The sequence below is a fragment of the Cryptomeria japonica genome, chromosome 1 (genome assembly GCF_030272615.1).
Source record: "Cryptomeria japonica chromosome 1, Sugi_1.0, whole genome shotgun sequence".
In the NCBI taxonomy this organism is placed as follows: domain Eukaryota; kingdom Viridiplantae; phylum Streptophyta; class Pinopsida; order Cupressales; family Cupressaceae; genus Cryptomeria; species Cryptomeria japonica.
Genome location: NC_081405.1, coordinates 460,994,579 through 461,282,936, shown reverse-complemented (window position 1 = coordinate 461,282,936; position 288,358 = coordinate 460,994,579). Strand labels below are relative to the sequence as shown.

The window sequence follows — 288,358 nt, the reverse complement described above, 5'->3', positions numbered from 1 at the left end:
GGTCTTAGGCAAACCAAGATTAATCAAATTATTTTTCTTTTCTTGCAACTTCAATATCTTTTTTCCACAATTTTCCATAACTTCTGATGTTTCCCTTAGTTTCTGGCATTTTTGAATGATAGATGATGTCTTAACTATGGCATCAATGTGGTTCTTAATTCCGTTGGATGCCAAGTAGCTGTCACTAGAACTGTAGACTACTTGCAGAGTCTTTTTTGCCATATCCTCTTTTGAATAAACATGTGTGCTCTTCTCAAAGTGCCCTTTGATTTTCATATAAATTACTCTCAGACTTTCATTCAATTCAAACCATTCCCACAACTTGTCTCTCCTCTGCATTATTTGCCGCCAAATGTTTTCTTGTATATACTTCATTGTATTTTTCATATTATCTTTCAATCTACCCTCCAAAGTTTTTATTTTATCATTTGCATTGTGCAGGTCTTCTTTCATTTGTGCACTTTTTTTTCTTTCTTCCTCTACTTCCTCTTCCAATTTTTTTTCTTTTTCCTTCCCATGATCCAATAGGTCCTGTAATTTTCTCATTTCGGCAACAACAAACTCATAACTTTTGTATAATTTTTGAAAACTGGCTCTTTCCTCGTCAATTTTTTTTCTGCTTTTAGCTAGTTTTTCTGCCAGGTCCTTCAATTTTGCATCCATCTTCTCCTGCTCTGCAATTTCTACTGCAGAGCCCGAATTTTTCATCCTTTTCTGTAACTCATTGCACTTGTTATCTACTGCTTTCCTCCTTGATTTTTTGTTTTCCAAGTCTGCCTGTGACTTTTCTATTTGTTTCTCCAATTTATTTTTTTCTCTCTCCACCTTTAGCAATGAAGTGTAGACCACTTCGTTAGTCCTTTTTGACACACTAATTTTGTCCACATTATGTACTTTGGAAAAATCCATTTTAGAGGGTGCTAACTTGAAATTCAGAGGGATCTATCTGACTGTGTGGTGGATTTTTATCTTTAGTTGGGGCCGGGGGCATAACAACCATGAACCCCATCATATCTTTCTGTGGGTCATATGTTGGAAATACCCTGTTCCTTGCAGGCTCTTCATTTAAAACTTCAATCAGGGAAACCCTATGAAATGCTTTCTTTTTTTCTTTATTTGCTTTTGTTGTGTGTTCATATTTTTCATAGTAATCACGGTATTGAAAATCTGGGCTTGCTAAAGCAATTGAATGTTTGAAAGGTGACATAGGAATACTAGAGGCTCCAGTTCCACTTATTCCTATGGTTTTAACTAATGCTTGACTAGGATTACCAACAACAATTCCTGATACTATCCCACTCCCACTGACACTTTCATGTGTAGTTTTCATAATCTTTTTAGGTGTGTGACCTGAAGCTGCAAATGATTGTTTTGTAGTGTCAGTGGCACTTGATATATGATTCTTAATAGTATTAGTATCTACCACTAGTGGCCTCTTGCAAGAGATATTTTGTTGTAGCCCTTGTCCAACAACTAGACAACTAGTATCAATAGTACTATTAGTACCCATGCCAACTCCACCATGGCCACCAATCACAACATCACTTGACTGAACAATAATGGGAATACTATCCCCAGATTCCCCACCTGTGGTAGTGGAACTTGATTCACCACCAATGGGAATACCATGATGTGGTGGTGGTTGTGGATTTGAACATGAAACAAATGTAGGTGGACCTTGAGTGTAATGACTAGTACCTATCTGTGATGAATCTGAAGAATCAAGTCCAATGACTAGTTTAACAGGAGCTTTTGATTTTGACCCTGATGGAAGTTGTACCTGAAGTGGATACCAAATGCCCTCTCCTCTGGCACCTAGACCACCACCTTCAAAACCCATTTTTTCCACAATGCTTGCCCCTTTTCTATATTTTTCTTTCATGGACTCATGGACTGCACCTAATATTTTAGGGACTATAGTAGTTGTTGGAGTGGGCTCAACCTCATACTCATCATCATCTTCACTCCTATCATGTGTTGTTGTGGGATGCTCCATATTCCACAATTTGCTAAACTCTTCATCCTCGTTGATGGTCTCAAATTCTGCACTGGTCTTTGGTTCACCGAGATTCTTCCTCATAGTCCAAAAATCATTTATTTTGGTTTGAGTCCAAAAACTCTCTTTAGATTCTTGCATAATTGATTTGGGAATAGATTTCTTAGATGGATTAGTAGATTTTAGGTAGAAATTGTAGGACCTCCTATTTTGGATGCCCTGGCCCTCCTCTGTTGTCCTTTGTGTGTGCAATGCCATAATTTGTGATGAAATTTCTTCTGTTGAAATGTTATTGTCAGCTACAATTTTCTCCATCTCTTTTTTAACCTCATCCCAGGAGTCCATGTTTCTAAGATTTTCTAGCAATGGTTTACTTTCATGTTGATATAACACTGAAGAGTTCCCATTTTTCTTAAGCCTTGCTTGAACTACACTGATTGGATCATACTTCCAGAGACCCTCATCACCAAAGTTAAAAACTATCAAAAAATCATGTGCCACATTGAATGCTTTTCTCTCAAATGTGAACCCTCCACATGAGAAAGGCAAGGAAGGAAATATGCTCTTCTTTTGCTGACCATGGAAGTGCCTATCTATGCTCTCCAATTGTCGTACATGCTCCAATGCAAATACCCTCTTTGTCACATGTATTGGAAGTTTGTATGGTTTTACTATCCATCAGTAAAACCTTAACACAATGAATTCTTCCATGAAGAAATAGTCAGCCAATTCTATTTGACTTCCGAGTTGAATGCAATCTCTACAAGACATAGGCAACCTAGGCATTGGAGTGCTTGAAATTTCATTATACATCAGTACCAAAAAGAAGTCTACAAAATAGTTGTAGTTCTTTCTGTTATCATGCATCCTTATCTTTGGTATCCATTCATATATTGGACGCTCTGTTCTCTTCTTAGTCTTCTCATCAATCTAATAGTTCACAATTTGAAGCTTGTTGTTCTCGAATATTGCATGATACTTGGATAGAAGGAGATAGCACAAGTAGGATGAGAACCTAAATGTCTTACAGGAACCCTTTTGATCATTAGTAATTGTTTTTGCATGGATTGAACAATGTGCTCAATAAAATTATATCTTATTGGCTGACCTATACAATGGATATTATAAATCATTTCAAGAAGGCTTGCACCCACTTCCCTATTATTTTTTGATCCCAGGCAAAACAACAGCAAGGAAATAGTATCCCCAACCCATGGAACAAAAATGTTAGAATCATTAGGAGGCTTATGATTCTGATCCAACACAATACCAGTACCACTCTTTATTAGAGCTTTGATAAATGAATCTCTGTGACTTGGATCGAGACTCTTAATTCCCTACCAACTTTCCAAGGTCAATTTGGATGTTTGAGTTTTGGGCTTCAAATCCTAGGTTCAACAAACGAGCAAATTCTCCCTCGTTTATGGATAGAATTTCCTCTTTTGTATTTTTATTGACAATTTTTTTTTTATCTTCATCATAATTTTTGGTGCAGACCATGACAAAATCAGGGTAAGGGAATACTTCAAGTAACACCATGCTTCCCAATCCGGCATCTCACGATGCGATTTTATGTGTTCTTTGTTGTAACATTGGGTTGAAAACAGTAAATTTTTCCCTGCATGCATCTGTCGCCTTACTAGACAATGCATATCTAATATCTATGATACGTTTTTCACCATGGATAGCAGGGTCATACATATCATGGTATTCATCAGTGAAACCTAGTGTTTTAACTAGTTCAGTTAGGTAAATTTTGTTTTTCACTTGGCTTCCTGTTGAACTACTACTTCCCGTTTTCCCCATCACTGATATTGTTAATAATTCAAAATAATGCTAGTTAAAAACCTAAAAATTCTAACCCTCAAATTGGACCACGAGATTAAAAAAAAGCAAAAAGGGCAGGATGTAGGTGTTGTAGATTTTACCCGAAATTTATATTTCACTAGATTGGCGCAGACAGTCTCTGTTGCAACTTGCATTCCTCAATCTAGTAGGTGTTTCTGAATCTCCCTCGATTTACAGGTTTGTCCATGAAATGAAATACGATTATGATTTACAAGTCTCTTATTTTGAAAACTCTGACAAGTACAAAAGTAATACCTAAAGGGAAAAATATCTAGAATTGTGTTGTAATTTTATTAATTATTATTAATAAGTATTCCATGTCGAAGGACAAGACATTCATTACTTCAGTATAAATTCAAAGGACATTAAATGTAAAATGTTTAATTCCGGGCGAAGTTCTCACAAATGTGTTCACTTCCCACATTCAGGCCGAAATCCACCCTAAGTCGTTGATCTTAACTCATCCAACGGACGATGGCAAAATATATAGAATCATGTTGTAATTTTATTAATTATTATTAATAACTATTCCATGCCAAAGGACAAAACATTCATTACTTCAGTATAAATTCTGAGAACATTAGACTTAATTATATTTAATTAAATTTAAAACGTTTCAATTCTGGGTGAAGTTCTCACAAATGTGTTCACTTCCCACATTCGGGTCGAAATCCATCCTAAGTTGTTGATCTTTGCTCATCCAACGGACGATGGTACCTGTTGTCATATGTCGTGGCCCGTGGGTCCCATGACTTATGCCATTTTTCTGGCATGTTACCATACTCGTGTCACTTTTTGGGTTTGTTTTTTAAGTCTATTTAATCATTTTAAACTTCCGCTCGAAAAAGAGCTTTATAGACTTAATTATATTTAATTAAATTTAAAATGTTCAATTCCTATTTCTGGGCGAAGTTTTCGCAAATGTGTTCACTTCCCACATTCGGGTCGAAATCCACCCTAAGTCGTTGATCTTTGCTCATCCAACGGACAATTGTACCTGTTGTCAGATGTCATGGGTCCCATGACTTCTACCATTTTTCTGGCACATCACCATACTCGTGTCACTTTTGAGGTCAGTTTTTTAAGTCTATTTAATCATTTTAAAATTCCGCCAGAAAAAGAGCTTTATAGACTTAATTATATTTAATTAAATTTAAAATGTTAAATTCCAGGCGAAGTTCTCACAAATGTGTTCACTTCCCACATTCGGGCCGAAATCCACCCTAAGTCGTTGATATTTTCTCATCCAACGGACAATTGTACCTATTGTCAGATGTCGTGGGTCCCATGACTTCTGCCATTTTTCTAGCACGTCACCATACTCGTGTCACTTTTCGGGTCTGTTTTTTAAATCTATTTAATCATTTTAAAATTTCGCCCGAAAAAGAGCTTTACGGACTTAATTATATTTAATTAAATTTAAAATGTTAAATTCCAGGCGAAGTTCTCACAAATGTGTTCACTTCCCACATTTGGGCTGAAATCCACCCTAAGTCGTTGATCTTTGCTCATCCAACGGATGATGGTACCTATTGAGTGTTGTTAGATGTTGTCGGTCCCATAATAAGAGACATTTAAATTTTAAAGATGTGCAATAGTTTGAGATAACTATTAAATCTAATGTTAATATTATTTGTAAAAATATGAAATTGAAAAATAGTATAAAACATGAAACTTAGTTTCTAGAATATAACAAATAACTAAATAAAAATATAAATTTTGATATACAATTTGAAAGGTAAAAGTTTAATATAAAAAAGAAAACATTCAATATTAAATCTAAAATATTAATTTAAAGTTTAATATAATTAAAATAAGTAAATATGTGCAATCTTTTCAAAAATGTGCAGTTCTCAACTTGTTAAGCGAATAAATGTGGCAAGTACAACTGTCAAGGTGGTGAATGTTTGTTGCAGAAGGAAGTTGTCTGCGGCAGGTCACACGATCGGAGGGAGGAGAGGATGGCAGGAAATCTTTTTCATGATCTCATGGCATTAATGCCTTATCCTCAACACTCATTACCCGCCCTAGACGGAGGCAGAATTTATTACCTTTTGATCTGTGTGCCAGATTTTGTTTTGAAGAAGACCAAATTTGTATCTTGTAACTTCTTTATTACATTATTTTTGCAGGAAGTGTTTTTTGAAATTGTAGGTGACCATGGAGGCCAATTTCACGCTACGAATATAAAAGAAATTGGTGCCCTTTTTGGGCAAAGTATTGGATAAACGAATGCAAGGATTATTCCGGTTTAAGGATGAGAAGTTGTGGACAACAACTCATCTGATGCTTGCGGAGGAGGTAGCACATATCCGTCACCGATATCAAACCAACATGGAGGTATACTCTTTGATTCTGGGCTGGGCTTGTGAATTCAAACCAGAGGTGGAAAAGGTAAAACTCACTTTGGTCAAATTGATGGATGGGGATTTTTTGATCAACCTGGACTCATTTTTGGAGTGGGTGGTGCCGCAAGTTGACATTCGAATTAAGGAAGGGGACAACCAGGAGGAATTGCTCCCTTTTATCCATGGCCTAGAGGATGAAATCAAATACCAGTGCCGTGAACGAGCTCATGTGGGGTGGGAAGCTATGAAACTTTTCATGAAATTAACCAGGGTAGATGAAGTCCTGAAGGCTCTGCACATGGTGGCAAGGATGGAGGTTGGTAGGGAATTGAGAGATAGATTTGAAGAAGGCAGGGCCATACAGCTATTGGCAAGTTTGGAGGGCGACCCCGACTTCGGGTGCCTAGACTACATTCCAAAAATGAAAACTGAAGCGGAAAAAGGGAAAGTATCGACCTCCGAGGAAGGAAGAGAGGAGGCAACCCAGGGGGATAGTGAGTGAGTGGCCTATCGGCCAGTGCTTTTTAGTTTGCTTCCAAATGTTTTCAACTATTAGTTTTTTAATTCCAAAACTTTTTATCAATGCTGGAACATTTGTTGGATAACTAGCCACGAACTGGTTTTTTGTTTACTACTACTAGATGTAGGGTAGGATAATTTACAAGTTTGGACTGTGGGTAGTATGGATCTCTTTTTGTCTGTGTTTATGCATGGTGATGGACTGCAAATTTTGTATTTTGAAATCTCTGAATCAATAGAATGAAAAAATTATTTACCGATAAACAAAAAGAAGTAAATTTAATATAATTAAATTTAGTTTAATATAAGTAAGTTGGATTTTTACTTCAAATCTTAACTATATATTTATAAAATTATAATCAACCATAATCAATGTACAAATAATTAATGGAACAAACTGATTTTTTTTTTATATATTAAATATAAAGGAAGAAGCATTACATAAAAAAGATCACAGTATTAAATTTATTTCCATTGTTTAACAAATAATTGAAATAACGTATCTCATATACAAAAAAAATTTGAAAAACTTTAATTAATAAAAATGAAATAGAATTATAGAAAGCATTTTTATATCCATAAGACTTTAAGAGGCAAACTGAAACAAACTGGAATTTGAAAAATTATCATTAATATTTATGCTTTGGAAATTTACAATTTTTACGTTTGAGACTTGAGTCCCTCAAAAACTTAAAAGCCAAAATGAGTGAGCCACTGACACTGAGCATGTTAGGGTTCGAGGACATAGGAAAAAAAAACTACTAGGGGCCCAGGGGGGCAGGGCTAGGGCACAGGTAGTGGAATTGCTTACAATTTTGCCCTAAGAATCTGGCCCTCCTTCCATGTAGAACTCTTCAGACAACATAAGCTGAGATAATTCTTTAAGCCACATGTAGTTTGGAAAGTCGTCCAGGAGCAACCATTTTTGGAGGAAGTCCCTGCCAATCCGCTCCCATTTCCTGTGACGCATCAACTGCTCTGCATTCAGGTTCAGGAGAAACAGTTGCCTGGCCACTGACATTGTTTGGTCACGGAGGAGAAGCTTGGATAATTCACTCGCCCAAGGGATCCCCACCCCTACTTCTACAAGGACGATAAGAGTAATGTCATCTCCAAGGAAGTCTTCCTTAAAAACCTTCCTCAACAGCATCAACATATCCACCTTGTCTCCTCTGAGGTCCAGAGGAGACGCTAAGAAGCAGGATGTAATGTCTGTGTTAACACGGTACCTATTTTCATTTCACAGAAACTCTTTGCCCAACACCATCCACACAGCCTCATTAGTGAACGACCCAACCTCCTTGCAGACTAATTGGAGGGTTGGGTCTCTAACAGAGCCTAGAAAGGCCCTCTGGTCCTCTGCAGAAATGCTTCTCAAGTGGATGGGAGTGTCCATCTTGAGAAAATAGATTAACAAATTAAACAACCTGAGCCTATAAACCTAAACCAGAGGAAGAATTTAAAATTTTAAATATCGTGAGCTCTGACGATTTATCTACCAAATGGCAAAGGCTAATTGAAGATGAAAGAAGCAGAGATCGTATATAAATAGTTGAAGCTCTTGATTGTAATAATTACTTCTTTAACCGTATTAATTGCTATAAATTTTTTTAAATCTTTCGTATCTCTGCAAATCTTTCCCATAAATGCACAATTGTGCGAAAATAGAAAAACTATAAACCAGTACCAAATTGGCAAGTATCACATTGGAAGTCATGGGGACTGAGTGGATTGCAATTAGTGAAAAGATATATATTAAATGAATGAAATTATCGATCGTGATTCATGACATTTGATACGTGTCCTGAAATAAAATTTTAGCCATTGATCTATGATCATCGAATGGTCTAAAATCATTGATAGATTTTAGGTATGTGTCACCCTTCACGTGTCAAAGAGGTCGTGCTTATTGATACATCGTTCAGAGTCCGAACTGAATGTATTATGTGATGTGATTACTGATGTGATGTGATGTGCCTTGTCTATTAATGGCAATGAATTCATGAAATTGCCAATAAATTATATATTTTTCCATAAATAACAAAATATTCACCAAAACAAATTAAATAATTTTCAAGCGGTGGATAAAAATTGCCAATACATTTAAATAATTTTTCCTTCGAAGTAAAATTTTTCGCTCATACAATTATATGTTTGTTCCTTTTAAAACAAATTATTTGCCTCCCACAATAAATATTTTCCCCATAGAACAAGGTATTATTCGCCATAAATTTATGGAATTTTCGTACCCTAGAAAAAAATTGCCAATACAAAATAATTTTTTTCCCCATTTAAAAAAAAAAATTCGCCATCCATATGAAAAATTCCCCTCGAAAATAATGTCTGGTTCGCCAGGATTTTACACAGTTGCCCGGGGGGTTGGTTTCTTAAACTTATCCCTACCCTAAACCCTTACCGGAATACCCTCTTACATAAATATCCTCACATACATGATCTCTCTTATATATTTCGCATCTCCGTTACATTTCATAACCTTACATATCCATATCCTTGCCTATATATAAAATTATCTAATCAACTGACCTATATACCCCTTTACAATCTATCATGCCTTATGTTGGCTTACAAAGATAGTTACAATATGAATATATATGTCGGCTCAATAACATAAACACATGAATATAAAAAAACAATTGCCGATGTTGGATCTCCCAAATGATGTCGGCCTCCAATACTTATAACCTGATGAAGTCATGTTGGCCTGCAATGCCGGTAACCAAAGAATTCCTTCCAACCTGTCAGTGTCGGTGCCGATGAAGTGTCTGCCGGTACACAACTAAACCAAAATATGAAGCCGGAACATGTTGCCATCAATGACAACATATTGAAACCAACCAAATGAGTGGCAATTGCCAACAACTTTCTCTAGAATTCTACAACACCATTCCTGAATACACAACATTCTTTCACTCACAGCATCATAAATACTCTATTATTCTACCATTTATCTAGCCACTATGACATCTTGCAAAGTTTTGTTGTTATCATTTGAAAAGGTCACTAGCATCTTAGGGATAATTTTTCTTATATTCATTGAAAAAGAAAACTACTTTTCTTTTATACTTGGAGGTGGTAACTCTTCAAGCTCTTATATTGAGCATATTGTCTTTATTTTGTTAAATTATTGTTCTTTCCTTTGTTTTATGTATGTTTCTATTATCTTGTTTAATATTGTCTGTGAAGGTGGGAACACCAAAGTGGGGGTTTGACTGAGGCAAACTCCTATACAACCACCTTGGTATTATGTGTGTAAATTTGCTTCGAGAAAGTTTGTAAGCTTGTTCGATATTGTTGGTGACTTCTAAACCTTTCTCTCTTGTTATTTCAATATTTTTATTACATTCAATGCTTTTTCTTTGTTAGTTTAGATAGATTCTCGCCATATTTCATTATCTTTAGTATTTTAGAATATTATGTGTAATTCTAAGTGTCTTTTGTAGAAATTCTAGTTTTTTGTCTGTAAGGGATGCCAATGTGCCACACTATCATTTGTGCACCGCGTTGTCATATGTGTGTCACATATTCATCCTGGATAGAGAGCTCGTCAGATTTTTTAGAAGACCTTTGTGGTTTGCACTCGCGATTCCTGAAGTCTAAAGAGTTTAGATATTTTCTATGCTCTATTAAATCACACATTAAGATATAGTGGATAAACTTTAAAGTCATAGTTACCTAAAGTCTTACATGAGTGGAGGGTTGAAACTTGAATCAGTAAAGGGATTGATTACCCTTTGTAGCAATTCACTTTTCATACTCTACAATAAGTAATGGATTTATTACTATCTTTATAATCTCATATAGGCCTTTAATTTAATTCATATATATAATAATAGCTTGCACAATTCTATATATGCTTTCAATGTGAGTCATGTTTTTATTACCGTATTGTATAATTCTATAGGCCTTTAACACAAGTTGTTTTGGTACATCTCATGATCCCAAATAGGCCTTCAATGTAAGTAATGTTTCAAATATTGATTAAATATATATTAATGTATGATTCTCATTCATTTTATCTCATTAATCTTGCTCCATATGACACTTTATATTGGGTCATCCCAATACTGAAGGGCAAGTATTGATCTACTCAAATCCTCAAACTAGTATCCAATCCTAAGTCCAAAATTTAAATATGGCCTACAAAACTAAAAAATGAGGTCAAAACACCTAACTCTGGTACCTAAAAGGTCAAAAAAAAAAAAATGTAACATGAGATATTCTAGCTCACAATATATTCTATCTTTTGAATTTCATAAATTAAATTCATATTGCAGACATCAAACACTATTCACATTTCACTTTTGAAGCTTGATTTTTTTCTCAAATTCTAAATACTCAAAAAAATTGAAATATAAATGTACCTTGATAATCTTAAAATGCACAACATCTCAATTTTCACATCACATAAGGTTTTGAAAATTTTTGCCAACATACCAAATGAAAAAATGTGTATTTTTTTTAAAAATAAATAAATACATAATTTGAAATAATTAAATTCATCTATTCTAAGATTTAGTTCTAATTCCAATCTTGAGAAATGAAACATTATATGCAACTACCTAGAGTGAGCAGGGTTCAAAATGAATTACAAATATAATCATAAAATGATTGAAGAAATACCTTTGATGTTTATATACAAATTTTACTTCCAAATTTGGAAAGGTCTCGCTTGCCTCTACACACAAGAACCGATATTTTTCCAAAGTTTTCTTCTCTATGTGTATCAATGTACCAAGCAATGAAAATCTACTTTCAAATGAAGAAAAAATAAGAAAGGAGGGAGAAAGAAACTTTAAGAAAACAAGAGTTTTCAAATATTTCTTCTCCACTTGTGTAGCAATCCACCAAGAATGTTAGTGTTGAGAAAACATTTCAAATCAAGAAAACCCAATCAAGAAGGAGGTACAAAGAGAATTTAAGAAAAGAGCGAAGAGTGAATGTAAACCCCTACTCTTTTCCTTTTCTTTCCCAAAATTCATTAAAAAAAAAAAAAAATCATTTCCCACCAACATTATAGTCTAAATTAGTTATTTGATATTAGATTTTTAAAATTAGATGCTTTATCCAAAAGATATTAACCTTAGGAGTATTACTAACTTAATTAATATTTCCAATTCAAATGGATCTAATTGTTACTTAATAAATGATAAACACATTTAGTTTTACTAAATAGCCTAAACAAGCATTTAATTCACATTGTATTTTTTTAATATACATAATATTTATAATGCATAGAATCAAACCAAAAGGAAAAGTAACTTGACTAACATCATAATTCAAGCATATGTATTATTTGTAAATAATTCAAAATAGGCATTACAAAAAGAAAATATAACCTGGAATTTAATACACCTGTAAAGAGAAAACGCACTTCATGAGTTTATTCACAACACATGGATCTAGACTAAACGTTGACTCAAATAATGGTTTTATATTTATACACAAGATATATCTCTCAACTCAAATCAAGTGAAATGGGAAGGTTTGCATAACATATTTACCCAAACCAACTATGAGAAAAATGTGTTCTTGCGCACTCAACAAAATATCAAGCACACATGCTCCATACAATATAGTTGAAGCATAAAATATACATTCAATGTATAAACAAAATGATATTAGTAAATTAAATTAATTGAAAATAATCCTAAAGCTTCATTATCCAAATAACACAAATATAAAAGTTGATAGTGTAGAGGAGGGGATTTGCTATGCTCAAGAGGACGAGGTCTTGCGAAACAAAAGACCCTCACTACCTCACTTAACTAGCACTCTGATGAACTGGGAGAGACTATGTATAAAAATAAACACAAACTACACTAAACTATGAAAGAGAATGTAAAATCTTGAATATCTGGAAAGAGTATTGAATGATAAAAATATTTAGACTACATGAGAAGGAAGTTAATAACATGGAGTTTCAATTACCAAACAAATAAGGTCTCAACCTCAAATGTCAATGCACCACATGGAGGTTTGTGTGCCATGCTATTGTATGTATGGTCAAAACCCTGGAAAATTTTATAAAAGTCACTAGAATGTAGCCTTCTACTCCTTGGACCTATTCGCCACCTACACATTGAGACAAAAAAAAATGTTGGAGCTTTATAAGGGTTTGCCTCAATAGAACCCCCATTTCACTATTCCCATAGCCATGGATAGCTAGATAAAATATTAGGTAAAGGCATGCAATAGAAACAATCCCTACTATGAAAGAAAACCCCTATTACTAGATATAAAAAGATAATATACAAGATACAACATGTAGACAAGATCAATGTGCAAGATCAAATAGACAAATACGAGAGCAATACCAACAGTTTTGGATCCTCTTATGATAATGGATATGATAACAAATTGAGAGAAGTATTAGTTATTATTTCGTATCAAGATCATGGTAGAATTTCGGTAGAGCTTTCTTGTAAAATGCGGGAGGGAGAGATAAAGGGTTTCTCAATGTAGCTAATATGTAGAATGGGCAAGAAAGAGAGACTTTTGTTGCCTATAATAGGTGGGAATAGTCATTACAAATATGCTTGCACTATGGAACACACGTTAGAATAGTTTTGATGCAAAATATACTCTTTTGAATTTCATAATCTTTCAATAAATTTGCACATCACATAAACATTTATGCTCCACAATTTTGTCTAGTTGATTTCATCCCAAATTCAAACCAAAGGCTACTAATGCTTCATCTTTGCTACGCATGAATTCAGAATCATTAAATCTCGATCATGAATTTTATCATAAATGCATTTAATGCAATGCACAAATGTAAAATTAGCACAAGATGAAATTCATGACACTACATTTTGCCCCTACTTTAGTGAGTTGATCATCCAAAATGATCAACCACACTGAATTAGCTAGAAAGATACAAAATATTAAGTACATGAAGTGCATTAATTACCTCAAAAAAGGATATTGTAGAGGTCACAAAGGTCAACCAAATAAACATGATCGATGCCCCCAATGATTATCGAGAGACTACAACATTAAAAATGAAAATCCAAGTATTTCAAAATCAAAAGTAGTCGGCACCAAAATCAAAAGAAACTACTTCGATGAGGGGTGAACTCACAATGCTGGTTCCCACTTTTTCGTACATCCTGATTTTTGTTGAAAACATACATTTTTTAGAAAATATAATGATTTAAGCTTTAAGAGGTTTGAAGTAATTAATTGAAGAGATTTAGATCAAAGGCTCTTAGATCAAAATTTATTGGATAGAACCTCTCTACTTCTAAATCATACTTGCAATGGAGTCTCCTTTGCATCTATCAAATGCTGATAAAAAACCAATTTTACATTAGCTTTTGGGGGGTCAAATTAATTCATTTAGAAGTTTTGTTTTTTTAAGTATTTAGCCCTTATTATAAGCTTTACAAATAGTATAATTTTTAATATATTTAATTTCATTAATATATTTTTATTTTATTTCTTATGAATGTAGGGTTTTCACTGAACATGAACTTCTTTGTTCAATGCTTATGAAAAAATAGTAAATGTCACCCAAAAAATTCTGAAAAATATTAACGCACTAGGTATTGAAGTCCTCTTTCCAACAAAAAAAAAATTGATTTTGTTACATATACAACAAGTTATGTAATATCAAATGGACATATGTCAAAATTACACTTAACTCGACTTCAAATCTTAATAAAATATGAAATATTAAAGATAATGTTACAAAACCAATTGAAAACACTAGATATGGATGTTACAAAACCAAATTCGAAAGAATCACGTTCAAATATATTATAGAAAAAAAGTTATGCTATACAAAGTGAGTATCAGTCTTTAAAAATGTAATTTTTTCAAAAAAAAACTAGTTTCGAGGGAGATAGAAAAATGGAAGCAAATTGATTCCAAAAATTATCAAAAAAATATTTTTAGAATCTGCATACAAAATGAGACAAATCACTAGCTCGCATCATCTACAAATTCCTTACAATTTAGAAGTAATAGGTGTCTAAATCTTCTTTTTTTTTTCTGAAAATAAATATTGCAGTGTCAAAGTTGGCAAAAAAGTGTAACCCACTATTGTGAGTTCACCCTGTCAAGAAAAATGCACAAGAAGGCATTAGTGAGTCGAAAATAAAAAAGAGCTCAGATAAAGAGCGAGTATACACCCCCTTGTGTTTTTGCCCCCTACCTAGAGGGTGAAAAAAAGGAGTGTGAGCTAGAACCACCACACAAAAATTTAAAGTGTTGGCTGAAATTTAGCTATATACTCAAGTAGTAGGCCTCCAAAATATCATTTTCACTACCCATGACAAGGATTTTCATGCTTACTTATATAGGCCACTAGTGAAAATGCCTCAACAACGATACTTGTATCTGACCTAGATCAAGTAGCTATGTGTTGCCATGGAGGGGGAGGAGCCACTGGATGAGGTAAGCCATAATTTTTTTGTTTTATTATCATTTTTAGCATTTTATTTGAGTAGGAAAAATATTAGTAGTGCATTCATTCAAGATGCACAAGTGCGTCTAGGGGCCACACTTTCATCCTTGGACAAAAGTCACAATGGTGTCCTTAAGATGTGTTGGAATTTCAATGACGTGATGGTATCCTTGAGATAAGATGGCGTCTCAAAGAAGTACATGCATCCCAAGGGCCAAAGCACACAAATTTCAAAAAAGAATAGATTAGAAAAATAGAGTAAAACTTAGACCTTAGAATAGAATGTTTATGTGATGTAATTGACATTTTCACAAGTTCTTCTGGAGGCTCAAGAGAACATCGGTTGCCATCTACTTTTAGTTGTATGGTCACATAGGAGATGTCACTATAGCAAACCAAGCACACTTGCACCACATGGGCCTTTAATGGGCCTACTAGATGCTTGTGATGTGGTTCTATTGTCCTATGTTCATGGCTCTCATATAGAGATTGGACACAAATACCATGTCCTTCCATCTCCCCATAGGGGGATGACTATCACATTGATGAATGTATACCACATTTTATGCCTCCCCATTCAAGGAGTGAGAGTCTTATTTGATAATCCTTATTAGCACAGGACATTTGGGTGCTTTTTATCTAACTAGCAATGTCGGTTTGAATTACTTCATGCGACTATTATTGTCTCTTGCAATATATTTGATGTCTACTATTTTAGGTGTAAATTATATAACTCTGGTGCTATTTATCTCACCAGCAATGTTCGGTTGAATTACTTCATGCAACTATTATTGTCTCTTGCAATATATTTGATGTGTAGTGTTTGTGGGTGTGATTAAATTTGGTAGTTAATTTTGGGTTATAATATTATTCCTTTTGTTTGGGAATCAATTTCCACATTCTCTTATAGCAATAACCAATGTTATACTTGTATGGGACATTATCTTATTTGCTAAGATAATTTGTCTATTTTTTTGATAATGTGACACTATTCTATTTTTTCTTTAGTTGTTGATTCGTTTTGAGGAATTTTCATCTCTAGTTGTGTTCTTTTCTTTTGGCTAGAAATTGATTTGATGTAAATTTCCTATTTAACGAGTAGTGTTATTCCCTTGTATGCTTGTTTCCATTGTTTTCTCGCATGTGGTTGACCATTTCTATTGTTACTCAAGCCTCTAAATCATTCTTTGATTGTATGGAACTTTATCTTGTCCATTTATTTCATATATGAAAAGAATAAAGGATGTGTAAATTCTTCCTAAACTAATCTTAGAGAATGGTCTTATATAAAATTCAAATCTTTATGATTACAAAAAGGAGAAATACATATAAAATATAAAAGAAAATCATACCACAACACATGTGCATATGTGAAATCCCTTTCAGGAGAAAGAACCCACACTCTAAAGTAATCCAAACTATTATTTAGTAATTTAATTATAATCATAATATAATTGCAAGGAAAGATTTTTCAAAAGTATCACCAACTAAAGATATAGAGTAATTCTATCAACATGACAATACTTTAAAATCTTACTATCTCAACTTCCATCTTAAACTCACAATAAATAGAAGAAGTAATATGAAAAACCATCAAATAGCAACTCCAAACCTTGAGATAGAAAACATACACCTAAATCCCAAGATGAGTTCTTAGACAAAAACTACACATTCCTTCCACCTATCATAAGAGTGTCATAATCCACTCATCAAATCAGGATCTCCATTTTAAGATGACTTATGATGTGTTGTATAATGCATCTTAAGTTGGGCAACAAGAGTAACTCCCTCTTACAAGTATTTTTTATGTACCATATGTTTTTATATTTTTAATGTAGGAGGCCCAACTAGTAGAGGCCACAACTTTTGACTCAAAATATCATGTGACCCTTTTTAAAATTATATATATTTAATTTATATATATGCAACAAGAATTATTGGAAGTGATGTCCAATAAGTCAAAAAAATAATTTTACCCAACAAAAAACTCTATAGACCACAAATTGAATTTTTATTTTCATAGTTTGAAAACTACTTTTTTTATATGTACTCAACACTAGGAGCAAGGTTGATACATATTTCCTAATAATTTATAGGCTTGATTTTCACTTTGTGACAACATAGTGTTGCTCCACCTTTCCTTGGGTTAATTAATTCTCTCATTTTTGAGCAAATAATCACAATGCCTAACCATGGTGATTTTTTGTTGTTGCTCCTCACATGATAATTGAATCAAGAATAAGGGATCCAATGAAGGGTGACCATTTCATTGTAGAAATAAATTTAAAAAATTATCATAGTATTCACACATACTCTTTAATGTACCTTAAACTAAAATAAAGGATTCTACAATCACTAAACTTGACAACATAATATTGCCAAGACAAAATACTAATGAGATTTTAAACATATTGAAGCCTCACACCACATTTAAGAATCTATGAAATCTAATTTTCTGATTTCTATAAGAAACGGTACATTCTCATAAGCCATTCAAATTTTGAATCAACACATCTAATAAATATTTTTCAACTACCCACAAAACTATTAAGCTTTTGTGAATAATTCATTAACAAATGTATAAGAAACAATTGATTGTATTAAAATGTAATTGCATTGTAGACTTTAGTTTTCCCGCTCTGCAACTTTTGAATTTTGAACCTTCCCCGTCCATGGTGGCTCTTGTGAGTGGGTATCATCCCCCCCACCAGCTGACCCTAATCCCCTTGTGGTCTCCGTAGTGCTGACATATTTTGTTGTATCCCTGTCTGGCCTTTCGGTGGATGTTTTTCCCAGCTCGGTTGATAAACCGCTTGCTATCTCCTCCCCAAAGGAAGTGACTGTTGATTGTCCTAAAATCATGGTGTTTCCGGACAAGCCTGAGGATTTCATTCCTAAACCCAAGCAATCTATTGCTCATGATGAGTTGAAAGATCATGGGACCTCTGTTGACAACACAACTATCAAGGGTTGGAAAAATGTGTTGATGGGGAAAGATTCAGGGGAGGTGGACCCCAATCTTGTCCCCGTCTGCTTACAAACTGAGAAAGGAACAACTATTGAGCTCCCTGAAAAAGTTTTGGACCGCATTATGCTAAACATGAGCAACACTCTGGTGGGGAAATTTTTCTCTATCCAACCTTTAGTGGAAATGGTTAGGAAATGGGTTTTGGACAAATGGATACTAAAAGGAAGTGTCTCAGTTAATGCAATGTTTGGGGCTCTCTTCCTCTTTAAATTTACTACCGAGGAAGATGTAATTATAGCCCTCTCTAGTTGTTGGACCTATGGCAGATGCAACTTGTCTCTCTACAGATGGAAGGCTGGTTTTGACCCAGCGGCTGACCTGCAAAAGACAGCTCCGATTTGGGTCCGCTTTCCGGGGCTCCCTCTTGAATATTGGAATGAAGCCATTTTTAGATGGATTGGTAACACCTTTGGGCACTATGTAGGTGTTGATGACATAACCAGAACCAAATCTAGATTGGTCTATGCGCGCTTCTGTGTGAAGACTACGGTCAGCAAGAATCTCCCTAACTTCATTACTCTCAAGTCTAAGTTGGGAAGCTGGACTCAGGCCTTGGTCTATGAAAATGCTACCCTCTTTTTCTAGAAATGTTGCAAGGCGGGTCATATTATCTCTCAGTGAAAATTTCAAGACCCCAAGCCCCTCAAGCTCAAAGGTCCTGCAGTTGCGGAAGGCCCTAGTAATGATACTACTTCAAAGGAAGGTCTCAGGGCTAGTTGTGAAGACTACCCCTTTACAGAGAGTATAAATATTCTCCTCAGCTCACTTGCTGAAGTTGCTGAGGGAGCCCCCAGCCCCTTGCCAGATGAGGAGGTGTTGTTAGATCTGAAAAAGGTAAACTTTGAACTTGGTCCCTCTGAAGTTCTTATCTCCACCCCTCTGAAGAGGATCTCCCCTCTAGAGGAGGGAAAGATTGTTGATGGATTCATTTCCATGTCAGCCCCTAGGCCCATTGGGTCCCCTCCTAAGATGTTACTATTGAAGGGCCCATCATTCCTGACTACTTTTCCTATTACCCCTACCTCAGGCAAGGGTCTTTCCTCTTCTAGAGCTTCCTCTAGTGGTTGCCAACTTCCTGGTGATGATGGTTAGATCACACAAATATGCAAGACTAGGAAACTGAAGACTGATGTTAGGGCAAACCTAAAGACAGGCCGCCCATCACAAAGATTATCTAGACAAAAGGAAATAGCAAGGGATGTCACCAATGGCAGGCAGTGAACCTTTGAGACGTCCATAAGAGGTAAGAAATGAAGGTTCTCTCATGGAATATGAGGGTCCTGAACAACCCTCAGAAGAAGTATGCTCTCAAGAATTGTATTTTTCAAAATAAAATTGAGGTTATTCTTCTCTAAGAGATTAAAATAACTGATGCCCCTTTTTCCCTTATCGTGGGCAAAATATGGCCTGGTACTGAGTTCTTTATTAGTGATGCTAGTGGAGCCTCTGGTGGCTTAGTTACTATGTGGGACCCCTCTAAGTTCTCTTACAGCCTGACTACCACCTCTACCAACTTTATTGTCTCCAGACTCACTTCTACCCTAAACTCCTGGTTTCTCGTTAATGTTTATGCCCCTAATATTAGAATGGGCAGGTTAACTCTATGGAATGACATTACTGCTCTCCTCCAAAATGATCACAATTCTCATTGGATGATTGTGGGTGACTTTAATTCCCTTCTTTTTCCTTCTGAAAAATTGGGAAGACTTTCGGTCTACTCTAACAGCATGACTGACTTGGCAGATTTCATGCGTAGGAATGGGTTATTGGATGTGGACTTAATTGGTCAAATATTCACTTGGTCCAATATTAGAAAAGGGAAGGACCTTATTCACGTTAGATTAGATAGATTTTTCATCTCGAGCAATTGGAGTATTGGTCCCACTCTGAAACTTTTTGCCCTCCCCATAACGGTTTTTTACCATAACCCCCTTCTTCTCTTCAACACCACCAACTCCAAAAGGAAAAGATACCCCTTTAGGTATAAAGTCATGTGGAATACCCACCTGGAGTTCAAGGAATGCATTAAAGGATGGTGGGAGACTAACATCCCTAGCACACCAATGTTCTAGGTTGCCCAGAAATTAGATTTAATCAGAAGAAATGTCAGGGGATGGAATAAAAACACCTTTGGGGACATTTTTATTCAGAAAAAAGAAATCAGCAGCGAGCTGCTAGAGGCCATTTAGGAAAAAATTGATCAAGGGGATTTCCTAGAAGCGACCCACCTGGAGGAGGCTGACCTTCAGAGGAAATGGAAGGAAAACTTTATGAGGGAAGAACTCTACTAGAAACATAAATCCTGGGTTCAATGATTAAAAAATATAGCCTTCTTCCACAGATCGACCAATATCCATAAGAGAAGAAACCACATTTCTTGTTTAAAGGATGACCAGAATCAACATATCAAAGATGAGGATAGTTTGGGAAGAATGACTACCAACTATTTCTCGGCTCTGTTCAAGGATGATAGTAGAATTGGGGACCCTGTGCTGGTTGAGGACCTACTTCATTGCCTCTCGTCTCCCCTCAAGATGGAAGATAACGATCTCATCATGACTCTGGTCTTAAAGGATGAAGTTAAGATTGTGGTGTTCTCTATGGGGGCCTTCAAAGCCCCAGGCCTTGATGGCTTCCCTCTGACTTTCTTCCAAGACTTTTGGGATGTGGTGGGTGTTGACATGGTTCTTGCTACAAGAGATTTCTTCTAATCGGGGAAGCTTCTTAAGAAGCTGAATAACACTTTCATAGTGTTGGTTCCTAAAATTCAAGAGCCCTCCCTTCTTAAGGATTTTTACCCTATCAGTCTCTGTAACATTATCTACAAGATCTTTAGCAAAGTCTTGTTTAATAAGCTTAAACCCTTTCTGGACTCCTTGATTAGCCCGACTCAAAAGGGGTTTGTCCCTGATAAACAAATTCTTGATGCGGCCATCTCCACCCATGAGATCATTCATTCTATGGATAAATGTATTAAACCTGGTATGGTGTTCAAATTGGATATCTCCAAGGCCTATGATAGAGTGAATTCAAACTTTCTCTTTAAAGTTCTGCAAAAGCTTGGTTTTGGGGGAAAGCTTCTCAACCTCATTAGGGAATGCATATCTATGATCAACTATTATATTCTTCTCAATGGGAGCCCTCAGGAGAACTTTGGGGCTTGTAGGGGGCTGAGGCAAGGGGACCCCCTCTCTCCCTACCTCTTTATTATTCTTGCTGAATTTTTGGCTTCTAATTTCAACTCTCTTGTTAACAAAGGGATCCTCTTGGGCATCAAACCTGCTTCCACTGTGCCTCCTTCTGTCCTACAACAGTTTGTGGATGACACTATTATTTTCAGGATCTCTTATGTGGTTGAAGCCAAGGGATGGAAATCCTTCCTAAACTAATATGTTGATGCCTCTGGACAACATATTAACTATGAAAAGAGAAACATATATTTCTTTCATACTACTCATAAACTCCAAGATAAAATTTGTAGGATCCTTGGTTGTCAAATGGCCTCCCTCCCGGGCACGTACCTTGGGCTTCCTCTAACTGTCAAGGATGTCTCCAACTCCTTTTGGGTCACTATCCTTGAAAGAATGCAGAAAAAATTGGTTCAGCGGAAGGGACAGTTTCTTATTAGTGTTGGGAAGCTTCAATTGTTGGCCTTGTCCCTCCAGGGAATCCCGGTGTACTTCCTATCCCTATTCAAAATTTTAGATGTCATGGTTGCTAACCTGGAGAGCATCCAAAGAACTTTTCTTGGATTGGTATGAAAGAAAAGAAAATGGTTGCTCTGGTGGGTTGGGACAATGTCTACTACCCAAAATCTAAGGGAGGGTTGGGCATTCATAAAATCACCCACTTCAACAAGGCCCTAATATCCAAAATGGTCTAGATGATTTTGAACAAGGACCTTCACTAGGGAAATATCATGAGGGATAAATACCTTGGCAATGGCAATTTTGTGTCTGCTTTAAATGACGTGGGTCTCCCCAGGAGATAAAATAAATATGGAATAATATCATCTGTTGTAGGGACCTCATATCCCAAGGCATGAAGTGGCTCATTGGCAATGGTAAAAATATCCTTTTTTGGGAGGATTGTTGGTTGGGGGAGAAGCCCCTAATAACCTCCCCCTCACTTAGAAGGATCAAGGTTGCAACAAAAAATTTCTTTGGGGAAAGGGTCTCAGACTACTTCTCCAATAGCACTTGGAAAATTATGGAGGTCTGTTGTTTCGGTCAACCCCATCTTCTCCCTGCCGCTAGAGAGTTGCAAATCCTTTTGGCTATAACCTTCCTCCCCCTCTTTCCTAGAGATGAAAAATTTATTTGGAAATGGGACCCCTCAGGGGAGTATTATATTAAAATAGCCTACAATTGCTTTCTTCAGGAACCTACCTTGACTATCAATTGGAAAGAGGTTTGGAATCCTCAACTCATCCGAAAGATCAATTAATTCTGGTGGACTGTTCTGCACATCAAAATCCTAACTTAGGACAACTTGGCTAAGTGAGGATTTTAGCTCCTAACAGATGTATCCTTTGCAAGAATAAGGATGAAAACCCCTCCATCTCTTTCTCCAATGTGCCTTTGCTAGAGATCTTTGGGGGATGGTCTGTTATAAGCTTAGTGTTAGCAAGACTCTGAATAAAAATATGATGCATTTGCTGCAAGAATTTCGAGGCCCCTCTTCCAATCCTCTTGTTCAACAACTATGGAGATAAATCCCCCCCCCCAATTCTATTGGAGCATTTGGAAGGAAAGGAATAATAGGATATTCAAGGATAAGGAGGCCTCCTTGGAAACTGTCTTTGCTTTCTTCCTTAAGCTCATTTTGGAGAACATCTCGGTTACTAGGTTCCGATTGCTTCCTACGCCTCCCTCAAAATGGGATTGGGAGATTTCTCGCAGATGGAACATTCCTCCTTCATTTTCTCACATTGATTGCTCCAAACACCTCCTAAGGAAGAATATTGTTCAGTTCCCCCCTCTCCCTAGCTCTTACAAACTAAATTTTGATGGGGCTTCCAGATAGGGTCTTGCAGCAGGGGGAGGTGTCATTAGAACCCATAGTGGGGCCCCGGTCACTGCTTATGCTGGGAATCTGAATGACCACTCTAGTAACCAAGCTAAAGCCATGGCCTTGGCTTCGGGGATCGAGTTTTCTTTCTCCATAGGCATCAGGTGTATGGACATAAAAGGGGAATCTAAGCTCATCATCAATGTTGTCAAAGGGCGGAACGAGCTCAACTGGACCATTGAAGGTACCATCAGGGACACTCTCAGGCTTATTTCTGGGCTTGACTCTTTCCAAATTATGCATGTGTTTAGGGAAGGGAATGGGTTACTGATTCTTTTGCTGCCCTGGGGTTAACTAACACTAGTCTAAGATGTTGGAGGAGCCACACTTCAATGTCGCCTCATGTCAAATTCCTTTTAATGGAAGAGATAATTCAAACTCAAATTGATGATGAAGCTCTTGTTTAGCCTCATTGCTACCCTCCTCCTCACCCCTGGGTATCCTAGAAGGATTTTTTTTGTTAATTTGAATATGAATAATATTCGTAGGACTACCGCCATTTATGTGCTAATAGGGATTGCCAGCTCAGCCACGAAAGGTGAGGTGATTTTTTGGTCCGCTTTTTGGAGTTACCATATAATGATGTACTGGATGGGCGATGATATGATGGGTTCCAGGCTGAGTTGGATGGTTTTAAAACTTTATGTGGGAAACTTGTGCCACGTGCCCCTAATATCATTACTATGCGTGCAATTTTTGATTTTACAAATATTTCCTATGTGCCTAAAGTCATGTCTCAATTCATGACTTATGGCTCGCACAAGTCCCTTATTTCCAAGGTTATTTATGGCAATCATTCCGCCTTTTTGTGCCTTGATTATCACCTTAGGCTAAATTTATCCATCCCTTGCAATATTGACATTGTTTTTTCACTAAGGGCTACATATGTGACATCCTCTATGAGGTATTATTTATGACATCTGCTAAACAAGCTCTTTCTACTGAGGAAATGGGGGGTGATAGAGTTCTCTATGAGCCTGACAAGCCCGATGATATCAAGAATAACCCCCTTGTCTAGAATTACTATGTTTCAAGAGGAGTGGCTGAGTTTTTGGAGTCCCTTCATGGCCATGATGAGTAGCTTTCAACCCAGTTTACTACTTCTTGGTCTGGACAGACAGTCATGGTGGCTGGTGTTGCTTTTGAAGAGTTGGAGGAATCCATTGCCCAGGCGATGGGTCTTGATATGGAAGGAATGTAGTGGAAGCGCACTAGCCATGTTTCTAACAATGAAGGGCTCAAACGCTTCTTCAGAAGCAGAGAGGAACCAGTTAAGTTGCAGGTCGGGTTTGCCCATGAAGAACTCAGGCCCCCATGGAACCAAGTTTGCTTGATGGTGATGAAACATTCATGTTGAAAGGTCGCTTTAAGGTATTCTACTACTACCACCTTCCCTTTCTTAACCATTTTCATAATAATGACTCACTGTGTTTGCCTTTTTTCCTCTTGCATTCTCTGGAAACCTCTGTGAAAGATACCCTTGATCCTAAGCATGAGGACAAGCCATCTGTCTTGCTTCACCAAGGTTTAATCTATAGGCTTTACAATTATCATCTGGCTCTCTACCCTCCTCGTAGCCTTATGTTGGTCCAACCCCCTACCACGACCTCTCTCCCGCTTTCGGCCTTTTCTTCTAGCTTGGCTATGCCTAGGTTTTTCCAATTTTCTCAAGGTGTCCTTGCAATCGTTCATTTTCTTGCCTCTGCCTCTACTCAATTCTCTCCCTCGGTGTCCTTCACCAAGATAACCCCTAACCTAGTGCCTTCTCGCTCGACTAGCAAATCTCACACCCCCACTAAGGGTAAAGGGAAAGCCCCTATGAAACGTAAAAGAATTATCATTGAGGACAATTCTTTATCTGAATAATTTGAGGAGGAAAGCCCTTCCCCTAACACTGAAGGCAAAAAGAGGTCACGCAAGTTGGCGTCGAAATGCTCCTCAGAGAAAAAGGTAAAATATAAAGATGTCTTGGATCTCGACGAAGGCTTGATTGAAGACAAGGAGGGGGGGACCTTAAAGACTTGGGTTCCTCTGGGGCCCTCAATGAGGTTGCTAATGCTAAGTCGGATATGGAACCTGTGGTGACTATCAACCTGGTGGACTCGGATGAAGTGATGAAAATGATGAAACCGGATGATTTGGGGGCCCAGGGGACTAGATCTCCTATTGCGGATTTGGATAAGATGAGTGAGATGGGAAAAGTGGACCCAACAGGGGAGACTGTGAATAAGGAGGGTGATGAGAACAAGAATGTGGCAGACTTGGAAGACTTGGGAGCCTAGGGGGTTAGTGCTCCTATTGTGGATTTGGTTAAGACGGTGGAAATGGAAAAAGTTGACCCGGTGGCGGGGATTGTCAATAGGGAGGGTGATGAGAAAAAGATTGATATCCCCCACGGGATCCCGACTATGGAACAACTCGAAAATATTTGTATTGATGTTATGGATATTTTTACAGAGGATTGAAAACATGGGGCTATTGCTGGAAATGAAGGCCATTCTTGAGGAGGTCAAGGTTCTGAAATATAAGGTGGAGGCTAGGGATTCCCAGATTGTCGGTCTCAATAATTTCTTCTTGCACGTCCTTCACAGTTCGACCCTCACTCTCTCCCTCCTAAGAGAGCATACCACAGACAACGATGCTAACAAAGATGAAGCCAGGGAACTTTACAAGTTCCTATTTGATGATTGAAAAAATATAATTGATAGGACTGGGGTTCGCAAGTTGACCCCTTAGGTCTTGTGTTTTTTTTTTGTGTGTTTTGGGATGCTTTCCCTTGTTCCCTATTGTTCTACTCTTTTTTGTTGTTTCTGGTTCAAAAAGACTAGTTATGGATGTTTGTTGTTATAATATTGTTTAAGTGTTGTTTATAGTTTTTTTATGTAAAGGGTAGTGCCCTGATTTTCACAGATTTCTCAATAAAAAACAATTGATTGTATTATGAAAGAAAAAATAATATTATGCTTAATATTTGTCAAGGAAATTGTGAAATAATGTTACTTTGTAAAATTGATATATTTCTAATCAAATCCTCATAAAAAATCTATAATTAAAATCAAACATAATCTTATATTACTCACTAACAAAATGTTAAACTAGGCACTAGTCTTCATTAATATTGGCATAGTCTTCACTTTTGAGTTTCTTCAAATTGTATATAATACACCCAAGACATATCATATCTTCAATATAATGCTAAATTATAATTATAATAGAATGACAAAGAAACTCCTCTTTCAAGTTAGAACTCAACTTTAAATTCATGAGATCAATGCCCAACCTTAAGAAGGAATCAAAATTCATGTATAAATTCATATCAAGGTTGCTATAAAAAGGGAACAAAGACTTGCATTCTCTAAGTGGCATACGATTCAAAATAAACTTGGAACTCAAATTATAGTTTTTTTGTCAGATGGGTGCATGGACTGAGCATAAAAATATGTAAACTTCAACCCTCCCCTAACTTACCTTCAAACCCTCTTCATCAACTCCTTGAATCTCTCAATCTAGGTGTTTGTATTGTAAATCTTTAAGTTGTAATTGTGTATCTAATGTATTTTCAATTACACCTTCCATTTTGTGTATGGATGTATTGAATGTGTGTTGGGATGCAAGGCTAGGTCATCTTTCATTAGTTTTCCTAGTCTAGATTGTAATATGGTCCCCATTGACTAGCTATGGTTATTTATAAGGTTTTCTATCTAATTGACATTGAATAAATTTTTATTTTAATTATGTTTGATATTATAATTTTTTTGAACAATGTATATTTTTTATTAATTTTTAGTGATTCACTCTAATAAACCTTTATAATTATTTAATTTTTTTTTTGTAATTAGTTAAATTGATCTTTTATTTTTATAGTGTGTTTTCTCATGGTATAAAGGAAACACACCCATTTTGTAACAATAAAGTCTCATGAAGCTGGTTAAGTAATTTTTTTAATAAGGAATGCTAAAATATTTATAATATTTTTTTGCACATTAATGATTCTTATTTATTTTAAACAATTGTCTAGTTAAAGCATTAATTTTTCAAGGTTTAATCTAAAAACAAATATAAAAAGGAAGGCAAGAGAAGCTATACATATTAATTGTATATTTAAGACATGCTCCATAATTTTGACCATGAAACTAGAACATACATTAAAAAATGAAAGTCCTAAGAAATTGCATGGATCATATTGTATGTAATTCATGTAACAGAAGTATAATGGTGAAATTTGTATACCCACACTATATTTCCCTTTTAATTTTGTGCTCATTTTGGGAGAATGTCTTAGTACATGTACATATCAATAAATGGTACAATCTTGTGTGAACTTTGGCTCATTCCCATAGCCTTTACTAATCCATTTGCACATATTCCCACATATTTATTTGAACATTATCCTACATATACACATTTCAATACATTCACCTAAACTATGTATGTATTATGCTTATCTATACACCTATGCCAATTCATTTTCTATTCACATGAATCTAATTATTTGCCTACTTAGGGTTGGTTTAATCATCATGAATTTTACTTTATGGTTGTAGACTTGAACCTTTCTTTTTCATAATTCAAATTCAAAATTTGGTTAATAATTTCTCATCATATTTTTACCTTGAGCTAACTAAGTGCACATTTGGATGATTTGGTGTTATGTGTTTGCATTTAAATGTATTAATTTGCATTTATTTCACATCCTCTCACATTCACTCATTCTTCATCATCCTAGAAGCATCTAAATGTTAATTAAAAATGAAACACATCAACTTGGTACATAAAAAATAAGTAACAAATTTGTGTCCATCATTCTAGGGTGCTTACTTGTTATTTTTTTTAATCTTTAACACATTTTTTAGGGTTGTGTTAGATTTAACATGTCCCATTATAACAAAATGACAACTCTTCCAAGGTATTACTAAATATGACCTATCCTTAGATATCAAAAAAGAATTGAGCAAGCATTGATCACTTAGGATATAGTGTAGAAGTACATATTGAGTAAGGTTAAATCCGCACTTTGAAGATGAATATAAAACTATGGATTGGACCAAACTCATGAAGGAATGAATTGAAAGATTTTTAATAACCTCCATGAGGCCAAAACAACTTATGGGACCCAAAGACAACACACGACCTCCCAACACCAAATTCATATAAAATTTGTAATCTTCTTAAGGTCAGACCTTTTGAAAAGATTTTGATCACAAGGTTTGCAGTTTTATCCAACCTTGCATCCTCAAACAAGGTGCTTATATTGCCAATTTTCAAGGCATCTTCATAGCTATTAGGAATGTTGTTGTAGGTTGAGCACTCCATTATGAAGTGTCACTCCTTGTCCATCACTCCCTTACTGCAAAATCAAAAAATTATATTTTCCCGCTCCTCTTTATGTATCATTTGTTTGAGAGTTTCACATCTAAGATTATGTGAGATAGTCCTTAGTTTTATTATCAACAATTTGTTTTCGATTCAATATTCACTCATATGTAGGAGTTTTCCTCTTGGTCCTACATAAGATTCAATTCTTTCTTATAATAATTTTTTTCATCTTAATTTTTTGTCATATGACATTCCTAATTTTTTTCTCACTTGTTCTTTGTTTCCTCATTAGTATTTGGACATTCATGCATACAAGCATCTCATTTCTTCATCCATTTGTCATTCTCTTCATACATGTGTTCTTTCTTCTAGTTAGCTTTGTCTTCACAATTAGCTTACATCCATGACAGTTCTCCATATTTTGAATCTTCTTTAGGCAACTTAATAGTTAGACCATTTGAGGAAGTACTTGTTTCAGCCAATAAAATATTATATATCAAACAAAGATCTTAATTTTGAAATTGATTATGATTAGGTTCTTCAAGATTTTTTATTTTTTTTTTATCGATAAAAGGCCGAGGCCAAAGAATTTTATTAATTTAAAAATAGATAGATTTACATTTACACCTCCAGTCGGTGTGGGCACCGGTAGGAAAGAATGGAGGGAAGAAAACATCCGGTCTAGTCTAGATCCCTCAAGGATTAGAAAAAATTAAGAATGCGATACAAAATGGAGATATAAGATCAGAAAGGGAACTTGTCCAAAATAATGAAGATTGTATGTAGAAATCCTCTGTGTAAAGTTGAGCAGCAGATTGCCCATCTCTTGGGGTGATGCTGCCATTTGTGGGTGACAGTTCTTGCTATTCTTGAAACACAAGGTTAATCTTTCTCTGCTCCTTATGCTGCACAAAATCTTGAGAAAATTTCTCACCAGAATGTTAGGAAAAGTAAAACCGAACAGGTCAACTTATACAATATATCATACTTGCCTGGATGGTCACCCTGTTAGGATACACAGCTCAAAATATTAGTCTCAAAAAATCTCCAGAAACATAATGCGAGAGTGGTTACCCATCAAAGAGCATAAACTCAATAAAGATTAACAAGGCAAATTCCATAAATATTCTTGCAAAGAGATCGCGGGGAGCTACCATCTTAAAGAATATGGTTCGAGAGCCTTCCAGGCCCTAATTAAGTGTCATGGGAAAGCTTTAAGTGAGATAAAATTTTATCAGGTCGACCCTTAATCTAATAATATGATGCTGGAGATTACTGGGAAGAAAGAGGAAAATTGACATATGCATCTGAGACTGATTTAACTTAAAACTGGGATAACAGGTAGGAAAATAGGAAACTATATATGAATATGAATATATAGATGTGAGTCTGAACAAAATCCTAATATATAATGTGAATGATGATAAATATATATAGAAATATAAACACACACACACACACACACACACACACACACACACACACACACATATATATATTGCGACCATGGGGGGCCTAGAAAGCTTGAGACATTAAAGCTAAGTTAACAAAATACACAGCTTAACAAAATTGCGAAGTTAAGTTAAAGAAACCTAGAGACATTAAAGCCTGAAAGCTTCTTAACAACAAAACAAGAGACAAAACATCAAGAATATAGGGGACCGAAAAGGTAAAATAGATATGAGGATACCTAGGTAAGTGTTAGTCCTAAAAGAAGGCAATATCTACATAAATAATAATACCTATATATCCATGATCACATATATCTAGGAGCGAGATATTCCAGCACGTTTATATACCTATGCTCATTAATGTAAGGTATTGCCTCCTTCTAGTCTTAAAGCTTATCCTAGCAAAGCGGCAAGACTAAAAAAGCTAAATTTAGGAGTTTAAAGGAAGATAAGTGATGCCACCTGTTGAGCATCAAATTTGAATGATTATATGTGGAGTTAAATTATAAAAGCCCCCTATTGTTAAAAGAAATCATCATTTTCATTAATACTATGGTAGCCCACAAGTCATCAAGCAGGTGTAATAGCATCCTATTAAGATATCCAGGTTCAGATAATATCGATGAGACCCAACGATGTCTCATCGATATAGAAGGGCCATCGAAGAAAGGAAGCGCCGATGAACTTCAGAAAAGACTCATCGAAGACAGTAATTCCATCGACAAAACATATCGAGGAAAGCGGAGATGGTTTTCATCGACGGGAAAAGGTCTTCGAGGAGATAATACCATCAGTGCAACATAAAAAGGACTCATCGAAAGGAATGATCTCATCAAAAGAATAATATCAATCAGACAAAAGGAAGCTACATCGATAAAAGATATCGATGAGGAAATAGGTTTTGAGGAAGCTAAAGGGCATGCCTTCGATACACATGGTTTCACCAATGCGACTTTATCGGTGGAAGATGATAAGGGAGGATAAAGAAAGGCTTCGGTGAGACAATAGATCCATTCACTGATAGGGCATGATGATTTCGATGGAAGAAGTGTTTCGGTGGAAAAATAAAGGAGGTCACCAAAGCTCGAGGTTTCTTCGACATAAAAACCCAATGGATATCAGATAGGTATCGGTGAGGAAACAGCCAAGCATCCTATTAAGATATCCGGGTTCAAATAATATCGATGAGACCCAATGATATCTCATCGATATAGAAGGGCCATCGAAGAAAGGAAGCACCGATGAACTTCAGAAAAGACTCATCGAAGACAGTAATTCCATCAACAAAAGATATCGAGGAAAGCAGAGATGGTTTTCATCGACAGGAAAAGGTCTTCGAGGAGATAATACCATCGATGCAACATAACTCATCGAAAGGAATGTTCTCATCAAAAGAATAATGTCAACTAGACAAAAGGAAGCTACATCGATAAAAGATATCGATGAGGAAATAGGTTTCGAGGAAGCTAAAAGGCATGCCTCTGATGCGCATGGTTTCACCGATGCGACTTTATCGATGGAAGATGATAAGGGAGGATAAAGAAAGGCTTCGGTGAGACAATAGATCCATTCACCGACAGGGCATGATGATTTCGATGTAAGAAGTGTTTCAGTGGAAAAATAAAGGAGGTCACCGAAGCCCAAGGTTTCTTCAACATAAAAACCCAATGGATATCAGATAGGTATCGGTGAGGAAACAACCATAGTGACCAAATACAGTAATTCCATCGACAAAAGATATCGAGGAAAGCGGAGATGGTTTTTGTAGTTACGCAAATCTGTCCAGCTTAATTAAATAAATAAACGCTATTTATTTGATTAAAAATCCACTAGCCATCAATTAATTAAATTAATATTTAATTAATTAATCTCCAAACATTCTTCTATTAATTAAATAAATTATTCAATTTATTTTAATTCATTCATTAAATCAAATTCAAATGAATTAAATAAATAAAATCTATTTATTTAATGAAATCCCCCTATTCCTCTTTTAAATAAATTAAATTAAACATTTATTTAAATCATTTACCCCCCCCACTTGCATTTTCCTACAAATGCAACTTGCACACATTTATTGAAATAAATTAATTTATTTTAATAAAATCCTATTTTCTCTCACCCACCAAATCCACTTGCAAAATCTAATCCCCTTCTAGATTCTTCTAACCCCTTCCTAATTAGCCTAATCCATCCCCTAATTATTGTCACATTCCTAAGCAAAATGGAGTCACTTCTCAAAGACTCCAAAGTCTTTGAAAAACATTTAATGCTTTATGTGTTCAACAAATTAACCCCCAAAGTCTTCAAAGACCACTAAAGGCTCTTACATGACCGTTTATGGCTCTTACATAACCATTTATGGTTATTTCAAACTTGTCCCCCCAAACATTTATTGTTTTGACCATATTTATCCATTTCACATTTACACAAGAGTTTATCCATTGGATAAAAGCTTTATTCTTTGAATAAAGAGTTTATTCATTCAACCAACTTTGACTCTAAATCCCAAGGTCATATCAGGCATTTAATGCTTATTCCCTCTCCTCTCAACCTATCTCACATTGACACTTGTCATCCTGGGATTGGGTTGAAAGCCCTCACATGGATTTGAAATCATTCAATCCTGACCCTTGTTGAGATTACTCAATCTCAACCATCCATTGCTCCATTTTCCCTATAAATAGAGCCCATTTCTTCATAATCCAGATCCTGAAAACTTGCATGCATTTAAGCTATAGTCATTTTTAGAGAGCATTTTAGCATAATCATCTAATATCTTGTTATTTTGGTTAAAATATATCAGTTTAGCATCAATAGCATAGCATTAGCTTTTTATTTCACATTCAAAGCTCAATACTACAATCTCAATCCTCCATAAGCATCCATAGTGCAAAAAGCTGCTGAGAGCTACACTATTTTGGAACTTGGAGAGGAGAGGAACAAGGGAGAAAGGAACCAAAACCATGCTAAGAGGCATTTGGAGATGCCTCATTATCTGTGCTTCTTTAGTTAGATATATTTGCATGTTTTTAGTATCTCTCTTGATATGCCTTTTTAGATTAGTTTTTGATTGACTAATGCTAACAATTTAATGGTTCTGTGTCTTTTTGTGTTGTTGATCATTTACTAACCTTGTGCCATTTAGGAGGGCATCATTTGGTGAACCCGACGTGAATCGAACATGCAACAATACCATTTTTTTTGCAAACTAACATGTCTGATTGTTGAAATTTCCACACAGGTTGCGCTTCGGCGCTATTGAACACGTTCTAGCGCTACCGACAGTTTCCATTTTAGCGCTATTGTCACTACAATAGCGCTATTGTTAAACTTTCCGCACTGTTGTATTTGTTTTGGCGCATTTGTTGTTCTTTTGGCGCTATTAAAACTCTTTAAGAGCTTTTGCCTCTCGGGCTTTATCCTTCTTTCAGTGCTTCTGTGTAAAATAACGCTTCTGTTTAAACGCAAACTAGCGCTATTGCAACAGAATGTTGTAAAACTCACCTTGTAACCAAAAAATTGAAAATCTTAGGCTTGTGGAAGCCCCCCCTTAGACGTAGATTTTACTAACTATTTATTGTTTTTGCAGGTTTAAAAACTCATCACTAAAATCACAAATTTTCCTTTGGTGCTCTTAAAACACTTTAAAACAAACATTTACTTCCATAGCAAGTTAGGATTCATCTTCATTTTGGTGCTTAAAATCAACACACAAATTTGCTTTTATTGCATCAAACTTAAAAATCACAAGCCACACTTCAATTTTTGAGCAAATAAAAAGAACAATCAACTTGTCTCAATTTTGCAAAACAAATTTTACTTCAAGCAAACGTGTATTTCATTAAGTTGACTAGGATTTTCGAATTCTAGATTACAAAACACATTGCCTTTGAAGTTAAAATGAACACCATGGCTGTTGGAGCAACATCTCCAAATAGTTAGATCACATTTGCAAATACTGGATTAAAAAGAACAATTGTTTTACGTGTTTGGCATGCTTGTGCAAAAAGTCAGTCGAGTGGTCCTACCTCTAACACACACTATCCTCTCCCTTGGCTCTCGTGGTCCTAGGTGCAAGAGAAAAGTGTTGGTAACGCTCAAAATTTTTATCTTTTTAAGAGAGGCCTGCCAAGGGATCGATACTCTTGGGAACGACCTCGAGCGGTAAATCCTTCGAGCTGCTATAGAAATCAGGTGAGAGTGAAAGCTGTAGCCTTGGGTATAGCTGTTCCTATAGTGTAACTGGCCGAAAGGACAAATGGGCCCCACCACCAGTTACAAGGCTCTTAAGTGAGTCACTACAGAATGAACTTATGTCCAAAAACATCGAACATGACTAAACACCTTTAAGTAGTAGTCCACCCGTTCTATTGATTGAGAATATCTGTGATATAATTTAGTGCAAGAGCATAGATGGTTTTGCTCCCAAGATACTTACCATACATATTTCCTTGAGTAGAAACATAGCTTTTTGAAAAGTCACTTGTGGCTTGATAAAAGTGGTGACTCCCCCATCATAGGGATCATCTATTTGTTATGCTCGTGCAAGACTTAGTATATCACATCCTTACCTGCCATGGCGGGATTCATAAGGTATGTAGTACCAAAGTTGAAGAAATATCAAGATGTGGGCTAAATTTATCACAACTGGCCATTTGACCTTAGGGATAAAAAGTGTTTGAAGTGTGTTCGTTTTAAAGACCAAGTGCAAATTGAGACGACTTTAGGCTTTGGAAATACACTTTAAAATACATCTAAAAGAAGGGTCATATACAAATCCAAGGATTGGGTTAATCTAGACCCATACTCATTTGTGCTCTTTGAGCAACATTCTAGTGTTTGTGTGCTTGCTTCGTTTTCTTGTCAAAAAAACATCCAATCAGAAAATCAATCCCAAAAACAAAGTATTCATCCAACCAAACATCTGTCAACACAACCAAAAACATCAAAAACAAGGTACAAACAATAAAGAGTCAAACTTTATGACCATTCTTCACATCTTGCGAAAGAAGAAGTGTCATCAGAATATCAACTTGAAAAGAAGACCATTAAGCTCAAAGGCTTTGATCAAAAGGAGGAAATTCTTCTATATCAATCGACAAATCTTTGTCTCCCATAGAGTCTTTCTACATCGCATGCGTCTATACCTTCAAGGTAAAACAAACGAATTTGATTCAGAATCATTGAACCGCAAAGCTTTTATGCAATATAGAGCTCTGAGTTATCACAAAAATCAAGGAGGAAAGATTAATCCCAACTTCTTCCCAAACGTCTGCATCACCTACAACACAGCTCGAGAAATACCTCCAACACCTAAAAGGGAAGAGGTAGAGTTTGTCCCATTTGTGACGCAAAGTTTTTATTGAAGTTGAAAACATTTTCATCCATCATCTCACTCATACATCATCACTTCATCATCAATCCGTCCCAACTCTCAAAACATTAAGAGGTTCTTGTCCCAAGTTCTCTTTTAGATATTGCTTGAAATCAAACACATCACATCACTTTTTAGATTGTTTCTACATCTAGGATAAGCTCATCCTAAGAGACACATCTACGCAGGTTAAAACTAGTTCATGAGTGAATCCTCTCATTACTAGGTAGTTAAATCTGTAACACATCTCAGATTTCTCTACACCTTATCACATCAAATCTTATCAAACAAGCGAGCAATTCAAAGAAGAAATTTCAGTAACATCTACCTTAAAAGTGCTAGAGATCCACGTGCAACGCAATTCACCAAATCATCAATCTCTCATTTCATCAAACACTCATCATCATTTTCATGCAATTTCAACAAAGACTCATAAACAAAATGGCTCAAACCCGATCACAGTCGAGACAACGAGAAATAGAAAGAGAAGAAGAAGAAGAGGAAAATCTCAATGAATTTCAAGAAGCACTTGGAGGAAATGCAGATGACGAAAACCCAAGTACTCCCACTCCTGCAACAATAGAAAGGGCTCAGCATAACCCTCTCTTTAACAGATTGTTTGACGAAATACTCAGGAGCAATGCGGATGCTCACTTCTTAAGACTCGCTCAAGAAGGAGCAAAACTCCCCTCTGACTTTGATCTTGCCCAATTAAGACAAGCATCAGAAAGACAAAGTCGCCATGAAGAGGAAAGAGGTAGAGATCCCATCAAATATAACATTCCTCGAGGCAACCCACCACCTCCTCCTCCAAATGAAATGGAGATGTTGCGGCAACAAGTTGAGAATCTCACCCAACAGCTTCATAGTGGTGTCAAGACTAACCAATTCTCCCTCAATGACATATGTCCCTATCCTTTTGATAGGAATCTTTACATGCCACCATTTCCACGCGGATTCGAAACACCCAAATTTGAAAAATATAGAGGAAAGGGAGATCCTCGTGATCATGTCAGAGAATTTCATTCTGCTTGTCTTGAAGTGGCATATGAAGACACCTACCTAATGCGCCTTTTTCCTCAAAGCTTGGGAGGAGCAACCACATCATGGTTTTCCCGACTACCAGGAGGCATTAGAACATTTGAGGAACTCATCCAAAAATTCCTCACTCATTACTCTCATAACATTGAACGCGACATCACCATGGCTGATCTGTGCAACACCAAACAAAAACCAGGTGAATTGTTCTCAGTATTCCTGCAACGATGGCGCCAAATGTCTAGCAGACGTTCTCTTTAGTTACCTGAATGAGAACTAGTGGAAATATTCATTTCCAACTTAAACGAAGAAATGGAATTTCACCTGGATGTCAAAGACACAGACTCTTTTAATGATATGATCACCAAGGGTTTAAAATGTGAACGGGCACTCATCAAGAAAGGACTCATCAAAATCTTTAATGAGCCAAAAGATGGTCCTCGCCCACGCTTCAACAGCGATAAACCAAACTTCTGGAATAAAAACAAGAATATTGTCAATGATGGGGTTGTGGATGCCCAGACTATCCAAAACGCACAACCTGTGGTTCAGTTTGTAGGACAAAATCCTCCACCTCAGAATAACACAAATGTTCCTTCCAATCAAGGTCGCATCACATCTCATGATGAACCTAGACCTCGTCAACAAAAACCGAAACGCACATACACTCCCTTAGGGGAACCCATTGAAACAGTGTTGCGACAACTCCTCTCTCAAAATTTGGTCACTCTACCTAAGCTATCAAACTATGAGCCTCAAGTCAAACCGGCATGGTGGAGAGATACTGAACACTGTGAATTCCATCAAGGAAGAGGGCACAAGACAAGTAATTGTCACCGATTGAAAGATCTCATTCAGGATCTTATTGATCGAGGAGAAATCGAAATTGAAGGACATAACCCAAAAACAACCAATAATGATCATTTGATGTTCAAAAATCCACTTCCATCACAAGATCAAAGGGATCCTTCCACTTCCAGGCGAGGCACTGATACCACTGATTATACGTAGGCTGCGTATAATTACACTGTAAATCATCTGTATGATGCCAATGAACAAATTGCAACCATAACCTTCAAAAATCCCAACTCAAATTGCAATGTTGTTACGTGTCGCGGCAAAGTTACCATCAAGGCACCCCCTCCATCCCAAAGCAGTACAATCTTGTGGAACAATTAGACAAAACCCCTGCGCTTATATCCATTTTAGAGCTTTTGCGTCTATCACCCTCTCATAAAACTATCTTGGATCAAGCACTCCAAGAGGCGTCAGTCCCTGCAAATCTGAATACAGACCAATTTCAAGCCATGGTTGGAAGTCTCAAGTCATCACCTTGTCTCACTTTTTCCGAAAGTGACAACTCTTCCTTCCAACAACCGCATAACGCCTCACTCCACATTGAAGGATTTATTAACCAGCATCGGATCAAGCGAGTCTTGATCGATAATGGAGCAGGCCTAAATATTTGTACACTACAGTTGGTCACAGCATTGGGATATGCAGTAGAATCAGTGGATCCTCGTCAGAAGATCATAATCAAAGCCTATGACGATGCGGAGTGTTCATCCAAAGGAGCTGTGGTACTACCAATCTGAGTGGGCCCTGTGGTAAAGCACATCATTTGTCAGGTTCTGGACCTTCCTCTGCCATACAATCTATTGTTAGAAAGACCTTGGATACATGCCATGCAATTCGTTCCATCTACCTACCATCAATGTATCAAGTTCCCACATAATGGTGTAGAGATCACAATTCTGGGTGATGCAAATCCCTTTGCATATTGCCATAATATCAGCCATCAACCAGAGATTACCGTTCCTAATAATAGAGAAGCCATTTCTTCCACATCATATATCAGTCTCGCCTCTCTCCCCTGTTCAAACACCACTATACCCAAGCAAGAAAAGCTTAAGATGAAGATCGCAGAGGAAGGTCCTGGGGAATACAACTTGAGTCAACTCTTTTGTGTGGGACAAATGCCCACTTCTCCTAGAACGCATGGTAAACCACAACAGGTACTCCAGCAACCACTAAACCTACCAGCATGTGCTTTGACGCCTTTCATTCTTGGAAAGAGTCAAGAGGAAGAAACACAAGATGAGGACCTAGCGGAATGGATCTATAAAGATCCCATCACCACTGACATACCCCGAGTTACACTTCCTACGGACCAGTATGGCAAAGGCCTCCTCATTATGCAAAGAATGGGGTATGATGGTCAGAGTGCTTTGGGATATTGCAAATAAGGATGACATGAACCTCTGCTACCGGAATTCAAGCCCAAAGGAAATACAGGCCTCGGCTTTGAAAAAGAGATCTTTCCTAAATTAAAATTCAAAGGGAAACCCAGCAAACCCTTTTGTCAGCCTACTGCCAAAAGGCCACCTTTCATTATTAAAGCGACATCAAGCACTATCCCGACTGCCCCATCGAGGCTCAGAATCCCAACACAACCATCACCAATGTCACTCATCCCGCCAAACGAACCAATAATCCCATCAGCAACACCATTAGCAGCAGCAGCTGTATCAGAACCCGCAGCAGCATCTATGGCACCAGCAGTTCCAGCAGAAACCACTGAATCAATACTACCAATACTTCCCGTATCAGATTCTTTAATCTCCATCAACCGCCCTGTAGCACCAATCATTACAAAGGTACATCAACCAATCACACCTGCAGTATTTAACTCAAAAGACATCCCAGTATGGTATAGCAATCGGATGCTAGAAAGTGATTCAGAGACCGGCTCACATGAATGGGAATTTGATTCGGTACAGCTTAATACTTCAGATGAGGAAGACACATCACCACCTCCACCACGCAAAGACATCCTTGTTTACGGAGAAGCACAGATAAAGACCACTTGGGTTCCTGAACTGGAAACATCTTCCACAGACCCTACGTCTCATCCTACGCCTGATTCTGACAGGGAGAGTACCATTAACGACCTTCACCATAACGTCTTAACCCTCACTGATACATCTAACGCACTTAACCTAATCGATGAAGTAATGCCCATTATCCACCCTGAACTCATTGAATGGAACCAACCAAATCCCCCATGTCTTGACTTCTTCCAAAACGATGAGGCTATCATTGACTTTTTGGAATTAAGGGATAACCTACCAAGCGGGGATCACAAAGCTGGATTCGCCATTGAACTTAATAGCGCAGCATACTTCGGGGCGAATGCCAAACCTTTCAGCTGCAAAAATATAACAATAAAACATGGATCTTCCAGGGAAAACCACACCATGGCACTGTTTGATCCAACAAAAGTAAAAAGAAAGAGCGTATCCAACGGTGAAAACCTCTCTGAGGCGCCTGAGGATGAAGGGTTTGACATTCTCCCTGATAGTACACAATAGGAACGATCAACAATTCTCATCGAGGAAACCAAAGAGTATAATGTGGGGACTCCTGAAAATCCTCATATCATACATCTAGCATCTCTTCTCACTCCAGAGGAACAACCTAAATTTATCGAGTTCTTCCAGAAGCGTCAGATCAACTTCGCATGGTGATATGCAGACATGCCTGGGCTTGATCCTGATTTAGTCATGCATCACCTCACCGTAGCAGAAGGAGCCAAACCTGTCAAGCAAAAGCTTCGTAAGATGCATCCTCAGATTGCAGTGCTAGTCAAAACAGAACTCAAGAAACTCCTAGACGTTGGTTTCATTAAACCAATTGATTACGCAAAGTGGATCTCCAATATTGTGCCTATCGGCAAACCAAAAGGGGGCATCTGCATTTGTACTGAATTCAAAGATCTGAATAAGGCATGTCCTAAGGATGACTTCCCCCTTCCAAATATCGACATCATAGTGGATCTGACAGGAGGACATGCCATGCTTTCACTCATGGATGGCTTTTCAGGATACAATCAGATAAAGATCGCACCAGAAGATCAACATAAGACCGCCTTCACCTGTCCATGGGGCACATATTGCTGGAATGTGATGCCTTTCGGTCTCAAGAATGCAGGAGCAACCTATCAAAGAGCAATGACCACCATCTTCCATGACATGATGCATACTATGATGGAAGATTATGTGGATGACTTACTAGCAAAATCACTCACCAGAGAAGGACATCTCCACATCTTAGATAAAATCTTTGATAGACTGGAACAATATCATGTTCGACTCAACCCAAAGAAATGTGTCTTTGGAGTAACCTCCGGGAAACTTCTAGGATACATTGTCTCAAACAAAGGTATTGAGGTCGATCCAGCAAAAGTTAAGGCAATCATGGACATGCCGCCACCAAAGAATATCAGTCAGCTAAGGACACTACAAGGGCGACTTCAATCCATCTGAAGATTCATTGCACAATTGGCTGATAAGTGTCATCCATTTACACATCTGCTACCCAAGAACATCCGCTTTCAGTGGGATGCCCGATGCCAACAAGCAGTTCAGACGCTTAAAGACTATCTCATGAATCCACCATTGCTAATGCCACCAGATCCAAGTAGATCGTTTTTACTTTATATCTCAGCAACAAGTACAACATTGGGTGTATTACTGGCACAACATAATGCAGAAGGCAAAGAGTGTGTTGTATACTACATCTCTCGCACACTAGTGGGCTATGAACTCAATTACACACCTATTGAGCGAGCTTGCCTAGCAGTAATCCTGGTAGCCACTAAATTGAGGCACTATCTGTTAACACACAAGGTACAACTCATTGCAAAGATTGATCCACTCAAGTATTTACTCAGCAAAGCAGCATTGACAGGTCGCTTGGCCAAGTGGGTGATGATTCTAAGTGAATTTGACATCGAGTATGTGGACCGTAAAGCTATCAAAGGTCAAGTTATTGCAGATCAGTTGGCCGATGCACCACTCATAGGAGATCATCCTCTCATTTCCAATTTTCCAAATGAAGAGATATTCATGATCACAACAGCACAACCATGGAAACTATATTTTGATGGTTCATACACTAGGCACGGCTCGGGGGCAGGCATTTTGTTTATCACACCTCAGGGTGATAGCATCCCGAAGTCTTACAGGCTCACATTTCCATGCACAAACAACATAGCAGAGTATGAGGCCTTGATCACAGGACTCAGGTTAGCCGTACAATGGAAATTACAAGAACTGCAAGTATATGGCGATTCCCAACTAGTCATTCGACAAGCAACAGATGAATATCAGACCAAAGATGATAAACTCGTGCCATATAAGCAAATGGTGGACAGTCTAAAGACATCATTTACTACTATCACTTTTGAGCAAATACCAAGAGATCAGAATCACGCTGCTGACGCTATGGCTACCATCGCATCTCTCCTAGATCTTCCGCAACATTCAACACACTACGAGTTCTTGGTAGAACAGCTTTGGATCCCCGCTTATGATATCCCTGAAACCGAGATGATATGTCGCCTTGTCAGTTCCGAATCCCCATGGTACGGTGAGTTCTACACCTATCTTCGCGATCATACCCTTCCTCCCAACCAATCGAATAACCAACGAAAAACCTTCATTCGCCAAACTGCTCGATATACCATTATTGCCGAAACCCTATACCGACGCGGTCTTGATGGTACTCTCCTTCGATGTCTAGAACAAGATGAGATAACAAAGGCTTTGGAAGAGGTACATGAAGGAATTTGCGGGACTCATTCAAGTGATCCATCACTAGCCAAGAAACTCCTGCGAGCTGGATATTATTGGCCATCTATGGAAAAATATTCCTACTACTTTGTCAGGAAGTGCAAGAAATACCAAGTTCATGGCGACCTGCTACATGCACCCGCCCAAGAACTACAACCAATCACGACACCATGGCCTTTCTGTCAATGGGGCCTTGACCTTGTGGGTAAAATCCATCCATCTTCATCCAATGGCCATAAATTCATTATTACCGCCACTGAATATTTCACAAAGTGGATCGAAGCTGTTCCACTTACCCAAGTCACCGGCAAGCAGATCGCCTCATTCATCCTCAACTACACCATCTGTCGGTATGGTGTACCCATGTCCATCGTCACAGATAACGGTCTTCCTTTCAAAAATCAGGATGTCCGTGAACTTTGTGAGAAATTTCATATCCAACACCGCTTTTCCACCCCCTATTACCCACAAGGCAATGGTCAGGCCGAAGCATCAAATAAGAACATATTAAGAATCCTCAAGAAGACAGTCAATGATGTCGGCCATGATTGGCATGTTCAACTAAATCCAGCGCTATGGGCATATCGAACTAGCATTCGAACCCCTACAGGTGCAACTCCTTATTCGTTGGTCTATGGTGCAGAAGCTATCTTGCCTATTGAGGTCGAGATACCATCATTACGAGTTTCCTTACATAATCTGATAGATGACGAAGCATATAGAGTGTCCCATCTTCAGGACTTAGAGTTACTTGATGAAAAGCGACAAGCTGCATACAACCATCTCAAAGCCTATTAGCAGAGCATGAGCAGAAGCTACAATCACTGAGTTAGACCTCATACATTTGAGGTAGGTGATCTTGTTCTACGAGAGAATCCTCGCAATCAACCAAACAGAGAACATCAGGGCAAGTTTGAATCAAACTGGCTGGGTCCATATGTTGTCACTGTTGTATTTGGGTCCGGGGCATATCAGTTGGCTACTTCAGAAGGAGAACCATTAGCAGATCCGATCAACAGCATGCACCTCAAACGGTTTTACACATAAGCTGTACAGAGTATCAGGCTCCCATATATACTGGCAAAAATACCAAAAACATCCAGATAAATGACCTGAAGAAAACACAAAAACATCAAAAGAGTAAAGAAAAATCATGCATCCAAACGGTGAACAACCACTCCGGTGGCACCTTGGGTAAGTACGATGGTGAAAACCTGGCAAACAGGCGCCACTCGTAAAGGCTCTGACTCCATTGTCTTTCAGACTTGTTGCGATTACATCTACTTCATACATACATCCATCCGTCCAAAACCATGGCTTGTTATTTTTCTGCAAATATGATACATACTTCATGCGTTTAAAGCATCCCGCTTGTTCATAGTCATGTCTAAAACTGGGGGCAATGCCCTTAACCTATTGATGGAAGCGGATTCTACATTGTATTATGATTCATTAAGTTCTTCATTCAAGCAATCATCAAAATACCAAAAACATTCAAAAATATCTCGCAAAAATACCAAAAACATTCAAAACAATTCAAAATCCAAAAACATCAGAAAACATCGAAAATCACACAAAAACATGGCAACACCTTGTACATACTCATCCACAGATACCAAGATAAACATTGACAAAATACTCACACAATGACCATTTACCAATCGACCACACAATCCACATCAACACTCAAAATTGTCTTCAACAAGGATGCATCCTTCCTTACCAAAACAAAGACAAGATGACGTTTTCTTTGACAAGAAAATTATGTTAAGCTATCAAATACTTGGTTGATTTGTGAGTACAATCATTTGTTTATCTGTATCGGGATCTTTTCAGCATTGTTTTGTTTTGTTTGCGCATTATTTCCGATGAAGTTCTGGGGCATGTACTAATGGTGTCTACGTGGGAAGTTCACTAAGCTATGTGATCATAGGCAAAAATACAGTCATAGATCACTACGGATTGCTGACTACAGCGTATACCTCGACCATATGGGCATGAACCATTACCAAGGATCCTTATTCTTTATTCTTTATGTATATATTGTTTGTTTGCAGGTACAATGCTCTTCCTTGGGTTCCTCCTACCTCATCCAAACTAGATAAAGGTTTTTATCTCTTAGTACGATATGCACTTGTCTCAGGATATGATCAGCCTAAGATCAAGGAGGACGATCCAAGTCATGCATGAAAGGAGATAATCCTTGTCTGTTCCGCAAGCAATACTCTAGTCGACTTGATCCATTATATCAAGTTGCTTGTATTAACTTGCTATATTAAAATCCATGTAAGGAATACTCAGGTCATCTTGAATCATTATGTCAAGATGCTTGTATTCTCTTCCAACATTTTAAAGCTCAATGATGAAAATAGAGCACTATGGATCATCATTTCATCTCATCTGTTTATATATTGCATTCCGTTGCATATCACCCATCCGTTCGCTCATTCATATGTAGGTTTTATATGCAAAACTGTGAAAATTAGGCTGGTCTTGGATACAATCACGGTTGAGTACTCTGATACATCATCAATGCATCATGCAAAGTCTTACGAACCTCGCATTCTTCATGATCATATCATCCTCACATTTAGTTGCATCTTGCATTAAACATTTAGTTGCATCTTGCATTAAACATTTAGTTGCATTTTGCATTAAAAATTCATGTCATTTTTAAACTTAACATATAGTTCATTTTCTTGACATTTAATTTTCATTAAAACATTTGCATCATTACATCAATCATCAATAATTCGATTCATTCATGGGATCAAATTGTCTTTGATTGTTTTAAATCATTTATTAGGCATTCATTTAGTGTCAATTATCCATCATCATTTTATTATCCTTTATCATTTATTATGGTATACATTCATTTATCCATTTTAGTGAAAAAAATGCATTCATTCATCCATTAACTAAGTATCCTATTATGCTCATTTTAGGATTCATTCGCATTGCATCCATTTATCTTCTTTTTTTTAATTGCATTAAGGTGCAGTTATTAAAACATTAGTTATAGTATCATCACATTATCATTTGTACTTAAATCATATTTAAGCATTTAGAATCATAAATCCATTTGTTTATTAAACATTGATTCATACCATTTATATATATATATATTCACTTTACATACGCATTCATTTAGGCATTATCATATAAACATTTATACTTTACATTTTGTTTATCCATATTGCATTCCTATAAACATTAGTACCATACCATTTTATATATCCATTTTCCAAATGCATTCATTTAACACATTATCATATAAACATTTGTACTTTACATTTTGTTTATCCATATTGCATTCCTATAAACATTAGTACCATACCATTTTATATATCCATTTTCCAAACGCATTCATTTAACACGTTATCATATAAACATTTGTACTTTGCATTTTGCTTATCCATATTACATTCATCTAAAGACATCTAGATACATATTCATACATAACATCATTCATTCAACCATTGCATTAACACCATCACATAAATCATCTCATCATTATATCAAAATAGGAAACACTAAGATCCTGTTCATAAATCATCATAAGCATACATCATCATCATGACATTACATACATAAAAGCATTACACTAAAAATCAAACAAATCATACATCAACCTGCATTCATATGTCAGTATCCCACATCATAAATCATCATAAAAACATGCATATAAGGAACATCTCATCAATGCATCCATATACACATATCCATCTAAGCAATAAACTCATCATCCTGCATAAACATCCATACATAATCAAATGCATATCATCAAAATATGGGATCTCCTCATATATATCATCTCATATATCAGAGTACAATGAAGTCTACAAAAATAGGCTACCAAGAGCCATCCAAGATACAGTCCACAAAATAAATACATATATGCATGAATGCTCTCTCAAATGCCGCTCTGGCCTGATGTTGTCCTAACACCTCCCCCTGCTCCACCACTGGTGCCTGCACCACTTGATCCATCTCTCAGTGGAGGCCTCATCGAACCACCACTCCCTCCTGCATCCCCTGATCTCTCCCTCCGCAGCGGACCCATCACTCCCCCACTGCTCTGCACCCTCTGTGATCACTCTGATCTCGCCTGCCGCATCTGCGAATAGCTGAGAGCTCGCTGACTCACTGGCACCACCTGCTCATATAACCCCCACCAGTACTCTATCTCAGCCTGAGCTCGCCGCATCTCCCTCATCACCTCCCCTGAAGGCCCCTGTGCTCCAATCCGCACTCTCTCTTGCAGCTCTGCCAATCTCTCCACTGCAGTATCTCTCTCCCGTAGCACCACTGTCAGCTCCGACTCTCGTGCAAATAGCTGCACATCCCTAGCTGCCACCTCTACCTCCAAATCCTCTATCCGCGTCTGCAAGCGTACTATAATGTGGTCCTGCAGATCTCCAGTGGCTCCCTCCCTGTGTCCATAGCTGCCTCCCCTACACCTCCCTCTCCAGAAGTCCCCTCCCCTCTGTCCATCGGGATCTCCCTCTCCATCCCCCTCCCACTCAGCTGCACTCCTCTCGGAATCAATGGTCCCTGTGAGATCTGTAGAGGTAGTCCACCTCTCCCTCTCCGCTGACTCCGCATCCCCAATCCTCCTCCACCTCCTCCACCTCCTCCATCTCCTCCTCCACCACCTCCTCCATCTCCTCCATCTCCTCCTCCACCACCTCCTCCCTCTCCTCGACCTCCTGCCCTCCTCCATCTCCGTCCCCTCTCATCCTCAAACGCTGGGATCGGCTCTGCAGGATCCGATATCCATAGGATCAGGTGCGCTGCTCGGTACTTCGTATAATCATCTGTAACCCCTGCATCAACGACCCTCGGTCGTAGGTCCCATGGCCTCGCCTATAGTGTCCGAAACTCTGCCAGTGCCTGATCATAAGGTAGCACTGGACCCCATGCATACCTCTCTCGAATCACCCGCGCATACTCTCCAGAACCGCTAGGCAGTCCCTGCTGCCGTCCAAACTGCCTCATCACTTTCCCAGGCACCTGTCTCTCCATATGATATGCAGTCCTCCCAATGAGGAATCGAGTCATGAACACATAAGGTAGTGCCTTCCGCATCATCCTCCCATGGCTCACACTCCAAGTATGGCCGCCATATCACTGCATCCAGATCATCCAGTGCCCGCCGCCACCACTCTAACTTCCCCAAGTGGGGCTGACTCATCATACCACTGTACATAAACATGTACGGCTGATCCACCGCATGGAATCTCAGACTCACCGGTCGAGTTACTGGTAGGTGCTCCCAAGCCCAAATGTGTAGCAGCGTCATGCCCACTGCTAAGGAACCTCTCCCTCGATACACTACCTCATGGAGCTCCTGATACATGTGTGCCAGCACGCACGACCCCCATGCAAATCGGGTCCCCTCGGTCATCATCATCTCGATAACTTGTCCCCATCCCACCGCCAACCCATGTGACCGCCTGTCTGGACACAGCAGTCCTCCCACAATCCCTGACAAAACTGCTGGAAGAGGCTCATATAGTGCCACTATATCCTCCCAAGCAATGGAGCCATCATCAATAAATACATCCTCATCAAATATCCTCTGCACTGCCACAGTCCCCCAGGATCTATCGTACGTGACCAACTCTCCTCGAATCGGAATCCGTAGGATGCGCCACACATCCTCCAACGTCACGGTCATCTCCCCCTGTGCCAAATGAAAGGTGCACGTCTCTCTATGCCATCGCTCTGCTAGTGCTGTGATCAAACCGTGATTCATACGAATCACGGGCATATGCATCACCTCATAAAGACCCGTCGCTGCAATACAATCAATCTCTGCTTGGGTCAATCGATCCCGCAACCCCTGTGTCGCAGGATGGCACTCGCGTAACTGCAACACGTGCAGATCCTCCTGCACATGGACATTCATCAATCACCATCAGTTGTTTTGTTTTCAAACTTTCTTAAGTTTAAACCTAGACTATCATCAGATACTTTGATCAAGTATCTTTGGGTCTCAACAGGTAAGCAATCATGGCCACCTAGACTTCAACAGGCATTTATCCTAAACAAATGACCTAAGTCTCATCAGGCTGCTATGGTTCAAAACAACTCCCACTTCACTTCGCCATCCATCAATCATTGGCATCAGGAGATTTTTCTTCATTCAAACTGGGGTATCTTTTTATTCTAAGACAAAAGCGCTAGTTTTTCAACAATAGCGCTACAACCCTAACAACAACGCTCAATAAGCTATACAAAAGCGCTACAACTACAAACGTGCTAAAACAACTGCACAATAGCGCTCTTAAAAACACTAGCGCTCAATTAAGCCCTCAATAGCGCTAGCAGTGCAAAAGCGCTCAAACTTGCATACAATAGCGCTATATCAAGCCAAAAGCGCTCAAACTTGCATACAATAGCGCTATATCAAGCCAAAAGCGCTCAAACAATGGCTCAATAGCGCCATTGCGGCACAATAGCGCTAGTTTATGGAGCAAAAGCGCCAAAATCAAAGTTCCAGCGCTCTTGCTCTGACTTGACTTAGACTCAGCTAAAAACCTTTCAAAAATGCATAAAAATTGAGTTTTTAAATTTGCGTACCGCTGGTCCGTAGTCATCTGGGCGCTGGAACCGTCGGACTCACTCGAATCTGTGCTCGGTGATCGGAATCGACATCCTAGCTGCTACTCGCTCCTCCAAATGTCACTATCAGAGCTTTCATTTTCAATTGGTCGCGGTCACAAATGATCCTGTTTTCACCCCTTTCACCCCATTTATACCCTTCGTGGTCACCGTAACTTCCCCCCTACTCATCGCCGTGATCCCCGTGAACTTCCCGAGCCCCCCATTTCTCCATGTTTCCCTCGTTTTCTTCTATTTTTCACTCGTATGGCTAACTTCTTCTCTTCTACCACCCTGCCAATTTTCGTTCTTTTTCGAGAGATCGCCCGATTTTTCGAAATTTTTTGACCCATCTCTCGAGGGGGCATATCACCCATTAAATTCACATTTTATGGGGTATTTCTTCACACCTATTTTTCTTTCTTTGAAATGATGCGATAAACCGCACCGTCTCAAAGAGGGGCAAATGTAGTCACACAAATCTGTCCAGCTTAATTAAATAAATAAACGTTATTTATTTGATTAAAAATCCACTAGCCATTAATTAATTAAATTAATATTTAATTAATTAATCTCCAAACATTCTTCTATTAATTAAATAAATTATTCAATTTATTTTAATTCATTCATTAAATCAAATTCAAATGAATTAAATAAATAAAATCTATTTATTTAATGAAATCCCCCTATTCCTCTTTTAAATAAATTAAATTAAACATTTATTTAAATTATTTACCCCCCCCCACTTGCATTTTCCTACAAATGCAACTTGCACACATTTATTGAAATAAATTAATTTATTTTAATAAAATCCTATTTTCTCTCACCCACCAAATCCACTTGCAAAATCTAATCCCCTTCTAGATTCTTCTAACCCCTTCCTAATTACCCTAATCCATCCCCTAATTATTGTCACATTCCTAAGCAAAATGGAGTCACTTCTCAAAGACTCCAAAGTCTTTGAAAAACATTTAATGCTTTATGTGTTCAACAAATTAACCCCCAAAGTCTTCAAAGACCACTAAAGGCTCTTACATGACCATTTATGGCTCTTACATAACCATTTATGGTTATTTCAAACTTGTCCCCCCAAACATTTATTGTTTTGACCATATTTATCCATTTCACATTTACACAAGAGTTTATCCATTGGATAAAAGCTTTATTTTTTGAATAAAGAGTTTATTCATTCAACCAACTTTGACTCTAAATCCCAAGGTCATATCAGGCATTTAATGCTTATTCCCTCTCCTCTCAACCTATCTCACATTGACACTTGTCATCCTGGGATTGGGTTGAAAGCCCTCACATGGATTTGAAATCATTCAATCCTGACCCTTGTTGAGATTACTCAATCTCAACCATCTATTGCTCCATTTTCCCTATAAATAGAGCCCATTTCTTCATAATCCAGATCCTGAAAACTTGCATGCATTTAAGCTGTAGTCATTTTTAGAGAACATTTTAGCATAATCATCTAATATCTTGTTATTTTGGTTAAAATATATCAGTTTAGCATCAATAGCATAGCATTAGCTTTTTATTTCACATTCAAAGCTCAATACTACAATCTCAATCCTCTATAAGCATCCATAGTGCAAAAAGCTGCTGAGAGCTACACTATTTTGGAACTTGGAGAGGAGAGGAACAAGGGAGAAAGGAACCAAAACCATGCTAAGAGGCATTTGGAGATGCCTCATTATCTGTGCTTCTTTAGTTAGATATATTTGCATGTTTTTAGTATCTCTCTTGATATGCCTTTTTAGATTAGTTTTTGATTGACTAATGCTAACAATCTAACGGTTCTGTGTCTTTTTGTGTTGTTGATCATTTACTAACCTTGTGCCATTTAGAAGGGCATCAGTTTTCATCGACGGGAAAAGGTCTTCGAGGAGATAATACTATCAGTGCAACATCACCAAAAAGAATGTTCTCATCGAAAGAATAATGTCGATCAAACAAAGGGAAGCTACATCGATAAAAGATATTGATGAGGAAATAGGTTTCGAGGAAGCTAAAAGGCATGTCACCGATATGCATGGTTTCACCGATGTGACTTTATCGGTGGAAGATGATAAGGGAGGATAAAGAAAGGCTTCAATGAGACAATAGATCCATTCACCGACAGGGCATGATGATTTCGATGGAAGAAGTGTTTCGGTGGAAAAAATAAAGGAGGTCACCAAAGCCTAAGGTTTCTTCGACATAAAAACCCAATGGATATCAAATAGGTATCGGTGAGGAAACAACCATAGTGACTGAAGACAGTAATTCCATCGACAAAAGATATCGAGGAAAGTGGAGATGGTTTTCATCGATGGGAAAAAGGTCTTCGAGGAGATAATACCATCGGTGCAACAGAACTCACCGAAATGAATGTTCTCATCGAAAGAATAATGTCGATCAGACAAAAGGAAGCTACATCAATAAAAGATATCGATGAGGAAATAGGTTTTGAGGAAGCTAAAAGGCATGCCTCCGATACGCATGGTTTCACCAATGCGACTTTATCGGTGTAAGATGATAAGGGAGGATAAAGAAAGGCTTTAGTGAGACAATAGATCCATTCACCGATAGGGCATGATGATTTTGATGGAAGAAGTATTTCGGAGGAAAAATAAAGGAGGTCACCAAAGCCCGAGGATTCTTCGACATAAAAACCCAATGGATATCAGATAGGTATCTGTGAGGAAACAACCAAGCATCCTATTAAGATATCCGGGTTCAAATAATATCGATGAGACCTAATAATGTCTCATCGATATAGAAGGGCCATTGAAGAAAGGAAGCACCGATGAACTTTAGAAAAGACTCATCGAAGACAGTAATTCCATTGACAAAAGATATCGAGGAAAGCGAAGATGGTTTTCATCGACAGGAAAAGGTCTTCGAGGAGATAATACCATCGGTGCAACATAACTCACTGAAAGGAATGTTATCATTGAAAGAATAATGTTGATTAGACAAAAGGAAGCTACATCGATAAAAGATATCGATGAGGAAATAGGTTTCAAGGAAGCTAAAAGGCATGCCTCTGATACGCATGGTTTCACCGATGCGACTTTATCGATGGAAGATGATAAGGGAGGATAAAGAAAGGCTTCGGTGAGACAATAGATCCATTCATCAACAAGGCATGATGATTTCGATGGAAGAAGTGTGTCGGTGGAAAAATAAAGGAGGTCACCGAGGCCCGAGGTTTCTTCGACATAACAACCCAATGGATATCAGATAGGTATCGGAGAGGAAACAACCATAGTTAGGCTCAATCCGACCATGGATTGAGCCAAACTACCTGAGTTAAAGTCTGGGAGAACAAATATATGGGCATATTTAAAATGAATGTTTGTCTGAGTATCTATACGGAAATACAGGGGGCAGGAAGAGGAATAAATAAGGGGGTTAAAACAGAGTCTGGGCAAGAGAAACATAAGGGGATGAAAGGAGAAACATGCTAATGACCACTTAGGACACGAAAACAAAAGAGGGGGTTGCCTTAAGGTGGCACCGACAGGAGATTGATGCCATCGACTCCCAAGTTGGCCAACTCATTCGCTCTTTTATTGCCCTCCCTATAAATATGATTGACTGTGAACCTATCAAAATCTCTGCATAAGTCAAGAGCTTTTGACAACAAAGTATTTAGTCTCCAATTAGACATACTACCTTTCCTCAGAGCATTGACAATTATAGCCGAATCTCCTTCAATTTCCAAGTTCTTAACTCCTAGTTTCCTACATAAATGCAGACCCTCCACCAGGGCCATAAGTCCCGCCCAATTGTTGGTGTTGATGCCATCCAGAGAGGCAAGGGTTGCTAGTTCATTGCCTTCCCAACTATGAACAACACAACCTATCCCTGATTGCCCTGGGTTGCCACAGGATGCCCCATCAAAGTTTAGCTTCACCCAACCTTCGCCTAGGGGCTGCCATCTGCATGCATCCCTTGATCGAATACTTGCAATAGGACCATCTCCTACAAAGGGAGGAAAGGATAAGCCTTCCCAACGTTTTATCATTTTTTCATCCCAATAAGTGATAGAGGCATTCTTCAATGTGCCTGATGACAGTCGGTTGTTCATGAGCTCAGTGGTAGCTGACTCTATCCTGTTAATGATTCTGGGAACCTCTAGTTTTTCATTCTTAAAGAGACGTCTATTTCTCTCCTTCCATAGTTCCCACATAATGGAAGAAGGAAGAGCTATCCATAAACCTTCAAAGAGATAGCCACACCTGAGGAGAGGCCATGCCTTGAGCATTCCAAAGATGGTGTGGGGGAAGGCCACAGACCATTCAAGTTTGTTGGTGAACCAGATCCAACATTTGTGAGCAAAGGGGCAGTTAAGGAGGATATGATTGGTGTCTTCATCGTCTGCCTCGCAAAGAGGACATCTACTAGGGCCCTCATACCCCATTCTTTTGAATTTGTCCGCAGTTAGGAGCTTGTTCTGAACCGCAAGCCAGGAGAAGATACCTGCCTTAGGCAGACAGTATTTATCCTAACAAAGTTACAAGGGAAGCTCAGTCATAGGTCTTAAAAATGATTTGGAGATGAGAGAGTACCCATCCTTGGAGTTGTATTCTCCTCTTAGGGAGCCATCCCAGATGAGCTTGTCCTCATTCTGACCTAAGGCAATGTTCCTTGATTTAGGAATTGCCATAAGTTTTTGTTTATCCCTTACCAGGATATCCTCGTCTTCCTTCGATCCACTGCCAACCAACCCCATCCTCTGAGGGGGAGATATAGTTGTTTAACAAGGGACCTCTATGAGATTCAAGAAGGATACGAGTAGCACCAAAGTCATGGATATTATCAATAGCCTTATATCCACCCCATGAATCCGACCAGAAAAGAGCTTTATCCCCGGACCCCAAGTTCCAAGTAAGTCTGTCAGAGATAATCCTCCTGCAGTCTAACATAAAATTCCATAGGAAGGACCCTCTGGGAGGTTTGGTTTCTCTGAAGATTTGGATAGGATTCCCTCCATTAAGGTATTTGTGGTGCAGCAAGCAAGCCCATTTGAGGTGGGGGGTTCTGAACATCCTCCAGACCAACCTGGCACCCAAGGCTTTGCCCTAATCATGAAGGTTTTTAATGCCAACTCCTCCTTCTTCTTTAGGTTTGCATATCTTGTCCCAGGATATGAATGATATTTTACGATTGTCATTAGCACCTTGCCAAAAGAAAGTCCTGAGATGCTTGTTGAGCTCTGCAAATTTAGAAGAAGATAAATGTTGATAGGAGAGCTGGTAAATGGGCATAGCTAACAAGACCGATCTAACCAAGGTTGCTCTACCTGCAGATGAGAGCCATTTTCCTTTCCAAGAGTTAATCCTAGACTTGATTTTATCCACCAAGTTGTCACATAATTTTGAGGGTCTTCTACCCTTGTCAAGGGGAATACTTAGGTATTTGCAAGGAAGAGTTCCTTCACTAATCTCCAGGACATTATTGATCACTTTTCCTAAGGAGGGGTCTATGTTGAACATGAAAACTGCAGACTTGGCCAGATTCACCTCTTGACCCGAGGCTAGCATATAGGAATTAAGGATGCCTTTGAAGGCGCTTGCTTCCCTTACACTTCCCTACCCAAAAAGCATCATGTCGTTGACAAATTGTTGGTGGGTAAAGGGAGGGAGGCCACTGGTAATGTGGATTCCTTGGATCTCACCTTCCTCTTTGGCCTTAGAGATGGATCTACCTAGGGCTTCAGCCATGATGATGAAGAGGAAGGGAGACATAGGATCTCCTTGCCTGAGCTCTCTTGAACTGCTGAAGAAACCTTCCGGGGAACCATTAACCAAGACCGAGAATGGATATACATTCAAAGATTAGGTTGATCCAGGATTTGCAAAATCCAAAGGCCTCTAAGCATTTGCATAGGAAGTGCCAATCAACTTTGTCGTAAGCTTTGCTTATGTCTAATTTGACTAGCATACTTGGGGCCCTGTTGAGTTGAACCGAATGAATGGCCTCTTGGGCTATAATAACCCCATCATAGATTGATCTATTTGCTACAAAGCTGGTTTTTTCTTCACTAATGATAGTGGGGAGAAGATTCTGGAGTCTGGCTGCTAGGGTTTTGGTTAAGAGTTTGTACAGAGTGTTGCAAAGGGCTATTGGTCTGAAGTCATTAAAGCTTTCAGGATTCTCTTTTTGGGGGATGAGAGCTAAGACGGTATTATTGATTTCTTTGAGAATCTTACCAGAGTTCCTAATATCTTCTAAGGCATCTATGATCTTTGTCCGCATAAAACCCCAACATTTTTGGAAAAAGCTAGTGGGGAAGCCATCCGGGCCCGGGGCCTTGTCGAGATTCATCTTCGTAAGGACATATTTAACCTCCTCAGAGAATTTCTTTGACAACATTTTGTTGTGGTCATCGTTAATGAGTTTTGGAAGATTCTTGATAATATTGAGTTGGCCCTTGAGGTTGGAGCCTTCAATATTGTTTAAGATTTTATCAAAAAACCTTGTTGCCTCAGAGGCAACATCATCCAGTTCAGACAGGATGGAACCCTGGCAATTCTTAATTTTAGAGATTCGATTGACCCACCGCCTCTGCTTAGTACTATTGTGGAAAAACTTAGTATTTCGGTCCCCATCACTCAACCAAGTCTCCCTCGATTTTTGTTTCCAAAAGATCTCTTCATTTGAGAGTGTCTTTTCATATTCAGAGAGTAGAGCCTTTTCTTTGAGGAAGAGATGTCCATCCATCCCCTTTTCAAGAACCTCAATGTTAACATTCTTAAGATCATTTTCTATTAGGAGTTTTTTATCGAAAATATTTCCAAAATTAGTCCTGTTCCATTCTAAGAGCTTCCTTTTGATAAGCTTTAACTTGCTTGTGATAATAAACATCTTCGAACTAGAGAAAACAAAGCTTCTCCACCAGTTCTTAATTAAGTTTAAAAAGTTATCATCTCTGAACCACATGCTCTCAAATTTGAAGGGACATTTTTTAGGGGAGTGGTCAGATAATAAGATTAGTTGGAGTGGGAAATGGTCAGATCCTGCTAAAGGGAGGGGTTATGCATTAAGGGTAAAGTTAAGCTCCGAGAGCCCTCCATGGATAAAGAACCTATCTAGATTCTCAACAATGTTACAGAAACCAAGCCTTCTGTTGTTCTAGGTGAAGACATTATCTGCCGAATGGATTTCCAATAGGGAGTTCCTATTGATCCAATGATTGAAATCTATAGCCACTGGAGGAAGTTTGTTTCTACCTCCTCTTTTGTCTGCTACCTTAGTGATAGCATTGAAATCTCCCCCAATGATGCATACATCATTTGGGAAACTTCTGAGGAAAGACTCCAGTTCCACCCACACCCTAGCCTTATCCCTATTTTGGATAGGACCGTAAACGTTAATCAATTTGAATCTTAGGTTATTTTTATAACTTACTACTTCTCCTCCCATCCAATTTTGCTTAATCTCTATAGGTGTAAACGAGATGAATCTAGAGTCCCAAATGATGGCTAAGCCCCCTGAGGCCCCTGTAGCACGGGAGTGCTTTAGCTGTCTAACGCCTAGTTTTTTCTCAAAAAGGGCTATCTCAGAGGAGTTCATTTTGGTTTCTTGGATTAACATTATATTTGGTTTGGAATCAGAGATGCGGTGCTTTAAGATGTGTTGTTTGTTAGGGGCATTCAAACCCCTAACATTCCATGTTATGATTTTCATGGCTCTGTGGAGAGGAACTTCCCCTCCCCTGCATTAAAAAGATTAGATATTTTAGACTGACCCCTTGCTTCTCCATCCTTTGATCTTAGTTCAACAAGGGATCTCCTGCCTCTTTTCTTACTGATTTTAGCACAGTCAAGAGAATCTTTACTTCTTTCAGAGCTGAGAATGCCTAGAGTGTTTGGGTTATCATTTTCTAAGTTGTCTAATGCTATAAAAAGTTCATTTGTTTCTAAGTCGACTCTGGCAATATCCATTAAATTTTTGACATAGAGATCCCTTTGTCTTTCTAGTTCCTCATCATCACAAATTTCATCAACCAATTGATCCATAAGGTCGTTTACTACTTCTTCCCCTACAAATTTGGCAATGATGTTAACTTCCCTAGAAACTCGATCACTCTCAGATTCTGCAATTGAATCTGAAACAACCATCAAAGATGGAGGATGGACCTCTGACACCTCAAAGGTCTCCAATCTTGAGACTTGAGAGATTGGTTGACCCTTCACAGGTGCCATTCCTGGATTCAGGGGAGGCCTATCCCTCTTTGATTGCTCAGAGGAGGAGGTGAGTTCCATTAAAGGGGAAGACCTCAAAGGACTTAGCCTCTCTGATGGGATGAGAGAGCTATATGATGGCAAATTAGTCAGTCTGAGCTGCTCTTTCTGAGGGAGCACCTCACTGATTTCACCTTCTTCCAGGTCTCGATCCCAAAGTAATGAGTCAACTATAGGTGGATTAATAGTTGGCAATGGAGGAAGAGGTGGGCGAGATATCTTAACAGGGGAGTTGTGAGGACATAAGTCTGTGGTGAGATGATTAGAGTTGACATTAAACTTATAGCCTTCGAAGGTAAAACCCCCTCCTTCCACAAATCTAAATGGGGTGCCATTAGAATTGAGGACCGATTCAAAGAAAGGTTTCTCAGAGGGGATCTTCCTCGACGTAGACTCTTCGAAAGAACCATTATAAAAGGGGAGTTCTAGGGTTAAGCATAAATTGTCGCATTTCACTGTTATGGGCTCTAAAGATTTAATGTTAACATTCATATTAACAATCAAAAGTTGGTTAAAGAAGCTTAGGGCTGATTTTTTAACTTCTACAAATTTGCCTATTTTGTTACCTATTATTCTTAAGAACTCATTATTTCGCAATTCTACAGGGAGTTTATCAAGTGAAATTGCTTTATTAACCATGCAGTAATTAAATTGAGATGGAAGAAAGAGGGGTTGCCATTCCCGACAATCAAACCCTAGACCTTTGAATGTTAATATGTTCTTGTCTAACAAAGAATTTCTCAAACTCTGATTACCACATTCAATAGCTAAGAAATTATCAGGAAGGATATCAATTTTTACCTGGTTATTGAGAGAAGCCGACACCCAATTAGCAATTTGATCAGACGGGATCCCCCAACCTTTCCACCGAGCAAAGATCATTCGGTTGTTGCAATGCATTTGACACCTGATCTTAGTATGGGTATCAATTTTAATGACCAGCCCATTAGGACTAGCTGGAGGATTTGAAGGTGAATTCGGCTTAGGATGCTTAGCCTCCTTTAAATTGTGATTATTCATGAAAGAGTGATGGCCCGGGGATACCATTTTCTTTGATAATTTACCCAAGGACCTTCGAGGAGGAAAAATATGGCGAGCAGAGGAAATCTTTGACTGGTTAGGTTTTACAAAACCCTCCTCCCGACAATGATTGGGATTCTGCTTGAGGTAGTTTGGTTGCCCTAATGCTCTGTTGTTTCTGTGGCTCACCAAATGCCAATCCTGATCCCAACCCTTGCAAAGAGGAGGGGGAGCCCTAACCGTATCAGCCATAAAATATTTAGTTTTTGCAAAGAAGGCTTCTTGATCGCGAGTCCGTGATATAACCTTACCAGGTTCCTCAGTCCCAGAGATATTAGCCAAAACAACGAACCGATTTACAAAGCCTCTGTAAATTCCTTGCTGTGGGTAAGAATGCTCGAAAAAGGGTGTCGATGCAATGCATCAATTTTTTCGTTCGCAAAGACATTTTTTCGCTATACAATTAGAGGAAATTGGTTCTTCAAGATTCTTTGAACACATGCCTTTGTTTCTAATTTGACATGTTGTTGCCCCAAATTTCACATCCATGGAGAACCACTTGTCCAACATGCAAGCCAAAAACTAAAAACCCATAAATATTATATTTAATTTTATCTACTAAATACAAATTAGTTATGTTGAAGGTGTTTCATATATGAAGTGGATGACTTGATATGATAAATCAACAAAGTAGACTCTTTGAAAAGGGATGAAAGATAATGAATATGATCCTCGTCATTCATCATTGTCAATTTCCTTTATTTTGAGTGATATGAGGGCCCCAAAGGTGTTTAGTATTCAAATGTGCATCTTATTTGTCAAAAAGACATCACGTGCAGATTCCAAGGAAATCAAATTAAATCAATGGAATTAAATATGGTTGCCTCTAGGAAGATGCATTCCAATATCTCAAAATATAAATTATATTATTATTGTATACTTTATCTTATTTAATGTATTTTTTTTATAAATAATATAAGTATATTTATAACTATATTTATATATTATATTTTAAAATATAAATTTATCATATAATATACAATTAATGTATAATATATATTTTTATAATACATGTTAAACTATATATAATATAATTATATTTATTATTACATATAATATTTGGTACATATAAAGCATATTATTCTTGTATATTATATTTTATACAATGTAAATTATTTAATTTATTTTCAAAATAATATTATAGCTATGTTTATTATTATGTGTTCTATAATTTATATTGTATTACGTTTATATTTAATTAATATCTATGAAATGTTCTTTTTTTTGTAGTTAATGTGGGATTTTTAACCTAGCATCCCTAAAAATAAAACCATGTAGCAAGTACATGATAGCCCATCAATGAGGAAAACACTACCACAAAGTGTGACCATGCTAAGACATTTCTCCAAATGTGATATGGGAGCAAAGACACATATTAAACTTAACCTCTTTCTTCTTCCTTTTACTTTGGTTGTCCATTTTTTTGTATCTCTACCAATTTTAGCTTCATCAACTTTCTCTAGGGGGGATCTACTTCCCCTAGGTGACATAATATTAGAGATCTCAACCTAATCTAATCACCTCTCAACCTAATCTACTCACCTCTCAATTTAACTAGGTTATTTTGCATCCTTAACATGATCATTCCCCACTATGGGAGAGCCATCTTTGTAGGGCTTTATTGGTCCAACATCAAAAGCACTAATACCTTGACAAGAACCATCCTTCTTCACCGAGTAATGGTGAGGGGAAACCTCTTTCCACCATGTGGCTTGGATTTCAACTTTATTTTTTGAACATTGAGTTGCCAAGTGACCTATGTTAAAGAACCTACGAAACCGAAAGGGTAAACCCTCATAGTTCAATAGCTACTTCTAGCACCCATCTGCAATCTTCAAGGAGACATTTGCTAGAAGATATTTGGTTATATCCATCTCCCCCAATCTTTGAGCATGTGTAGTATGAAAATAATTTGAAGAGATTTCATCCATCTCTAGGAATTCTCCCAACAAATCACCTATGGCCTCAAAACACAACTCAAACCAAAATTACAGAGTTATATTTGGGAGTCTTACCTATATCATAACAATATCAAAAGATTCAAATATTGGATTGAAGGAGGGATAACAAGGTTTCAACATCAATAGATGTTGATCCCAACTCCATTGATGGTCACAAAGAATCGTATTTCTATCTTGCAAATTATCAAAAAACCATTACAAAAAAAACCCAAGAACAAGGGTAGATTTGAACACCACCTACTATTTAGGGCACAAGGTGTTGATAATACATTTATATAACTCATAAATGCTTGTCCAAAACCCTCCAAATTTCCCATTCAATCCCATCTCCTTGCAAAATATTTTTCACTTTCAGTCACCCCTCTACTAATATCCACTCCTAGGCATATTGTTGAAGGGATGTGAGCACTTTGGAGAGGTTGAGACCTATGCTCAAGCCCAACAAATCCTTCACTGACACCTAGAGACCTTGCAAATATTACAAATGACTCACATCCGAAGCCCTTCACTACAAGCCCAACACCATCCATGGTCATGTGTCACACCTCTACTCTAACTATAGGATCCTCATTTCTCATCCTATCTAAGCAAGAGGGTCACATCATTACACCATTCCAGGTCCATTGCACTAGAGTCTGCCCCTTCACTTTATGTAATTTCCCATTCACAGTGCCATTACACTTATATCAATGTTGCCCAAGCCCTCCATTTATGCGTGGTGAGCTAAAATTGCCATTAGGAGCCCTATTGTTCGCAATTTCACAAGTGACTATATTTCATAAGTTGTTTAATTTATTTCTCTTATATATGAAATGCATATTACATATAATATTAATGCTTCATAATTTAGAATTTTATATAATAAATATAATTTAAATCTATTTTCTACTAATTTTAATATAATTTATATATTAAAAAAAATTAACATATAATATATTTATATTTTAATTAATATTATATGCAAGAAGTATAACATATATTAATTATATTAAATTATATTTTTATTTAATAATATATGTTACATTGAACATAATTTGAAATAATAAATATAATTGAGATATTAATTTTTTGTATAAGAGAAATAAATATTAAACATATAATATATCTAATATTTTTTTGGTCGGTAACATATTAGTATATTTCATTAATAATTTTGAAAATGTACAATTACTGGAAAACAATATCATCACCATTCCAGCTTCGTGCAAACAAAAAACAAAGCCAAAACCCTATCTACCATTCCATACCCACATATCATTTACAGTGAAATTTACAATCAACCCCCCCCCAATTACATCTGTGGCATGAAGCCTACATCAAAACCAAAATTGTCACAAAAGTGACCCCCCCAAAAACCAACCCTAATACACAACATTCGAGCAAAAACTACTAGAGAATCAAAGAGATAAAGTCGTTGATGCAAAAAAGAGGCCATGACACTAAGATGAATGAAGACAATGCACCAGACCATGCCTTCACTCGTGTCTCCCACAATTCAATTCCTTCTCTGTGCCCTACCTCGCCTCTTCATTTTCCTTTGCATGCCATTATCACCACCATCTCCATCCACTGCCACCATTACACCACCCCCACTACCTCCCTCTAACTGAGAAGGTTTTTCAAAGAATCCCAAGCAATGAGGGCCTCCTCCCACCTTTCATCTCGATTGAAACCCATTGGCCACCTAATGAAAGGAACCAATTCATGCAATTCGGCTAATGCAGGGTCTTCAACACCGTCACTCACGTCAAATACCGCACAAGGTACAACCCACTCCAAGATTGAATTTAAACACACCAGCCATTCATCATCCACAATCAACCACACCACCGACAACACCTAATTTGTGGCATCTCCCAGCTCTAGTCCCAATGCTACCACCATGGTCACAATATCCATGTTCATCCTATAACTATGTTTTGCATCCAGGAAAACATCTCCCAACAACAATTCCATCAGGTAGATAAATTCCTCATCCCCAATTTTAAAGAGCCTCTTCATTCTCCTCACCAAAACCAACCCAAAAAATCAGCTTAGGGCTTGGAAGTAATAAGGGGGAAATTTGCCTCCATATTAGCTCCGCCACGCAAGATCACAATAGAGAGAAAGAAAAAGGCACAACCGAAACTGAAACTAGTCTATTTATTGCCAACACAACTTGGCCAGTCCCATCAATCAATCAACACCCCACCTTTTCATAAATGTTGATATTATTATTATTTAGAATGCCAAGGCACTTAATCATTAAATGGAATGTTGCAAAAATCTTTAAATCGTACCTCCTCAATCTCCTCAAAATTCACTACCCATTTTGAAAGGGTGTTTGTTATCTCGTTCATCAAATGTCTTACATGCCCAACTTGGAAGTTCCGTACATACGCCAACTCACTTCTAATTGCCAAAATGAACTACTTCAGATGCCACACTTGAATCTCCCCCGAGATGATAGCAATAATTATTATTAAGGAGTCCCCTTCTAAGTGCAATTCAACGACTCCCAATTTCTTACCAAATCTAATAACATTCAACACCGCTAAAGCTTCTGCTGCATTATTAGTCCCATTATCAATTCTCCGAGCCCCAATGTATAATATATCTAATATTAATAAAATATATTATTCAACTAAAAATAAAATCATGTAGATGGACCACTAATTACTATGTTTAACTGTATTTTTTATTTGTCTTGATTTTTACAATATTTTATGAAAAGAAGTTGCATGTAAATCATCCTCTCACATATTGAAAAGTGAATGTGTGGTAATAATTCTTTCCATTATGATTTGATTGATGTCAATCATGTTGTCTATCCATTTTGATGGATGAAAATGAATAGAGATGTCAAGGTAAAAAATAATCCTTTTGTCATCTATTAAAAAGATCAACAATAAAGAATAACCATCTCCATCTCCACCTCCACCTCCATTTCCCTTTCTATCTCTCTCCCATATCTTTATCTAATTATCTTTCCCCTCATCGTTGTCTCTCTCTTCTCTATATTTCCCATGTGTGTGTGTGCGCGCACGTGTGCATGTGTGTATGTATATGTATATGCATATGTATGTGCGTGTGTGTGTGTGTGTGTCTCACACACACACACACATGTACATGTATATATACATGTATATCTACACATGTATACATGTATACATATACATATACATATACATATGTATGTATGTGTACACACACACACACACACATATGGAGAGGAAGATGAAGGTGGAGATGGTTGTTCTTTAATGTTGATTTTTTTAATACATGACAAACGGATTATTTTTTGCATTGACAACTATATTCATTCTCATCCATAAAAATGGATAGACAACATGACTAACATCAATCAAATAATAATGGAAAGAGTTATTGCCACACATTCACTTTTCAATATGTGAGAGGATGATTTACATGCAACTTCTTTTCATAAAATTTTGTAAAAATCAAGGTCTATCTCATTACCTTTCCCCTCATCTATGTCTCTCTCTCTCTTCTCTATATTTCTCATTATATCTACCTCTCTACCTCTCCCAGTTTATATCCCTATCTCTCCCTCTCTTTATATACCCCTCTCCCCCTCTATCTCCATATCTCTCTCTCTCTCACACTCCTTGTTTCTCCCTCCTCATGTGTTTATCTATCTATTTATGCAAGAAAGAGTTTTTAATGCCTCTGTGGAAGAATGCTTTGCATTCCTTCGGTATGTGAAGATTATGTGTTGCGGCTTTGGATATAGTGTTTATGGTATGTGTATATTGCATTCTCAAATTCGAAGGTCCTCTATTGCTTAGATGGTAGAGGTGGTTGTTGTTGTTTATAACAGTGGTTGTCTGTCAAGACTAGTCTAGAGAATTATTGGTGGCTTCTAGATATGTGGATCCAAGTGTTGCAGATTGGAGGACATGTTCATTTGGTTTGTGTAGTGTTCCAGTTCAATTTTTGGGTGTTAAGTTGACTGGCGAGTGAAATTATGTTGTTTTGTGTTCAACGTGCTCAATTGTGTTGTGTTCAGGTTGGTCTATTTAGCTTATTTTACTTGGATCACATTCTTTTGGTTCGATTTTTCTTTGGAGAATGAGTTTGGTTAGTGTTTTGGGTCTCACCATGGTGTGTGGAGATCCACATTGTGTAATTTGCATATGAGGATAGTTTTTGGGCCGACTAGTTAGTGTGCTTTTATGTTTATCTACACATTTCATTTGATGTCAACTTTGGAGGATGTGTTAGTGTGTGTGGTTCAACTTAGATGGATGTGTAGTTATGTATTTGGGTCCTCTCTATCTCCTGGAGTGAACCAAAATAGATTTTTTAGTTTGAGTGGCCGAATTTATGTAATAATGTATTTTCAGTCTATGGCCGACCTAGTCAAGAGTTTTAATGATTAATCTTGTATATTAAGGAGTGAAGATGTGTGAGTGAAGGTATGAGATATATGTGAATTGACAAGTAGTGGGCATGAATGTTTTGCAAGTAGATTTGGTGTTGAAGATGTGTGTTGATGATGATATCTTTAGTGTGATAGTGTTATGAGATTGTGTTTGTAGTTGGATGTGTTTGCCATGATATTGGTTGCTTGACATAGTGGTTCAAGGATCATTTCATGATCAATTGATCTTGTTCTTTTCAATTCAGCCATTCCTTTCTCTGTCGGAAGACAATACGTTTCTTGACAACTTTTTGCATCTTGCCCTAAGATAGTGTGTCTCAGTCCTACAAGTCATTTGTATATTGCCCTAAGGTTGTGCACCTTAGTTCTGCAAGTCCTCTCATGAGAATTGAGTTCCAAAGGCATCATTGTAACAAATTATATTCATTTTGTGAGCGTGTTTGTCACCGTGGTTTTTCCTTGCTTAAGGTTTTCCACATAAATCCGTTGTTCATGTGTTTTTTGCTTTCATGATTTATTATTATTGTGATTATATAATTGTGCTTTGAAACTTTAAAAACAGCAAATTAAGTATTTTGAGGTCTGGACTGAACCCCCTTCTCAATCCTGTGGCGTGTTCAACGTATCTCACCATCTATCTCTCTACCCATCTTACCGCTCCATGTTCCTCTCTCTCTCTCTCTCTCTCTCTCTCTCTCTCTCTCTCTCTCTCTCACACATTATAATCTATCTCTCTCATCTCTTGTCCATATCCATGTCATCTATATCCATCTCTATCACTATCTTCCTCTCTCTATCTATATCACTATCTCCATCTCCTTACCTCACCTCTTTGTATCTCTCTTCCCCCCCCTCTATTTGTAAGAGTTGATTAGTGACTCTTCAACACCCCAGGAACCTTCCAAGACAAAAATAACTTTTACAAGAGAGAAAATGACAAGAATAGCTTGCTTGATTATGAATGCAAGAATGAACTTGAGCGGCCTTGCTTATAAAGGCAAGGTGAGAGGCAAGATTAAACAAGATGTTGACATGTGTCTTAATCCTATGTAATGAGACAACTGAAGTGATAAATATTAAATGCCTAAATAGCTAAAAGCAGTTGTAGAAAGATAAGATCATGTGACAACTAATCAATCTTCTAGAAGGACACCTAGGAACTAAATAAACTTAAGTCACGTGAATAAGTCCCCTACTAGGAACTAGCGAAAACACTAGGTACAAGACCTTTACTAGGTTCAAAACCTTATTCGCAACAACACAATCTTTCTCACTCTCTCTATTGAAAAAATAGCAAGAACCTACTGCTAATGGAACTTGATTATCTTCTTGATTCAATTTTTTTTTTGGTCATGTTTGAAAGAATGCATAGTTGATTTGAAGCTATCACTTCTCCATTAAGACCTATATTACACAAACAACATCATTTACTAAATGATCTATCACTTGACCTCAAATATTGACAAATTTTTCCAACTAATTAAGTTTAACACCTCTTCAACCTACACATTACACACCAAGGTAGACCCCAAGTATTACACAAATATTTCCAACCAATGAACTTTCTCACCTCTTCAACCTACATACCATGCACCAGGGTGTGCAATCGCTTCTATACTGATTTGTATGAATTGTATTCGTTTAGCCTTAAAACCCCTCGAGGAAAGCTTATTTTCTTCGGAAAAAATCCTTTGCTAAGAGGAAATATAACAGAGAACGTTGATGAAAGCGCGAAAGAGCAACTGAAACAGGCAAGGTAATCGTTGATGAAAGCGCGAAAGAGCAACTAAAACAGGCAAGGTAATGTAGCTTACCATCCATTTCCTCATTCTGGGCTTTGCTCTGGTCGAGTGAGCGTAATGTTTGCATTTGAATGTATGCCAGATGGAGGTTAAAGAGAAGGAACGCTACAACTATGACCCAAAATTGCAATGGGACCCACAAGTCACAGATTATTTTAACAAAATTTACGGCCAATCCCACTTCGATCGCATTTCTCACAGTTTGATGTAAGATCAATCTCCTAACACTTTCACTTCAACTCTGCTTCCATTTCTGTATTTCTTTGTTCTATTGATTTAATTTATTGCTTTCATATTCACTTGCTATGTAGAGGGCACAGTACTTGTGAAATTAGTTTGCCTAAAAACCCCTCAGTCCTACTCGAAAAATATCGTTGAAGCTACCAATATATTTAGTTCTCACTCTCACTCTGAAAAAAGTACTTTTGAATGTCAATTTACCAGTACGCTTAATACTTAACTTCGTTAAGTAAAAGCAGAGTTCATATACTCTGCAAGTTGCAACATGTTCCAGACTAACACCTTACAAAGGTTATTTTACATAACTGAATTCCACATGATTGAATGGTTCTGGCCCGATGGTAATTCTCGACATGTCCAGAAATCAGATTCATAGTACACCCCTTGTGCAAAGTTCCAACTGATGCCGCATAAGGTTATATCAATTCCAAGAGTGCAGTATGGACAGCGAAAGTTGGCCACAATTTATCACCCGCAGTGTTCTAGTAAAAATTCTAACGCCAGAAGATGGTTTAAGAACTCTTTATTGATCGGATTCACACCCTGCAATATTGCTAAACCAATAGGCAGCACAAATTGAAGCAAGTGCCAGTTAGAAATCTTAGGACAATTTCTATCACAGTGTGAGGGGGAACTGCATCTTGGAGTTATTTTTGCTGATTGATCTCTCTCAAGCTCTATTGTCTAGAATTGTCTATTCAGCAATCAGAAATGCACCTTTGACTTTTAATAATTAATCAAAAATAAAAAGATAATATTGTTCTATTTTTTAAATTGTTAAATAAATACAGGCAAAAGTACATTCCGATTGCTGAATAAATGTTTCCCTATTGTCGCAAGATTTTCTATTGAGTCCTTAATTTGATATTTTATAAAACGACAAAATTTTAAGGTAAATGTTTGTTTCAAATTGCTTTTAGAACTCTATAGATTGCTTCTGATCGGTGCCCTTATTTGTTGAGAAAATTAGTCTAATGTTGTGCAAACGCACATGAAATAAGAGAATATCTGCGTTTCTCTAAGTTTTAGGGGCGCAGGACATAGTTTTGGGGATGATGGGAGACAAGTAACATAGAAAAATTAATATTTGAATTTTAAGATAAAAATGTCTTAAAAAATTAAGAATAATTTTAACAAATTAAAAGAAGCTGAAATTAAAAAATTAAATACAGTTAGCTGAATTTGCGATGGCAAGCTATTGATTTGATCAAGCGTAATATGATTTTCATTTCATCGATCAAAAATACAAACTCATAAGTCAGAGCTGAGAATCACAATTATGAAGTACATTAAAATTCCAATACAAGAAGTGCATAGTTGCTCATCGACTACCTCAGGAATCAGAGTCAATAATCTGATGGAAACTTCAGGAACTCCTCTTTATCATTGGAACTATTGGATTCAACTACCACCTACAACTGGACCTCAACTAATCCTAGTCCTCATCACATTGATTCTTTGGTCTATACATCCTATAGTGCTACTCATTCTCCTTGTACCAAAGTGTCTTGTGATTGATGAGATGCAAGGTACTATCTAGAGAAACAAGCTTCTTTACTCTCTTAGAGGTGAGACTGTTTATCTTAATACAGTGGATAAACTGTGTTGACTAATACCTTTCAACACCAACAGGAACTAGAAATGTATGAGAGGAAGAAAATGTTCATAGCAATCTTTTTACCTCTTGAGCTCTTAAGGCCTTTGGGCGATCTCATTGTCAAACATTGCAAGGAGTGGGCTAAGACAGTTAGCATTATCATGTCAGATGGCTGGATGCACAGGAGAAATTATACCCATCAATTTTCTTGTGGCATTTGAGCGTGGCATTGTGTTCCTGAAAATCATGATTGTGTCAAATAGGGCTGAATCAATGCATGCACTTTTCACTCTATTTGATGAGGTGGTCATTGAGGTAGGGCCACAATTTGTGGTCTAATTTATTACAGATAATGTTGTTACTTGTTTGGTTGTTGGAAGGCTTTTGATGGAGAAGTATCCCGCTAAGTTTTGGAGCCACTTGCGGTGAATTGCCTCAATTTAATCCTAGAAGATATTGGGAAATGTATTTGTCCTTTACCTGAACTTTTGTGTCTTGGTTGCCAAGGTTCCCAGCATGAAAACCATAAATTCTTTCTTTTGCAGTTCATTCTTGGATACATCAACGTGCTTGGGCTTGGCTAGTGGTGTCTTGGAGAACGTTGTATTCCTTTGGAAGGGCTTCTTGGGCAGCATAGGAGGTGCTGTGCTTTTGATATTAAAGCTGTCCTTGGCTACTCAATCCTCCAAATCGAGAGCTCTTGTGATGGTCTCTTGTAGGGTGCTTGGATTGAAAGCCCTGATTAACCCTTTAAGGGGTTCAGCTAGTCCTTAGACAAACAATACTATGAGTCTCTTTTCTGTTACATCAGGCACCATCACAGCAAGTTTTTGAAACTCTGCTACGTAATCCTGTACTTTACTTTATTGTTTCAGATGTGCTAGATCCCTAAAATGGATTTCTAGATCCTTTCTATCAAATCTTTTAGTTAATCGCTGACTGAAATCCTCCATAGTAGTGATAAAATCATGCCCTTGAGTTATCATGCCATGGTACCACCATTCATGAGCTATACTTTCTAAATGCCAGGTAGCAAATTTTATAGCTTCTTCTTTGAACATTGGATTCAAGGAGAAATATGCATCTAATTTCTGCAAGCACAATCTTGCTGTTGTACTACCTGTCCCATCAAAGTTGGGGATTGTAATCTTCCCCAAAGAGTGTTGGATATCCTTCCTCTCAATATACCTCCTCCTCCTATGCCCACTTTTGGTTTTCAGTGCATAAAACTCTATAAAAGTCATATCATTGCGAATTGCAACACTCAAAGCATTGTATTCATCATGTAACTTGTCCATTTCATTGGCTTGATCAGACTGTTCTTCATCTATGACTTTTGTAAGAACTTGGCCCTAAAAGATTTGGTATTTATAGAAGCTTTGTCTCCCTGAGCAAAAGCTTTATCTCCATCAGAATTACTGCCTTCAGCCCTAGGCTTGTCAACACTTGGTTGCTCATTTAAGCCTCTCAATAACTGGTTCATTTCCCTCATTGTTTCAGACATATTATTATGGAACTCCTCAGTCCGTTTAAAGAATGCCCCAACAGGGTTATCTTCCTTGTCTCCCATTGCAGTTCCCTTCTTTTTCTCTTTTTGTTGATACCGTTGTTCCCTTTCACTCATCAATTTTTCCACAGGCTGGTAGGTCTACAGCTCTGATACTACTGAAAGATACCCGCTTGTATAACAATAAGAATTGAGATAAAAGCCCTAATATTAATAAGAAAAAGAGGGTTTTAATTCTACGCTGGAAATGATTTCTCAAAAAAACACAAGGAACAGCTTAATAATTTAGAATTCATTGATTATTCCATATGCATTGATTCATTACAATTTGGAAACAATAGACAAGCTCATTCTCTTATGTCATGATTCCAGCACATAGTTAATACAATATGGTGGAGATCTTTACATACTGTTTCCTTCCCATAGAGTTGCCTTCCTTGTTGGACTTCGGTCTAAAATGATATGCCTCTTAATTGCTTGCATTCCCAGGTGCAAGCTCTAAATGCCTAGAGATGATTTCTAGCAATATTCCATGATCACCTGATTAGCTCTGTTTGAAACTCACTGCTCTGATCGAATGATTATAGAAGACCTTCCTGGCAGCGAAATATGTCTTTACTGCTTTGGAGTGTATTACTATTCCCTTGTGGCGCTTCCTCCCAAGACTATGGATGATTTGTCTTTTGACTTTGCCTGTCGAAGACAAAGCAAAGGCAAACGATGTCTATCGCTCAACGGATCTATTGGCACCTTCTCTTCACACGGTTGTACCTGAACTCTCGATGACTCTGGCTTGATCCAACACTCTCAATCCTTCAGCTCGCAGCAGCCCTCCACCCTTTTGACTAATGATACTGGCAATGAACAAGGGAATTTTGTGATTAGAAGTAAGTGGACTAAATTTAGAATGCTCAGAAACAACTGGCAGACAAGCGTAGGATTGGTGTCCTACCTTGTCTTAGTTGTGAGGGGGTTGTCTCACAACTAGTTCATGCACAAAGGCAAACACAGGTTATCCAAGAATGTCAAAAGCCTTCAACCAGCTTCCTTAAATAGAGAACTTGAAGCATGCCAAACTATGGAGAGAAAACCGACCTCAAGTTGGCCATACAGAAAATAAATAAAAGTTTATTCATATTTATTTAACCATTGTTTGAAGGTCGACCTGTAAGAATCGTTAATATTGAAATTTATAGTAACTTCATTTATTTAAAATTTCAAACTTATGACATTAAAGGAAAACACAAAAGAAAAGAGCTTTAGTTAACACCGCGTGGCTAGCCGACCAGCCCCATCAAATCGGGCTCATCACATCATGACAGTTGAAGCAAAGCCTCTTCTGTCTCAACTCATCCTCGAATCACTAGGTGCACCACCAACTGGCCAAGAAAACTCATCAGCTGGTTTACTAAACTCTGGCCTTCCACTGCAGCAAATTTTTATGATAAGGATCTTTGTTGAAACTTGCTAGGAAATCTGGCCTGCGGTGTGGACAGCTCCGTGTTCCTTGCATGCTTAATAGCGTCCTGCAAAGATGGTGGATCAAAAGCTCTAACCTAACCTCTGAGAGGTTCAGACAAACCCTCTATGACCCAAGAAGTCAACCTCCTCTTGGTCACATCTGAAATCATCATTGACAACTGCTGAAACTCTGAAATGTATGCATCAAGTGTCCCAACCTATCTTGACTGAGCCAACTCTTTGGAGTGTGCCTTTGATTCCATGCGGTCAACCCACTCTTCAATGTAGTGCAAAGCTGATCATAAGAAACTATTGCACCATGACCTTGTGTACTAAACTGTGATACCGCCACTATTGTGCCGCTCCTTCAAGGTGAAGGGTAGCAAACTTGATGGCCTCAGTCTTCTTCATCTGATTTAGGGCGAGATAAGTATCCAACTTTTGAATCCAAGCTCTAGCTATACCCTTGGATGATCCATCAAAGCTTGGCAAAGATAGATGACCCAACCTTTTATGTAGCCCATAATGCTGCTTCCTCGATTCCTCTGATTCCACTTTGGCTTTATGCATTTGGTGACCTCCAGATAATATCTAAAAGAGGTAGCTGGGTGAAAATCTGTCCCCAAAGCTTGATACTTAGCCAAAATATCAACATCCTTATTGTTGTCCATGGATTCCTCTTGAATAGGCTTGTCTTCTTTTAGAAAGGTAGGCATGACAGGTCTAGATTGTGATGAACCTGAAGGTTTGCTAGTATAGTCTTCATTGTTCTGCAGCTTTGCTACTTTCTTCTCTCTTCACATGCACCACATCTCTTCCATTCATTGAGTTATGAGCCAATTGACTCAAATAAAGATTGATGTTTTGTAACTGTTTTAGCATTTCTGCAAACATTTGTTTTGTCTCATCTTCACCCGTTGTAGGTGTTTGATCATTGCCATCCATTACTCTTTTTATTTCAATGTTATGATCAAAGAAACGGGACTCGGATTCAGCTCGAACTCGGCGAGGCCGACTCGACTTGGGACTTGGATTTGGCAAAAAAAACTCGGCTCAGACTCGGCAAAGTGAAAAACTCTAGAAATTTAGAGATTTTTAAAGATTAAAAACTTGTTTCATGCACCCTTTATTAAATACACCTTAAAGACACAATAACATCATCAAATAGAAGCTAACTTGATTACATACACAAGTATACATCAATCACATAAGCATAAACACAAATTGTAGCTGAAGGAAATAATGAACATAGATATATAAATATTGTCAAATGTATACAATATTACAAAACTCATGGAATAAAAAATCCATGTCATCATATGATCAAATGTTCCATACAAATATCATAAGTAAAAACAACTACAAGCCTATGGCTCAGAAGAGCTTACATCCCCCCTATGAAGGCATCTAAGGTAGGTCCTGGATGATTCGGCAGCCATAGCCTCTACCCGTGACACCATGCCACCCTCACCAACATCAGGTAAATGGAAATCTGTCACTGTCTGCCTTTGGCTCTGTTGTCTCTGCTCGTGCTCTCTGCTCCTCCTCTGCCATGGCTACAGCCTCAGCCTCTGTAACTGCCTGGTTGACCCAATCAATGTCGTTGTCACAAAAGACAGGTTCTGTCTCAATGGTCCACTCAGCTTCTGTCATGGCCCCTCCTGATCATTATATATATATATATAAAACCTAAAAATAATAATCATTATTTATTAATTAATACAATATTTATCAACGAATGATTATTTGAAATTATTATTATTTTTAATTAATATTCATTTATCAATAATAATATCTTTGAAATATTTAAATTAATATTATATTAGATTGATTACAAACAAATATTACAATCGGCCATCATGTAATATTCATTGATGGTTCAAAAAGACAAGACCATTGAGTATTACTAATTACTGATGAACATTAGCGGACATCAACCACTTAGTTTCTACTTCGATATTGGAGTGCTAATGTACAACTACTATACAGTAATCACCATTGCCTAAACGTGATGATTAGCTAATGGAAGATAGCCACAGAAGAAAGTAACGCAACAGTAGTAACACGGGAGTTAGGAATTGATTCGTTGTGATATTGAAAACAGTTCCACTATATAAACAACAACGATTATATTAAGAAACATGCTTATCAAGAGAGCATCGATTCAATATAAGAAATGGTCTAAAACAGTTAAGACACCTAAATGGCAGTCGTTAATAGCTATGAGAATAGTGATTAGTATGGGCAACAATTACTTGCAAAAGGAGCGATTAAGGCATTAACCATTGTTTATGAAAAGAGACGATTAAGGAAGAGGTATATCGCTTCACATCCAAAGAATGCAGTCTTTCGGGTTTATAAGATATATATGGAGGATCAATCCAATTCTCAAGAAAATCATCAATTACTTTCTGATTCTTTTACAACCTTATTGGATCAAGGGAAGAAAAAAGAGAAAAGAAGATTAATTCAGAACTGTCATAAAGTTTACAGACAGCAACTTCCTTGTTATTGGTGGTATGCATGGGATGTGTTTAATAAGTATGTCTAATTTATGAAGCCCCGATAATATCTTTATTCCGAATTTGAATAATATTATTAACATAGACTGAAATGTGTACTATGTTAATACATAATTTCATGAGTGGCAGACTAGATCTGACACGTGTCAGTTCTTTTTACCATTACCAGCCATTGAATATATTAATAACTAATAATGTTTTTAGCAGTGGTAGTATTAATAATTTATATAATAGGTTATTAGCAAATACATAAATCATTGGTAATATTATTTAATTCATTTATTTGTTTATGTATATTTATATACTCAAATCAGAATTAGGAATAATATAAGGGTTATAAGCTACGTTACCCCAAGTTTCCGGGACGGCAATTTTTTTTGCCAAATTTGGGGACGGGGGGGGGACGGCAAAGGGGACGGCTATATAAAATATAGGGAAAATTTAAAATATATAGGAAAATTCTAAATGTTCATATGAAAACATGGATAAAGCATGCATCTATACATTATAGTCATATGAAAACATGGATATAGCATGTGTATGATACTATGAAAACATTTTAGAATGCAAATATCGAACATACAACATTATCAATAGACTCAATACTCAATATGCACTCATAATTCAGAATTTCAATTCATTCACATTGTCAATATGCATATCATAATATATATTAAAGAAATAACATACAAAATGCCCAAAGGCCACACTGCTGCCATATTGTTTCATTGTCAATTGCAATATGGAAATCAAAATAGTACTAAGTAAATACTAAAAAGCAAAGTATAATATTTATTATTTAATATTTTATTATTTAGTTTATTTTCTATTTATAAATTTTAAAATTTATAATATGAATTAATTTAAAATTATAAATATTTGATATGAATTAATAAATTTAATGTTGCCTTTTAATTTTTGATAGAGGGCCCATGTTAGAAAAATAATAAAATATAGATAGTCGTATTTTGATTTCATAACTATTCAAATTCAATAATAAAAAAATTGATAGTTGTTTTTAAATTTTTTCAATATAGAGGGCCCATGTTAGAAAAATTAAAAAAAAATTGAAAATAAGACTTTTTTTAAAAATATTTTTCCCAAGCTCTAGATGTGGGGGACATCTAGCCGTCCCCAATCCGTCCCCAGCCGTCCCCCCGTCCCGGGGACGTCCCCTCAAAATTCTGACAATTTGGGGATTGGGAGGGGGGACGTCCCCTAGCCGTCCCCAAGTCCCCGAAATGTCCCCGGGATTGGGACGGGGGTTTTCAGGTAGGGGACGCGTCCCCGGGTTTCGTAGGTTATAAGTATAGATATTGATATAATGATAGATTTTAATACAATAATGATAATTAATATAATATCTTTTAGAAACTACTGTGCAGTATAACGCACAGTCTAATACTTTGTGAAAATAAATAAACACACACACACACACACTCTCTCTCACTCACACACACACACACACACACACATATAGTAATTTGAATGAACAAATAAATTTGAGATTATAGATCAGATTGTATTATCAATTCAATATCAGGAAGAAGATTATGATAACACTGATTTGATGCATGTTAAGATAGATTTGTCTCCTACTCAAGTTAGTTTTAAGTCAAAAAGTATATTGAAATAGATTAGTTATGGTTAAAACATGCCTAGACCTAGTAGGGGACATTACAGCTTCAGGATCAACCTCCTCTAGAATGATAGGGGATAGGGGAGCTGTCATTTTGTGAACTCCTTTTCTGTTTGAGGCGGAGGTTGTAGTGAACAAAGACAAGATCGTTCAATTTCTCCATAGATAATCTATTACGCCTCTTGGAGTGTGTGCTCAAACATACTCCAATTGTGCTCACAACCAGATGCACTGCATGGTTGGCTCAAAATGTGAATGGCCAACTTCTGAATATTTGGTGTTTTTGGGCCAAAAAAGTTCCACTAATTATCTGAATTTGAAATGAAAAAAAAATAAAAATTAGTCTCTCTCGACTTTCATTTAACAATATATAATAAAATTACAATTATGCCTTGGAATGTATTTTTACCTGACATCATAGTTGTCCTACTTCCTTTGTAGATAGGATGAGAGAAGTTCTCCCCTTGAGCATTAGAAAACAACTGTATCTCTCTCATAAGTTCGGTAGTAGTACAACCAGTAGGTGCCATCCACTCTATGACTGAGTACACCCCACTAAGAACCTCCTCATCTGCCTTGAAAGGGGCTGAAATGGAATGCCGGATTAAGATAATATGCTGTTGGATGGATGGGCTTGTGAAGTTGGTTATGCCATCTCTTATCAATGATATCCCAAATGGGATGATACCTACTCTCATCTCCTGCATGCACGGATTTGATGGCCTCCTTGGCCCTATCTATGCCCTCATATATGTAGCCCATTGCAGGCTTTTCCTCATCCGCAATTCGCAGGAGAACCACCAAGGGCTTAACAAATTGCAAAATTGCAAATATTGTGTAATTTATAAAAATGAGCAAATAAGAGAAAATGATGAATACATTATAAAACAGAAACTTAAATTGTAGAATTTATAAAAAAATTACCTTCACAATCTCATCACAAGGGGTCCAGAAGCCTCCCTCATAAAAAATGCAATCTGCCATATCTATCCCTGCAACGGTAGCAACATATGATGAGGAAGCCCACTCCTCACCAACAATCATATGTCTCAAAGCCGCCTTGCATCGAAGCATGGATTGTAATGTAATGAAGTTAGTGGCAAATCTGGTTATTCTAGGACGAGCTAACTCCCTTTGCTCCATGTATTGCCTCATAAGAGCTAACACCCATGAATGATTATATACAAATTTGCAAACATTTCTTGCCCTTTCTACACATCTCTTAGTCCATGGGAGTTTCCCAATATTCTCCAACATGAGATCAATGCAATGGGCGACACATGGAGTCCAAACTATAGATGGGTGCCTCTCCAGCAAAAGTCTACCTGCAGCAACATAATTTGCTGCATTATCAGTGACTACCTGCACCATGTTCTCCTCATCCACGTTATGTATCACCTCCTCTATTTTCTCACATAGGTATGTGGAGTTTTTGTAGTGTGCGGAGGCATCAATGGACTTGATGAAAACAGTGCCCCTTGAAATTACGAATAAAGCAAGATCAATGATCATTCAATAAATCATTAAATAAAAATTCAAAAATAGTTAATGGCTAAATGAAATTAAAAATCAATCACCTGCGGAAGAAACAAGAAAATTAAGGAGAGTTCTATTTCTCCTATTTGTCCAACCATCAGTCAATGGTGCAACCTGTCCTACTCCATATTTGGCGTTGATCCTCGAATTCACCCTTCACATCACGCACTAAATTTGACAAAATTGGTCCCCTTAAATTAGATTCAGAAGGGGCTTTGAACCCCGCCCCACATATGGTAACGACATCAACCATTTCCCGCCAATAAGGAGACCTGTCACAAATAAATTAAATGAGATAAGTTAAGTTTGTACTATGTACAAGTTTACAACAAAAAATCAAACAAAGAATCAAACTATAAATATTAAAACAATCAAACAAAGAATCAAAGTATAAATATTAAAACAATCAAACAAAAAATGTTCACCTGGCTGCAAAGAATGGAATAGAGCAGTAGACTCCAAACGTGCTGATTGCCAATTTAGCGGCCTCATGGACCTCCTTGTTCCAACCCATGCTCTCAAGTGATAGTTGGGAGCCAGGAGTAGTGTAAGGTTCACAGTAGGAATCCAACCTAGATTTACGAATTCTAGGACCAATGCTAACATTCCCACTACCATTGGCAGTGCTAGGATCATGAGCACTAGTAGAAGCAAAGCCAAATCACTAGCATTGGGACGATATGGAGGCATGGAAGAAGGCCCTCCAACACAACCAATGGCCGCCAAATCCTCCTTTTGCTTCTTCACCGTTTCCTTCTTTCCTTCAAGTGCTTCAACTGCCACATAGCACTCACGTGTAGCCTCAACAATTGCTAATGTGCATGGTTTGGCATCATGGTCACGTACGCCAGCAAGATGGTATTTTAATCTTTATATGCCTCCATGGAATATTGTTTTGCAATATTTACACTTTGTCTGTTCTTTTTTTTTTTGCCTAGGAAAATCTTCATGATATTTCCAAGCAGGGTCCTTTCTAATTGGGGGTCTAGAAGTAGGTATTGTATGATTGTAATGTGAAAATTGAGGCAAATAAAAAAGTCAAGGTTGCTGCAATAAGACATTATTACAAATACAAAAAAAAATAATATTTGAGAATTTGTGCATTGTCATAAATTAATATAAAAAAAATTGTACATTTTTTTCAAAAAACTAATGTAGGTACTAATGTAGGGTTTGTAAATTTTTTTAAAAAGAAATGTAGGGTTTGATCAAAATTTCAAACCCTACTTTAATTTTAAAGAAATTTACAAACCCTACCTACATTAGATTTTGGAAGAAAATGTAAAACTTTCAAATGAAATGAATAGAAAATGAAATTTTTGCTTACAAGAAAAAAAAAAACTCAAAATATCAATCTTAGCTCTTACAACAAGCTTGTAATGAGATGCAAACTCTTCCTTTCCAACTCTTGATGCACCAAATGAAAGTATAATGCAGCCCAATGTGATTTATGGATGAAATCTTGAGCTTCCTCCTTGCTGGTTTTCCTTCAATGAACCCTTGTTTCTCTTCAGAACTCACCTTTCTCCTCCTATTTTTCCAAATGAATGAAATGAAGTTCACTTTTAGGCTCAAAGCATAATATAAACAAAAAAAATCAATTCAAAACATATTAGAAGCTGTGTTTTTTTAAACTTAAAATTACATGCCACCGACCGAGTTTGGGAGTCGGGACTCGGCCAAAATCGGCGAGTCCGAGTTTGGGCGATTTTGGGTCCCAGACTCGTCTGAGTCTGAGCCCGAGCCCGAGCCCCCTGGACTCGCCAAGGCTGTCTTGACTCGGAAATAGCCCAAACTCGGCGATTTCTGGCAATTCCCGTTTCTCTGGTTATGACCACCATTTCTATGCATACAGTCAACCTAGATAGGCTGCCAAGACTTGCAGCTCTGGTACCACTATAATATCCCCAAATAAGGATAATGGAAAAACAACAATGTCTCCAAAAATATTCAATACAAAATTTCTGAAATTTTATTTGCAAATAGACAAACCTTCAACAAACTCAGATCTGTACCTAGAATATTTTTCTGTGAATTTATAGAAATTTCTGAATGTCAAAATGTTACAGAAAACACACTAAAATGGCCCTGAAATTCTAGAAACAGCTTACATTATTTTTCTGAGATGAAAGTAATCAGCAGTGTGCAGGTTAATTCCCAAATACCTTAGAAAATGTCTTCAAAACCCTAGCCAGCCTTGCCAAAACCCTCAAAAATCAGCGTTAGCTTTCACCAAGGACACACTTTTCCTTGGTGATGTTAGCTTCAATGATGCTCAAGAACATGCAGAAATAATGCTGTAGGTTGTTCAAATCTGATTTTGATTCCTCTGAATGACTCCTCCAAAACTTGATAAGAATAGGCAGCTCTGAAAATGATGCGCTAGGGCATCACAGACCAAAGCCCTTCCACCGAAACACACCCTACTGACTAGGGGGAGCCCGCATGTCTCTCAGAAACCAAGGTTACTCAAGGGTTTCACACCTCAAGCCGAGAGATTGCAGCAGCAACAGAGAAAAGTATGATCACATAATGAGCTCCAAGAGAACCCTAATATATTATATAATGACTCCCAAAAGAGTGATTTAATCTCAACTGTAGATTCATTGCAAGCTCAAACCAATGCTCCAAATAAAACCCTAAAAAATGTGCCAATAGGCTCCTTATTTTTCAACGCGCCCATGACCTTTTTGGTACATGTTTAATAAAAATCACATAAAGTACAGGTCTCTTAAGTCATGAAACTCAAAAGGGGGAAATATTAAGTCTTTAGGCTAAGAGTCACTTAAGTTGCATAAAAAGACGTGCCCACAACTTAAAATCACTTAAGTTGTATAAAAAGACATTCTCACATCTTAAGAATAGAATAGAGAACAAGCTAAAGACTCAAACAAATACCCAATGATGCTCTTAGTCCTCTTCCTCTTGGGCAATTCAAAGAAATGACATCCAATGCATAGTTAAGCCTCATGGCTTGAGTTGGGGACATTATAGGTTCATGAGAAGAATAGAGTTAAACATGTGGTTTTGGCAGTGACTAGATTGCTCACTAGTTGCAGCAGGGGATGACAGTTGCATTTGTATCTTGGCAGTTACAAAACTGCCATGGTGGTTGTGGACGTGTCCTGGCAATTGCAGAAATACCATGGTTGTTTTTCTGGAAGTGGTAGTTTTGCCAAGTTGTATATGGCTGTTTTTCCAAAAGGAGATGAACAGTCAGTTTTTTGGTGACAAAATATTCTTTCTTCCAATTCTTGTGTTTTGGGCTTTTTATTTTGAGCCTAAACTAAATCTAACAAATAAAACCTAACCTGAAGGGTCATTGTAGGCGATTCTAGTTTTCTTTCAAGTCAGATTTTTGAGTGATTGGTGCATAGGGAGTTGAGTCAGTAGAGAGGTGTGCATTTGAACAAGTTACAGAGCTGTGCAAGTGTTAGGATACTGTGCAGTGAGAATTTGGTCTCTTGTAAGGCCTCAAGAAGTCAATAAATTTTTAATGTATCAGAGGTAGTGGCAAGAAAAGGAAAAGTGGCTTACTCTTTTAGAGTTTCTTCCCTCTTGGGTTCTCCTAGGTAAATCTTCTGTGTTATGCTTTGTTTTGTGTTTGTCTCTTTTGTTGTTCGAGTCTTGTGCACAACTATCTCCATTCATCTAAACACTTGTGACAACTTATTTCAAGGCTTTTAATGACTGATTTTTTAATCAGTGTTAAAAACAGCAAGTTTCTCAACCAATAGATAATTTGAACCATTAATCCCCATGTTGGTGAATTAATTATGAAATATCTGTACTAATTATGGATTATCTTGTTGCAAGATAAATCTGTAATTTACTAATTACTCAATATCATATCCTTGGTCATTTCTCATACTTTTTACTGAATAAGCATCTGTTCTCCTTGAAATCAGCAAGCTTGGTTCTATTACCAGCATGCTGCCATGTTATATTTGTTTCCTGACAGACAAACAGTTCTGGTTTAGTACATAAATATTTGTTTCTGCCTTATGAGAGTGACATGGTAATCTGCCCTTTTTCTTCTTTTGGCAGGAGGCCATCATTATACTCTTGCATTCGGATGAATGTTCTTAAAACAAAATGCGAGGAAATTCTTCATAAGTTGTCATCGCTTCTGCATGAGACTGGATTTAGCGAAGATGATGAAATGAAATCTCTTCATCGAAAAGTAACTGCAGATTCAGGCAAATCTAATGACTCAAGAATGATGCAAAAGCCCCATGGCATCTTTCAATGCTTAAATGCAAAAGAAAATATGCAGCTCAATTTGGAGGCTTCTGGATCAGCCACCATTAGCTCCCTCAGTGGAGTGTCAGTATTAGAATGTCCCCATGACAAAGTAGATGATGAAGATCTATTGTGTTGCAAACTACCAGGCATGGAATATGTTGTCATTGTTCATGGTTCTGGGCCATTCAAAATAAAGTATGATGTTGAATGCAGTAAACCAATTAAAGAAGTGATTGTAAGTCGCAAATGTGCCGAAGCTGTGTTGCGCGGTGCTGATGTATGGGGTTTCCTCTAAATCCTAACAATCTTAGCTGCATTTTTCTGCGTGATTCTTGTCTGTTTTTTTCTAGTTTTCTGCATCTTGTGCCCTGAGTTGTTTTATATTGATGGCTATGGTTAACATCTGTTACCTGTTGATGTAATGATGTTAAGCTCCAATGGTTCATATCTGTTCTTACTTAAGTGACTATACAATGTGACTAAATCCAAGCTACCTTTTGTGAGAACAATATTATATTTGCCTTTTGTCAATGGATACATCATATCAACTTCATCAGATTTTTCGAAATTTTTATGAATTTAATGCACTTTGATTAAATATTACTGGCAGATATGCAATGAATTAGTAACTAGAGATGAGGACAAGAACATAAAGTAATGTAAACATGAATAATAAAAATATATTTTTTTGATATCTAGCCACTCTCTTGGAAGTTAACAATACTAAAATATAGTGAAGATGGTAATAAATTACTTCACTCTTTTATTTGTAATCGATTGACTTGATTCTTGCTTACATGATACACATGAGATGTTAATGTATTAGTAGCTCCAGGAGTATTCATTATTTCCTGCGTTGGTTGTGTATTCATCTTGTTGTTATTGTGCCTCACCGCTCTCCTCAGTTCGTCAATTTTGCTCGAACATTTTGAGCTCTGTATTTCACCACTTTAAGTATGCTGGAAGTGTATCGATTCTTTATCATAACTGTCACCACACAATTATGGGTGACTTGTGTCTCCTGCGGTTCGTCTTCTATTTGTATTCCATCCAAAAGATATTCATTCGTCTATGTGGCTTTCGTCGGTGAGAGATTCATGTGTGTCATCATCTATGTGGCTGTTGTCGGTGCGGGAGTATGTTACGGTTTGCATTGTAACTGCCATCGGATTTATTACGTGATGATTCTTTGACTTCCTCTGTCTTGTATTTTCCGTGCCATGTCTATTCCGTGTGTAGTCTTGTGGATGTTTTTAGATTGGAGGCGTAAAGTTCTAAAGTGATACTCTTTTGATTATTTCATCTGTGTCCAGTCGCGTGAAGAGATTTCTCAGTATATTCTTCGGCGCTCCAGTATACTTTCTTGAGCGATCTTCTTCAGCATTTGAGTATATTATTCAGCATTCAAGTATCTTCTATTGGTGTTCGATTGGAGTATGATTATTTCTTAATGCAGAAGGATTAAGTGCTAGTCGTAAAAACTTCTGTTTTCTCTGAGTTGTAATCAGCTTATTCAATGATTGTTAAGTGCTAACAATCCTGTTTAGTTCATTGCTTATTTAAGCTTGAGAGCATTGTATCAGACTTGGGCCTTCAATAAAGATTAAGTTTTTTTTTGTGTGGCTGGGTTTTTCACCCTCAGGTGGAGGGTTTTCCCAGGATAAATTCTTGTGTTTCAAATTTCGGAGTTTTTATCTTTCTGGTTCTATTTTTAACACGAGATTTGTACTAATTCTTTTTTCAATAATAACATTCTACATTCACTTACATAAATTTATTTGATTAAAATACTTTACAATTGTTTAAGATATTTTCATGGTATTGGTCAACTTGTAGTGGTCTTTGTCTTAAATTTAACTAACAATGGTGGATACATCTGTAGGAGCGTCTAGCTTAGTCATGTTTCATTTTTCCAATTAGATAATTTGAATAAATTTGGGCTATTTGAAAGGATTTAATATGAGTGCTTATAGTTTAGTTTATGCTAGTAAATGAGGTAGTTTTCTAGATATGTGTATGTATGCTCAACTAAAGGGAATCTACTTGACGTCACATATGTGCATCGTCTTAATTGCAATGCCTCGACAGTAGTTTTGCTGAGCTTCTTAGATTTTTATCCAAGAATAAGTTACCCTTTCTAATGTTTCACTTTGGAAGTTTTTCGAAGCTAAGGAACACGTTAAAGCTTCCAGAAAACTCTTTGAATATTTGAAGGGACATTTCCAGATTTGAAAACTTTTGGAGAGAGTTTCCTTATATTACTCAACATTTATTCATAACCAGGAAACTATTTTGGGTTTGGTTGTGATTATATATTTCATCCTTTTCATTTGTTACAAGTGCATCTACATAGATCTCCTGTAAATAAAGAGAACAGGCAAAAACATACAAAAGGATTAAATTGTCCATATTTCAGAGTTTAACAAAGATGTGTGTTTGGGTGTGCACAGATAGAATGATAAGTTGATAGATAAGGATTGATATGTCAATATATAATTTATTGTATTTTTCTCTATATTAGGACACAAACATAAATGCAGACACTACAGGCATTTGTGGGTGATGTGGGTTGTTTCACTTTCACCTTCATTAACTTCTCAAACATGTAGTCTTCAGAAGTTGAAATGCATATGCATGTAAGTTTGGGTGGTGCAAGAAGATGCAGAATGGGAGGGGATGCAGGCAGTTAGAGTGGGCGGGTTGGGTGAGAAAATGTTGGTAATGGCAAGGGTAGAGTGTGTGGGGCTTCATTTTTTCTTAACATAAATTGCAATCTTCAGAAGTTGATATGCTTTTAAATGTCTACATGAATTTGAGCTCTAGAAAATAGCATTTAGGAATGTATTATATTATATATCTTCATTCTCAACATTTACTGATGATAACATGATTATTAGAGTTTGTTTTTCATGTAATGACATAGATGTAATAACCCACCAATTGTTTTTTGTTTATCAATATAGAAAATGCAAATACAAGTTTGTTCACTTTCTGATCACCAAGTTCCCAGTGTGGGCAAGGTGAGAGCATATGATGTTTTGGACAACACACACTCTATCTAGATGAACACATTGTTGAAATGTAAAGACGACAAGACAGCCAAACCATGCAGGCAATAGAGCCGACCCAAATCAACACCTCTAATGGACAAGCATGTGTAAAGAATGTAGAGGCCACTGGTAGATTACAGTGAAGTCTGATCAAACCAAAATGACTGTTTACTTGAGGATCCTATCAATGTCAAAATGGGCTTGAAATGCAAAGGGATCTAGCAGTGAATCATTCAAAACCTTTAATGATAAATGCATTGACCGGCGGTATACCATTCAATTTACAAAATCTTGAACATGAAATGCACAACTCTTTGGTGGTTCTACCATCCAATGTTACAATAATATGAGCATGGAATGCATTAAGTACAACCGAGAATGATATTGATAAAAGAAGCTAGCTACACTCTAATAATGTTATTTAAACAATGAACACTCTGCTGCATATACATAAGTTAGTCCATAAAATCATAGGTTGATGTTATACCATTCATGTGGACTCAATAAACTGAAGTGCACTACCAAAGTGGGCTGAAGGATGATGCAGAATGCTGATTACTCAAACCTGTCATATTAGAGTCTTAGACTGTTTGGGTCTGAAAATGCCTTCAATCCACCATGCTTAATACCCCAAACAATTGTATAACTACCCTTTAACTGTAAAATAACAACGACATTGCTGTATGGCCCAGAGTGCAAAGAAAAATATTTCCAAATTGACTTTGATTATTGCTGTGGCAAACAATGTAGCGTGAAATAAGGAAGTACAACCCTCTTAAAGCTCCAAAAATCACTTCTAAATTCAAGCCTGAACTGAGACAGTTAACATAAATAAACTTGCATACCAAAATCTCTCAAAACACATAAAAAATATCCATTATCAATACAAATTGTGAAAACTTAGCATTCAACACAATGGTGATTTTGAAATATTCCTTCTTAAACTTTTCCACAATTCTTGAAAGATATTTTCTGTTGTGTTTTCAGTTTTTTTTTTTTTTCGTTTCCAAATTTTCGCACAAATTTAAATTTTTTCCTTATTCCTTATAATTCCTTCGCTGTCCTCATAGAAATGTATGCAATGCTCCTTTTCTAAAATAGGTTTTAATGATAAATAATAATAATAAAATTAAAATATAAATAAATAAATAAATAAACAAACAAATAAATAAATAGATAAATAAATAAACAAACAAACAAATAAATAAATAAATAAATAAATAATTATAATATAATATAATTACAAGTTAACTAAGTTTAATGAAAGGTCAAGAGGTATGCCATGACGAGTTATGACTCCCTCAAACATGAGATATAAAAGGGGGAAGAATTCATTGGAGAAAAGGATAAGGGGGGAGGGAGAAAAAGAGTGGAGCATAGGAATTAAGGAAAGATAAATGGAAGAAGGAATGGGAAGGAAATGACTCTCTCAAAAGGGCAGAAATGATGAAGGATTATGATTCTTTCGAAGGGTGATAAATATGAAACGTTGTGACTCTTTTCAAGAGCGATAATTATGAAAGATTGTGACCCTTGCAAAGGGCAGACATGATGAAGAGGTGTGACTCTCTCTCACATTGAAACTTATAAAGGGGAGAAGGTTTCATTTGAGGAGGACATTTAAGGGAGAGCAATTTGGGAAATGATTTATTGTTCTCAAAGGTAGCAATGAAGGGTGGTGACTAGTCTTATGAAAGGTGGTGACCCTTTCACCAATGAAGTATAAAAGAGATCATTCCAAATCATTCAAGGATCACCTATCAATCATCATTCCAATCAAGAAAATAATCAATCAACAAATCATTCTATCAGATCAGCATTCATTCAATCACCATTCTCCAATATATCAAACTGGCATGTCATTACATTATCACTCACCAATACCTCAAATCATACAATCAAAGGAATTCATTCAATTGATCTGACTCTGGATATATTGGATAAGGCATTAAGTATACAGCAGAAAAATTAACTAAAACAGTGTGGTATGAGTTCTCTATGCATACATATTGGGCACCGTGACTCTGTATTTATATTTCTGCCTATTTGTTATTATTATTAATATACTGCTGTCATAATTGAATATACATACTCTTCTAGATACCAGTCTGATTTAATAACATTTTGCAGTTGATTGTGTGTTAGTGTATTCCTTCATATTTTCTGAGCGTTTCCAGCCATGAGGGAGATGGGTCCACAAGAGGGGTATGGTGAAGGGGCATTCCTCTAGGTATGCCACCTCTATGAGGGAACTAGATGGTTCTATGAGGCTAGGGGGGTATAGAGGGTACTGCCCTTGGGCCTAGAGGAGATGGTTTCCAGGGCTCCCTGTTGCAACCTCTTTCTCCTATCATGGTGCATAAATACAAGGAGACCAATCATAGAGAGAAGGAGAGGGTTGGCAAGATGAGGAGACAATGGAATGGGGACACCTCACTGGGTAGACCACCTCATCTGGATGGCATGGGTCACATGAGGCCAAGAGGGATGGTATATCCACTCTTGGGCCTAGGGTAGAGGGTCTGAGATACCCCATCGAAGTCACATTCTCCCATGCTCTCCTATGGTTGAGCCCTCCAAGACATTTAGAATGTTTAATGATTGAATCAATAATTCTGCTATTGATTATGATAATCTAATTTACTGTTTTGGGGTGAATTTACTAATATGGTTTACTGTTCTAATTTGATTTCCTGTTCTGATACAGATTCACTAATCAGTAATCTGACTACTGTTCTGATATGAACTCACTAATCTGTTTAATGGGATTACTGTTGTAGGAGATTTTCTAATCTGCTTGCAAGGCTTTAGTTAGGTGAAAGGTAATTCTCTAATGTCATGTCCCTTTTTGTTAAAATTTGGTTTTTGGTCAATATTAACCCATTTTATTCTTGTATGGGTTAATCAAGCAAGATTAAGGGGAATAATTAATGTAATATTTATGAATATCCAAATATTTTCAATGTCAAAAGGACATTTATATATTAAATTAAATATTTGGAAAGAATTAGTGGGGAATTGGATTTTGTGCCATAATGGGAAGTTTGAAATATTTATAATTATGACTTTCTCACCAAGAGTGGAGGGGGAAATTGAAAGATTTCTAATTTATGATTTTCCCACCAAGAGCAAATTTGGAAAGCAAGAGTGGAGTGGGAAATTAAAATATTTCTAATTAATGATTTTTCCACCAAGTGCAAATTTGGAAAGTACGAGGAGTGAAAATTTGTAATATTTCTAATTAATGATTTTCCCACCAAATTGGCCAAGGACTAGATAAATACAAAGCATATTTGGGAAAATGGATCTTTATGCCATTTCTAATTCTCAATTTCTTATTGTATGAACTTCATGTTCTACGAAATTCTTCAGTGGACAAAAACCCATTGGAGATTGGAGGCTCGTGGTTGGAAACCCATAAGTTTCAGGTGGATAGTGGACGAAACCCCATTGTTCACATAGAGCAACTTCATCCAGAGGTTGCATTGGAACTTCAAGATTTCAGCAATTTTAGCAGTTTTCCATTGTTTGTGTTCAAGGCTTTATTGATGTTGTTACAGTGATCGCAGACATTTTTTGAGGGATTGTTTTTGTTATTAATCCTATATCAGATCATATGTATTCATTTTTCATTTGGAAATCAAACAATATCAGTTTGTGGTGTTTACAGTGCCACTGACAGTATTCAGTTGTAATAATTTTTATGGGTTTTGCATATAAATTGGAGTTTGAAGATATTTACTTTGCTGCTGTTGTAAATCAAGTTTCAGACCTGATAATATGCTTTTGGATATCATAAAATATATTTCAGTGGTGTTCTATGAAATTTCATTCAATTTAATGTCTTTTTATGCAAGACTAGCTCTCTAGTTTTGGTATTTTCAGTGAAATTTGGTATAATATTTGTGAATCTATTTTCCAGATCTGAAAGTAATATTAAATTTTGGGTTCAGGACATTACAGTGGTATCAGAGCAATGATCTTGCTAGACTGTTGGGTATTGGATGATTGATGTGAATCATGGGTTTCTTTGAATCTATGTCTAAGAGAATGAGACAAAAATGACTGTGCAAGAAAATTTTCTAATTGGTATGTAGAATACCTGATTATTAAAGAATTTTCAGCATTTCAAGAATATTTAGAATGTATGGGAAGGACTATGCCTCAAGATGAAGAGATTACTAGCATCTTTGAAGAGTACCAAGGTAAGCCTGCAGCGTTCAAAAGGGTAATATATTTTGATACGTACTTTGTGAGGGCAAGAGAGGAAGAAGAGCAACTAAGAAAGGATAGAGAAATACATGAAAAGACTCAAAAGGATGAGATCCAAAATCATGAAGTAAAGGAAACGCCTCTACAAAAAGACGAAGAATCAGAGTTAAATACAGAAGTGGAAGTAAACAAATTTTAATTGGAAATGATTTTTCAATAATTTGTAATGAGCTATCACATCAAGAAAAATTTCCTTTTGATGAATTAAATGAAAAATCATCATTGTGTGTGGAATGTGAAGTCTCAAGAATTGAGGAAGTTGTTCCAAGTAATTCTAATGGTGTCAAAGGAGTACCCATTGGTATTGTAAGTAGTGAAAAAAAGGATGCCATTGTGCAAGAATGAAACAAATGTGTCATGCAAGGAGATGGATGGGATTCACTCGTTCAAAATGAAGAACATGGGTCAAAGGAAGATGCACCAATACACACGCTATCCTCTAAACTTCCAAATTAGGAGCCATTGTTTGATTTACAGAATAGCTTGATGGATGGGTATGTGTTTGAGAACAATATTTTGGTTACCTCTAGTTCAAGCATTTTGAGTCACGAAAATGGAGTTGTTGAGGATATCTCAATCAAATCTGTTTTAGAAAATGAGGATGAGGATTTTATTTGCAGCCCCAGGTATGAAACTATTTCAGATTTGTTTCCTTCTTTGTCACTACAAAATTTTTGTCATCATGGAAAGCATATTAAAAGTGGTGATAGAGTAATGGATACCACTTGTAGCAAAGGGCATGTAGACCTTATGTTTCAATCTCAAGAATATTTTTGCATATGGGGTCTTGGTGTTTTAACCAAAGACTCACAGAAAGAAGATATTTGGAAGCACATGGAGGTTGAAACTCTTCATAAAATCAGTATTTCATGCAAATGGATAAGTGGAAAAATGAATGCACCATTGAGCCAAAATAATGTATGGTTTGAATACTTTGATTTGAGAACTAACAAGGTTGTGGAAGATCAGTGTTTGCAGTTCTTGGAGAAACATATCATCAGTGAGTGCCAAGTCATGATGAATGTAAACAGAGTTAGAAGAACTTTTGAAGAGCATGAATCCAAGGTAGCCATGGGCTTGGTTATGAGAAATGGTAACTCTCTCACTCTCATCTACTTCAAGGTTTTAGGTATTAAACTTTCAATTCAAATGAAGAGACATGAAAGTTTGCATTTTAAGTTAGAAAATGAATCAAATTTGATCATAGACATGATTAATAAAGTGTTAAAGGATGGACCAGAAAGTGATGATTTATATGTTGATTGGTGTGGAGAAATTGACATGGTTATGGATGTAGGATGGTTGCATTTCATTGGTGAGTTAGTGCAGATTCATAATGGGAAAGATCTAGTTCTTAGAGGTGTCTCTAATAGAATTCTAGAAGCTATTTCAGATGGGAAAACTTCTTACAAGAGAGAAGATGTTTGGGCAGGAAATTTCTTGGTGATGCATAAAAAACAAACTATTTCATATTTTGATGGAAGATTGCAACATACAAATGCTACTTAGAGAGAGCAACAAGAATGTAAACTTATGGAAAATGCTTTTCACCATAGATGGCTCATATGTTCACATGAAAAGGTGCAAAATAATGTGGACAAGTGCAACAAGCTTCTTGTTGGAAATTTTCTAGGTAGACCACATGATGAAGAAATTAATAAAGTAGTTGAAGATGAGTTTTCCATAAGGAATATGGTGATACTTAGAGGATTCACCATTCCTAATTCCATGAAGAGTCAAACTTTGGATGACTCATGGATTATGATCAAGGTATGCAATATTTTGGAACTAGTTAAGGTATATTTTCATGATGGAGTTTCCTTTGTGGACATTCCTACTTTTGAAGGAGTCATCAAAGAAAGTGGGAACTTGTAGTATGCACATGGTTATGCTGTCCGTATTTTTTAATTCATAAAAATGGACAACCCCTTTAAAATTTTTGTTAAAAAATGAAATTTTTTACTCTAAGGCATGCTTCCCAAGGCAAAATTCTGCTTCGCCCTTGGACTGGCTTAATCCTCAGTCCATCCTCGATCCACGTTTCAAATTTCATCGCTTTTTGAGTTTGTTTGCTATGTTTTTTCTTCAATTTCGGGTTTTTTCTTCCTGACTGCATGCAGGTGGGAAATTTTCCTTGGATTGCAAGTTTTATTTTCTCTTGTTTTAGTGTTGTAGGGAAATTTTAAGTCAATTACAAGTGCACTTTATGTAATTTTTAAATTTGTAACTTACTTTTTATTTCCCCCTTGTTGCTTTATGTCTTTTAAGTCATTGTAGGAACTTTTTGGACATATTGCAAGTAAATTTAAAATTATAAGTTAAAAAGAACTTGTAATTTTTAAAAAAATTTCCTACTTAAGTGATTTAAGTTGTAATAGGGATTTTATTTCCCTATTACATGTTTTATTGTTTTTCTAGTCACTTGTAAAGGGAATTTTATTTCCCTATGGCAAGGCTTTTTTTTAGTTAAGTCATTAAAACTTGTAAAGGGGATTCTATTTCCCTATTACAAGTTATTTTGACATGTTCTTTTCTCTCACAAACCCGATTTACCTAAGAGATGAAAAGTGAAGCAAATTTAAACTTGTATGAGGGTTTCTAAAACCCAATTACATGTCTATTACAAGGCATTTTAAACTTGTTTCTTTTCCTCAAGAACCCGACTTGCTCTTCTCCTTTCAGATTTCGATTTTGCCACAACTTCTAACCGATTTTGGTGGAGGAATCTATGGGATGAGGGGGCGTTTTGAATTCAAGGCGGATTTCATGCTTTTAGAAACACATTGCAGCTTGTATGGTTGCCATTACATTGTTCTTTGACTGCGTTTTCTCCTCCATTAGCTGTTTTTTGGAATGCCACGTTTTGGAGTTGGAATGCCACGATTTGGAGTTCGAACTTAGGCGTTTTGGTTCCTTTTCTTCCAACGTAGGTTTTCCATGAGGTTTTGACCTATTCTTCCTCCATATTGAAAGTCGTTTTTGTTGCAATTTTGTTTCTCTTTGGACGTGGCAAGGGTTTCGATTTTGTGGTTTTATTCTCTATTCAAGGAATCGGTTCTTCCATTCAAGGATTGTTTCATCTCTTGAAAAGGCATTTTGATTAAGCAAGGTAAGGTTTATTTTCAGTTTTTCTTTCATTTCCTTTCTTTTTTGTTTTCATTCCTTGTTTGATAATTCTAGATGTATGTTTTGTTTTTGTTTTAGTTCGGGTTTGAGAGAGATCTTCCCATTTCTATCCAAGTCTTGAATGTAATTTAAGGATTGCATTGTCTTTCCCCTTCCATTTTTCCCTCTTTGCTTGCATTTCGGGTTTCTAAAGTTCGATTGCAAGTAAGATGAAAAAGTGAGTTTTTCCCCTTTGGTTGAAAAGACTGAATCATCTTTTGCCAGAAGTTCAAGTTTCAAAGTTGTTAAAAAGCTTGTCTTTCCAATTTCGGGTTTTAAAAACCTGATTACAAGTGAAGGTTTTTCCCATTCTCTCGAGGTTAAAATAGAGATGATCTTCCAAAATTATTTCCTATTTCATCGACATTCATTACCCTTGTTCACACATTCCATTCTCATTATCTTTTCCATGTCAAAATTCCATTTTTCTTATTACAAGTATTCTTGCATTCGGGTTTTAAAAATCCGGTTGCGAATATATCTTACCCCACTTGCATACTTGTAATATGTCTCCCAAGATCCGAAATTAGCGAATATGTCTTACCCCACTTGCATACTTGTAATATGTCTCCCAAGATCCGAAATTGACCAAAAGCTAAGTTCCAAGTGTTCCTATTTATTCACCATTTTCCTCTCAAGAGGAATAGAGTTTTTCCCATTGAAAAGAAGAAATATGTTTCATTCGGCTGATCTTGATGTTGCTTTGACACTTCTAGATCTTCGTCGCAGCGTGCCAGGCTCTTGTTCAATGACTGATCTACCGTCATCTTCCTCTCAGAAGAAGATGAAATATAAATATGATAAGTACCAAAATGAGATCTCTCCATCTCAAGTTTCCACTTCCATGGAGCATATCAAAGATACGGAAATAGGGCATGTTGACATGTCAGAGTTCGTTAAACGGGTGGAGGATCCCAAGGATAGCAATATGCAACGCCTGTTGGATAGCCACATTCACCATGCTTCTTCCTTTTTAGTGGCTGCCCTAGAACTTGAGTTTGTTTTTGCTTGTGCCAATCATTTTGACAAAGAAACAAGAACTGTCAGGAACAATGATGGGGAAGTGATAATCCGACTTGATGCGGATATTATTGAGAAGGTTTTCAGAATACCACCAACACTGGATATTATTGAGAAGGTTTTCAGAATACCACCAACACCTATTTACATAGAGATCTCCAAAGACAGTGCAACTGAGTATTATGCTTCAAGAGAAAAAGATTGTAAACTCCATATTAATAGATGGATCAGTAAGCCATGGGCTGCTTTTACAAGATGGGCACAGTTGTACCGTAGTGATTTCAAGTGGGAAATTAGAGATACAATCACTCTTCTCAGCAAGATGATGGGTTTAGAACATTCTAATGTTTTTGAACCATAGATGTATAAGTTCATCATGCTCATAAGGCAGTCTCAACACATCTCTTGGGGTGAAATTATCAGTGATACCCTTTGTGAACAACTGGCAGCAGTCCCTTCCACTTTTGTTCTACATGAACTCATATTTAGTGTATATAGCAGCATCACTCAGACACTTCCTTGGTCTTTCTACCAAGGGTGATCGCTCGCTTATTCCGGTGTGGGATTACTATGACCAATTGCCTTTGAGACCTAGTAGATTGCACTTCAGGAGGGTCCAGGATGCCTTCTTTGGTCATTATATGTGCCTGGCAGATAAGACATTGAAAAACAGGAGAGTATCAGATGTTGCCTGGGAGAAGGTGAATGAATATGGCTGCCTATTCCTTCAATTTTCAACTTTCACTTACATGAGAGTTGGATGTTATAGCGGCCAGCCATATATGCTTCCTAGATATCCAACTGATAAGATCATTCTTATAGAGTTGGGAAGACAGATCATGGATGTTCATGCACATCAATCTGTTAAGCATAAGGTTGGAATGGGAATTTCTACAAATAACCCATTGAAAATTGGCCATTATTCCCTCATTACATCCACCAAAGCCAAGGCCATGGAGATCGAAATGCAGGAAATAAAACTCAAGAGGTTCAAGCCAAGAGTAGATTTTGATTATCGAGGCATGAAGGAGAAGATCAAAAAATCTTTCATGCATGTGCATCGGATAGAAGACATTTGGGTTGATCTCCGTACAGAAAAGGAGGTTCGTAAGATGGATTATTGTAGGCTCACTCTTGAGCAGATTGTTGATTTGAACTTGGTAAACATTCCTGAAGGAATGATTGATGATGGAAAGATTCTTGATCTTGAATATGTTGAAAAGAGAGTTGATGAAGCACCACTTCTGTCAATTCAATTGTTGCATATGGAATGTACTTCAATTCTTGATAGATTTCAACCTATCTTAGCTAACACCAATACTTGGCTCAAGGGTAACGATGTTAGACTCATCAAGATCAAGGTTGGAAAAGAAGATGATTCTACAGGACCTGTTGGACTCAAGTCTGAAATCAAAGTAGACAATAAGGAAGGTGCATCATCTTCAAGTACAAGCCTTAGCTTCATATTCATGTAGTTGATGCTGAAGATCTAGAGGAGGAACTACAATCAGATAATGCTCTTGAGTCGCCCATTTCAGAATCACTTCATGAAGCTCCTCCTCAGATTCCTTTGGAATTACCTATGTCATCTCTTGATGCGAATGTGGATGCTTTTTCCACTATTCTTATTGTTCCTGTTTCAGTGGGTGGATCTCCTCAGAGAGTCATTCCGATTTCAGCAGCAGAGCCATCTCTTGATCATCCTCAAGAGAATTTGATGAATGTCTTTGAGGATAATCTTGCATATGCCCCTTTGTCAAGGATTGATACTTCTGTTTCTAGTTTTGATGAGTTCATGATGCAATCATCAGGGCCTTTGATTAAAGAGTAGTCTATAGTTGCTTTTCAAACAATAACTTCTCCCAGAATGACAATTGTTGTTCAAACAGAAACTGCTTCTCCCTCACTTTCAGCCGTTGCTCAAGGAGAATTGATGACTTTACCTCCATGGCTTAGTTCTTTTACGCTTAAAAGAAAGAAGCAAGAAATCTCTCCTAACATCTTTGATTTCCAGCATCTCAAGCAATCAAAACCCAAGGTTGCCAAAAGGGCTAAGATGATCTCAAGGGTTACAGTTGATAGTAATAGGATGAAGGTGGCTGAAATTGTTGAGCCAATTGTAGACCAGCCACAGGAAGAGATGCAAGCTACTGATTACAGGATCACAAGGGTGGAGTTGGGCAAACAAACACATGAAGTAGTCAAACATGATGCTCAACATTCTGTAGCCTCATTGGTGCAGCGATGCGATGAACTTCTAGCAAAGAAGGATAGGCTAGAAGAGGAAAATGTGCAACTTGTTGCAGCAATCCAAAAGATTACCAAGTCCTCCAGTGAAGGTAGCAATCCTTCAACTTTCACAAATACACAAGAACCAGTCCAAGGAGTTGAAAGAGCTGCTCAAAAGGTACAAGCGTTAGACTCTTGGGTGGATCAACTTCATGATCTGTGTGCACAAGTGCTGAAAGACATATTCCAAATGATGGTTAAGTTGGAAACCATTGGAGAAAAGTTGAACCAGGCCTCTAAGACTTTCAAACAAGACCTGGAAAGGGTTGAAGGTAGCTTGACGATTTGGTGTAAGATGCCTCAACAACAGTAGAGTATTCTTCAGGTGCATGACATTATTCCTTCTAGGGTCATGTATCTAGAATTTGAAGAGATCCTAGAGAACAAAGCCCTCGTTCTCAAATCCCTCATTGAATATATTGATGACGCTATGAGATTGCGAGCTGAAGCATTCCAAGGTGTTGTTTCTCGCTGTAAGAAGGCCTCTTGCAATATCCTGGATCAGAATGGGGAGTTGCTACCAAAAGAAGAAGTTCTCGCAGATCTACAGATGAAGATTCATGATGAGTGGAGAAGTGAACAATTTTCAGCTGCCTCAATTCAAGTTTTGATGAAACATCAAATCTTCTTGCAGGAAATCCAGTCCACTTTGGAGATGAACAAACCTATGCTTCTTCAGTGCCATGATACCATGGTGAAGACCATGATTGTTGCCAAGAACACCCACGAGCCGACTTCTGCTGAGCTATGAACGGTTATCCAGAAGTTCGAAGGATTCATGTCTAAACATGCTGCTACTTAAGTGTTAATCAACACTTAGTTGTATTTTCAGAATTGTAATTTAGTAGTTGTAACTTCCTTTTTGACAAGTTTACTTGTAAAAGCATTTTTGTAAAATGCAAGTCATCAATAGCACTTTTTTAATTACAAGTAGGCTAATTACAAGTCAATCTAGAATAGGACTTGTAACCTTGAATAAGTCTTAGTTAGTTGTTGAATAAGTCATGGTGGTTTAGAAAATTTCTCAAGTTAGTTGGGATCCTCCCACCTTTTTTTGAAGACTCCTCTCCTATAATACTTGAGGGGGTCTATTGTAATCTTTATCTTTTGCGAAAGCAAGCAAAAACTCTGCTAAATTTGCAGCAAAGAAGTCTTTGAGCTTTTATGTGTAAATTGAAGAATTGAAAGGAATAGAAGAAGATTGCTCAAGTGTTGAGACTTTGTGCTACATTCTTGAGTTTGTGTTCAATATTATCTTTCTTGCAAGTGTTTCTTGAAGAGTTTAATCGAATTTGATTTGCAGACTTTGTGCTGCAAGTATTGGAGATAATTTTAGTAAGAATATAAGTTCTATTGAGAGAAGTTGTAAGACTTTGTGCTTACACTTGTCTTAGAGAGAGATTAGTAGTTTTTGTGATAGGAAATAGCTGTGAGACTTTGAGCTCACACTAGTTCTTGCTGTTTTGTATAGAAAGAAATATGTTATTTCAGACTTTGTGCTGTAATATTTTGTTCTTGTTATTATTAGTATAGAAAAAGGTAGATAGGACTTAACATATTCAAAACTTTGAGCTTGATATTGCTGTTTCGTCCCGAATGAAGTGACAGAAGTCTTTGAGCTTTCAGGAAACTTCATTTCCTTTCTCTCATTTTATTTCAAAAGTTGTTACTGCTGTTTTATGTTAAATTGCTATCACTTTTCTATGAAGAGAAACGACTTTCTTGAAAAAAGAAGAAAGACTGTTGTTCCATCCTATTTTAGTTTTAGTATTAGATAGATAGGGGGAGCCTTCCCTTAATTAGGAGAGTTTATGCTCATACACTGTGGTTGAAGCCACAATTTTGTATATTTCCCCAAGTGTACAAAATTTTCAACCAACAGTTTTTTGGCGACTCTGCTGGGGACACGAACGCATTCGAGAGCCTCCCGCTTTCGTTTGAAGTCTAGTGTCTTACCCATTTTTCAGAATATCTTTGTTTGGGGTTTTCTTATATCTCTAAGCTGGAAGGAATTCGTTTCTATGTTTGTCGTAAGAGGGGTGAAAATTCTCAAGAAATATCTCTTGGTGAACAAGCTAGGCTTCATTTGCTCACTAGTACATCCTCCCTTTCACGAACCACAAGCTATCCACCATCCAAGAAAAAGAAGCCTATCCCAAGTGAAAATTCCCCTTCTTTTTCAAACCGTTGATATCTTCCTCTTCTAGCATGGCTGCTAATGTTCCTCCTCTTGCTGGTCCTTGGGGGGCAGCTTTTGGTCCTTTGGCTTTAACACCACCACTTCATCCTCTTCCACAAGGATCTCGCAAAATTTTTCCTAAATTCTATGGAGATGTCAAGCAGCATCCTGATGAACATATCAAGTCTTTTTACATGGCTTGTGGTGTACTTGGAGTAGAACGTCAAGATGTTGCTGTCCGGCTGTTCGTGGAAACACTTCAGGGTATTGCAGCTGATTGGTTTTATAACCTTACTGCTGGTTCGATCGTATCATGAGCTTCATTGAAAGATAAGTTTGAGGAACGTTTCAAGCCCGCAGAAGATGAGCATGCCTTGCTGGCTCAGTTGACACAAATGAAGAAGGATACACATGAAGGCATGCATGAATTCATTGCTAAGTTTAATAAACTTGCAAATAGAATTCCTACAGACTCTCAACCTACTCCTGAGAATCTCAAGTGTTTCTTCATAAACACTCAGCTTCCTGAAGTTAGTTTCTCCTTGAGAAGAGCTTCTCCAACGGACCTAGCTGCTGCTTAGACAATGGCTACTGAGATTGAAGATGATTTAATCTTGGCTGGTAAAATTAGAAAAGACCCTAATCGGTCTAAAGGGAATTCATCTTTGAAGTGTCTACCTCAGGCACTACAGACCCTATGGTGCAAAAGTTGGTGAATGAAATCATTGCTTTGAAGAAACAAATTTCCCAAAACTCTTTTGCTGCACCATATAAGGATATTCCAAGGCGGACATATCCTAATTCTACATCCGGTTATGCTGCTAAAAATCAGTCTAAGTTGCCTCCTCCACCTGAGAGGCTTGCTCTTGAACCACAATTTTGTACATTCCCCAAGTGTACAAAATTTTCAACCAACAGGTTATATGGACAAATCTCATACACGAGTGTTGTGTGCTATATTTTACTATGGTTTTGATGCTCCTAATCCGTTCCAGGCATTGAAAGCTATATCTTTTCAATTTGAAAACTTTTTCCCAAGATTTGACTGTACAAGGAGAAAAGTACATTATGTTTCTCAGCAATTTGGTCTAGTTTGTAAGCAGATATTTCTGAATTTCTTACAGAAGTTTGTGGAAATGATTTTATGTTGTAATAGACTCCTTTGTTTCTATTTCCTATCAGAGATCAATTATAATCAAAAGAAGATTGCTTGGAAGTATTTACAAAAGAAATTAACCACCGATATTGTTGTTCCTTTACTAACTAGTCACCATGGAAATTCATGTGTACATTTAAGAATGTCGTGGAAGGGTTTGTGGATAAAGAATGGAGTTATTTTCAGATGAGAGGTTATGCTAATGATGTGCATGCCACTATCTCTTTGTAAAGTATATTGGATCATCAGTTTGTTCTTGTGAAAGAACATGGAAGGTGCATAGTCTCCTATCAAATTGAATTGTTGCTCACAAATTCAAATTCTGGGAAATGGTGGTCTAAATGCTGTTGTTACATGATGCTATTTGCTGCACCTTTATAGAATGTTTATTTTTATATATCAGCCCATGAAAATGAGGACACCATCTTGTAAGTTGAGGTAATTGATGAATATTTTTGAAATCTGTATTTCAACAGCATAGAGATGAATGGAAGATTTGTTTCCAAAAAATGTATCATCTATTATGGAGGTTGCTGTCATAGCCCATCATGTTGCAAAAATGAAACTTTTTCCATAACCAAAAGCTTGAGGAGTCTCTGGAACAATTTTCTCAAAGACAGTGGATCATTAGCTAGAGTCCCAGGACAATTTGCAGGGTCAATATTCAGAGTTAGGAGTGTATGTTGCTACTATATGTTGCTAACTCTTGTCCCCCAACTATCATATTATTGCTATAAATCAGATTATAAAGTTGCATACGACATCCTTCAAGTTGAGGCAAAGTTTTAAACAAATGGTATTGTTTTTAGCAGGTTATATCTCAACAACTCAAAGATGGTTGTGAAAGGAAGGATAATGGTGAAAAATGAATGGAGAAATATCACATACCAATTTATAGCATTGGTAAATTGGTTACACCTTTGTGATTGCTACATCAATATCACTCAGCTCAAATTTACTATTCAAAGACTTTTCAAAAGGATAGGAAGGAACATGGGCAAAACTACACTTAATAAATCTTTTTGGGACGATGTAGATCAGTTGGAGAATGGGAAAGAATGCATCAATTATTTACACATCCAAGAGGCCATATTGCGTGATTATTGTTGCTTGATTCATGGAATTAGTACAAAAGAATCTAAGTCTTCAAGTTTGCACAGTGTTCCTTGGTAAAAGATTCTACACCACATAGAAAAAGGATTGAGGTTTGGTATACAATTTTTCATGAAAAAACATTGTGGCATTAGGACCTTGGAGCTTCATGTTCGTAATTGCTCGAGGACAAGAAAGTTTGGGATGGAGGATTTGTCATATCTCTTTTTGTTAAAATTTGGTTTTTGGTCAATATCAACCCATTTTATTCTTTTATGGGTTAATTGGGCAAGATTAAGGGGAATAATTAATTTAATATTTATGAATGTCCACATATTTTCAACGTCAAAAGGACATTTAGATATTATGTAACATGCTGAAACGAATAAAACATAAATGCAACATGCTGATACGAATATAACTATTAACATGAAATTACAACTTAACATAAAAGGGAAGAGAATTTTTTTTTTTGAGTTGAACAAATATCTGAAAGTAACTAGCTCTAACTAGCTTTTAACTAAGAATTGCATCACAATGATCTAAACCAAAAACATGAACGGAAGATATGAAAGTAATTAACACATTGCATTAAAATGAAGAGAGAGGGTTTAGAGAGTACATTTCATCTAGTGCTATCATTTTGAACTTTATGATTTTATCAACATACCAGTGAGGAGGGAAAGTATCATCAGGGTGCTTTTCTGCCCAACCATGGACTTACTAGTCCCTCTGCTATATCCGACTGGATTGGCCCAACCCTTCGCAGGGATAACGGGAAGTGGAACTCATGCCATCTGAGACTTGGTGTTATAGGACCTACACAAGCTAGTTGGTCATACACTATGGGTAACTCCTAAATAGTATGATGCTCCTGACTAGAGGTGTATCTGGTACTAATGATCTGACGGTAGCTTGCATTAAGCAACACCACCTTGGCCAAGGTTTAAACACTGCAAGCACGAATAAACGTGCTGTCAATGATCACCACCCTTCTCGACATAGGTCTAGGGTCAATAGGTTCAACTGAAATCATTTAGGTACTATGACCATACAATTGTTTGACATACTTTGGTTATCAGCACTAATACTCTTAGAAGTTACTGTTTATCTCTTCTAATTCATGATTGCAAAGATTGTAATGATACAACTAATTCCCTAGAATGGGAAAGTAAGGGGCATAAGAGCCACCAGCTGCACATTCAACCCTTAAGTACGGAATATAACCACGCTTGACATGTCTTTGCTGTCCTGGCAACTTGAGGGTATTCTTTCCAATGGAGATGCTATCTGCATCGTGGTGCAGCTGTGCCCTTCTACTCACTACCTTCCTAGGCTAGGGTATTAGTTTATTTTATAATCTAGAGATGATAATCTCTATTAGTTAGGTCTTCTGATTCTGCTGTTATGATTTTATTTCAGACTTAGAAAGATCTGAGATAGCTCATTTAAGAGGAAAATTTTTCGTATTGCAAGTCTAAAGAACATGCACCCTTTCAAATCACTTTATGAGATATTTATCTTATTTTCATTTATTAGAAGTCAAAAGGATATTTTTTACATTTATGAGGGTTTGAAGGCCTGATCAAAGATATTTGAGGGTCATTTATTGAGTAATTAAGGGCTTTTATGGGAAGACATGGGGTGGCTTGACTTTTTCTCAAAACCCTTTCCCTTTCAGACTTGTTTTAGTCCCTGAAAGGTGGGTTTTTTGTGTTTGCTCGCACAAGAGGAGGTGGATTTTGTATTCGTTGACTGCTTTTGTAAAAGCATATATACTTCAAGACTTTATTATTTTCAGGAGTTCTTACCTTTTCCACTTCTGGGTATTGTAATTTTCTGAGTTCTTTGGCAGAAGTAAAGAGTTTTGTAACCCATTTTGGAGAGAAATACAGATTGGTGACACCTTTTTAGCAGTAATAATAGCTTGTGCCTTCTTGGTTTTTTTGTTACTGTGTGTCTTTTGTGTTATGCAGTTTTCTTGTGGTGGTGTTTTCCCCTTAAAAATTGCATTTCATGTTGATGCCTTATGCAGGAATACACATATTTTTGCAGGTCATAAGCTGTGTTTCAGTAATTATCAATCTTAGGTTGTGAAAAAAGAGTTTTTTTTTTCCTCTTAGGATTGTGATTATCCAGCCTTTTTACGAATCTTTGATGCAGAGATTACGAGCTATTGGGTTGTGTAGTAGAGTTATATTATTACTGTCATCACTCATACTGTGTGTCATTTTGTTTGTTTGAGTTTTTCAATATATCATCTGGTGCATCACCTGTTAGATTGTAGTTTCAGTTTATGTTTTCCTTCATCTTTTTTCTCAACAAAATCATTAGAACAGTTAAGTTTAATGATAGCTAGCTAAGAACCAGCTTTCTCTGGAGGCTCACTCCAAGTTTTAGGCAACTCACAGGCCTAGGAGTGTTCCCATGTGTCACAAGCCTGCTGAGTTGATAGCTTAGCAAATAGGGGTGCAAGGTTCAAGTGATAACAGGTACAAAGGCAATTGGAGGCATAATACAGGATCACACTGGTAAAATTATTAGCAGTTTCTGTCAAAATATAAGTCAAAACCAACAATGTTGTGGAAGCTTATGGGTAGCACAATGGTCTACTTGCTAAAAACTTCACTTTCTCCAGCTGTAGGTTGAAGAAGATTTTTCTAATTAAATATTAATGCTTTCTTATTAAATGCATGCAAATATCTAATCCAAGTAGGCCAACTAAGGTTTTTTAAAGACCTCTATATGATTCCTAACATGTCTCCCCCAATCCAAGAGTCAAATTCCACATAAATATGAAGAAATTAACCTTTATGATGTCACAAAATAACCTATCAACTCAAATCCAGGTTTGCACTTTTCCCTTTTAAACTTGAACATTTAAACATGTGTTCATGAATATAAATAATTTTACACTACTTGGACAACACTAAGACATAACATTTTAAAGCATAGGCCACATAGATGACATTTATAGGGTATTGGCAAGGGTTCTTGAGATCATACTTGACTCAAGTAATGTGGTGTCATTTGTTTTCAAATAGTCACGTCTCAATTACACATGAATGGAGCAAGATGTTGAGAAACAAATATCCATGTTACAACTCTCCTGAAGAAAAAGGTACCAAGTTAAGGGAAAACCTGAATACCTGCCCAAGGTTAGAAATGGACTTAAAATTCTCCATACTCAACTTTTATTGAATTTTTGCAACTTTGAGCACATGATCAAGACATGGTGGAATATATAGCACAACTCTTAAGCACAAATTGATCAATGGGGGCCTTTGAAAGAGATCTATGAACATGATCAAGACATGGTGGAATATATAGCACAACTCTTAAGCACAAATTGATCAATGGGGGCCTTTGAAAGAGATCTATTATCCGATATTAATGATGGGAATGACGCCAAAGCAACACAGGGACAGAAGACTTAGATAATTTTGTAGTGTTAGAACAGGTCCTAATAGTGACTATCAGGAAACTATCAATCTTTGGCCTTAAGGATAGTAATAAACTAAGGTACTTTGGATGGACGTCTTGTGACTAGTTATATGGTCATTGGGTGGAGTTTCAACTTTTGAAGACACGCACTGCTTTGGAACTCTTAACCAAATGTCTTAATTAATGGCTTATACTACTGTATCTTGCTTACCTTCGGTTTACTATCTTGTTGGTAACTTGGTATCTTTTCTATGTTTGGGTCTATCCTCTCTGAATGGATGTTTATACTCCTAGAAGTCTGGTTCAAATGATCTGTTTCTAGGGTGGTCGTAATTTTTATTAATATAATTCTTATCATTTATTAAAAAAAAGTGCTGTAGGAGGGTCTTTATGAAAGGTTTGGTTTCCTCTATAAATTTTCTTGTAAATACCCAAAAGACACTGCCATGCATTGTCGTTGAGTTGCCTTAGGTTATCGATTAGTTTTGTATCACATTGGGAGGATATACTACTTCTCATCTTATGTGTTTTATGCATTACCCAAAAGACACTGCCATGCATTGTCGTTGAGTTCCCTTGGTGATTGATTAGATTTGTATCACATTTGGAGCATATACTACCACTTCTCATCTTATGTGTATTTTATGCATCAAGAATCATATTCTATGGCATAGATAGCAATATTATGTTTATTTATGTATGTAGTATTTAAAATCTGTCCTTTATTGTTTTTCTTTGGCATTTTTAATTTCTGTTTGCTTTCACTCTCAGTTTCTGCAATATTTTGTTTATCTTTAATGCACTGCAATTAAAATGAACATTATAGCTACTGTAGCTTATTATTTGCAGTTGTGTTTGTTGGTTGGTATGGTGCCTACTTATAAACGAACAAGTTCTTCAGATTCTAGTAACCTCATGAACTTGTTTAGACCTCCAAGTAGCATCTTCTGCAGTGGAATATGACAATACAAGTTATTTGGTGTTGTTTTAAGTAGAGTTTTAAAAGAGCCATCTTAAGCTTTTGTTGCTAAATATGTTCAGTACCATGTTCCTCAATTTTTTCACTTTTACAGGTATTTGTTCCTGGTGTTCTGGCCTGTAGTGCACATGTTGAGAAGGGTGATACTGTGGCAGTTTCTGTTGCTGTAGAATGTCACGATCCTGTTGTTGGTTGGGCAGTTAATATTACACGTGGGACTATACTTTCAGGAGAAGAGGGAGGTATAACTTACGTTATTTCAAAACTGTTCAGAAGTAAATTCATGAAATGAAGTGCCTGAGTTTTTTATTATCTTATTTTGTTTGCCTTCTGAGCTATTTTTGGGGTGCTTTTTTGTTAGGAGAGTTCTTTGTTAACAGATGAAGCTAAAATATTTTTTGAAGGGTGCACTCAATGAAGGGTCTACATAGCCTGCCATTGTCCTTGAAGACTGTATCTGCTATCTCAAGAAGCATTTGTCAACATCTTTATTGTCTAGTAACTTTCAATTTCATGTGAATTATTGAGCTATATATATGGAAGTTAAAGAGATAAGTTACAGTAAGTTTATAAATTATTTGCAAGGTCTAGATAGACATATTTAGTTGTTGCAAGTGCAAGCAATTTTAATTCTTCTGCTTATGCAGTTTTATATGTTTTGTGGATTATGTACAAGCCCCTTCTTTCCATATTGAACAGTTTGCATATTTTATGTCACACTTTCTCCACCTTGGAACTTTCATGGCAGTTGATTTTCATAAGATGGGTAAAGATAGGATGAGCCAAACCATAATGGAGGGAAATAAGCTATAAAATCCCTCAATATAATGTCTATTGCTGGCATGATTAATATAAATATTGTTTATAATGAATCTTTGATGCAACTGAAGCATATTTTTGCTTCTTTTCTTTGTATAATTTCCATTACTTATATAATTGAGTAATGTTGTAGCATTCTTTGACCTTGATTGATGTCTTGAACCAATGGCTATTCAAGGAAAACTTACACTTAATGAGGATAGCAATTATCCTAGGCTTAACAAAATTTCTCTGAGAACAGCTAAAAGAAGACAAGAAGATAATATTTATAATGATGCAATTGATGTAACATTCTTTTATATGCTTTAATTCACAATGTGTGTTACAGGGTTTCTCCTTTTGATGAGTCAAATAAATCATAGCCTAAGATTTTATTTGTACTTCTTTTATCATACGTTGGTTTTGGTGGGCATAAGCAAAGTCTATAATCAATTTATATTGGCTAAAGTTTTGTGGTTTTGTTTCAACTGGTAGTTTGTCAAGAGGCTTTTATTTCTTGGGCAACACTAACTCTTTTGCACTGTTCCTTGTGAGATGTTTTTGTTTATGTTACTTTAGGAAACAAAGATTTACATCAATCTGACAGTCAACACAGAAAATCCCTTATAAGAAACCTGGAAAAACTTAACATTTGCAAATGTGCCCTATAGGGCAAGGAATGAGATGTACTTTAGATATCACTCACTATAGGACAATGACAAATGTGTATCTTCTAAGTGCAATAGAAAGCATTGTTCCACTTAATTGGTGAAATGTGAAAGGTGCTAACCATAAGGAGTCAAATTTTCTGTGCATTCCTTTTGGCTCATGTCTTTCAACCCAAAGTAGAACGAAATCACTAAAGTAATTTTGAATCCTCTAATGAGCCTTTCTATCAAAAATCTTTTTTACTCACTCCTGATAATGATTGACCCTATCTATGATTTTTGCTCTATCTTGTCAAAATTAGTTAAGTACATTATCCTTTTCATGATAGGATCTTTGAATTCACTATCTTCAACGACAATAGCTAGCTGTAATGCTGACATCTCCAAAGTAATTGGCAATGCTGCTTCTATTCCATGCATAATAATAAACGGTGATGTGCCAATGGCCATCTTGGGATTAATCTTGTCTGGCCACAAAGCATCATATAAATTATTAAATCAAGTACATTGATTGGTGTCAATTACTTTTCAAATGATTTTCACAATGTTCTTATTAGAAGAATCAACTTGCCCATTACCTTGAGGGTAATAATCTGATGAGTGAGATATGGTAATTCCACATTCAATTTTTTTTTAAAGATCTCTTTGGTAGAGAAACTTGAAGAGTTATTTGTGACAATTTTATGAGGCACTCCAAAGTGTGAAAGAATATTCTATTCTAGGAAATCACACGGTACCTTTGAAGTAGTTTGCTTAGTATGAATACCCTTAACTCTCTTTGTAAAATTATTTGTAGCAATAAGAATTTAAATGTCCTTTGCTAGAATTCAGGATGAGAGGCCTAATAAAATCCAACCCTGATTGTTGAAAAGGGGATTGAATGATAATTGGTTTGAGTGGAATGGCTGTCAGCTTAAGCTTTCCGACTAATTGCTGACAAACTCGACATTTTTGCACCCATTTTTGTGCATTATGAAACATTGTTGGCTATTAATATTGTGCCCTTAATATCTTAAAAGTTGTACTTCATGATGAAAAATGGCCACAACAGGCTTTATCTTTAAAACTCATGCTTACTAAGGCTTTATCTGTAAAACCCTCCAACAACTTGGATTATTGCCTCTTTACTCACACAACTCAAGAATGTATGATCAAGACTTCATTTGTACAACTAATATTTCTATAGTAAATACTTGAGAGCTCTCAAATTCAATACCTGTCTTTGTTGCTTATTCATATGACTTGGATAATCTTTGAACTTCAAGTAGTAGGCTATGTTTGTGTACCATTCATTTGTAGAATCAATAAACAACACAAAGGTTGCTCTTTGCTTATTGAATTAATAGTCTCTTCATTGTCTTTATTCCCATCTTCAGTTATAAGTTGACATAGTCCTCTCCTACATATCGACTTTGTAGGCCTGATTTTATGGTCATATTCTTGAACCTTCGCAAACTAGTTACCTAGTTTGGAACCCATCTCTTCTTGAGTGAATGATTTTCACCAACAAATTTGGCATTTAAATTGTAGTGGGAGAATTCAGATACAAAACCTGAAGTTCTTGATTGCTCTTACCACAATATAGGCATGTTTTTATTTCTATGAATATTAGATCTTATGATCCTCGAAATTGCTACTCATGGAAACATTAGGAGATTTATGTCTTCTTGCAATTTCTCTATAAGAAGAGTTGACATGGTATGCTTTGAAGCAGAACAATAGCGTATAAAATTCTTATCAAAATCTAGATATACCAACATTGGAGCTTTATTGATAGCTTCTTTGATTTTTATAAAAGCCTTTTTCTCTTCTTCAATCCATTTTAAAACTGCAGTCTTCTTTGTCATCTCTAATATGTGATTTGTGGGTTATGAAAATTAGGTATACACCTATGCATGAAACTGACTTTGCCAAAGGGAGAATTTACACAGGTTTTGCTTATTGGTAGAGAAAGTTATGGGTGACATCGACCATATTAGGGTCAATATTCATCCCTGCCTTAGAAAATATATGACCTAGTAACTTTCCTTCAGTTATTGCAAAAATGGACTTCTTTGGGTTCAAGGAAATACCTTGAAAACTGTAACTTTCAAATACACTCACTAGATGCTGAAAATGATCATTATGTCTCTTTGTGAAGACCATAAGATCATCCAAATACACCACAATTATTTTGTTCTTCAAGTCACCGAATGCGAAATTCATTGCTTGTTGAAAAGTAGCACCTATGTTGATAAGTCTAAATGTCATCTGTTAGTAAGCAAAAGTGCCTCATGGAGTATGAGTGCTTTTTGTATTGATCTTTAGCTGCAATTGCAATTTGATTATATCCAAAATTTCCATCAAGCAATGACAAGATCCATACTGGGAAGGGCATAATTATCCTTAAGTGAAGCTTGATTTATATTCTGGAAATCCATGCATATCCTGATTTCTCCATTCTTTTTGCCAACAAGAACTATGTTAAACACCTATGTAGAATGGTGTATAGGGAATACAATCCTTGTTGCTGATGTCTTTTCAATTTTTGTATAGACACTTTGTTCTGACCATTTCACACATCGCCCTATCACGAATGGGGACCACCTCTTTTGCTTTAGTTTTAGGTTTTAGTTAGGTTAGGCAGTAGTCTGACCCTTTAGACAAGATGAAGTTGAGTAGGTTTGCTCCTCAACACCTTGGCTATGAACGACATATGATGATCATTTAATTTGATCATTATCATCTGAGATGGAAACAATAGAAGCAGGCATAGGGATTATCATGAGATTGAAATCATTGATGCAATATGGAGACTTAGACTTTGAAAGAAGGCTTTAATAATGACTAAGGACCCTTTGAGTTGGTGCATGTCCGTTGATATTTCCTAGGTGTTTACATAATTCTTCATTTTTGTGAGCATGTTACTCTCAATCTTCTTTTAGAAAGACATCATCTTTAGGATTTTTATCTTGTGTTTCTCATTATGCCCCGGTAATCATGTAGCACACTTGGAAATGATATCTTGAAGTCCTCAAATTATTGACTTCTTTGAGTGATCCATCTCCCCTAGCTCTCCTTTGATGCCATTCATCCTAGCTCCTCTTCTGGAAACTGCTCCTAATTGCGATCATATCTTCAACTTGTGTTCCAGATATCCCCTCTTGTTGCTCCATTGGTGGTACAGACCTGGAAGGACAAGTAGCTTTATTATCTCAAGGGTTTTGAAGGCTAGTATTTCAAATACCCTTTTTATTTGACTTACAATTGAATTCATTTCACATTTCCCTTTTAAGCACACTTAGTGAGACTTCACCACTTTGCTGCCTCATTTTGGAAGGATCTCATTTTGATGGCAGTGTAACTCATGGACCCCCTTGGTTTGCATTCATACCCTTTTAGCATTTAGAATTTCAATTTGAGACTCCATTTGGTTGTTCATTGACTAGGTCATTGAACTTGATTTTAGCCTTACATGCTTTGACCTCTCAAATTGAAAAAGGCCACGGAACTTGAACCAATTGATTGCTCTTTGCTGTTGCATGAATTCTGTCCTAACCTCGGACTGTGGAAGACAAACAATAATTCTGGATCAAACTCGGAGTTAGGAGGAGTTTCAGGGTTAAGGACCAAACTCAGTACTAGGACAAGTTTTAGGATTAGTGCCTTATTCCTTTTTTGATTGCAAAATCCGAATTTAGGAGTAAACTCTGTGTTAGGAGAACTTTTGGGAATAGCGCGTATCAAGATTAAGGTCTATTTCTGATTTGTATGCCACCACCAAATTTGAGGGAGATAAACCTTCATTCAAGGCGTAGAATTCAGTGTTTGGAAGACCGAGTTTTGGATTGCATTTCTTGTTTGTGCTCATGAATTTCTTCCCAAAACTTTGATATTTCTCACAAACTCAGTTTGGGATTGCTCTAACATATGCTCAAATCTGTTTAGACATCACATGAAATGTCATGGATAATTTGCTGTTTTGAAACTCTCAGTTTGTGGGGGAGGCTGCAAATTCATTATATGGAGAACTTTAAGGTTCCTCATTACAAAACTTGAGGTATGGAAATCAGACAGAAACTCGGGACAAGGAAGACCTTTAGGATTAATGACTTAATCCTGGTTTTGATGCAAACACCGAATTTTGAGGTTGACCTGGCCAGGAATTCGGTGGTAGGAATTTTACTTGACTGCAGCCACCGAGTTTTGACATTGAAGGGGCATGTTTTGGCTTCAAATTTGGTACTAGGAATGATTTTGGGATTTAGGACTTAATCCTAATTTGAGTGTAAACACCGAATTTGAAAGGAAAACTTCAAAACTTATTACCAAGTCCAAGTCCGAATTGGTATTTGAGGGAGCATAGCATTTGTCCTCTGTTCATTCCATAATAAGTTGGGGTTTGACCTAGTTTTGAACTTAAATCTCTGATTCCTCCCTCACGCATACATTTCTTGTCTATGGTCCATTTTGAGGATTGATTCTCATCCCTACTCCTTGTGCCTTTATTCCCTAAGCCTTGAGTCAGGTTAAATTCTTGAGTTCCCTCTCACACCTCCTGAGATTGCATGATGCAATTTAATCTATCCTCTCTCTCATTCTAGCATCCTTTACAAGACAGAGCTGCTGCAAAACTCCAGCAAAGCAAGCAAAACGAAGGGCGTCCCAGTTGGAGATGGGGTGTGTGTGTGTGTAATACAACAGGACCATATCTTGTATTACTCTTTTATTTCTAAATTCTTGTTTTCATGTTACATAGCTGTTGATGAATCTCACTGAGTAGAATGCATGATATATTTGGAATACTCTATTATGCTGGGAAAATACTTTTTTGTTTATTGATTTTGTGCTTGATAGATAAGATAAACAATAGGGGAAGATGTAAGAGTAATTGTATAAATAGATGAGAGGGCAACCTAGATTGCAGCTGGAAAATCCCTGTGCTTTTGAGTTGTTTCACATTGTTATATTTTAAACGCTTTATAAGAGGCAATTTATTGAATATATTGGGGACTTGAGTAGTAAAATACAAATATAAACCATTCACAGCTATCAGTTCCTTAAGGGACTTGGGAGTCTGAATTTTGTGTCCTTCAGTCAGTACATTGTATTTCACTTGACTTCCATCAGCACCTCTTTGTTCCAGAATTTAGTTTGATCTCTTTAGCTGCTCATTTATTTCATTGTCGTACAGATGCTTACTATAGTGAAAGAAGTGGATTCTACATTGGAAAAGGAACAGCACTAATGTCAAGGACAGGAATTTTTCGAGAGACAAAAGGAATTGCAATTAAGATGGTGGATAAGATATATAGGCATCCTCCATTCCATGGTAATTTGTTTTGCTATAATTTTTTATGTTGGATGAATTCTACTACCGTGTATGTTAGCTTATGTGTGTTTCCTTTGGTTTTGATAAATTTCCCATTTTAGCAATTTTGCTTCTTTTGTGCTGTTTTTAGATATGGATGTAACTGTATTATTAATAGAATTTGAATTTGTTTTCGGCTTCTTCTTGGTTCTGTAACTCAAGAACATTATACAAGCTCAATGAAATATTCTTGTTTAAATTTCTTTTACATGTTTTGAGGGTTTTATTTTGGCATTCTGAGGATAGTTTATAGGAATATCACTTTAAAATGTAGTTTATAAGAATATCATTTTCAAACGATTTTGGAACATTTTCATACTTCAGTCAAGTTAATTGTATTTTGGTCACATTCTTTAATGGAATCAGACATAGCTAACATAAGCTGTGGGTTTTTCCTTTATCTCACAATCTTCCAATACCACTTATCAGGGCTATGCATTTCTATTGCTTTTATACCATAAAATGCTCCCAACTTTATTTTTAATATGTATAATGTTTAATAGATCAAATATCTGGAACTGGAGCTTCCTATTGGTAGATTGCCTAAATTCAGTAACAATATACAGTTGTCTTTCAGTTGGCTCCTATGAGCACAATTGAAAGGGAAGTTAGAAGGCTAATTGGTGTACTGCTAGACAGTTTTCATAATCATTTCATATATACACATACATATGTGTGTATATGTATGGATATACACCTGCCCACATACATACATACATATATATTGATGATTGTATCTGTGTGTGTAGATCATACTTGGGTCACATAATTCATTGGTTTGGTCATTGATCTTTGGTTTTATGTTTTAGGCTTATGCACTGCTTCTATTGTTGAGTTTCCTTTTCCTTCAATTTCTCTCTAAAATGTGGTTCAATGTTCAGGAGTGCTCAAGGGAGAAATATTTCTTCAAAATTTGCCAAGCATAATTGCTGCTCATGTTTTGGGTGAGTATGAAACCAATGGTTGGAATTTGTGCAATGTTGTAATAAACTGTGTATATAGGCATCTGTAGGTATTTGTACACCTTTGAAAAAATATGTATAAGCTTTTGAAGTTTTTTCTTGATATTCAGTACATTTATTTGGTGGTTTGATGTTAGTTCGTTTGTTTTGCAGGATAAGAAATAATTTTTTTATTGGTCTGTTAAAGATGGACTTTGTTAATACTATGTTCTTTGTTCATTTGATTGCATGCATATTAGTTCGATTCTTGCATTTGATGAGTTTTCAAGAAACAGCAAACACCTCAGCAAGCTTGCACCAAGTCATAGTGTGCATTTCTTGTTGCATGGTAAAAGAAGGAAATTATATTAATTTCCACAAATGACAGAACTAGGTCATAGGGACTTGTAAATGCAACAATTTAGTGATTACAATGAAGCCCACAAGTTAAGATTGCAAAGAAACTCTTAAACCATGAAACAGCTACATTGTGAGTAAAAAGTGTGAACCAAAAATGGGTAAACCCTAGAGAAACCAAATAAAACAAAGCTAATGGCCCAAGTATAATTACAATTTCAAAATAGATGCAAGAGGAATCCTCTTCAAAGGAACAAGGAATTTAAGGAGTTCAAAGCTGGGATTATAGTTGATTCTGTTTTGAACTTCTCAAGTTGATGGTAGACCACCTTTGAAATTGGCAGAGGGGAATAATCAAGAAAGACAACATACTTAAATATACTTGTAAGCAAAAAGTTGTGAAGAAAATAACTAATTATTTATTCTCAAATTGTGGTGCTAAAATTTTGGAGATAATAAATTTTACAATATCAATATATTAAACAATTTTCTCCAACTTTATCATTGGAGTATAATTTATTGTTTCTTAACCAGAGATCCAGGACTCACTTGGATTCGTTAGGACTCGGTGAGTCCCGAGTCGGGTGACCTTGGGTGAGTCCCAGGGGCCCGGACTCGGGCTTGTCTTAGTCCTGAGCGAGTCCAAGGACTTGCTGACCCGGCCTGGACCCGACAAGTCTCGATACCTGGACTCGGCTGGCATCCCACAGCAAAAAAAACATAAAAAAAACTTATAAGAAGTTCAATTCACTTGATTTTTTTTGACTTATATTGCCTCCTTAGCTCTAAAAGTGAACTCATCTCATTGTATTTTGAAAAATAGGAGAAGAGTGAGTTGTGAGGAAAAACAAGAGTGCATGGTAGGGCAACCAGCAAGGAGGAAGAGCAAAATTTATTCAACAAATCGCATTGGGGCAGCGTAATACTTACATTTGGCGCATCAAGAGCTTGTTAGAAAGGATTGGAAAGAAGTTGCATTTCATTTCAACCTTGTTCTAAGAGGTAAGATTGAATAATTTTGGCGTTTTATAAGCCAAGTTTACATTTTTTATTTTTAAAACATTTCTATTCATTTTCTTTCAAAGAAATCAGCAAACCCTACAATGTACATTGTAGGGTTTGCTGACATCTTTATGTTTTGAAAAAAACAAAAAAAAACAATCCACATTGTAGGGTTTGCTGATTTCTTTGAAAGAAAATGGATAAAAATTATTATATTGTTATTTTTTTAAAATCATTTCTATTAAATTGTATTTTTTGTATTAGTTTATAATTTAACAATGAACAAATGTTAATTTTTTTGTAATTGTGTCTTATTGCAGCAACCATCAACTTTTGAAAACCATATTTTTCACGATGTTTAGTTCTACTCCTCTTAGAACTTTCCTGGGTAGAAGAGATCCAGCTTGGAAACATACTGAATATTTTTCCGAGCAAAAAAGGTAGAGGCAAAATGTAAATATTGCAAAACAATCTTTCATGGAGGCATAAATAGATTGAAATACATGGCCATGATGCTGATCCTTGTGAGAAAGCAACTCTTGAGGCTATTCGGGAGTGCCAAGTGCAACTAGAGACATTTGAGGCTCAAAAAGAAATGAAGAAGAGGCAAAGGGACGAGTTGGTTAGCATTTGTTATGTTGGAGAGGCTTCTTCCATGCCAACATATCATCCTAGTACAAGTGCTACTGCTTCTACTAGTGCTAGTGCCAGTGGTAGTGGGAGTGTTAGCATTGGTCCTAGAGTTTGTAAATCTAGGATAGATTCATATTTTGAGCCACACAATAGTCTTGGTGCCCAATTGTTGCTTGAGAGCATGGGTTGGAACAAGAAGGTACATGATGCGCCTAGATTGTGCAATTGGGAGATTTTGGTACTATTGCACCATTCCATTCTTTGCAGCTATCCTTTTTATTTGATTGTTTTAACTTTTTAAGATTTACAATTTGTTTTGGCTAATGAATTTTCATTAGACATACCTATCATATTTAATTTATTTGTGATAGGTCTCCTTATTGGCTGAGCATGGTTGATGCCATCACTGTTTGTGGGGTGGGGTTCAAAGCCCCTTTTGATTCTGACTTAAGTGGCCCAATTTTGACAGATTCAGTGGCTGATGTAAAAAGTACATTAGAGGACCAGTGCGAGATATGGAGTAAGAAGGGTTGCACCATCATGACTGATGGTTGGACCGATAGGAGAAACAAGACGCTCTTGAATTTTCTTGTTTCTTTTGCAAGTGATTGGATAATTTGAATTTGATTTAGTGATGAGTATTTTTAATTTATGATTTATTGAATGATCATTGATTTTGCTTTGTTTTCAAATTTTAGGTAGCACCATGTTCTTGAAGTCCATTTATGCTTCTGCACATTCAAAAAATGCCACTTTCCTATGTGAGGCTATAGAGGAGGTCATACATGAGGTGAGGAGAATGTAGTACAAGTGGTCACCGATAATGCAACAACTTATGTTGCTGCAGGTAAACTTTTGATGGAGAGGCACCCATCTATATTTTGGTCTCCATGTGCTTCACATTGCATTGACCTCATGTTGGAGGATATTGGCAAGATTCCATGGATTAGGAGATGTGTAGAGAAGGCAAAAAATATTTGCAAATTTGTATACAATCATTCATGGGTTCTTTACCTAATGAGGCAATACACTGGGCAAAAGGAGTCCTAGAATCACTAGATTTGCCACCAATTTCATCACATTGCAATCCTTGATTCGGTGTAAGGTAGCTTTGAGGTGTATGTTTGTTGTTGAGGAGTGGAGTTCCTCATCCTATGCTACGACTGCTGCAGGGATTGATGTGGCAGATTGCATTTTTGATGAGCTAGGCTTTTGGGCCTCTTTTGCTTAGATTGTAAAGGTAAAATTTTTATATATTCTACATTATGTTTTAATTTTAATTCATATTTTTCTTTTATTTGCTTATTTTCATTCACACTTAAGTTAACTGATATTAGATAATCTTTCACAATATTTGCATTTCATTGAGCCCTTGGTTGTTCTCCTACGAGTTGCTGATGGGGAGAAGCTCGCATTGGGCTACATATACGAGGGCATGGATAGGACGAAGGAGGCCATTAATTCCGTCTGTGGAGGAGATGAGAGTAAGTATTGTCCCATTTGGGATATCATTGATAGGAGATGGCAAGTCCAGCTTCACAAGCCCCTCCATGTAGCCGCTTATTACCTCAATCCGACATTCCGTTTCCACCACGATTTCAAGGCGGATGAGGAGGTTCTTAGTGGGCTCTACTTAGTGATAGAGCGAATGTCGCCTAGTCATAGTAGCACTACATGATGGTATGATGAAAGAATAAGTATCCGGTAGAATACTGAGAGGGGGGGGGGGTGAATCAATATATTGAAAAACTGGTACAAAGTTCCCAAATTCAAACTTAGTCAAACAAAGTAAACATATCTCAGTCAAGATCAATATTCATAAGAATGCTTGACATCAACCGGTTTAACTGTTATGACAACTTTAACAGTAAACAACTTCAATCTTGTAAACATCAACAATGCTTAATCATAACTCAACATATTCATCTCTCAATGCTTCTACATAACATGCCTTATCAGAAATTAACCACATCAACAAATAAGATCACAACCATAAAAGCATTCACCACTTGACACAAATGTTTATACGTGGAAAACCCAAATAGGTAAAAACCACGGTGAGATGAGACTCACAAGGATAGCTATCTGAACTCTTCTGAAGTTCGCCCTGTTAGGAGCCAAGCTTGTTAAAGCTTTACAATAAGTCCTATTAAGAACTAATTCCGGTTAAGGGATTTACAAATATGCCTTGATGAAAAGCACAATACCCTGTTAGGAGTAACCTCGTTGAGGGTTTAAGAATCCAAGCTAATGGACCACCTTGTTAGAGGATTTAATGAGTAACCAAGCTTGTTAGAGCTTAATCGGTTAAGGGATTTTAGTTCTGCTGTAATTGTTAGAAAACAACAGGTTTTCTTGATCTGTTTGAGTAGCACTACATTTGCTTGATCAGATCCTTCTATGCTTCAATTTGCCTTCACTCAAAGTGCAAATCCATTCACCGGTTAGGCAAGTTGAAAGATCCCTGATGGATCTCTTTTACCAATCTGCTGTAATTTTTATTTATTTAAATTGATTTTCCTGCTTATTAATATTTTCTTTCAGAAATAGACAGAAGTTGCAGAAGGGTTGAATTCTTTTTGTATTTTGATGATTTTTCAACAAGTAAATAATGAAGTACAAGTACATGAACAAAGTACTGAAAATGAAGTTCATATACAGCCAAAACAAATTCGATTCAAGGCAGATTTCTGAATATAAAATCAAATATTTGACTAGATGAAGATTTCCAATAATTTCAGGAAGATTACAATCAGGAATAATTCCAACCTGGATGCTGAAAGAGTAACATAACTAGGAATGAAGTTGTGGCAAGATTCCAGCCCTCCAAGTGCTGCACGTGGGAAGGAAAGTGGCTGCCAGGTACAGCCGTACGGCTGCCAAGTACACCCAACTGGTTAGAAACCCCAAACCCCACGCTGAACTCTGTCAGAATTGCTGAACCTCCAGAAAGAATGCCGTACAATCTCCAAGATGCTAATAGCTGCAAACAAATCCAAACCACTGTATTGGGGGCTACGTCCCAAACAGGCAAGGCATTGGGGTTGGCGTCCCAGATGCTGAAAAGCTCTTCCAGAGCCAAATCTCAAATCCAAGATGTAAAATGTGTAAAAGATAATCATAGAATGAAGCTCCTATCCCCTTATAACCCCTCTCAATTGCAAATCGAACCCTAATTGTCTCCAAGTGGCGTGGTCTAGTGGAAATGTTATAATTTCTTATTTTAAAGTGGTCATTTTACTAGAAAATGACCTTTTTCCCCATAGACAGAAATCCGCTCACTGAATTGCCCTGAGACCAAAGAGAAAGATTTAAAGAATTTCAAGATCTTTCCAACGAGCTATCACACAATAGGATGCGCATCCAGATGAGACCAAAAATCCCCTTATTACTCCAAAATGGCTAACAACTTAGCCTTATTTAATTATTAAACGCTAACTTAGGAAATATTAAAAATATAACCCAAATAGCCACAAAATGCCCAACTGACATTACAAACCCTAAAATCATCCTGTCACCTGTCTGTGACTGAAGTCGGAAATCAAGGATTCACTGGTAGTCTCATCCCTAAAATCTAGGGATGTTCCTAAAATTTAGGAAACAAGCCCAATCTCTTTGAAACTGAAACCATCTAAAAGGTCATGAATAACCTCACGACTGGCAACTGTCACGACCTCCTAAAATTTAGGGATACCCCCTAAAATCTAGGAACTGCTCCAAACTGGCTCCAAACTGCCTGTAAAGCCAAAATCCAATCACTATATGCACTGAATGAGTCCCAATCAACCTCTGCTAGCCTACGAGACTCCAATGATAGGCCAACTCCTCCGTCTCCGATGTCCACTCTAGAAAGGGGACATGACACAAGTGCACACTCAACAGGTTTTGTACCAATCTTGCCAACAACCTTTACAACAACTTCATCGACCTTAAATAGAAATCAATTAGGTCGGTAACATAACAAAAACCTAATTCTCATCATTGAGATTACAAACAAGTCGGTACAATCTTGACTGTTAGAAATCATGACAATCTCTTCACATTCTTCAAGAAAATTCCAACTGCTCCATGATCACCGCTTCATAGGACTTTGTAACTCATCACACACTGTGTATTAGATGCAATCCACTTTGCTCCTTCCCTAGACAAGAACAAACACGCCAAAACAATTTGAACATATCCTCATTCAATGATCACACGTGCCTCCATCATTACCGCTTATCAAATAATAAACCATCAAACTTGATTGGTTAGGGTTTAACAACTGATAGGGTTTACTGGTCACATTACATAGAAAGGTTTAACCCTTTACACCTTTAGACTGGTTCAACTCACAAACTTTACATACAGGTTTACAACATCTTCCACAAAGCTCTTCTTACCGGTTACTAGCCAATATCAAAAACAACAATATCAACAATAACATGAATACCATTACCGGTTCAATTGACATCAATGACAACATATCATTAATGCAATCTCTATGCAAAATACCAACAAACTCAAAATACCAACACTGCAATCCATGAGATAGAGGCCTTTTCTAATGCAGAATGGGAGGTCTTCTCTCATCAGCTTTGCAAAGCGAATCGGACAAAAATGCAACCAGGTAAAAATATATTTTAAGAGCATAATTTAATTATATATTATTCAATTTATTATTAAATGAGAATGATTTTTTTTTCTTATCTCAGATAGATGGTGGCAGTTGTTTGGTCCTAAAACACCAAATCTTCAGTGGATAGCCATTCGTATTTTGATCCAACCATGCAGTGCTTCCAGTTGTGAGTGCAATTGGAGTATGTTTGAGCACATACACTCCAAGAGGCACAATAGACTGTCTGTGGAGAGGTTGAATGATGTAGTCTTTGTTCATTACAACCTCCGTCTTAGAGACAGGTTATGGACCATGACACCATCCCGATCACGCTAGAGGAGGTCGATTCAAAATCTGAGTGGAACGCTGACGCTATGGATCTTGTCTTTAGTGATGAGGACTTCAATTGGATCGACTAGGTAGATAGAGAGGCTGAGGTTGTAGCCATGGCAGAGGAGGAGGTAAGACCACGAGCAAAGCTAGACACAGACACAACTGATGTTGGTGAGGGTGGAATGAAGTCACGGGCAGAGACTATGGCTGCTGAATCATACAGGACCTACCTTAGATGCTTTCGTAGGAAGGATGCAGGCTCCTCTGAACCATAGACTTGTAGTTGTTTTGATATTTGTGTGGAACATTTGATGTCATAGATTTCATATTCCATGAGCTTTGTAATATGTTTACTTTTGACAATATTTATATATCTGTGTTTGCTATTTCCTTTAGCTACAATTTGCGTTTATACTAATGTGATCGATGTATTTTTGTGTATGTGATCAAATTAGCTTCTATTTGATGATGTTATTGTGTATTTATGGTTTATTTAATAAAGGGTGCATGAAACAAGTTTTAAATCCTTAAAAATCTCTAAATTTCTTGGGTTTTTTCACTTTGCTAAGTCCTGTTGAGTCTTGGTTGAGTTTTTTTGTCGAGTCCCAAGTTCTAAGTTGAGTCACCCTTGTTGAGTCCGAGTCCCGTTTCTATGTTCTTAACTATTGACCTAAGTTACTGGGTATGCCCTTAAGGCGTCCCACACCTGTACTGGGTATGGTTGGGTACGGGTATGCTTGGGTACACCCATGGTATGTACCTAGGGTATCCAAACGTGTTGAGTGCCAAAAATTAACAAAAAAGGACATTTTTTGACTTATCGTTTTGCATCCAAAAACCCTAAAATGCTGCTAAAAGCATCATTTTGCCCAATACAAAGATCATTTTGCTCTCTTCACTCTCTTTTCTCATTTTCTCATTTTTTTTTTTGGGAGCATAGTCCCCAAATCCTCTTGTCCAGCCCCCTCTATCATTGGGTTTTTCTCACATCTAACACCTTGTGCAGCTTATCATTGCCGCTCCTCAAACCCATTAGGGTATCCACTCCCAAACCCCCACTAGTAATTGGGATCTCTTGTCATATATGAAATTTGATTACAATGAGGAGGTTTGGGAGTGGTGACTAGATACAAGAACTTAGACAACTAAAATTATCACTATTAAATGTCAATCGATAAAGATAAATATTAAATATTTAACTATCAATTGATATTTAATTTTTATCTTTATCACTACCACTTTGGCATTTGGCATTGATCAATGATAATGTATTATACTATCAAATGTATTTAATTTTACAATTCTGTTACATACATACATATACACGCACACATATACATATATATATTATATATATGTGTGTGTGTGTCTACACACACACACACACACACACACCTTACCCAAACATATTGTACCCAAGGGAAAAAAATCTAAAAAGTTATGGGTTGAATAGTATGGCCTTTCCTCTATCAAAGATATATGAAAGAAATCAATGGTTTTTACCTAAGTTGCCAAATCGGGTTTGGTTATTGGTACATGTACAGTGGTATGGCAGAAATTCTTTTGGGGGTTGGGTACATCTATACAAAAACATATAAAATCATAAATATGCTAAACAAAACTACCATGACTATCATGAATTTGATTTACAATATTGAATATAATAATTCCAAATTTGATATCTATTTGTCAAAAACTTGAATGCCATGATAGATATTCATTGTTCACTGGTTCAACCTTCAATATTAAAATGATATATTTACTAAATACCAATTAGCATCATATGGGTCATCATGAAGACCCCACTAACACTTGCATTAAAAATATGTTGGCTATTAGACTCCACAAAAATGTGAAGGTTGTGTTGCAGCTGAAAAATCCAATTCAGTTCACTCTAGATCTACATCTCACAACTTCATGCCCCCTTGCATTCATTTTTGTGTGAGTAAGAAGACACCTATTGTAATGTATATAAACTAGCTTCTTTGCTTTACTTGCTGCCAATTGGTTGTGTTTCACTGAGTGGATGAAGAAATATGTAGTCCAGTTTCACTTAGATGAAGAGAAATAAGCAACCTATTGAGGCAAAGTGAGAAAGTTCCAATTATAAAAACTGTAAATCAAACTTCAAATTTGAAATTAATGTCTATTATTTTAAAAATGAAAGACAATTTAAATTAAGGTATCACCAAGCATGAGCATCTTTCCTAAACTTGTCACAGAGAGTGGAAACACTTTGATCGTTGGAGGCTATAAACTCAACAAACTTATTTGTAACTAAATTCTCTATTTTAAGATCGGGGAAAAGTTTAGAGAGTCCTTTCCCACACCCTTCATGGACTTTTATATCTCTATATAGTGGTACTCTTGAGGACATAGCAAGAACCTTATCACTACAGAATTTGGGTGTCAATGCAAAGGAATTAAGGTGTAATTGGATGGTCATTTTGTTCCACCACTCAACACAAATTGTTTCGAGTTCTTTGAAGAAAGTTTCCTGAGGATCTTGCTTTTTTTCATTTATAATGGATGTCATTTTTTCAATTATTGAGTCGATGCCATCATATACCTCTCCCAAACATGGCTTATCCATATCAATAATATGGATCATACTCACGATGGGCTTGCTGAAACTAAGAAGATATTCTATGTGGTCCCACCAATTGTCATCAAGACTCATCCGTTTTACATTTGTTGCCTTGTCACTATTGGATTGCTTCAATAGGGACCAATTTTGGCTGATAATCATACTAGAAAGTGGCTCCTGCAGTTTCACAATTTGTCTCAAGACGTTTGTTTTGGATGCAAATTGGGTCCAAGCAACCTATTGAAAAATAAAAATAAAAAAAGAAAGAAAGCATACATAAATTTTAAAAAACAAATTAGGAGTTACTAAAGTGAAACATAAACTTTAAAAATTATAGTGTTTCAATTACCTTTAGTACCTCCAATTGTGAGAATGATCCAAAAATGGCCCTTGACATGTGGTGGTTTGTGATGAACATTCAAATCTGTTCGGCCTCAGCATGGACTTGTTTGATCTGATCTATTTTCTTGCCAAACTTTTGTAGCATGAGTTTAAGTGAATGGACAATACAAGGTGGCCAAATAAATGTGAAAACCATGTCTCAACCAACATATTAACTGCTCTATGATTCTTTGCATTGTTTGTTATAACTTGGACAACATTTTGAGAACCTGCATCTTGAATGCATTGTATAAGGATGTTGGCAACAAATTGTGTATGCTTCCCCTATCCCTTAGAGTTGGTGGCTTTCAAAAACACCGCCCATTTAGGAGACATTGCAATCACATTGATTAATGGCTGATTTATTGCATCCATTCGTCTATCGAAAATAATAGACATTTGTAATGCCCTATGTTAATACTTGGAAAGAAGGGAACAATTAACTTTTAAATCAATTGCAAGACATTTCCTTCTATAAATTTTCAATTGCAAGAGACTTCTTTCTTATCAAAACACAAAATTCTTACGAATCTAATAATAAATACCATTCAATGATCAGCTATAAACATATATCAGTTCTGAAACATAAAATTAATATCAATATATGATATTCAAGTATTATAAGTTCTGCAATATGTAACTTTAACTGATTGGATGAAGTATCTTTGCTGTCTCTGATATATCTTTGGGGATTATGCAATATAGTTTGATCCAATCTACAATTATGAAGTTAACTTTGCTCTTCCTGATGTGACAATGTAGATTGTGCTGTAAGTTTCCTCCCAATCATTTAAAGCTCTCCCTGATATGGCGATATCAATATGCTGTTAGTATTTCACACTATCGCTTATAGCGATGAAGGTATAATTGCTGTTTCTAATTTTGCTTGAGAAGTATGCAATGGGTTGGTGCTGTTTCTGAATAACAACCTTAGATCTATGCAACCAGAATTGGCAGGCTAAAGCTCAATTGAGCAATCCAACAATGGATATTTTATGAGATTAAAAAACAAGTTCGATGATGATTGGGAATGATATGAAAGTCCCTTTAATATGTGACGAGGAGATGTGATTATCAAGAGTTGTTTCGTTCCATTATTTACACAAGTTGGTTGATCCCTAAATCGCACTCCTTCATGAATATTTGTTATTACATGAGTATTGATTGCTTGTGCTTATTCACACCTTTCCCATGAATATTTGCTAATGTCTTAATCAATGTTTGACTAATTGATTATTATGGATTGTGTAACCCTTAATCGGATCCTCTTTATCCAGTGATAATGAGAGTAGGTTAGTCTCATGTTTTATATCCTTTGGTGAGCTTTATATGATGGGGGTCATTATAGATTTAAAGTTATTTGTTCCTCTAAACAGTTCTTCTTTGTAAGCAATCTGCATTATCCTTTTAAGATGGCAATACCCTTAGTCCCTTGTAGAGAACAATGGCATTTGTTTCGAATGATATTAGTGATAGTCTATTGTGAACTGTTAAACAATCTTGTGTGTTTCTTCTTAGTGAATTGGATGTCATAGAGTTGTTTCATTCTCCACACAGTTGCTGGCATATGAGTTGTGGTTGTTCTCTCTAGGTGGTCGGTAATACAAAGGTTTGTCATCAATGTATAGTTTCTGATCAATGGCCCATGTTGTAGTCAGCCATCCTTTAAGGGAAACACATCCATGACAAAACTCATCATTGTTCTGCATCCTAGAATACATGTCGCTGCATACAAATGCTTATTGACTGCATGCATGGATTTGTTCAGTGCACATTCTCTTATTACTTCGATATATAATCACTATCTCTTCTTCATTGTCATTGCATCATCTTGCTGTTCCTTTTAAACATGATTGTTGCACCTTTTTGATCACAATCGTTGCCTAAATATGTTTATATCTTTAATTAAAACTTATTTAATCGTCTATCATATCTGGTTTCTTTTGTGGTTTATTCCATGACCTAGTTTACGTCTTGAATGGGGACATTACAACATCACTATTTGTTTCCATGAATTCTCAATGCGAGCCAATAAAGTGTCTATATTTTTTACCTCCTTTGCTAGTAAGGTGCTGCACGCTTCTCATAACTTGGGCCTATGTACCCTAGTGGAGCCTCATCTACTTTTCTCAACATGTCTTGCCTATATGGGGATCAAACAACATCGAAGGACATACTATTTGCATAGATACATCTTTTAATAGCTTGATCTGTAATTTCTCTAGTGTTGTTCTGAAATTCCCTATCTAGTGACCCTCCTCATTCTTTTCACATTAATAGGCTCTTCTTCATTCCTATCCAAAAACAGGTGGCTCTCTACTACAACATCAAGGAAGACACTATTAGATGGAGAATTAGGGGGCCTTCTTGATCCCCTTCCTCTCTTCAAAGGATGCTCTATGCTATGAGCAACTCTTGCATTTGCTTCCTCTTGCTTTTTGATATATTCTGCTATTTGGTGAGGTGACAAACCTTTACCATCCTTTCTTGGACATGCTAATTCTTAATTTGGGAATGACATATAAATGCTCTCACTCAGTTGTATGAGTTAGTATACTTTTGATTACAGATTGTAAGAACCTGAGTTTGACTTTGTTTAAAATTTCTGTTTTCTTGTTATTGGCATTTTGTCAAACACTTGACATTGTGTTCACAACTTATAATTTCTGAATTTGCTTGTTTTGAAAGTGTTTATGTGAATGATAGAAACATATATGCACTTACAACTAGTCCTAATCTTCCATAAAACTTGAAAGCATTTCAACAAACATTTGCCATACAATCCAAGGTCTATGATATACCAATGAAAGATTTTACTATTGACTGTTTACAACAGAAAAACACAAAAATAACATTTGTTTCTGACCTTTTATCAGCAGAGAAAACATTTGACTATGAAGTCACCATGCACATTAGTTACAGCTTGAATACTTATTGAAATGCCTCTGGAGTCTATGGTGATAATGCTGCCATTCAAATCAGTCACTATAGCCTCTTGACCTGCTCCTTCAAATAGCTGAAACCACATGCCTCACCCTTAGGGACACAAGGCGACCACTATAGGGATCATCCAGCCTCATTCCTACCTCACCAAAAGCTACATCTTGCTGATATGATGGTCGGTGGTGAGAAAGAAATCTCTCACCCCAATGTCGTGCTTACAAACTCCAGTGGTATATGCTATACCTAGCCACATGTAACTCATATGCGTAGCAATAGATGGGTTTTCTTTAAACAAGCTCTTCCCAAAATGGTATCACAATTTCTATCCTTAATATTCACACATTACGGCGCTGGAATCCGACCTTTGCAATGAACTATCATCCAACTGGAGAAATAATAAATTTTCATTTGTCTATAAACCCCTGAAAATTTATTTAATCTTCCATTGTTAATCTCCCGTGTGATTGTACTTGCAAATAGGCTAGGGTAAATATCTCAGCACCAAAACCAATTCTATCCATAGATGCACTTGTGAATCCTATGCGAATCCACCAAGGTTGGCTGAAATGGGTTTTCGTCCAATCTACCAAGAAGCCCAAGGGTTTCTGTCCTAGGGTTTGTTGAACCAAAAACAAAAGCTCTCAAAGCTCTCCAAGAGATTAACAAAGCCAAGAATAATAATGAATTGCTTTTTGGCTCCCAATCCACTTTTTTTATATTAACTATAATGTATCAAAACAAATTGAAATTACATTATGGGGAGTCGCTGCTCCAGATTGTTCCAATCAAGATCACTTAACACAGTGTAACAAAAGTAGCAGTATTGTTTATACAACTGATAACATAGTATATCAAAAGAGTATGCTGATCAACTAGTCCCAAGCACCTATGATGTTATTACTGCATTCGGCTTTGTCACAGTTATATCTGCTGAGGGGTGGCACAATCAGATTTGGAGCAATCTCTTCAGATTCAAATTGGGTTGCTATTTTTTTGTTTCTTTGGTTCTTCATCAGGTTCAGGTTTAGTGATTTTTCTCTCCTCTATATATTTGTTCAGCAGCTCAAGCTCCTCTTTGTTCAAGTTATTTATTCCATGTGGGAAAAAGTGTGCTGATTTAATCTCTGTTTTGTACACTATCATTATGCCCTCGTTCAACAATATCATGAACCAGTCATTAGGTATCTCCTTTGCGGTAGAGACCCGAAACACGACAATAAGGTAGGTGAGTTCATTATAGAACTTAGTAAGATGCCTCCTTTTTCCCTGTAAGATCTCATCATTCCTATTCTTCGATAACAATCATAAAATCTCATTTGTAAGAATAAGCCAGAATTAAATTCAATTTAGAGTTAAATGCATCAACATAACCAGCTAAAATCTCATGCCAAGAAAAGCCAATTTTATTGTTCCAAGCAACAGGCCGCCCAAAAAATAAAGACCACATACTAATAGCATACATGCATTCAAAAAATAAGTGCTCAAAAGTTTTTTTCAAGACTCAAATTCACAAGTTTTTGTAGGAAGACCATACTTATGCAATACATGACCCATAACAAGCTTTTTTAAAATTAAACAACAAATGAAAATAGGTTTCTTTTGGTTATGTAGAATTCTGCCATATGTGAATAAGTCTATGGGACCATTGGGTATCGGGCCACTTTAGGTTGTAGGATTGGTTAAGCCAATTAAATACCTCTCTAGAGCCCATTATCATCATATATATTTTGTTGACAGATATATTCTGAAGTTCAGAGTCATCTTTCCATCTTATCTGATTGACAAGATCAGAATTTGTTAAGATTTTACCAGGTTACCAGTCTGTTGATGTGTTTTTATGCACTATGCAACACAGAATAAAATACCAAATGCACTGTATCCTCTCTTGATCAAAATCTCCTCGAATGCTAAATTATGTGATCAAATGGGATGACTCCAAGGTTTCGACTGTTAGGTTTGATGTGTAGATAGTTGTTGTGACGTATTCACACATCGCCCCATTGCAAATGGGGACCCCTGCTTTTTGCTTTCTAGGGTTTGTTTTCTAGGTCTTTTAGGGTTTTGTCTGTTAGCCTTTGCAGGATGAGTGCTGTCGAGGGGATCGTTGGATTGCAGGCTTTGCTTGAGCCAGGGTGAGTCCACAGGGTCCCAGAATTAGGGTTTCTTTGAGAGTCTTCCTTAGGGCCTGGTTTTGCTCTCGTTGCTAATTGTGTCTTGCTTTGTGAGTGGGTATCATTCTTGAAGGTCCGAGCTAGGTCGAGTTGGTGAGTGAAGTCTGAAATGTCATCTTGATCTTCAAATGCCCTGAAATTTGGCTAAGTCTGGAATGTCCTGATCCTGAAATTTGACTAAGTCTGGAAAACTGAAGAATCCTCCAAAAACTAGATTTTGCAATATAACTCCTGGAGGTCCGAAACCACTCTCAAACATCCTGAAAGTATATATGGAATATAACTTAAAGTATAAGTGACATTTCCTTTCACTTATACTTAAATGTTATATTCCATAAAATGATCTTGACGGAGAGTTCAAAAAGTCAAATTTCGCTCCTGACCCTTCCAAAGGGTCCAAAGCGAATTTCGCTCCTGAGCCTTCCAAAGGGTCCAGAGCGAAATTCTCCATAAGACATTCTACTTTGACCAAAACCTAGAACTAACGCATTCCTAGGCTTGAATGAAGGCAAAAGCACTTGTTTGAATGAAGAAATGCGAAAAAATGAAGTCAGGATCATGGCCTAAGGTGAATTTCGCTCCTGACCCTTCCAAAGGGTCCAGAGTGAAATTCATATTTCCTCTATTTGTCTCCTTAGCTTGACCAAGTTTGTAGACTTTTGAGGCATAATTGAGAAGGCTTGATGCAACTTTGCCTTGGAGAAGAGATTTTAGACCTTGGGATGATGAATTCTAGCCTGGGAGAAGAATTTCGCTTCTGACCCTTCCAAAGGGTCGAGAGCGAAAATCCTTATAACCCTCATTTTCCTTCCTTGTTTTGGATGGGCGTTGGTTTAGTAGGCATTGTGTGTGAGTCTTGATGTGTTCTTGCCTTGAGAAGTGTTTTGAAAAGGAAGAATCAAGCCCAAATCATGATTTTCGCTCCTGACCCTTCCAAAGGGTCCAAAGCGAAATTCTTGAAAGCACTCATTTCCCCTCTAGACAAAGTCAGGATCTTGGTGGAGATGCAGGAGAAAGGATCTATGCTTGCCTCTCAAAGAGGATTGGAGTTGGAAAAGTCAAGAATCAAGCTCAAAACATGATTTTCGCTCCTGACCCTTCCAAAGGGTCCAGAGCGAAAATCCTTATATCTCTTGTTTTTTTCCTTGTTTTGGCTAGGCGTTGGCATGATGAAGGAGGAATTAGTATGTTCTTGCCTTGAGAGGGAGTGGGATGATTTGGAAGATCAAGATTTTAGCCCAAAAGAGAATTTCGCTCCTGACCCTTCCAAAGGGTCCAGAGCGAAATTCCTTACAAACCTCATTTGCTACCTTGTTTGGGCTTGAAACCTTGTTCCTTAGGTGGAAAATGGTCTATGTTTGCCTCCAGAGAAGATTGAAGTTTGAAGAATGAGCAATCAAAGCCTAACTCAAGATTTTCGCTCTTGACCCTTCCAAAGGGTCCAAAGCGAAAATCTACCTAAGACTCATTTCCTCCCTTGTTCGACCAAATTTTGATGTCCAAGGCATGTTGAAAGGGAGAATGAACATGTTGTAGCCTTTGGGAATGTTTGAAAGAGTTGAGGAATGAGTGTTTTAGCCAAGGAGGGAAATTTCGCTCCTGACCCTTCCAAAGGGTCCAGAGCGAAATTCCTTACAAACCTATATTTTTAACCTTGCTTGAGCTTAAAACCTTGTTCCTAGGGCGAAGAGAGATGAGATTTTACCTTGCAAAGAAGATTGGGATTGAAAGAATGATGATTTTGGTCTAGAAAGGGAAATTCGCTCCTGACCCTTCCAAAGGGTCCAGGGCGAAATTGTGCAAAACCTATCTTTTTCCTTAGTTTCATGCCAAATCCAGTGTGGATCATGATTAAAGAAGACCTTGGGAATGACTCCAAATTGCCAATGATTATCAAGATTGAAGGAATTGAGCCAAATGATGAAAATCGCTCCTGACCCTTCCAAAGGGTCCAGGGCGAAAATTCTTCAACCACCTATTTTCCTTTGCAAAATCAAGTCAAACTTGAGTTAGATGTGAGAGGAGAAGTGTTTTCTAGCCTTTTGAGGTGAATTCAACTTGAAATGATGGAAGAATAAGCCTAAATTAAGAAATTCGCTCCTGACCCTTCCAGAGGGTCTAGAGTGAAATTCTAAAATCCACCTATTTCTCTCACATTTGTGCCAGGCGAGGCCTAGACAAAGATGATAGAAGCCCTTGAGATTGCCCTTGAATGGATTTTTGTCTCCAAAAATGATGATTTTGGGCTAGAGGAAGAATTTTGCTCCTGACCCTTCCAAAGGGTCCAGGGCGAAATTCATTATAGGTCCTGTCCCTGGCCATGATTTCTAGCGAAATTCTCTTTTCTAGTCATTTTGAGGTCAAACAAAATGTTGCAAGCATGGGAGAGGGATCCAAGGATGAGAGTCCAAGTAAGCATAGTGAAAAGAATGGAATTGAGTGAGGATAAACAAGCAAAGGGTGAAATTCGCTCCTGACCCTTGCAAAGGGTCCAGGGCGAAATTGTGCAAAACCTATATTTTCCCTCAAATTTATGCCAAGTTTAGTGTGGATCAAGATTGGAGGTGTCCTTAGGCATGTCCTTGAATTGCCAAGAGTCATCAAATATGAAGAAATGAGCTCAAAACATGAAATTCGCTCCTGACCCTTCCAAAGGGTCCAGAGCGAAAAACACTAAAACCATCCTTTTCTCCAAATTTTGTGCTAAGTCAGGCCTGGACTAGGGTGAGAAAAGCTATTTGGAATGCCTTGGAAAGATCTTTGACCTTCAAAAATGTGAATTTTGAGCTAAAGTTGGAATTTCGCTCCTGACCCTTCCAAAGGGTCCAGGGCGAAATTCTTATAGGGTCTGTTCCTGGAGAAAATCTTGGGCAAGTTTCATGTTAATATCTTTTTGTTGATGTTTTAAGTTGAAAATGCTATGTTGAAATGAATTTATCATGTGTCCTTAATCATCTTTTGGTTTGTTTTGGCAGATGAAAGAAGACCAGGCCAGGACAAGGACGACCTTCTCCAGCCCAGCATCAACAAGGACGACCTTCTCCAGCCCAGCCTCATCAAGGACGATCTTTTCCAGTCCAACATTTGAAGGAAAGACAAGGTGGCATCCCAGTCATCACTCCTCCAGTCGGGTTGGTCCACTTCAGCATGTCCAGATTCAATGTACCTGACTCATGGGAGGTGGCACAAACTTCGATGTACCTACCCCGGTTCTCCATTGGTCGAATATTCCAGAGGAGACATGTGTCCAAATAATGCAATTATTTCATTGGCCAGGATTGAGTTTGTTGTAACAAACCCTAATTAGGGTTTTCATTGTAAAATCTCGGCCATTGATCTCAAGTTGATTTGAGCCATCGAATTGTATTGAGGGCGCTATATAAGCCCTGGCTCCTCATTTGTAAAGTCTAATAGTTAGTCATTAATAGTTAGAAGGTGAATAATTAGTTCATAGAGGTTAGAATAGCTAATGATTAATAGCAAATAGAATAGCAGTTAGAGTAGAATAGGAGGACAAGGTAAGAAATTGTTGCCATTGATTGTAAATAAACTCCATTTTCATTGAAGTTATGGTGAAGTGTGTCGTTTCTTGCAATATGCATGGTTTCTTGTTGAATCTTCAATTCTAGATGGTAGATGATTAGATTGAATGAAAAAAATTGTTGAATGCACTTGTGTGGAATCCATCTAATCCAAACCACTAGCCTCTTGCTGATGGTAAGTGCGCCTTGCGTGGTCAACTGGAATAAAATGAGCTTAATCTTAAGTCGTTACACGTCTATTGTTCATGCATTATCTTGAATGGTGATTAGTGTTTGATGGTGTACAATTTGAACATATTGGAAGCACCCCTTAGAAGATCGCATTGAGCTGGTGTCGAATTGTTCAAGCCTGATGGTGAGACCCAGCCCAGTAGGACTCCACCTAGTCATTCATCCATCTTCTCGCATTCTAGGTAGTAGAGTAGACTTCCTGAACTCTGCATCTTTTGCCATTTGTTTGTCTTCCAGTTAGTAAATAGGACTTGTGATTCCAGCAAATCAGACGTTTAGTCATCAAGTGTAAGTCCCCTTGTGATTCCAGCAAAATCACATCATACCACAAAGAGCTTATCCACGAGTAGAGAACCTGTTGAACACTATTTTTTAAAAAAGAAAAAATATAATAAAAATGAAAAAATAATACTATATGTTTCCATAAGCATGAAGACTAATGGATATTTCGGCCAGTAAGCTGTGTCGAGCAGCTGCAGGAGAGGTTTCATCGAAAGAGCGTTTTCATCGACACAGGGCATATAAAGCGCTAGGCAAAGGTGTTTCGGCAAGAAGTTACCTTCGATGAACGCAAGAAACCGCTCATCGATACCCCATGTTTCATCGAAAAGGCAAAAGCAAAAGGCGAAAAGGCAAAAGGTGATTTCGAAGAAATATCGTTACCGAGGAAACTCAAGAGACATTCATCGAAATGCAAGTTTCATCGATGAACGTGGTGTCGAACAAAAGAAAAGCTGTTTCATCGATAAAAAGGATATCGATGAAAAAGGGGATATCGATGAACACTCATAAGCCTTCATCGAAGAAAGAAACTCATCGAAAGTATGGCATCGATGAAACTCGCGAGCAACTTGTCGAAAAGGGAGACTATCGATGAAAAAGTAATTTCGATGAGTCTTAAAAGCGGCTTCTCGACGTAAGTTTTTCACCGAAACAGTATTATCGAAGAAAATGAGCTTTCGATGGAAGATTCAAACACTCGGCCGAAGGCAAGGGTTTCATCGATAATTTGAAACGCGCGCACTTTGAGCGGACTGTACTTCCCGCGAAGGAATTAAAGGCCCAGTTGAAAAGTGTCACATCTGCAATTAAATTTAAAACACTTGAGTAGCCGTTACAGATGCAGAACATTAACTATACACAAGTTGCCCATTCAATTACAGTTAAGCTGAGTGAATTTTCGTAAGAATCAGATCGATGCTAAGAGATTGAAAGCTGTGAAGACCTTGCAGAGATTTGCAAACGATAACCAGAAGAGTTGAGCATTTTACCAAGTAAGTATTGTCTCTCTTATTTACTGTAACTATGGAACCTTCGTCTTCTTCTTCCAAAAGGAGTAGGAAAGGAAAAGAGTTAAACCCTGAAGAGAAGCCCATGAGACAGGATTATGGAAAAAAAGAACAACAGCCTGTAAGTCTTCGTGTACGAACTTCAATGGAATACAAATTTTGATCAATTGTTTCCCTGCATATGTGTTGTGGATTATTTCATTTTCTTTTGGCAATCGTCTGTGATATTATCTGATAAAGATAGGGTTATTCATATTCTTAAGATCAAATCTATGCTTTATGTTATAATGTGGTAACAAAAGTTTTGCTTGCGGATTGTAATTGTTCCCTGCAAAGCTTAATTGACTGGTCCCTTAAGGGTAGGGTTAAATTCACTCAATCAGCACATAATATAAGCATTCATTTGGTTTTGAAAGAAATAGTAACTGACAGGTTCATAAGGGATGAGTTAAAAAACTGTCTCACAGATTCGCAATATAAGTCCTGAAGAAAATCGTAATGACTCTGTAACCCATGCAATAAAGAAGGCACTGGCTTAAATCTCAAGTTATACTCATCGTTTATTTTCACAATTAGTTATTTTGACAGCTACAGGAGTAATTAAGAAACACAAAACGAAATAACAATCTTGAACTCGTCTGCAATATCTCCATTCAAGGAACTCATGCCATTTCAAGATCAGGGGATATCAGAATAGGATAACATATCTGCTATAAAAAGCACTGTTTATTGGAGACATTCAGTGAATAGGTATACCCGCCTAGGTCCTGCAGAGCCTAAAGAGAGAGAGTTAGTAACTAATAGGTTCACTCTATAAGTTGGCCAAGTCAATTGGAGGGTTTGATCATAGGAGTTGGCATTGCCTTAGAACCCATCCAATCTGTTGATTTGAGACCCAACAGATTGGCGACTCTGCTGGGGAAATTATAAGAACTCTGCTGTGGGAAAGAGCTCAGAAGAAATAAAAACAATTCATGTCCTCTAGACAAGAGGTGGCGACTCTGAAATAAGAATTTCAATGCACGGGACAAGATCGGTTGCGAAAGGACAATCTTTATCCCAATTGAATTTCCCTCAACGAAGGAACAAAAATAAAGAACCCATGAATAATTCCATGAGAGAAAGATATAACCAGTATAAACATGAAAGTAGTCAACACTCGCCCTTAAAGGAACAAGATAGAACAACAACTTCAAGCCCGATGAACGAAGATTTGGTTGCGGCATATAAAGCTCAAAAGGGGCGATGCCAAATTCCCCCTGGTTTTGAAAATCATGAAGCACAGTCCAGACAACATACACCACCTCCATCAGGATCAGGTATGGCAGATCCTGCAGATAGATTTACAGATTTAACCAGACAAATGATGGAGGCAGCTGCTGAAATGAGAGATTCAGGAAGGACTCAGGAATGTTTGGAACTATGTGCCAAGTTGGGCATAAATGTTGGTGAGGATGACTTTAATAAAGATGTAAACAACTACAAGAAAACATATGCTCAGGGAGTGGGTAGAACAAAGAGCAATGATTTCAAAGCTTATGAGAACCCTCTGTTTGGTAACAAAAGGGATGATCATGTGCAATCAAGTGCACCACCAGTCCAGCAAAACTCACATGCAGGCTTCATCCCTCACAATCAGTATCCACCTCCTGGTCAATTTTATAACCAACATCCACCCCCTAATCAGTTTCAGTATCAACACCAGAATCAATACCCTCCTCCTTATCAAAACCAAATGCCCTTGTATGGCAATATGAACCAAAACTTTGTGAATCCTCATGGAGGGCATGGACTAATAAATATGGAACAAATGAGGCAGTTTGATTTTTCAGGAATAATGGTGTATCCATATCCCATCCCAAATGAGATCAGGACAGCAATACCAAAGTTCACAGGAAGTAATGCAGTTTCAGGTGAGGCTCATTGCAAAGCATTTGATGCAGTAATTGAGGATTTTGGTTTGCCATATGAGGATGTCAAGATCAGGTTGTTTATGCAGTCATTAATAGAAGATGCGAGAGACTGGTTTAGAACGTTGCCTGATGCATCCATTAGAAATCTTGCAGAATTCAAAGAAATGTTCCTCGAACAATATGGAGACCATAATAGTCCTGAGTTTGCTTTACATGAAATCATCAGCATTAAGAAAGAGCAAAATGAATCAGTAATTGACTTTAACAAAAGATTCAATAGGGTTTTGAACAAAATCCCTAATAGGATGAAACCAGTACCTGAAGTGAGCATTCTGTACTATATCAATGCTTATGACAGCAAAACTAACTATGAGTTGAGAACCAGAAACCCGAGAGATCTCCGAGATGTTATGAAAGATGCCATTGTTATAGAGAACAATAGAAAGGCTGCTGGTAAGGTTGGAAAAAGAGAGGATACAAGATTGTACAATCCTAAAGCACCCAAGGCAAATAGGGATGAAGATAAGCTTGACAAAGTTTTAAATGCCCTGAAAGATTTATCTGTAAGAGTAAACAAAACAGAGAAACAGCAATACTACCGTCCTGAGAGACCTAGACTACATGACATGCCTTATAACACTACATGGAAGGATGGAAAACCGATAGAAAGGAACCACAGAGACAATCAACAAATTCCAGATCCTTTAAAAAGAGCAGTAAATTATACTCAAGACGATGACATGTGGTGCTATGCTTGCAATATGCCACACGCTTCCTCTTTGTGTGCAGTAGCAAAAGGGTTGCAAGAGGAGGAGGATAGCTATGAAAATCATGTGGATGATTCAACTATTAATATGATGACATTTAGTCAGGAAGGAAGGTCGGACTCTATAAATATTGATCAGTGCTCTGTTTTACCTGTGACCACCAGCAAAAATGAAAGTGTCAAACTCAGAGTCCCTACTGAAGAAGAGAAAAGAAAAATTACAGCTTATGCTGTTGCACAAGCAAAAAGGACTTATGATTTAAGAAACAGGATGGTGAATCCAGAACAAGGTAAACCTGCTAGTCTTTTCATGAAAGAAAACAATGAAGCACTTAAGCGAATGAATAAGGCAACTAAGACTAAGCAAGATGATAATCAGGGTCCTGATGTTCAAAAGAAAGAAACGGTAAAAACTCTTTCATCACAGCAATCTACCTCGTTTGATATCTCAGCTGCACTAACACAATTAAAAGTTTCTGTCCCACTAATGGAAATCATGAGGTTTCCTGAATATAGGGAAAAAACTTTGGAAATGATTTCAGGTGTCCAAGAAGGGAAGGTTAATGAACAGAAACGAGAAGTCCCAACAGGTGGCAGTAATGAACAAATGGCTCCAGTTATATACTTAGGGTCCACTATAACTAAAAATCCAACACAAGTGGACCCATTTTACCTCACTTTGGTGATAAACAACAAAAGGGTAAAAAATTGTATGATTGATTCAGGAGCAGCCATAAACGTCATGCCTGTTGGGGTGATGAAAGAATTAGGATTGGAAGTTGATACTACCTTTGGGAAATGCTATGCCATGGACAATAGATCAGTCCCAGTGGTTGGTATCATGAAGGATGTAGAGTTCAGATTAGCAGCCTGTCCAGAAGCATCATATAAGACAGATATCACGGTGGTAGATGTTCCACCAAACTATGGAATGTTGTTGTCTAGACAATGGTCGAATATGATTGGTGGATATGTGCAGCTGGATTTGTCTTATGCTACGATTCCAATAAATGGACAGGAAATAAAAATTGACAGGGAGCCTCGGTCCACATATATCATAGAAGACATGGAAGGAGCAGTGAACCAAGTATGTTTTTTACAAACTGATATGGACAACTTCCAGGTACAGTTGACAAAACCTAAATTTAAAGAGTGGATCCCCATTGAGTCATGTCTAACTGAAAATGATGGTCAGATATGGAAGATGTTCTTTGATGGGTCTTGTAGCAGAGAAGGGAGTGGGGCTGGAATCCTTTTTATTTCACCTACAGGAGAAACTTACAAATATTCTTTCAAGTTGTTATTTGAATGTACAAACAACATTGCTGAGTATGAAGCCCTACTCACTGGTCTTAACATAGCAGTCAAACATGGAATCAAGTTGATAAGTGTCTTTGGTGATTCAGAACTAATAGTTTCACAAGTAAAGCAGAGATATGCCTCGAAGCATTTAAGACTGAAACAATACAGGAATGCTGTATGGGATACCATGGAGCTCTTTGATGCTTTTCAGATAACCTGGATAGATAGATCAAAGAACATCATGGCAGATTTTCTAGCAAATATTGCACTAAAAGGTAATGATATAACGCTAACTGGGATATCTGAAGTGGAGATGAAAGTGAGACCATCTGTTCCTGACAACTTGTATAATTGGCAAGTGTTTCAAGATGATGCAGATCTGCTGAACTTCTTACAGTGTGCTTATCATTATCAGGCTCAAGCTATAAATTTTAATGACTTTGTGGAACAAACTGAAGGTAAGGAAACCTTATTTGGACATGAAATTATACAACTGAAGTCAAATAAATTACCAAGAGGCCTGGTAGCATTAGAGAGAACTTTTAATGCTCAAGATGTAATTGAGACCAAGGGGTCAGCTGTTAAAGAAAGTGATGTTGAACAAATCAATCTAGGAAATGAAGAAGCCCCCAAGAATGTTTTTATTGGGAAAAAATTGACTCCTACTATGAGGCAACAACTGGTAGTCTTGTTAAAAAGATATAGACATGTGTTTGCATGGTCTTATGAGGATCTCAAAGCTTACAGGGAAGATCTCTTTCAACATGAGATACCACTTAAGCCAGAAGCTAAACCATTTAGGCAAAAACAGAGACCAATTAATCCTACATTGCTACCAAAAATGAGAGAAGAAATTATAAAGATGAAAGATGCAGGAATAATAGAACCATGCAGATATTCCACTTGGGTTTCTAACTTGGTACCAGTCAGGAAGAAAAATGGGGATATTAGATTATGTGTAGATTTTAGGAATTTAAACATATCGTCTTTAAAAGATAACTATCCATTGCCAAACATGGATAATATGCTGCAGAAGGTAACAGGGTGTGAGTTGCTGTCCATGATGGATGGATTTTCGGGTTACAATCAGGTGAAAGTTAGAGAAACTGAAAAATATAAAACAGCCTTCACGACTCCATGGGGCACTTATGTCTATGCACGAATGCCATTTGGATTGACCAATGCTGGAGCTACTTTTCAAAGGGCAATGGATGTGGCTTTTGCAGAATTGATTGACATAATCATGGTAGTATACCAAGATGATCTGACTGCGTACTCGAAGAAAGCTGATGATCACTGTGAACACCTTGAGAAGATATTTAAAAGAGCCTTAGAATATGGAATTTCCTTGAACCCCAAGAAATGTCACTTTGGTGTTGAAGAGGGAAAACTACTTGGACACATAGTATCCAAGGAGGGGGTGAGAATTGACCCTGAAAGGGTAGCAGCTATTAATGAGGTTCCCATCCCCCGAACCATCAAAGCCATTCAGTCATTTTTGGGACAAATTAATTTTGTGAGAAGGTTCATTTTGAATTTCGCAGACATAGTGAAACCTATAGTAAGGATGTTGAAGAAAGAGGCAAAAATTGACTGGACTGAAGATGCAATTGATTCCTTTGTGGCTATTAAAAGAGCAATTTCTGAGGCACCAGTACTAATTTCCCCAGATTTTGGCAAACCATTTATGATATTTTCATTTGCCTCTTGTCATACTATAGCAGCAGTGTTGTTACAGAAAAATTCAGAGGGATATGAGCAGCCCATTGCATACTTTAGCAAGTCTTTAAGCCCTTCAGAAGTAAAATATGAGATAAATGAAAAACAGGCCTATGCTCTGGTCAAAGCAGTAAAACAATTCAGGCCATACCTAGTAGGGGCCGAAGTTATTGCTTATGTTCCCAACGCAGCAGTAAAAGATATCTTCAGACAAACTGAGGTCACGGGCAAAAGATGCAAATGGATCAATCAGATACAAGAATTTAACATTGAGCTTAAGATTTCACAGGTTATCAAAGGACAAGGATTGGCCAAACTCATGACAGGAACTGAAATTGAAGAGTCTGATGTGAATCAGGTTGGATGGGAAGAAGCTAATTTCAGTATTGAGAAAACATCATGGTACACTGATATCATGTATTACCTTAAGCACTTAAAGTGTCCAGATGCTATGACCGATAGTCAGAAGAGAGCTTTGAAGTTAAAATCAGCAAGGTATGTGATTGTAAATGGGGACTTATACTGGAAAAATAGAGATGGGATATTGCTATTGTGTCTGGATAACTACCAGGCAGGCAAGGTTCTTCATGAAATGCATGATGGGGTTTGTGGTGGCCATTTCTCAGCTAAGACTACAGCACATAAAATATTGAGAGCCGGATATTATTGGCCATGTGTCTTCAATGATTCCTATAGATATGTCAGAAAATGCGAAGCTTGTCAAAAATTCTCAAGCAAAACAAAGTATCAAGGATCACTCCCGTTGAGACCAATGTTGACTGAGGAACCATTCCAACAGTGGGGAATTGACTTTATAGGGGAGATATCAGAAAAATCCAGTGGAGGACACAGATGGATATTGGTTGCTACAGATTATTTTACCAAATGGGTGGAGGCAATACCTACCAAACAGGCCACTAGCAAGGTGGTGATAAATTTTTTAATGGAGAACATTATTACTAGGTTTGGTGTTCCTGCAAGAATCATCTCGGATAATGGCATGTCTTTTAGATCAGAGGAATTCAACAATTTCTGTGATGAATATGGCATTAAGATATCACATTCTTCTCCTTATCACCCCCAGGGGAATGGGCAAGCTGAATCAAGCAACAAGAACATCCTGAAGATCATTAAAAAGATGCTGGGGCAGAACAAAAAAGCATGGGACTCAAAATTGAATCTTGCATTATGGGCAGACAGGATAACTGTGAAAAGATCCATAGGAAAATCCCCATTTGAATTGGTTTATGGCAAAAGGGCCAGACTACCTTTGGATAATCTTCTACCTGTACATAGATTTATGATTCAAGAGGAAATAGATGTTGAAGATCCATCACAAGAAAGAATAATGCAGCTAGTAGAGCTTGATGAAGTCAGGGCAGAAGCTCAAAGGCAAAATATCAGGATTCAAAATCAAATGAAGAGGTTGTATGACAAGAGGACATCTCACAGGAAATTTTGTGTAGGAGACTGGGTTTTAATGTGGAATGCCAGGAGTCAAGACAAAGGCAAGCATGGTAAATTTGAAGCCTTATGGATCGGCCCATATGTGATCATAGACAAAGGGGGGGAGGATTCTTATTTGCTCCAAAACGCGACAGGGGAGGTCCAAGAATTGCCAGTACATGGGCAGTTCTTAAAGAACTTCTTCTCCTGAAGCACTCCGCATCACCTGTACAGTAGGGTAGGATCCGTTTCCATTGTAAATACCATCATATCTGCGAAACCAGAGATTCTGGATTCTTGAAGGCATAGTTCAGAATGCCTTCATCCTCAGTCAGAGCCGCTGTTGAACACTATTTTTTAAAAAAGAAAAAATATAATAAAAATGAAAAAATAATACTATATGTTTCCATAAGCATGAAGACTAATGGATATTTCGGCCAGTAAGCTGTGTCGAGCAGCTGCAGGAGAGGTTTCATCGAAAGAGCGTTTTCATCGACACAGGGCATATAAAGCGCTAGGCAAAGGTGTTTCGGCAAGAAGTTACCTTCGATGAACGCAAGAAACCGCTCATCGATACCCCATGTTTCATCGAAAAGGCAAAAGCAAAAGGCGAAAAGGCAAAAGGTGATTTCGAAGAAATATCGTTACCGAGGAAACTCAAGAGACATTCATCGAAATGCAAGTTTCATCGATGAACGTGGTGTCGAACAAAAGAAAAGCTGTTTCATCGATAAAAAGGATATCGATGAAAAAGGGGATATCGATGAACACTCATAAGCCTTCATCGAAGAAAGAAACTCATCGAAAGTATGGCATCGATGAAACTCGCGAGCAACTTGTCGAAAAGGGAGACTATCGATGAAAAAGTAATTTCGATGAGTCTTAAAAGCGGCTTCTCGACGTAAGTTTTTCACCGAAACAGTATTATCGAAGAAAATGAGCTTTCGATGGAAGATTCAAACACTCGGCCGAAGGCAAGGGTTTCATCGATAATTTGAAACGCGCGCACTTTGAGCGGACTGTACTTCCCGCGAAGGAATTAAAGGCCCAGTTGAAAAGTGTCACATCTGCAATTAAATTTAAAACACTTGAGTAGCCGTTACAGATGCAGAACATTAACTATACACAAGTTGCCCATTCAATTACAGTTAAGCTGAGTGAATTTTCGTAAGAATCAGATCGATGCTAAGAGATTGAAAGCTGTGAAGACCTTGCAGAGATTTGCAAACGATAACCAGAAGAGTTGAGCATTTTACCAAGTAAGTATTGTCTCTCTTATTTACTGTAACTATGGAACCTTCGTCTTCTTCTTCCAAAAGGAGTAGGAAAGGAAAAGAGTTAAACCCTGAAGAGAAGCCCATGAGACAAGATTATGGAAAAAAAGAACAACAGCCTGTAAGTCTTCGTGTACGAACTTCAATGGAATACAAATTTTGATCAATTGTTTCCCTGCATATGTGTTGTGGATTATTTCATTTTCTTTTGGCAATCGTCTGTGATATTATCTGATAAAGATAGGGTTATTCATATTCTTAAGATCAAATCTATGCTTTATGTTATAATGTGGTAACAAAAGTTTTGCTTGCGGATTGTAATTGTTCCCTGCAAAGCTTAATTGACTGGTCCCTTAAGGGTAGGGTTAAATTCACTCAATCAGCACATAATATAAGCATTCATTTGGTTTTGAAAGAAATAGTAACTGACAGGTTCATAAGGGATGAGTTAAAAAACTGTCTCACAGATTCGCAATATAAGTCCTGAAGAAAATCGTAATGACTCTGTAACCCATGCAATAAAGAAGGCACTGGCTTAAATCTCAAGTTATACTCATCGTTTATTTTCACAATTAGTTATTTTGACAGCTACAGGAGTAATTAAGAAACACAAAACGAAATAACAATCTTGAACTCGTCTGCAATATCTCCATTCAAGGAACTCATGCCATTTCAAGATCAGGGGATATCAGAATAGGATAACATATCTGCTATAAAAAGCACTGTTTATTGGAGACATTCAGTGAATAGGTATACCCGCCTAGGTCCTGCAGAGCCTAAAGAGAGAGAGTTAGTAACTAATAGGTTCACTCTATAAGTTGGCCAAGTCAATTGGAGGGTTTGATCATAGGAGTTGGCATTGCCTTAGAACCCATCCAATCTGTTGATTTGAGACCCAACAGAACCTACATACAAGAACCTTGGAGTTGCCTCGACTGATCCTTCAGCGAGATCTTCAGTAGTCGGGAAACTTTGCTCAAGAGAGGATAAGGTACCTTTAGGTATTTTATTCTGTGTTCGCATGTGCATGAAATACACATCAACAATAGCTCAATGGTTGATTTGATTTGCTGGAATCACAAGGGGGACTTACGTTTTACTTGAACTCTTGCTTGAATGCTGATGGAACGTGAAATTCACTTGACTTAAAAAAATGAGCAAAAGGATAAAGGGTTGAGAAAGCTAATATAATCCTAAGAATGTAGGAACTAATTGTTGATTAGGTGTGACCAAACCAAGCTTTGTTTCGTCATTAGGAACAACTACACAAAATTGGTGCAATCTCCTAAGGATAAATGAATGATTTTTATATTACCAATGCACATCAACCACACGAACAATGAGCACGACGTAATAGAAGTTAAGTTTTCACACAAGTTCAGCTGACTACACACTGCAATTTGCAATCAACAAATTACAAATAATTTGAACATTAGGTACACCATTCATCAACAATGATATCTTCCATTCATCTAACCAACATTAAAGAAAATGAGAAGTAGAGACCGTACAACATGTTGAATTAACATATAGAATTCACTATAACTTCAATGAAAACAACATGTCTCTTGCAACAAGATCTTGGCAACAATCTTTGCCTTCTCCTCCTATTCTAACTTCTACTTTAACTTCTAATTCCTAATTGTTGTCTATTCTTCCACTATTACTAACTACTCTCTATTATTCTACTATTAACCTTTACAAATGAGAGATTTGAGCCTTTTATAGATAGCTCTTTACAATGAATGGCTCAGATTGATTCACACTCGATGGCCAAGATTACAAGGTGGAAACCCTAATTAGGGCTTGTTACAACAAACTCCTTTTCGGCCAATGAAAAAATTACATTTAGTTTAACATGTGTCACACATTGAATGTGAACCAATAGAAAATGAGGTTAGGTATCTCGAACTTTGTGCCTCCATGGGTGGGTCAGGTGCATTGCATCTGGACATGTTGACATGGATCCTTTTGATTGGTCGGTGATGACAAGAATGCCACCTCAGTTTGCTTGTACTTGGTAGATCAACACAAAGTGTTTGAGCAATATCTCTTGATGCTCAACATTATCCAACTTTCTCAATGCGATTATGATGGGAAGCATCTTCATGGTCAAGTTAATCCTCTATCCTTGCTTGCCTATCTTGCCTTGATTGATTTGTCTTCGTGCTAGTTAACTTCTTGATGATGTTTGATCATGAATCCCCTTCACTTTGAAGTCCTTCACCTGAAGTACTAGTAATGATTCTTGGATTTGCGAAGGAAATTCAAGATTATAAACGTTTTCCTCTTCATAAGCAGGTCTTGATTCTGTCCTCCCTAGCTCCTTTATGATGTTGAGAGCTTCGTTCTTTGCCTTGAGCGATCCAATATGCTATACCTTGAGGTGTTGATCATTTGCAAATGTATTGCTGAGTTGTCTCACTAAATTCTTTGCTTATTATCTCATGCTGTTGAGCCTTTATATTTAATTCCTTCTTGTCATGATGTTGTCATTGCAAAGCCTTTCCATGATATGAAGTCACTCTCCTCTTTGAATCTTCTTCATGTTGCTGATATAGCATTCCTTGTATTATAATGTCTTAATTTCTTCATTGCCTTTCCTTGGCTCATGTGGTGAAATCCCTCCTTGAAGTGTTGTTCTGATCCTCCTACAATTAGACCTGCCCCTTTCATTTCTTCCTTACCTGCAAAGCAAACAAGAGGGCATCAAACACATATAACACATACTAATTTTACCTATCTTTCATCTCTATGTGGTCTGATTTTGATTTGCAGATTGGGTTATGTGATGTTTCAGGTCTGATTAAGGTCTGATCCTGATCTGATTCCTTATCCTTGCCGGGTGCAAATGAGTTCAGAGTTTGCACAAAGGATGGCGGAATGTTCTTGTTCATTGGCACAGCTTGGAGGAGGGCGCAGATTGGGTAGCTGATTGCACAACCTTGGAGCAGCTTTTAGCCCTTTGTTGGCACAACTTGGCAGCTTTTCATCATGCATTTGCACAACTCTCCATGCTTGGGCAGCATTTTGACCTTCATTTGCACAAAACCTTTGGGTGGCTTTTTTTTCATGATTGAATTGTACAAATTGTGGCGGGATTTTGAGGTTGGTTTGCACAAACCAGCGGCTTTACCTTGTCATTTGGACAACTCTTGGTTTGGTAGGGCAAATTTTTACCATTCATTTGCACAAATGGATTTTGCTAAGGTGGCATTTCATGGTTTGTTTGCACAGCTTGGCGCAAATGACATGTTTGTATGCAGAACTTAAGGAGCAGCTTTTTGGTATGCAATTGCACAACTCCATCTTGGTGTGGTGGCTTTTACCTTGTCATTTTCACAAGTGGATTTGCTAAGGCGGCATTTTGGGTTTCAATTGCACAACCTTGGTTGGCGGCATTTCATGATTCATTTGCACAACCTTTAGTTGGCAGCATTTTATCATTCATTTGCACAAGGTTGCAGCATTTTAGCCTTCAATTGCACAAATCTTTCTTGCTTCGGCGGCTTTCCAAGGGTCATTTGCACAACTTATCATGCTAGGGTGGCTTTTAGACCTCTATCTGTACAAAATTCTTTTCTGCTAAGGTGGTCTTTAGGGGTTCAATTGCACGACCTTGGGCGGCCTTTTGAGGTTGATTTGCACATGTAGTTGAATTTCACCTTGCCTTAGACAAATCGTTCATTGAGATGATCAACTTGATGTTTCCTTCCCTCAAACCATCTCTAGCAAGTTTGATTTGCACAAATTGCTCATGGTGAGCAAGTGCTCAAAGGTGGCATGTCTTAGGCAAAAATTTAACTTAGTTAAATTTTCATATCCACCCAAGTTCATCAATTTTGATCACCTACTAGCTTTATCCTTTGATCATCTTATGGTTTTTGTTTGTCTAGTAAGGATGCAATTCTACCTTTCAATTGCACAAACTTGGCTTGGTGAGCAAGTGAAGACCTAGACCATGACTTGAGCAAGAATCTTACTTAGTCAATTTTTTGATTTTGCATTCTCATTCATCAATATCACTTCCTTACTTGCCTTTGTGTATCATGGTGTTACCCTCCTCTTCTAGAAATTTGACCATTGGAAACCCTAGGAACTCAACTCTTTTCATGTTTTGCAAATGAGATCTTGATGACTTGATCACCTAAAACAACTTAATCATACAAGTCTCATTCTGATAGAACCAACCTCCTCACAAGCAAAGGTTAATGACTGAAAGACCGACATCTAACCAAGACAACTAACCTAAACAACTAAGCTAACAAGCAAAAAGTGGGGGTCCCCATTTGCAATGGGGCGATGTGTGAAAACATCACAACATAGTCCTCTAATCCATAAATAGGATCACGGATCAGGTTTTTTAATGTGCAATAGGTATATCATACCTGGTCCTCAACTATTCTCAAGAACTCAGACTGCCATTAGCCATAAGATCTTGAATCCTTGTAACCCCCAAGGAGCACCATTTTTGGGTAGAGCATCCTTGAGATAGTGCTAATGGTTTCCCATTAGGGGCAACGTTCCACCATATACAAACTTGCAAAGAGCACAATAAGGAGGAGATTTACTCAGTGCTTCCCCATTAACAATAAACTGTTTGACCTTAGTCCAAGCCTTCCAAAGAGAGGTAAAGACAATAGAGCCAAAGACTCTAACCTCAAACTGGCTATCGCTTATATAATTTTCCATTGACATAATATAGTCACTTTACTAAAATAACCAAGGTTCAACTTTAATTAATTAAATCCAAAAAATCTCCAGAAGCTCAAGACTAATTAAAATTTAATTGATTAATTATTTTTATGACCTTTTGAGATAATTAAAATTAGTCGACTTTTAATTTATTATTATTTATTGACATCGTAATTTTAATCATTTAATTATTCTCTAGGGTTAAATAAAAGGGGAGATTACATAGATATTGCATTTCCAAACAAATGTCCCACCACCTTGAATTTGTTGCATCACTTGTCCATGCCTCCACAAAGACAAACTTGGATCGGCTTTGAAGGTGGGTTGGGTAATGGACGTAGTGTAGGCTGCGATTGTACCAATGTACTCTTTGCAATAAGAAATTAAAAAACAAAATTGAGCAAAAAATTTCAAAACTTTCAATGTATATATTTAATTAATTCACCTTACTCATACCATGCCAAACTTAAATTAATAAATTATAAAATTAATAGTCTAATACATTAAATTACAACATTTTAAAAGTTATTAATTTAATAGCATCCTTGCCTTGTCAATTTTTTTTTCTAATAAATGAACGTGGCAAAGGGTATTGCTCTTGTTACAATGCTTGTATCATAGTTCGTGAATTTTCAGAATACATACTATGCATACTAACCACAAAAACATCAATAGTCCAAACATCAACTATAAGTCGTCACCACTTTCGCCAAAAAGGGCCCAAAAATGATAGGAAGGCCAAGCTCTTACGTAATCATCCCTAACGTAGATGCATCTCCACCTTCTGCACTAGCCTTCTCCCCATCCAATGACATTGTTAACCCAACATCACCCTTCAAACCGGCCTTTACTTGAGCTCTACAATAGTCTTCATTAAAGGTCGTACCAAAGATGAGAAAGGGCACTAAAGGATTGTTGTAGTGTTGGTAAATCCTTGGCTAGCATTTGCCATGAGTCTTGAAACCCCCTCCTTTGAATGCCATTTCCAGATAGCTAAGTGTCTCCCCTCTCCACTTTGGCTTCACACATTTCTCTAATATTTTCTCCGCCATATCCTGCTCCTCAAATGCCATGACCCATGTCATAAAAACCAAGACCACATCAGCATTGGTCCTATATTTGCAATCTAGAATTAAATACTCATCACCTAGAAGCATTTTTATGGCTTCTAGCACCATAGGAGATTGATGGTGAAAAATATTATGCATGTGCCCGTTCGAAATTGGCCCATAGAATGCCATCATCCTCGTCTTCACGTTCACATTGAAAGCCTCCATACCACTCACAAAGCTACTCAAACCTTGCACACAACATGAGAATAATTGCAATAAACACATCCTCGCCTAAATATAAAGACATTTTAATGTTGGCATGCATGCACTACCAACAAACTCTCCTCCGCTAGTCCTAAGCATTCTTATCAAATCCAAAAGTGCATATTACTTTGCCCATCATTAATGCCCACTTTGTTTTGCAACAGTTAATGAGTCTAGTTCATGCCAAATATCATTTACGGTCAGCCACTTCATTTTCTTCTCTATAGATATGTGAAATGTGAAACTGACACTCTAATAAATCCAGAATCGAGATTAAGAATTTGTTAAGTTTCCAGTTTGGAGTTTTTCATAATTTGATGGTATTGACTATTATTTGTGATTCTCCTTCCAAGTGAATTCTATTGCAACTCAATTCTCTACATGCCTTAAGAGCAATCCAAGCGGCTTGGAATTGAGCTTCATTATGAGTGTTGCATTTCAACTTCTCCGACTTTACTCTCAAAATATTGCCTAACCAATCTCTCACAACACAACTAGCACCCGAAAGTCCCCGATTACCTTGGGAAACCCCATAAAAAATTTGCTTCTACCCAACCTTCCTCTGAAGGCATCCACCTTGTCTCCCTTCTTTTGTTGACAGTTGGATTAACCAAGCAATCTCCATTAACTTTACCTTTCTCAAAGAACTTTTGGCCTAGGTCCATGGTTGCTTGCATGTTAAATATAATTTCTTTCTCCTTAGCTCATTTTGGAGGATATCATCCATTTTTTATGGAATTTTTTTGGATTTATTTGCTTCTTTATGAAAATACGTCTTATCCTTTTTGTGTTGGGTTGGAATTTGCTTCTTGGGGCAGAAAGCTCTATACTTCTCTCCTTCATATCTTTCTAAAGAGTTGATGGGTCAAAAGCTTTAACCCACCCTCTAAGTGGCTCAATTAGCCCTTCATTGAAAAGGACTGCAAGTCTTCTTTTTGAAATGTTTGGCAACATCACTGGGTTTGTTTGGAAGTCAGCTATGTAGGCATCCGTTGTCCCATACTGTCTCGACTATGCAGGCTCTCTAAACTACAGTTTAGGGTTCTTATCAAACCTCTCAACGAGCTTATTTGTGAATCCTTCGTAGGTGGTAATAAGGTTATGTCCTTTAGTCACCAAGCTATGATATTGCCATTTGTGGGATGCTCCATTGAAATGCAATGTTGCAAATTTGATTGCCTCTTCTTTCGGCATTGGTCTTAAGGACACAAAATTGTCCAACTTTTGGACCCAAGCTTGAGCAATACACTTATCACATCCATCAAAATATACAAGAGTCACCTTCCCTAGTGCTTGTTGGTAGTCTTTTTGGATAACATGACCTCTATCCTCTATTCTTTTACCACCTCTCTTCTTCTTTTGATTTATAAATCGACCCAAAGACAAAATGTCCCAAATTTCCAAAGGAAATGTCACATATTTTGCTTAAGATGCCCTTAGTTCATCCACCATCGGAATTTGGGCTTCTTGGGCAACTTGAACCTCTTTCGTACATGTGAATGTAGGTTGGAATGGTCTTGAAACCAAAGTATCCGGATGCCCCTCTACCCCTCCTTGGGCGCACGTATCCCCATATCCATATTGGATGTGGATATGATACAACATAGATACACATTGGATACCGTACCCACATGTACCCAAAAATCCTTGATTTTCCAATCGTATCGGATATTGTGTGATTTTTTTTTTTTTAAATTTGACGTAAATCTTCCTAAACTTAATTAAAAGAAACTTCAATCATTTGTTTTTTTGAGATAAACAAAACCTACACCATATGAGGAAGACAAGTAAAATGTTTTCTATTTTAGTGACCCATTTTTTTGTGTTATCATCCAAGGCAACTCTACTATTTTTTGCATATTATAAATCGTCAAATCAACTTATAATTATGTATGTAGCAATGGTATGTCTATATTGCTTTTAAAGTAATGAAAATCTCCTTTAATAAGTTAGAAAATTGTGTCAAATATGTGTATGTGTTTTTTTATGAATGTCGTATCCAACCGTATCCATATTGGGGGTCTTAAAAAATGGCTATATCCGTATCAGATACCGTATCCATATTTGTATCCGTATTCGTGTCCATGCAACTTTGCTTGAAACAGATCCAATTGCAACCCCACTCGTGTGACCATTATTGTTTTGTTAATCGTTGGTGTTTGAACAACTCTCCCAATTTTGAACTAGAGTTGTCTAAAGTCCATTTTGACTCATCATAGCAAGTAACTATGAGATCATGTTGAGCATGACATCAAACTTTCTTTCTGCTTTTGTATTCGGATTGTTTGGAGGGACCATACCCTTGTTTTTCTTTGACATGTTTCCTTATGAAACTTCAATACCCTTTGTTGGATTTTGATGGGCTGCTAGGACACTTGAAAAAGTGTCTTCAATTGGGATTTGTGGTAATTGATAAAGTTGTCTTCTTTGCTCTCTATTATAATAACTTAGTTCGCTATCACTCGTAAAGAACAAGTTGTAACTTCTTGACAAGATTAGAAGCACAAGTTGGTAAGATCTCTAGCTCTAAGACTACTGTAGTAACAACCCTAGATTTTTTTTTGAAATCACATCAATTGAAAGTGAGATTATAGTGCAATATTTTTTTCACTTTCTAGTCACTTAATTCTTGTGATAGGCAAGGTGAGAGCATACGGTGAAAGGATTTACGTATCATATTAAATTGCAGCTACTAAAAGTAAAGTACTAAGTGACAAGCCAGATGATACCACTTATTTAGAGGAGTGAATACAAAATACTGAAAATGAAAACAAGCTTCTTCAACTTTATTAGCAAGAAACAAGGGGCACGTACACTTATTTAGTGGGAAAACTCATTACAAAAAAACCTAAGTTACTGGGTCTGTGCGTTTAGGCGCGGAATCAGAGTTGGGTCCAATACCGATTTTGGTATGAGCTAGGTTCGTTTGGGGGTTTGTACAAGGTCCGGCTTGGGCGCCATGTCTGGCAAGTGCGCTGTTTGTTGATTATGACTATCCGTGTGGATGATGACTATGCTAAATTTTGACAAAATTCACAACGCCCTTCAAAAGATGGATAGGGATTTGTCGACTCGTATTCCAAATGTGGAGGGACAACTTATATTTAGATTTTGATTTTTTCAAGTTTTGGTTTTTTAGTTTGTAGTTTTTAAATAAAATTTAATAGCTTAACATTTTATTTTTTAAACATTTATGATTTTGTTTTTATTTAATATATGAAAATTATATTTTTAATTATACTATATTTATTATTTATATATAAATAATATTTTAATTAAAATTTTAAACATATTTAGTTGTAATTTTTTTGAATTTACTATAATATATTGATGTTTAATATAATATTTTTAATTTTTATGGATTTATAACTTATTTTGAACACATATTTTATATATGTGTGTGTGTGCATGTGCGGATGTATGCATAACCGTACCCAAGGGAAAAAAATGTGGTACTGTTGTGACCATTTCACACATCGCCCCATTAAAATGGGGACCCCCTCTTTTTGCTTTTGTTTTGCCTGTTCTTCTCTCTGCTCTTAGGGTTTTGATTAAGTGAGTGAGTTGTCTAGACTAGGGTTAAGCCTTAGGGGTTTCTATTGGATATTTTCAAGCCGAGTCTAGTCAAGTTTTTGAAGGTTATTGAGCATCCTCCCGAGGGTTGCAAATTTTGAAATAGGATGAGCCTGACAGGAAGGTCAGGTATGTCTCAGGATAGGTCCAGTCAGGGGTTTTGAGGGCAAATTCAAATTTTGTCTAAGTATTAGCATTTTAATGATGGAATTGTGCATTTTTTTTGTCTGGGTAATTTTTGGCCAAATTTTTGATGGCTTGATAACTGATTCCTGGCCTTAGAAATGACCTAATTATGCCTTGTGAAGTGACTGAAGACCTAAATTTTGGATATTTTGGCTTATAGAGGTAAAATCGCTCCTGTCCCTCTCCCAGGGACCAAGGCGAAATTGATATTTTGCGCATCTTGGTTACTGACTTGTTTTAATGTTTTTGTGCAGGGTCGCCAGGGGATATGATCGGACGTGAATTAAAGATTTTGAAGATTTTGAAGACTCAGAAATGACAAGTTTTAAGGTTTAGGGTGAATTCGCTCCTGTCCTTCACTGAAGGACCAAGGCGAAATGGCTTGTTTTGATCATTTTTGGTCTTGGTTGATCGAACTGAAGCATCAAGGATGCAAGGAAAGATGAAGCGAGCATAATGGAGTATCCAGACTTAGTCGTTAGCAATGAAAGGTTGAACTTTTGGCCTAGAAAGATAAAGGCGCTCCTGTCCCTCACTGAAGGACCGGAGCTTGAATTCCAAATTTGCATTATCCTTGCAAGATTTAAGTGATTTCGCGATTTGAGGAGGACAAGGGAAGTATGTTTTGCTCGTTGAATATAACTTGAATAGGCCACAATGGAGAAAATCGACCCAAGTTGCAATAGGCGCTCCTGTCCCTCTCCAAGGGACCAGAGCGATTTTTCAAAGGAAGCTCCTGTCCCTCTCCAAGGGACCAGAGCGATTTTCTCACAAGGCAAATTTTGGGCAAAGGTAAAGCAAGTTTCAAGTTTGACATGAATGAAGGAAGGCATAATCGATCCATTGAAGATAATTTTGAAAGTTTGCAAAACATAAGTGAGCTCATGATGGCCAAGGCGCTCCTGTCCCTCACCCAGGGACCAGGGCGAAAAACACATTATCATGTCTTCCCCTCTAAATTTAGACGAATCCAGGCCAAGGCACAAGATGACGATGATATTTAAAGTGCTACAAGGAAGGACGAAGTTGCAAAGACCACAAGACTTGATGAAAATGGCTAAGGCGCTCCTGTCCCTCACCAAGGGACCAGAGCGAAATCTTCAAGTATGCCTAATTTTAGAATGCCACTTTCGTTTCAAAGACTCAAGATGGAAGGCGGAGTGATATTCTACGTTTAGAAAGTGATTTAAAGATGACACGATCAAGGGTTTGTACCAAGAACTAAAAGGCGCTCTTGTCCTTCACTCAAGGACCAAGGCGATTTTCATAAAAACAACCATTCCCTTCCAAAACCACGTCAAGGCAAGGATATGCAAAGTCAAAAATGTCTTTCGAAGGACGATGAACAAGGAATTGACTCCAAGAATCGACAATCTTGGGCTCAAATGTAAAAATCGCTCCTGTCCTTCACTGGAGGACCAAGGCGAAAATCTTAAGAGGAACTCATTTTGTCTTAAGAAAGCAAGATGAACATGCATAGAATGAACAAAGAAGATCATTGATTGCCCTGCAACATGAATTGGCGATTGGAAAAGACAAGGACCAAGGACAAAAGGTAAGATCGCTCCTGTCCCTCACCAAGGGACTAGGGCGAAAATGTTTTAAGGTGCACTCCTTCCAAAGATGGAATAAATCAAACTCAAGATTCCAAACGAAAATGCCATTTTGGACGTCCAAGATAAGACTTTGAACGTAAAAAGCAAGAAATACAAGGCCAAAATACTAAGGCGCTCCTGTCCCTCTCCTAGGGACCAGAGCGAGGTTCTTAACAAAGTGATATTCTTCCCATGCTTAGGCGCCAATATTTTTTCAAATTGCATTAAAATGCCAAATTCGCTAAAAAAACTTAAAATATTTTAATTAAGTTGGCATTTAATAAGAGCGCATGGGCATTTAATAATTAATTTAGGCCTTTAAAAAATCGAAATTTTAATTGTGAAGGCATTTAAAATTATTTATTATTAAATTAAATTTAAAAATGGAGCGCTTGGGAATATTATTTTAATATTTTTTTTGCAAAGTCGGCCTCTTATTTAATTTTTATTTATTTTGGCCTATTTTCCAAGTCGGCCTATGGGCAATTGCAATAGTGAGCGCCTATATAAGAGAGGTATTTTGAAGCATTTTAATCCATCATTCAATCATTTATTCAAATGCGATTTGGAGAAGCAATAGAGGTGCGAAATCTGGTCCAAGGAAGAGTGCGAAATCTGGTCTAAGAAGGAGTGCGAACTTTGTTGGAGGTTGGAGGTTGAGCGAGTTTTCCTCAAGGCGTTGAAGACCAAAAGGTGGTGAAGTTGACAAAGGAGGTGCATTTTGCTAGAGGACTTCGATCTTCATTTTGCCTAGCGAATTTCTTAATTTTGCATCATTTTTTAGAGTTAGTTCTCAAGAAGAGGTATGGCGAGATCTCCCTTGTTCAAATTTTGAAATTTTGAATTTCCAATTGCATAGTTATATTTAGGAAATGATAATTCAAAGATTTATCATGAAGTTTCCTAAATTTAAAACTTAAATCCAGTCTATATTTCTACGTTGCAAAGTATATTGCTCATTATGAAATGTTGTGTAGGTGTCAAGATGGCGACCCCGAAGACATGAGCATCCACTAGTCGTCCAGCTCTCATGAAGGAAGATCAAAGGAATGAAGAATTGGAGACCAAGATCGTGTCAAAATGGAGCAACATTGGAGATACCAACTTGGGAAACTTCAATGTGAAGAAGTTTCGAGAGGTCCCTTACATTGGAAAGCCATCACCTGTCGCAAGGAGAGTAATTGAAAGTGGCATTATCAAGGCGGCCGACTTCCCTCCAGCAGTCCAATGTCCTGAGCTGATGATCGAGTGTGCCCGCCATTATGACCCGCAATCAAGATCAATCGTGTCCAAGGAAGGAAACACTTTGGCTTACCTTTCAGAGGAGGCTATCAGTGAAGCTCTCCATCTGCCAGAACATAAAGATATGATTTACAAAAGCTTGGAAGGAGCTAGATCCATGTACGAAGATGATCCAGACACCTGCTTAAGCATCATCAATAAGAATTGGTTACTCAAAAGTCGTCCTCGCCTGAGCAAGATTCCAAACACACCACATAGGATCGACTTCCAGGAAGAATACAGAGATTTGATAACCTTACTCAATCGAGTTACAAGGGCTCCTCAAGCCTTCTATTTTGAAAAGTGGATGTTCTACTTCATCCAAGTGATAGTTCAAGGAAAAGGAACAATTCATTGGGCTAGAATTATTAGCCATTGCTTGGACGTGCAGTTGAGAAGACTGAAGGCTACCAAGTCCTTCCACATGAGTTCATACATCATATATGCCTTGATCAGGAGTTTTGAATATGCAGGACTACCTCACAGAGGAGTGATCGGAAGAGGACCGGGGGAAGTCAGAGTTTGTGAATGTTATGTTCATTTGCATCATCCACCTGGAAGTAACTACAAGTTAGTTAATGATACCTTCACGATGAACATCACCAGGACATTGCAATGTGGGATTCACAATCGGATATCTCAAGATGCACAGGAGCTTGTAAAGAGGTATAGTGCTTGGTTTATCCAATTCCAGAAGTTTACATATATTAGAGTTCATGGGTGTCCTTCACCTCCATATATATTGCCAAGATATCCGACAAACAGAATAGTGTTACTGGAGGTGACTAGGCAGTTGGCGGCTTATGCAAAGGCATTTAGACATAGGCATGGAAATGGAATTCCGGTGCCTATCATACTAGGGAATTCAGTTGAGGTATGTCCTAATGCTCTAGCCATGGATGATGCAGAGAAGGAATTGGCCTTATATTCATTTTCATTCTTTGCCTTGAGAGAGAATTTTGATCCTTATGGATATGTAGAAGAAACAGTTGGTAGAAAGTACAAGCACGAATTTCAGATAGAGGACTTTTTGATGAATCTCTCAAGTGATTTAGAGGTGAAAAGAAAGATACATTCCAGATTACCTTTAGATCTCATCAGGAAATGCAAAATTTACAGAGTGGCTGATCAAGCCCAGGACAGTGGCAGACATCTCCAATCATCTTATGACCGAGAGGACAAAACAGTGAAGATAGATTGGAATGAACCTGAGATTACAGACTTGAGAACTTTGATGGCTCCGATTTTGTCTTGTACTCGCAGATGGGTGGATATACAACATCAAAAGTTGAGAGAACAGAACACATCGATGACTTTTACTTTGGAGGAAAGGCCAGGGGAAGGAGGAGCAAGCACAAGCGAAGGCAATCCTCATCCTAGGAGCACAAATGAAGACAATCCTCACCCTAGATGCATAACTGAAGGCAATCCTCATCCTAGAAGCGCGAAGAGGAAAGAAAGACCCGAGAAAAGGGAACCCTCCAAGAAGAAGCAAGAGGCCCATCGAGGTCACTCATCTAGCACATCTTCCCAACATGAAAAAAGGACAAGTCAAGGACAAGAGAAGAGGGTACTTGAAGTTGAGGAATCTATGGAATCAATGGTTCAGAATGATAAGCATGAAGAAAGGCAAGCACCTCAACGTTCATCAAGTCAATCTCCCCAAGTCAATGAGCTACATGAAGACAAGAATGATGATGAAGTGACATCTCCTCTCCGAGAAGAGGGATCCGTGCCTAAAGAAATACAAGTTAGAGAGACAAGGTCTGCCATTCCAGACTGGTTAAAGGAGAGGCTAACGAGGGTGATTGTGATCGAAGATGAAGATAATGTAATTGATTTAGAGAGCCTTGTTGGAAATTCTCAGGAAGTGACAGAGAGAAGGAAGGCTACCAAGATGTCCAAGATGATCAGAGATGAGACAGGATCGAGGAAGTTGCAGATAGCCACACCAGCAGTGGACAAATATGAAGGTGAAATCCTTGCAGAAGAGTATGATGTAGAAACATTTGAGCTAGGTCCACTCACAGCCGAGCAGACACTAGATGAGGCCACTGATTCATTCGAGGCACATAAAGACAAGCTTAGAGAAGAAATGGAAAAGAATAGAAAGCTTGAGCGAGAGGTCGGTGCTTGGAGAGGCTACTTTAGCCATCTCAATCAGCCTTTGGGACGTCAGGATCCAGTAGTATCTCCTGTGCAAGCACTTCCCCTTGAATCAGTTGGTGAGGCAGAAAGAGTTAAGAGCTTGGTTCAGCTTATGAGCTCTTGGATTGACAAATCCCATACCGTTGCCATTGAGTTCGCAACAAGAATGATGCAGACCACCCATCGAGCTATCCAGGTCCTTGAGATCATTCACAACCTAATGATAACAGTAGCCGCCTTTACCCACACTAGAGATGTTATCATTCCTGTTCTGCAAGTAATCAGGCAAACACCAAGGAAGATCTTAGCACAAGAAAAGATAATGGATGGAGGAGCTCATAATTTACTTCAGTGGTCAACTCTACTTCAGATGAAGGAAGTTCTTTTCGAAGACATTAGTACCAAATGCAATCAAGTTGAGGAGGTCATTCATCCAATTCAGGACAAGGTGTTTGAGGTGTTATGTTCTATTCTTGGCAGGAGGATTGAAGATGAGACAGATGTGAATCTTCAAGAGCTGGAGGAGAAGGTCAAGGTCATCTTTTGCAAAGATGAGAATGTTATCACCGATGAGCAAAGAGATCAAATGTTCGCCACTATGCTCCTGATTGAGAAAATCAAAGAACTCGAGCCTGGATGGGACGTAGCTCTTCTCAAGGCTTTCGATCAAGTCATCCACTTGGAGGAACGAATGAGGAATCTTCCAGAGATTCCTATTGCTGAGATTGAAGGAATTGTGTCCAGATTCACTGCATATGCTAAGAAGGAGCATTGGAAAGGGAACAAGGTTCTAGAAGAGAGGTTGTTATAGATGATGTGGCACCTTAATTATCATTGGTCTATGTTTGCTAGATTTTTGTGCCAATTAAATATTTGGCTATGCATTTAATATTGTTCAATAAAAGGGGAACTTTTTGTAATAAACCCTAATTAGGGTTTAGGTGTCAAAATCTCAGCCGTTGATCTTCTTTTGATTTGGGCCGTTCATTGTAATTGAGGATGCTATATATACCCTCATTCATTTTCATTTTGTAATTAGAAATAAGAGAGAGATAGAGAATAGCAGTTAGAGGATTAGAGCTTTCGAGAAGAATGTTATTTTGTAGCAAGATTGAGCATTGAAGAAAGAATTTCAAGCAATTGTTGTCTATGTTGACTTTGAGATCAATAAAATATTGAAGTTATGGTGTTTTATTGCAATTCTCGTGGTTATCTTCATGGTTGTTTACTTTCTTGAATCATTCTCAGTCGAAGTAGTGTTTAAATTTGAAGGACTAAGTGTTGAGCTTGATCTTTGGTGAGATTCATATTCCAAACCACTAGCTTCTTACTGATTGTAAGGACGCCTTGTGTGGTCAACTGGAGATATTTGGATTACTTAAACCTTCAGTCATCATTGAACTATTGATATGTACCTTCATGGTAGTGTCTATGATTCTTGGTGATTTGAAAATCAATAATCACCTTAGAAGATCGCATCAATCTCAGTAGAGTTGTAATTCCTTGGCAATACTGAAATTGGTCGGATCTTACCAAGTCTAGCCTACATTGAGTCATTCTTAGGATTAGATTAGGATTCATCTCTTGCAAACCCTACCTTTTGATCTTTTTGAGAACTTGTTAGTTTTAGGAAACTCTGTTCTTGAACGGAAACGTAAGGCCCCTTGATGAAACAGCATTCACAACGACCACTGGTGCTTATCCACATGTAGAGACCCTACATTACAGAACCTTGGAGTCACCCTGATTGATCCTTCTTCGCGACATCTTCAGCAATCAGAGGCTTTATTCAAGAGAGGATAAGGTATCTTTAGGTATTTTATTCTGTGTTAGGCAGTGTACAAAATACACGTCAACAGGTACCCATATCCGTATCGGTACCCTTGTTGGAATTGGTAACTTAGAAAACAACCACTTATTCAATGGGGTAAGTACATTAGCAATAAGCGAGATTAAACCTATATGTGATACTACCATCCTATGTTTACAAAATAAAATGCATAGAAATATTAGCTCTTTGAAAGTATGACCATCTGAAGTATTACAAGGTTAGTTCTTATGCATAATAAACACTAAATAGCTGTGATATAAGTGCTAGTACAAAAGCAATCTGTTGAAACACCCCACAATAGTGCCAAATAACATCAACCCACCAGCTCAACTATGATATATTGGTAAGGTACCTAATAAGGATGGAGTAGAATGTCGGTAAAGGTCTGGAAATTCTCTGACAACATGCCACGACAGTCTGGGCAGCAAGGAAAACTCCTGGAAACCTTAACCAACTACAAGCCAACAATTAACATTAGCTGATATTCCTTCACCAAACGGCTCTAAACTTAATCAAAACAAACAAAAAGAGGAGGATATCAATCTGGAAATTAAAATCAAACATGGTGCAGGTCTGGTAGGTGTTGGTACAGGAGGTACAACCCTCAATGATGTCATCAAAATTCACTCCACATCCATTTCTCAACCTCACAAAGACTTGAAAGCTTCAAACATGATCATGGCACCACTAAATAAGTATTTTTTAAACACTTCAAACCCAATGCTTCACCTTGGGAAGCTCGCACACCAGCTAGCAAAAGTACAACCTATACCTGAGTTGTATGGCTAGTAGTTACAAGTCTTCCAACACTCTTTAGGGTGTATGACTAGCAAAAAACAACAATTGCGAATAATTGATAAATAGCATTAAAATCACCCTTTATGCTTGCAATAAGATGGTACGGCTAGGCATGAGGGTTTAGCAATGATATGGCCAACCATATCCTCCAAATTTGCCCCAAAATAACAAACTTTTGGAAATATTTTGCAAATCATCACTAAAATGTTACAACTCAAAATACATCAAAAAGCTCCATCACTAAAATGTTAGAACTCAAAATACATTAAAAATCTCCATCTCTACTAACCAAAATCATGAACTTCAATCTATCGCACAATGGTGATCTTTGTTTGAAACCACATTGGCTAGCTAGGGTTTTTTTTTGTCTCTGATGCCAACAACTCCAAGAGGGTTTTTGTCCTCAAGAAGCTTTGGAAGAACTTGGGTTCGCTCAACCAGCAAAAAGAAATAACATTATCCAGTCTAACCTCACAAATGAGACTACCTCCTCCTTTTTTAGCTTTTTGGAGGGAAATAACTAATTTTTAATTATAATAGTTTCTTTTTTTCCTCACAAATATGTTTTTGAAAAATATTAGAACTTTTTCATGTGGAAAGGACCTTTTTCCCTAGGAAAGGAAAGGAAAAGAACTTTTATAGTCCACGATGCCAACAATCTGTATATGGGCCACATATGGGTTTGAGCAATATGGGACTACCTCGTACTCCTTGTGGGAGGCACCTAACTATGCTACAAACAAGGCATACATACCTTACCCCTTGTGGGATTTGAACCTGTGACCTCTCCTTCAAGAGTGCAAGTTCTCCATCCACTTTTGAAGCTCATTTATCACCTTTTTAAAGAATTATTAGACTTAAGTTTTCACTTTTTAACATTAGATAATTTAAGTGAATAATTAAATAATATTAGCAAGTTGTTGAAAGCATTGAAACAACATAGAAATCAAACTCTAATCACACCAACATGACATTGAAGACTTGGGACAAAGATCAAAGGCACCATGGTGATTTACTTAAAATAAATTGCTTGTCAAAGAAGTTTGGAGAGCTCACAAAAAGTCAAAAATCAATTCTGAAAGTGTCATGAGGATCCACATCACCCACTGAGCTCATTGCCATGAATAACAACCCTGTGGTACTGAACTTGTGCTCTCAAAGAATTTTGGAGTTCCCCTTTACTTACCAGTTAACCTACAGTAAATTTGAAAATTAGGTTAATTGTCCTACTGATTATGCTCGAGAAGGGGACATTACAATCAGTTGCTGTATGATAGATGGATAGCATCAAACATAACCAAAGAATTATTATTTTTCCACCTTTAAGTATATCCCAAGAATTTCGAATACTCATTAAAATTGGTATTAGCACACTAATATCCATTACATTGGCTATTACTCATACATGAAATACAAAATTTTACAATGTACTTTTTGTCATGTCAGCATTAATTAGTCATAAAGTAAGCATTTGTTCTGCATACTTCTGATCTCTTTTGTTGCAAATTATATGGCTATGTATCGATATATTATATTCTTGAGGAAAATTTAGTGAACTTGAAACCAGCATATCTAAGTTCCATATGTTTCTCCTTGTGAGTGTAGCCTTTCATGTAATATTTTCTTGTGGCAACATGTCAATTACCTTGAAGAAAATATGATTTTCTACAAGCATTTTGATTACTTATCTTTTTAGACTTTATAGGGTGAAGTTCAAAATAGATATTATATGTTTAAGCATACAATTAATCGGCTACTTGCATCATATTTTCTTAGATGCAAAGCCAGGTGAGAAAATATTGGATATGTGCGCTGCTCCTGGTGGAAAAACAACTGCAATTGCAATGCTTATGGAGGATAAAGGAGAACTTATTGCAATTGATCGTTCACACAATAAGGTCAGTAGTTAAGTTTTTTAGTTCGAAATGGTATTTTTTTAGTGGATCTATGGTTGCTTTTATCTGCATGAAGATGGTTCATGCGTCTTTTTAACTTGTATAGTGTATTTAGCAGTGATCAAATTGGGATACTGAAATAGTTATTCTTGTGTTGATACACATTTATCTCCTCCTTTTATGAGATTGTTCATGTGCATGGTTAATTTTTGTTGGAGGGAGCACTTAGGCATGAGAAAATTGCCCCTCTACATCAATTTATGGTAGAGAGCTTGGTGTATGAATATTGGATAACATCTTAGTTCAGCTTTTTCAGCATTCTTTGATTCAGTTTTCAAAATATTTTACCTAATGGGACATGGGAACTGTACATATTAATTAGTTTTTCTCCTTGTAATATGATCTATTTCCCTGTAATCTTATGAACTAAAATCAAGGTAGGGATCCGATTTTTATTTTCATAGGGAACAGGGGCTTTGGACTATAGACTCCCTTATGAAGCATCTAACTTGTCATTATGATCCTCAGTTTAGAAACTTAGATGAAGCATTTGATTAGTTTTGGACTTGGCAGACATTTTGAAAACACTTTGAAACTTCTAGTCATGATGGCATGCCAAATGTTCAAACTTGAATGTTTTGTGCTTGCAACTTTATGCATGAAAGATGACTTCCTTACTCTATTGAACTTGTCTTAGGCTGCCAAGATGAAGCAAAAAAAAAAAAAGGTGGAGGGCTACAATGAATGTGCATTGGAGGAACTTCTTGTAACATTCATCACTAAAAGGTGTGTTGCGAAGTTCACAAAAAAGTGCATGAGGAACTTTTCATGACATTTGACATGTCACTAAAAAGTGTGCTAGATGACCTTTTCATGACATTCATCACTAAAAAATGTGCCTAGAGGAACTTTTCATGATATTCATCACTAAAAAAGTCATTGGAGGAACTTTTCATGACATTTGTCACTAAACTTGTGCTTAAAGGAACTTTTCATGACATTCATCACTAAAAAGTGCACCAAAGGAACTTTTCATGACATTTTTCACTAAAAAGTGCATTAGGAGGAATTTTTCATGACATGTCATTAAAATGTGTGTCAATAACAACACATTTTTCACTAAAAAGTGCATTAGGAGGATTTTTTTATGACATGTCATTAAAATGTGTGTCAATACCAACACAACCTTTTATGAAGATTTAGCAGAATATTGTTCTAGTGAAGTCACCCAAAAAGTGTGCATACCTTTCAATACTTTTTAAACAGAAAATTCTTAAAGTTTGCCTAATTTGTTTTTTTGAAACCCCTTCATGGCTGGGCAGAGGTTTGACAAAGTAATGCCAATTTAAAAGAGTGCTCAGACATTACATTAGTGGTGATTTTCCCTTGATACTAATCGCTAATATTTCTTCCATTTTTTATGTTTGCATCAGACACATACTATTGGGTTCAAGCCACCAAAATTGGCACTGCAATTTTGGTCTTAATTTCTTCTTCTGATTTTATGATTGAAAAAATGTCAGACATCTGCCTGCTTCCTTTTCGTACATGCTGATCTGTTATTTCTCCCCCAATCTATCCTGGAACATCATCATTGTTTAGTTTTTATTGAGCTTGTAGTCATCATTTAACCCTGTAAACTAATAGGGCAAGACTTTGAAATATGAACATTTGAATGGATGGAAAGATGGGGTTTTAACTTGAAACATGACACAATTAGAAATATCTGTAGGTTTACAACAGAATGATCACTCAATATATTATTTATTCAGAATAATAAAAGATAAGCCATCATTTTTTTCAAGTTATGTCTAAATGAATGCAATCTATAAAATGACATTGTGTTATTACTTAAATGTTGTTAGGGTCTGCTTCCATCTAGTCTATAGTTAGTTGAAAATTAAATAGCAGTGTAGTTACCAATTCAATCTGTTGCCCTAATTTTCGAGCACTCAAATTTTAAACTTTTGCATTGAAGCTAATGTCCAGCTTGATCTTAATGTATACATGTCCCATTTTGAGCACCCGAGTCTTCAAGTTCCATTTTGAGCACCCCGCTATGAGGCCTAGAGGACTTTAACAAAATAAACAACAAAAAAAAAGCGAATAATTTTTTTTTTTTATTAAATGAATTAAACCATACATTTGCAAGGAGTAACATGATGAAACAAGATAAAGATAAGATGAACATATAATATCTAACAAGAGTCCTCAAGGCCTCACAACGATGTTACTCAAAACATCATAACCATACATACAAGAACAAATGAAACTTCTAGAATTATGATCCTTTACAAGGATCATGATACATAATACATTGCCATAAGGATATACATGAGATTATCGAATACATACAAGGTACCCATAAGGATATAATCTCCATGAGTACAACAATGGAGTGAATACATAAATCTGGTACATAAGGAAGATATTCAATCTCTCCACGAGCCATCATGATCAGGATGCAAGACGAACCAAAACCCAATGGGTGCGAATAGCACTCCACCCAACCATGTGGTACCATCAGGTCCACCCCCGTGCTAGGAGGTATCAACCAGACCCAAGAGATGGAAGGAAGAAAGAGGATACACAATGACTCAGACGAGGCTCACAAGACATAATCACAAGAGACTCACAAGACTTAATTACAAGAGACTCACAAGACTTAATCACAAGAGACTCATAAGAAAACAACCAATTCCAGAGGCCTGCAGCAATCCACGGAAAGTTAGATAACAAAGAGACCACTAGGTATGCAATAGGGAGGAGTGTCATCACTAGGTTGTCATGAGTTACCCTGGTGAGTCTTCACTAGGTCCCGACCCCCATCTTGGGTTACCTTGGTGACCTCTCCTACCCCCGGCCCCCATACAAACACTAATGGACCACACCAACCTTTCCAAGGGACAAGATTGGTGGACGCCATTCCAGGTCTTCTCTACTTACCTCAGTCCTAAACAAGCACCCAAGCGTAAGAGAGGCAACAAATAATCTTTATTAATGTGAACTAGCTACCCTCCCTAGTTCATTATTTTCAAATTTTCACTTGATTACAAAACTCTCATTGAGTTACCCTGACGACCACTTTGGGTCTCGGCCTCCAATGAAAGCCAGTCCGCCTTGACTTGCACCTAGGAATCCAAAATACATCACAAGGTCTATGACACTCAAAACACCAAGAGTCTAGACCCCTTTACCATAGCAAGGTTGACTGACTTGCTAGAACAGGATCACACACATGGAGGTTCAATGCAACAAAGAATGAATGACTAGCATAGAAGTCATGTAGGACACCAATCTCTTTACATTAATGACGATGAGAAACCATACACAATTAGGAACTCAAACATTGTCCTAGCCTTTGGAACCTAAAAGCATTTAATAACATAATTGGGCATCACAATAATAGACAAAAATCAAAGTAATTACAGGGTCTTAGAATGCCAAACATACAAGAATCCAATCTTAACATATCACCAAAAGGTCCAAAATAACGGTGGTGGTGGAGATCCCACCACCATGGGTAAGCCCACGATGGGTGGGCTCCCCACCACCATGGGTAAGTCCACGACGGGTGGGGTTTCCCACCATCGTGGGTGCCACGGTGGGTGGGGAAACGACCCACCACTGTGGGTGCCTACGACACCCCAAAACAAATAGAAACAGGGCATCGAAATATATAAACTTAATACGCAGAATTAATATTTACGTTTATACACACACACATACACACACACACACACACACACACAAACATCTAAATTACCAGACAAAGATTCACAAAAGTTTCTTTAGGTAAGTGTAATATAAGCTTTTCGGGTTCATGATTTCAAATGCACAAATTCACTATTAAATTTGATCTAACCCCCAAATTTTCTAAAATCAAACAATTTCTTTTTAAATTTCCTCATCACAGTAAATCAAACAGGCTGATTTTCAACAGATTGAAAGGAAATTTTACATGCAAAAGGAAAGGAATCTGAAAATCCTACCTCTTTTCACAATCTGGAAATCACACATAAGCATAAGCAAAAATCCTCAAGAAGTTCCACGACTGTGAATATCGATGAGCCAAACATCCAATCCAGAAGGTTCAACAATATAATTTCAACCCCTTTCACTAATTCCTTAGCAAAATCTAAAACAAAACTCCATTGTTTTTCCAATCTCCTCTTTCCAAACCAGATTTCCTAAAGAAAAATCATTTCAAAAACCCATTTTCAGAGAATTCGTGCACACAGTAACCTTCACGGGAAGCAAACCCATTTCTTTCCCTAAAATAACTCCCCCCAAAAAGCATGCAAGATTCCCACATTAAATTCATTAATTGATTTATTTTTTATTTTTTTGTAACTCCCACACATGCAAATTTTTAAATTTGAAAACAATTAAATATAAATTACTTTTTTAAAAATTAATTTACCTTGAGCACAATAAATACCAAATTAAATGTCTTGTTTCCCACTTTAATTAATCATTTACAGCAAGGATAAAATAAATTTAATCATTTTACCAATAACATTAATTTTAATTTAATCTTGCACAATTTTAATTTTATTAATTAATTAATCAATAATATTTAAATACCATTAATATATAATATTAATCTCTTTCACAAAAATACTACATAATTATTATACTATACACAAAACTAATGAATTGCGACATGCCAAAACACGATAGACCAATAGAGCCAACGACTGACAAGATCAGGCAACCAAGAAACAAGGATACCTAATCGGGGACTTGTTCTCGTAGGAACGACGGTACAACAAGGGTTTGGCTGATAACTCCAATTTCCACTTTACCCTTGGGTTATAGAGCACGCTCAGAGCTGACGGTTCAGGTGGAGTCGATGCTCGGTACCTACAACTGCATAAGCAAACTGTCAAACATATACATATAATCCATAAAATAACATACCGTGAAAAGGGAATGGGAGCGACGTAGCTTGTCCATAAAGAGCAGTGCGACGCTTTTCCCTTTCACCCAAGCACATCAAGGATAAAACACAGTGTATATCAGAGCAATTAAACTTTGATAAATATAATGACTAAATCCTAACGTCACATATATGGTCCATCTCAATAATCATCTGACTAACAAAGCATAGATAACATCAAATAAACACCCAATGATCATCATCGCATAAATCATCCTTCCAATGATCCATAAAGTATAAATCATAAATAGTCACTTAAACTACAACAAAGGTTATCCAGAGTCAAACTAGGTTAAATCGAGTCTGACCAAGGGAGGGGGCATTACATCGATCATGAAGCGCTTTTTGAGTGTGCTTTAAGCTGATTTCTGTATTGGTCAAGATGCAAAAATAATTAAATTTTGAAAATTATGAAGTGTTGAGAGAAAACGTCTTATAAGAATGTACTTAGCACCATTTTGAGCAATGTGACAAATTTTCACAAAAACCTAGTTCACCATTTGTGAGATTTTAATACTTTAATTTTTGTTGGCTTCCATTCGGAAAACATTCAAATCTCGCACTCAGGACCTTGTTATGAAGAAATCTCTTTGGGTTATGTTCACTTTGCCCCCTTTAATGTCTGGTTTAAATTTTAGAGAAAACATCCTTTTCAATCAAAAGATATGTGTATTTTTCTAAACCTGACCACTAGTTTTCAAATGGGAAATATTAAATTATTTGTCAAAATAATTTTACTTATTTCCCATTTTAATGACTTGGGAGGAAAAATATCTAAAGACACCTTAATTATAGCATTTCCTCCCTATTGTTGCTCACTTGCTCAAAATGATTAACCTCGTAAAATCAATTTCAAAGGTTAATCCCTCATCCCGTTTTTCTCAAAGAAGTCACAATCCTTAACCTATTAACCTTTAAAGAGCATTTGAAAATTTTAATCTCTCCATCCCATTCCACACAAAAATTCAAAAATGATTAACCTCTTAATCAATTCCAAAGGTTAATATCCCAACTTGGTTTTGCTCAATTGCCCAAATTGTTTAACTTCTTAACCAATTAATCCCCTCTGCTCTATTGCTCAGTTTGCCATAACCTATTATACTCCTTGTTTGCAGATTTATTTATAAGTCACTTTTTAGAAGCTTTCAAGCAAATGCAATTGGCAGGTGTAAAGCCAAAGTCTGAAACCATTCTTGCATCTCCTTTGCCACTGCCAAATGTGAGCCTTGGGAAAAGATAGAGACATCCATCAAAGCATGATAGGAAGTGATTTTTGTCTGATATTGCAGTTGGAAATGCTCTGATGCATATGTTCAAAAGTGGAAGAAGAGATAAGGCGTGGCAATTGTTTAATGGAATACCTTAAAGAAATATGGTCCATGGCAGGCATGCACGCGAAATGTGGAACCATATACAAAAGCATCTGAATTGTTCAACAGAACGCTTCAAAGAGATGTTGGCCCAAAGAATGAAATGTGATGGTTGCAGGTCTGTGCGAAAATGGGAGCTTTAACAGTGTTGACATGCATCGAAACACAGTATATTGTTGAAGTTAACTTCTAATGCTACAAAACAATCATAGTATATTGTTGATGTCAATAGTAATAGATTATAAACTTGCAAGTTGGTTCCTGTAGGTTACAGCTCAAACATGTCATTATAATATTTAGGATGTATGATAACATTAAAGGACTTTTAAAAGCATGGAGAGAAATATTTTATATTAATGTGAACAAACGACTAAAGTGGGTCAATGTAAATTGGAAGTACAAAACTAAAGCAAATAAACAAAGCATGTGAGGCCGAATTGAAAGTGGTTGAAGCCACCAGACCTTGAGATATAAAGTACAAATATCCATATGAGCAATGATTCCTTGAAGGGGGCATGAAGCTGGGGAAGATCAGAACTTGTAACCAAGAATTGAAAACAATGTTATCATTTGTCTGCAGTCTAATAATGTCAATGATATAATGTCTGAGGGTAAGGGGGGTCTGCTTGATAATCCTAGAAGGAAGCTAGATACTTCTAGAACTTCTACCGACATATGAGGCTATGAAAAGTCCAGTGGTAGAGACAAAACTGATAGAGATGAAGCAAGTCTACAAGAATTGCTATATGGATGAGTAGCGTCTGTTGTTAACATTAGTATCAACATTTGAATCCCATGAATATATACAATCATTCTGATACATATGTTTCCAAGTTTCTGTTAATTTTTCAAATAAAGTTTTATACGTTAGGTTCATTGGTTTACCTCCTAGTTGTCTGCTTATGATTAAGCATTTTACAAATTTAAGGTTAAGATTTTTATTTGTCTTGATCATAAGTGAAATATTTTCTTGTACTCTTAATTTTAATAAAGAAAGAATAACTAACAATCCAAAGCACATTTATTTCTGTTAAATGGGATGAGTTATACACAATATTTTATTCATTCAATTATAACAATGCCAAAGTTTTTAATTTTTCTGGCAAGGAAAACTTATGTTGATAAAGCATGGGGATATTGGCATTATATTTGAGGTTGATATAAAGCAGGAAAGTATTCTGCACAGTGATGAATAAGAAGAAATGGGTGATTGGCTAATTTTATTTTTGTGTCATGCAATTGCAGGTGGTAAATATTCAAAATCTAGCAGAAGAGATGGGTTTAACATGTGTGCATGCATATAAACTCGATGCCTTAAAATCTGTCAAAACAGTTGATTCATCTGATGCAGTAAGCTCCTTATCTTCATCGTTGGCATGCAAGCAAACTGAAGACACTATTTTGGAAGAGCAGTCCACCTGTACTACTGGTGCAGAAGATGATAACTTATCAAATCATTTGCAAGTTGTTTCAAAGAATTTGGAAGACAGAACAAATGGTAAGCAATTAATTTTGTAAAGGTAAATTGGCTTTTAAAATAACACGATTGAAAATAAAGTTGAATAGTGAAGTAGATCAAATAGTTTTTAAATGCACAATAGGTGAAGCAAGGGCAATTGAAATAATATTGTACCATACATGGAGGTACATTTACTAAAGAATCCTTCTAGAAAGTAGCTTTTTTTGGATTGGTAGATAAAGCCAGGTATCATATTTCAAAACTTTTAACTATATGACACTTTCTAGAATATCCGTTTCTATGGTTATATGTGATCTTATATGATCAAAAACACTGCTCACAACTGTGACCTGCTTGACGCTGTAAACTTTTGGTTTGTGGGAACTTTGAGAGAGGCGATAGCTTCAATACAAAGCTGAAAATTCTAAATTATCAGTTTTGAATAGAAAATCCTCATGACCCTTGGGTTCAATCCATTTTCTCAAGCAGCGATGAAGAGCATAGGCTACTTTGCCTCTTGGTTTTCTCTTCTACACTGTGGATGTTTTTGATGAGGCATCTTTTTTTTCCTTTCTGCCTAGCTGTGTTTTGGTACTTATGGACTAGAGGAGTTTAGGAAGATTTACTGAATTTGGCCTGTGTTTCTTAATCAATTTTATGCATCTAAGCATAATCTATGAGTGATAGAGAAATTAGATACTACAACAGAGATCAAAGAAGACAACAATATCAGTTTTTTAATACCTCACAAACTCCAAACATTAACCCACTTTCAAACACTCGGAGATTACAAGGGGGTTTGATTGACAATAGTGATAGTACTGCAGAGTCTACGCAAGGGATGAGCTGGTTTAGTTTGTCCTAATACCAGAGCGGAGAGAAAATTCGATGCCATGCTAGATATAATGTCTCAAATGCTAGCAAAACTGAATCAAATCATACCACAGGGGAATCAAACTAATTCACAAGGTGCACCATTGCAGAGGGGTGAATCTAGTGTTACAAACCAGCCAAACACTAATTGACACACGGCTACAGCAGTGTCAAAGTCTGTACTTAGGCCTCTTTAGCCTTATTTCATACGGAGAGAGGAGGTACAGGTTGCTTTGGAGATTCAATGTCCTTTGGTAGATGAGGTGAGGGCTGGTTATGCTGAGTATGACACACTTTTGGATGAGATTAAGAATCACTTATCTGTAAAAGATTATCTGAATCAGAGTAAAAAAGAAGAGGTGGTAGAGTTGAACATTGAGGACCAACACAATTCAGAGGGATTTTTAATAGGCATTGGGCAAGGTAACTTTGGCTCATTTTGATGGGAGTGACAAATGCACAGCTAGAGCATGCGTTCAAAAGCTAGGCAACTATTTGGCACTTTGGCGCATGTCAAAGGATGATGCAATCAAATTTGTCACTTTGCATTTGAACAAGATAGCTCATAAGTGGTGGCACCATGGCTTGGCTACATTGGGTCACAACGTTGTTACCACACACGATGAGTTTACAAACAAACACATTGAGATATTTGATAAGAAAGATGTTGAATTGCACTTTAGAGAGCTTGCATAGCTTAAACAATATGACTCCCTTGACACATACATCTTAGAGTTTTAAAGGCTTTCAATGATAGTTCCTAGTATCACAGAGAGGAGGCTCAAGGTCCTTTTCAATGAAGGACTAATGGAGCCAATCAAGGGATGGGTTAAGGCATTTGATCCACTGAGTTTGGAAGAGGCTAGGAATATGGAGCTTGCTGCCCCAAAGAACAAATTCTTGTCCAAGACCTTCCAGCATGATAAAGATGAGAACAATGATAACAAGGAAAACATTCAGCCCCAAAAACCCTCTTCAAAGAAATTGGATGATGACTTTAGAAAAGAGTTAAGGGAGAAAAACCTTTATTTTACATGCAAGGAGCCATGGGCCCAAAGACATAAGTGCTTCAAGAAAGGGAAAAACTGTCTATTTGAGGCATATTCAGCCGATGATTCTGAATCAAAAAGTCCAGACCACCAAACTGAAATAGAGGAATGTGAAGATGAAGAATCAATAGAAGAGTTTGGGGAAGAGAAGGAGAGTGGAGTTACACTTGCTAGGCTCTCTAGTCTAAAAGGAAATGATACATTTAGGGTTAGACGTATGTTGAAAGAGTAGCAAATTGTTGCTCTTAATGATATAGGTGCTACACATAATTTCATTGATGAAGACATTGTGGCACAAAGAGAGCTCAAAACTAAGAAATTTGGAGGTTTTAGAGTCATGGTTGCTAATGGGCACACTTTGTCTTGCTTGAGAATGATTGTAATGTCCCCTTTTGCTTAGTGCTCCATCATGATTGATTTTGCTAGCCTTTTTGGTTCTCGGAGGCTAGAACAAAAAATAAAAGTGACAAGGAAATAAAACTTATTAATTAAATATGAAATAAGGCCTTAGGTATAAATTATAACCTTTTCAAATTTAATTAAAAGGAGGGTCACTTGATACTATTTTGGAGACGCCTTGATCCCTTGGGCAATTTATTCGACTTAAGCCTAAGTTAATGTGTTAATAATTAAATGTGGCGACTCAACCATGGGGGCCGATTTAAATATTTTAAAGGCTTACTATAAGCCTAAGTTGAAATATCAAATTGATGAGCGGCTAAGTGGGGAAAATAACATTTTAATGTATGATGCTCGATAAAAGGGAAAAAGGCAAAATATAAGGGGAAGTCGTAGGTTTGGAGAGGCATTATTATTCATTCACGATTTTCTTTTGCCATCGAATCTTTTCTATGGGCATCGTATGCTCGTTCTGCTCGTTCTCCCAACCCTAGGACAAAATCCTAGCAGCCCTTTGTTAGTTTGGACGAAAACCCAGGCTATCAACGGGTGTCTACGTTTTGGAATTCACAGGGATCAACGATTTCTAGAGTTAAATCCACGGCTGCCATCACAAGGTGGTATCTCTGCAACACAGAAGAATCATGATTAGGGCAGCCCGTTGAGTATATGCTGGTATTGCACAGCCATTGAACCTTCGGTAATTATCGACTAAAGGCTTGGAATCAATTTATAGCCAGGATACTTTCCCCTAGCACGGCGCCCATAGTCATTGACAGCAGCAAATAATGGAGGCGCTTAATACATATTGCGAGCAACCTTAACTAATTACGATTTGCAAATAAAATAGAGAAATCACAGCCTGCTGCAGATAATCTTGGTCAGCGACATGATCATTAAAATGGTCCATTGAATGGTATGCATGATATAGAGGGGTATGTAATGAATCATATAGAATTCATGCTTTCTGAATTGTTACAAGAAATAATTTATATCATGTCAACCAATGGATATTGTGGAATGTAAATTTGATTTCCTTGAATGAATGAATTGCAAGTTTAGTGAAGAAATCTGCATTAATTTTGGAATTGCTTGATTCTATTGTTGTTTGGTTCTATCACATTATTGTTTGTCATTGTTTCATGACATCAATTGGAACTATTGAAATTCTGTGATTCAAATTTAAACTATTCCTTAGCCAAGCACACCAAATTTCTAGGAAGGATACTACAATGGTATCAGAGCATAGTGATCCTGCCAGCTTGTGCGGTACTGTTGGTTCACGTTTTATCATTTACCGAACATTAGAATAAATATCCAAGGATACTCTACCCTCTCTTGAACAGAATCACTGTGTGCCAAGATTGCGAGAAAGACCACACAGCGACTCCAAGGTTTATATGTGCGAACGGGCGACTTTGTGTTGTATAGCTACCTTGGCTATGTATGATGAAATACAAGGGGGACTTACGCTTGGCTTGTTCAATTCACAATGAAGATCCATCGTTTGGGTTTTGAATCATGGAATTTAAGAAAATTGAAAAGGAGATAAGGGTTAAGAGGTTCTAATCTATTCCTAAGAATTCAAGAGACGGTATTGACTAGGTGAACCCAATGACAACACTTTGCTTCGTCATGCTAGGACAACTACACAAAGTGGGTGCAATCTTCAAGGGATGTGCTTATGATTTTCACATCATGAATAACTACCATCAAATCAAACAATATTCATCCAGACAGAAGTTAAGCATCCACAAAGTAAGCTCAGACTAACTTTACACAATGAACATAAATCATTTGTTCATCAAAAGTATGAGCGAAGATTCACCATAAATCAATACTTATGAGATCTTGCATTCGTTTAGCACACATGAAATAAAATCTAAATTATGAAGAGGGATAAGAATCATGCAAACTCCAAAATAAGAGAAGTAATCACCATCAATTTGAACAATGCATTACTTATTACTTTGGCAGTCATAAGCAACAATTTGCTTATCTCAACATGTTTTGCAACATGCTCCCATGATTTACAAATGAGGGGCGAGTTTAATTTATAGGCTCCCCAATTACAATTCAATGGCTAGGATTGATTTCAAATCAACGGTCGAGATTACAAATTAAAACCCTAATTAGGGTTTTCTACAACTAGCTACCCCTCAACCAATGAGAAAATTACATTTGAGGACACTTGTCCTTCTTGCTAAATATAAACCAATAATAAAATAGAAGGTTGTTGTATTAAGAAGTGTGCCTTCTAGAAGCTTCTGGATAAGTTAGGTTCATTGAACCTAGACATTTTGACTTGGAACAATCTGATTGTTGAATGTCCTCCCTTAATTCTCCAGTTTGTGTCGAGAAATTGTCTATGTATGGAATACTCTTCTTGCCACCATCTGATTTTGATGGGAGCTTGTCTTTAATTCTTCAGGAGATGAAATCCTTCAAGAAGTTGCCCTAATTGCTTCAATAGGTCTGGGATTGTAGATGAAATCCTCCAAGAAGTGTGAAATTTCTTTTTTATATTTTCGCCAAGTCTAAAGACTTTCTTGATACCTTGAAATTCTTCCATGTGCCCTGACTTTGGAGAAGAACTCCCCTGTTGTAGTACCCCTTCCCCGATCATATTGTTCACTTGCATACTTTGACTAAGTTTGACTTTTCAATACCTTTGTAGACCCCCCCCTTGGTCATGATGTTTATTTGCAGCTAGTATGCTATCATGATGACGCATGCTTTAATGTGTGTGTGATCTAGTTAATGGTGATTATGCATTAATTTAGTGACGATGATTAAATGTTGATTTCAATTACGCATTAATGATTATGGACTGACTCGTTTCCCTTATGCATGTTGTGCGCCATGTGAATGTATCATGTATGTGCGTGTATGGGGTGCGGGGAGATGGGTTCTCGTCACTCATTATGGTGAGACATGAGAAGTCATGATTCTCCTTCACCGGTGTGTTTACCGTTTTTTTATGAATATATGCATGTGTGTATCAGTGATGCAGGAAATTGCAAGTTTGAGTACCGTGTGGGTACGAGGTATCGACTCCATCTGGTTTCAGGGGTTTGAGCGTACCTTATTGATTTGATGGATGTGGGAGAAGATAAGTTCTTAAACCCTTCGTGTTACCCCTAGTCATGTTCAATGTGAGTGGTGTCGGTCATCTATAAGTTCTCTTTTTTTTTTGGTTTGCGGGTCATGTGCCTCATTAGGTTACTTAAGTTTGTATTATGCAATGGGTGAAATGATTTAATTAATCTTAAGTATTTTAATTGGTTAAATGTGTTTATTGCTCATTCGTAATTAAATCAAATTAATTATTACGACCCCTTTTAAATGATTAGTTGATAAATCAAATCGTTAAATTCAATTAACTAGCGAGTTGATCAATTCAAATTGTGAAATGTAATTGTATTATGCATTTTGAATTTATAAAAATAAACTTTTTAAGAAAATTAAAATATCTCCAAAATATCTTACCATTGATTGTGAATATGTAAATTTGAAGTTTTAGATAAAATTAAAAAAATCAAATTTTGGAGAGGAAAAAGCATTTTTGAATATTAACTATTTGGAAATGATTTAATTGGCAAAAGAATAAAAGTAAACCTAAATGGATTTCTAGGGCAAGAAAATTGCTTTTAACCTATTTTTTTCATAATTTTGGAAGAGGTTGTTTTCGGTATGGAGAGATTTTTTTTGGGGGCATTTTGGTTGAAGAATCCTCCAGTTGCAGGTTGGGCTCTCCTCAAAATTCTTCTAGGATTGCTCATTGAGGTTGGATTTTTGTTTCCTTCCTCTGTTTTAAAACAAAAACAAAAAAAAATTATTTTGATTTGCAAATCTTTGAGTTTTGTCTTTAAAATTGAAAGAGGAAGGGTTTGAATTTAATGGAAATTTAAATTCCTTATTGCTTCATTTTTGTTTTTCAATCAATTTGGGATTTGTAGGTGAAGAATTGATTTCAAAACAAAGATTAAATTAAAATTTGGATTAGCTGTTCCTGTATTTTCTTGGCAAATTTCATTCTTAGCTTTGTTCAAATTTGCGAATGAGGAACAAATTTTATGGTTAAATTGAATTTGATAAGAAATTAGTTATTTCCTGGTAAAATTCTTCCCAAGATTGGGGATTATTGGGTTTCTAAATATTCTCCTTGGCTAGCTGTTATGCTGCCAAAATTTACAAAAATACATTACCTGTTTTTCCCAGAAAAATCTCAGAGACTGTGTACACAAAGGGGAATTGTTTTAAAAAAAAAATATATATATATATTATAAAACAAAACAAAACAAAAAAATCTCAGAAAAATGTCTGAGAATACACAGGAATTGGGGTAAATTGTTTTAAAGTTTAAAAAAAAAAAAAAAAAAAGTTGTTAAAAATTTGTTTTGGGGAGGGGGTTTTTGGCAGCCATGGCCACGGTTGTGGAGGCCGTGTCGTGGTCTCCACACAGCTAAGGCTGTGGGGAGACCAAGACATGGTCTCCACGAGCCTTCCCCTTTGGAAAGGGAGGCCCACGTGGGTGGCTATTATTTCACAAATAAAGAAATTTATAAAGTTTTTAAATTTTATTTTTGTTTAAAGATTTTTTTATTATTATTATTATTAATTTTTAATTAATATTTTTGTAGTATTTTTTTTCATACATGGAAGAAATATATCTGATTTAAAAAAAAAAAAATTAGATTAGAAATTTTATTTTGAGAAAAGGGAAATGATTATTTTATTTTGAAAAATAATTATCAATAATAGTTTTTAATTTATATTTTCATAAATTTGAAAATATATAGTTGATTAAGAAAAGATTAGATTAGATATTTTATTTTGAAAAAGAATGGAAATGATGATTTTTATTTTGAAAAATAAATATCAATTTTAGGTTAATTAATATATAAAGTAAATTATATTTTTATATGTATAGCATATAAATATAATTGTATAAATGAGATTTTGGTTTGAAATTTATTGTGAAGTATTGATATTTATTTTATAACGCAATTGAAATGTAGTTGAATTAGAGAACCTTGGTCGACATATATTAAATGAAATGGAAAAATGATTGTCATTATAGGTTAATGAAAATGCGTGGTTAATTACTGTATTCACATTTGATTTCAGAAAAAGGCAAGTCCTTAATTGCGAGCATTGGCTGTTGTCATGTGGTTGATTGTAATTGGTCATGTCTCTAGTCAGAGGATCGTTAGTTGGTTATCTGTGTGCAAGGGCTTGTTTGGCCAAATGGTTTTCTATTCCTTTGAACTCCGTATACTATTTCTTGTGTATACCTTAGTTTTGGGAGTTCATCTGATTTGTGGTTAAGTGTCATATGGGAGAGTGGCTTTTGAGTGGGGGCCACACCCAAAGTGGTAAGTAGGATAACCCATCGAAAGTTTGTCTAAGAAAGTGATAACTTAATAATTTTTTAGGGGGTTTGGTAGATGAAAAACACTAAGTAAGATAATTGTGCCTCACACATGGGTTGAGTGCTAGTACAGACTCAGAATGCAGTGAGAAGGCCTGGAATGGCAAACCAACAACCTTGTCCTCACGAAAGGATTATTTGGGTCCACATGAGACTTGGATGGGGCTGGAGGATCGGGAGAGGTTACCAGGGTAACCCATTGGATGGGGGTCGGGACCTATGGAGGCCTGCCAGGGTAACCATACCAAGCTATGTGATGACACTCTTCCGTTATGTTCACTAGTGTGCAGTTTGTGTTGCTTTTGCTTGGAGGACTATTGTGGGAGTCATATCTGGTTGTTTATGCTTTTTGTGAGTACCTGATATTCATGCTAGATCATGTGACACTTATGATGGAATGCGAGGATTTAGTTTCGCTAGTGCTCCAATTGTTCTCTTGTATTTACTCCATATTATGTTTCAAATGGATCCTCTTTCTTCTTCTTGGATCATCCATGTATCTCTTGGACCCTATGTGGTCATATGTATCATTTGTTTTTGTATGCCTCGATGGCAGGATGTAATTGATGTGAACCTTATGTATTTTTTTCACCTATTATTTATTAGAAGGGTCTTGCATTTGAAGCAGACCCAGAGATGTAGCCCATTAGGGGTGAACTTCGATATCAATTTTGGTGTTGTATGGTGTATGTGTTCATTTGGTTCCTTTTTATTTTGGATGTATGAATGGCATCATGGTTTAAATGTATAATGTAATTTAGATGATATTAATCTTAAATGCATGTTTGAAGTTATCAATTAGATGCAGTAATATGGATTATGAGGTAATGTAGCTAATGTTAGATGTATATATTCTAACATGCTAGTTAAATCACTTATGGAATTTAATTTCTATGTCCTTGTGGTAATCATTTTATCATGAGTAGGTTTAATGATTCTCATTGTTAATTGGATTAACAAACCTTAATGTTCATTGGATAAATCTAGTAATCATCGTTGGAAACCCTTTAGGTGTCTAAGTTAAGTCTTCCGCTTGTGCAAATGTTATTGTAATGTTTAACTTAATGCATCTTTAAGTTTATTAATGATTAAAAAAATAAAATATTATTTGCACTCTTTTTGAGAGTTTTAGTTGTATCCTTTAGGGTTTCTTGGCGGGGCATTACACTTGTGCCTATGCCAAAATGGAGGAATTTGAAATTTCCTCTCTGAAGTTTTTTCCATACATAGCCAAATTTTGGCAATTCAATTTCATTTTGTGACATCTTCATGTGAACCTTCCAACGCCTAGCTGAGATTTTGGCCATCTCTATGCTCGAATGAACTTTGCTTGTGGTTTTGCCCTCAATTTTGAATTTGGCTTGTGCTAGGTAGGATGAACTCCACCCTCGGACAAGGACTTTATTCATTTCCTTTTTATTCTTCTTCTTTCTTCTTGTTTCCCCTCCAACACTTAGTCAAAATTTGATTCTTTTGTTGTGGAAAATTCCACACAGCCATTTTTTTATTTTATCTTGGCAAATTCCAATACTTGGGTCGGACTTTGGAAATTCCTTTCCTTCCTTGGGTAGGTGAATGTGTTGGCAAAGAATCTTTAGAAATTCATTTGTGTTAAAAAATTCTTAAGTTTTGAATTTATTATCCCTTTGAAAATAATTCTAAGTGTTGGAAAAAAATACAAGAATATTCTAAGTGTTTGAACTTTATCTTCCAACCCCTTTCAACCTCAATTAATCTTTCGTCAATGGTGGATCAAATTTGCCCGTCTTCTAACCATTTTCCTCCTTGCTTTTGGCGACCTTGACCATCTTTACGTCTATGCCAATTATGGTTTGGGTGAATTTCATAGTCTTCAAACTATTTCCTCTTATATGTTATGGTGAACTTCTTAACACCTTGAATATTTTGTCCTTAGCCTTGGGGGGACTTGGAGAGTCCTAGGCCATTCTTCCTTGTGCCATCTTCCTCTCATCATGGGCGGACTTGAAGGTTCTCTAGCCAAGGCGAACCTTGTGGCTATGCTTGCACTTGCTTGGGGCGGACTTCAACCTTCACATACCATGCTAGGGCGGACTTTGGAGGCCCTCAGACAAAGCAAATTTTCTCTTTTGTTAGGCCAAGGCGGACTTTGAGCCTTATTAGCCATGTCCCTTGAGCAGACTTGAAGTGTGCTAGGCCAAGGCGGACTTGGCATCACGTTTGCCATCTTCCCTAACTACTAGTGGACTTTGCTCTTCATTGGACCTCTTCCCTTGTGCTTGATGGATTTGATCCTTCATAGAGTGGACTTTGAAGGTTGATTGGTCATGTCTTTAGGTAGAGCGGACTTTGTGAAGTCTTGGCACATGGCGGACTTTAGAGTTGTTTTGACCATTCCCTTGTTGAGAAGGTGGACTTGGATCTTTCATTGGCATGGCAGACTTTACTTTGTGTTGGAACTTCTTCACGATGGGCGGAGTTGGAGAGTGCTAGACCAAGGGCAAACTTTGCCAATGTTTAGACCATGCTTACTTTTTACCTTCATGTGCCATGTATAGGGTGGACTTTGCTAGGCATAAGACATTCTTCTCTTTGGCAGTCTTTACCCATTGTTTGGCCATGCTTTCCATGCCTTACTTTCTCCTTCAGCGGACTTCAAGTTTGATTGGCCCTCTCTTCATAGGGCAGACTTCATGGATGTTTGGACATCCTTCCTTTGAGTTGGGTGGACTTTGCTTCATCTTGGACTATCCTTAGCTGCTGGTCGAAGTTTGCAACCCACTGGACATCCTTCCCAAGGCGGACTTTAAAGAAGATTTGACATGTCTTGCTCGAGCGCTACCTTCCAAACTCTCTTCCACTACCATATTCAAGTTTTGATCTTTTGGAACAAACCCTAGCCCGAAGCTTTTTCCTTGCTTTTTACACTTGGAGACATAATTTTTCGATTCTGAAGACATGGGCATTGATGCCATGAACTGAGGGATCCAACCCTAGGTCTACTTTCAAAAAAGAAAAAAAAGTAAAAAGCAAGCCAAAAAAGTTGCTTCCTGGATTGGTCCCTAGGTGTCAAAAATTAAAAAAAGCAAAAAAACATAATTCCTTAAAAATAGGAAGGTGTTAAAATTGACCCTAAGCAATTGCAATTTTTCGTCCTTCGGCCCTTCTGAGCACTTTGATGACGTCCAAACATTGTTCCGAGAATGAATTCCCTATTTGACTTGAATGACTTCTCAAAAACTCAACTCCTCATTGTAAAAAGATTGGCGATTAGTAGTTGTGATGCCAAGGCAAAACCCTAAAAAGCAAAAAAAAAAACAGGGGGTCCCCATTTGCAATGGGGTGATGTGTGAAAAAGGTCACAACAGGTACCAATTGCATCTCAGTGTTCTCATAAAATCTGAAAATTTGTTGATAAGGACAACATAGTATTTATTTCCTGCCATGTAATGTTTGACATTGTTAATGGGCAAACCTAAAATAAGCCTCAAATAAACCAATGCTATAATCTTGCAACTAAAAACAATAACTAAATACACTTGCAAACGAACTGTTTGACAAATTATTTGAGGTAGAGAAGGTGTAAGAATTTGGTCCAAAACAGGGGTAGAACACTACAAGGGTATCAGATAGTTCACCTAGTTGTCTATATGATCTCTAGAGAAATTGGTCCTCACAAATACTACACCAGACGAAGAGCAAGATAACCTGAAGAGGAAGTAGTAGAAGAATAGGATCCCTTGAATATGGCAGAACAACAAAATGAGGGTGGGAATGGTCAACCCAATATACAAGATGTATTGGGTCAGTTGGCTCAACAACAACAACAGATGATGTAAACCTTTATGCAGTCACAACAACAACTATGAATGCAATTGGTAATTCGAGGATCCAACAACCGCATGTAAAGAGTCAAGACGGTGAAGGCAATGAGATAGGACGTGAAACCCTTGTTGGAGCAGCCTCTAATGCTATTGGGACAGCAAATACAAGGTCTGATCAGCCACTTTGTGCTACCTTTTTCCCAAGAAGAAATCAAGAGGAAGAGGGTCCTGAGGAAGAAGTTGAAGAGACACATATCATGGATGATGTCATGGCGGCTTATGACGACTATATGGCACTTTCGGAACAAGTCAAGAGATTAATAAATCTGAATTAGTTTAGGAATCAATGGAAAGATAATGTGAGATTCAGATTGGAGAGGCGAGATAGAGAGCCTAGAAGGCAAATTGGGCAAGGCACTCAAGCTAAGGAGTATAAGGAAGCATTAAATAAGGTTCCTCTACCAACGTTCAATGGGAGTAAAAACACAAGTGCCAGGTCATGGGTGCATAAATTAGATACATTCTTATCACTTAAATCCATGGAGGAGGATAAAGCTATTCAATTTGCCACAATGCATCTGGAAGGAGTAGCTTATGACTGGTGGCACCATGGATTAGTGTTGCAAGATCATGCCATGGTATATTCCTTTGAGGAATTTGTAAACAAGCTGATTGCTCGTTTTGACAGGAAAGACATAGAGGTCTACTATAGAGACCTAGCTCAACTCAAGCAAGTGGGACATGTGGAATCATACATTAACGAGTTCCAGATTATTGCAGTGATGGTTCTGGTATGTCACTATGTTGTTTGTGGAAGGGTTGAGTGACATATTAAGGAGTTTGGTCAAGGCACATAAGCTAAATACCTTGCATGATGCCATTGGGTTAGCTCCTAACCTTGAAACTACACCTCCTTTTCAGCCACAAAAGAAAAGTTTCAGCCCATGGAAACCAAATAAAAAGGGCTTTAATCAGCAAAAGTATACTCCACCAAAGAGTGATCAAGAGTCTAGGAATGAGTGGAGAAGGAAGAAGCAATGTTTCTCTTGTAAGGAACTATGGGAGATGGGACACCATTGCCTTGGAAAAGGTAAGGCTCATTTGATTGAGGTCATATCTGATGATGAAGATTGTTAAGAGCAAGAGGCTAGTGTTGGAGATGATAGTGATCATGAGGATCAACCACCACAAGTAGAATTGGAGGATACTATAACCAAAGAAACTCCACGCAGCACTATTGCCACATTATCTGGAGTACCTAGAAGTCGCCCTTTTCGGTTGAAAGGTGTCCTTAAGGGGCAACAATGGTTTGTTTAGTGGACAGCGGAGCCACACATAATTTTATTGATGAAGAACTAGTGGTGAAGTGTGGACTACAGTTGAGGACTTCCTAGGATTCAATGTTATTGTTGTTGATGGATTTACATTGAGTTGTACCAAGGTGGTACCCCAATTGAGCATTTAGATTGGAGATTATACCTTAACAAATGATTTTTATGTGCTTGGGCAGCAATATAGATGTCGTTTTGGGACTCCAGTGGTTAGTCACTTGAGCGATATGTACATGACTTTCGCCAGATGCAACTTGAGTTTATGAGGAATGGTAAGAAGATTGTGCTTAAGGCCATGTCAGACATGTTGACGTGTTTTTTATGACAGCGTCAAACACAGAATAAAGTTGCCTAATGGTCACTTCACCCTCTCTTGATCAAAGTGCGATTGTATGCTAAGATTGCGGAAAGTTCAAACAATCGACTCCAAGGTTCCTTTATGCTATGGACGTGACTCAGTTGGCTGATGTGAATGCTGGTAATCCAAGGGGCCTTACATTTGGATCATTCTTTCACTTCTTTGTTGTGGCTTGAAACTTCATCATCGTATATGGCAATTTTGTGATGGTTCTGCTTCAAATGAACTGAACTAGAATCAAGTGAAATTAAAGGGGAAAGGGTTAAGAACGTTCTAAATCTACTCCTAAGGGCAGTGATATCAATGAATAGTGCTCTGGTGGACAAATTCCAAATAAAGCAAGCTCTACTTCGCCAAGATCAACTACAACTCCATAAGAACTGGTGCAATCTTCCGAGGATGTTGAAGGATTTTCACATTGAGAAAGTGCATTTGAATACCCAATACGGCGCAATCCAAACAACTATTCACAATCAAACTTGTTGAAAATGTAGCTAGGTCGTATCCCTTGATTGGGCCGACCTAGCTTGGTAAATTTTAATGTGGCCTTCGGCCTTAAAATTTATTGTGTATGGGCCTATTTGGGATATTAATGTAACTTGTAATATGATTTGGGTCAGGCCCTACTTGTGCGACTTGGGTTATTTACAAATGTAACGTGTTATAAGGGCCAACCCAAATGTGTCTTGCATATAGGGCATGACCTATATTAATGTATAACGTGTGGACCTAATTCAGTTTGGCGCCACCTCTAATACATTTGATTGTAATTTAATATATGCTAGCCGACTTGAAGATTAAAGGTTAAGTCGCCTATAAGTACAAAGTACTTATCATTGTTCATATCATCCTTTTCAGTGAACTATCTCTGATACATCAGCGAATATATTTGAAGGTCTGCGATCTCAGTCCGAGCCCTTGCGAATCTCTTCTTAGCTGGGTGAACTTCATTACCAGCTGAGCGAACATCGCCCTAGGCTGTTCTGAGGTTGCCAAACCTGCTACAGGCAGTAGTACCTGCATGTTGGAGACTTCTTCAAGTTTGATCTCAGGTCCCAGGATCAGATAAGTTGTGTCACTTGTGTTTGTGCCCTAGCTGGGGAAAGTTGTAACCTATTTCTGTGATTAATCTAAGGCAGATCTGAGACATTAGTTGCTGGGTTTTTCCTCCAAGAGGGAGGTTTTCCCAGGGTATGTTTGTGTTGTGTGTTCTTCTTTCTGTGCATTTTGTTTTCTGCTCATTAATTGTTAATCTGATCACTAAAAACTAACATGGTAAATTTTAATGTGGCCTTCGGCCTTAAAATTTATTGTGTATGGGCCTATTTGAACTACCCAACATGGCGCAATCCAAATTTATGCTAAGTGAACTATCTCTGCAATACAACAACGAATAACTCAACACGGTGCAATCCAAATGACTATTCAAAATCGAACTTAGCATAAATTTGGGGGTTCAGGCTAACTTTGCATTGCATCTTATAATCAACAAGATGCAAAAAGTATGAACCATGGAAATTCATCAAACACCAGTACATTCTTCATTAAAATCAAAGCACTTTATCTAACAACTGAGAAAATAAAATCCTACTTTGAGGAAGGTGAAATCATGCAAGTTTTAAAAAAAAAACTTAAGTGCACACCATCAAAGAACAATGTTTCATTGTTATTATCTCAAAAACTTATCGCAACAATTTCATACGAATCTCCCTCCTACTTTACAAATGAGGGGGTCACCCCTTTACATAGGCTTCAAGCCTTGGCTACATGCAAAAACCTAATTAGGGTTTTCCCCTAAAAGATTTCCAACACATGGTGCAACAAGGTGGGAATTAGCAATTAATGACCCATCATGCCCATATACAATTAATTTTACGTGCCCAAAATGGCATGCATTGTGCATTAAATGCACCACCTTTACCAAATTCGCCCACATGCATTGAATGTTCTACATGCAAAATTGCCATGTTGTCATAAGTGTCCACCTTTCTCACATGCGACGACAACATGCAAAAGATGCTCCACCACCCCCGCCATGCATTAACTTAGCCGCGCCTTGGTCAAACATTCCAGCAATGAATGTGCCACCATGAAACCATAAATGCACCATCATCTCCTGGACGTGACGACCACATGCAAAAGGAATCTGCCATTAATTCAATATGTGTTGACTTGACTGCCACTTGGCGAGAAACCCTTGGAGAGAGAAAATTTCAGGAGTGAGAATCTTTGACTCTGGAAGCATTTTCTTGAAGTTTTTTCAACTTTCCTTGCTTTGGAAGAAATTTTTATTGATTTTCCACCATCTCCTATTTTTTAAGAACTTTCCAAAAATAGGGTTCCAGGTTCCAGGAGAGAGAAAAATTCTCTCGAATCCAAATCTGAAAGAATTTTGAAATTTGGATGTTTGATGCTCGAAAATGGATTTTTCAAAATTTTTTCCGGGGTGGGGGGATTTCTTGTTCAGTTCATCCTTGATTCCTTCCTTGCCTTAGAAATTTTATCTTCAATTCATCCTTGGGTGTGATTCTTCCTTGCTTGGAATTTCGTCCCAATGGAAGGAAGTTCCAACACTTAATCAATTTTTCACCTTTCGTGGAATTCTATCCTGAAGGAAGGAATTTCCAACACTTAGTCAATTTTTCCACTTTCCTGGAATTTCTTCTTCTTGGGCGCAATTCTTCCCCGAGGAAGGAATTTTTTTTGAATTTTGAACCTTTCTTCCTGAACCTTGATTTTTTACGCCTTGCTTTCAACCTTGGGCACAATTTTGGAGACTAACGAAATTGAGAAAACAATCAAGGAGTTGCTGAGTATGGGACACATCCGGTCTAGTTCCAGTCCCTTTGCTTGGCCAATTGTTTTGGTTAAAAAGAAAGATGGTATTATGTGCATGTGCATAGATTACAAAGCTCTGAACAAGAAGACCATTAAGAATAGGTACCCCATTCCCAAGATTGACGAGCTACTTGATGAGTTGCTCGAGGCTATGTATTTTTCTAAGGTTGATCTTCGTTCAGGCTATCACCAAATTTGAGTGCAAGAAGACGTACACAAGACCACATTTCGCTGCCACTACAGACACTTCGAGTTCCTGGTCATGCCATTTGGACTCACCAATGCACCATCAACATTCCAGTCTTGTATGAACCACACCTTCCGAGATCAGTTGCGTAAGTTTGTACTAGTCTTCTTTGATGACATACTGATATACAGTAAGTCCTTCAATGACCATCTTCAACATTTGGTTGTGGTGTTGGGTATTATGGAGGCTCAATCACTGTATGCGAAGGCTTCTAATTGTGAGTTCAAGATGACCAAGATTCTTTACCTTGGGCATGTGATTGGAGTTGATGATGTTAAGGTACACTAGGAGAAGATTCAGGCTATTTTGGACTGGCTGCCACCTAAAACTATTTTGGAGTTGAGAGGCTTCTTGGGCCTATTTTGCTATTATAGAAGGTTTGTGAAAGGCTTCTCGCAGTTTGCATCACCTCTTCTAGACCTCACAAAAAAGGGAGCATTCCATTGGTCTAATGATGCACAGGTGACATTTGATAAACTCAAGGAGGTCATGAGCTCATGTCCAATGTTGGCACTGCTTGACTTCACACAACCATTCATTTTAGAGTGTGACGCATCGGGACAGGAAATTGGCATGGTCTTGATGCATAATAGACATCCTATTGCATTCGATAGCTGGAAGCTAAGGGATGCAAAGAGATTGTACTCTACCTATGACAAGGAGATGCTAGCCATCATGCACGTGCTAGCAAAATTCAAACAATATTTAGTGGGTACGAAATTCGTAGTCAAGACCGATCACAACAACCTTAAGTATTTCCAAGAGCAAAAAGACCTTAATGAATGACAACAAAAGTGGGTAAGTAAGATTTAGGCTTATGATTTTGACATAGAATAACTTAAGGGTAAAAAGATTATTTTTGCTGATGCTCTCTCCAGGAAACCTATTCTCTACTCACTGATTGAGATTTCAGCTGATTGGAAATCTCAACTACTGACTAAATATTCTAAAAACACTTTTGCCTGTGAGTTGATTGATGGACGGGTATAGGATGACAGGTATTCAGTAATTGATGATATTATTAATTATAAGAATAGGATATATTTTGTACTAGGATCTAAATTGAAGGTTAAGATTATGAGGGTGATACATGATACACCTCTAGTAGGGCACCCAGGGTTCTTTAAGACATGTCGTCAGATTCGAGAGAGATTCACCTGGAAGGGTCTGAAAGATGATTTGTTGCAACATGTTAGAGTGTCCGGCTTGCCAGCCAAACAAGTCAGAATATGCCTTTCCTATAGGCCTACTTAAACCATTGCCTATACCTAAACATAATTGGGAAGGAATTTCCATGGTTTTTATTACAGGGTTGTCACAAGTTCAGGGACAGGATTGCATATTTGTGGTTGTGTTGACGTGTATTTTGTACACAATCAAACACAGAATAAAATACCCAAGGGTACCTTATCCTCTCTTGAATAAAGCCTCTGATTGCTGAAGATGTCGCAAAAAAGGATCAATCAGGATGACTCCAAGGTTCTTCGATGTAGGGTCTCTACGTGTGGATAAGCACTAGTGGTCGTTGTGAATGCTGTTTCATCAAGGGGCCTTACGTTTCCGTACAGGAACAGAGTTTCCTAAAACTAACAAGTTCTCAAAAGATCAAAAGGTAGGGTTTGCAAGAGATGAATTCTAATCTAATCCTAGGAATGACTCAATGTAGGCTAGTCCTGGCAAGATTCTACCAATTTCAGTATTGCCAAAACATAACAACTCAACTGAAATTGATGCGATCTTCTAAGGTGACTAATGATTTTCCAATTCATCAAGGATCATAGACACCACCATGAAGGTACATATCAATAGTTCAATGATGATTGAAGGTTTAAGTAATCCAAATATCTCCAGTTGACCACACAAGGCGTTCTTACAATCAGTAAGAAGCTAGTGGTTTGGAACGTGAATCTCACCAAAGATCAAGCTCAACACTTAGTCCTTCAAATTTTAAATACTACTTCGACCAAGAATGATTCAAGAAAGTAAGCAACCATGAAAATAGCCACAAGAATTGCAATAAAACACCATAACTTCAATATTTTATTGATCTCAAAGCCAAAATTAGACAACAATTGCTTGAAATTCTCTCTTCAAAACTCAATCTTGCTACAAAATAACTTTCTTCTCTCCAAAAGCTCTAATTCTATTCCGCTATTCTCTATCTATATTCTAATTTCTAATCACAAAATGAAAATGAATGAGGATATATATAGCATCCTCAATTACAATGAACGACCCAGATCAAAAGAAGATCAACGGCTGAGATTCTGACACCTAAACCCTAATTAGGGTTTTATTACAAAAAGTTCCCCTTTTATTGAACAATATTAAATGCATAGCCAAATATTTAATTGGCACAAAAATCTAGGAAACATAGACCAATGATAATTAAGGTGCCACATCATCTATAACAACCTCTCTTCTAGAACCTTGTTCCCTTTCCAATGCTCCTTCTTAGCATATGCAGTGAATCTAGACACAATTCCCTCGATCTCAGCAATAGGAATCTCTGGAAGATTCCTCATTCGTTCCTCCAAGTGAATGACCTGATCGAAAGCCTTGAGAAGAGCTATGTCCCATCCAGGCTCAAGTTCTTTGATTTTCTCAATCAGGAGCATAGTAGCGAACATTTGATCTCTTTGCTCATCTGTGATAACATTCTCATCTTTGCAAAAGATGACCTTGACCTTCTCCTCCAACTCTTGAAGATTCACATCTGTCTCATCTTCAATCCTCCTGCCAAGAATAGAACATAACACCTCAAACACCTTGTCCTGAATTGGATGGATGACCTCCTCAACTTGATTGCATTTGGTACTAATGTCTTCGAAAAGAACTTCCTTCATCTGAAGTAGAGTTGACCACTGGAGTAAATTATGAGCTCCTCCATCCATTATCTTTTCTTGTGCTAAGATCTTTCTTGGTGTTTGCCTGATTACTTGCAGAACAGGAATGATAACATCTCTAGTGTGAGCAAAGGCGGCTACTGTTATCATTAGGTTGTGAATGATCTCAAGGACCTGGATAGCTCGATGGGTAGTCTGCATCATTCTTGTTGCGAACTCAATGGCAACGGTATGGGATTTGTCAATCCAAGAGCTCATAAGCTGGACCAAGCTCTTAACTCTTTCTGCCTCACCAACTGATTCAAGGGGAAGTGCTTGCACAGGAGATACTGCTGGATCCTGACGTCCCAAAGGCTGATTGAGATGGCTAAAGTAGCCTCTCCAAGCACCGACCTCTCGCTCAAGCTTTCTATTCTTTTCCATTTCTTCTTTAAGCTTGTCTTTAAGTGCTTCAAACGAATCGGTTGCCTCATCCAGTGTCTGCTCGGCTGTGAGTGGACCAAGTTCAAATGTTTCTACATCATACTCTTCTGCAAGGATTTCACCTTCGTACTTGTCTACTGCCGGTGTAGCTATCTGCAACTTCTTGGACCCTTTCTCATCTCTGATCATCTTGGACATTTTGGTGGCCTTCTTCCTTTCTGTTACTCCCTGAGAATTTCCAACAAGGCTTTCTAAATCAATCACATTATCTTCGTCTTCGATCACAATCACCCTTGTTAGCCTCTCCTTTAACCAATCTGGAATGGCGGACCTTGTCTCTCTGACTTGTATCTCTTTAGGCACTAATCCTTCTTCTCGGAGAGGAGATGTCACTTCATCACCATTCTTGTCATCATGTAGCCCATTGACTTGGCGAGATTGACTTGATGAACGTTGAGGTGCTTGCCTTCCTTCATGTTTATCATTCTGGACCATTGATTCCATAGATTCCTCAACTTCAAGTACCCTCTTCTCTTGTCCTTGACTTGTCCTTTTTTCATGTCGGGTAGATGTGCCAGATGAGTGATCTCGATGGGCCTCTTGCTTCTTCTTGGAGGGTTCCCTTTTCTCAGGTCTTTCTTTCCTCTTCGCACTTCTAGGATGGGGATTGCCTTCGCTTGTGCTTGCTCCACCTTCCCCTGGCCTTTCCTCCAAAGTAAAAGTCATAGGTATGTTCTGTTCTCTCAACTTTTGATGTTGCACATCAACCCATCTGCGAGTACAAGACAAGACTGGAGCCATCAAAGCTTTTAAGTCAAAAACCTCAGGTTCATTCCAATCTATCTTTATTGCTTTGTCTTCTCGGTCATAAGATGATTGGAGATGTCTGCCACTGTCCTGAGCTTGATTAGCCACTCTGTAAACTTTGCATTTCCTGATGAGATCCAAAGGTATCCTGGAATGCATCTTTCTTTTCACTTCTAAATCATCTGAGAGATTCATCAAAAATTCCTCTATCTGAAATTCGTGCTTGTACTTTCTACCAACTGTTTCCTCTATATATCCATAAGGATCAAAGTTCTCTCTCAAGGCAAAGAACGAAAATGAATATAAGGCCAATTCTTTCTCTGCATCATCCATGGCTAGAGCATTAGGACATACCTCAACTGAATTCCCTAGTATGATAGGCACAGGAATTCCATTTCCATGCCTGTGTCTGAATGCCTTCGCATAAGCTGCCAACTGCCTAGTCACCTCAAGTAACACTATCCTGTCTGTCGGATATCTTGGCAACATATATGGAGGTGAAGGACACCCATGAACTCTAATATATGTAAACTTCTGGAATTGGATAAACCAAGCACCATACCTCTTCACAAGCTCTTGTGCATCTTGAGATATCCGATTGTGAATCCCGCCTTGCAATGTCCTGGTGATGTTCATCGCGAAGGTATCATTAACTAACTTGTAGTTACTTCTAGGTGGGTGGTGCAAATGAACATAAGACTCACAAACTCTGACTTCTCCGGGCCCTCTTCCGATCACTCCTCTGTGAGGTAGTCCTGCATATTCAAACTCCTGATCAAGGCATATATGATGTACGAGCTCATGTGGAATGACTTGGTAGCCTTCAGTCTTCTCAACTGCACGTCCAAGCAATGGCTAATAATTCTAGCCCAATGAATTGTTCCTTTCCCTTGAACTATCACTTGGATGAAGTAGAACATCCACTTCCCAAAATAGAAGGCTTGAGGAGCCCCTGTAACTCGATTGAGTAAAGTTATCAAATCTCTGTACTCCTCCTGGAAGTCGATCCTATGTGGTGTGTTGGGAATCTTGCTCAGGCGAGGACGACTTTTGAGTAACCAATTCTTATTGATGATGCTCAAGCAAGTGTCTGGATCATCTTCGTACATGGATCTAGCTCCTTCCAAGCTTTTGTAAATCATATCTTTATGTTCCGGTAGATGGAGAGCTTCACTGATAGCCTCTTCTGAAAGGTAAGCCAAAGTGTTTCCTTCCTTGGACACGATTGATCTTGATTGTGGGTCATAATGGCGGGCACACTCGATCATCAGCTCATGACACTGGACTGCTGGAGGGAAACCGGCCGCTTTGATAATGCCACTTTCAATTATTCTCCTTGCGACAGGTGATGGCTTTCCAATGTAAGGGACGTCTCGAAACTTCTTCACACTGAAGTTTCCCAAGTTGGTATCTCCAATGTTACTCCATTTTGACACGATCTTGGTCTCTAATTCTTCATTCCTTTGATCTTCCTTCATGAGAGCTGGACGACTAGTGGATGCTCCTGCCTTTGGGGTCGCCATCTTGATACCTACACAACATTTCATAATGAGCAATATACTTTGCAACGTAGAAATATAGACTAGATTTAAGTTTTAAATTTAGGAAACTTCATGATAAATCTTTGAATTATCATTTCCTAAATATAACTATGCAATTGGAAATTCAAAATTCAAAATTTCAACATTAAACTAGGAAGATCTCGCCATACCTCCACTTGAGAACTAATTCTAAGAAATAATGCAAAATTAGGCAAGTTCGCTAGGCAAAATGTGGATCGAGGCTCTCCCTTCAACAAAATGGTCTTCCTCTAGACTTCGCAAGCATTAACTTTACCACCTCTAGCCTTCAACCGAATTCGCTCCTTCTTAGACCAGATTTCGCACCTTTATTGCTTCTTCAAATCGCACTTGAATGGATGATTAAATGATGGATTAAAATGCTTCAAAACACCACAACTATATAGGCGCTCATTACCTCATTCCTCATAGGCCGACTTGGTGAAAATAGGCCAAAAAAATAAACAAAATTTAATAAAAGAAGAGGCCGACTTTTATAAAAAAAAAATTAAAATAATACCCCAAGCGCTCTTTTTTTAAATTTAATAATAATTAATTTTAAATGCCTTTATAATTAAAAATTTCGATTTTTTAAAGGCTTAAATTAATTATTAAATATCAACGCACCTTTATTAAATGCCAACTTAATTAGAATATTTCAAGGTTTTAGCGAATTTGGCATTTAATACGAGTTTTTCGAAGTACGTGCTCAAGCATGGGAAAATAGTAGACATGAATAACATCGTTCTGGTCCCTTGGTGAGGGACAGGAGCGCCTATACCTTTTAGACCTTGCATTTCTAGTTTTTTTACGTTCAAAATCCCATCCTTGACGTTCAAAATGGCACTCTTGCTTGGAATTTTGAGTTTAATTCGTGTGACCTTTGGAAAGAGCTTGCTCTAAAACATTTTCGCGCTGGTCCCTTGGTGAGGGACAGGAGCGATCCCACCTTTTGTCCTTGGACTTCATTTTCCAAATTGCCAATTCATGATGTGAGGTAGGCAATGATCATTATTGCTTGTTCTATGCATGCTTAACTCGTTTCCTCAAGACAAAATGAGCTCATCCAAGGATTTTCGCCCTGGTCCTCCAGTGAAGGACAGGAGCGATTTTTGTTCTTGAGCCTAGGATCGTTGATTTTTGGGGTCAATTCTTTGTCCATCATCTTTCGAAGGACATTTCCCATCTTGTATCGCCTTGTCTTGGCGTGGCTTTGGAGGAAAATGGTTGATTTTATAGAAATCGCCCTGGTCCTCCAGTGAAGGACAGGAGCGATTTTTAGTCCATAGCACAAATTCTTAACCATATCAATATCAAATTACCTCCAAGGCGTAAAACATCATTCCTTATTCCATCTTGAGTCTTGGAAACGAAAGTAGCATTCCAAAATGTTAGGCTATTAGGCAAATTTGAAGATTTCGCTCTGGTCCCTTGGTGAGGGACAGGAGCGCCCTAGCCAATTTTCATCAAGTTTTATGGTCCTTGCAACTTCATTCTTCCTTGAAGCATTTTAAATATCACCCAATCCTGTGCCTTGGTCTGGATTCGTCCAAATTTGGAGGGGAAGACTTGATAATGTGTTTTTCGCCCTGGTCCCTTGGTGAGGGACAGGAGCGCCTTGGCCATTATGAGCTCACTTGTGTTTTGCTAGCTTTCAAAATTATCTTCAATGGATCGATTTCGCCTTCCTCCATTCATCTCAAACTTGAAACTTGCTTTGCCTTTGCCAAAAGTTTGTCTTGTGAGAAAATCGCTCTGGTCCCTTGGAGAGGGACAGGAGCTTCCTTTGAAAATCGCTCTGGTCCCTTGGAGAGGGACAAGAGCGCCTATTGCAACTTTGGTTGATTTTCTCCTTTGTAGGCCACTCAAGTTATATTCAACGAATAAAACATACTTCTTTTGACCTCCTCAAATCGCGAAATCACTTAAATCTTGCAAGGATAATGCAAATTTGGAATTCAAGCTCCGGTCCTTCAGTGAGGGACAGGAGCGCCTTTTGTCCTCAAGGCCAAATCTTTTCACTTTTTACATCGAAATCTCTTTGTTGGGGGAGATATCATCTTTTTATAATCCATGAACGAGAGCCCAAGTCCAAAAAGGGTCCAAGAAGGTGTGTACAAAGAAAATCGCTCTGGTCCCTTGGTGAGGGACAGGAGCGAACTTGTCTTGCTAGACAAAAGTTCAACCTTTTATTGCTTTTGACTAAGTCTGGGTGTTCTATCATGTTGATTTCATCCATCATTGTCTCCTTGGTGCTTCAATTTGACGAATCAAGGCCAAGAATGACCCTGATAAGCCATTTCGCCTTGGTCCTTCAGTGAAGGACAGGAGCGATTTTGTCTTAATCATTCAAAATCATCATCTTCAAACCTCCAAAATCCTTAAAATCTTCAATTTACGTCCAATTGACTCCCGTGGCAACCCTTCACAAAACAATTAAAGGAAATTAGAGACAAATATGCATTAAATAACATTTTCGCCTTGGTCCCTGGGAGAGGGACAGGGGCGATTTCTTCTTTTCAAGCTAAAATATCCACAGTTTAAATCTTCAAATCACTTCATCATGCAGGGTTAGGTCATCTTTAAGGCCAGGGTCAGTCATCTTGCTTCCAAAAATTTGGTCAAAATTTACCTAGACAAAATATGCAATTTCATCCTCAAAATGCTGGCACTTAGAAAAATTTGAATTTACCCCAAAAGAACCCTGACTTAACCTTAGACAACCCTAACTTCAGTAATCAATCTTCAGGAGGATGCGTAATAACCTTCAAAATTTGATTGGATTTGCCTTAAAAAAATCCAAAAGAAACCCCTAAGGCTTAACCCTAGTCCAGACGACTCGCTCACTTACTCAAAACCCTAAAAGCAGAGAGAAGAACAGGCAAAACAAAAACAAAAAGAGGGGGTCCCCATTTTAATGGGGCGATGTGTGAAATGATCACAACAGGTTGTTGACAAATTAACCAAATATGCACATTTCTATGCTATACCTACAGATTATTCAGCACCTCAGATTGCAAACTTATTTATCAGAGGTGTTTAGACTACACGGGCTTCCTAAGACTATTGTTAGTGATCGGGACGACTGATTCCTTAGTGTGTTTTGGCAGGAGCTGTTTTGCTTAGCAAGTACAGAGTTGACGCCAAGCACCAGCTGCCACCCTCAAACGGATGGTCAAACATAAATTGTGAATAAGTGGATTGTGCTTGGCTCAAATGGTTGCACTTAGGTGAGTATTGCTACAATACCACCTACCACATGTCGGTCGGCATGTCTCCATTCAAGGCTTTATATGGTTATGATGCATGATCATTCTTGGATTTAGCCTTTCCTGACAGCAAGGTCCCTTGGGCTAAGAATATGATATAGAGTTGTCTAGACATACTCAAGGCACTTAAAGATAACCTTCAGCATGCTCAAAATCAACAAAAAATGTATGTAGACAGGCATAGAGTTGAGAGATATTTTGAGATAGGGGACTTAATTTTCTTTTGCCTACAGCCATATAGGCAGTCTACATTGAAGAAAAATGGTGCAAAAAAACTCAAGCCATGCTTCTATGGGCCCTACAAGATACTTAGAAGAATTGGGGAGGTTGCATATGAATTTGAGCTTCCAGAAGGCAGTAAAATTCATAATGTGTTCCATGTTTCATGCCTGAAGAAGGCATTGGGCCAGCATATAGCTTCATCTCCAGAGCTGCCGACCCTCGATGAAGAAGGGAATTTGGTATTGGTCCCTGATAGTATTGTAGATATGAGGGAAATAAAGTCAAGGAACAGAGTGATCCGTGAATATATGGTCAAGTGGAGAGACTTACCAGGCGAGGATGCAACGTGGGAAGGAGAACAGATTCTGCAACTTCCCAATTTGCGATTGCTAGAGGACCAGCAATTCCGGGAATGGAGGACTGTAATGTCCAATTCTGCTTAGCGCTTCATCATGATTGATTTTGCTAGCCTTTCTAGTTCTTGGGAGCAAAAAATGAAAGTGACAAGGGAATAAAAGTTATTAATTAAATATAAAATAAGGCCTAAGGTATAAATTATAACCTTTTCACATTTAATTAAAAGGAGGGTCACTTAATATTATTTTGGAGATGCCTTGACCCCTTGGGCGATTTATTCGACTTAAGCTTAAGTTAATGTTTTAATAATTAAATGTGGTGACTTAACCATGGGGGGCGATTAAAATATTTTAAAGGCTTACTATAAGCCTAAGTTGAAATATCAAATTGATGAGCGACTATGTGGGGAAAATAACATTTTAATGTATGATGATTGATAAAAGGGAAAAAGGCAAAATATAAGGGGAAATCGTGGGTTTGGAGAGGCATTATTATTCATTCACGATTTTCTTTTGCCATCGAAACTTTTCTATGGGCATCGTATTCTCATTCTCCTAGCCCTAGGATGAAACCGTAGCAGTCCTTTGTTAGTTTGGACGAAAATTCAGGCTATCAACGGGTGTCTACATTTTGGAATCCATAGGGATCAATGATTTCCAGAGTTAAATCCACGGCTGCCATCACAAGGTGGTATCGCTGCAATACAGAAGAATCATGACCAGGGCAGTCCATTGAGAATATGCTTGTATTGCACAGCCATCAAACCTTTGGTAATCATTGACTGAAGGCTTGGAATCAATTTACAGCTATGACACCTTCCCCTAGCACGGCACCCATAGTCATTGACAACGGCAAATAAATAATGGGGGCACTTAATACATATTGTGACCAGCCTTAACTAATCTACGATTTGCAAATGAAATAGAGAAAGCACAGCCTGCTGCAGATAATCCTTGTTAGCAACTTGATCGTTAAAATGGTCCATTGAATGGTATGCATGATATAGAGGGGTATGTAATGAATCATATAGAATTCATGCTTTCTGAATTGTTACAAGAAATAATTTATATCATGTCAACAAATGGATATTGTGGGATGTAAATTTAATCTCCTTGAATGAACGAACTGCAAGCTTAGTGAAGAAATCTGCATTACTTTTTGGAATTGCTTGATTGTATTGTTGTTTGGTTCTATCTTATTATTGTTTGTCATTGTTTCATGATATCAACTGGAACTATTGAAATTCTGTGATTCAAATTCAAACTGTTCCATAGCCAAGCACACAAAATTTCTAGGAAGGATACTACAACAATCCCATAGTTGATCCTTCTATTGAACCACTATGAGGTTAGTGATGATTTCTGTGTGGTGAATACAAGAGACACAAATATTGTTCTTGTTAGTCAATTTCTTTGTTCTCTAGGTGAGATCACCTCTAATTTGAAATCCATGGAGCTAAAATTTCAGGATGGTGAAAAAAATGTAGTGTTGAGAGGAATGTCCAAGGAGGGATCTCGTATTGCTACATGCAAAATGATTTGGGGAATATCTGATCATGGGCAAAGATCAAAGTCAAAAAGAAGGTGAAAAGGATTTTCAAATTTTGGTTAATCCTGTTTTTGACATGGACATAGAGTTAGCATTTCATAGTCTTCTTTTTGGGATGCATGTTGACAATTTTGGAGAAGAGTGATTCTCACATGATGGGTTGCTTCCTATGATGGATCATGGTGGATAGGACCACTATGGCATGATGGATGACCTTGTGGATTCACAACATGGAGAGGAGTACTATTATGACTTACGAGGTTGATGGGGTGAAGAGCTTTAGTGTTGAGACTTCAAGAATCACCACACCCCATCTAGATGAATTTCAAATGATGATGAATGTGGTGTAGCCTCAACATGGTGGAGCTACTTTTGAGGTGAGAATCTATGCCCAGGATCATTGGCATGGGTTGTTGGGAACCAAAGATGATTGGAGAGTCATACCATGAGAGGTTATGGATCAAAAAGGCGAAAAGAATGCTGCTGCTACCTTTCCTTAAAGCCGTCTTATGAGTCCGTTTGTGTTCATTTCTGTGGATGGGAGGGATATTTTGAGCAAAATTTGGAGTTCCATTGAGTTGGTCTCTTGGGAAGGTAATTTCAGCTGAGGTAATGATCAATTTTTTCAATTTGATTGATAATTATGTAAGAATCCCTTCAGGGTTGTTCCTTACCAAACTCGAAATTTCACAATTTTAGCACATTGGCATTTTGACAAACAGCTGGCATACATGCTGGTCTGAGAATGTTTTTTCAATTTATTTTGATTTGATATTGCAAGTAATCAGGGACTGAGTGTGAGCAAGAACTCCATAAAACTATGGTTAAAAACTTAAAACCAAAAGTGCTGGGGTGTGGGGTTCTTAAGCAAGCCAAAAAAGACTACAAGTGTGCATCAAAACCCCATAACTCCACCTAAGGAAAAAATTGAACTTTTGACTTTAAGAATTTCAATTTTTTCTAAAACTCAGTCCTTCCTAAAACCAAATACACACTTGAGTACTTCGACGGTACAAACTGTGAACACTTAAGACATGGGAAATGCATGAGATAACTAACATGAAAGACAGAAATTCAGAAAATGGATTTTGAAAAGTTCCATGACAACACAAGCTCGATATGACTATTTGAAATAATTAGAGCACTCTGAAGGCCGTTAACTACTTGCAGCTATTAAATAATGCCAGCCTTCAAATGATTCAAATAATTTAAGAACAAGTGGACCTTTCAGCTCCACCAATGCCATTTTTTCATGGTGACAACTTCAACAGTACTATTGCAAGAGGCACTAATTGATCTGCCGGTTCTGGTCAGCCATAGATGACAATGAACACATGGCAAACTCTTCAAGAGGGAGCCTGTTTTCAGTATCCTCAGGGAGTGTTAAAGGGCGCACTAGCTTTCCCTTGTCTTGAAGTCCTTTGAAGAATTTCATCTTTTTAATGTTAAATGTTTGCATAACTTTGTAATTATTTGGGGTATCTTATGAGAAGTATTTTATACTACATATCTTTTTAATATTTTTTAATCAGCTACTATTATACATCTTTACTTTCCTAGCAGAAATTTTCTAATACTCTAAAGGTTGGCAGATTTTTACAATTCGTTCCCTTATTTTGTAAATACATTTTCCATGAATATATATTTTCGTTATCAACCCAAAAAAATAAAGTGATTAACAATGCTATAACATAGCTCATATTAATGATTTGGATATAAAATGCATTATTTTAATTAATTAAGCTATCCTTATTTAAGATGACACATGAAACTCATCATTGTCTAACAATTCTTGTTGGTTCTTGTGTGAACTAAATGATTTGATCAAAGACGGGTTATCTTTAAGCATGGTAATTCATATATTTTGAATATTTTCCAAATGGTTCATCATAGTTTCTCTTGTTTGTACTATAGATCACAAAATGGTTCTGTTATCTTTACATACCCTATAAGCTATGCTTGTCAGTTGTTGCTTGGCATTTGTAATAGTAAACTCTTGTGAAGTTGATTTGGGGTGCAATTGCTTGCACCAGGCTTCAAGAACTCAAGTCTAGAACGATATATAAGCAAAGCAAAGGAAAGGAAAGCTGCAAGGAAAATGAAGAATGGACCAGGTAGGGGCCAAGAATTGGGTGGTAGGGCTCAACAATCTAGAGGTTTTGAGATCAATAGTTTTGATCGCATTCTTCTTGATGCTCCTTGCTCTGCTTTAGGTTTAAGACCACGTCTATTTGCTGGAGAGGTAACACTGATGTATACGAAAATAATAATTTAGAAACCTTTCAGCTTTTTAAGATGAACTGACATTTTATACCATGTGTTCTTTTCAAATAATTGTGCTAGTGAAAATTATAGGCTGGGTACTTGGCTTCCAAAGCTTCAAATTCATATCAGTTACTTTTTTTTCCAGGAAACTCTAGAAACCTTGAGAATGCATAGCATATATCAGAAAAGGATGTTTGACCAAGCTGTTCAACTTGTTCGACCTGGAGGAATAATTGTTTATTCAACGTAAGTTTCTAAGGTGGACTTGGGACTTTTTATTTCTATAGAGTAATATTTTCACTGCAATAGTAGTGATAAGAATGCCTTACCAAAGCATCATAATTGACAGCTAAATTTGATTAGTTCTATATTTAGAATCTAGAAGAGTTATATTGTTGTGTATTAAACAATAGTTTAATTTGATGCTTTTCTCAGATTCAATCTTCCACATTTGACAAGCTTGGCATAAGATGTTTTTCATAGCATTTTCTTACAACATCCACTTTTTGTACCTTGAAAAACATTTCTTGTTGTGAAGAAGTTTATATGTATATTTGAAGAAGACATCCTAGGAATATCTTGTCTATAAGAAAAAAATACTTATGGTAAGTAATATTTATAGAACCAAATAATGAAATAAGATATGTAAAAAGTCTAATGCAAGCATAGGCAGACCCAGGGATATAGCACTTATTGATTCAAATTACCCACCTCAACCCAATTAGTAGGAACTGTTATTGTCCTAAGCATTCCTTAAGAGCCATTCCTATGTTTGATGCAAAATATGTTATTTTCTAATTTATAGCTTATGGTAGCTCATACAAGGCAAGATGGTTCCACTATTCGTCATAGTTCTATAAGAACATCATTGTTCTGGTTTGTGAATTCAAGTCATACAAAAGCTATGAAAAAATAAATATTCACCAAAGTAGCCATGATAGGGATACTGCACACACACGCACGCTCAGAATTTTTAGGAGTATTTTAAAATGGGTGGTCATATGAATTTTATTATATATATGTTCAATTCAACATAGTATATATGTATAAAATGATAAAAATGATGGTGGAATCTAAAAACTACAGATGATTGACAAGTGGCAGAAATTTTTGTAAGCTGGTGGGGGAAATTTCTAGCTCTGCCCCAACTGCACCCACTTAAAATTACAAGCTAAAAAGTAGGGGCTCCTTTTTATCAGGAAAAAGATTCTAATTAACCCTGTAGCATTTGTTTTGCCTCATGATACCCCTTGCTCCATAAAAATAGTTAGTGTAGCCCCTCCATGGGACTGCAGACCAAGCCAATGACGAAACCTTATTGATATTTGGTAGCGGTGGGAGCTCAGAACCAAAACCTGCTACAAGAAGGATAGATGATGCAGATGAATAAACTGGAAAAATGATATTTATCACATATATAAACTACTCTACAAAAGATCTGGAAAATTATATACAGAGGTCAACAAAATTCAATATCTCGATTTGGACAAGCTACTCCTAGATAGAATAATTCTAGATTTGATCAGGTTACAATTGGGGCATCACCCAAAAAATAGAATAATTGGCATACATGACATTTGTTTTCATGTGTGCTTGCTTTGTTGTTAGTTGTTTTGTGTCTTCTGCATAGGGTTACTTTGCCATGCATTTTCTCTTTTGATCTGCAGAAGGTTCTATTGAGGATTTTAATCCATGTGTAGGTGTATTTTCTCACATATCAAATTCAAAGAGTGTACAAAAGGTTTCAACCATTTGTCCAGATGGTTTCTATATATGGAAGGCATTAGTTCCTAAATCTGTGCAAAGGATATTCATGTGCACACACTAGCATATTGAAAAACGTAGTAACTGCACACACCAAGTTATCTAGATTCTTATTCGATGCACCTAATCTAGTGAGAAAGGGGTAGAAACAGATTGGCATCAGAGGCAATTTAGATTAAAAAAAAAGTTTTGAAAAGTTGAATAGATTATTCAGTCATAGAAAAGGGCTGGATTCATTGTGCAAAGAATCTTTAGTTGTTGCAATCTCCATGTGAATGGCTAGCATGATTGTAAATTGAAATCTTTTTACAAATTAATAAGTGGTGTCCTTGTGTGTCCAAACATCTTGTATTGTCTTTTATTGTTTACTGTGTGCATTCTGTAATTTCTTGTTCATTTGATTCGTTGTTGGTATTGCATCACAAGCTTTGAATTAGGTGGCTAAGACCCTATAAAATTGAAATTGTGTTTGATAATGGACCAGTCAAGTTGTGTATAGTTGACGATTTGAGATTTTCTATAATGGGAAATGGTCGTTGCTTGAAATCATATCACAAACCATTGTCGAAGGAAGAGTTCACCAGGACATTACAGTCTCATGTGGACATCAAGTTAATTGAATGTATTGCTTTTTTGTCATCAGATGCATAGTTGCTCAACATATATGTTAAAAAAAGGTCTAAAAACCAGTTTTTGGCCAATAAATGTAAGAAACACAACATATAAATAAACTGTAATAAAAGTCTTCATCTCTAACAATGCTAATAACACAGTTACTGTACAACAGAGTGGTGCGTAAGTGGTTGTTGTGTAGGCAGTTGCTATGCAACTATATCTTTCCACATGTTTTAAATGTTTTAGAGGATGATGGTTTCAAATAAATTCAAATTGATCCTATTTTGCATATCCAGAGGTTACAATATGTATGCTGTGCAAGCTGCTGTTGCACAAAGTAGTTGTTGTGCAACAGGGTGGTGCACAAGTTGTTGTGTAAGCAGTTACCATGCAAGCACATCTTTCCACATGTTTTGTATGTCTTCAAAATATAATGGTTTCTAATAAATGAAGACTGATCTTATTCTGCATATCCACAGGCAATGACCCATTTTCCAAAGCAATTTTTATTGGTAAACTAATTTGGGTATTTTAGGCAAATTTTATCTCCCATAAAATGTCATGTTTTTCTTCTACAATGTTGTAATATTAAAACTTTAATCGTTTCTCACCCCTTGTACCCTTTCCCACTGTACAACCCATATTTAACCAAAATCTTCCTAATGAAAAAGAAAAAGTGTGTTTTGATGTCTAAGGATGGGTCTCAACCTTCAACTAGGGGAGTTTATTGCCAATGATGACAAGAAATAAAAATGATTTCTAAGCTGTGCAAGTGAACATCATTTTCAAATAAAGTTGGGAAAGGTACTTGTCGGTAGCATAATAAAGGTGGTAATTGTAAATATGAAGGTGACTAGCAAATACATGCATGATAAAATTTGACGATATCACCATTGTATAAAGAAAGACACCATCATATGGAGCCGAAAAGCAGAGAAACATCACCATTATTTGTAGGAGTGAATGATGAGCAGAATAAGGGCTGAGAAGATGGGGGCAACATAACTAGAAGGGGACCTACCACCCATGAAGGATTACCAGTTGCAATGATTTTTTAGAATGCAGGATGGATGCGTTTAGTGGTTCAAACAATAACATTGCCTTCAAGATTGGCAACATACTAAGGGATGTTGTAGCAGTTGCGAGGGGCCTGAAGTTAAACCCCATGAAGTACTTAATTTCTAGAGCTACAAGGCTCCTTACACAAGGAGAAAGGTGGTACAAACTGAAGGTTCACATAGAGCTAGTGTGGAATTTATTCTTTTTGAAGGGTGAAACCCCAAGCATTCCACTAAAGGAGTCTCCATATGAGTCTGCCATAGCCATAGCTTGAAGTAGCTATCAACATAGAGAAGCATATTAATTGTGAGGACAGGTAAAACAATTTATATAGCTACCATTTTAAGCTGCTCTCTCATTTAAATCATGGGAATTACATCAACATCGCATATTTTTTGTTCAATTTCTTAAGGAAGATGGCTAGAGAAGTATAAAGGGGAAATTTTTTTTTCATTGCACCAGCAGGGGTTGTGTTAACTATTTCAACCCTTGGTGGAAATAGGCATCAAAAGGTATTTTAGAGGTTCTAGGACTTAGAGAGACTTGAAAAATCTCGAAGGTTAGGCTTGTGAAAAGCCCTACATGATCCATATATCATGTCTATATGTAATGCTTTAACCTTTGGGAAACAATTTTAGAGAACTCTAAGGTTTCAAGTACCCTTTTACCATTGTAAAAAGTGTTCAAAGCATTCTTATTATATCTTGAATTTGTCTCTTCCACTTGCTTGTGGTTGGAGGGAGTTTAAGGAGTGAGAAATTTGAGTTTAATACGACTAGTTAAGCTGCTAGGATTTCATCATTTAAATAGTCTCTCAAAACAGTTTACAGGTTCACCATGGTGGCTAGGGTTGATGCTCCCTTCAATGGAGGACTAAAAGGCGGATTACATCGATTGCAGCAGCTTCACCTTCAGTAAAAAAGATAAAAGAATACATATGTTCATTGTCTTTCTGTTTTTCAAGCTTTCAAAGAAGTACGTGAGAAATGTGTCAAGAGCAAAGGGAGGGAGAGTGAAAGGGTTGTAAAAGCCCCATAAGTCATCATTTTTCTCCATGCAGAAACATGCATGAGGGGTGTCATATGGCAGATCTATGTTTATTGTTTTAATGAATATCTTTACATTTTTGAAGCTTCATAAGCCATACATAGAATACACAAGTTGTGCATGACCTTGTTCTTTTTTTTTGTTGAGAAGAACATTGAATATATTATGGAAAGTTTGCATAGTGAATGGTAGTGTTTAAAAGTTCCTGCGACAGTTAGAAGAGGGTTAGTGAATATTATGCATTAATGGGTGTATTGGAAGGACTCATTAATATTTTAGAGTCTGAAGGTGGTTTTGGTTCAAGCTTCTGCCAGAGCAAGCAGCTATACGCATGAATCATGCTGCCAAAGTTGCTATGCCATCAGCAAAGTCAATCAAAAGTAGTTTGGATTTACTGTTTACAGGGAATGAGAGTGAGCCTGCAAGTAGAGATACAAGAACACTTAACTGCTCCGTTGAATTGCATTGATATTACACTACACACAAACAAGGAGCTTCTTGAATCTCTCTCTGAAAAAATGGACAATGAGACAGAGAGGGATTCCTGCTTGAAACAAATTCAGGAGCTTGAGGATCTCATCAACTTCTCAATTCAAGTAGGCCAGATATTGTTCTTTAGCTCCCTATTAGCTGAAGCAGCTGGACAAGCACCTGATACAAATGCTCCTCTGCTATTCTCACTCTTGTCAAACTTCACAAAGCACATACCATTTTTTTTTCTGCCTGAGAAAGAACATTTTAGGAAGATGAAAGCATTATCAAGCACTGAAGTTGTGTCTCTGGACCATGATAATGCATTAGTCCACTTCATTCTCCTTGACATGGGCGGTGCTGGTGATCTCACAGGGAGCTTGTTGCCTTATCTCTGTGCAGCATACATGACATCCAACATCTAGAGTACTTCTACATTTAGTATTAGTACATGAGGATTAAAAAAGTTCGGAATAGTTCATAAATGCTGTTATTTCTGATCTGCAAGATTTTAGAGCCCTTTGCTTTTCATTCCCACTGTGAGTGAAGGATAGACATTAGAGATTCTCATGTTGCTAGACCTCTATCGGCTACCATGCCCTCCTTTGGGCAAAATGTTAGTGGCAACCACCTTACTTTTGATTATGTTCCCAGGGTTTTCTCTTACTGATCAAGTTTAGATGCCATGTACTATTAGAAACCTGTCAATGTGAAACCTTTCCCCATGTCTCATATTGACCTCCTTAGAATTCGAAATCCTATAATGTTTGTTGTATTGGTTATGACTCCACTATTCCATGGCCTACTAGACAGAATATCATTCATCCTCTTTTAGTGAAGTGTGCGGAGTCTCGTCCCCTCATAGAGAACATAGAAATAACTTGTACCCATATAGAATTTTTGGTATAAGTATAGATTTCCAATTTGATGTAAGTCAGTTGTCCTCTAAAGAATCATTATGAAATCTTTGTCTTCCATGTTCTTGGATGTCATGCTTGTAGGTTCTAATTAATGTCATTGCATAGCCAATCAAAGGTATTTTCCAATGTATCAGATGAGGTGTAAAATGGAGCTTGAATGCAAGAGAGTCAAAATTTGTCTAAGGTATGAAAAAGTGACAAAGACAACTTCAAAGAGTCACTTTTGCCAATTTTCATAATGACTTAAGTACCAAAAAGTGGTGGAGACAACTCCAGAGAGAAGATTTTGTCAGTTTGCCAAAATGACTAGGTACCAAAAGGTGGTGGAGATGACTCTTGGGAGTAACTTCTACTAGTTTGCTAAATGACAGTGTCAAAAGGTGGTCAAGATGACTTTGGAAAGTTGCTTTTGCCAAATTGCCAAATTTCATTTGGAGCATGGAAAAGTGGCAAAAGATCCCATAGTGCACACATTTCTATTTAGAATAAAAAGGTAAGTGGTGAAAGACCTCCAGGTGCACACTTTTGCTTGACAAGCCATCTCCATAAGTGTGTTTTGCATAAATTTGATAAGTATGAGAGGCAGGAGATCCTAAAGGATGTGACTTTCTAGTCATAGCCAGGTTTCAAGTTGCAATGGTTCCTTAGGTGTACACTTTGTCAATTATGAACCATTTTCAAGTGGCAAGCACCTCTTGGATATGCCCTTTCCAAATTGATGCAGATTTCAGTCATCAATAGACAGTGTGCAAGGGTGCCAATTACTTAAGCAGATTTTTCAAAAATATTCATGGGCACCCAGGGTTTGAACACCAATTTCCAGTCCTCAAAAATGATCAACAGTTTGTAAACCCTCATCAAAGGTTTCTATCATAAAACCCTCATCCCTTGTGACAGTTACAGTTCGTTTCTTAGGGTTTTTAGCAGTGATTATGGCACTTTAAATAGTGTTTCAAAATAATATAAAAACAGGTTAAAATCCTAGGCTACAACCTAACCCTAGATGGGTGAAATTGTTACTAAGGTTTTTGGGCCAAAAATATTAGAAAAATGGCACGCTAAACCCTAGCACGCCTATTAGAATTTTGGGACAAACAAAAATTCAAAAACAGCAAATGGACATCAAAGATGAGCACCTAGCTTTTTCCATCACATTGGATCATTTCACAACAATGCAATAGGGTTTCAGCACTTTTCAACCTTTTCCAAGGCAGCACCATAGCTGGTGAGAATTCATGCAAACTGCAAAGAGTTCTTTGATCGTTATTCAGCCCCAGGATTATTCAAGGGCAATTTTTTCATCTTTTATGAAGGAGTTTGTGGAAGAGTTTTATGGAGGGTTTTGCTGATTTGAAAACCATGTGCTAGCAGTCATTCTAGGTCCTAGGGTTTCGTATTTGATTCATTTTTTAAACTAAAATCTAGGGTTTACAGTGGCAGATTTTGATCATGCAAAGAGTGGGGAATAGCAATAGTGATTTTGGCAAATAGTCAGCCATTGTGTGGCAGTTTGAACTCAGTCGTTAGTGGTTGCAGTCATCAATAGCAGTTTTTGATCTATTTTTGCACCTTTTTTTGTTGTTAATCCTCGTTTTCAAAGGAATATAACAGTTACCAACAATTATTCTTCCACCGAGGAGGGCTGGAAAGGTTAATGACAGTTGGTTAACAGCAGCCTTTCTGCATTCAAAATGCTAAAAAAAACAGTCTGTATTTTCTAGGGTTTTAATAAGAAGCCTTCTCTAAATATTTTGCATAATGCAATGAGGGTTTGAAGTAGTGATGAGCAAACACTATAAACCTCATCTTTTCCTTCACTCTTCTTTCAAGTCTATATTTTGTCCAAGGAGATTATGTGGAGGTTGACATCAAGCAAAGGATGATCTGTGCCACGAAGGTTTTTATCATCGACAAGGTCCAGGCTAAAGAACATGCAGTTTTACCAATTTCCGATGAAGGAATCCAATTCAAGTAACCAAGATTTCCGTTTCTGTTAGTGTTTCAAGTTTCTGTTGAGGATCCAACATGATTCAAAGCAAGGAACTATGTCTGAATAAATGAACAGATCCATCTATCAAACTAACTAGTTTTAGCCATTGCATTTATTGAAGGATCTATTTCTAGAAAAGATGTTAGAGAACCTATTGTTTAGGACACTTTAAGTCGGATTTTAATTCAATCTTTGTTCAAAATATTTTCCTTGCTTTAAAGTTCTTTCTTTTCAGATTTTTCAGTAGCATTTAGTGTTTTATTATAAAGACATTAATTATTATCCTAAATCCCAAAAATGAGTTTTGTAACCTTATAAATAAGTGTTTGGAGTGTTGAGGTACAACTCATATGGACCAGCTAGGACTTGAACCTAGAACCATTTTCTGCTGGAGTGCTCTACCAACTTAGCTATTGACCCCTCTATGGCCAACCCATTGTCAGTCCAAGTGTGGCTTATTTCCAACACCCCTGCTTAAGCCACATTGCAGGTGTTTGGGGCTCCTATCTTGACTCCAATATCACCTGTTGAGCTACATTTCATCTGGACCAGCTAGGACTCAAACCTAGGACCTTTCATTTGTTGCTGGAGTGCTCTACCAGCTGACCTATTGGCCCTATGTGGCCAAACCATCATCGTTTCAAGTGTGGATTATTTCCAACATGGAGCACAATATTTAATTATGATAGTTAAAGTTATGCTTATGTTACTTAAATTATTGTTTAAGTTGGTGTATATTCTACTTAATTGTGTGTTTTTGGTCTTTTGTTGAATATTTCAATCATTAAATTGAAAGCCGGGGATTAATATCAAGTTTTGTGTTGATGTTATTTGTCCATCTAGGTTGTAGTTTTATATGCAACTTACTTTTTTAATTATTAGAATTGTGTGTTAATGTGTCAAAATGTATTTGCTTATCATATCCTCCTATGTGTAGACTTGTTGTTTTCTTAAGTTTAGCCAGTGAGAAAGTACTTGTTTAAGTTTTTGTTATTTCATTTTATTGCAAGTACAAAGTCACAAAGTCTCGCTTGTGAGGGAAGGGTTGTTTCAATCCCATGCTTATACCAAGGCCTAAATGATAGGGCAAAAATTCATTTAGTTTCTTTCACTATACAAAATTGAAAATACATATGATACTTGATACTAAAAATATACACTATGCAAAATTAAAAGTACATTTGATATTTTATACTATTATACTTGATAATGATAAAGATAGTTGATAGTTCAATTTTATATCATATATATCAAAAGTGACACGCAACTTGTTGAATTTGGAGAGAAAGTCAATACAACTCAAAAAATGCAAAAAATTGGTAAAATGTTAAAAAATAAAAAATTGCTTACCTATGATAGAGTTTTGATCACAAGAGACTGGAGAAACATTTGAGTTTGTCCATGGAGGTACCATGATGTATGAGCATCCATCTTGCATTTGTCAGAGAGTGCAAATACTAAGATCTTGTGATGAGATGAGCTTTCCAAACTCAATCTTATCATTATCCACCACTGCTAGATCTAAGGAGATGCTTCAAAATGCTTTCTTGTATGCTATAGCAACTTCATCATCTTTATATGGTTCCGTTTTCCTAGGAAAATAAATTATCTTGGTTATGTAATATTTGGGAGATAATGCATATGCCAGAGATGCAAGGGTGTGGCCATCTTGTTCCAGATGTCAAGGATCATCTTTGTACCCTTAGAAAAATATTTCTTTGGGATAATCCTTCTTCTCTACTATGATGACATCTATTTTTTCTTGCATGGAGTCCATGCCATCATAGATTTTCCCCAAACACGGTCAATTTGTATCAACAAACCTAATCATACTCATGATGGGCTTCTATAAATTAAAGATGTAATCTAACTGAACCCACCAATCATTATCTAGGATCAATGATTTGAATTTTTGGGCCTTATTTAAGTTTGATTACCTCCACACGCTTTATTGGTTGCTAATGATCATGGTACCCAATGCCTTTAGTACATTCACAAGTCATGTCAAAGCAATTTTTGAGTTTTAGAAACTTGGTGTTGTGCAAAAGAAAAGTTAATCACAAATTAAAATTTAAGTGTCATACATTAAAGTTTTTTAAAATATTGAAATTTCATAAATTTATCTTCAACAACTCCAAATTGGAGAAAGTTTTGAAGATGCCTTGTGACATCTGACGGTTCGTCATGAACATTTGAATCTCCTCACCCTCAATGTATCAACACGTACCATCTATATGAAATTGAAAATTTTGGAAATGTAGTTTACATCTTTCACTTGCCGCAACAATCAACCTCCTTCAAAAACATTGCCCCTTTAGGGGACATGACAATGACATTTATTAAATACCTATTTTTGTAATCTTTCCATCCATTAGAAATGATGAGCACTCTTGTTTCAAACCATGAATTTGTGATTGGTTTTAGTGATGTCTCTACCAAAAAAATTGTCAAAAGGTTGTGCACAACTTCTCATACCCAAGACCTATGCAACTTGAGGGAGTTCAATTGATTGCCATCTCCATTTCCTACAAATATGATGATTTCACCAAGTTGAAAGAAATACCATTGGTGTAGATTCAACAAGCAATGTATCCATGTGCATTGCCTTTAGCCTCATTCTCAAATGCCTTATCCCGTTACCCTCTTTTAGGAGACGAAATAGAGGGATCTTCTTCTTGGATAGATAGTGCCTACAAGAAAGGATATGGGGCAGCTACAATTGAAGGAGACCCTATAGGTGGCCTCCCTGTTCCTTTGGTCACTAAAGAATGAGATTTTAATTTTTCTCTCACTCACAACATCAGCTTCTTCTTGTTCTTTAACATGTAGCATAATTTGTTCTTTCAGCAACCCCTTCTTGTTTGGCCCTTAACAATCTCTATTTGCATGGTTGGTCATAGCAGATGAGTGAGCTTTCACCTGACTATGTGAGCCCTTATACTAGATTCCACACCGATATCAAGTCCAAAGAAAAGCCCCACCCCCTTAAAGTTGTTCAATCATCATAACATATTTCTATAGAAGAGATGCTTGATCATATTTGAATTACTTATTTGCCTCAGAGGCCATTAAACTTGAACAAGTAGCAATTTTAAATAAATTGTTCTAAGAAAAAAAATTAAAATGTAACTTTAGAGTATATGAGTTAATAGAATTAAATAAATAAATAATTCAACCGTACTATATATAAAAATGTAGGAAAATTAGAAACAAGCACAAAAAAACATTTAAAATGTTTTTATAAAAAATCTGAAAATTTTGTTTTCTTTTAAAAACTTAAATAAAAAAAGAGCCTTGAAAAATTATTGCAAAATATATACCTTTGATCAATAAATTTCCTTTGTGCAAGCTAGATCTCTCCCTAGTAGCAGTTACGAAATATCATTCGACACTTTTGCAATCCTTTATCTCAAAAATAAAATAAAAACTAGCTTCAAAAATGTATAAATTGTAACTTTCAATATTATTAGATGTTTGTGTGGGCTTGTATTTGTGAAATGAATCGGTTGCAAGTGTTTTGGGGCACTTGTAGGTTTTTTCTCACGTTTTAGGGTTGAAAATGCATATTTTATTGTTAAAAAATGTAGATTAGATGTTTGATGGATTTTTTTTTATAAATGGCACATTTGGCCTGTTTGATCTAACGATGATAAGGGAATGGGAGGAACCTAGCTACGTAGCTTTTAGGGGTTGGCTAGTTGCACCAGAAACAATTTGTATTATAGCAAATTATTTTATCTCTAAAATGTTTTGCTTGAGGCTACCTTTTAAAACCAAAATGACCAGGTTTTATCAAAACTTGAGAAATTAAGAATTTTTTTTTTAAGAAAATTAGAAGATGTAGAAGGTTTTAGCCACTTCTTAATGACTTATGATTTTGCTAGAAACACATTTCTTTTACAAGCATGATCTCCTTTTTGTGCAAGCAAGCAAGGATAAGGATTTTTTTCTTTAGTTTTTCAATCTCTTGAGATACAAAGAATATTATCCAAGGCCATGAAAAGGTTTACCAACAAACAAAAAAATATATGGTTTAATATCAATAATATGGCAATTACCTTTTTTTTTAAATTTCATTTCATCTAACAATTTTTGTTTTCTTTTTAATCTTTCAAATATATCTTTTGATACCTTCATTAGCACGTTAACCTTACACACATTCTTGATGGAACCCGTTTTAAATAAACATCCAATTTTGCTATCATGTACTTCAGTTTTCTATTATTTTTCAATATCTCCCATCGTGAAGAAGATTTCTTATTTTGACTTACAAAGGTGTTAATGATGCTTGTGTTCTTTGAAAGCTACTGATTTTGTAGGTTGTGAACTATTTAGAATTATGTTTGCAAGTTTAAGCCATTTTGATTGGCAAGATTAACAATTCAATTGACATCATTTTGTATACTATATTATGCCAGATGCACAATAAATCCCGGGGAAAATGAAGCTTTAGTTCGATATGCTCTAGATAAATACAAATTCCTTGCATTAGAACCACAGGTATGGTTAGGGATGACAAATTTCTTAAAGCTCATTTCTTCTTTGGGTTCTTATCTATTTGTTAAAATCCATTTCTGTTGTTAGTAATATCAGTTTATTTGCATGCTTATAGATAGAGCTATGGAGAGGTTCATAACACCTTTTAATGAATTTGATTTGCAGTTTGTTGTTTAGGAAATTATTTATTTGTCAAATTGAGTTGATAAATAATAAAATCATTTCTAAATACGTTCCACTTGTCCATAACTAGCACATGAAATTGCCTAAGTACAAGTTTTTTCACCTATAAGAGCTGGAGAAGAAAAGTAGCCTAGTAATTAGTAGAGAGATGCAAATAACTCTTTGATGAGCTACATGGCTTGCCTTTACCATTTCAATCTAGCATGCAATTTATTTTTTCCCTAAACTTGCTTTTGGTAAATAGATTGCTTTCTTGATGATTATTATGGGAGAATGACAAGATCAAACAATTTATCCAAGAACTCAATCAAAAGAGAGACTTCTGCTATGTTCATCATTATGCAAAGTCTCATAGTTGCATTCTTTAAAGGAGAAAAACGAGTGCATTTCTATAGATTGACATGCTCATGAAAAAACAATACTGAAGTACTGCTATTAACTACCTTGCACCAAAAATAGATTACATATTCTCCACATTGAAAGATCACAAAGATAGAACTTAATTTGCTATGATTAGGTCCTAGTTTGGCTAGAGATGTTGGAGTAATGTTCAAGTGGCACAATCATCAAATTTCACTTTTATCGATGAACAACAACATTCAAGTGTCGGATAGATGATGTATTGTGATCATTTGTAGATAAGTTTGTAGTAATCTAATTAGCACTATCACTTAGACTTAGATTGTGATATGTTATAGACTTATTAAAGCAATTAACTATTGTGTATGGGTTATCTTGACACATGTCGTTCTGATGTCTATGTATGTGACATCTTATATGTTACAATCTACAATACCTCAAGTTTCCTAGACGAAGATGACATGGGATAGGGGGACGTGTTTCTAGGATGATGATTCTTTTTGCCAATTTTGGGGACTAGCGGATGGCTATATAAAATATAGGGAAAATTTATAATATATAGGGAAATTTTAAATATTCATATGAAAACATGGATAAAGCATGCATATATAGATTATATTCATATCAAAACATGGATATAACATGCATATGAAAACATTTTAGAACCTTAAGTTTTAACATACAACATTTGTGTTCAAAATCTATTGTCAATATTCAATATGCTTACATAATTCAGAATTCATTGTTAATATGCATGTTATATCTAAAAAGTAACATGCAAAATACCCAAAGGCTACACTATTGTCATATAGTTTCATTGTCAATTATGATATGAAAATACAAAAAAACGAAGTACATTGCTGCCCCTAATTTGCATCTCCTAGCACTGCTTCAAAATCAAAGTCCTCCTTTGAGTCTTTGCCACTGTCATGGTCCACGTCCACCTCATCCAACAAAATCTCATCCAATCCCCCTGGTGTCAACTCCTCATCAACCTGGGCCACGTCTTCCAAATCAACATCCCACCATAAAGCTGGAATTAGTCATCTCTTTGGAGTCTAATGATATTGAAGTCGAAGAGCACTGTGCACAACCACTAGATTCTCCACTCATCTAGAGGTAAGTCTATTCCTCTTGATGGAGTGGATAAAGCCATATGTGGACCAATTCTTCTCTGCAACAAAGGAACTGATAACTTGTGAAAGGAAGCAAGTGGTAAACAACTTCAATTGTGGTGTATCCCTCTCGTGCCATGTCCACCATCCAATAGGGTCTCTCTAAGCTAATATAATTCTATCCAACCTCGCTTGTAGTTTACTCAATGTAGGACCACAAAGATTTATCAAGTTAAGGAATTGTGTTTGGAGTATGAAGGCTTGCTCCTTTGGATACATCTTATCAATGGCCCATATGAACCCATCTTAAATCCCTTGGTCATCACATGGAAGCACCCTTCCATTCCTTAGTGCATACCATTTGGGATTTAGAAGATAGGTTGCCATATGAAGCGGGGTGTTCATTGTGTTCCACTTTTGTATCACAATGGGCCCGATATGTTGCTCATATAACCCCAAAGTGGGATCCTTAGCCAAAATTGTTTGCTTTATCTTCCCAAGCATACTATCAAATGTCTCATATCATTCTCTAAGATTAGGAGAGTCTGTATCAGCATATTTAATGTCAACAATAGGTGAGATGAAAGAGAAAACATGTGCAAAATCGAAATGCAAACAAAACGTTAAAATATTAAAACAAAAAATTTAATATAAAATCATCATTCTAGCATCAAATTTTTAATAAAATCAACAACACCTTACCTCATAGTGGACCACCAATTGTCATCAAGGATCTTTTGTTTACCAGATTTTCCTTGCATAGAGCTTGAATTAGGCCATCTAGCACACTCAAGATTCACTTGCATCAATTGTAGAGGATCATACACCTCAAGCATCCTTTCCAACAAGATGAAGTATGTGGTATACCTATATTCATTAAAAATTTAAAAGCAATATAAGGCTCAATGCAATTGGAATACAAATGTTTGAAGTTTCAAATTTTTGATTTTCCAATATTTTCATATATTGAAAGTTTGAATTAAAATGAAGTGGCATACCTTGTTACAACGAGTTTGAGGAACTCCCTGGACAATGATCTAAAGAGAGCAAGTGAAGTGTGGTCGTTGCAAATGAACATTTGAATGTCTCTAGCTTTTGCCACTACTTGCTTCACCCAATCTATTTTTTATGCCTTTCAATGCATGAACACCACATGGAGTTCAAAAGATGTGCATGTAAGCACCCTCCACCATCAAATTAATTGTTTTTCACTTGTGCTCAATCGGTGATCAACACAGGTACAATATTAGCAGACCTAACCTCCTCTATGACATCTCTCAAAATTATAAACTATAAGTTTGCATCCTTATACTTTGCTGAACAATCCACGACTTTGAGAGAATAAGAACCGGTAGGGCATGCGACGATGATATTGATGGGTGGCCAAAGTTTGACATTAGTCCACCCATCCATCACAATAGAGCAACCAAACCTCATCCATTGGCACATTAACCTTGGAATACACTCTTTATCTAGGAGGGTAGTCCATAGCTTATGATCTCCAGGGGGTATGAATGAAGGACCAATGGTGGCTACATCTCTAATCAATTGTTTGAAGTAAGTGGAACGAGCCACATGAAATGGGATGGTATTAGCCAAAACGAATCTGGCAATGGAAGACTCAGTAGCTTCTCGTGCTTGCACATTAAGCATAGCTTCAATTGACCCTCCCTTGTCACTACCGCTCACCTTCCTCTTTCCTCTTGTGCCAAAATGACTACTACCAAAAGTAGATGATATAGGCAAAGATGATTGTGCACTTGCAAAAGAAGGTGTTGGCATTGCCCCACCTTGTTTCCTTATTTTTGCCTCTGAGTGCAATCTATGACACCCTCATTTCACCTTAAACTGAAAAATTAAAAAAATCAGACGTTCATGCTTCAAGCTTTGAAAAAAATTGGGAAAAAGAAGGATGAAACCTACCTCTTTCAAGCTTAAAGCAATATATTTGTCCTAGATTCAATCTCTTTTCCTTCTATTATACTACTCTTCTTTGAATGGTTGCTTGCTTCAAACCCTCTTGTTGCTCCATGTTTTTTCTTCTTATACAAATGATTGAATGAGTTAAAAACTATTTCATAATGACTTTTAGGGTGACCTTGGAGGTAGGGGCCCACAAAACAATTATAAAAATGTTTGTTTTTGCAAGTTAAATGCATTTTTAAAAAAAAGGCATTTTGACATCAGGGATGTCCAACTATCCCTAGTGTCAGGTGATGACATTTCTAAAAAAGGGGACGTCAGGGAAGTCTTTGAGATGTCCCTGGCATGGGGACACGTCCTGGGTTTTCTAGGTCACAATCAATCATTTGTCACTTTCCTTTTTTCTTTTTGTCTGTGTTGGCTGGTTGCTTGAGTCCATCACAATTTTCCTTCTATCCTTTTCCTATAACTCTCATTTAGTAACAATTGGTTATAAAGATAGCAAATCATTAACTAGGAAACCATCTCTCGACCACCTTGGTGTTAGCTAAATAAATGGGAGGGAAAAAAAACATGTTGGACCATATTGTTGATTAATAATTACACTTAGTTTTGTAAGCCATTAAAGGTGGATTCTTTTATTTCAGGGATTATATGTCAGAAAACAAAGGCCATTGTCGTTGGAAGTAAAAAATAAAAATGCATTGATAATCACTTAGTGGCAAATGTTGTTTTAAATGTACTAAGAGACCTACCAATAAATAGGCCAAACTGGGTTTCTTAAATCATGTTTTTGTAGTTCTCAGTCTGTAAAGTTATTTAGCGACCTCTTGATTGTACAATAAACCGTGAGCTGTAGTGAATAAATTTTCCTTTCACGTTCTTTTTTATTTTCCCAATTTTATTTGGCATTCTCTTATGCTAATACCCCACTTATTCATCTATTTGATGTTTTGTTTCATCCACTTGCTCTTTCTTCTGTCTAATTTCTGTACAATTGTCATTTTTGGCGAGCGATGTATCTCCATGTTTTCTAATCTTCTTAGATAGCTTAACAAACAAAACATAGCTGCCACCTCAATGAGAAAAGTCTTGGTTTTTGCAAGGACAATCTCATATGGAATAGATGATTTAATCTTGAGGCTGTTTGTGATTAAATGTTTTTGTAATCTCTCTATATGTCCCCACTTTCTTGTTGAAGTGTTGCTACCCCATACTTTGCATCCATATAGTAACTAGAACCACTAAAAGCTCAAAAAAAGTCTTCTCAGTTTTCCTATCCCATAGTGAACAAAGTGATAAGGATCCACATGCTAAATTGAATGGATGAGTTCTACGATAAGAGCCCCGTCATGTTGAAAATGAGTTCTATGGTAAGAGCTCCTCCTTGTTGAAAATGTGAGGGAAAGGGTTATTAGAAGATGAAGAAGTTGAGAAATACAACTTCAAGTATCCCAAGAACACCTGCAAGCAAAATACCTGTCACAAGAGATGAATGGAGGCAAAAAGCAATAATGGCTCTGAAGAAGAAGATGATCATTAAGAGAGGGAATCAATTAATGAAAAAGTACAATACAATCCTTATAAAAGGATAATAGCAACCCTAAAGGTGTGCAACCCTAAAGGGATGATGTGCATTAAATAATTAGAATAATTATTAAATACCTACAATATTATTAAATGCTTAAGTTTAGCTTAAGCGTAGAGTATAATAGACTAATAATTAAATAAATAATTATTAGCTAATACAAGATAACTCTAACACCCCCCCTTAAGATGAACTTAGGGAGTAGCTAAAAAACTAAATGCATGAAGCAAAAAAATGCAACTACATGATGAAGGCAAATTTGGGTCCTGACAACAAGGCCCGATGAGGTACCCAATCACAACCAAATCTCTATGAACTAGAGAAATAGAGAAAACCACGTGGGAAAAAACTCTACTCCAAAAAGCAAGTGAAGGACTGAAGAAGTCTCCAAACAAGAATGTTCTAAAAGATAGGAACAAGAGAAGAGCAGAAGAATCACTGAAGCATGAAGAACCTGCAAACACTGTCGAAGAATAACTGTCGATCTGAAGAACGTCCACTGGAATAGAAGATGATTAGGTAGAGAAGACTGTAATCTACATGAGTGCCCTCAAATAACACTACTCGAATCAGATGACAAACAAAGGAAAACTACTGAACTCGAAGATACAGATGGCATAAAACACAAAAGCCCGAAGAGTTGATACAACAAACCAAGGAAGCATTAGAAAAACAGGAGAAAGCCCCCATAATGCAGACAAGGGTGAGGGACAGGTTCATTGAAAATGATGACCAACAAGAACTGCATGATGAAAAACCAGAAACATCGAAGGTGCAGAGAAAGTACATATTGTCGTGGAAGAAGTTGAGAAATACAACTTTAGAGATCCCAAGAACACCTGCAAGCAAAATACCTGTCACAAGAGAAGATAGGAGGCAAAAAACAATAATGGCTCTGAAGAAGAAGATTATCATTCAGAGAGGGAATCAATTAATGAAAAAGTACAATACAATCCTTATAAAAGGATAATAGCAACCCTAAAGGTGTGCAACCCTAAAGAAACCCTAAAGGGATAATGTAATACCTACAATATTATTAAATGCCTAAGTTTAGCTTAAGCGTAGAGTATAATAGACTAATAATTAAATAAATAACTATTAGCTAATACAAAATAACTCTTAACATAAAATTTGTAGGTCATGATTGCCATACCATACAAATATAATTTGTCACCTTTCCCTCACAACGAAGTTGTTCCGTACTTAATTAGATACTTTTCTAGTCAATCTTGCTAATTCTATGGAATTCCAGTTCCCTAGCATCTAACAAACATGAAGCTATTGTAATCCTCTCAAAAGTGCATTTATATGGTCTGCAAGCATTTATTTCAAAAGGGGTGATCATTCCTACATAATGGACATGCAGCTTAATTTAATATCCTTCTAAGTTATGTTTTGTAGAAAGTGTACTATAATGCAAACTCTTGGTAGAAATTGGTTTGACTCTTATTTCATTTATTAATTAAATGTTTGTAGCAGTGGAATATCTTTTGAGATGCTAAGCATAATTGAACTACTATATACTTAAAATGTTTAGGCTTTAAATCTTGACATTTGCTTTTGAAAAAAGAACAGGCATGAGGGTTATAAATGTACTGGTATGACAAATGAATAATCTCAACATTGCTTGTATTATTAGTTTTAAAATTAGACACGGATGTATGAGGAGCCTTATATTTAGTATTTCAATCTTTTGAAATGATTTATAATTTTATAATATTATTTCTAATAAGTTATCAAAGAAAAATTTGAAAAAAAAATCTTATTTAAAAATTAAAGAAATTATATTGTCGTTACATTGGCGATGATAGATTTCTTGAATATGCTCAGTTCATGTGAGACATCTCAATTTGATTTTTTTAATTTTATTTCAATAAATGTTGGACATTAAAATTTTGCTTTATTTTTTTAAATATTTTTTGTTTTCATATGTTTATAACATTGTAATTTATAATTTGTTCTAATATGTTTTAGTACCCTAAAATTGGAGGTCCAGGACTTGTTGGAGGACTTGATGTATTTAATGGTCGTTCTTATAAGTAAGTATCCTAATAAGACCAATGTTTTAATATTTTATAATTTTTTTTATGAAATCAAGGTTAGGGAATTTAGTATGTCTCTTGCAACTTTTTTAAAGATCATTTGGAATAGCCTAAAATGCAATACTATTTTAAACAAACATGTGAGGATAATTGAATTCTTATTAATTTAATTGAAGATGTAAATTCTGTTATTATGGTAAGGAAATATTTTATTATACTAATGACTTAGGGATTTCATTATCTAAGCACGTGAATTATACTTTCCTAAAAGTAGATAATGGTTGATTAATAAAATATTTAGTGTTCTTTGTATACCAACTAAAGATGTAAATTCTACTATTATGGTAGGGAAAAATAATAGTATGGTAGTTGACTAGGGATTTGATTATCTAGGCTCATGAATTAGTATTGCCTAAGCAAGATATTTTTATTAGTGAATTATGAATAGATCTGTAATGATGAAAATATTATGGTTTCCACAATTAGAACTATGAAAACCACTAATATTTAGACTTAGGGACCATTACATTAAAGAGGGGTAAACCCGATAGATGTAGCCACAAATCAACAAAGATAGGGCTGAGAATTCTATTGGATTTACAAAGTTTGGATTGATTGCCCTCTTTTAAGTTGAATTGTGAAAATGCTGAAACCAAGGTAAATGTGTTGGAATTAAAGTAATTATGTGTGAACAACTAGCTTCAGTTGTCAGATCGAGCCACAAACTTGGATCTAAACAATTAAGTGTATTTGGATTTGTTCCTAGAAGGAGCTCCTGAAATGTCATGAGCAGCCCGTCGCACTAGTCTTCTCTGTTGGAATCAAGGAGCACTGAGGGGGGGGTGGGTGAATCATTGTTTAGCAAATTTTAACTTTGTTAAATTGTTCTTTCAACCATATAATACATTGAACCAAAAGAAGGATGCAAGAACATAGAACAATCAACCACAACACCATAACACAAAGATTTTATACGTGGAAAACCCGGTCAAGGGAAAAACCACGGTGGGGATGAGACCCACAAAATGAGTATCCTCAAATACAAGTTTTACAATGGGATGCACATGCATTTAGGCACATTGCTTAGAGCTCACTGCTCAAAAGGAGAGGCTCACTGCCTACAAATGAGTTACATAAGATTACTGAAGTACATGAACTAAATAATAGCATCTACAAATGCCCGATTATAGTTCTGGTAAAGCACATTACACAAATATTTCATATTTTGCCTTATACTGCTCTGTTCCATTGCTTTGATCTGGAGCATAAATTTCTAATATGCGCACGTGCAACTACGCACAATCAATCACTAACACCTTTCACATTCACCCCACACACTAAAATGATCAAATACATGGCTTATATATATCTGTAACAAGATAATAGATCAACCACATGTTGGCTTCAAGAACTCTTAGCATATTGTGAAACATGTACATACGCTCGGCTAAATCCGAAATTAAAATACCAATGTGGACCAAAACAATTGTCCACACTTTGCCACAACCATCAGACAAAACACTTGGACCACAAATATAATCACCAAAATCGATCCACAAAATCCGCATAAGGATTATACACACAAGTCGGTTGTCCTACACTGATAAACTGAAAATTGACACACCAGAGCTTCTAACTCAAATGCTAATCATCACCAGAGGCTAAAACTTTGGAATATGGTTGTCTAGACATCCATCAACCTACAACCAGATCCTCAATACAAGATGATAACCAGGAAGGATGTATCAACCATAATGCACAACACTGTCAGATGCTCTGTCTAGTTTGTCGGACTTGAACCAATCTTGAATGACTTCCAATAGAATCACATACAACAACGCAGATGGGTGCACTGACTTGGGTTGCCATCAATGACAACACCGAATAATTTGTGTAGTGTCTCTTGCCAACAACCTCCCCCTTTGGCATTGATGGCAACACTTACTGAAAAAATGACTGTGTCTGACCAAATATGAACACACACTGCAAAACAAACTTCTAAATTCCAAAACTCCCAAAAATCCCCCTAAGATGAATATAGTATTTTTCACTGCCCTACACTCCCCTTTGACATCAATGGCAAAGGCAGGGATCTGCATGCCAAAATTCATACAAAATTCCTATGAACAGACTGCATATATACAAACACACTCTCCTAACTTAAATATATTTAAATACATCTGCAACAAATTTCTTCAATAAAACCAAATCACTGTCCCAACCTTTCTTGAGACTCTCCAAAATTGAAATCTGGCCACTGAAAATAAATGCTTGCATTTTTGTTGTCTATAGGGCTGAGGGTTCATTGGTTACCATGACATCTTAGGCTTCCTTCGAAGCACTGAATAAAGTTTCCAATTTGGGACGAATTAGGCTTTGAAGTTCACCGACTCTAACAACAATCATATCCTTTTCATGCATCAAATGCTTGATCTTGTCAAGCAAGGAAATGACTTGACCTTCTTGACTAGCCACCAAAGTAGTCAAAGGATCAAATGATTGGGATATACCTGCCAATAGCTTCTCATTCTCTTTTATTTGCTTCTCAATATCCTCAGTAAACTTAGAAAATAATAGACATGACTTGTAGACATTGCCTCCTTCTAATAAAGCATTTTGAACTCTTCATGCAGGTGTCTAACAAGATTCTATAATTTGCAATCATATTCTTGAATGAACTGAACCTCTTGGCATCAAATTCATTTTGGACCTTAACCTTAGTTGACTTCTCAAGTGATTCGAAGTGAGTACTTACCGAATTTATTAGGCTTTTCAACTGACCGAAGGGAGTATCTGATGTGTCCTTGACATATGAAGGCATGATCTTCTCCAAGACACCAGATGCAAGAGTAAGTAGCTCACTGTCCTCAATATGAGACTTCATCATCTCCTCCCTTGCTTTGGCCTGACCAAATGATGCTAGCTGCAATTTCTGGATGGGAGAAAGAGTGGCCAGATTGATAGGCCCTTGGATCAACTCAAGATCATCTAATTCTTGCTTGTCCTTCTCCAAAAATACGTTCATTGCCTCTACAGTGTCTCTTGCTTCCGTGACTGGTTCATTCTTAACTTCCGCCACCTTCACTACTTCTTCACTAGATGGGACTTCATTCTTCGCAGATTTTTTAGTAAGATTCAGAGGATTTTGAGTATCCTCAATTGTATTTGCTTTGACTGATCCCTCTCCACTTTTGTTCAACTCTCCTTCATCCAGAGCAGAAGAGGCCTTCATTCAACCTGTTCATCCTTAGGTTGCAATTCTGGAGCGTCATCATGAGATTCTACAAAATCAAAATTGTTCTTTAGCAGGGTTGATTTCAAAATCTTCTTCGTTTCTCTAATTACTTTCTCAGTCTTCCTAATCATTAACTTATTTTTCCTGGTCTTGCTTCTAAACTCACTCTTGGTTTCTTTGAAAATTCTATTCACCTCTTCTATCGAAATCACAGGGCAAAGATTTACCAAGGTACACTCTCTAAGTTTGTTATCTTCTTCCTTAGCACTCAATCTTCTCATTTCTAATACATCATATAGGCTTTTAAGAATCTTAGACATAATCTCAACAAGACCCCTATTGAATATATTCAAGCACCAACTTCATCAAATTTGTCATAAAATTCAGAGAGTGGCTTGAGATTACCTTGGATAGTGAGAGCTTTTTACAACATCTTCAACATACTTACCAGATGGAACTAGCTTCGTCTTCTTGTCGCTTTTCTCCTCACCAGAGGGCTTGTCCTTAGACACCTTTGAAGCTTTAGTGCCCTTTGTCTTTATTTCTTTTGTTGCTTCATCAAACACAATCTCTTCATTAGCATGCACACCAACATATACTCTTGTGCTTTATCCTCTTCCTCTTCCCTTTTCTGTTGGATTGCTTGACTTGGGGTTTTGCTGTGTTGATTGGCTTTTGAGAACCAGAGGAAGGTGCAGAGCTCTTGGTTGGTCTAGATCTGGCGGACGAAGCTGTCAGACTAACTGACTCAACCTTTACTGTCCTTCCTTCTTTAGTTTGCTCTCTCCTCTTCCTAGCTTCCTTAACTGCTTCAGCAGTAATGCCAATGCTTGAAGTGGTTATGCCAATGCTCTGTGCATAATGTTCCACCTCCTTTCTCACTTTTCTAACAATTTTCGGCTTCTTAAACTGAGCATGCAGTTGCAAGTCCTTTTCAGCAAAGGTGTCAAACCTTTCTTCAGAGGGATCATTAGGCTTAGTCAACAAATGTTGAGCATACATTTCTAGGATTTTATCCTCTATTTCATACCCCATGGGCATGATGCATATTGTCCTAGGTTCTACCGCTTCCATTATGCATTAATCAATGTCTACCATGAAGCATATGGTGTCCTTGTACTTCTCCACTATAGATTTAGGGATTCTTTCCCTAGCTTGCATCATGCTCTGAAAGTTCTTGAAATACCCCCAAAGTGCATCTTTTTGAGCCTTGTTGTCTCTAATGTTATACAGTAAATCCCTGACCTGTACTACCACCAATTTGTCACTTGCCCAATGAACACTTCCAATACCTGGAATCTCATTCATGAAATAGAAGAATAAGCATAACACTAGAGTGTCGAACTTGAATGTATTCTTCTTATCCTTCTTTATGCTTGTCAGATTCTCTATAAACTTGCTCCAGAGTAGCTGACATAGATCATACTCCTTGTTCTCCTTAATCATCTAATATGCATCATAAATAGTTGTACCGGATACCGAGTTCTCTCGGCTAGAGTGATAAACCTTGTATCCAACAACCATAAAAGCAAACTTCACATCTAGTTCAACAATATCATTTATTGTCATAGCCCTTTTATCAAACCTGGAACCGGTTGCATCTATGACCATTTGATTCTTTATAGACCGGAGTGTGGGCAAACCACCTGATGAGCTTAAACTAGTTACAATTCGGATTACATCCATAGTGATTTTGAAGGGCTGGTTTCACCACATGAATTCAACTTAGCACATACTAGACCCATTCATTCTCATCAAACACGGGAAACCGGATAAACTGCACAAAGTTCTTCTCTTCCATAGACTTAAATTTTGGTTTGAGCCTGAAATTCTCTCCCAAAAGATGGTTGGAGTACAAATTCAAAAACTGTGAACCTCCTAACTCTTCAATATTCTCATGTATGTATGCCCTAATGTCCTCTACATAAAGAACACCGTATGGAACCGATGAAAATGCCTCTAGAGGATCATCTTCTACTGATTTGAAAGGGTGCTTTTTGAATTTGGGTCGAGATCTCTTAGTTATGTCAACTACCAAAGGTGTATCCATTCCAGAGATATCAAATTTACAAACTTCACAGAGAAATACCTTACTTTGTTGGATTAGGGTTTTTACATTTAATTGCCTTCACACTTCGATCAGTCGGAAATCTTCTCGCAGAGCTCGCTTCTACTCTCTCTTACATAATGCAAAGTGACAAATGAAAGGTAAAGGTTGCCTTTCATCATTCCAACTTTTAACTTTTTGATGTAATATATGCGCTTGCCCTAACCCTTCCGAACACTCTGTTACCACAAACAACTCACAAAAGTTCTCCTGCGGATCTCCAATTTTGCTCAAATACTTGCGGAAATCCTTCTAGATGATTTGAAATATGTCAATGCAGCTACTGACAATCTGTCGCATTTTGACACCAATTGTTGGCAGGGGAGGAAAAGATTTTATTGAAAACTCCCCCTAGGCCAGAGGCCTTAAACTTATTCCTAGAGGAATTTCCAATACCGAATTTAGGTGTGTATCCATTTCCTGCATTGTCATCACTCTTTTTCACCCATGTCTTCTTCATTTGATTGCTGATCTCATCCACAATTAATTTTCCTTTTCCATTATCATCTTTCTGCACACTTTTGTTATTGTCTGTCGGACTCTTCCTGTCCATATTCTTGCTTCTACAAAATTTTGCAATGTGACCAGATTTGTTGCAATTATAGCACACAACATTTCTCTGTCTAGGCCTGTAATTCCCTTGATTTCCTCTTGATTTGCATTGATTAGCAATGTGACCAAACATACCACAAGCATAACATCTAACATTCGTTCTATTGAAAGAGTTACTTGCCATAATTTTGCATTCACTTGATTTATGACCATACTTGTTACAGTTGAAACATTGATCGAAGAATGATGGACCATTTTGATTCATCCTATTTCTGCATTGACTAGCTTTATGACCAAATTTATTACAAACAAAACAATTGCCATTGAACTTTTGAGCATTAGGTTGCCTTACTGAAGATCTCTTAGCTTTGTTCTTATGATGTTCTGACTTAGGATTGCTTTGACCAGATTCGAAGCTTTCTCCTTTCTCATATCCAAGACCTCGCTTGCCATTTTCATTCTTCCGAGTTTGCAACAACACATCAAGTTTAGTTGAGCTAATCTTGAACTTTTCCTAGTACTCATTTGCAGTAGCAAGTTCATCCCTAAGAATGACAATTTGCCTTTCAAGCTCTTCTTCATTGTTTTTGAATTGTTGCAATTCAAGATTCAGCTAATAATTTTCACAATTGATTTAGCAGTATTCATCAGATCTTTCTTTCAAAGACTGATTAAGGTCGTCTTCATTCTTCTTTCTTCCCTCAATCTCCTTTGTCAACCTCATTACTATATTTTCCATCTCATTTTTCTGGACTGCATTATCTCTAGCAAGCTTCTCACATTCTTCTATATTTTCCTTCAAAGCTTGATTCAAGGGACCATCATCTATGCTTTGGTTTTCTTTCTGCTTTAGTTGATCAACAAGTTCATTTCTCTTTTCCTTGGACTTATTCAGTTGCTCCTTCAATGACTGAATGAAATTCTCTGCATCCTTAAGACTCCTTTTCAATTCCCAGACTTCAGCTTTGGACTGATCAAGATTATCAAGTGCAACAAGAAGCTGATGTTGAAGAAGAAACACCAAGCAAAGTCCCAAACAGATATGTGCAAAAGAATCACCTTGAGGATCAGATTATTGGCAACAAGAAGGATGGTGTGTAAACTAGAAGGAGAGCAAGAAACACTGAGTAAGTAAATTTCTGCCTTATGACTAAGATGGAACCCATAACATATGATGTGGCCAGCAAGAGTGAGAAGTGGATAAAGGCTATGAAAGAAGAGTTGCAACAGATTGAGAAGAACAAAACATGGGATTTGGTTCCTAGACCTACAGACAAAAATGTCATTGAGACTAAATGGGTCTACAGGAACAAGATGAATGAATAAGGCAAGGTAATAAGGAACAAGGCAAGACTAGTGTGCAAGGGATATGCTCAAGGAGAGGGCATAGATTTTGAGGAGACATTTGCACCTGTTGCAAGATGAAGCAATAAGAAAGTTCTTGACATTCTCTGCATTCAAAGGATACCAGGTATATCAAATGGATGTTAAATCTGCATTTCTCAATGGAAATCTAGAATAAGAGATCTACATTGAGCAACCTGAAGGATTTCAGCTACATGAGGATGACAACTTTGTCCGCAGATTGAAAAAGGCACTATATGGTCTGAAGCAGGCACCTAGAGCATGGTATAAGTATCTCCATAAGCAAGGTTTCAAAAAGGGAAATGCTGACAACAACTTGTACATTAAGGTGGATGGAGACTACATGATCATAGTTGTGGTATATGTAGATGACAACATCTTTGGAGGCAATAAAGATATACTATTCAAAGAATTTGCTGATAAGATGCAATTAGAGTTTGAAATGTCCATGCTTGGAGAGTTATCATATTTTCTTGGTTTGCAAATATGACAACAGAATAAGGGCATATTCATTTCTCAAACCAAATGTGCTAAGGATATGTTGAAGAAGTTTCAGATGGAGGATATCAAACTGGTTGGTACCCCCATGGTGATAGGATGCAAGTGAAGCAAAGATGATGAGTCACCCAGTCTAGATCAAACCCTGTATAGATCCATGATTGGAAGCCTATTGTATCTTACAACCTCAAGGCCTGATATAGTTCAAGCAGTGTGCATGGTTGCAAGGTTCCAAGCAGCGCCTAAGCAATCATATGTCAACGCAGTTAGGAGGATATTCAAGTATCTGTAGGGAACACTTACTTATGGCTTATGGTATCCAAAGAAAGGATATTTCACTTTGCAAGCCTATACTGATGCAGATTGGGCAAGATGTGTAGATGACAGGAAGAGCACCAGTGGTGGAACTTTCTTCCTTGGAGACATGTTAGTGTCATGGCATAGCAAGAAACAAGAGTCCATTTCATTATCAACTATTGAAGCTGAGTATATAGCAGCTGCCACATGTTGTTCTCAAGTCTTGTGGATGAAACAAACATTGAGGGACATTCAGGCAGAGTTTTTAGATCTTATTCCTATCATGTGTGACAACTCAAGTGCCATCAATATATCCAAGAACCCCGTTATGCACTCAAGGACAAAGCATATTGCAATTAAATATCATTTTCGCTGGGAAAAAGGTTGCAAAGAAAGAGGTAAAAGTTGAATATGTGTGCACCGGTGAACAAATAGTTGATATTTTCACTAAGCCCCTGCCTAAGCACAACTTTGAATATCTAAGATAGAAATTGGGTGTTATTCCACCTGTCTTCAACACTTAAGCATTTTTGTGTAGTCTGTGGTTCAGGGGGAGCATATTGTTTTACACTTTCTGCCGTGAACCTCATGCACAGTTTCAGGGGGAGTTCTGATTTTTTAAGCAGTATTAGCACTGCTTTTATATTGTAATAATCGTTCATCTAGCATCCAAACCAACATGAAGAAAGGACATATTTTGAAGAAGTTGTATAGGAAATTTCTAATGTATTGCATATGTGTCATGATCGAAATTCGAAGTTCCATGGAAATATGTCTACGAGTGTCTTCTAGAGAAAAGGGGAGAAAGCATTTGACATTTGGTTGCTTCACCCTTTGCCATTGTTGTCAAAAGGGGAGAACTGGTTGGTCTGCGAGTGTGTTGACACTAATGCCAAAGAGGGAGATTGTTGGCATTATTGTCATTGATGTTGAGGGATGTCAAGAGGTTGCAAAGATGCAGGCAACAATCGTGCATAACACAAAGACATGTGAAGCACATAACACGCAGGTTATGCAGTCATGTATGCAATTGTGCATAACACATCATGTTATGCTATAGAGGTCTCGACCAGGCTCGTTGACTCCCCCGCTATCCCGCAGTGTGATGGTTGAGAGGACTGAGACCTTGCGGGGCAACCTGAAAGCAAAGCGGATAATGTCTGCCGCCCCCCCCCCCCCCCTCGGTATCCTGTAGAGTCAAACACTTTAAAGATGCAGGCATGTAGGGTAACAAGAAGACATAAGTTAAAGGCTTCCCACCATCTTGCGACAGGATGGATGTATGAAAAGTGACCATGCAGGGTTAAAAGGACAAAGGCAGGAATTGAGGTTCCTGCTATCCCCCAGCAGGTGAGAAGGAAAACCTAAGAGCTTGTAGGGAACAAAACACATAGTTAACAATGTTCCCCCCGCTATACCATGGCTTGCTTGATTTGAGAATGAAGGACGTGCAAGGTAAGAATATTAATGGAGTTAGAGGTCATCCTCGCCATCTCGCAGCTGTGATGATTGAAAGGAAAAGGTCTTGCAGGGTAAGGTTGAAGGAAAAATATGTGGCATCCCGCCATCCTGCGAGGAGTAAAACTGAAGCAAGATGAGCTCGCGGGGATACAAAGAACAAGATAGGAAGTTGATCCCGCTATCCCATGCGAAGCTAGGTTGCACGAGGAGAAGTGAGATATGCATCCTGCTATCCCACAACAGGCAGAGGGATGAAAAGTGGACCCTGCGCGGTAAGATCAAAGAGTGAAGGTGCGCATCCCGCTATCCCACAACAAGTATGACAAAGACACAATGGTCACGCGGGGTAAGTAAGACCATGGTGAATGAAGGTCTCCCGCTATCCCGCACCATGGAGATCTGGAGAGAAGTGACCCTGCGGGGCAAGGTAAGCTGAGCTATTTGATCATGGAAGATTATTTGGTCGACACATTGGCAACCCTGATACATAGAGGACCATGTGGCATTTGACCAAGTTTGACCAAGTGGTTTGGACATCGATTGAGAGGATTTTGACGCCACAGGTGCATGCAAATAGTCATAGAGTTTTACGTGGGAGATGACCGACCTTTGACCGTGTGATTGGATGAAGAATATGAAGATATGAGGCTCCCTGATGGACAAAGAATGAATCAGACATACAAAAGTCAGTGACGATGGAGGTAGTTGTCGATCTTTTCAGGGTAGGTCAACGGAGAATGTAAAATGCATTAATGGTGATCGAGTTGCAAGCTGGTTGTGTGGCTTGAGGAAGGATTCCAGATCATTTTCAACCGAGAAAGATTACTAAATTGTTTAGTAATCTAAGTACAAAGATTGAACAGAAGAAAGAGAGGATGCATTTACTACAGGCAACAAATCTGAGATCATACTCAGGACAGAGAATAAAATCTTTAGAGGTGCAAATCTCCAAGACAATCGACTTAAATAAAATATTCAAGATTGCAGTAGAAGAAAATTCTGATAAGTACAAAGTCGATCGAATCCAGCAGGAGAAGTGATGAGATTTGACATTGGTAGGTGTGGTTGCTGAGACAGAGATAGAGGTGGAAATAAAGATATTCCAACTAGGCGACTGGAAGTGTAGAGTTGAGTGAGTAGAGTGTGTGTTGTTGCTGCCGAGAGAAAATAGAGCAATCTACATAAGCAAATAGAGTAAGAACAAAGTATTCTGGAAGGTGAAGCTGTAGCAGAGAGCAGAAGACAACCAACCAGAGGAAGAAGAAGAAACAGAGGAAGAGAGTTCAACAAGCAAAGAAATTCATTCTTATGGTGTAAGAAGTTGTAAGTGTTACAAAACTTCATTTGTAACAAGGTGCCTTATTTGTTTATGTAATTTATCTTATTGTAAACCTCTGAGTGGGTGCTGAGAGCAGGGGTAGGTGCTCCTCTGAGTAGGTTCTCATAAAATCAGGATTTTTGTGCTCCTTGGGTTGGTGCCCTAAAGTTTAGGGGTTTGTGCTCCTTGGTTTGGTACCCTAAACATTGTAAACTGTTAGTTACTGTGAGGCTGGATTGGAGTAGTGGACTCCAACAACTATTCTCATCGAGGTTTTTCCCACATTGGGTTTTCCTCCTAAATCTAGTGTTCTGGTTTAATTTGTGTGTGTGTGTGTGTGTATGTTCTAAATTGATTTGCGATTTTAGTATTTGCACACATAGTTGAAAAATTTTAATTACACTGATTCACCCATCTCTCAATGTCCATTTGTGTTCTTCAATCCACATAAAGATTATTCGCACAAATCGGTTGTCGTGCATTGATAAACTGAAAACCGATACACCGGAGTTTCTAACTCGAACACTAATCATCACTAAGAGGCTAAAACTTTGGAATAAGGCTGTCCAAAGATCCATCAACCTACAATTAGATCCACAACACAAGATGATAACCAGAAAGGATGTATCAACCATAATGTACAACACTGTCAGATGCTCTGTCTAGCTTGCCTTCAACGCCAAGGAGATATCCTTTAGACAACAATGTCATCAATCCAAGCTAAAGATGGAATACTCTTCAAGCAAGGTTAAGATAATTGAAAAAGAGATATCTTGCAACAACTGTAAAAAGGATCCTTGGAGAACAGATCTTTGCTCAAAAGACATCTTCCTCCAAGAGGAGTTCTTAAACAAACATAGCATCTTCTACCAAAAGAAGAGAAGGAGAACACAAATGCATACCTTCCCCCTATTACTAGGTGAAAGAGATTCTTGATGAAGGATGACACACTTTTGACCCAATGTGAGGGGTAAGTTTATGATAGATATATATTGCCAAGTGAAGAAGAGGTTGTAGCCAAAGATACACACCTCTTACATAAGAGAGAATCCTTGAGGAAACAACAATTTCACACAAGGAATCCTTGAGCAAATGCCACTCAACAGAGGAAAAGTGTATCCTTAGAAAGGATAAGAGAGAAAGATCATTGCCCCCCAAGCGTAGGGACAATGACAAGAATTACACAACCTCTGAGGAGCGTAGGGACAATGAGAAGTATTACCCAACCTCTGAGGAGAGATTTGACATAAGCAAATGCACAATGCACTCACATGAAGTAATATTCCATGCAAGAGAAGACATACCATTAGAAATACAACTCCAAAGAAAAGGTAATCTTCGAAGGGAAAGAGAGAAAATTAGAATGCATGATCACATACTCCCCTAAGAAGAGATTTATCATAAGAGGTATACCATTCCATTCAAGAAAGGACATCATAACATGAAAAATGCAACCCCTAAAGGGAATAGTGAAAACCTTAGATAGAGAGGACAAATAAGATAAGAGGCAAAAATGAATTATGTTGTTGCCCTAAGTTTATTATTTTTGAAATAGCATTAGCTCTTATGACAAAGATCCCCCAATTAAGTTAACAACTATTGTTAAAGGGTGAGGAGCAACATGAACGGTGAATGGAGTTCTAAGGAACTACTTTTTCGCCAAGAAAAAGAGCAAGATCACATTGTTCTGTTGGCAAGAGACATTGTGCAGGCCATCCCGTGTTGTCATTGATGGCAACCAAAGTCAGATATTCCATCTGCAGTGTGTGATCCGATCCTACCAGAAGTCAGAATGAAGATTTGGTTAAGTTGGGTGAGTTAGAACAGAGCATCTGACATAATGTAGTATTTTGGTTGGCATTTCATTTATGTTGAATGTTTTGTGTTGCAGAGCTAGAGGAAGATAGTTAGATATCCGGAGCATCCCATTTTTATGATCTTAGCCTCTAGTGGTGATTGTCATGTAGAAAATCCGATGTACAGGTTTTTGTGTTGAACAATGTGGTATGGCCGACTTGTATAGTTGATCATTGTGCAAAATTGACGGAGTCATTTTGGTGATTATTTTTGTGATCGAGAATGTTTAGCCGACATTTGGGAAGCGTGTGGACAATTCTTTTTGGTCTGCATGTGCATTGGACTTTGGATTGAGCTGATTATGTATGCATGGTTCATTATTTGTATAGTGTTCTTGAAGCCGACATGTAGAAGACCTAATTTCATTTTTCGGATATATAAGACTGATGGATATGATCATATTGGATATCGATGGGTATGTGGAAAGGTTTTGTGATCGATTGTGCGCAATTTCACATGCACAAGTGAAGGATTTGTGCTTTGGAATAATGCAAAACAGTGGAATAGAGCAGTGTGAGTTGAAGTGTGTGCATTATTTATAATGAGCTTAATTGGAACTATAATTTGGCATTGATAGATGCTATTCATTAGTTCATTTCACTCTTGTGATCTCTGTAATTGTTTGTAAGGCAGTGGGCCTTCCCAAGGGTTGTAGCCCTCCTTGCTTTGTAAATTGAGCAATGAGCTCTGGACAGTGTGCCCGAATGCATGTGCATTCCCTTGTAATACTTTTAACAAAGTATAATTATCTCGTGAGTTCATCCCCATCATGGTTTTTCCCTTAACCGAGTTTCCACGTATAAAAATCCTTGTGTTATGGTGTTGTTGTGGTTCTTTGATTTATGCTCTTGCATCTTACTTTTATTCATTTGCAACAAGTGGTTGAAAGAACAAGTTAATTTGGTTAAAAATTGCAGAACACTGATTCACCCCCCTCTTAATGTTCCTTGATTCCAACAATTGGTATCAGAGCCTAGTTCTTAGGAAGAAGTTTAACAACTTGAGGAAGATCCGGGAAGGTGTTTCAATGGATTTTGGTAGTATTTAGAAACAACTTTTAGTTGTACTTGATAATCTTGATCAATCCAAAATTGAAGTCCAGGAACTGCATGAGAATCTTAGAGATGCTGAAAACTTCATTCAGTCATTCAAAGAGCAATTGAATAGATCTAGAGAGAAGAGAATGGAATTTGTTGATTAGTTAAAACAACACGAAAGAAAAATCATGGATAATGATGACCTAAGTGAGACCTTGAAACATAAGACAAAGGAATGTGAGAAGCTTGCAGCCCTAAATCGTGAGATGGAATCTATAGTGATGAAATTGACCAAGGAGATTGAGGAAAGAAAGAAGAATGAAGAGAATCTTAATCAATCCTTGAAAGAAATATCTAATGAATGTAGTAGACTTGGTTGTGAGATTGGCCAACTAGAGCATGATTTGCATGAAACCAAAGAAGAACTTGGACAACATATTCTTCTTCTTAGATATGATCTTGAAGCCGCAAATGAATGCAAGGACAAATTCAAGATCAGTTCAACCAAACTTAATGAGATGCCTGATAGCTAAAAGGATGTTGATGACAAAAGAGGTCTTGGATTTGAGAAAGGAGAAAGCTCTGGATCTGGTCAAAGCAATCCTAAGGCTCAACATCAGAAGAACAAAGCTAAAAGGTTTCCGGAAGACAACCTAATGCTCATAAATTCAATGTTTATTGTTTTGTTTGCAATAAATTTTGTCATATGGCTAGTCAATGCAGAAATAGGATGAATCATAATGGTTAATCTTTCTCTTGTCAATGTTTTAATGCAACAAGTATGGACACAAGTCAAATGAATGCAAACGTATAATGAATAACTTTTCAAATAGAAGGAATGTCAGATATTATGCATATGGTAGGCTTGGACATGTTGCTAATCAGTGCAGATCAAGAGGAAATCAAGGGAATTTCAAGCCTAGACAAGGAAATGTGGTATGCTACAATTGCAACAAATCCAGTTACATTGCAAGATTCTGTAGAAGCAAAAATATGAATAGAAATGGTCTGGCAAAGAATAAGAATGTGCAGTCCATTAAAAAAGGGAAAGCAAAAGTTGAGGAGATCAGAGATCAATTGAAGAAGACATGGGTTAAGAAGAGTGATTCAGATGCAAGGAATGGATCTACACCTGAATATGGTGCTAGAAATTCCTTTAGGAGCTGAGTTATGGTCTCCATCCTAGGGGGAGTTTTCATGAAAATCTTATGTACCCTTGGAGCAGATGGTCCCTAAATTTGACAGGTTGGCAGATGTTGTGATAGGGTATTGTATATAATGTGAGATGATCTTTCGAAGAATTTGAGCAATAATAAAAGTCCAGAGATGATTCTTTGTGAGTTGTCTATAAAAGTTGAGTATCCAGAAGTTTAGGGCTAATCACATTTAATGCACCCTAAAAGTCAAATACGTGAACAATAAAAAGCCATTTTGACATTCATTTCTCACTTTGCATTCCATAGAAGAAGAAGAGAGCACTCTGTGAGAAGGTTATCCAAGAAATCGAAGTGTAAAGAAGATTTCCTGAGTGAAAACCTAATCCGGTGGTCAAGGTATTTTTGGGTGAAACGTTTCAAATTTGAAGTTTGAAATTTCTAAAATGGTTGCCTCTGGAAATGCAACTCCGCTAGTAGTAGATATCACTGAGAGAGCTCGGCCAAATTTTATGAAACATCCATTTATTTCTATGGAAGATGATCCAAAGAGTGCATTTTCATCGGTGTTTTGCATATCAAGGATATTAGGGTTTACACTCACTGCAACCTCGAAGAATTGGGTAGCTCTCATCTGTTGAATCTCTACAATAAGTAGTTGATTGATGGGAATTTCTGGCTAAAACTGGAATTCCAAGTGTTGGAGGATAAGGTTTTGTGCAACTTGTCAAATTTTCGATGTTCGATGAAAACAAATGGGTTTGGTATGTCCTTAGCAGAATGTATGATGAGTTCATGTGGTTGAACAAGCCGTTCAAGATCACAAAGAATGTTATTAGGGTTGTTACTAGTCTGTTTTCAACCAATGACTTTACCCACATTGAAGGCTGTGAAGAACCAGATTGCATAGATGCAATCGGGTCAAAGTTTGACCAAAGAGCCATGACAATCAACGTTATTCTTGAGCATGATGTCAAATTTACTTCTATGGTGATATGGTATAAGGTATACCACTCCAGCAAGGATAACTGTGTATCCGGAACAACCATCTATGTTGCTTGTGAAATGATTAAGGAAAACAAGAAATATGACTTGTGTGAACTGCTCTAGAGTGAGTTGATGAAGAACCTGCAGAAGATCAAGTAGGACACGAAGCACCCATTCAAGTATGGTACCTTTATCCCATGCTTGTACTTTTACGTCATGAACGAAGTTCTGGGGCTAGGTCAAGTCGATTGGGTGTATGATAGACTTGTGGGAGTTCAGATCAAAGAGCTATTGTATAACATTGGTAATGCTAAGGCTCAAAATGCCACTCTTTGGGGTTACTTCAAAAACTTTCAGAGTGAGATGCATGACAAGGAGAGGATCCCCAAGACTATAGTTGAGAAATATCAGGATACAATCTGCTTCATGGTGGATACTGACCAATGTCTAATGGAAGCAGTTGAGCCGAGAACTGTTTAGATCATGCCCATGGGGTATGAGGTGGGTGAGCAAATTCTTGAGCTATATGCACATCTCTTAAGCAAACTGGTACATCCCTCTGAGGAGAGATTTGGAAGTTATGCTGAAATGAGCTTGAAATTGCATAGTCAGTTCAAGAAACTGGAAATCCAGAGGAAAGTGGAAAAGGAGGTGGAAGCATATGCTTAAAGCATTGGGATCACGAAAGAGGGAGTCCGAGAGGTGAGGATGAGAAATATTTTACCTACTAAGAGCTTGTCAAGGAGAAGAAGGCTAAACTGGAAGTCTTTGCTCCAAGCCTAGACAATCAAGGAGTTGTGCACCCTCCTCCAGTCCTCAGAAGCTTCCAAGATCAGTGAAATCCAAAGCCAAAGCATCTGGTGGTGAGGGAAAAAGTAAGAAAGGTAAAGGAACGAGAGTATATGTTGCAACTCCTAATGATGAGGAGGCAGAGTTAGATGAAGAAATGAAGGAAATCAAGCAAAAGGGCACCAAGGCATTGAAAGTCACTAAGGATAAGCCCTCCTGTGGTGAGAAGCCCAACAAGAAGACAAAAACTGAATTTGAGCAATCCGGTATGTCAGTTAGAAAAGTGGAGAAAGTTGTAACAATGCAAGGTACTCTCAAACCACTTTTTGAGTTTTATGACTATTTTGATGAGGCAGAACAAAGGATTTTGGAAGAAGCAACCATAAAGTATTTGAATAAGTTTAATAGAGCTCTTATAGAGATAATGTCAGGAATTCTTAAGGGTCTCTATGATATTTTGGATACAAGGAAAGAAACTGCAAGAGCAGAAGATGAAAGATTAAGAGTATATGTGTTAGTAGAGCTTTGTTCTCTTATAGCTAATGAGGAAATTGTCAGAATCCTTAAAGAGGCCAAGAGTGAGTTCTGAAGCAAGACAAGATTTAATAAGCTCATGATTGACAAGATTGAAGAAGCAATTGAGGATACAAAGAGGATCTTAAGGTCTATGTTGTTGAAGAATCAATATGAGGCTATACCTGAGAAAATTCAGGATGATGTTGCCAAATCATCTAGTCCGCAAACTCAGAGCATGTCATCCAAAGGAGAGCAGACAAAGGTAGACACTCTTCTATTCCGGTTGATCCAAAGGTTGAGGTAAATGTTTCCTTTATTTTGGAGGAAGCTAGTAAGGAGGATGTAATGGATGAGGGTGAAGAGAAGGCAAGAAAAGGAAATGAGGTTGAGGACACTCAGAATCCTCCTGTTGACTCCACTGAGATACCTGAGAAGGATGCAGTCCCTACTAAAGTTGATACAATAAAGGAAGCAGAGAAGGAGAAGGTCGAGGTCAAGGAAGAACCCATTTCAGAAGCAAGAGACACTTAAGGGGTAGTAAAAGAAGCAGATTTTTGATGATGCAAGTGAGGACCTCCTGAAGTTCCACACCAAAGAAAGTGACCTGCTTACCCTTGCATCTGGTATTCTTGAGATGTAATGCCTTTTTATATCAAGAACAAGTTTGACACTCCATCCGGATAGCTGAAAAGTTTGATCAACTCTATAGATACTCATTTTGAGTCGTTGGAGAAGTCTGTTGAGGTCAAGGTTCACAATGAATTCAATGCCAAGAGGCTTCGAACATTGAAAAGAATGATTGTCGATGATAGAGTTATATTAGATACTTGTATTAAGAGTATTCAAGATGCATTATCCGAGGGTGGTAACATTTACAAATCATGTTCATCATTGTCAAAGTTCATTGAGGATATTGAGAAGCAGTCCAAGGAGCATGAAAAACAACTAGTTGGTATATCTCAGTCATTTGACCCCTTGTCAGTCTCTGTGGCTAGTCATGAAAACCAAGTAATATCCTTACTTGACAAAATTAGGAGTTTAAGCCATGGCAAGGAGAGGATTATTGGCTTAGTGCCTTGAAGGATGCTCGGGATGCTTAGGTCTCCAATGAACCCTTAGATCTCAAATTAGTAGAGATGCAAGCATACCTCTTCAATGGTCTTCTATTAGTTTTAGAGTGTCTCAAGAAGGGCTGGGATAGCCATTTGGGCTCATTGAAAAACACTTTTGCAAATATCTTCAAGTTTTTGTAAGGCAGTAAGGTCTGTGTATATATGATGTTTGTATATAGAATCTTAGCTTGAATTTTGGCATCCAGATCCCTACCTTTTCTAGGGATGTCAAAGGGGGAGTGTAGGGTAGTGATTTATGTTGTATTCATCTCAGGGGGAGTTCCAGAATTTTTTATTTTTGAATTTTCACAATATATATATATATATATATATATATATATATATATATATATATATATATATATATATATATATAATTTGGTACTGATTTTGACACGGTCATTTTTCACTAAGTGTTGCCATCAATGCCAAAAGGGGAGATTTTTGGCAAGAGACACTGTGTAGGTCATCCGACGTTGTCATTGATGGCAACCAAAGTCAGAAATTCCATCTGGAGTGTGTGATTTGATGCTACCGGAAGTCGGAATGAAGATTTGCTCAAGTCCAGTGAGTTAGAACAGAGCATCCGATGGAATGTAGTATTTTGGTTGGCATTTCATTTCTGTTGAATAGTTTGTGTTGCAAAAGTAGAGGAAGATAGTTAGATATTTGGAGTACCTTATTCCATGATCTTAGCCTCCGGTGATGATTGTCATGTGAGTTAGAAGATCCAATGTACAGGTTTTTGGGTTGAACAATGTGGTGTGGCCGACTTGTATAGTTGATCATTGTGCGAAATTGATGGAGTAATTTTGGTAATTATTTTTGTGATCGAGAATGTTTAACCGACATCTGGGAAGTGTGTGGACAATTGTTTTTGGTTCGCATATGCATTGGACTTCGAATAGAGCCGACTATGGATGCACATTTCATTATTTGTATAGTGTTCTTGAAGCCGACATGTAGAAGACCTAATTTCATGTTGCGGATATATAAGACTGATTGATACTGTCATTTTGGATATCGGTGGGGTATGTGGAAAGGTTTTGTGATCGATTGTGTGCAGTTTCACGTGCGCAAGTGAAGGATTTGTGCTCCGGAATAATGCAGAACAGTGGAACAGAGCAGTATGAGTTGAAGTGTGCGCAGTATGTATAATGAGCTTAACCGGAACTATAATTTGGCATTGATATATGTTATTCATTAGTTCATTTCACTCTTGTGATCTCTATAATTGTTTGTAAGGCGGCGAGCCTTCCCAAGGGTTGTAGCCATCCTTGCTTTGTAAATTGAGTAGTTAGCTCTGGGTAGTGTGCCTGAATGCATGTGCATTCCCTTGTAATACTTATAACAAAGTATAATTATCTTGAGGGTTCATCCCCATCGGGGTTTTTCCCTTAACCAGGTTTCCACGTATAAAAATCCTTGTGTTATGGTGTTGTTGTGGTTCTTTGATTTATGCTCTTGTATTTTACTTTTGTTCATTTGTATCAAGTGGTTGAAAGGACAAGTTAATAAGGTTAAAAATTGTAGAACATTGATTCACCCCCCCTCTCAGTGTTCCTTTATTCCAATATGTTCTTCAACAAACTCTTTAAAGGATTTACACTTTCCAAGAGAATAGGAACCACCATGATGAAAAAGGCAATGTTCACTTCCTTCTTTATGCTTGTTACTAAATTTTACTAAAGGAAAAACAACATCCTTATCATATTTCAATCTCCAAAAGGTTCTAGTTGCTAATTGCTCCCAATCATTAATAGGTGTAGATTTAGTCTTTTGAGTTATAGGACAAGTGTTGTTGGAAGAAGAAGGATTGTCATCTATGATTTTAACAGTTCCATTATCAATTAGTTCTTGCATACTTCTCTGAAAATCCGGACAATCATTAGCATGATGGTCATGAGTTTGATTATATGAACAAAAAGGAGTGTTTGAAGAAGAAAGACCCTTAGATGGACCATAAGTTTTATGTCTTGCAATGTAATCCTTAAAATTTTGAATTCTAAGGAGATCATCCATAGGGGATTCATGATAATGTCCTAGACCTTCGTTATTAGCTTGTGTAGGAGGGTTTATAGGGACTCTAATTCCTAGTTCAAATTTCCCAAGTCTTTGTCCTCTAAAACCTTGTTTTGATATGATGTTATAGCGATTCCTATAAGAAGTTCTTAATTGAGAAGGAGGAGAAACATTATAATGGATCTCTTTAAAATTTGTAGTGCAAGTATATTTAGAAAGAGCAAAGGGAAAAGTAGATGAAGAAGGAATATCTTGTGTAGGGAGATGTTCCTTTCTATCATCATGCATGTCCTCTTTGGTAGATTGGGAAGGAAGATCCTTATCATCTAAGGCCTCATCTTTATTTAATGTAATGTTGGGAGATAGATAATGAATGAAATGCATAACATCACCTTCTCTACAAATGTTTTGATGACTAAGATAGGCTCTAGGAGAATAAGGTGGATTTACAAAAATAGAAACACCAATATTTGGATATTGCCCCCCTTGTGCTAGGGTATGTGTATGAGAAGAAGATGGGGCATGTTGCTCTTCAATGCTTGCCCTACATTAGAGAGATCATTGATAGGAGAATTAGCTTGTTCTTCATTCACATTAGCTACCTGAGGAGAGGTACAAGTATTAGGTTTTCCATTAACATTTCTAGGATTAGGATCTACAGAAGCTTTTAAGTGTTCTATATATGTAATGGATTTTCCTAAAAATATCATTATAAGACAACATGCACTATAAATGAAAGCTTTGAGATATAATTGATTGAAAGAAAGGAATTTGGAAATTCTAAAAATGGAATATGCCAAAGTGCTATTAATGAAAAGAAGCAATGTGAAATGAAAGAAGCCATTATCCAACACATGATTATGATAAATTTAAGTAAACAACAATGAAATCATATGTGAAATAGCAAATAAATCGGATCTATTAAGTGCTATTATGAATTTTTAGAATCAAATCTAAAAATTAAAGTGATTAATTACACAACCCACAAATCCAATTAACCAAAATAAGTTAGGGTTTTGTGAATAAACCTCTAAATTTATGTAATTTGATTAAAGTAAGATCTATGAATGTAAATTTGAAATTTAAAATGTTTCCAAATCAGATCTGAAATAATTAATGCAAATTAGACAATTCACAAACTTATTTTTAGAATTAAAAACTAGGGTTTTTGTTGATTTAACCTCTAATTTTTTGAAATTCAATTGGAAATTAAACTTTGAAATGTAAATTTGAATTTTGAATTTGCATAAACACTCAAACCTGAGCACATAAATCAGAAATAAAGGTGTAAAATGTTGGGTTCATCAAAATGTAATGGTGAAAATATTTGGGTTTCCACAATTATAAGTATAAAAACAACTAATATTTAGACTTAGGGACCATTACATTAAAGAGGGGTAAAACCAATAGATCTAGCCACAAATTAACAAAGATAGGGTTGAGAATTCTATCAGATTTACAGGGTTTGGATTGATTGCCCTCTTTTAAGTTGAATTGTGAAAATGCTAAAATTAGGGTAAATGTGTTGGAATTGAAGTAATTATTTGTGAATAGTGAGCTACAGTCGTCGGATCGAACCACGAACCTGGAGCAATGTAAGTGTATTCGGATTTGTTCCTAGAAGGAGCTCCTGAATTGTTGAGACTTGTATGCTTGTCGCACCAATCCTCCACACTTTTTGCTGTCCAATGGGGAACCTGTTCGTCTCTGTAAATAAAGCTTATCCCAAAGATTGTGAATCTGTACCTGCTTCCTACACACAGAAAGAAGGGGAAATAGGTTGGGAATAGGAGTTTGCTTAAGTCAAACCCCGATTTAGGAATTAACCATGAATGAAATATTGCAAATACTGAAATAAACAATGGAAAGATATACCTCATATATGCAATGACTGATAATGATGTTTTGCTTCTTGAATGTAATCACATATGTTATATGAAATGGCATGAACATGACAAAACCCTAATAACGCACACATGTTTGCATATAAATGATGTAATTTTGCTCCACAATGGTTGAATGGAGGAAATGCAACATTGAAGATCTTTACAAATGCCTAATGATGAACACTTCAATGCACGATTGCTTGGATATAGAGACTTAGATTGAAATGAATTGATTAATGTTTTTATATAGATCCTAGGTCAATTTATCGATTAGGCCGACCTTCAATGGTCATACAGAGCCACAAATTTCATTTCTTGTCGGAGAGATAGTTCCCATCCTTCTCTGGAAAATTGGGCCCCATTGAGGGGGACCAAGGCGTTGGGCGCCCTGGTCCTCCTAAGTCAAGGACCAAAATTAAGGCCCAGAGAGGACACCCCTCCAAAGATTCATTTGGTAGTTGCATCTGGCATAAAAACTGGACTTAAGGCACTGAATGGATTGGATAGGAGGTGATAGATAGATGCGCAAAAGTAGGGGCACAAACATGAGATGTAAATTGGCTCGGTGACAAATTATGATGCTACAAGATCTAGTGGGGTTTTACTCAAGGTGCATCCAGGAGTTGATTTAAATCACTTAGTGTTGTCAAATGAGATGTAGATTACATAAGGCTTATTTAAGGGTTGTTATTAGTTTTAATTTTTTCCTTCTCTTTTTTTTTTTTTTTAGCATTATTTAGAATTGGACAATACTGAACATTAGCAATTGTCCTCTAACCAATAATGGCAAGCTTACAATGATGAGGAAAATTGTATTCCACCACAACTAGCCTTGTATGTGAGGTTTCATGTACAACATAACGATGACATTCTTCTCTATGTTTGTTTGACTTACATGCATTCTGAGGAAAATATTCTACAAAGGCTAGCCAAGTATCTAACATCAATCTCTAAACTAAGATTGTTAGGAGCTTATCAACCACCAATAGTTACAAAATGATATCTTGTAAGGGGACATCAAAGTAATTATCAAAGGTGAGTGAAAACTAAAGTGGACTGAAAACAACATTTAAAGTGACTAATTTTTGGTTGAAAAGGTGAGTTAGTTGTATTTTGGGTAATGATTCAAATCACTTGTAGATACAATATGGGCATTATGTAAAATGATGAAATATAGTATTGTATTTCTATATTTAAATTTGGAATTTATTTAATACTTAGGTGACAAAAGTGGGTTAAGTAGATGTACATTTTTTATTTTTTTCCCACATTGACAAATGCAAAATCATATGGGTGATGGATGCCTAAAGGAGTAATAAATGTGGTGCACTCTAGGTATGGATCTAACAAAAGACTACCTAACTTAGCAACCTGAATAATTCTCAAACAACATTCACACAATAAATGGAGAACAACAAATTTAGTTGCATTAAACTAGAAATTTTCCCCTCAAAGATTTATAATCATGTTGACAAAAATGCCCTAACCATTAGAGAAAAGAAAAATGGTGTATTATTATTGTACACTTTGAGATGGGATAAAGTTTAATAAGCTCTCTCATTCTAGTTATCTGTTTTGTTTTTTCATTTATTTTTCCCAATAGCTTGTCACTTTATGTGGTTAGTCTCGCTCACGCTCCCTACATTGTCAATCTTTTTCTTTGCCCCAAATATTTTGTGTTTTCCATAATTTATGGCACATATATTTCCAAGAACAACTTGCTTACAATTTCCACCCATGTCTTCTAACTTGGAAATAGGTTGAATTAATTTATTGGCCCTAAATGCCACATGACAACTTGAAAGAACATTTTTATCATGACACATGATTTGGTGGCCAATATAGTAGTCTTGAGCTCTTGGTTGGATGTTTTTATTTGAGATATGCTATTTTAACATTCCATCAACTCTACTCAAGTCCATTAGAAGACCATGATTAACCTTGAAAGACTGCCAAGTTTTTGATGAAATTTTTATAGGAGAATACTACCATTCGAACAGGAAAGTGGTATTTTTTTTTAAGTTGGAGGTTTTAAAGTTGATCTAGACATAAGGTGGAGCCAAGTTTCCATAAGGATCCATATAACCAAAATCATCTCCACCAATGGTCATTCATAACTTGCTACTAAAGATACTACTAGTTGTTGCCTAAGTGAAACAAGGTATTGTCAAAGATGTTAGTGTTGACGATGTTAATAGTTGTTGTTGAAGTGAAACATGGCATTGTTGAAGATGCGGCACCATATTTTGTTGTCAATGAAGTCTTTTGGAATGTTCCTTTGATCTAATTAATTAATGTAAACATGCCACTTCTCCTCAGCTCCACACATAAAATCAAAATTATTTTCATGCCCAAGTGAAACAAGGTATTGTCAAAGATGTTAGTGATGACGATGTTAATAGTTGTTGTTGAAGTGAAACATGGCATTGTTGAAGATGTGGCACAATATTTTGTTGTCAATGAAGTCTTTTGGAATGCCCCTCTAATCCAATTAATTAATGTAAACATGCCACTTCTCCTCAGCGCCACACATAATATTAAAATTATTTTCATCCTACCTTTATTTTGTTTTGGGTGATGTGGCATTGTTCATGAATCTAAATGCTCTTGCATCATATACACCAAGTAAATGAAATACCATGACCTATAGCTCATGCATTTTTTTAAATCGAAAACTAAGATACCATGTTTACTAACTTCGAATGCACTCATCCATGTTGCTTCTTCAATTGACTTATTGTTTTATTACACCAAATGCTCATTGTATTATTTTCATCGTCTTCTTAATTACTCATGAATCTCTATCTGATTTTATCTCATCTTGTTCTTTCCTAGGAAACTATTATTCCCAGTCTCCCATTAAGTAATTTAAACTTGTATTCTCCTTTCCACTCATTGGTTCTTGATAGTAAGGTACAAATTTGCTACATAGCAAATTTGTACCTTACTAAGATCTCTATGCACTCCTAAGATCTCTATCTCATAAGCATTCATAGCATTTTTTTATAAGACCTTACAAGGCCCAATCTTCTTCCATTTCAACTTATTGTAAGTTCCTTGGGGAAATCTTTCCTTCTAGAAATTAGCTAAAATCAAATCTCTAATTTGAATTTTTGTTAGATACAGTCTTGAGTTCAATATAATATTTTTATCTTATTGTACTTTTTTCCGAATTTCCCTTCACTTCCTTTTATAACTCATGCATGTACTAAACAATTTTTTTGCCACAATGCTTTCTCTTTGAAAATTAGTGACACTTCTTAACTTATCTAGCCCTCTATGGCTATATCCATACACAATTTGAAAAGGACTCTTAGTTGTGTTTTTGTAAACTAAGTTGTAAGCAAACTTATCTTGTGCCAAAGTAGTCTCCAATAAATTAAAAAAAACAAAAAAAACTCATATTAGGTGCAACTTTTTTCACAAGGTTTGCCAAAAAGGACCATGAATTTTGTGTTTATCTAAGACAATGCTTTTTGGTAATCTATGCAATCTTACTACTATAACGAATAATGTAGCAACATGGATGGCATCACTTAACTTCTTGCACAGTATAAAGTGTCATATTTGAAAATCTATGTAGAAAAAAAAATCATTACCTCATTGATTTCTTGGCAACCAAGGAAAAGGTTGATAAAAACCTATATTTTGACTCTTCCCTTTGTTGTGTTGGTAAACTCTACAACTCTCCACAACATTCTTTACATCTACACTCATCCTTGGCCAATAATAACTCTCACACATTTGCTCCAATATCTTTTTTATTCCAAAATGTTTGTCTAGACCTCCACTATGCTTCCATCTCATCAAGTTTGTCCTCATTGACCCAGGAGTTATGCACAAACATTGCTCTTTGAACAACGAACCCTTTTGAATGCAATAATCTATGGAGTCTTATCCATGCTAAATGGGTTCTTATATGCTGCCCAAGCTTCCTTAAAACCTACATCATCCTCAAACAACTCTCTCATGGAATGAAATCCAACAACCTCCACTCTCATCTCATTTTACAAGACATTTATCAATGCATTAGCTACCCTATTTAATCTACCACTAACACTTTAAAACAAATGAATGAATGAAGAAACTCATCCAACTTAATGTCTTCGGCTCAACTTACCTATGTTGTCAATAAACTATAGTGCTTGGTGATCCTTGAATAAAACAAATTCTTTTGGTAACAAATAATGTCTACACTTCTTAAGTGCTTGAATAATTGCATTAATAGATCAAATACTTCTTTTTGGTTCCATTTGAATTCTTGTTGAAGTATGCATGGATATCACCTTTTCGGCTCAAAAGTCTACCTTTCATAATCTGACTTGCCTCATAGTCCACTTGAAATACTTACTATTTGATAATGTTAGAACTAACCATTTGTTACGTCTTCAAAAGTTGAAAGTTTTTTACGACAGCTATACAATTAAATTCATTCCTACCATCCTTTATTGTATTCATGATAGGTGCACAAATGACACTCACCTTTTTAATAAACTTTCTATAAAAAACATGCCAAACTATGAAAACTCTATGCCCCAAGTTCCCTCCTTAGCAAAAACGACTTCATAATACCTTTTTACTTTTTAAAGGTCCATATACAAATCTTCACAAACCCCAAGTACACAACTCCTGTTCTCAATTCATTTGTCAATCCAAATGACATAAAAATCCACTTGTACAACCCATGTTGTCTTAAATGTGATTTTCCACTTAAAACTACCTCTAATATTAATTTTGTGATGTCTAATCTTCAAATCAACCTTCTCGAAGTACTTAGCTCCACTCAAGCAATCTAGTAAATTGGTCATTTGTGATAATATATTTTTTCCGTATTATTGTTATATTGTTATTGTTTGTGAATCCATGCATGTATACGCCACTCTCTATCCTTCTTGGTGCTAGTATGGTTGGTACTGCAAATGGCTTCAATCTTTGTTATCAAACACTTGTCCAACAACTATTGGACTTGTCTCTTCGCCTCCTCTTTCATAGTTGTCATCCTAATGTTGCATTATCTAGCAAGCTTGATCTAGGAATTAAATCCATATAATGATTATTGCTTCTCATGGGTGGTAACCCATCCAGAATTCTTTTGAAATAGTTAATCTGTATTCCTCTAATAAATCCTTCACTTCATATAGAATTTCTTCCATTTTACCCACTATCCCAACTTTCATAGGTTTAGGAGTGAAAGAAAAGAACTTTTCTTTCATCTCTAGAAGCAAATGTTTTATTGAGATTAAAGACACCTTAGGACTACTATCCACTTCTTCCCCTTCACTCTTCAATGGACTCAAATGCAGACTTTTTTCCATCCTTTGTAATAGAGTAGGTATTTACCTTACCATCATGGACAACCTTTCTATCAAATGGCCAAAGCCTTCCCAAGAAAGTGTGATAAGCATCCATAGGCATAATGCACATAAAATCTCATATTCATTTCCAAAATTTGATGCCTTTATATAACTACCAAACTTTGTATGAATTTTGATGCTCAACCTTATTCTACCTAAGCTTCTCTACCCTCTCATTCGACACATTTATTTGTGCTTTTGCTATGAACAATTACCTTGCAACATTTACCTCTGCGTTTATATGTAGTCATGAATAAGTTCTTTCTTTGTATTCATTCATGTTCCTTAGCTAGTTTCAACAATACTCTCTTCATCATTTTATCTACTATTGTTTAGTTGTACTTGTGGATAGTCAAATGCCCTATGACCAACTTCTCATTAAGTTTTGGTGAATCCTCTACCTTTTCCTCTACTATAGTAGCCTCCACCTCTTAAAGAACATTCTCTTTTTCTTCCGTTTTGATTGAAATTGTTGTTAGAAATGATTGAGTCTCTTTTATGTGCATATTGTTCTATACAACTATTTGAATGTGTTGAATTTTGCAACACAAGTTCCTACAAGATCAAACGACAAACAAAAACACCTTCCACAAGTGAGAGTTGCACAAAAGAATGCTATATTACTCAAAAGCAAAGAATACATAATGAGTTACTATTGAACAATGAAGTGCTTATAAAGAAAGCATTGTGCTAAACTTAGGAGAACTAAAGTGCAAGCATGAGAAGCTAAATAAAGCTCAACTCTAGTGAAACTAGGTGCACAACTACCACAACTAAAATAAGCACTCTTGAGTGAACTTATGCAAAAAAAGCATTTAGTTGTTAAAAAACAACTAATAACTAAATATGCTCTAACAACCCCCCTTAAGTGAAACTTAGGGTGAGTATAAAAACTTCTAATGCATGAATGCATAAATGGGTCTTGACAACAAATGGTGTGATTAGGTACCCATGTACAAAGCAATGAGTCTCTCTAAACAAAGAAAAGGAGAAAAACCGCGTGGGAAAAAATCCCTCTCCAAAAGCGAGAGACGCAATGCATGAAAAAGAAACATGAACTATAAAAAAAGGAATGAAGGAATAAGAAGCCTCCAAGAAAATGTCCCAAAAGATTAGGAACATGAAGAACATCCTCAAAGCACAAAGAAGCTGCAAACAACTGTTATAGTGTTGAATGAAGATCCTCCTTTGGAACCAAGATGATGATCAGGATGAAGACAACACCAATCTGCATGTGTACCCCCAACGACACTACTCGAACAATCATATGGCAAACAAAGACAAAATGCCTGTCAATTGAAGATATAGATGGCACATGAATCTACATGAGTGACCCCCAACAACACTACTCAACAATGCAAGAATAAACTATTAGTTGAAAATACAAGTGCTAATAGCCTGAAGAACATTGATCAACAACAAGAGATGGAAGGTTGGCTCCACAAAACTAGAATGCAAGAGTCTCTAACTCCAAAGTGAAACCAAGGAAGCATTAGCACCAACAGTAGAACCCCCCCCCCCCCCTCTCCCCCACCCCCCAACACTGTTGACAAGGGAGAGGCATGAAAGGTCCATTGAAACTATGTCACCATGAAGTGCATGAAGGAGGATTTGAATGTTCTTAAGAACCTCTAGAACTTGCCTCGGAAAATGTGCCCTAGCGAATTTGATCTCAAATTTCAATTACTCATATTTTGACAAACTAGCAGTTGATCTTAGGGTTTTTCAACATTGCAGATGCGATGATTATGCCCATTTTGCCTCAAAACTAATAAAAAAATCGCCCACCACGAGATCCACAAAAAAACAAATCTAGAACCTTGTAACGCTTTCGAGAAAAGAAACCCTCAAAAATTTAGAAGGGGCTTGTCGAATCCACGCTCTGATGCCATGTTGAATTTTGCAACACAAGCTCCTGCAAGATCAAATGACAAACAAAAACACCTTCCACAAGAGAGAGTTGCTCAAAATAATGCTATATTACTTAAAAGCAAAGAATACAAAATGAGTTACAATTGGACAATGAGGTGCTTATAAAGAAAGCACTGTGCTAAATTTAGAGAACTAAAGTGCAAGCATGAGAAGCTAAATAAAGCTCAACTCTAAACTAGATCCATAAAAGATAAACTAGGTGCACAAATAGCACAACAAAAATAAGCACTCCTAAGTGAACTTAAGCAAAAGAAAGCAAAACAACATTACTAGTTGTAAAAAAACAACTAATAGCTAAATATGCTCTAACACCCCCCCTAAAGTGAAACTTAGGGTGAGTATAAAAACTCTTAATGCATGAATACAAAAATGGGCCTTGGCAACAAATGGTCTGCTTAGTTACTGATGCAGAGGGTTCGATGTTGTTATACCACTTGCTTTGTTTCTCTCACCAAAGAGTCTTCACTTGGTTCCTTCCAATGAACCATTGTCTTCAACCTTCCAAAGGTTTCAAATTCTTGCCCTAGATCCTTCCCAAGGATCTCTCCACTCAGGGCAACTCACAATTGACAAGGAGTCTCCTACTCCTAAGGTTTCAACCCTTCAACCAAGGACACCTAACAACTCCAAACCCCAAGCAACAAGATCTTTACTCAAGTGGTGAAATATGACATGTGTGGATGGAAACCCATGCTAGACAAGGCATTTACATTCTTCTGGACCTCTTTATCAAGTTCTACAAGACCCCAAGAGCATTTTGTCCCCAAGAGACCTAGTGAGGGCTACAAGCAATTAGGCCTCCTCTTTGAGTTTCTGCCCAGTCACTTCCAAATTCTCTGAACAACACCCAAAATAAATTACAGATTTTGATACCCTTTTGGACATCGTAAAGGATTTCTCAATTTGGAATCTGGGTTTTGAGTACGGATGGTCAAACCCTACTGACCCTATTTAGGCTCTTCTAGCCGGTATTGGGAATTAGGCTCTCAAAAGCTTCACCAATCACAAAGAAAGGTAGAATTAACACTTATCAAAGGTCTGCACATGTCCAAGGGTCCTTCTCATGCCAAGTTTGATCATCGATCAGTCTATTGTCCGAGGTTTCCATCCACTTCTTCTGTTGCATAGGTTTGCCACATGAGCGATGTCAAGCCTAGGGCATCATCTTGAATAAGGCAAATGGCACTTCCTGTCTCCAAAACCACCGAGAACATTTAGTATACATGTCAAATCAACATCCCCCAAGGCTTCAGACTGATCCCATAGAGAAATGTTGATTTGTGACACTGTTTGCATCCAAACCTTGGTTTTGAGGGTTTTCTCAGGCCGGTGGGAAACAAAATTGAGTTTCTCCCAAACCCGAAGGCTTCAAATCCTCAAATCAACTCCAGATGAAAGGTGAACCTCTGTTACAACTCGTCAAATGTTTAGTTCATGCCCACCACTCATACAAAATTATACAAGAACAAAAATCTTGAGAAGAATGCAGGAAACTGCAACAACAGTTTGCTTTGAAGACAAGAATTTCATTCAATATCATCTCTAACCAGTTGGCATCGTTTCCCCAGGCTTATATCACCCAAGGAACTCCTCCAACCACCCCCAACACATACAATCAACCAACTAACCGTTGGGATAACCACATTTACAAAATCTTACAAGAAAAGTTGCTTAAGGCAATATTGCAACTTTTGTCCACTTGATACAATTCGGTGTTGCCTTCACACCAAAGGTCAAGAATGAACACACCACACATCTTAGACCCTTAAACACCAAATATACATATAAAATGCGCATACAAGGCCTTTGACCAAGTTGACACACCTTGGAGCCTTAGGGGCTTATTACACTGTTTAGACCTAATCAATAGGCCTTCAAACTCACACATCGCACATTTTATTCCTAAGCATAACCATGAATCAAAATGGTGTAGACACGTCAAAAATGAAGTAGACACATACACATGTCCTAATGCCCCTGCACCAGTTACCCATGTGCAAAGCAATGAGCCTCTCATAGAAGAGAAAAGGAGAAAAACCATGTGGGAAAAAATTCCCTCTCCAAAAGCTAGAGATGCAATGCATGAAAAAGAAACATGAACTGCTAAAAAAGGACTAACGGACTAAGAAGCCTCGAAGAAAATGTCCCAAAAGAATAGGCACATGAAGAACATCCTCAAAGCACAGAGAAGCTACAAACAATTGTTGAATGATAATTGTTATAGTGCTGAATGAAGAACCTCCTCGGAACCAAGATGATGATCAGGATAAAAAAGACAACAAACTGCATGAGTGCCCCCAATGACACTACTCAAACAATCAGATGGCAAACAAAGGCAAAACATCTGGCAATTGAAGATACAAATGGCACATGAATCTACACGAGTGACCCCAACAACACTACTTAAACATGCAAGATAAACTGCTAGTTGAAAATACAAGTGCCAATAGTCTGAAGAACACTGATCAACAACAAAAGATGGAAGGTTGCCTCCACAAAACTAGAATGCAAGAGTCTCTAACTCCAAAGCAAAACCAAGAAAACATTAGCACCAACAGTGAAACTCCCCCCCATGATGCTGACAAGGGGGAGGCATGACAGGTCCATTGAAACTGTGTGTCAACATGAAGTGCATGAAGGAGAATGTGCTCAAGAACCTTTAGAACTCGCCTCATGAAACATGCCCTAGCAAATTTGATCCAAAATTTTAATTGCTCAAATTTTGACAAACCAACAGTTAATCTTAGGGTTTTTCAACGTTGCGGATGCGATGGTGATGCCTGTTTTGCCTCAAAACTCATAAAAAATTCGCCCACCACCAAATCCACGAAAAAAGAAAATTTGAGACCCTATAATGCTTTCGAAAAAAGAAACCCTCAAAACTTGAGAAGGGGCTTGTCGAATTCAAGCTCTGATGCCATGTTGAATTTTGCAACACAAGCTCCTGGAATATCAAATGGCAAACAAAACACCTTCCACAAGAGAGATGCACAAAAGAATGCTATATTACTCAAAAGCAAAGAATACAGAATGATTTACAATTGAACAATGAGGTGCTTATAAAGAAAGCATTGTGCTAAATTTAGGAGAACTAAAGTGCAAGCATTAGAAGCCAAATAAAGCTCAACTCTATCTAAACTAGATGCATAAAAGATAAACTAGGTGCACAACTAGCACAACTAAAATAAGCACTCCTAAGTGAATTTAAGCAAAAAAAGCAAAAGAACATTACTAGTTGTAGAAAAGCAACTAATAGCTAAATTTGCTCTAACATATTGTCTTCTTCCCATAGGGAAGTGGCCCTTTCCCCTTGAATTGTTTCGCTACCTCCTTTACAACTCATATGCTTTAAAGAATATTGATAGGCTTCTTCTATTGACTTCACTCCAATCGAACCAAACTCATCTTGAATAGATATGTGGAGTCAATTGACATACCTTGAAATCTATAATTTGTTGTCATCCACATGATTAGCCCAAATGGTGACCTTATAGAACTCCTACTTATAGTCCTTCACACTCATCTTTATTAAGGTTGTACAAATTTTTGAATAATTTCATATGGTAATCTCCTAGTAGGAATTGGGCATTTAACTTTGTATCCATCTTGTTCTAAGTTTTGATTTTTGTCTTACCTCTCCATTGTTTGTCCATTTGTACATGATCTTGCCACAAGGATGCATGACCTTTGAAGCTACTGTAAAAAATAACTACCCTCTTAGGATCATCTATTGACTAAATCAAGTTACTTCTCCAGAGCTGTAATTCAATCCATAAGGTATTTGAGGCTTAGAATTCCATCACAGCAAGGGGTGTCCAACATTGGATTTCAAAATGTACTTTCAAGTTCAGCCATTTGATCATTTAATTTAGGTCTTAACCTTCTACTTCCTTGTCATCATTTGCATTATCAGCATATGATCTTCTATATATTATCTCCATTGTATTAAGTCTAGCTACAATTCTCATCAACATCTCCCATATACTTGCAATTCTAGGTGCTCTCAGTCTTCCTCTACGTGCCATGTCTTTTCTTCGTTACTCTTTGTATTTGTAGGGCTCTCTCACACATAACAAATCTTTTAGAGATTTTCAAAACCTTACAAGAAACCTTGTTCTAATACCAGTCAATGCAGTCTAGGTAGGGCTCTCTCACACACACAATAAATCTTTTAGAGCTTCTCTCGAGACAACCTTACAAGATACCTTGCTCTAATACCAATCAATTATCACTCTAGTTTTTAATTTTCTTTTTTCAATAGCTTGTCACTTAAAATGGTTGCTCTTTATACTCACAATCATTGCTTCATTTTTCCTATTTTGTTTAATTATTTTTTGTTGTTCACAATTTAGGGCACATCCTCTTCCAAGGATGACTAAGGTAGAAAATTTGAAGCTCTCGTGTATGACCACTTTTAATTAACTAAAAATAATTATTAAAATTAAGAGAATGTGTAGAGCGTGATGTCTAGAACGAACTCATAGTCTTTCAAAAGTAAATTTGTAATTAGCGGCTATGAAAAACAAGAAGGTACACATCTCAAGTTTGTCACACATTATGCTTGAAAACTAAAAAATAATTTCTAAACAAAAAGATTGAAAGAAATAAATATTTGAAAAGTATGCAACCTCTTTAGACCATTTAAATTTTGCAATATAAATTTGTTGGCCTTATTGTTGAAATGAAGTTTTTTTGATGGTTGCCATCATGAACTTGTAGTTGGAGGTCCAACCCTTTGCTTTGGTATTTGAATCCTTAAACCAAGGCCAACAAAGAGGTAGAGTGTTCAAATTTAAAAAATGAAAATGTCTTTGAACCAAATATTCTATAAGGATTGGACATTTGAGCTTGACAAGATATTTTTTCTAGATCCACTAGATTTTTGGTTCCACTATATTTTTTCCGCTTGCATCAGCCCTCAAGAAATTAAATTAAATACATCCAGATAATATATAAGCCATATTGGCAATAGGTTACAATAAGTTTACTTACCATGTAAATCAACATTTATGATGGTTAGATAGTAAACTTATGAACCTAATCATTACATCATACATTTTTCTTTGTTATTTTTATCATAATAGTAATGGAGTCACATATGTGATCATTAATCAATGTATGTCTTATGGTGAAAGGTGAAAACTAATCTGCAATTGACATGCAAACTTTAGTTGGACCAACTCAAAGTTGAAAACATATTTTTTAGTAAATTGTATTCTTGCAATAATTTTGATAATACATTGGATCATAATATCTTAATACAAATGATAATCATAATTTATAAGAGAAATGTCATTTAACAATTCAATCTATATATTTCAGTATCGTTCTTATATGAATCTATTATTTATTTATTTAAAAGGAAACATTAATTGTATTTTATAGACACGAGGAAGATAAACTTATGTTCATAATTTTTTTTATTAAGTCAAACTAATTTCTTGAAATTCCATCCATTAAATTGATGGGGTGATAAAATGTTAAATATTTCGTGGATTGTTTTTAGTCAGAAGAGTAAGAGTAACATATACTTGGAAAGCATATAAGGTGAATTATTTTGAAATTGTTAAAACTTTTAATAAAATGATCAATTTTAGACTAAAACATTTTTTATAATCGTGTCTTTAATAACTTGTATTTATATGCTTTACATAGTGAAAATGTATTTTGTTGAATCCTAAATATATGCAGTCCAAGGGTGGCTTTGGTGAAAATTTTGATTTAGTAGTATTAGATTGTGAAGTAGAACAATGGTTAAAATAATTGAATATCACCTAATAACTTTTATAAAAAACGTAATGAAATTGGAATCTTGAAAAAGCAAAATAAAATGACTATTTTTTATTTTATCTAAATAGTATATTTTTTGCATTGAAAAATTGCTCAATTTTTAAATATGAAAATATGAACCAAAATTTATTACATTTTTTATGTTCTTAGTGAAAATTGGTTTTAAGATGTCTCATTATTCATTATTTTTATTTTTTATTTTCGTTTAGGTTTTAACACTCTAAATTGAGCTTATTTGTTTGCATGCACATTCTAGGGAGTGGCTTAGAGAAGGGGAGCAAGATTTAGTACAAAGATTCGACCCTTCCAATAGTTTGGATACAATTGGCTTCTTCATTGCAAAGTTCAAGGTTAAGGAGAAGAATAGTAATTAATGACATTTTTTCTTTTTTAATATAATCAATTTTTGTAGAGGATAATCTATATCACATGAAAACCATTTTGAGAAACTCAATATTGTTCAACTGACTATTAAAGATATGTTTTTATTTTTATGCATAATATAAATTAGAATATTTATATGTTCACTTTTTTCCTCTTAATGGTAAATATCGCCATGCCATCAACCCCCTTGAGTGTCAATTGTGAAAAGTGTTGTCTAGAAATATGTATTTTGTTTCTAATGTAAATTTTATTTTATTGTACCTATGTCAATATGTTCATAAACTCTTACATCATTTTGTTAATGTTTGGAATTTGATGTTTTGGAGCTAGTAGTAGGCAAATTTGAAATTTGTGTTAGGTCCTTTGTGATAGGCTTGAATTAGGATTTTCTTTGTGTCAATGTTAGATTTGGATTAATTATTTTGTTATATTTTGTGTCATAATCATGCCAATATTACATCATAGTTATTTTTGTCATTTTTCATTAAAAATATACATATAATTTTGTGCTTAAAAATATTTAATTAATAACATCTTAGAATCACATGTCATCATTTGTTGTGAATGTGTGTGCATATTTAATTGATCAAATTTTCTAGAATCACGTCTCATTATTAGTTGCAATGACAATAACATGTTAGTTTCTATAATTGTTCAACAATAATTCAATTTTATCAAAAGCACACACAAGATACCAATAAACAACAAAACATACAAGATAGGAAAACATAACTTGAAATTTGACACATTAATCAAAATGTTAAATATTGAAAAACTATTTGATATAGAAGTATTATGAAATAGCATCAAAAAAATAATTCCATTAGTTATTATAATTGTTTCTAGATTTGACTATGATAGTATTTGCATCAATTAAAAAATAATTTAGGTCACACATTATGATCTATCATTAAGATGAATTAGTGTTAACAGAGTTAAAATAAGAAGTAGACCAAGAGGGAGGAGGTGATACAGAACACGAGGCTAGAAGGAAAAAAACTAAAAGAAGAAGAAAATACATAAGGTAATAGGTGAATAAATAAGAAAAATGTAATTGGTTGGGAAAAAATGGTGTGCGAAAGAATGTCACTAGAGAAGGAAGTTGGGCGGTAGATGCTTAGTAGGAAATCCCAATCGAGGATCTAAGGGCAAACGTTGGACATATGTAGCAAAATGAAGGTTGGGGATACATGTAGAAGGGGAAGCCCAAAGGCTTTATGGATCATTGAACCCTCAAATCTTGGTAGGAAGAGGAGCAGTGGAGGCTTGTGGATCGAAACAAAGGCTTCTTTGAGCATAGGTGATGCACTGATCAATGGGATCAAAATAAAAACCCTAATTCGAAATAAGGACAATCGACAACTTAGGGATGGCATAAAGGAAATTACCCTCATAGAAACCAAGAATTTCGACATAGCAACAATAGGCCCCTAAATCGTCCTTGGAGCTAGAGGCAAAGTGGGTAGAACAAGATAAATCTAGATCCCCCAAGCAAGGTCATGAAACCATGGTTTGGTTAGCATTAGCAATGGCACTTTGGTCGAAGGAAGATTCATAATCAAGAGACCAACAAGGATGATGGTTGGAGAAAGGGCAGGAAGCCAATTACGAATGCTTAAGGCAAGTTGAAATGGAAATAATGGAGCCATGGTAGTCACCCCAATTTTAAAGGTAAATTTGAAACCCGTGGTAAATGTACTTACATGTTCACAAAGGATAGATTTGTAGGAAAAGCATTAGAAAGACTAAGGAAGAAGAGTGTTTTCATTAAATGGGTTGGGGGATGGCCTACTATGGAGAAGATAAGCAAATGGTGTGACAGATATAGGGGTGTGGAAGTGGATGTTCTAGAGGTAATTGGAGAAAAATATGGATGATAGGAATTCAGAACTTATGCAAGAATATGTATAAAAACCGGTGTCATGTCCCCTACTCTCAAATGAACTTCATACAAATCAAGGGGTATAAAGACAAAAAAAAGTTGAAAGAGAAAACGACCTGCTATTATGTAATAGATGCAAGACAAAAGGTTCACAAGATAAGGAATGCAAATTTTTAGGCTTGTGTTTTCAATCTCTCTTTTTTTTAGCTTATTGTGCCTCCAAAATTTCATTTTTAAGCTTGTGTTTCCAAATTTTCAATTTTTAGCTTATTGTGCCTCTTGTAGACACCTGAAATTGTCCCGTCTAATTAAATAAATATTTTTATTTATTTAATTATTTTATCCTAAGTCTTCTATTAATTAAATATTCTTGTTTAATTAATTAATTCATTAATCCTTTTGTAATCCTTTCCTCATTTAAATAAATACTTTTATTTATTTAAATTATCCTTTTCCTAAATTAAATAAATATTTTATTTATTTAATAGATACCCTTTCTTCTATTATTTAAATAAATCTTTATTTATTTAATTAATTCATTAGCCTTTTCTACCCATGACACATGTCATTCATCTCTTAATGTTTCTCTTACCTACCCCCTTTATCATTTAATTATTTCCTTTACCTACCCTTTAATCCTAACAGACCATTTATCTTTACACCTCTCAATCTCATCCCTCCATTTCTTATAGTGTTCTCTATATATGAGGATGCCCTCTTCCTTTTCAACCATAATCACCTAATAATACAAACAATCTTATGCAATCAAGCCTTCAAGCGATCAAGCGACATCACAACCACAATCCGTTCTTTGTTGAGCTGTTGTGCACACATAAAATCTGAGAGCAAATATATCAAACTAGATCAATGGAGATAGGAGACAATGGAGATTGAAACCCTACTTGACATGTGAATGGTATACTTTGTTTTATTTTGTTCATTTGCATGATCTTAGGTATCTTTATTTGTGTATACTAGATCATTTTCATTGTTAGGTTAGGGTTTTGTGGTTGTACCTTTGTTAGTCTTTCAATATTATTGTTTTCATCATCCATTTTCACCATATACATTTTGGCATGCCCGGTGGGACTCTTGTTCCTTTTATTTTGGCATCTTGTTTGCAAATTTGTGTTTTTGAAAGTTGTAGGTTCGACATTGCGACAATTCTGTGTTTTTCCGTGCTTGTGACAGATCTAATCGTGTCTGTGATTGTTGTACATTTTGCAGATCTGACATCACAAAATTACGTTTCATCGGTTTATTCCGCGTTTGCATACTTTATTTTCGTGTTTCTATTTTGCAAGGTTGTTTTTCTTTTTTGGCAGGTTAGGTTTTTTAGAAATTGCATCTGCGACGTTTATTTTTGCGTCCCTGTCTAGAAGTCGCGTATGTGCAAGCTATTTTTGTTTTGCAGATCTGGGTTCTTGAAATCGCGTATGGGTGCTCTATTTTCGTGTCTACGTCAGCTTTTTGCGTTTGTGTTTGGTATAGCTGTGTTTCTGTTTTTTAGGATTTCATTTCATTTTCATTTTGGGTTTTTCAGATTTTGGTTTTTGGCTTAACCCTTTTGATCACACTAATGAAGTGGTACAGTTGTTTGAAAAGGAGAAAAACGTTTGTCGAAGGCCCCTATTTCACAAAGTCATTTTGGATTTCTAAAATTAACCTAACTTGTGTGCTTGTAGGAGGGATATCATTTCACAACTACTAACAAGTTTGGTGCAGGACCTTTGGCAAAAACTTGATTTTGAAATTGCTTGTTTTGTCTTCTTTAGTCTAACAAACACTTCAATTGGTGCTCTAAAATTAACAAGTGTCTTGTGCAATAGACTCTTTTTGTTTTACCTTTTAGAGAGTCTGCCTTCCGAGTAGCCCATAAGGCCAAGAGAGAGGGAACGACCCAAGTGGTAACGGGCTAAAGTCAAACTCTTCCAAGCCACTATAAATAAAAGTGTTTGTGACGAAAGTTGCAAGCAACGAGTGTTACATGCTGCTATAACGATGTTATGACTCCCCATAAGCCCTATAAAGCGTAACCTCTATAGGTTGGGAGGCCTTCCATTTAATGGAGCGTAACACGCTGCTGATTATAGCCACCCAAACGAATGCCCTTACTAGACACCTTTGTGTTAGAAGCCAAAAACCTTCTAGTTGTTGGTATAGGAGGTCGAACCTTTGATGCCATCTCACATTCTTACGGTTCTTAGTAGAGATATAAAGTTCGCCGCAAGGAGTGTTCGTGGGGACTAGTGCTTGGCTGCCCCAAAGAAGTGAGTGTTGTGGAGGGGAGCTAGTCGAGTCAAACATCTAAGTATCCGCTCTGAATAAGCATAGTTGGGAAACCAAGTGAGATCCAATAACTATTGTCCTAGCCAGCCTTAGGATTTGTGCTTGTCTACATTATCAAAGAATTAATCAAACATTTTCAAGCAAACATTGTGTCTGTTGTGTTTTCCAAGTGTATGCAAAATAAATAAGGACATTTCACAATCACACTTGAAATTGAAACACTTTATCATTTTGAACAAAAACACTTTCAGACATTGGGTCTTCACTGTTTTGCTGTGTTTTCTTGTCATTAAAAGTCAAAACATTGAGATTTGGTCACATTCAACAACTCTACAATTGGATAGAACTGCAAAATATTTTCAGAACCGCATTTGTGTCAGTTTAAACCGCATTTGTGTTGGGAAACCGCATCTGTGCAGAGTAGAAATCACGTTCGGGTATTAGAGAAACACACTGTCACGTTTAACAGAGAAAATTGTAAAATCGCATTTCTATTGCCAGATATTGCGTCTCTATTGAATTTTCATGTCTGTGCAGAGCAGAATCGCGGCTGTGAGTTTCAAGCTGAAAATTGTCATTATCACCAGAAACCGCGTCTGTGTTTACTGTAACTACGTCTAGGATTAGAAATCACGTTTGGATTTACTAAAACTGTGTCTGTGTTCACAGCTGAGAAATTACAGCAAAATTGTCAAGAGAAAAGGAACTTAAGTTTTCTGATTCAAAGAGCTTCTAAGGTTGCTTCCTATAGGGCTTCATTTTTCAGTCAACCTATCTTGGTCACACATAGTTAATCATTTTTCTTCACTTCCATTTCCCTTGTACACCTTTTCTAAAATTTGAGTCAAAAGGTTACTTTGCTTGTCCTCATCACACCTTGCAAACATACTACAACACAACACTAGGTGATTCTCGCATCAAGGTCTATCATCTTAGGGTCTCATTTGATCTTCTTGAGTCAAGGTCAACTTACCTCATCAAGAGATCCATCATCTCTTTGGAAGCCACACCTGTGAGAGGTGAGAAATACAACACCACAAGAGCCCAAATGATCTTTGCAAGTTGAATAAACCTATTACAAGGAGAAGCAAGGAAGCAACAGAGAAAATAATAAACACAGGAAAAATGCTCAAGAAGATGAGAGCTCTGTATTCACAAAATGTGTAATAGAATAATGATACAAAGAAAAGAATTCAACCTCTAATAGGTCAAGAAACCCTAAAAGGGAAAACCCTAGGCTTGCACATAATAATTAATAAAAGAATTAATTATTATGCACCTAATGTTAGCTTAAGTGTAAAAGAGATAAAGGGGAACTTAATTAATTAAACAAATGTCGTTTAATTAATCAAGTAAAGACCCGATTACTCTAACAACACCTTGCTCTAAAACATACATACTTTGGTTTTACACTCTTGGACATTGCAATTTTACCCTAGATTCATCTACATTTCATACACCTCTTGGTCTTCCATAATCTTTGCATTTTCATCCTACCTTTCATTTTGGTCAAGATTTTAGTCCATGGTTGAAACTCGTTCACAAAGGTCTAGAAGGGAAGCCGAAGAAGATTTAAGGTCTTTAAACATGAGTACCTATGAGTTTGATGGAGACGAATTTTACAATCCATTTGACAATCACGGTAATATACCAGACAATGACAATGACAACAATGAGAACAACAATGGAAATGATGATGACAATGCATACGCGGATTCTACAGAAGTTGGGGAAACTATCATGGATCCCCAGTTTAACAAATTGGTTCAAGAAATCATGAAAAGGGATAGACAATATTTCTTTCAAGTCATGGCACAAAGTGGAACAAGATTACCCCATGATTTTGATATGTCATAAATTTTGGAGAATGATCCACATCAAGCAAATCAGGCTAATACAAGGCTTAGGAGGCCTAATAATGGTGGTAATAGGAGAGAGTGTCTCATGCTTGAGTCACCTTCCTCCCTATTTCGAAACCTGAAATTCCAAACACATACACTCATTCTCATGCCAGTTATGATAGAACCTCTTATGAACAACCATGCAGTCGTCCTTTCCCATGGAGAAGAACTACCACTTCACATGACCATGATAATACCCAATATCATACTAATGCATACAATTACACTCAAACAAACATTCAAAATCATGACACAAGGAGACCTCGTGTCAAATTTGGAGGCAATTCTAAAGATCACTCTTATGATACCTCCTATCCTCATGGTCATAACATGTATCGACCTAGACCTAGTGCTTCTCATTACAACACCATACCAAGTGGTCCATATCCAAGCTATAACTATGTCCCTCCTCCATATGAACACATCTATGATCAATACCATCCATATATGCATTATATCCCTCCTCTCCACCCGGTGGTTCAAGCATGGGACTAGCTCAAAGAGAAAAGACACCACCAAGAATGACTTGCAACAACAAATCAAGGATTTACAAAAGAAAATGGCAGACATGAATACACCAAAGCAACGATACACAATGAAAGACATATGTCCTTACCCATTTGAGAGAAGCATTCCAATGCCTCCATTCCCTCCACATTTTGTGACACCAAAATTTGATAAGTACAAAGGCAAAGGGGATCCTAAGGCACACATAAGACAATTTTTCATAGCTTGCATTGAGGTAGCAGGAGAATAAACATACTTGATGAGATTGTTTCCACAAAGCTTAGGTGAACAAGCAATGGAATGGTTCTCCCAACTTCCACCTGGAATTAAGTCATGGAATGATCTAGCAGAAGCTTTCATACAACACTTCTCATACAACATTGAAACAGATGTGTCAATAGCTACCTTGTGCAATACTAAGCAAAAAAATGGGGAGTCTTCTTTTTCATTCTTACAGCGATGGAGAGGTATTGCTAGTCGATGCTCTTGTGATAACCCACAAAAACAAATGGTAGAAATGTTCACTCAAAATGTCAACAAGGACATTGTATATGAGCTAAGAAAGGCTCGTTTATCTACCTTTAAAGAAGTCATAGTGAAAGGAATGGCAATAGAAAAAGTCCTTATTGAACAAGGTGTCATAAAGTTATTCAAAGAAAACAAACAGGAATCAAATGGGAAAGACAAACCTCGCTTTTGGAACAAGAATAAGAAAACAATTAATGATGGGGTAGTAGATGCAAATGTTGTGAAACCTAAGATAACTTTCCCCAGCTCAAGTCCTTCTAATACGAGCAATCAAGTGAACAATCAAAGGCAATCAAAACCTTGAAGGAAATACAGTCTGTTGGGAGAACCAATTGAAACAACATTCAAGAAGCTAGTGGCAAACAAGCTTATAACGATTCTAGATAATCCACCATATGAACCTAAAGTAAAACCAAATTGGGTGAATGATGATGAATATTGTGAATATCATAAAAGTAAAGAGCATTTAACTAGCAATTGTCACAGATTGAAGAATATCATACAAGATCTCATTGACAAAGGTGACATAGAAGTGGATGGTCACACCTCCAATGAAGAGCATGCGATGTTCAAGGAGCCATTTCCTAAACATGACAAAGGAAAAGACAAGACTACAGATAATCAAGCTAATTATACCAATACACCCTATGATTATGATTCTACTATTAATCACATTCCAATGGATGATCATGTTTCAACTATTATTATAAAGTACAAAACTCCCGAAAGTTCTACCCAAAGGAGTAAAATTGTTTTAAAAGGTATTGGACCATCTTCCTTATCCTCTAAAAACGAAACCTCTGAATGTAATGTCACAACCAGTCAAGGTAAAGTCACCTTGCAAGGTGTTTCATCCAAGACCACAACCTCATCATCTACCAAGAATGAGTATGACCTTGTAGATTAGTTAGGGAAGATGCCCTCCCTCATTTCTATCCTTGAGCTTTTACGCATATCCCCTTCACATAAAGCCATTCTTGACAAGAATTTGAGAGAGATTTTCGTACCCACTGATCTGAATGTGGACTAGTTTCAAGCCATCGTGGGATGCCTTTCTATTCCGCATAGTCTCACATTCACAAAATTCGATGATGCATATGTAACCCATCCTCATAATGCACCTTACATATTGAAGTCTTTCTCCATAAAAACTGAATAAAACGAGTCTTGATAGATGGAGGAGCAGGTCTAAATATTTGTACATTGAACACTATTAAGCAATTGGGATATTCTGAAAAGGTTGTGAATTCTACACATGCAATCACCATTAAGGCATATGATGATGAAGAGCACTCATCCAAGGGCACAGTCACCTTACCTCTTAGAGTTGGGCCAATGACGAAGGATGTGGTATGTCAAGTCCTTGATTTAGAGCTCACATATAATATACTCTTGGGACGTCCATGGATTCACGAAATGAGAGTTGTTCCTTCAACATATCATTAATGTATTAAATTCCCACATAATGGGGTTAAAGTGATCGTTAATGGTGATCCAAATCCGTTCATATGTTGCAATAACCTGAGGCGAAAATCAGAAATGATTATACCAATCAATAGAGAAGCAACTCCATCATCCACATATGTTGATCCTGAATCATTAAAACCTTCAACATCAAAACAAGGTGAGCTTAAAGGGAAATATCAGGACAAAGGCATGTGCGAGTACACTCTAAATCAAACTATGTACCTAAGAAAAGTAATGGATTCTCCAAAAGAGTATGGACAACCACATTCTTCTAAAAATGTATCTATTATAACATTAAAATGGGATCCTACTATATTCAAGAAGTGGGGTGAGATGGAAGAAGAGGACTTATACAAAATGCTTTACAAAGAACCTGAAGAGGATACACAAGAGATTGTCACGATACCTTGTGATAAATACGTCAAAGGATTCAAATTCTTGCAAAAATCTGGATATGATGGTAAAGGCCCTCTTGGGTTACAAAAGAAAGGAATTGTTGAACCATTGCAACCAGAGTTGACATTCAAAAATCAACGCTCCAAAGGACTTGGTTTCATACCCTTTAGATTAAGAACTCATAATTATACAGAAGCATTGCAAATCACATATTCTAATGACCAACAAGAAAAGGAACACTACTCCACGGACTCTAATGAATGGGAATGGGGTTCAGATAAGTCATCTGGTGATTATGAGCTCACTGAAACATTCAGAGAACCAGGTGAACCCATGGGAGAAGAAGAGTTTAACATAAAATTTAGGGTTGGTGAAGATATTGTATCAAAGTCTACATCTGAAGAAAATAATGATAAAGGAAAAACTTTTGAGGATCCCAAACAGTCCCCATTTCTAGGTTCTAGGCCGAAATTGTGTACAGTGAGGACTCATGTTGCTGAATGTGCTTCTAGTGAAGTCAAATTGGATTCGTTTATGATTGAGACAAATGAGGAGAGTGCTAGCGATGACCTCGACAACTACCTTGACGTACCTAAAGACACTTGTGTGTTTACCATTATTCACGCCGACTCTGAAAACACAGATGGTCTTCCCCTTGTCCATCCACTACTCATTAATTGGGACCAAAAAGGACCTTTAACACTAGACACATTTTAGAATGGTGATGCTTTCATAAACTATTTGGGCATACGAGATGATCTTCCGTTTGGAGACCATAAAGCAGGGTACACTATAGAACTCAATAGCGTGGCATACTTCGGTGAGGGTGTTGCGCCTTCTAGTTGCAAAAACATAAAAATAAAAACAAATCATGGATCTTATGGTGAAAACCATGTTGTGGCGCTATTTGATCCCGAAAAAATAAAAAGAAAGGACGTATCTGAGGGTGAAAACCTCTCTAGGGCGCTTGAAGATGGAAGGCTTGACATTCTCCTGATGACATCATATGAAGAGAAATCATCCATGTTGGTGGAAAAAACTATCAAGACAAACATAGGCATAGAAGAGATTCCACACAACATGTTCTTAGCACAATCTCTGATGGAAAAAGAAGACCGAAGGTCATAAGTGTCTTCACAAAATGACAAATCAATTTTGCATGGTCATATGCGAATATGCCTGGATCGGACCTTGATCTAGTAATGCATCATTTGACAGTTACACCAGGGGAAAAGCCAGTGAAACGGAAATTGAGGAAAATGCATCAACAAGTGGTATTATTAGTAAAAGTAGAACTTGAGAAACTATTGGATGTTGGATTCATAAGACCAATTGATTACCCCGAGTGAATCTCTAACTTGGTACCTATCAGCAAGCCAGATCGCAGCATCAGAATATGTACAAATTTCAGAGATATCAACAAAGCTTGTCCTAAAGACGATTTTCCACTGCCAAATATTGACTTCATAGTGGATCTTATGGCTAGTCTTTGATGGATGGATTCTCTGGCTACAACCAGATAAAAATCGCACCTGAAGATCAACACAAAACAACATTTACTTGTCCTTGGGAAACTTTTTGCTAAAATATCATGCCCTTCGGACTAAAGAACGCAGGTGCCACATACCGAAGAGCTATGACTACCATATTTCACGATCTTATGCATGTTACCATGGAATACTATGTTAATGACCTCTTGGGTAAATCTTTAAAAAGAAAAACACACTTGGACATCCTTTCAGTGGTCTTCGATCGGTTAGAAAAATACAAAGTAAGATTAAACCCTAAAAAATGTGTCTTTGGAGTAACCTCTGGGAAGCTCCTTGGATACATTGTCTCAAAGAGAGGAATTGAAGACGATTCAACAAAAGTCAAAGCTATATTAGAAATGCCACCACCAAAGAATATCAGTCAACTTTGGTCTTTACAAGGTAGACTCTAGTCTATCCGAAGATTCATTGCTCAACTTGCAAATAAATGTCATCCTTTTCAGCACCTACTCCACAAAAACATCAAATTCAAGTGGGATGATAAATGTCAACAAGATTTTCAGATACTCAAAGATAATGTCCTAAATCCACCAGCGTTGATGTCGCCTATTCCAAGGAAACCCCTGTTGCTCTATATATCAGCCACACAAACAACACTGGAGGCACTCTTGGTGCAACAGGACAATGAATGCAAAGAAAGAGCAGTATATTATATTAGTCGTACATTGGTTGGCTATGAGCTTAACTACACACTGATTGAGCGTGCATGTCTTGTTGTGGTTTTTGCTTCACATAAATTACGACATTACATGCTAACTCATAAAACAAAGCTTGTTGCCAGGATAGATCCACTAAAATATCTTCTTAATAAGGCAACACTCGTTGGCAGATTAGCTAAATGGGTTATGATTCTAAGTGAATTCGACATTGAATATGTGGATAGAAAAGCAATTAAAGGACAAGTTATTATAGATCAATTGGCAAATGCACCCATGATTGATGATACTCCTATGACTTCAGAGTTTCCAGATGAATCCATTCTGACTGTGACACACACAAAGCCTTGGCAATTATATTTTGATGGTTCCTACATGCAGCATGGCGCAGGAGCTAACATCCTCTTTATCACACCTCAAGGGGATTCCATTCCTAAATCCTATCGATTGTCATTTCCTTGCACCAATAACATAGCAGAGTATGGGGAATTAACAACAAGTTTACGAATTGCAGTTGAGTGGAAGATCCAGGAACTTCATGTTTTTGGGGACTCTCAATTGGTGATTTGTCAAGCAAATGATGACTACCAGACAAAAGATAAAAAATTGTTGCCTTATAAGAAAATGGTAGATGACTTCAAACAATACTTCACAGAGATAATCTTTGAGCAGATTCCAAGGGATAACAATCGAGTTGCATATGTCATGGCTACTATTGCTTCATTGATAGATCTACCGTAGAATGAGACCCTCTATGAGTTCTTGGTGGATAATATTTTGGTTCCCTCCTATGAGATCACTCTTGCTGAGATGATATGTGTTGTTGGTCCCAATTCCCCTTGGTACAATGCCATTTTCACTTACCTTCGCAACAATACCCTTCCATGTGACCTTTCCAACAATCAGTATTGTACTTTCATTCTCCAATCCTCTCATTATGTCATCTTAGCCGATACCCTTTACCGTCGAGGTCTAGATGACACTCTTCTTAGATGTTTAGAAAGTGATGAAGCTTAGATTGCATTATGTGAGGTTCATGAAGGTATATGTGGTGCCCACTCTAGTGGTCTGACCTTAGCCAAGAAACTTATCAGGACTGGATATTATTGGCCCACTATGGAAAAAGACTCATATTAGTTTGTCAAGAAATGTAAGTAATGTCATATTCATGGAGACCTCATTCATGCACCAATTCAGGAACTTCGACCGATTGCGACTTCATGGCTTTTTTGTTAGTGGGGGCTAGATCTCATAGGCAAGATTCACCATCCTTCCAATGGCCATAAATTCATTATCACTGCCACAAAATATTTCACGAAATGGATTGAAGTCATTCCTCTCACCCAAGTCACTAGGAAACAGATTGCGACATTTATCCTCAACTACATCATCTGTCTCTATGGTGTTCCTCTTTCCATCATCGCAAATAATGGATGTCCCTTCAAAAATCGGGATGTTCGTGAACTTTGTGATCACTTTCATATTAATCACTACTTCTCCACTGTATACTACCCCCAAGGTAATGGTCAAGTTGAGGCGTCTAACAAAACCATTCTCTGCATCCTCAAGAAGACAGTTGATGGCGTTGGCCGAAATTGGCACATCCAACTCAATCTCGCACTTTGGGCTTATCGCACAAGTGTTCGCACACCTACCAGAGCCACTCCTTATTCACTTGTCTATGGTGTCGAATCTATCTTGCCTATTGAGGTTGAGTTACCATCCTTGTGAGTCTCCTTACGCAATATAATCAATGATGAGGGTTACAGGGTCTCTCGCTTACAGGATTTAAAACTATTGGATGAGCAAAGACAAACTGCTTTTAATCATCTTAAGGCTTATCAATAGAAAATGAGTCGCACATATAATCATAACGTAAAGCCTCGTACATTTGAGGTAGGTGACTTAGTATTGAGAGAGAATCCTAAAAATCAGCAGGACCGAGAAAAGAAAGGAAAATTTGAGCCCAATTGGCTTGGTCCTTACGTCATCATAGTAGTCTATGGATCAGTTGCATATCAGCTCTCAACACCAAATAGAAAACCTTTAGAGGATCCTATCAAAAACATGCACCTTCACAGGTTTTACACATAGCTTTTCAGAATATCCTAATTCAAAAATACAAAAATATATAAAAAATTAAAAAATCATTACTTAGTGAAAACCTGGCAAACAGGCACCTTGTGACACAAAAAAAAATGAAAAAAGAAAATGAAAAAAAAAAGAAAAAAAAAGAGAAATAAATCCGTCCAATGGTGAAAACCACTTCGGTGGCGCCCTGGGAAAGTACCATGGTGAAAACTGGGTTACCGGCGCCATGTGTAGAGACTTTGCTCCTCCCTCCTTTAGGATTCAATCTTATCTTTTTACTTTGTACACACTCACAACCTATACATCCATAATAAATTTACCCATTTCCATCATGGCTTGTTATTGATCTACCTAAGATTGGTTAGTCATTCGTAATAAACCCCCCTTTTGACCCTTTCCTTCCATAATAAATCAAATCCAATCTACAACTGGGGGCAAAATTCCTAAATCTAGTGATGGAAGTGGTACCCCAAGCATCACATGTTTTGAGGAGCATCATCTTTTCATTCCTCCTTTTTGCGCACAATCCACAATAAAAAGATCACTTGCATCGCCAATCCACAATAAAGATACGTTCTTCTCTGCAATAAAAGTATCAGTTTCATGGATTCAATTAGTTTCAGATGAGACACAAGTATCAATGGGCTTTCAACAAATCAAATCTTTCAGCAGACTTTGGCAGCAACATGGTTTTCAGCATGGTTTGTCCTTTATCAGGATAACAACATTGTGACCAAATCAAACATGTTAACATGTGTGGCGAGAAACACCAATAGCTTGAAGATTTCAATGTGCGTTGATGTCAAGTCTTGGTTTTCTTTTGATTTTATCTTTTAGGTGACATGTCTTTTAGCTTTTCCAAGATGTCTTTGACTAGAGATTCTATCTCCAGGATGTCTTTGACTAGAAAGACGAGGATGGGGTATGTTCACCTACTATTGTTTTGATGTATGTGGATTGTCTCTTAGTAATGCTATAGCTTGTCCAAAGATATGAGGACACTGTGAGTCTAGTGTGAACTGGGGCATTCCTTGTTTGCAACTGTCTGATCTCCATGCAAACAGGTACAATAACTTTTTGGGTCGAACCTATACCCGATTGTCATAACCTATTTGCCATAATAAAGCTCAATGATGATAATAGTACAAGAAGCTCTTTCACTTCCACATCTTCCACCTTTCATCCCCCTTTCTTGATTGTCCTCCATCATCCCTTCTCGAGTCTGTGTAGCCCCCTATTACACGACTGAGTATAATGACACGCCAAAAATGTTTGCATTTCATGTAGCATTCACCTGCATCACCACACGTTAGCAATTTTGATTATATCCATACATATAGAAATCATAATCACATCACATCTTGCACACACCACTGATTAGCATATCATATATACATTTGCATTCTCATCATGTAAATAATCATAGCATGTCATACATCCATCTATAGTACATTCACATTTGTATCATGCATGGCAGATAAAACACAAAAGAATAAAAAATAGTGCATCTTATCATATACATATTTTGCATCCATATCATAATCATCATTATAAGCATCATAGAATCATTATAAGAATGTGTATACATAAACGACATCATCATATAGAATCATACATCATATAGAATCACAAACACATAGTACACATGCATATAGTTGTCGCAAGGATGGATCATCTCATGTATATATATATATATATATCAAAAAAATAAGTGTCATGATACAATGATGTTAAAATCTCATATGGCTACAAAATCATCCAAAGGTGTCTACATCATCATACAAAAACTGATACAAAATGGGATCCAAAAGAGCTATGATGAAGAGCCTCCCTCGGAGTCGCCTGGCCTCGAAGGAATCTGAGCTCTCAAAGTCCCTACTCCAGGGTCACCCTATTTGTCCCCTCCTCTATCCCCTCCTGGTGGTGCGAGTGGACCCATGACCTTGCCACTAGATGCCTGCCTCCTATCTCTCCCTGTGGTCGTCGTCTGAGAGGCTCTCCTGTAACTCCTTGCCCTGAGCTCTGGAGGAACTGCTGCATAATATAGGTCTCTCCAGTACCCAATCTCCTCCCCTGCTCAAAGTACGTATGCATAGCCTACTCCATGGTCCCCCTCAACTGTTGCTCTCCCTGTCCCCAATGCCTCCTCTATGACTATATATTGTTGAATGGCCCAATCTCTCTCCCTCTACATCTCTGCTAGTTGTCGCCTCAATCGAGTCACGTCTCTCTTGAGATCCTCGATCTCATCAGCTTGTCCTATTGCAATCTCTTGCATCGATAGCAACTCATCCTCCTCCTCGTCTCCACCCTGGGCACCCTCCTCTTGTCTAACCTACTCAAATGCCTCCTACCTAACCCGTCTATGTCCCTGTTCCCCTCTCCCTGGTACCTATACATGTACCTATCCCCCAACTTGTAGGATTTGTCCTCCTCTCCCCCTCGGTGGTCTTGGTGGCCTCCCTCAGCTCTCCCTCCAACATCTCTTTGTCCACCCCTGCCCCTCACCACCCTCCTCATTGCCCCTCTCCTTCACCTCCTCCGTCTCCCACCACCTCTGTCCCCATCATCCTCGTCATCATCATCCTCAGCTACTATAGGCTCATCTAGACCTATCAATCTAGGTACTCGATGTGCCACAAAATATGTTTCATACTCTACATTTGTGCCTGCATCAACCACATCTGACTGTAGATCCCAAGGCATAGGAACTAACTACTCAAACTGTGTAATAGCAGAATCATAAGACAAAATCAGCCCCCAGTGAGCTTGCTCCCGCACTGTCCGTGCAAACTCTCCAGATCCCCGAGGCATCCTCTGTTGCCGCCCAAATTGCCCACATACCTTGTCAATCAGATCTCTGTCTAGTATATATGGTGTCTTCCTGATCAGATACCTGCTCCTGAAAACATAAGGTAGCTTTGTATCATCCTCCTCCCAATCCTCACAGTCAAGATAGGGTCTCCATATAACACTATCTATGTCATCGATCACCCACCTCCAATAGTCCACCTTCCCAATCTGTGGCTAGAAAGTGATCATACTGTACAAATGTGCATAGGATTATCCATGCCCTCTCCCTCTGAAGTGCACTGGCCTAGTCACCGCGATGTGCTCATATGACCAAACCTATAGCAGAGTAACCTCGCAACTTAGCTCACAACCATCGAGATACACAAACTGGTGAAGCTCATGATACAAGTGTGCTAACACACGCAGACCACATGCATACCTAGTGTGTTGTGTCACCAATGTCTTTAGAGTCCTCCCCTAGCCCACACCCATACCCTGTGTCGCCCTATCCGGACAAAGATAACCACTGATCACTCCTCCAACCGCTGTCGGTAGTTTGTATCCAGTAGACAACATAACTCCCAGCTGACATGTCCTGATCTCATCTCTAGCTCTGGGTCAGCAAATACATGTCTCAATGCATCCCTGTCTCCCTCTCTGTCGTAAGCCACGAGCTCCCCGTGGATCAATATCCACAGTATCCGATAAACATCCTCTAAGGTGACTAACATCTCGCCAGTCGGCAAATAGAACAAAGAAGTCTCAGAGCCCCATCTCTCTGCTAGAGCAGTCAGTAATCTTGTGTTCGCCTAAATCAAAAGCAGGTACATGATGTATCTCAATCCCATAGCCTTAACAGTTGCTCGCTCCTCAAAGGCCAACTCTGGCCGTAACCTCTGTGTCACAGGAAATCTCTCTCGCGACTCAATTTGGGGCAAGTACTCCTGCATCCAATCAAATCATTCATGTCAATCCTAGTGGTACTCATGTTCATCACATAGTGCTACTTCAACTCTAGTGATACTCATGTCTATCACATAGTACTACTTCTATCCTAGTGCTTATGTCTATCACATGGCACTGCATCCTAGTGTATATGTTCATTACATTGCACTTGATCCTATTTACAAGCCCTGTTTGAGTGTATCCTCTCAACAGCTTATCCAATTGACAACGTATGTTTATCATAGAATTGTCAATTCTAGCCTATCTCTCATTTTTTCTCTCTAGGGAACCTGCTTGAGCGTATCCTCTCAGCAGCTTATCAAATCGACAGTGTATGTTCATCACAGAACTGCTGATTCTAGGCTACTTAGACATAGACGTGTTTTTACAACATAGATGTGGTTTTAACCAACCTATACGTGTTTTAATTCCCTAGAGGCACCTGTACATCACAGACGCAACGTTGTTCTACACATACACGCTTGTCTTTCACAAGCGTGCCCCCTTGACACAAACGTGCCTTCTCGGTATAGACGTGTCACAATCTATACCTAGACATGATTGCATACATATACGTGACCATACCAAACATACACACCTATCCTACGCAAACGCGTTTGACACTGACCTAGACGCATTCATGCAAACTTTAATTGATTCCACGTTTTTATTTGTCTACCCTAAAGTGCATTAATGACAACAATAAATGCATAAACGTACAAAGAGGCTTCGAGGTACTTACTGGCTCACCCATGTCATTTTGTCTATGATATCACTGAACTCCATCAAACCTGTGAACTCTATCCATCGTTGATGGCTTCTCTGGATGCTCTAAACTCTCTCTGCACTTGGATCTCTTACATGTGTGGATGTGAATGAGGATGTTTTACCTTCTGCCCTATCATATAGGATACTGAACCCTAGTCTCCCATGTTAGTCTTTTTCCTGTGTGACCTTGTCACCCTGTCCCGTTGATCCTTTCTAGTCTTTCTTTCTTTTCAAGAGATTGTCTACAACCCTTTCAGTTTTTCCATCCAATCTCTCGAGGGGGCATATCATTCCCGTCATGGGGAAACTTTGTATTAGTTTATTTTATCTTCTTTGAGCCAATGTGACAAGCTACATTGTCTCAAAGAGGGGCAAAATGTAGACACCTAAAATTGTCTTGTCTAATAAAATTAATATTTTTATTTATTTAATTATTTTATCCTAAGTCTTCTATTAATTAAATAATATTTTATTTATTTAATTAATTCATTAATCCTCTTCTAAGTCTTTCCTCATTTAAATAAATACTTTTATTTATTTAAATTGTCTTTTTCCTAAATTAAATAAATATTTTATTTATTTAATTGATCCCCTTTCTTCTATTAATTAAATAATTCGTTAGCCTTTTCTACCCATGACACATGTCATTCATCTCTTAATTCCTCTCTTACCTACCCCCTTTATCACTTAATTATTTCCTTTACCTACCCTTTAATCCTAGCCGACAACTTATCTTTACACCTTTCAATCTCATCCCTCTGTTTCTTATAGTGTTCTCTATATAATAGGATGCCCTCTTTCTTTTCAACCCTAATCATCTAATGACACAATCAATCTTATGCAATCAAGCCTTCAAGCGATTAAGCGACGTCACAACCACAATCCGTTCTTTGTTGAGCTCTTATGCACACATTAAATCCGAGAGCAAATATATCAAACAAGATCAATGGAGATAGGAAACAATGAAGATTGAAACCTGTAGCGTCCTAAAATTGCGACACTTGCAATTTCGACTGCATTTGGGTCTTCACGATGGCGGCGCAACGTTGAACCTGAATGGAGACCCTGAAACCTGTTTACGACACCAAAAACTGCATTTTTCTGCACCCTGGTCTGATCCCTCCTTGCACCCTGTTGTCCCGGGAGGTGGGACCATGGCGCCCAGTGCCCTGGTCCTTCAGGACTAGGGCGCCCAGCGCCCTGGTCCCCCAAGACCATGGCACCCAGCGCCCTGGTCCCTGGCCCTATTTTGGGTCCGGTCTCTTTTGGGCATCGGGTCTTTAAGTTTGCAATTCGGGAAATAATGTTTCCTGATCGGCCTAAGGTCGGAAAAATCAGTCTATCAACCCTAATTGACAAGTATATAAACTACTTTTCCTCTCCTAGAAAGGGAGGGGGACATATGTGAGCAAGAGGCGAAAGCGATATTCAAACATTCAAACATTCAAGCATTCAAGCATTCCTTCAAGCAATTGAGCATTCTAAGTCTCCATTCAAGGCTAAGTGTTGCATTCAAGACAAGGATTCAACCATTGAAGAGGAGATCACATACAACATACAACATACTACATACATTACACCTTCGCATGTAAGAATACAAACATTCTTACAACAAGGTATCAGTACTTGTTTACATTACAAACATTTACATTTACAGCATTCTCATTTCTTGGTTAATTCCAAAACCGGGGTTTGACCTAAAGGTAAGCCCCTAATCCCTAACCCCCCAATCGTCCTCTCTTTTCTGTGTGTAGGTTGCAGGTACGCGGCTGTAATTGAAGATCTGGAATCTTTGTGCAGAGACGAACAGATCCACCTTCATTTCGCGGAATTTTCGGAGGACTGTGTGCACGTCGGGCGCCATCGTCCTATCAACTTTCGCTCAAATTTGCAGAACAACACCGTCTTGACATTTTACTGCTAATTCCAGGTCCGCAGCTTCATCCCGTATCCCTATCTCTGTTTATAAGCGAATCTTTCTTGCTTCTACATACCTTCCTAGTTCAATCATTCTATCTATATTCTTTACAAAAGAGGGTATCCTTGATGTCACAACCCTTGAAACTCATTTCGAATCCAATCCTGCATTGTGTGGGATTGGATCTTGTGGGTTTCAACCCCTCTTTTGAATGTAAAGTCTCTCCTAAGTGAAAACCATCAACCCTAGTGACTCTCCCTTCTCTCTCCTTGGAGTTGGGGAGGGGAGAACAACTAGGGTTTGATTTTTCCGCTTTACATTTTGGTGAACCTGACGTGAACATCCTCATTCTGATTATTCATGGTTAGATCTAAAAAATTTGCTTCCCTAATTACATTTCCATGTTTGATCTTTTGCAAATTTTAGAGGTTGGTTGCATAAAAACCCTAAAATTTTCTTTTTAAGTAATTAAACTTGTGAAATGTTTAATTGTTAATGCTTGTTTCAGATCTACCCTTCTATTGCAAATTGTCAATTCATATTTGTGCTTTAATTCTGAAAATTAAGTGGTTAAATGTCAAAACCCTAATTTTTAAAACCTTCTTGATTCAACCTTTGACTGATAATTTCACTAATCAAAACACTTCCAAATCGGCTGTAACTTTGGATTCCGTAATAAAATCACAATATCTTTCATCCCTGAAAATTTGGAAAAAAGTTGCGAGGACCGTGTGCACCCCGAGCGCCCTCGTCCCCGACATTTTTTCTGAAATTTCGGGAGCTAGATCTTACTGTATTTTTCTGCTAAAATCCAGAATTTTGGCTGATTTTATCAATTTTAACACTTTCAAAATTAAAGTCGAAGTTGGTCTAGCAATTGCTTGGATTGAGGGTTCTAATCATTCAAAAATTGTTGGAATTGACATTCATATTGAAATTGTGTTTCTTACTGTCCTAAATCTAAAAAGTGTGTTAGCATTCATTCGAAATTTCAGTGCTTTATTCAAATTTTTGCAGTTTGTGACTTTCGAAATTAAGTGTTTAATTGCAACAACCTTGATTTCCACTTTCAAAATTGAATTTTGCGTGAAATCGAGTCAACTTTTAAATTTCAAAACTTGCATTGCTTTTAGTATTCCCTCTAAAATCATAAAATTCAGTTTCCCCCTCTTTTTCAAGATTCAAATTTTACATTTTTCAACAATCTTGGTAGGGTTCAATTTTGAGATTGCAACTTTAATCACTCAATTTTTTCAGATTAGCTTTAAAATCATCATAACTGTCATCCCTGAAAATTTCGAAAAAAGTTGTGAGGACCGTGTGCACTCCGTTCGCCATGGTCCCGGACATTTTTTTCGAAATTTCGGGAGATTGTCCTGATTGCATTTAACAGCTTAAATCTAGGAGATTGGCTGATTTTATTGAAATTTGCTACCTCTAAAATTCAAAATCTTCTCTCTCTCTTTAGTGCATGAGTTTTACAACAATAAGCCCTACTTACACTATTCCCGTTAGACGAAGCCTTAGAATTAAGTCTTTCCAAGGTGTAATTACCGAGGAGATGGAACCTAATTTGAATGGCCTTTTTAATGAGGACATGGGTAATTCCTCTAATCCTCTTAATGACGAAGAAGCTCTCCATGAGGTTTTTGTAGAACAACTTTCGAAATTGGATAACCAATTTGATGATTTTCAACAATGGATGTCTCAAGAATACCCCGATAGTGAAGCTCTTTCATTAATTGAGGGTCTAAAACGTATGGTTCAAAGTGATAAGAATGGAATTGATATTTTGCGTGGTATTGCACACATTGTGGATTCGAATGTGATGCCTATGAAGAGTTGTGCCGAAACTTTAGGTTATACACAACCTCCTACTCAAGTTAATCGTTCTATTCCTTTGACAACTCCTATTGCTAGTATACCTACTTTTACATCAAACATAATGACTACTTCAATACAAGACATTCCTCCTATGATCACCAGTCATGGGGGCAATCCCTCTTCTTCAATCAACCCTCTTCCTTCATTCAATCTGACTCCTTCATTCATTCCTTCAATGAGTGTCATTCCTTCAATGAGTGTTCCTATTATATCTCCACAAATGAACATGACGCAAGGGGGCAATTCGTTTAATCATTCCATTCCTCCTTGTAGTGTTCCTCCTTTCCAATCATCTCCTATGACTAACTATCATAGTGTCCCACCACCTTACTCTCTACCTTCTTTCAATAACATAACACCTCCATCACAATCTAACACGTCTAATATGAACTCTTCGACTGAAGCGACCATTAACAATCTTGCACAAACTGTCTCTTCTTTACAACAACAAATTGCCTCTATGAATCAATCTAAGTTTAGTGTGCCCACATTTGATGTTGCGAGCCCACTTTCTCTTGACATTGTTCGAGCTATTCCCCCTAAACATGTTGAAATTCCGCATTTGGAGCTTTATAATGGTAAGGGTGATCCTCTAACACATGTTAAGACCTTCAAACAATATGTACTAATTTTGCTTATGACCAAAGGTGGCTTGCAAAACTGTTTACTAGAACATTAAGAGATAAAGCCCTACAATGGTATTGCTCGTTGCCTTCTTATTCTATTACTTCTTTCGAACAACTTGCAAATGCTTTTATTCAACAATTTCAAAACAATATGTCCTAAAGTTACTTTGATTGATTTAATGCATTGTAAACAAGGTGTTAAAGAAAAAGTGACTGATTTCATTGGTAGATATAAGCATTTGTATGCTCAAATTTCTTTTCCAGTACCTGACAATGATATTCAAAGAATCTTTATTTCTAATTTACAAAAAGATATTAGAGAAAAACTTCTGTTTTCTGAGTTTACTTCTTTCCAACAGTTGTGCGCAACTCTTCACAATTATCAACTGACTGTGAGTCAAATGGAACAAGCAAATCCTATGGCTCTGAGTGATAAGGGTGATAGTAGTCAACAACCATTTGGAAAGTTTAAACCGAACAGAGAGTCCATTAAATTCAATGAAAACATCATCAACAACAATGTGAATGCAGCATCAGGTGTGCCTCCTATTTCTAAGTTTTTCAAGAAAGAAAGAAAGTTTACTCCTTTGAATGAATCATTGCATAGTATTATGAATAAGTTATTGGAACAAAATGTGCTTACTCTTCCTCCTATAAGGCAAATAGATCCTGCAAAGATTAATTCACCCTATTTTGATAACAAATCTTTTTGTCAATTTCATCGTCATCCTGGGCATGATACTGAAAAATGTTTTGCTTTAAAGGGTAAAATTCAAGATTTGATTGATAATAATACTATCTCTGTTTCTGGTGTGAATGATAAAGGCAACACATCTGTAGCTCCTCCTAACCAAAATCTTAAGATTTTTACTGATCCATTGCCTTCTCATACCTGTAATGCGATTGATACTACTGATTCCTCTGTCTCACCTGATGATCTTGTGTCTATGACTCCGAATGTGATTAACTTTGTAGAGTAGCAGAAAATCCCTAAAGAACTTTCCATCACATTTGATTCCAGTGAAACTATCAGGGCACCTAATGGTCCTTTATATATAGTTGCAAAAGTCAAGAATACACCTTTCCGTGGAGTGCTTATTGATCCTTCTTGTATGGTTAATATCATTACTAAAGAATTTCTTTTTACTTTGCAATTGAATCAAGTGTTCTATGATGAAACAAATGTGGTTGTGAAACTATTTGATGCATTTTCTTCTCCTGCAATTGGTTCTATTACATTACCTATTGAGGTCCATAACAAATCCCTTGATGTGGACTTTGCTATTATTCCATCGTCCGAACAATTTCGTGTGAAGCTAGGCTATCCTTGGCTATCTTCCATGAAAGCTATTGCTTCTCCTATTCACAAGTGTTTGAAATTTCTCCATAATGGTGAAGTTGTTACTGTCAATCATAGTCTCTTTAAACCAGCTGAAAGAACTTCTAGCGTTCCTATTGATTACTTTTGGCCTAAACAATTCCAATCTCTTCCTCCGTGAAGTGATCATCTTTTTAAATCTTATCGAAAGTGGAAAAAAGATATGATCCTATCTCTAAGTGAACCTAGAACACCCAAACTTGATATTCCTATCGTTCTTGAGAAGGAAGTTCTTCCTTTGAAAGATAAAACTAATGTCTTTCCTCAAGAAGATTCCCAACCCATTCCTATGAATGTGACTATGCCTATTATCTAATAAACTTTCTAAAAGTAGACCTATCCCTCCTCGTCATGATGGACTTGGTCTCCTTCCTAAACCGAATATCCCTCCTTTGTATGGAGCAGTTCCTCCTCCTTCCTCTTATGGAGAGAAGAGACCTTCCTCTTCTCTTATTATTCAACCTAAGAGACCACAACCTAAACACCCAAGTGATAAGGATGAGAACATTCCTCCTCCTCAATCTTCTCAACTTCCTACTAAGACTAGACGAAATCGTTCTGCACGAGAATGCCGACGAAAGCGTCGTCTTAGAGCTCAGGCAGCTGCTTCTCAAACTTTGCAATCCCCAAAAACACCTTCAGCCAGTATTATTCCATTTTCTCCTCAGCCGAAAGTTGAGCCGAAATCTCCTAAACATAAGATGCATGATGGTCTTGATCCTGGGCGAGTTAAAGATCCTATTTGTATAAATCTTGATGATGATATAGATGAAAATGTTATTCATGATGAAAATGTTACTCCTCTTTCTTCTGATAGTGAATATGAATATGTTGATGTTGATAACCATTTATCTAACGAATTTTCTAAAGCACTTATCTTAGCTCCTAGACAAGAACAACGTGGCTCGGAACATGAACATAGCCCTTGTTTGGATCTTGTGATAGCTCCATCTACTGTGTTGGATGTTCCTCCTCTAGCGTGTTTCCTACCTTCCCGAAATATTGATCAGCAAGATCGGGGGGTAGATGACGTGCTAGACTAGTTTCATTAGCATAGCAGACTCTCTCCTCCTCTCTTGATCTCTTTTGTTACTTCTTCTATGTGTTATTCTCATTCTTCTATTTGTTGTCCTTAGTGTTGTTTACTTGAGGATGATGCAAAGCATTGAGATCTCTTTTGGTCTCTCTCATGTTGACTCAAAAGACACATGTGTTCCCTTCTTCTAGGTGACCTTCCTTGATTGGGGAATGAAGAACAATTATGCATACATGCATATGATATATATGAATTATCATACAACATACTGACCCCGAGGAAAGCGAAGTCACCTCGTGCTTTGTGTTTTGTGTCTATTATCCTTGGGCTTATCTCACACTTGGGGGCTAAATCCTTGTGATAACGTGCTCCTTTCCCTTCTCATTTCTTATATGTATCACTACCTTAAAGCAATCACCCCCGATGAGGCGTGTGCGATCGCTTTAACGTAGGGGGGCATACATCTCGTTCATATCTTTTCAAGATACTTGAAAATTTCTTGACAAATTTAGCTTTGCCTTGAAAATTTTTGATATCTTTCTTGCATGACTCATAGTGAGGGAACCTTACTACTGACAGTCATGGTTCTCCCTCGTGATCTTCCCTTTTACTTTGTCAATCGAAGTCGTAAGATCCTTAGTCCACTGGGGGCTTGGTGTATCTTGCCTCCTTGACGTGGTGAAAGTTTTTTTCAATGTTGTTTCCTTGTACTTTACCGGAAGTATGAGCGTACGCTTATACTCCCGCTAAAAAGGGGGCTAAATGTAGCGTCCTAAAATTGCAACACTTGCAATTTCCACTGCATTTGGGTCTTCATGATGGCGGCGCAACGTTGAACCTGAATGGAGACCCCGAAACCTGTTTACGACACCAAAAACTGCATTTTTCTGTACCCTGGCCTGATCCCTCCTTGCACCCTGCTGTCCCGGGAGGTGGGACCATGGCGCCCAGCGCCCTGGTCCCTGGCCCTATTTTGGGCCCGGTCTCTTTTGGGCATCGGGTCTTTAAGTTTGCAATTCGGGAAATAATGTTTCCTGGTCGGCCTAAGGTCGGAAAAATCAGTCTATCAACCCTAATTGACAAGTATATAAACTACTTTTCCTCTCCTAGAAAGGGAGGGGGACATATGTGAGCAAGAGGCGAAAGCGATATTCAAACATTCAAACATTCAAACATTCAAGCATTCAAGCATTCTTTCAAGCAATTGAGCATTCTAAGTCTCCATTCAAGGCTAAGTGTTGCATTCAAGACAAGGATTCAACCATTGAAGAGGAGATCACATACAACATACAACATACTACATACATTACACCTTCGCATGTAAGAATACAAACATTCTTACAACAAGGTATCAGTACTTGTTTACATTACAAACATTTACATTTACAGCATTCTCATTTCTTGGTTAATTCCAAAACCGGGGTTTGACCTAAAGGCAAACCCCTAATCCCTAACCCCCCAATCGTCCTCTCTTTTTTGTGTGTAGGTTGCAGGTACGCGGCTGTAATTGAAGATCTGGAATCCTTGTGCAGAGACGAACAGATCCACCTTCGTTTCGCGGATTTTTCGGAGGACCGTGTGCACGCCGAGCGCCATCATCCTATCAACTTTCGCTCAAATTTGCAGAACAGCATCGTCTCGACATTTTACTACTAATTCCAAGTCCGCAGCTTCATCCCGTATCCCTATCTCTGTTTATAAGCGAATCTTTCTTGCTTCTACATACCTTCCTAGTTCAATCATTCTACTTATATTCTTTACAAAAGAGGGTATCCTTGATGTCACAACCCTTGAAACTCATTTAGAATCCAATCCTGCATTGTGTGGGATTGGATCTTGTGGGTTTCAACCCCTCTTTTGAATGTAAAGTCTCTCCTAAGTGAAAACCATCAACCCTAGTGACTCTCCCTTCTCTCTCCTTGGAGTTGGGGAGGGGAGAACAACTAGGGTTCGATTTTTCTGCTTTACAAAACCCTACTTGACATGTGAATGGTATACTTTGTTTTATTTTGTTGATTTGCATAATCTTAAGTATCTTCATTTGTGTATGGTGGATCTTTTTCTTTGTTAGGCTATGGTTTTGTAGTTGGACATTTGTTAGTCTTTCAATCTTATTGTTTTCATCATCCATTTTCACCATATACACCTCCAAAATCACATTTTTAAGCTTGTGTTTCTAAACTCTCATTTTTAAGCTTACTATGTTACACAAACTTAAAAATGAGATTTTGGAAACACAATAAGTGTAAAAAATCTCTTTTAAGCTTGTGTTTTCAAACTCTCATTTTTAAGCTTGTTGTGCTTCCAAAATCTCGTTTTTAAGCTTGTGCTTCCAAACTCTCATTTTTAATCATTAAAAAATAGAGTTTGGAAACACAATAAGCTTAAAAATCTCGTTTTTAAGCTTAGTATGTTTCCAATCTCTCATTTTTAAGTAGAGAGTTTGGAAATGTAATCTTAAAAGTGATATTTTTATGCTTACTGTGTTTCCAAAATCTCATTTTTAAGCTTGTGTTTCCAAACTCTTATTTTAAAACTTGTGTTTCCAAACTCTCATTTTTAAGATTATTGTGTTTCCTAACTCTCATTTTTAAGGTTATTGTGCTTTCAAACTCTCATTTTAAGCATAAAAAATGAGCGTTTGGAAACACAAGCTTACAAATAAAATTTTGGAAACAAAATAAGCTTAAAAATGAAGTAATGAAGCATTAAAATGATATTTTAATCTTTTTGTGTTTCCAATCTCTCATTTTTAAGCATTGAAAATGAGAGTTTGGAAACACAAGCTTAAAAATGAGGCTTTTAAGCTTAATGTATTTCCAAAATCTCATTTTTAAGCTTGTGTTTCCTAACTCTCATTATTATGTTTGTTGTTTTTCCAAATTCTCATTATTAAGCATTAAAAATGAGAGTTTGGAAACACAAACTTGAAAACGAGATTTTGAGAACACAATAGGCTCAAAAATCTTGTTTTTAAGCTTTTGTTTCAAAACTCTCATTTTAAGCTTATTGTGCTTCCAAAATGTCATTTTTAAATCTATGTTTCCAAACTCTCATTTGTAAGTTTGGAAAAAGAAACTTAAAAATGAGATTTTAAAAGCACTTTAAGCTTAAAAGTCTCATTTTTAAACTTGTGTTACAAAACTCTCATTTTCTAGCATTAAAAATGATAGTTTGGAAACACACACTTAAAATTAAGATTTTGTAAACACAATAGGCTTAAAAAACTCATTTTTAAACTTGTGTTTCCAAACTCTCAATTTTAAGATTCTTGTGTTTTTAATCTCTCATTTTTAAGCATTCAAAATGAGAATTTGGAATTACAACCTTAAAAAAAAAATTAAGCTTATTGTGTTTCCAAAATCTCATTTTTAAGCTTGTGTTTCCAAACTCTCAATTTTAAGCTTGTGTTTCTAAACTCTCATTTTTAAGCTTATTGTGTTTTCAAATATTATTTTTAAGCATTTAAAAATGAGAGTTTGGAAACACAAGCTTAGAAATGAAATTTTGGAAACACAATAAGCTTAAAAATCGAATGATAAGACATTAAAAATGAAAGTTTGTAAACACAAGCTTAAAAATGAGATTTAAGAAACACAATAAGCTTTAAAATATTATTTTTAAGTTTATGTTGTCAAACTCTCTTTTTTAAGCTTGTATTTGCAAACTCTCATTTTTAAACGTTAAAAATGAGAGTTTGGAAAAACAACAAGCTTACAAATGAGAGTTTGAATACACAATAAGTTAAAAAAACTCATTTTAAAGCTTGTGTTTCCAAGCTCTCAGTTTTAATGCTACTTGTGTTTTCGAACTCTAATTTTTAAGCTTGTGTTTCAAAACTCTCATTCTTAAGCATTAAAAATGAGAGTTTGAAAATACAAGGTTAAAAATGAGATTTTGGAAACACAAGAAACTAAAAAATCTCATTTAAGTTTGTGTTTCCAAAGTCTCATTTTTAAGCTTGTTGTGTTTCCAAACTCTGATTTTTATGCTTAAAAATGAAAGTTTGGAAACATAAGCTTAAAATGAGATTTTGAAAACACAATAAGCTTAAAATTTCCATTTTTAAGCTTGTGTTTCCAAACTCTCATTTTTAAGTTTATTGTATTTCCAGAATCTTTTTTTTAAGCTTTTGTTTTGAAACTCTCATTTTTAAGCTTATTGTGTTTCCAAAATCTCATTTTTAAGCTTATTGTCTTTCCAAAATCTCATTTTTAAGCTTGTGTTTCTAAACTCTCATTTTTAAGCATTAAAAATTAGAGTTTGGAAACATAAACATAAAAATAAGATTTTGTTAAAACAATAAGCTTTAAAAACTCATTTTTAAGCTTTTATTTTCAAAGTCTCATTTTAAGCTTGTCATGTTTCCAAACTCTCTTTTTTAAGTATTAAAAATGAGAATTTGAAATCACAATCTTAAAAATGAGATTTTGGAAACACAATAAGCTTAAAAATCTTTTATTTAAAGATTTTTAAGCTTATGTTTCCAAACTTTCATTTTTAATATTACTGTGTTTCCAAAATCTCATTTCTAAGTTTGTGTTTCCAAACTCTCATTTTTTAGCTTAAAAATGATATTTTGAAAACACAATAAACTTAAAAATCTCATTTTTAAGTTGATGTTTGCAAACTCTCATTTTTAAGCATTAAAATGAGAATTTGGAAACACAACCTTAAAAATGAGATTCTAGAAACACGATAAGTTTAAAAATCTCATTTCTAAACTTGTGTTTCCAAACTCTCATTTTTAAGCAATAAAAATGAGAGTTCAGAAACACAAGCTTACAAATAAAATTTTGGAAACACAATAAGCATTAAAATGAGAGTTTGGGAACACAAGCTTTTAAATGAGATTTTTAAGTTTATTATGTTTCCAATCTCTCATTTTTAAACATTAGAATATTAGTTTCGAAACACATGCTTAAAACTGAGATATTTAAGCTTATTGTATTTTCAAAATCTCATTTTTAAGCTTGTTGTGTTTCCAAACTCTGATTTTTAAGCATTAAAAATGAAAGTTTTTTTTTATATTAAAGATAGAGGGAACAGTAACAGAAAGACAAAGGTTGGGCCTCACCAAAAAACAACAGTCACCACCAAGGGCCTGCCCCAAGTTCAGTTACATGAGGAAGAACATAAAGACAAAATTTAAACAGTATCGAAGAGTTATCAAAATGAAAGTCCAGCAGAGAAATTTAAAGAAAAGCATTAGCTGAGAATGTTGTCATAAGTCACAACCCAGGCGGTCCATCCCTGGGGTCCCTCCATCCAAGCAATGCTCTTATGGTTCTGGATCTGGCTCAGCATCTCCACCTGTTCATAGGAAGGCTGCCTGTTCTCCTTGATCTCGTTGTTCGGCATCCTAACAACTTCTTCAAAAGAGGAGAGGTCATCAAAACTGCGCCTCCAGTCAAAACCACACTTAAGCTCATAGATGAACATGGTAGTGTGTCCATCCCTCAGGAATATCCTGAGCTTGTTCCTTTCCACGTTCAGCATGAATGAGACCTACGTGGCAATATTATAAAAGGTGAGTCTTCGAAAAGACTCAGTAAGGGCCCTAGACTGGCCACAAAATCTGTCAGCATTTCTAATTTTCCAAATGAACCATAGGATATATGCAGATAAAATAAACCAGAATAGATTTGCATCTTTTTTCAACCCATGAATATAACCAGAAATAATTTCCATGATATTAACCAAGTGGGGGAAAGAAAAGCCAAACATCAGTCATACTTCCCTAGCAATAGAGCACTCAAGGGGGATATGCCTGCCAGTCTTGGGCACCTTACATATGGAGCATATATCATGTGAGTCATAGTTCCCCCTTATAGGAAGCCCGTTAAGAGTAAGCAACCACTTAAAGCATTTGACTTTGGGTTCAATAGTGCTTTTCCACATCCTGCTAAAATTCTTCTGCCACTGCATAACAGAGAGGTTAGTATACCAGAGATTGTTCACATGAGTAATAATAGAAGTATCAGAAATTAGGAGAGAGTAAATATTTTAGGCCTTGATTTTAGATAGAAGAGTGCCATCCACCCATTTGAAAACCAAGAATCTATGAGAGTCCACATGACAGTCCTTAGGGATGCCAAGCGAAGTACAAGCATGCTTGATTAGGTTATACGTTCTCTTTTGGGCAGGCGAGATATTGAATTTAACACTGAGATCTTCCCATGAGATAAGGGAATCATGCTCAAGAACATCAACAAGGAGTTTGATCCCTTTGTTAGCCCACAATCTAGCCGAGCACCCCTTAGTTAGAGCTAGGGGTTTACCCGCATGAGATAAATTCCACCAAAGGGATCTTTTGCCATGAATCAGATCATCATTGCAGACACTGGTGTTGACCAAGAACCCTCTGACATGTTCCCAAGCCTTCCAGATGGATCTGAACACACATGAGCCTTGGATAGACACGAGAAAGCTACCAGCCACCAGGTCAATGAAAGGCAGACCTTTCTAGGATTTAGCCTTCTGAGGGACAACCCTCTCAATATTATTCCTAACTAACACTTTCCAAGGTTCTTGCCCATCAAGGGCATGAAAAATCCACTTAGCCGCAAGAGCAATGCCCTGAGTTTTAAGGCCTTTAAGGCCAAGACCCCCAAGTTCTTTTTTAACATGACACCAACCCCAATTAACAGCATGGAGCTTACTATTTCCCTTGCCATCAGACCAGAGGAATCATTTGATGGCCTTTTAAATTTCCAAAATTTGATAGTTGCTAAACATCCAGGTAGAAGAGTAGTAAATATTATATGAGGAAAGGATTTTTTGGCAAACTTGCATTCTCCCAGCCAAGGAAAGGAACCTTTTGTTCCATTTATTAAGCTTTTTGTCAATTTTCCCTTTGACCCAAAGCCACATGTCTTTGAGCGAGGGGGAAACAGAGAAGGGAGCACCAAGGTACCGAACAATTTAATTGGGACATCCCCATTGGTAGTTAGATCTGCTAAACCAGTCAGGGGGTTGATTGTTCCAACTAAGGAAGGTGGATTTGGATTGAGAGATTTTGGCTCCAGAGATGGAGCCAAAAAATTGAATCTTCAGGCTCAGATTATCCATGTTTTGCTTGGTAAGTTTGAGAAAAAGAGCAGTGTCATCAACGAATTGAATGTTGAGAAGCTCATTGTTATCAGAGAGTCTAATACTGTCCACCTTAGGGGAGATAGTGTTATCTCTGAGAAGGTAAAAAAGGGCATCAGAAGCAATGACAAACAGGGAGGGAGCAAGGGGACACCCTTGCCTAATGGAGCGAGATAGCAAAATAGGGGTAGAGAGGGAACCATTAACATCGATTTGAGCAGAGGCATCATGTAAAAAAACCTTAACAAATTGACAAAATTCATCAAGGAAACTGAAAGATTCAAGCATCATGGTAATAAACTCCAATTCCACCCGGTCGTATGCCTTCTCATAATCCAGGAGGAACATGGCAGCGTCTTGGTCAGATACCCTAGCCCACTCCATAGCTTCCCAGCTAGTGATGAGATTTTCAAGGATGTACCTCTCCTTGATAAAATGAGTTTGGGTGGAGCAAATAAACCTTGGAAGTATTTTTTCCAGCCGAGTGGCAAGTATTTTAGCCAATATTTTATAGGAGACATTGAGGAGGGTAATAGGATGCCAGTTCTTAATGAGAGCCTTGTCCCCAACTTTAGGAATAAGTTTTATGATGCCCCTGTTGATACAGGTAGCAAGGGAGCCCTTAGAGATAGCCTCATTATACAAGTCCAGCAGATCATGTGAGATCCAGTCACTATTTTCTTTGTAAAATTCAATGGGGAGCCCATCAGGCCTCGGGGCCTTATCAGAGTGAAGAGAATTGATAGTCGATTGAATATCCTTGAGGGTAAGAGGGCATTTATGCAAGTTGGACTCCTCTTTAGAAATCATTCTAGGGATGATAGCTTTACACTTAGTCCTGTTCTCCTTAGCACTAGATGAGTCTTCAGAGGTGAAAAAGTTTTGGTAAAAATGGGCAAAGGCCTCCATAATATCACCTAAGTCAGTGATCTCAGTTCCATCAATATTCAGTCTGTCAATCTTTTCTCTCGCATGCTTATTCTTAAGGAGATTGAAGAAGAACTTGGAGCCCTTGTCCCCATGCTGCAACCAATGGGTACAGGCTCTGATCATAGCACCTTTGACTTTTACTTGTTGGTGGGAATGGAGGGCATTTCTGGCATTGGTCACATGAGTGGCTAGAGATGGGCAAGAGGGGTTAGCTTGGAGATCATTTTCCAACCGAATCAACTTATATTGTGCTTCCAAAATCTCATTTTTAAATTTGTTTTTTCAAACTCTCATTTGTAAGCTAATGGGAGTTTGGAAACACGAACTTAAAAAACAGATTTTAGAAGCACATTAAGCTGAAAAATCTCATTTTTAAACTTGTGTTTCTAAACTTCTCATTTTTAAACTTGTTTTACGAAACTCTCATTTGTTAACATTAAAAATGATAGTTTGGAAAAACAAGCTTAAAATTGAAATTTTGAGCTTATTGTGTTTTCGAAATCTCATTTTTAAACTTGTATTTCCAAACTCTCATTTTAATGCATTAAAAATAAAAGTTTAAAATGAGATTTTGGAAACACGATAAGTTTAAAAATGTCCTTTTTAAGCTTGTGTTTCCAAACTCTCATTTATAAGTTTGTTGTGTTTCCAGGTTGTCATTTTAAGCATAAAAATAAAAGTTTAAAAACACAAGGTTAAAAATGAGATTTTGGAAACACAATAAACTTAAAAATCTCATTTTTAATCTTGTGTTTCCAAACTCTCATTTTTAAGCATTAAAATCAGAGTTTGGAAACATAAGCTTAAAAATGAGATTTTGGAAACACTATAAGCTTAAAATTCTCATTTTTTAGTTTGTGTTTCCAAACTCTCAATTTTAAGTTTATGTTTCCAAACTCTCATTTTTAAGCGTGTTGTGTTTCCAAACTATCATTTTTAAGCATTAAAATGAGAGTTTGGAAACATAAGCTTAAAAATGAGATTTTGGAAACACTATAAGCTTAAAATTCTCATTTTTTAGTTTGTGTTTCCAAACTCTCAATTTTAAGTTTATGTTTCCAAACTCTCATTTTTAAGCTTGTTGTGTTTCCAAACTCTCATTTTTAAGCATAAAAATGAGAGTTTGGAAACACAAGCTTAAAAATGAGATTTTGGAAATAGAATAACTTTAAAAAACTTATTTTTAAGCTTATGTTTTCAAACTCTCATGTTTTAGCTTATTGTGTTTCCAAAATCTCATTTTTAAGCTTGTGTTTTCAAACTCTCATTTTTAAGTTTGTTGTGTTTCTAAACTCTTATTTTTAAGCATTAAAAATGAGAGTTTGGAAATGCAAGCTTAAAAGTGAGATTTTGGAAACACAATTAGCTTAAAAATCTCATTTTTGAGGTTGTGTTTTCAAATTCTCATTTTTAAGCTGCTTGTGTTTCCAAACTCTCATCTTTAAGCATTAAAAATGAGAGTTTGAAAATACAAGTTTAAAATTAAAATTTTGGTAACACAATAAGCTTAAAAATCTTATTTTTAAGTTTGTGTTTTCAAACAATCATTTTTAAGGTTATTGTGTTTAAAAACTCGGATTTTAAAGTTTAGTGTGCTTTCAAAAAATTTATTTTTAAGCTTGTGTTTTCAAACTCTTATTTTTTCATTAAAATGAGAGTTTGGAAACACAAGTTTAAAAATGAGAAAATCACATTTTTAAGCATTAAAAAAGAGAGTTTATGACACAAGCTTAAAAATGAGATTTTGGAAACATAATAAGTTTAAAAATCTCATTTTTAAGCTTGTGTTTCCAAACTCTCATTTTTAAGTTTGTTGTGTTTCCAAACTCTCGATTTTAAACATTAAAAATGAAAGTTTGGAAAAACAAGCTTAAACATGAGATTTTGGAAACACAATAACCTTAAAAAAATTACTTTTAAGCTTGTGTTTCCAAACTCCTTTTTTAAAGCTTATTGTGTTTCAAATCTCTCGTTTTTAAGTGGTTTGGAAACACAAGCTTAAAAATGAGATTTTGGAAACATAATAAACTTCAAAATCTCATTTTTAAGCTTATTGTGTTTCCAAACTCTCATTTTTAAACTTGTCTTTCCAAACTCTCATTTTTAAGCTTCTTGTGTTTCCAAACTCTCATTTCAAAGCTTGTTGTGTTGAAATGGAAAGAATGGAACCATGGTGGTTGCCCCAATTTCAAAGGTAAATTTGAAACCCATGGTAAATGTACTTACATGTTCATAGAGTATAGATCTGTAGGGAAAGTACTAGAAAGACTAAGGAAGAAGAACATTTTTGTTAAATGGGTTAGTCGATAGCTTGCTATGGAGAAGATAAAAAATGGGGGGAAGGATATTAGGGTTCAAAAGTTTTGTTGAAATTTCTCCCTAACAACATCTTCCTGGTGGAATGCCCATGTAAGATGGTTAAATGAAAGTTAACGAATCAGGGGCCATATATCATGGATGGATTTGGATTCTATATGAAAGAATGGACTCCAAATTATAACCCATGGAAAGAAGAGATCGAGGTAGTCCTAGTTTGGATCAAATTTTATAGCCTCCCATCTGAATATTGGGAAGTGGATGTTCTAAAGGTAACTGGAGAAAAACTATGGCAGTTCATAATGGTAAATAAAATATGGAAGACAAGGAATTCAAAATTTATGCAAGAATATATATAAAGAACGGTGTCATATCCCCTACTCCCAAGTGAACTATAAATTCATACAAATCAAGAAGTTTGGAGATAGAAAATTGAAAGAGAGATGGGCTAGTGTTATGTGATAGATGTAAGACGAAAGGTCATACAAATAAGGAATGCATATTTCAAGCCAAGTCAACCTATGGTGGGGAAGGCATAGGACTGAAGGAATTTTTTACTTAAGAAAGGAAGAGAAGAAGGATCTTGATAGGTGAATGCTCCAAAGATGTGAAAACCAAAGATGGGAATCAAGTTGGACAGGAAGAAGTAGCCAAGGGGAAGACTGGGAGAAATACTAGTGAGATTCCTTGGCCTAAGCTTAAATACATAATCTTTGATATTCAGAAGGAGATTGGAGAATTGGCCCTTACTAAGGAAGATATTAGCAAGGAAGCTATTGACTTCTTTGACTCTCTTCTAAACAAAGATGAAGCAGTCAATCGTATAGACAAGGAAAGAATCCTGAATAGCGTCGCCAAGATCATCAAGCTTGAGAAAAATACAAAATTATATAAAATCACCATCGGGGAGGAAGTGAAGAAGGCTACATTTTAGCTGGGGCTAGACAAAGCCCCTAGTCCTGATGGTTTCCCGGTAGGTTTCTTTCATAATTTTTGGGAAATTATTGGCTAGAATGTGGTCACGGCAGTTGACGAGTCGAGGAAAAAGATAGCAATGCTAGGAGCACTGAATCACACTTCCCTGGCTTTAATTCCAAAGATGGGGGCTCAATCCATGTGTGACTACAGACCTATTTCTCTATGTAACATAGTGTATAAGATAATCATCAAGTTAATGGCGAACAAATTGAAGAAGGTATTGTAGGACATCATCTCCCCAAAGAAAAATGGGGTTTCTCTACACATATCCATTGTTGAATGTATCATCACAACTCATGAGGCTATACACTTGAGAAGAGATGCCAAAATTATGAGCATGATAGTAAAATTGGATATTCTTAAATCTTATACATGGTTGACAAATATTTTCTTCTAGAGGTTTTGAGGAGATTTGGCTTTAATGAGAAGTGGGTTGAATGAGTTCATTGTTGCATCTCGACCCCAAAATTCATGGTACTTGTCAGTGGATCTCCATAAGGATATTGTGCCTTTAAAAGGGGCTTGAGACAAGGGGATCCTTTATCCCCCTTCATGTTCATTATCATGGATGAGGCTATGGGGAGAAATATTAAAAATCTCAGAGATACTGATTGATGGGTAGGTATAGATGTGGCTTTAGGAGTCCCTGCAATAACACATCAACAGTTTGTAGATGATACCATGCTTTTTGGATGTGTGAGGAGAAGGGAAGCAGGAAT

The 288,358-nt window shown here is 37.0% G+C and overlaps 1 protein-coding gene across 3 annotated transcripts; it reads left to right on the top strand.

Annotated features, from left to right (window-relative positions):
* Nucleotides 1-65,876: 65,876 nt before the first annotated feature.
* Nucleotides 65,877-251,851, top strand: LOC131064233 (rRNA (cytosine-C(5))-methyltransferase NOP2C). 3 transcript variants are annotated; one of them, XM_057998335.2, is made up of 13 exons: nucleotides 65,877-66,121; nucleotides 66,211-66,335; nucleotides 80,678-81,152; nucleotides 103,616-103,763; nucleotides 110,161-110,298; nucleotides 111,219-111,281; nucleotides 158,964-159,085; nucleotides 166,640-166,892; nucleotides 196,250-196,458; nucleotides 196,627-196,727; nucleotides 208,766-208,847; nucleotides 215,988-216,052; nucleotides 251,581-251,851. In XM_057998335.2, the coding sequence occupies exons 2-13, from the start codon at nucleotides 66,211-66,213 to the stop codon at nucleotides 251,696-251,698; spliced, it is 1,899 nt and encodes a 632-aa protein (XP_057854318.2). In that variant the 5' UTR covers nucleotides 65,877-66,121; the 3' UTR covers nucleotides 251,699-251,851. The 3 variants fall into 3 exon arrangements, with proteins under 3 accessions (XP_057854318.2, XP_057854326.2, XP_057854316.2); XM_057998333.2 differs by having other exon boundaries at nucleotides 65,878-66,126; XM_057998343.2 differs by lacking the exon at nucleotides 111,219-111,281 and having other exon boundaries at nucleotides 65,877-66,126.
* Nucleotides 251,852-288,358: the final 36,507 nt, after the last annotated feature.

Excerpts from the sequence above, each read along its gene's own strand:
- LOC131064233 (XM_057998335.2), top strand. The coding sequence starts at position 66,211 with ATGGAGGTTAAAGAGAAGGAACGCTACAACTATGACCCAAAATTGCAA. Across the intron at positions 166,893-196,249 it reads TTTGGAAGACAGAACAAATG|GCTTCAAGAACTCAAGTCTA; the intron begins GTAAGCAATTAA and ends TGCTTGCACCAG. Across the intron at positions 216,053-251,580 it reads TTTAATGGTCGTTCTTATAA|GGAGTGGCTTAGAGAAGGGG; the intron begins GTAAGTATCCTA and ends TGCACATTCTAG.